The sequence below is a fragment of the Meles meles genome, chromosome 12 (assembly GCF_922984935.1).
Source record: "Meles meles chromosome 12, mMelMel3.1 paternal haplotype, whole genome shotgun sequence".
Lineage (NCBI taxonomy): Eukaryota > Metazoa > Chordata > Mammalia > Carnivora > Mustelidae > Meles > Meles meles.
The window spans coordinates 57,071,696-57,360,053 of record NC_060077.1 but is presented as its reverse complement, the minus strand read 5'-3'; the positions used below and the strand labels follow the sequence as shown (position 1 = coordinate 57,360,053).

At 38.1% G+C, this 288,358-nt stretch overlaps 1 protein-coding gene across 1 annotated transcript; it reads right to left on the bottom strand.

Moving 5' to 3' along the window:
• Positions 1–51,601: 51,601 nt before the first annotated feature.
• ASXL3 (ASXL transcriptional regulator 3) lies at positions 51,602–211,911 on the bottom strand. Its single transcript, XM_046024359.1, is given in 13 exon segments — positions 51,602–53,065; positions 53,067–56,126; positions 58,938–60,888; positions 65,482–65,587; positions 67,660–67,756; positions 119,158–119,321; positions 137,849–137,968; positions 138,936–139,053; positions 157,495–157,616; positions 172,925–173,033; positions 174,296–174,404; positions 209,437–209,519; positions 211,891–211,911. Coding segments are annotated over 13 exon segments (6,717 nt in total). The 3' UTR covers positions 51,602–52,408.
• Between the last annotated feature and the right edge of the window lie 76,447 nt (positions 211,912–288,358).

Below are 288,358 nucleotides of genomic sequence, written 5' to 3'. Positions count from 1 at the left end.
AAGAAACAAGGGAGACGACAGTAAACAAATTTACACTTCAAGAAACTTTAAAAAGATGAACAAATGTAGCCCAAGTTAGTAGAAAGAAAGGAAATAAAGATCAGAGAAAAAAAATAAATGAAACAGACACTAAAGAGGCAATAGAAAAGATCAAGGAAACAAAGAGTTGGTTCTTTGAGAAGATAGAATTGGATTCCCCAAGAAAAGGACTCAATCAGAAATGAAAGAGGAGATATAACTGACGACAGAAATACAGGGGATTCATAAGACTTCTATGAACAATCATGTACTAACAAATTGGACAATATAGAAGAAATGGACAGATTCTCAGAAACCTATCACCTTCGAAGACTGGATCATGAAACAATAGAATGTCTGAACAAGTAATTGTGAACAAGGATCACAATTGAATCAGTAATCAAAAATCTCCCAACAAACAAAAGTCCAGGAGCAGTATTTCGCAAAATACTGAAAGATTTAATATCATTCCTTCTCAAACTCTCCCCAATTATAGAGGGAACACTTTCAACTCATTTTACAAGGTCACCATTACCCTGATACTAAAACCAGAAAAGAACTTCACAGGAAAATTACAGGTCAATATCCTTGATGATGCAAAAATCCTCCAAATATTAGCAAACCAAATTCAACAATACATTAAAAAGATCATATACGATGATCAAGTGGGATTTATTCCAGTGATGCAAGGATGGCTCAATATCCATAAATCAATGTGATACACCACATCAAAATGAAGGATAAATACCATTTAACTATCTCAATAGATGCAGAAAAAGCATCTGACAAAATCCAATATCAACTTATGAAGAAAACTCTCAACAAAGTGGTATAGAGAAGGAACATACCTCAACATAAAGCCATATATGACAAGCCCACAGCTAATATCTTCAGTGATGAAAAGCTGAAAGATTTTTCTAATATCAAGAACAGGACAAGTATGTCCACTCTGGCCACTTTTATTCAAGATAGTCCTAGAAGCTCCTGCCAGAGCAATTAGGCAAAAAGTAAAAGATATCTTAAAAATAGAAAGAAGTAAAACTCTCTATTTGATGACACAATATTATATGTAGAAAACCCTCGAGATTCTACCAAAAAACTGTTAGAATGATAAATGCATTCAGCAAACTTTGAGGATACAAAAAAAAAAAAAAATCAACATACAATTGTTTCATTTCTATACACTAATAATGAACTCTAAGAGAAATTAAGAAAGTTCTCCCATTTATAGTTGCATCAAAAAATCATAAAATACCTAGGAATAAACTTAACCAAGGAATTTAAAGACCTTTACACTGAAAATCCTAAAACATTGACGACAGAAACTGAAGACGACACAAATAAATGGAAAGATATTCTGTGTTCATGGATTGGAAGAGTATTGTTAAAATGTCCAAATTACCCAAAGCAATCTAAAGATTTTGTAAATTCTCCATGAAGAGTTGAATGGCCTTTTATCACAGAAAGAGCAAACAATTCTAAAATTTATATGGAACCATAAAATACCCCAAATCACAAAGCAGTTGTGAGAAAGAAGAATAAAGCTGGAGGCATCATGCCTCCTGATTTCGAACTACATAGTAATGCTCTTCCCTCCCTCCCTCCCTTCCTCCCTTCTTTCCTTCTTCCCTGATTTAGGTTCAGGTATTAGCTCTACAGGTAATCTGGAGAATGGTAACAATGAGCTAACAATTTGAGCCTAACTCCAGATATCTTTTCAGTAACAAGAATAATTGATCTTATTTAAGCCAGTTAATGTCATACATTAATGACAATACAATTCATAATAGACATATCCACACACATCCAAGCATCATTTGATTTAATGGAACAATGATCTCCCTTTTCATTTAAGATTTAATACCTTCTCCTATGCTTTGGATCCTATCCATTCCTGCCATTCTGGAAAAATTATACAATCTATCCCATTCCTTTTCGGCACATACAACATTTCTTCCCACCATGCTCAAGTTACTCTTGTCTTGGTTTTTTGTTGTTATTTTTTAAGAGGAAAATAAAAAAGCACTATCTTAGTCCATACAACACTTCAAGACTTCACTATTTCACCCTTTGTACATTAAAAAAAAATCATTTAAAAATAATTAACTATCACCATTTTTTCCATTTTCTGCTTCATTTTCTCACTTCCGGCTCAATTATTAACTTACTTTCATTTGGTCTCCACTCTTATCTTCACCAAACTGGCAGTTGCTAAAACAGAAATGACTTCTAGTATATAAATTTCAATCATTTTTTTTTTCCAGTTTTCATTTGATTTGACATCTGCGTGGTATTAGGCACTGGAGATTATTCCTTCCTCCTTTTTTTGACCCTTAATTTTTTCAGCCTCTCAGACATCACATTCTTCTTATTCCCCTGGCCATTTCTTTCCCTTTTGGCCTCCTCTGCAAAATATTTATCCTTTCTCTGGCTTGATTTGGGGGAGGGGCAGAGGAGGGAAAGTATCTCAAGCAGACTCCACGCATGAGCTTAATCTCATGACCCTGAGATCATGACTGAAGCCAAAAATCAAGAGTCAGATTCTTTACTGAGTCACCCAGGCACTCCTCTGTGGGAAGTTTTAATAAAAATGTGATTGGACTGTACATGAGGACCCATCCATACCTGCTTACCGCTCTATCTCTACTAACTGTTGTAACACCTGACAACAGTAGATACTCCAAAAATGTGTATTGATAAAAGTCACCTACATTTCTGTATACACTTAGGTCTGTTTCAAAATAACCTTAAATATGGTTTCTGCAGTGATAAGAACTGTGCTGCAATTCAACTCTGTATTATGTCTAGTATGATTCCCCTTCTTTTGAACCTTCTTCATTTGACTTCTGTTCTGAATAGTCACTGCCTTCATGTAGCTTTTGATTGTCTATGTTCTCATTTTTTTCTTTGTAATGAGAAAAAAAAAACCAGGAAACACATTTTCTACTTTGATTAAACTCTCTATCATACCATTTTTGACAATTTATACAGGTCATGCACTGTGCTAGTTGCTGGGAAGTTGCTCAAGATGGATGTAATATAAGACATAAAACCCATGCCCCAGGTCACAGTCTGGTGGGAGAGACCTACTTTTACAAAGGTCTGATTGTTAGAATTCACTTTCAAATGCAAGTGACAGAAAACCCTGAATAACAGAAGCTTTAATAAGACCAAAATGTAACCTCCTCATTAAACAAAGGTAGTACAATACAACAATGGGAGTCCCATGATAATTAGGATCACAGGCTCTTATAAAGATAAGAAATAAAAAGTGTTGGCAAGGACGTGGAGAAAAAGGAACCCCCATGCACCATTGGTGTAAATGTAAATTGGTGAAGCCACTATAAATAACAGTATAAATGTTCCTCAAAAAAAACCAAAGGAGCTCCCATAAAATGCAATAATTCTACTTCCTAGTATTTACCCAAGGAAAATAAAAACACTAATTTGAAAAGAGATATTCACTCCTATGTTTATTGCAGGATCATTTTTAATAACCAGGATATGGAAGCAACCTAAGTGCTCATCAACAGATGAATGGATAAAAATGTGGCATAAATATACAATGGAATATTATACAGCTATAAAAATGAAATCTTGTCATTCATGACAACATGGATGGGCCAAGATGGTATTATGCTAAGTGAAACAAGACAAAAAGACAAATACCATATGATTTTGCTTATATGTGGAATCTAAGAAACAAAACAATAACAAAAAAGAGAAATAGATTAATAAATATAAAGAACAAAGTAGTAGTTGCCAGAGAAAGAGAGTGGTGGGAGTTAGGTGAAGGGAATTAAGAGGTACAAATTTCCAGTTATAAAATAAATAAGTCATGGGGCTGAAAAGGCCAATGTAGGGAATATGGTCAATACTGTAAAAACTGTGTGGTACTACGTGGTAACTACTCTCATGGTGAACATTTTGAAATGTATGTAATTACTGAATTATTATTATATTGTACACCTGGTCCTAGTAGAATATTAAAAATTGGCTATACTCTAAAAAGAGTCACAGATTATTTTCATCTCCTAGACCAGCATGGTGTTCCAACCATTTTTTTATCTATATGCTGAACAGCAACAAGATTGAAAGGGAAGAAAAAGGACATGTGTCCTTCCTTTCATGACATTTTCTGAATCTTTCACAAGCCAATTCTACTTGTTTCTCTTTGGTAAATTGTAGCCATGAATCTGCTCCTAGCTGAAATGGTGCTTGGGAAACCATCTGCTAAAAAGTAAGTTCTAACATTGAGGAAGAATGTGAGAATGGATGCTGGGAAGCCTTCTCTACCAAAGAAAAACTCTAATATAAAGCAGGAAATGATCAATAACCTAGAAGAATAAACAAAATGCAATGAGTGAATAGAGAGAGAAAGTACTTCTGACTTGGAAAACATTTTCACCATGAGAAGCAGTTCTTGATCTATGAGAAAAATTTTAACAAACAGATAAAAAAGAGAAAAGCAAGGACGGTATTAAATCCAAAAACTACTAACTGAGGAGAGAGAATAGTAGTTCAGAAAGGCCAGACCCCTGGAGATTGTATGGGGGGGGGGGGGGGAGTCGAATGCCATTGTGATGGAGACTTAAGGGATAAAAAGATACGTTGAATTTAAGATATTGAGAATGGCTAATGACAGACTGAATACATTTGTGGCATTGATTAACAGTCAAGAAAATTTGACCATTCTATTATTTTTGTTGATGTTTACTATTAATTTTTTTCTAATTTTTTTACCATCATCTTCCGTTATTTCTGGAAACTTATAACCAGTACTTCCAATGTTCATCACTGCAAATAATGGAAATTTGGGGTTTCCTGCTATCCCAGTTACTACACCTTGAAACATTGTTACTTTATAACAGAGAGGAAGTCACAGAAAGGAAACAGTTAACAATGCCTTGGTTCATCCTATTTGGTTGAAATTGTATTCCTCAGAGCACAGGCACCAATGAGAATGCCTATACCCTATGTGAAATGTACTCTTAGGATGAACCAACTTTTCAAAGTCAAGCAACTGATTCCTCCTCTCCATTCAGACCCAAGAGCCTTCTGCTTCTCCAGCCAGAAAATGAACATGCCCCTCTCTTGTCCGGGTATTGGTAGGGGGATAATGGGTAAGACAAGATCTACAGCTGCTTCTTGCCACCCTCCAGCACCAGCTTGTGAAAGCAGCCATCTGAAAAGGGCTCAGGCTAAATGGCATCACTGGCTACAGACACACATTATGAAGAGAGCAGCAGGGAAGGAGTTTTTCTTTGATGCATGAATACTTGGATGGGGGCTTTTGTTTTAGCTCTCTCTCTGGGAGGAGCTCAGACTGGTAGAGTGAAAACAAAACATTCTTGCCTCATATTTATGTTGCCAGTTATTTTTCTGCTTCCTGTAATTACACAGGACATGACTAATACCAATTTTATTTTCTGACTCATTCTGCGGTGAAGACATTTGACCATATTTTCTTCTGGCCCATGGAAACTGTGTGAGGTCCTATGACCTACAGAACTTTACTACAATAGCCTAGAGAGAAAGACAAGGCTGTTATAGAAAGAGCAAAAAGCTTTGCTTGTAATAATTACAAGTACAGAAACATATCTACCCTGGAAAGTGGAAGACTGTTGAAAAGAGGTCTGTGAATGAAGAAGTTGGATTTTTCTCATTTTTCACTTTATTTGCTATGTAAGGTATCTACTCTCAAACAGTTCCTCTGACAATTCCTGAGCCTGACTTTTAAAATTCACTTCAACACATACATCTTTAATCAAGCTCCCTATTAAGGAGGTAATTCAGTGGAGAATAATTCAGGGGGAACTCAGCTTTCCCCGGGTCTCATCAGCTTGTGAATTTCAGAGATCATGTTAGGACAACACTGAGCTCATAACGGCCTCACCATAGGAGGTCACGGACAACTCCGAGACTCCTCACTTGTTTCTGGGAGCCACAGGAGATATCCCTCTGCTCCAGGAGTGGACAGGTCCCCATTGTGCATCTCAAGTCACGTGGTGAAAGAGGCCCTCTCTCTCTGAGACAGTAGCATGCCCAGGCTCAGTGGTAGGTCCTGCCGGCTCAAGGCTGCAGAATATCCCAGGTGTGCATTGCTTTACTTTTACTCTTCCTTGTTCCAAAGCTCTACTACATTCACATGGGGAGTTTAGGCCTCTCCGCAACACCTGTTGCACTGTTATCTCCTAGGAGTGGCACAATTTATGCCAAGTGTCCTTAATAAAAACAATCTCTTAACATTTTCTTTGTTGTGTTTGGTTGGTTGGTTGGTTTTGACCGCCTCTCCCTCTCCGGACTCAGGCCCTGTCCCTGTGGGCTCAGCTGGGAGACAAATCCTAGAGGTCCCGTATTCCCCCAGCTTTCCCATTTCTGCCTCCAGGCACTGAGCATAATGGTCCTCAAGATCCAGTGTGCATATACTTACTGGGAGGGGCTGGGAACTGCAAGGCAGGGTCAGTTAAGATCACACTTCCCATACTAATTCATGCAGTATTTCGGGAAGCACTCACGACCTTAGAGATATTTATAAAATTTAATGCCTCTCTTCCAGGGCTTAAAAAAAAAGTTTACCTTTTTAATTTCACGATCACAAGAAAATCATCACATAGTGACAGTCACCCTGGATTGTTCACCCAGGCTCTCCGGCAACTGGTGGTCTTATATGGTAGCCTCTAATACTGGACTCCTCACAAGACTTGTTTTCTTGGAGGAGGGTGCAGCCTCCCAATGACTCCAGTGTTTCCATCTGTTTCATGACGCTAGGTTTTGTGTGAGGGTTGGAGGAAATATCTACCCTTCGTTATCTGGGCTGTAAACCGACATTGTTTACATCTAATATTTCATGCTTCCCCCCTCACACATGCACAAAAGATCCCTCAGCTTCTCCCCACCATGCCCCAGCTCTCTAAGTGACCTCTCAAACTCTCCCTCCACTTACCAACAAGCTCACAATGCAATTTAAGAAAAATTCACACAAGAACTCCCCAGCATTAGCCATTAAGAGAATGCAAATTAAAACTATGACAGAATACCACTGTGCCAATTCTAATTTCAAAATGGTTAAAGTTACAGGGAAAAAAAAGTTAAAATATCAAGTGCTGAGGAGGATGCAAAGTAACCGGAGCTCCCAGATACTGCTGGTGGGAAAGCAGAGCGGCCCAGCTACGCAGGAAAGCAGTTCAATGGTTTCCGATAAAGCGAACAGACATTTACCATGTAATTCACAGCACAGCTCCTGGATATTTTACCAAAAAGAATGAAACCTTACGTTCACCCCAAAAAACTTAACGTTTATTGCAAGTTTATTCATCACTGTCAAAATACGGAAATAATTCAGAATCCCTTAGCTGGAGAATGGATAAACAAAGTGTGGTACGTCAATGACATGCTACTCAGCAGCAAAAAAGCAGCAAATTATTGGTTCAAAAAGCAACACGGATGATCCCAACATGCATTTTGCTAAGTAAGAAAAGCCACATCCAAAAGTCTTTGTATGCTTTGATCCCCTTTATATGACAAGGCAGAACTTCAAGGATGGGAGCAAAACATTAGTTACAAGGGATAGGGGGTTTGGGTTGACTGTGAATGAGAAGCACAGGGAATTTTGGCGGGGGGGGCGGTTGATGGAACTGTTTCATATTCTATATTTGTCAAAGCCAAAGAACTGTACTCGACAAAGAAATTTTTTTAAACAAACAAAAAACTCAGCAACTGTTCTTGGATCCCTGAGAGGGATATACACAGGGCAAATCGTTGGCTTCAAGATTAGAGAGAACACAGAGAATAACAACTTACCAGAGCAGGGAATGGTGAGAAAATCTGCTGTAAGAACCTGCAGGAGAACCTGAACTCTGATGAATTACTGGACTAGTGTAGACTAGTCTGACAATTCCAAAATCCAGGAGACTCAGTCTTGGTGTGGCCCTCACAATATGTGAGATTTACCTCCAGGAGCTCAAGCAGATTCTCACAGTAAATATCAGAGAAAAATCCCCTTGAACCTCAAGCAGGTGTAAAGGGAGAGGAACCATTTTGAAATATGCCAGATCACTTTGTTCTCCTTAAATAGGCTTGCCCTCAAGAAAAACTAATTAAGGAAAGCCTAACCTTCTGGGGTTTTATCAAGCTTAACTGACACAGGGAAGGTTAAATACCTAATTTCAACCCACTCAAGCCAACCTGTCACCTGGTGGGGGGCGGTAATGAGAAACATTTGTGAATTTCACAGTCCAAAGACTCAGGCTTAGGCTCAGTATAAGACTGAGACTTATCATAGGACCATAGAATGTGCCCCTCCCCAACACCTCACCACCTCATTACTAAAGGCTAATCTACAGCAAGTCATGTCTATCTACCAAGAAAAGATTATAAGGCATTCCAAAAGGCCAAAAGCACATTTTGGAGAGACAGAGCAGCATCAGAATCAGACATGGCAGGGATGTTGGAATTATCAGACTGGAAATTTTTTTAAATTATGTTCAATATGCTAAGAACTCTATTGAATAAAGTAGACAGAATGCAAGAATGCATGGGCAATATAAGTGGAAAGATAGAAATCCTTAGGCAAAAACAAAAAGAAATGACAAAAATAAAAAAAAGCTGTAGCAGAAATAAAGAATGCATTTGGAGACACCTGCGTGGCTCAGTTAGTTAAGCATCTGCCTTTGGCCTCAGGTCATGGTCCCAGGGTCCTGGGATCAAGCCCCGCATTTGGCTCCCCATTCAATAGAAAGCCTGCTACTCCCTCTCCCCCTGCCTGCTGCTCTCCGGGCTTGTTCTCTCTCTCTCTCTCTCTCTTTTTTTCTATCAAGTAAATAAATAAAATCTTTGGGCGCCTGGGTGGCTCAGTGGGTTAAGCCGCTGCCTTCAGCTCAGGTCATGATCTCGGGGTCCTGGGATCGAGTCCCACATCGGGCTCTCTGCTCAGCGGAGAGCCTGCTTCCCTTCCTCTCTCTCTGCCTGCCTCTCTTGTGATTTCTCTCTGTCAAATAAATAAATAAATCTTTAAAAAAAAAATAAAAAAAATAAAAAATAAAATCTTTTAAAAAATGCATCTGATAGGCTTAGTAGTAGACCGGACACAGCCTAGAAATGAAAAGAATCTATACACTAGAATTTCCAAAAACAGAAAAGCAAAGAAAAACTTTGGCCCCGGGGCTCTTTAAGGTTGGCTCATATGCCTCTTCAACATGCCCCATTCTATCTGAGAACTACTTTACTTTCTGGCACTAAAAGATACCCCAGTCTCGTCTTACTTACCCTGTTCTAGCCTTAGAATCAACCATTCCTGCAAGGGGCCTCGGGCTCCTTTTACTGGAGAACAATATTTACAAACTTAAATCTGGGCTCCTAGGTGTGCTCATTGCTACTGATACGTCATGACTTCTAGACCTGTCATCAAACAGAAGTTGAAATATATGTATGTACAGTAACCCATGTATATGAATGTGTCTATATTTATTTCTGCATTTATCTATAAATATTTTTTTTAATCCCAGATGTCTTCCATTCCAATCTAGCACAATGATGTTCATTCCAAGCGTTCCCTTTTTCTTATTTGCAACTTCTTTCTACCACAGTGAGAAGCCTGGCTCTCATTATTTTGCAACTTTTCTCTAAGTTTAGAATTATTTCAAAATATACATTTAAAAATATCTCTTTAGAAACATGTGAGAGTTCAGGGAAAATGTGGTCTGAATTAATAAAACCTGAAAACATTTTATCCCCAGCTCAGCCTCAGAGATATATAAATATTATATTACCAAAATAAACACTTTACAACTGTATTAAGGTTGTGCAGGAAATGGCATTCTGCTTCAAAACACATTGATGTATGTTTTATATTTGTGTAACTGAAGGGTTAATTCCTGGAGTATCCTTAATGCAAAAGACAAGTCTGTCCCAAAGGTGAGTCCAAAGCCCTATTTCTAGAGAAGAACCACTGGAAACTTGTAAATGACAGTTTTTCTCATTTCGTCTCATCAAGATTCCAAATCTTTATGTCTGGATTCCTCCAGGGAAACCTGTTAGCAATAATATAATTTGGGACTTCACTATATGCTATATATGTTGTAACAAAAAAAAAAAAAAAGACTACTTTCTGTATGGGTAATTATAGAGCCTTATGATATCTCTGCAATGAAAACAAGGTTTTATGACAAATGCCAAAGTCTCCATTTCAAGAACTGAGCAAATTTTAGCTGGCTAAATTTAGGGAAATAAAATAAGAGTCCAATCAAGAGTCTTCTTTGGCTCTGGGCCCACCTCATTCATTTGATTGTGAATAGAATACATTTCCACTCAATAATCACTTGCCTCGTGGCACTTGGTTATTCTGAGAGAGGCAACAAGTATTAAGAACCATATGTGGTCCAGGAGAGATGCTTCTTACATGAAGGATCTATTGATGTTTATTATTGCCTGCTCAAGCTGGCCACGTGCTTGTTACAGTTCACTTGAAGAATCAGTCAAGACATGTTTCCCTTTCTTGGTTGGCAGGTAATGCAATTTATATCCAACAGCCCCTTCCCTTCTTCTTTTTGAAATATTGTTTCTTTTGGTCGCAGTGACTTACTAGAGACAGAATCCAAGATTCAGCATGCATCATACATTATTGTTGTAATAGAATAATATATGTATAGAATATATATGTATAGAAGAATATATGTATATATGAAAAAATATATAGATATATTTATATATTGAAATATATATTTATATATTTTATGTTTACATCTATATATTTATATATTTATATTTATTTATATATATTGTTATATATTTAATATATATTTTATATTTAATAAATTTATATATATTTAAAGAGTATATCATCCTTGACCTTGAAACATTTTATGGCAAAAGAAGCTTGACACTAATCACCCCAAATTTAACTTTTTTTTTTTTTTTTGCCATGGATCCTATCATCCAGAAGCAGGTAGAGTTTGGGGTTTGGGGGAAATGTTCTTAATGAGGAAGTTCTCTTTTATTCTTAGTTTGCTAAGAATTTTCATCATGAATGAATGTTGAATTTTGTGAGATTTTTTCTTGACAAGTTTGACATTGTTGGGTTTGATTTGCTAATACTTTGCTGAGGAATTTTGCATCTACATCCATGAGAGAACATGTAATTTCCCTTTCTTATCCTTGAATTTGCAAATACATTTGCAAGTAATCCAAATCCTCTTTCAAGTCACACTATACCATTTCACAGGTAGTGTGAGTCCTTTACAACAAAATAGTCCTGATACCCCTCTCCTATCCCTTACAGTATTGCTGTTAATACTTTCACTTAAGCTATACATTATTGTTATTATTACTTGAAACAAACTCTTATCTGTCAGATCACTTACTAATAAGAAAAATTGATTTTATTTTTATTTCTTCTCTAATACTTTTCCTTTATGTAGATCTGAATTTCTGAACTAAATCATTCTTCTCTCTGAAGAATTTCTTCCAGTGTTTCTTGCAAGGCAGGCCTATCAGCAATAAATTTCCTCTCTCTATATATATATATTTCTTTTTTTCTTTTAAGATTTTATTTATTTATCTGACAGAGAGAAGGATCACAAGTAGGCAGAGAGTCAGGCAGTGGGGGGAAGCAAGCTCCCTGCTGAGCAGAGAACCTGACACAGGACTCAATCCCAGGACACTGAGATCATGACCTGAGCCGAAGACAGAGGCTTAACCCACTGAGCCACCCAAGTGCCCTCTCCTCAATTTATATTTGTCAAGAAAGTCCTTTTTTGAAGGATAAATTCCAGACTGGTGGTTTTTTTCTTTCAACACCTTAAATGTTTTATTCCATTCTCTTCTTGCCAGCATGGTTTCTCAAGAGAAGAGTCATGTAATTCTTATCCCTGCTCACTGTATGTTATGTGTCTCTCCTCTTTAGTTTCAAGACTTTCTCGTTGTCTTTGCTTTTCTGAAATCTGAATATGATATGCCTATGTGTGGGGTTATTTTGTTTTGTTTTGTTCTGACATTTACCCTGCCCGTTGTTCTTTAGAGCTTCCTGGAACTGTGGTTTGTCATCTATCATGAGTTTTTTGAAAATATTCAAACATTGTTGCTTCAGATATTTCTCTTCCTTTCTCTCTTTCTTCCCCTGTTGCTTGTATTACGTGTATTACATTTTTGGTAATTATCCCACAGTTCTTGGATATTATGTTCTGTCCTTTTTATTCTTTTTTCTCTCTGTGTGTCAGTTTTGAAAGTTTCTATTATCATGTCTTCAAGCTCAGAGAATTTTTCTTTGGCCATATTAAGTCTATTAATGAGTCCATTAAAGCCCATTATTCATTTCTATTATGGTGGGGTTTTCCCCCCGCTCCCCAGCATTTCCTTTGGATTCACTGAGTTCCCTTTTCTCTGCTCACATTACTCATCTGTATTTACATGTCGTCCAGTTTTCTGTTACAGCCTTCATTGTATTATTGATGGTAGTTTTAAATTCCTGTTCTGTTAATTCCAACATCTCGGCCATATCTGATGCTGGTTCCAATGCCTGCTTTTTCTCTTTTTTGCCTTTTTTTTTTTTTTTTTTAAAGATTTTTTATTTATTTATTTGACAGAGAGAGATCACAAGTAGATAGAGAGGCAGGCAGAGAGAGAGAGAGGGAAGCAGGCTCCCTGCTGAGCAGAGAGCCCGATGCGGGACTCGATCCCAGGACCCTGAGATCATGACCCGAGCCGAAGGCAGCGGCTTAACCCACTGAGCCACCCAGGTGCCCTCTTTTTTGCCTTTTGGTATGCCTTGAAGTTTTGTTGAAATTCAGATATGATGTTTCTAGTAAAAGGAACTCAGTTAAATAGCTTTCAGTGTGAGGTTTTATATTTGTCTGCCTAGGAGTTAGTCTGTATACTCTTTGCTATAGCTGTGGGTGTCAGAGGCCAAAATTTCCTCTGGTGTCCTTATTTCTGTTTTTGTTGCTGTCTTTGGATTTTCCTAAAGACCATTTCTGACATAAAATCTAAGACTTGCAATAATTTTGTTGTATTTTCCTGTTATTACCCAAGAATGCTACTGATGCAGTATACATAAGGAGATGAGAAGCATTCTATAGTCATATAATTAGGTCTCAGGCTTTTAGTAAAACTGTGTCTCTGATCTATGACTTTTACCAGTGTTTCTCAGGTTTTCCCCCCCTGTGTGAATCAGGAAGGCTAGCAGGGGCTGGAGTTGGATACTTTCTTTGCCTCAGGTCAGTTAGGCTCTGATAAAACATCAGTTACACTCTAGTAAAACAGTTTCCCTTAATGACAAGCTTTATGAAGAAAAGAATGCTTGGGGCGCCTGAGTGGCTCAGTTGGTAAAGCATCTGCCTGTGGCTTAGGTCGTGATCTCAGGGTCCTGGGAACAAGCCCTGCCTTAGGCTCTCTGTTCAGCAGGCTGTGTTTCTCCCTCTTGCTCTGCCACTCCCCAGTCCCCGGCCCCCTACCTCTGAAAGCAAGATCGCTCTCAAATAAATAAATAAATCTTTTTTGTTGTCCAGTACACTGGACAGTATGGTTATTTCTCCCTTCTTCCTGCTATAAACACGAGGGAATTTTTTCCAGTCTTTCCTGTGAGAACGTGGTAGGGCTTCTAAAGGTAAGGCTCACCAAAGAGTAAGGCTTCTCTGAGGCTGGGCCCCCAGAATTTTTAACTTTCAAATTTGTCTATCCTGAGCCTCCAGCCAATTTTCAATGACACCTTAGGTTTTTCTATTTATTTTTTAGAATGTTTCTACCCTTGGGCTTCTGCTCTGGTAAGCTGTGATACTCCGTATACACTTGCGTCTCTTTAGTTTTGGTGCCAGCAGTTTGTCTTCTGACCCCAGTTCTCTGATGAACCTAAGAAGAGTTCTTGCTTTTCAATGTGTTCACCTTTTGTGAGGACAGGAGCAATGACTTTCAAGCTCTTTACGAGTTGGATCGGAATCCAGAAGTTCTCAACAGGTGTTACTAGTTATGAATAATTGAGAACACATAAATCCCATTACTGGGAGAGTGAATAAAATACATTGTGTTACATTTATATAATAAACTATTCATATCTCTAAAAATTAAAAATTAATGAACTAGAACTTTCTATCTCAATACTGATGACCATTATAAACATTTTGCTAAGGAAAGAATCATATATATTTTGATACTATTTATATAAAGTTTAGAAACATGCAGAAAAAATACATTTAGGCATATATAAATATGTAATAAAAAGTATAAAGAAAGTACAAAGAAATGCAAAGGAATGGTAAAGTCCAAATTCAGGTTTTGAGTTATTGGAAGAGGGGAGGAGTATGATAGAATCAGAGAGGGTTACATGGAGAATTTCCATAATGTTGGTAATATGTGACTTCTTAAACTGGACAGTGGTTTCATAAGCAGTAATATTTATATCCATTTCCAAGAAATGTATATCTATTCTTTGCAATACTGTAGAGCTATTAAAATGAATTAAGTAGAATTATGTATACAGGCTCGGAAAGATCCCTTCCAAAAAATCAAGTCATTCAACCACATGAATGAAATGAACATGGTTTGAGTATGAGTATATGTAGATATACATGAAAGTTTACATATCAAATTACTAATCATGGTTACCTCTGAGGAGGACAACTTCAGTTTGGAGAAGAAATGAAGAAAAAATATATGTTAGACTTTGTCTATTTGTGTATTATTTGATTCTTTTACAAAAAAGAATGTATTTACCATAAAGAACAAAATGGTGTTGTTCCTCTCTCCTAAAATGCTTAGATGCTCTGTGTACTTTAATCATATAAGTTAGAGGAAGAAGCTAAAGAGGAGCAAAGACACATCAAGGGGAGAGAGTGGGAGGAGAAGGTGAGAGTTAGCAGGAAAACAAAGGCTCAAAGTTCCAAATTGAAACACTTAAGATGAAGAATTCCCTCTCTGTTAAAATTTATTACAGTAGACTAATCAAGGCACAAGAATACTCAAGAATCTGTGAGCAGTAAATATAGTGTTGGATGAAATGATGGTTTAACAACCCAGGGGCCCGAATTTTTTGGAAAAGAAATTCTGGAGTATCATTATGGTGGCCTATTAAAAGCTTAGTGGTTTTCTTTACTATGTATATTTACATAGTATAATCATGAATATCACCCATTCAAAGAGACTCAAAGAGGGAATCTGCTATCTGAAAAAGGTTAGCTTTCCTTGTAGTTGGTTGATAAATCTCAAAGAGGCCCTGATTCCATATTCTGGATTTTCCAAAAGGACAAAGATTTCATTGGATAGTTGGTTTTTCTCTTGAGTGATTGCTTAACATTTGAAGTTTTACCAGAGTGTAATATTCACATTTTGGACATACAAATTGTACCCTTAAAATTTTGATCCAGCGTTGTTAAAATAAACTACAGATCACAGAAATATTTTATAAACCTAGAAAGAATATTATCTGTCCATAGTTTGGCATTTCAAAGTTATGACGACAGAGGTAGAATATTTATGTTCAGTGACCATAGACCCCAGTAAACCAAGTTCATGGTGAGAGACAGGGAGGAAAGTTTCTGTTTACATTTATGAAGGCTCTGTCTCTTGCTATGTCTTTGCTATGGTACCAAAACTGGAACAGTAATCTTTAGAAGAAATTCCATGGGAATTACAATTTCGTTTGGTGTTTGTTTTTCCTGGGGCATTAAATAGTCTCATCTTCCAGGAGAACACTCAACCTTCATGAGGCATGCACAACATTGTATTTACAATTCTGCCCATAGAATATATTTGTGACTGAAAGTGGAGTATTTTCGCTTAAATTGAAAATGAACTCACCAGGCTTATGTATCAACAAATTACATGGGCTCTTCTGAGGGTCAGAAAAACATTCAGACCTCTGGGTCTAGTTTTCTCCTATAGAATACAAATAAAATATAAAACAGGACCTCTAGAAGACCACAATCCAATCTCAACACAAAGTTCTTTGCAACCATATCCAGAATCACCCTCTCTCTATATTTTGGTATAATTTTATTCCTTTATTTTTTCTACAAATCAAAACTACTTAAGCTAACTTGGATGGTAACTTCTTTATGACGAGGTAATATGTCTGTTCTAATTGGCTGTTCCATTTCACTCATTTGTAAATGTATCCTTGGGAGTTTTCTAAGTGTACATTTTTATACTTTTTCTCTGATATATGTGTTCTATATCCTCTTTACAATCTTTTTTGTTCACCACCCAGTTCATTATTCCTTTTCCTCCTGACTCCCTACCTAGAAATTGACTTTTACTCTTTTATGTTGTTTCCTATAAAAACACCACTCTGCTTTTCTTTTAAGATCAACTGTCCCATATCTCTGTTTGATAACATTAACTTCTTAGAGTATCCATGATAGAGTATATCTTTGGACTACCATGGGAAAGGATTTTATTTTCCTGTGTGAATTCTATCTGCTTCTACTCCACATCCTTTTATCCTTCTTTTCCTATGTTCAGCAATGGCAAAAGGTCAGTTCTATTTTATATAAAATGTATATTTGCCACCTGGTGCTTTTCCTGATTTAAAAAAAATCAGCTTTTCAACATGGTTTAAAAGAATTTTTTATGGAGGCAATGTAGACTCTTAGCAGAAACTTGGAAATGGTGGCATATTTTTTCTCGGGTATAATAACCTCTAGATTATTCTGTGACAGTTTTTAAATGCTACCTTAATCACAATGGTGAACATTAATGAAGGTTTTTGCCAGACGAAATGGGAAGTTGAAGGTCACATGAAGCTTGATATACTTAATAAAACTAACTTTGAGTTTCACAAGCATTAAATCAGATGGTTATGAACTATTTCCTTGAAAGATGGGGAGGAGATCATCAAAGACTCACATTTCACACAGCAGTCTTTCCCACAGAAGGTAATAAATCCTATGCTGAGCGGTCCCCTGTAACCATAAATGCCAAGATATGGCCAGTTTCCACCTCAGTGAGCGTGAACCAGCAAGGGTGCTCTTAGAATGAACTTTATCTACTGAAGAAACTTCAACCAGATTTGAATTTAAGCAAAGGAAGGAAACCGCAATTTCTCTCATTTCACCTACATCTGGTCCTGTCTTGGGTGGTTTCATACACTGTCATTCCGTTGAAATCCCTTCAGGAGCTTCTGTTGAAGGTGCTGGCACTGTTGTCTCCCTTTACAACGATGACAGAAGAGAGGCTTACGATGGTCGACTTAGAAGGAAAATAGCAGGACGAGGATTCAAATCACTAGAATCTAAAAAACAGAACCAACGAGTAAACAAACAATAAGCAGAATCAGACTATAAATACAGAGAACCGACTCAGAAGGCGGAGGGGGAGGCATGGGCAAAATGGGTGAAAGCATAGTGGGAGGTTCAGGCTTCCAATTACAAAATGAATTAAGTCACAGGGATAAAAGGTCCAGCATAGGGAATGTAGTCAATGCAATTGTAATAGTGCTGTATGGTGACAGACAATAGCCACACTTGTGAAAAACACAGCAAAACTTATAGAGATGTCAAATCACTGTGTTGTACTCCTGAAACCAATGTGTCAACTATACTAAAAAAAAAAAAAAAATGTAAAAACAAATACAAACCAAGTCACTGCTTTATTCAATATTCAGCTGTCCCTAAGGGAAGACACAGAAAGGCCATCCATTAAGTATGCGCACAGAAACCAGAACTGTCTTTGCTTCCCTAATGCCAACCCTCTTCCTCCTCCTTAATATTGCAGAATTAGGTAGTTTAGTGTTGTTGTTTTACCCTTGACGTAGTATTTATTATTTTCTCCTAAAATGTACATGTTGTAGAAACAGAAAACAGAATATTCTATATTAGTCATGAATGAGTTTAAAACTTTCTGGAAAGCAACGTTGAATAGAGGTAAGTAAATGGAGAAAGGAGTGCATGAGAAGTGGATTAAAAATATACCTCAAATACCACGAGCTCTTAGCTCTATGTGACTACCTTGTCTATGGAGAGCCTATCAGGCATTTTTTTTCAATGGAAATTTAGAAATGCAAAGAATACAGTCCTAAGATAACAACATTGAGACTTCTTTATTGAACTGAAATTGATTGAGTTTCCACAGCTCTAAAACTGATGGAAGAAAATTTTCTAGGTAGATTGCTAACACTTGCCAGAAGAATTCTATATGTGTCTCCTGAGTTCACCTGAGATTATTTTACCAAAGAGAAAACAGTCGTGATCTAACCTTTAAAAAAATCTCTAGATTTCTATTTCTTCTCCAAGGAGCTCTCCATTGTTTGTGAAAAGGAAAACTAAAGCATCCGAGTCACATGTGTGTTTCAAAAACTTTTTTAAAACTTCAAAACATAAATCCAAAAACTGTAGTGATTCTTTTCACTTATTTATTTCTAGTATGAGTATTAAGGTATTTTCCCATGTTAACTATTGTAAAAAGGAAATTATTCACTGAAGGGAAAGACAGGAGCTTTTCAGCACTGGGAGAAAATTGTTTGAAAGTATTTATTTTTCGTAAGTCAGTTTGGTAACCACAATTAATAATTAACATGCTGTATCTCTGGCCAATATTTTTTTTTTTTTCTATTTGGGGTGCTCTCTGCGCTCTCCAAACACAGCTGAAAAATGGAAAGCTCTGAAATCTTAACACCTAAAATACGCTTGTCTACAGTTGCAAGCACGAAAGTGCTTACATATCCTATCTGTTCAGGGCTGGTGGAGGGTGTTGTAGCTATGCTTCCTGCTCGGTCAGCTAAACCCACAAAAGATTAAATGCTGTGTACATAAGAGCCAGTTAGCACAGGTCTGTCTCAGAGGCTGGCAGGTGTTTTCATGAAATTTTGCCCCACCTGTCATAGCACATAGGGACGCCAGCACCTGGCAACCTAATAAACAACACACTCTTTAATTGCTTTGAGAAAGCACAAGCGGCAGCTGCTGCCACCAACATTTTTAAATAAACAACAGGTTTTGCACCTGCTGGAGCAAAATCCTGACCTTACTATTTGCCGGTCATGTGACACCAGGTAACTCAGGGAGCCGATCCTGATGCACGAGGCCTAGGAGATTAGTAGCGGCCCATCCATATGGATTCCTTCCCTGGTTATCTGCCATTTTTCCCGTGGTTGCCTCTTGAGGGCATTTAACTCAGCCCCTTCATGTGAAAATCACAATAATTAAATTCGGCTTCTGGACAGTTTCTTTTATTCTCCTTCCTTCCCTCTGCCTTCTTTTGAGGATGATAATGAGAAAAAATGACTTAGGTCTAATTTGCCATTTCCACGTTATCCACGATACCAAAGTACAGGGCCAGAATGGAGGATGTGAGTCAGGCAAATGAACATTCTGCCACTGACCACTCAAAGCGTTCAGCCCATCAGCAGGAAAAATAAGGCTGCAACAAATTATATTTGCATACAAATGGGCCAGCTGCCTCTTGCAAAAAGGGATGATTTTTGGTGTTTTATGACCTTGTATAGGTATCCCTTTACTATGAAGTGAGATGGCGCAGCTCAGTTTCTATCTGCAGACAAGAGTAGAGTCATGTTTAATTCTCCCTCCTACTAGATAGGCCCCCTCCCCCTCCACATACACACAGATACTATTCTGAGGTTTTTAGATCTATCCCAAGGCTCATTGAAAACACAGCTCAGGCGTTAGGGAATCCAGGCCAGAAGATGGAACACCAAGAGGCAATGGAGACAACCAGCCCCAAGGCGTTTCTGAGAATTTCCCTCCTGGTTCACAACTTGCGTAAGCTGTAGAAGTCTCTCTTTTCGGACAGAGTACTGAAGTTGATTGAAACACACTTGCACTTCCGGGGCAAAAAGCTTACATAAGGCTAATTCCCAGGGAAAAAGTCACTTGATTTTCTCACACTCAGCCCATGAGGATGAATTGAGCTTTGGAAAGTATTTGCTGGCACACGGTTTTATCCTGTATCACTTGACGACTTGACTGCTTTCACGGAACAGTAAAGGAAAAGGCTTCAGTTTATCGGGGAGGTAGTACGTTTCCAACCCGTGAAACACCACAGAGGCTGAGCCTTGAGAAGGAGAGGGGGAAGAAGAGGGTTGTGAAGCATGGGTGAAAATACCCGAGAACAGGCAGTGTGGTTCATTCTCTCATTTTCATCACAAGTGCGCAGAAAATTCAACCTCGTAGAACAAAGATCAGATGGGCCCCAAGGCAAATGATCAAAAAAGTCTCTTTCAGAGCCTAAAGCCAACCAAGTGTTCGCCTATAGCTTGTTTATGCATTTTTTTTAATATTTTTAATTCTTTATTTTTTTATTTTTTTTATATTTATTTTTATTTGTTTATTTACAGCATAACAGTGTTCATTGTTTTGGCATCACACCCAGTGCTCCATGCAGTACATGCCCTCCCTATTACCCATATGCATTTTAATCAAAAAGAAAAATGCGGTTGTTAACTGGTCTGAGGTGGAAGACTATTTCCAATGAGATTAATTATTTACGACGATTGATTTGGGAGAACATTTCTACAAAATCAAAGTATATTTCTCCTTCCACTTCAACATTCTTAAGAATCCTATAACAACTCCACAGAGTTGTTATTAAACCAAACAGTAATTTTTTAATAGCATGCTGAAAGCAGCTGGTCCAATTGCTATATCGAATACATACATTCATGTATTTTAAATAAAATAACATACAGGTTATGTTCCTCATATATAATAAATGAAGCATAATGATAAGAATGTAAATTTTCATGATTGGTCTATCTGTTGGGTCATACTAAGTACTAGAAGACTAGTAGTGTACAGTGGAGAGAAACACACCCAGAAATTATGGGGAAAGCTCTAGGGGCTTGTTGAATCCACTTATTGAAATTCCGAAGAACAATTAGATGATTTTATCCAATTTATATGTCTTTATAAGAGTCTTTATAAGACTTTATAAGAGTCTTTATAAGAGAGACCAGGTGAAGGTCTCTCTCCCTGGTTCTGCTGTATTTTTCCCTCTAGACTCCCACCCACTAGGGCTTCCCCTTCCCCTAACTCTCCACAGCAGGCTCTGTGTGAGTTCAATAGTCAGTCCTCTGAGGGCAGGTTACCCCATCACAACAGAGGGCAGAGGACCAGCAAGTTCCACCAGCACAACACCTTGATGACTTCTCTGTCCTCCAATGAGATACAGCCAGGCCATGCACCACGAGTTTGGAGCTGGGTTCTGGGAGCGGATCTCTTCCTTGGGCACTCTATCTTAGCCCTAGATGTAATGGAATAAGTAAAAAGTGTTCATTTTACTTCTCCCTGGTCCATCCCTTCTGACTCCCTTTTCTGTTAAAGGTAATAATATAGACTTAGCACCAGAAAAACTCTAGGTCAGGGAGGTAGAAATATGACTTGGTTTACTCTCCTGTCAAGTCCAGGGTCTAGACCTGAGCTAATTCACAGACCCAGATCCCCTTGACTGATTAAAAATTCTGGTCCCCATGAAGAAGGACCATTGTCACAGCTCTATACTATGAATCTTTACTGAAGGCTTTCCACAGGGACCTATGCTCATTTACTAGAGGTATTGTGCATTAGTGAAGTAGAAATGCCCAAACCTTTAGAGAATTACTGGACATTGGCTCTGAATTGAAGCTAATTCCTGGGGACCTAAAACACCAATGTAGTCAGGTGATGGATGAGTATTAGCTCAAGTCCAATTTAAAATGAGCCAAGTTAGTCCCTAGACCCACCTTGTGGTTATGTGTTCACCTCCTGAATGTATAATTAGAATATAGACTTGGCAGAGGTCAGAATCCCTATGTTGGCTCTTCGATTCATAGGGTTTGGACTATTATTATACAAAAGGCCAAGAGAAAGCCCCTGGAACTTCTCCCTCCTTACGAAGATAGGATACCACCACAGGGGGAATTTCAGATATTAATGCCATCATCAAATATTTGAATGAAGCAGAAGTGGTAAAACCTGTAATGTCCATATACTACTCAACGATTCAACCTGTGGAGAAATCAGGCAGATACTGGAGAATGAACATGGATTACTGTAAGAGTAATAAAATGGTAATTTCAAGGGAAGCTTCTATCCCAGATGTAATGTCTTCACTGGAACAACATGGGCTTTGCCATTTCATATGCAGCTCTTCCCCGCTGAGCCAAAAAAAAAAACAAAAAACCTTCAGAGACCTCTCTTAGGTCTCCTGCTCTCTGCAGAAGTATGGTCTGCAAAGGCCTCGATCTTTCTGACATTCAGTAAAATAATTATTTTGGTCTACTATATTGATGACATTTGCTTATTAGATATAGCTAACTGAGAGTAGTAAGGATTTTAAATACCTTAGTAAGACATATGTGAGCTAGAAGGTGCCAGATATACAGAAATGTAGGGGGCCTCCACAGTGAAATGTCTGAGGGATCAGGGGTTTGGAGCATGTAGCCATATCTCCTTCCACATGAAAGATAAATTGTGGTACCTTCCATCCCCCGCCAAGAAAAAAGATGCTCTGTCGGTGCTTTTAGATTTTGTAGGTAACTTACATCACCTTTGAGCACAGACTTCAACCATTCCAAAGAGCCGTATGTAAGACTGCCAGTGTTTAGTAAAGACCAGAGTAAGAGAAGGCTCTGGAACAAGTTCCGTCTGTAGCACAAGCTCCTCTATCACTTTGGCTTTATGATTATACTTCTCTGATGATACTCAGTAGCAAATAAGGATGCTGCATGGAGATCCTGGCAGGCAGCACAGGGAAAAATCACAGTGCGTATCTTTAAGATCTGGAATCTCTCCATCTCCATCTCTTCATATACTTATGTACAACTATATACACTTGTGTCTATATCCAATACAGATAACTACTCTCTTCTTAAGAAACAGCCTCTTGTTCTGGTTTTCTACTGGCCCTTGGTAGAGACTGAACACCTAACAGCAGACCAGCAGGTGGCCATCAGGAGACCGTGTGGGTTGAGTGTACCTTCATGAACTACGTTGTCTGTGCCACACAGCCCTCATATGGGAAGCCGCAGCCACAGCAACCGATCATCGTATGGAGATGACATAAAAATTGTGTATGAGAGACAATGTCTGGGCAGGTCTACAAGGTAGGAGTAAGTGCAGGAGACAGACTCCTTCAACATCAAGAATTGTTGCACTGCCTCTCAGATTCATACTTAATGGCCTCCTGGGGTATTTCCAATGACCAGTTGTCTTAGGAAAAAAGAACCCTCAAGTCTGGTTTCCAAAGGGGTCTTCACAACATGACAGTTCTAATTGAAAGTGGATAACTATGGTACCAGAGTCCCACAGGGTAGCCCTGATCATCATCAATGAAAGACCTCTGCACAATGGGCGGGAACTTAAGCAATTCATCGGGTTGTACTCTGTTTGGAGTGAGAGGGCAAGAAGTACACACTTCTGTGATCCTGTGATTCCTGGAAAGCTGCTAATGGTTTGGCTAAGGATCAGGAACTTGGAAGGAACAGAATTAGAAAATTGGTGACAAAGAGTCTGGGACAAAGATCCCTGTGACAGGGATCAAAAGCTGTTGGTGAGCAATAAAGGCATGACATCCCACCCAGGTCCTTCTCTCCCTGTCTTCCCTGCTGAACCAAAGCTTTAAATGAGGTTGGATGGGGAGCAGTCAATGTGGACACACTTGGTGCACTAGAAAGGAACTTGTAGCTGGGGAAGGAAATCAAACTTACCTCTTTTTAGCTGGACAATGCTGGGCCCAGAATTACAGCTTAAAGGGAGACGGGTGCCCTGGAAATGCCACACCTGTGACACCCAAGGTCAGTGTCTGCCTAAGACTGAGGCATAAAAAGAACCATCTCTGTAGGCTTTTTTTCTTTAGTTATCAATAAACTAACTGTAAAATGTACATAGAATCCTGAAGGAACTAGAATGGCTGAAACAATTCAGGAAAGAAAGACAAGGATTGGCCCTTTTTCCTTGGCCTTTTTCTCTATATCATTGACCATTTAACTAGGATGCACTTCCGTGTGGTTTTCTTCATATTTATCCTGAATACATGAGTTGCTATATTCCTTTTAAATAAAATCTGGTCATTTTTATCCCATATTTGTTCAAATATTCTTTTGTCTTTCACTCTCTCTTCTTTCTCCTATTCCAGTTACATGAATATTAACCTGTTCGATATTATCCCACTGGGTTCTGTTCTCGTGTTTTTAATCTTTTTCTCTCTTTGCTCCCATTTCAATGATTTCTGTTGACTCGTTTACAATTTCAATGGTCCTTTTTTTTGTTTGGTTTGCTGTTAATCCCCCTGCCAATCCCCACCCCAGTAGACATTGTTATTCCCAATATTATATTCATCAGTTCTTGGTTTTCCACTTGGTCTTTTTTTAAAGGCTTCAAATTATTTTTTAAAATTCTTCATCTCATCACTCATTGTATTTATGCTTTTCTAAGGATTTTTTAACATGTTTATTACAGCTATTTGAAAACTTTGATCATTCATTATCTATATGTTTGTATTTTATGACAGATGGTTGCCTTTAACTGAGTTGTCCTGCTTTCTTGCATACATTTGTATATATTTTTTTTATTATACATTGGACATTGCATCTAAAGACTGTGTGTGTGTATTTTATTTGTTCCTTTTTTAACATAAAGAACATGACTTTCTTCTGTTAAAGTTAGGTAGCTAGGGTGAAATGGGGTAAGAAACTGTTCAACTTGGTTTGGTCAAAGGGTAAATTGGTTTGGGAGGAGGTAACTTTAATTCCTCTAGCAGAGCTTTGGAATTAGAACACCAGGAGTTTAATAGCTCGCTCTCTCTCTGTCAGCCCTATGCATGTACTGTGAAAGCACTGACACTTTCATTGTCATCAGAATTTGACTTGGGTAGTCGTTGGTTATGACTTTGATTACACTCCCTTCATCTCTGGCTTCCACCAGCTTGATGCTGAGTTAGTTCTCTCCCTACAGAAAGGACGCACACATCACAAGACTGGAGGACCATGAAGACTACATATTTGTGAGATTGTAAGACCATGGGACTTCAAGACGGTAGGAAAGAAGATCATAAGGCTGTGGAGACTTTCCACCTTCTGGCCACCATCCTCCCTACTCACTCCCACCCACCCAGCTTCTCCTGACTCAGAATTGCTGTGTAACATCATTACTTGCCAAAAAGAATTGTCTCTGCTTCTGAGGCTCCAGCAGTTTCAAATCCAGCATGCCAATTCTTGGGCTTGTTACAAGGTAGCTGGTTTCTTCTTTTTCCAAGCAAACACGCAGCAGGCTTGGCTCTCTACCAGCCCTGCTGCAACCGTCAACAACTCTTCTAAGTATAAAAATATGAGCTGTCCCTTTCTTATTTAGAAAGGACTTGCTTCTTTGGACTCTAGTTCTATTAGACTTCTTGGTATCCTAAGATCTTCACTAGTTTTAAAGAAATTATAATCTTTTTGTTGTTGTTGCCTGGAGATTTATGGTTTCTGAGTGAGGATTATCCAAAAAGACTATATTTGGCCCATAGATGTGGAGTGTCTATACCTAAGCATAGGGAAATACCTTTATTAAGGTAAAGGTCAGATGCTGAAATTAATAAAAGTTAATTTTTAAAAACTAAAAGCTATGAAAATCTCCCTATTTCCTTTTTAAGTATTTATACTGAGAGGTAAAATTATCACTGATTTGAAAACCCAAAGGTAACCATTATTGATATTTTGGTGACTATAATTTATTTCTCCACTAGATCTTGTTTTTGCTACTTCTTATATGGACATAGCCATATGTACATATAATCACATCTCTATTTTTATTTAAAAAACAATAATATAACACATATTGCTCTTCAACTAGCTCTGCTCACTATCACCCTTCCAAATCAAAACATATAGATTTTTGTTCTTAATTGTTGCAGAGAATGCCATTGCCCTGGCAAGCCATAATTTACAATAGTCCTCTACTGAGAACCATTTATACTGCTTCCATTTTTCATAGCATTTAATATTCTTATAATTATATTTTTAAACATTCTTAAAAGAAGCATTTCTAAGATGTAAAATACAGGTTTTAACAGATAAAAGGGCTGGTTTGCAAGTTCAAGGAAAAAGATGAAACTGTTGCATTTGATAATGTTCTAGCTTTCATGTTTTCTACCTAGTAGCTATTCATATAAATGCCTTAATCATAGTTTATATGCCTCAGTTAAGATTTCTGTTTAACCAAAATTTTTAGTTTCTAAATTATTTAGAACATTATCCAAAAATGCTTGAAATGTTACAATCAAGTGCAGGAGAAAGAACAGGGCCATTATGAATGTTTGTGGCCTTGAATCCCCGGTCGGTCATGTACCAACTGTGTGTAACTTCTTTGAGCATGTGAAGTGGACATAGTGACAACTCTGGGCTTCACAGCTGTTGTGAGGATAAAAGGAGAATGTTTGCAAGGTACTTAGACCTTATACCCTATATACATAGACTTATACGTACTTAGACTTATACCTTATATACAAAGGAATATACTTGGTAATTTGTAGCAACTATCATCTTTCTGGAAATGCTGATCCCAATGGAAAGAGGGTGAAGACCTGAAAAAAATTAAATTAAAAAATTCATGATTAACATCTAACATATAACTAGAGATAAAAAAATCAGTGTCATAGGGGCACCCGGGTGGCTCAGTCAGTTAAGCATCTGCCTTCAGCTCAGGTCATGATCCCAGCATCCTGGGATCCAGTCCTACGTTGGGCTCCTTGCTCAGCAGAGACCTGCTTCTCCCTCTGTCTGCTGCTCCCCCTGCTTGTACTTGTTCACTCTCTCTCTCTGTCAAATAAATAAATAAAATCTTTAAAGAAAAATCAGTGTCATAATAACATAAGAAGGATGCATCAAGATAATGAAATGCCAGTTTTACTTCCACATTTCTGAAGTGGTTAAAATCAATACCAAAGAAACTGGTTTGGAATAATGAGTAGTCCATTCCCTTCTGGATAGAGAAGACAATTTTTAAAAGACTTAGATAAAGAAAAGAAGTTTTAGGAAAAAAATACACTTTCCAAAGGGGAGAATAAAGCTTTGGTCTCAGAGAAAGCTGATGGCTGGCAAAACAGTGGACAATTTAAGAAGCAATAATGTCCTAACATACAGGAGTAGTTTTGTACACTATATACCAAAGCAAACAAAAGACCAACCTCAGTTTCATACTATTCTGGTCAACTAAGCTACAGAAAACCAAGCCAAACAAACAAATTGCATTCTTCTTCCTTTTTAAAACATAGAATCGATCCACATTTAAATCCAATTCAGAGTAATTTTCTGCCAAAATTGATAGTGCTCAGTCTTCTTGTAGAGAGCAGAATCACAATGGCTTGAGAATAGGAACTTCCTAAATAAGGCCACGTGGGAACACTCCACTGGGATACAGAGAACAGGGAGAGATGGGAAGACACCTCACCTACTGGCCATCACCTTTTAGGTAAGAAAAATACCTCTGATTTTTAGCTCTTTGCTTCTGCCCACTGGAGCCCATGCTCAACTTCTCCCACCCAAGCTGAGGAAGGAATGGAGGCCTTCCAAGGACATACAGCAACCCCCTTCCCTGCCCCCGCACTCTGTTGTCCTCTATGAGGCTGAGCTATGATTTGCATTTCACCAACAGACTAATTAGTTGCAAATGGAGATGACAAACTGAGCTATGGGGCAAAGAATACCCCAGTAGCAACTCTACCCAGTTCCCTTTACTGGGAACAGGAAAAGGGTATCAGAATCTGGCTTCCTACTTTCACCAGATCTCCCTTGCACACCCAGATACAAAGATGAGGAACAGGGAGTGTTGCAAGGATCCACTAATGAGCGGGTAGTGCAGACGTGGCCACTGCAAGCAAATGCCATGACCCCTCCCACTCAGCCTCTTTCTCTGCGAGACAAACACAGCAACCACCACTCAGTGACTGTGCTGTACTGAATTTCTCTGTACATGAAGAATCAATAATAAATTAGCTGTAACCATGGAAATATGGCCTGATACCTTAAAAAAAAAGAAGTCTGTTTTCTGCAAGGGTTAGCATGCATGGTCCCTCTTTATATCACACCCGCTGGCTCCACTGGTTTTGATAGCCCAGGAACAGGAGCTTTTAACCAAGCTAGATTTTATTCCAATTTCCTTGGGAGCCCTGTCTTACAGTGTTTGGGAAACTTTTCTTTTCTTTTTTTTTTTTTTTTTAAGAGATGGGGAAAGAGAGAGAGAGAGGTGTGTGGGAAAGTCAGAAGGAGAGGGAGAGAGAGAATCTCAAGCTGATTCCATGCCCAGTGTGATGCCTGAGGCAAGGATAGATCTCACTACCCTGAGATCATGACCTGAGCAGAAATTCAAAGTCTGAGGATTAACTGACTGAGCCACCCAGGTGCTCCTACAGTGTTTGTGAAACTTAAAATTAAGCAGGGAATGTCACATTATCTCCGTATATGTTGTTTTAGGTCAATCAGCAAGATAAGGAAGAAAACCCCATAATGATAAAAATGACACAGAAAACAGACATACATACAGTCAATTGTCATTTCTTTGTTATTCAGGGATACAGTGCACAATGTATGTGTCGTGCTTTTCTTCTTCATTCTACACTATGCACTAGCTACTCTACCAGAGAATATACTAAAATTTAAAAAGAAATGAAGTGGACAGGGTTATATTTCATTAGGTGTCCAAGGTGTCCTCAGCACAAAGTTACCATATTGAAAAAAAAGTGACTCTACACCATTGCATTAGGCAGAGAGGGAAGGTCAGGAACCTGAAAAGCCTCTGCTTTTGTTCAAAACAAATTGGTGTGTATTGTTCTAAGATTTTCTTTTTAATTATAAAATAGTAACAGCTGTAGAACAACCTTAATTCATTTATTTGTTCATTCAACCAATCAACCAACATTTATGCAGTGTGTGTTTGTGTGTCTATGTGTGTGCGTGTGCGTGCACCCAGCACTAAGCTAAGAACTAGGAATTCAAGACTAGGACATCCTTGCCTTTTGCAGTTCACAGTCTGGGAAAGGAACCCCAATGGACAACCCTCATGAGTTCTAAGCCCTGTCAATATTCAGAGATTGTGTCTTACAACAAAGGTATGCAGAAGGGTTCCGAACTGTATTTTACAAGTGAGGACAGTATGGCTCAGAGATGTGAAGCCATTTACCTGGGAACATTCAGCTACTAACTGGAAAGAGTAAGGCGAAACCCAGTCTCTGTGACTCCGGGGCACGCTCTTCCCACTCGGTCACACGGCCTCCAGTGGGAGACAAGAAGGCCGACACACCGCATGGTGCAGCCCGGGGGGAGATGGACAGAAAGTGTTCTGTAGCATGATGCACTTTGTCTTCCTCCCTCTAAAATGGTATAGGCATGCTGATCAAAATGTGAGTCAATATGACTGCTCGTTCTTATATTTCTGCCTGACATTCCAGAAAAAGGCTTTAATTCTGAGTATCTTTGAGAACACAAAGCCTTGGAGCTCTGAAGCATTGATTCAATAAGCACTTCTAATGAAATGGTTTAATAGGCAATCCTTAAGTAGTAAGACTCATGAAAAATTTACATATGCCATCAATGTCCCAATCCCTCACTCCCGGCAGATCCTGTCTTTTCCAAGAGCTTCCAAGAGCGAATGGACGATTCTCCCCAGCAGGCGGGCATTCCTTGTTTGTGCTCTCCTTGCTTCCTTTCTCCTCACTTAGTCCTTTCAAAGGCCAACATTTCCATCCCATTTCTACTCCACTTTTCTCCACTGGAGGAACAGATCTTTGTTCATCCCGTGTCTCCTCGCTTCCCTGCATCTTCAGCACCTGTCTCCCTGCCTCTTCTGGCCGGCTGCAGGAAATTCAGTCCCTAAACATACCAAAGTCTTTTCCATTTAAAAATAAAAAAGATGTAGTGAAAAGAAGGGCCATATGTACCGCAATGTTCATAACAGCAATGTCCACAATAACCAAACTGTGGAAAGAGCTGAGACGCCTTTCACCAGACAAATGGATAAAGGAGATGTGGTCCATATACACAATGGAATACTACTCAGCCTTCAGAAAGGATGAATACTCAACTTTTCTGTCAACATACATGGGACTGGAGGAGATTATGCTGAGTGAAACATGTCAAACACAGAAAGTCAACTGTCATATGGTTTCACTTACTTGTGGAACATAAGGAATAACAGGGAAGATATTAGGAGAAGGAAAGAAAAAGTGAAGGGGGAAAATCAGAGGGGGAGATGAAATACCAGAGACTGTGGACTCTGAAAAACAAACTGAGGGTTTTAGAGGGGAGAGGTGTGGGGGGACGGGTGAGCCTGATGGTGAGTATTAAGGAGGGTATGTATTGCATGGAGTACTGGGTGTTATACATAAACAACAAATCTTGGAACACAACATCAAAAACTAATGATGTATTGTATGGTGACTAACATAACACAATAAAAAATATTTTAAAAAATAAATAAATAGGGGCGCCTGGGTGGCTCAGTGGGTTAAAGCCTCTGCCTTCGGCTCAGGTCATGATCTCAGGGTCCTGGAATTGAGCCCCGCATCGGGTTCTCTGCTCGGCAGGGAGCCTGCTTCCTCCTCTCTCTCTGCCTGCCTCTCTGCCTACTTGTGATCTCTGTCTGTCCAATAAAAAATAAATAAATAAATAAATAAAAAAGACTGCAAAAACAGAAATAGAACAAAACCCTCTTCATCTTTCACCCTTTTTCTATTGTTTATCTTCCTTTTTTCCCTCATTCTGGGATGCTTCACCTGCATATCCCGTGTTCAGTTTCTCACTTTTTTTTTTTAATAAACATATAATGTATTTTTATCCCCAGGGGTACAGGTCTGTGAATCCCCAGGTTTACACACTTCACAGCACTCACCATAGCACATACCCTCCCCAATGTCCATAACCCCCTCCCCCTCTCCCAACCCCACCTCCCCCCAGCAACCCCCAGTTTGTTTTGTGAGATTAAGAGTCATTTATGGTTTGTCTCCCTCCCAATCCCATTCACTCCTCATCTACTTGTGTTGTTGCCTCTAGCCCTTCAAAAAAAAAAAAAACAAAACCCTCTGAATCATGGTAGAACTCTATTTTTTTTACTCATTTATTTACTCATCTACTCTTTATGTATATGTATATAAAGTATCACAAAATGCTTTGCAAAGTCTCAAGTCCATGATTTCAAATGCACAAGATATCTTGAGCTCCTAACTTTTACTGGTGCTTTTTGCTGCATATGATCCTACTGATGCTTGTTTCCATGACATGTCCTTTTGCTCCCTTTTTACTCAGACCATCACTTTGTCATCATATTTCAGAAGGCCTACGTGTCCTGCCCCATTTGCATAGGGCTTCCCTGAGTTTGGTCCTCAAGCCATTAGTATCTTCTCTCTATACACTATCCTTGAACATTCTCATTGATTCTGGTGGTATGAGTAATTGTAAGTTGATGACACTCCAGTACTTAGCTTTTACCAAGCTTCAGAATTATTTGCTCGATTACCCACTACAATGACAATTTTCATGTCTCATAAGCTCATCAAAGCCAATATGCATCAAGCTGAATTTTATACCATCTCCCTACATGGGTTCCTCCTCTTTGTTTGATAATTCAGGTGCCCATGTGGTTCTGGACTCAACATTGAAAAACTTGGGTTATTGTGGTCTCATCCCTCCCTGTCCTTTATCTACCTCCCCATTATACTCATCCTCTAAGGGGGTTCCCAAATCCTGTTTATTCTGGCTCTCAAACATATCCCCAGTCAATCTCCTTTTAGTTCTGTGATTGAACACATCTTTCCTGAACTATCACAAGTCTCTTCATGAACACCTCTGTCCTTGTTCTCTGCAGTGACAGGAGAGTGGTTTATCCAAAACATAAAACCAACCATGTCTCAGCACTGCTGAAAATCCCTCACCAGCTTCCTCCCACCTATGGAATAAAGCCCAAACTCCTAAGTGAGGCACAGGAGGCCCTCCATGCCCCGCCCCCTTATCCCTCTCCCACCTCCACCTCCACCTCACCACTATCCTGCCTTACACTTTACGCTCCAGCAACAATAAATTACTTAAAATTTCCTGCCTATGCCACACTCTCATCTATCTTTATACTCTTCCTTTACTTGGAATATTTATCTCCATTTTCTTTGCTTGGATAAGCCCTACTCAATATTCAAGATTCAGATTCAACATTGCTTCTTCCAAAAGCCATTTTTCAACCCCAAATCTGACCTAAGTGATAATTCTCTGTGCTTCGATAGCCACCTCTATCATGGTATCTATCACATTATTTTAAATTTTCTGTTGAGCTGTCGTCGTTCTGTCTAAGCTAAAAGATCTGAGTACATTGACTATTTTTAATTAATTACTTATTTTTGCAGCCTACTACAAGGGCTTGTCTGTAATAGGGTCTCTGTGCTGAAATATCCATTAAAGCTTCACTGAAATGTCCATTGTAGCTTTGGACCCGAGGAATTTGCTCTTCTGTGTTTTTGTTGTTAGAAATGAGTCTAGTTCTGCAGTCTAACTGAACCAGCTGGAAGATTCACAACATTCCCAAAACAACATACTGTTCCTTTGATTATTTTTGGATAATCAAAAACATCATAACTGGTTTGCTATGAGCTTCCTATTTGGAATCTCTATTATCTCTCCTCCTTAGGATTATTGTATGATGTCCCCAAAGATGCCAATGGTGTACTTCTCTAAGGGGAAAAAAACCACACACACAACCACAGAATTTTATCCATTATTAATGCTTTGAGGGAAAACAAAGAACTTTATAGTGAGTAATAGGTTAAAACATTATTGAAAAAGCTCTCTAGTATTTGCTACTATCCTTTTACTTCATAATTAGGGCAGCAAGTTTAAGAATCTCTAGAAATCCAGGGATGCCTGAGTGCTTAGTCCGTTAGGCATCTGCTTTCAGCTCAGGTCATGAGCCCAGGGTTCTGGGACTGAGTCCAGGATCGGGCTCCTTGCTCAGCGGCAAGCCTGCTTCTCCCTCCGCCTGCCACTCTCCCTTCTTGAGCTCTCTCTCTCTCCCTCGTAAATAAATAAAATATTTCAAAAAAGAAGAATCTCTAGACATCCAGATGGTATCTACTTTTTGGCCAAAAGTTTCCCATTCAATGCTCCAGACACACAATATATACTCCTGAATTTTAGTATTAGTATCATTTTACATGGCAGTGATTAGTGATTATTTTTAGTCTCATAACAAAACCTCATTTTGTGTAATGATTAGAATTTTACAAATGGTTTGCAAATACATTACCCCAATCTTTAGCAGAGTCCTTAAATAGATATTGATATACCTATTTGATAACGGTAAAGATGAGAATATATTGAGGATATTAGGCCAATGTATTTTATTCCCTCCATTTAGTCATATTTCTACATAGTGTTATGCCATTATAATTTCTGAGAAAGAAAAAGGTTGGATGACCCACTGGGAAGAAATAGGCCATGCTGTGGAGTGAAGCCACAGCAAAAATGACTGAACAAGGGAAGAGCCCATCCTTCCTGGACGTGGGCAGTTCCTGGGATGAAGGAGAAGATACAGTGCAGAAGTTGACAAAGAGACCGGTTGTCATGGCATCCCTCCTTTTGAGCTAAAATCCCCAAGAAAAAAATGTGAGATGTTGTTGAGAGAAAACTCAGGGGTGGAGAGGCTTTTGGCCCATTGACTATTTGAGACTCTGAAAAAGACTTGTCTCTTGAATGAGTCTCTGCCTTGATATGGAGCTACATGAAGAATGGCCAGATTCAGTCTCCATAGGCTGTGCAGGTCTGCAGTTCTAGCAAGGCTAACATGGGGCTCGGTCAGCAGAGAGGGCTATCAGAGCCAGAAGAGGGAAGGTCATGGACTCACCAGGCACAGACCTAGCTGCTGACACTTGCCAAGCACATAGTAACCTGGTTGGCAGGTGACACCTCTGGAATGACCTTGTAAGACACAAAGCAAAACAAAAAGCTGGGAACATATATAAGGACTCTGTTCTACCCCTCCTCCACAGGATCACATATATTCCTTCACGAAGATGTCCAGAAGCTATCTTAGAAAAGAGCAGGGGAAGAAGAAAAGAATTCTTTGGTTTGCAGATGAGTTTTCATGTACAGTCCTGAAGCACAATTAATAGAAGAAAAAAAGTTGGATTTATTCAAAATAAAAATTCCTTCTCTGCAAAAGACATTATAGGAGAATTAAAACACAAGCTGTGGTTTTGGAGAAAATATTTCAAAACACAAACTTGACAATGTCCATGCATTGAAAATATAGAAATAACTCTTAAACCTCAATAATAAACAAACACTTCCATTAAAAAATGGACAAAAGATAAGAACTGAATCTTATCTGAATATATGGAGATGGCAAATAACCATTTGAAAATATGAACATCAAATGACATTAGGGCATTGTGAATTAAATGACAAGATACCTCTGTACACCATATTAGAATGGTTAAACTTCAAACCTGACAACACCAAATACTGAGGAGAATGCAGGAAAAGAGCAATTCTCTCTTATTACTGGTGGGAATGCAAAATGGTACCAGATTTTGGAAGATAGTTTGGCAGTTTCTTATGAAGCTATACATAGTCTGACCATATAATCTAACAATTATGCTCTTACTTACTACCCAACTGATCTTTAAAATTCAGGTTCACACAAAAAACTGCCTACAATTTTTTTTTAAGATTTTATTTATTTACTTGAGAGAGTGAGAGAGAGAGCATGAGAGGGGAGAGGGTCAGAGGGAGAAGCAGACTCCCACAGAGCCTGATACAGGACTCGATCCTGGGATTCCAGGATCATGACCTGAGCTGAAGGCAGTCGCTTAAACAATTGAGCCACCCAGGGGCCCCTACAAGTTTTTTTGTTTTTTTTTTTTAAGATTTTATTTATTTATTTATTTGAGAAAGAGAGAGAGAGAGCACAAGCACGGGGACTGGCAGGGAGAGGGAGAGGGAGAAGCAGGCTCGCTGCTGATGAAGGAGCCTGATACAGGACTCAATCCCCAAACCCTGGGATCAGGACCTGAGCTGAAGGCAGATGCTTAACCAACTGAGCCACCCAGGCATTCCAAATGTTTGTGGCAACTTTATTTATAACCACCCAAACTGGAAGCAACCAAGATGTTCTTTAGTGGATGAATGGATAAACTGACTGTGGTACATCCATACAGCACAATATTACTTGGTGGCAAAAACAGATGAGCTATCAAGACAAGAAAAGACATGGATGAAACATAAATGCATCTTGCTAAGTGAAAAGATATTTTGAAAAGACTACATTATATATGATTCCAATTATATGACATTCTAGAAAAGGCATAACTATAGAGGCAGTAAAAACATCAGTGGTTGCTGGGGGTTTGGGGAAGGACAAAAAGTTGAATAGGTAAAGTATAGGGTATTTTTAGAGGAGTATAATTATTCTGTATGATACCATAATGGCAGATACATAACAGACCTTTGTCAAAAGTCACAGAACAAAGACTGACATTAATGTAAGCAAATTACAAAATAATAATTTATGAGGCCAGGGAATTTCAGGATATTACAATTAAGAAACAGGATATGTGTATATATGTAATTAATATATTTATATTAATTTATGTTTATATAAATTTATATATAATTTTTGCAAGATATTACAAATGTGTGAAACCTCTTCACTGATAAGGGTTATAGGAAAAGGTACTGACCTAAGTAACTTTGGACATGAGTGGTTAGATTAAAGGCAAGAGGAACTCCACATAAGGACATCTAATTTTGAAAAAAAAAAAGTCTTTGCGGATGTAATTACAGTAAGGATCTTAAGATGGGATCATCCTAGATTATCCAGGTGGGCCCTAAATGCAATGACAAATACCCTCATAATAAGAGTCTTAGAAGATAGAGAAGGCTCTATGGAGACTACAGCAAAGACTGGTATTACGCTGCTATGAACCAAGGAATACCTAGAGCTTAAAGATGTAAAAAAAGAAAAAAAATCTTCCCTAGAGTTTTCTGAGGGAGTCTGACACTGCTGACACTGGCTTTCGGGCTGCTGGCCTCTAGAATTATGAGAAATTTCTATTGTTGTAAGCCACCAACCTTATCATAATTTGTTGTAGCAAGAAACCGACATTGGAAACTAACACAGATGGAGGCTCCTTTCATGTTGCATGTGCATAGTGACCACTTTTCAGAGTACAGCAGGGAAAGGGCAAGAAACTGAGTAACTTTGCAGGAAAGAAACTGGACAGACACTACCTTAGCCACATGATCAAGGTCAGCATCAACAATGATAAATCATGTTGATAGTGTAAACTCTTGATATTGTGTAGTGAGAATGGCATTTTATCTCTGTTCTTTCTCCCCCAAAATGTCACTAGTCTAATCATGAAAAAGACCTAAGACAAATTCCTGCAATGGGGAATCCTATAAAATACCTTACCAATTCTCCTCAATACTACTATGTCATCAAAACTAGAAAAGTCCAGGAAAACTGTCACAGCCAACAGGAGCCTAAGAAGACATGATGACTAAATGTTTTGGGATAGCCTAGATAGAGTCCTGGAACAGAAAAAGACATTAGGTAAAACCAAAGAAATGAGAATAAACTAGTGACTTTAGTCAATAAAAATAATACATATTGTTTAATTATAATGAATATAACATAGTAAAGTAAAATGTTAATAGTAGGGAAAACTGAACACAAGGTATATGCTAACTTTTTCTATGGCCTATTCAATTTTTATGCAACTCTGAAAACTTTCTAAAAATTAAAATCAATTACTGGGGTGCCTGGCTGGTTCAGTCAGTAGAGCATGCAACTCTTGATCTTGGGGTCATGAGTTTGAGCCCCACACTGTGGTGTAGAGAACACTTAATGAATAAGTAAGTAAGTAAATAAATAAATAAATACCTTTTAAAAAATTAAATCAATTACTTAAAAAATAACTTCAAATAACTAGACTAGAATAAGATATATTTTACTAAAGTTGATTTCTGAATTCTCCTCAGCTAGAACATAAACATTTTAACATACATTTTAACCAAAGATAAAACACACTCTTCTTCCAAGCAAGCTACATCATGCTTATGACAAATCCTCTTGAATATGTAAAATAGTAAACTTCAGATAGTCTGAGAAAGCCAGGTGATATATTTCAGGAGGATGGTACGGAGAACCACAGTGTGGACACAGAACATGCAAGATATATAGTGAAGACAGTGAGTCAATTTCATTTCTGTAATGGTTCAAAGAACTATATGCAGGAATGAAATGAGAACAATGTTAACTCAATTATTCACATCAAGAGAATCTTTATTGCTGTGTCTTTTATGAGCTTTGTCCAGGGTCTTCTGATCACTGGATCAAAAGCTTAAAGGTCTCACCTATAAATTAAATTGTTATGGTTTGTTACTATTTGATAGTCTAAAGGCTAAGAAAAGTGTAATTAGTCGGCTTTACAATAGTAAATTTTTAACACTGTGGCAGTTAATTATCTAGTATGTGAAATATCCTCTTTCTTTCAAATTCTGTCAGTACTTATTTCAGAGTATGAATAGAAAAAGTAGAGAAGACAAAATTTAAAATTGTTAAATTGCCAATTAGTATTTACAAAGCAAGTGTTATACAATTAGCCAAACCATGGTTAGTGAGTAGCTGTGCAAATTCAAAAGTTAGCAGGAGGATATTATGAATACAATAATATTAACACTATGTGAAGTGCAATAAAGTTAACTTGATATTAAACTTGTAGTATATTATTCCACATATATGTAAATAAAAATAGTACAAGATATTCAGAATAATACTTATTCAATGATGGAAATTTCCTTCCAGTAAATACACATTCCTGGTTTTTATGAAAATAGACAAATAATTACATAAGTCTAGCTGACTTAGTATAAGGGCTGATTATAAGTTGGAAATAAATTAAAGCTAAGAAACTTGGATTTTAACCATCAGAATACATTTGCTTTCCAACTAAGATGTTCTTGAGTTAAAAGACTAATAGAAAATAATATTAAATCTATGAAAATTCATTCAGTGGTTTTAATTTGTCAAAAAATTACTTGTATCCCTCTACTCAAATAGATTATGGGGTGAACAGTCAAATAAGTTAGAAAGGTAAAATGGAGACACAAAAACCCAAAAGCTGAAACTAAATTTAAAAAATCAGGGAAAAGGAAAAATATCATTTGCCAATGGGTACCACTGTGAAATGAACCCATTTCATACATTTGGAAAGTACCAGCCCATATACTTTTCCCACAAATTCAACAAATTATCCTCCTCAGTGTAAGCTTACCTGTCAGAGGTACTCATATTATGGTTTTCACTGTCCATTTTTCTCCAGGAATTATTAACTTCTAGAAGGGATTATTAGAGTTACAATACATGTCAGGTTATAATAAAAGCAGATGACAATCACGTACTTTAAATCTCTAGACTATGTATATCAGAATCACCTGGGTTCCTTATTGCATGTATGCATTCTTGAGTTCCATTCTTGAGATACCAATTCTGATGGCAGAGACCCAGAATCTACCTTATCAATGAGCACCCAAGCTGATTCTTGGCACACTAATATTTATGAACTTTGCTTCAAGCTAGTACAATTGATGGTAGTGTAAGATAGTTGAATCACCATATTGTACCCCTGAAACTAATATTACTAATATTACCTAAACTAGTATTACCTAAACTAATATTAATGTTAAGTAATAGTGATATGGATCAAATCCCAAATGTTTTCAGACTGGTTGAAGATAGTCTGCTTTGAAAATATCCTTCTTTCCTTCTTCCTTTTTTTTTCCCCTTAAGAAAAAGCAAAATGGTTTCATATTTGAACTGGCATTGAGATCAGAAAAGTGTAAAAGCACCATATCTATATTAAACAACTGATTGTTGGGGCACCAGGGTGGCTCAGTGGGTTAAAGCCTCTGCCTTCAGGGCAGGTCATGATCTCAGGGTCCTGGGTTCAAGCCCTGCATTGGGCTCTCTGCTCAGCGGAGAGCCTGCTTCCCCTCTCTCTCTCTGCCTGCCTCTCTGCCAACTTGTGATCTCTGTCAAGAAAATAAATAAAATCTTTTAAAAAAAGTAACAACAACTGATTGCTTTCCTTTTATTCTTATCCTTTCCTTTTATTCTTATCCTTTCCTTTTATTCTTATTCCTTTTATTCTTATCTTCAAGCTTTGTCTTTGATAATGATAATTATTCAGAGGAAAATAAGGCATGATATTGGGGGAGAGAAAGAGGTGAGTGGAGAAATCTTATAAATGCATAGAAATAAATCCTTTAATAGGTCTTAATGGATTTCCTGTGTTGTTTACTCAACACTAGGAGTTTTTTCAGTGTTATAGATGTATATCAACCGTTAGCATTCTGAAACTAGTACATTTTGATGAATTGATTTTCAAGTAGTTCAGAAACATAATTTAAACAAATATGTGCTGTCATTTTACATGTTCTTAATTTTAAATTATAAATCACATGGTTCTAAAGTGGTCAGTAGTAGGCACTCAAGAGTTTACCTCTTTCCAATTTGTAAGGAGCTAATTATTCAAGAAGAAAGAAATTAAAAGAAAAACAGATCTCCATATATCTTTGACGTTAGAGCCTTTCAAAATCAATGTCTGTCAGGAACAAGTCAAACAGAAAGGGTGCCGTAGAAACAAGAATCCTAGGACATACACACACAAACTGAGTGAGAATCATGCCTGTCCCTCTAAACTTAAGTGACAACCTCCTAAAAAGATCTATTCAGGAGTGAAAGACTTTGAGACCTAAATATTTACCACTGACCAATCCTTGCTTTACCCTCTAAATCCTCCAAAGTCCATTTTCCTGCTTTAGAATTAATAACCCAGAGGCACCAGTCATAAGTACGATTTTCACAGTTACTGAAGGGTTTTCCATTCTGTCCTGTTCGGAGCAACCATTGTAGGTCACCGTGCCTCAATCAGAATTTGAAATGTGCCATTATTCCATATGAGGGCTTTTTTATTCATTTCCCTTTAGCTCTTAAATTACTTTTTGACATTGCCCTTTCAAAAGCTTGATTTAATATTGGCTTCAACTGTGGGAGTTACCTTTCAATCAAAAGATATTTCCATTTTATGTTTGTTTGACCTGGTTCTACTGGGGCCCCAAATTGCCTAGCTTTGTGTTGAGGCATCTCAACCTTTATCCTTTCCTACATTCATGTCTTCTTTGGGAAAAACAACCCTGTTACAGCCCTGAAAACAATTCCAGTTTGCTTTTCCCTCCTGCCCAGAGAAATATAAGAAGGAGCCACTAGACCAGTGCTCATTATATTTTCTTTCATTTCACAATATATCTATTTTCTAGGCTTTTAAAAATCATAATTATTGTTATATATATTCACTATAACAATTAAAAAATAGGAAGGGAAGAAAGATAATTTTCCTCTTCTTCCAACCAATCATGTAACCAATGACAATATTTTAGTATCTCTCCATTCTTGCTTCGAGGCTTTAGCAAACATATGCAAATACTGATTTATATATTTGACCTTTATTATTATGTGGTTTTCTAGATGTGGCTTGTTTTCTAGAATTTATTTGCAACTGGAGTTGGAACTCGTTCAAGTATTGTTTTCTTATTTTTCTTCATGCATTTGCATGATTTCATTGAAATTATACCCCAGGGACTTTGCTTCAGCTTTTAGCTGACCTGCCAGTGCCTTCCTGTGGAGCTAAGATCCTGCTGAACGGCAGCTGTCTGCGCTCTGGGATATCCAAGTGTCCTTTGGCCTCATCCTCAGCTTTTCTTTTCTCTGAGAGTTTAAAGTGACTGGATCCAATTCAATGAGCCGGTGTTAATGATCGCTGCGGTGGGGCAACTGTCCCTTGTGTAGGACTACTGGAACATTGGCTTACCAGGGACTCTGCTATAACAAGAAAGGGATTCTAGAATTTGTGGAACAAGCAGGGTATATTGGCAAATTACTCATGTGGACTCAAAACATCTTAGTGCTGATCTCTTGGAATGTTTTCTCTGTTAATTCATATGGTTTAACTGGTCATTTCTTAGAGCTAGAAAATCACGACTGGCTGATTTTTACCCACAAATGACGTGTTCTTCAAGAACAGCTGTGCTGCTCAATTAGCTAGGTGAATGATATATGTAAAACAGACTGGGCAGCCACTGGGTGGCAGCAGAAATTTGAAAAATATACAGCAAGAACATACTTTCTTTTTGTCTTATCCTATCTCTTACTGTTTAGCATACTATAAGACAACATTATTTACAACAAAATGTCTTTTGGCAGATAATATTCACTAACTTATCTAATGTAAACTATCATATTCAACTATGAGGATAATATTTAAAACATTAAACCTTATGACCCAAAGTTTTATGACTATAATACACATTTTTAATATAACTCAGGATGACTTTAGATGGATATAAATTTTCCTAATAATTAGAAGCTGCCACTACTTTTAATAGTTTTAAAAATCTGCTAACAGAAGTCTTACATAGTCAAAGAAGAAATGCTGAGGAATTTAGAAAAGACAAAGAATAATATTACTCAAAATCTGTACGCTTAAATTAACCATAGTTACTTTCATATACATATGAATAATTTATTCATCCAATCAATTCATATAATTATGTATATATAATTTTTGATGTGTACTTTTGTCAATAATGAAGTCCTTTTTTTTTTTACATAATGCTCTAAACTGCTGGGTTTTCTAATACACTGTGAATTATGTGCCCATCTCATTAAGTATCAATTTACAGTGCTATATTTAGAAAATAGAATAATATTCCCTCACATGGATCTAAGCAGCAATTCCTTCTGGTTAAGCATTTACCAATTATTTACCAGTTTTTCTAATATTTATTCTTACAGACAACTGTTAACCAATTTTGAAGTCAAGGTAGCTGATGGTTTTCAGCCTTCCAGTGTTGAGCGGTAAATTGATATCTTATAGAGTGAGAAATCCTGAATTTTTCTCTGAGAGAGAGCCCGAACCTTCTGATCAGAATTACATGGACTGATCCTAAGTCAGAACGTCAAGTTTGAGGCCCAGACTTCTACATTTAACAGCCTGTCTGAGCTAGTTAAAAGCGTACTCAAGTTTTAGAACCATCGACTCTCAGAATCAAACTGCAGTCAGAGGACATCAACAATAATGCCAACAGGGAATGCACAGACTTGGAGAAACATTTCTATTTCACTTGTCTCTGTTTCTTCCTTTATTCGGTGGCAATGATGATGTGTCCCAAGGTGAGGGGGATGTCAAGGGAGTACTGGTGTATTCAACCTTAACATGCAGGCTTGGGAGACACCGTGGGCAAGAACATGCTTCTTTGGATACCAGAGATCATTTATTGTGACTGTCATATGCAACAAACTTGATGCTGAACAGCTTACATGTACTGGTATCCTGCAACCGCAGTCTTGCCAGGTTGCTCTAATTTCATCTTAATAGACAAGCTCAGAGGTACAGATGGCTTATGTAAATCAGCACAGGTGACTGTTGGTCAAGATTGGAATTCAGGTAAGTCTTTCAGGTGCTATGACCCATGTTCACCAACTCTATGACCCTGTCGGGCTACACACAGAAGAGTGTATGGATATAGGCGAATGGAGTTTCCCCCTGGCTCAATAAGTTGACAAAAAGTCATGACACCACGACCAGCCTGTCACTTTCCCTTGCTATTTACAAATGGCAGGAGAATACTTCTGAGCGGATGTTATGATATATCATGGAGTTTATTGAGAGGCAATTGGATTTATTTGTTCTTTTTGTTTTAACTTTTTCATTTTAGATGGTGCATTATTAACTACAGGTCAGAAAGTATATATATGTTGTTCAGAGGTTTTGGGAAACAGTGTAATAAAATAGCAGACAAAAAAAAAATGTCACTGTCTTGCTGTGTCTACTTATGGTGCGGGGTTGGGTGGGGAAGAGGGAAAACACCCTTTTATCTTTTCATACAAGAACACTAATCTTATAGCATCAAACCCTGCCTTTATGACCTCGTTTGGCTGTAATTACCTCCTTATAGGACTTATCTCTATTACAGTTGCATTTGGGGTTAGGGTTTCAACCTATGAATTTGGGGAGGAGACACAGGTCAACCCATAGCATTTTCTCAGTGAGCCCTTCCCTGGGAAGCCCATCTACGTTTACAACCTCCATCACGATACACTCTGTGTGGTGCCATGATTTATTTTCCTTTATAACACTTTCCATTTTCAAACATACTATATATGTCATCTCTTTATCTCTTGTTACCTGTCTCCTGATGTGAGAATTCAGGAATTTTGACTGTTCATTTCAGGTAATCATAGCACCCATGACGGAGCCTGCACAGAGGAAGCCAACAATGTAAATACTGCCGTGCACATGAATGGACTATCCTCTGTTACGCATGATGGAACCTTCTAGAGCACCAAAATAGATGTGATCCTACACCAGATCTTCAGAAGGTCTTGGGCCTGTAACATAGACAAGGCTCGCTGTAAAAGAATAGTACATCTCTCTATAAACTCTACCTCAGGAAATGATCTAAAAGGAATGTATAAATTTGTATTGTGTACAGTCAAGGGACACATTTGCTTATCCTGAGGAGCTAACCTCTTTGGATTTGCATAAATCTATTTGCTGAACCACAGGTCAGGAAATCAGATTTCCCGTTATTAAAGTTATCATTCTTTCTTGATAATATTTATACGATAAATATTTATACTATATAAATATAAATATTTATACTATAAACCTTAAGGATGGTCGAATCTATATGCTGAAGTATGTTTTAAATATCCATTCTCATAGGCAAATTATACACAGAAATATCCGTGATAATAGTTTAATAAATGGCCATGTATAAGAATAGCCAATTGTAAAGCCCAGGTTTTCCTTTCTGATAAGATAGTTTGATATTCACTTAAAAAAAAAAAAAAAAAGAAATGGCTTATTAGGTCTTGGCCAGAGAGCTTTCTAAGTCATCCAAAATTTTAAGCTTGGGAAGGTACTTTTTAAACATCCCCTCATTGATTTGGATGTAAAATTATAGGAAAAATAATCTCTAGTTTAGCCACAAAATACCATTCATTTTCCTGCTAGGGTCTGGTGACAAAGCAATGTTAGTGCACATTGTTGCCTATTACTGTATTAGTGGAATCCAGACTGAAATGAGGAGATGCTGACTTGCCTTGTCTGGTGAATCATGCAGAGCACGAACCCGCAGTCCTGAAGCAAACCAGACCATCTGTGCTGTTTTCTCCAGATGAGCCATATTTGGTGACAAACCATTCTCCATACAAAGGAAATTTTCTCCTTTTTTCTATTTTAAGTGAGAAAGTATAATTCCTCTAGTAAAAGATTCAGGAAAGTATTTTGCTTCTTATATTGCCTAAATATCTTGACTCTGAACCTAGATAAAGTATATTAAATTATGTCTTCAAAAGAGAATTTTCTCTCCAAAACTTCCATTCCCTTAATTATTCTCCCCATCCACAGCCAAGCTGTTCTGGAAAATAGGATGTTTCCTGGAAAGGTGCATTTAAATGGCATTTTCTACTGAAATTAAAGTTGATTTTTTTAAATGGAATTTTCTCAGAAAATTCCTTTCATTTTATTACAGTGTTTTTGTGGTACAATTCTAAAGCACAACACACTAAAGAAATGTTTGGTAACTATTTTTCGCGAAGAATCAAGTCATCAGTAAAATCTTTTGTCCCCTGTAATGTAGCCTCTAGCATAGATGTGATGATCAAACAAAACCAGTTTGCCCATTGAAGGTTGGATAAATCTTGACATCAAAAATGCCCCAGTTGTTGGAGGCCCCTTACAAGTATTGAGAGTCAAGGAGTGAGCTCCGCTCGTATTCAATGAGATGACATATTCTCCTTCAGTAGAAAAGAAAGTTAAGGCATCTCTCACACAATCTAACCTTGTAAATTTATTATTACTTTGACATATCATCAAATAATTACTTATTAAAATACTTAAAATATTAGCTTGCCAGATGGCTTCCAGAAAAATAGTTATGAGTTGATAGATGATGATTTTGTCCTCTGGGGAAGGTGGTGAATCAGACATTGAATAGGAATGTGAAGAGCCCGAAGTCCTGCTCCTACCCCAGCTGCATGAAAAGAGACAGGAGGGCAGGGGCCACTGGGTGCTACCGAATAAGCTGTTCTGCGTTTCTTCCACTTGTGTTCCCAGTTACCAGGCTGGAAGAAATGAAGCAGTGGATTCACTCACCCAGGAAAGCTTTGCTTGGCAAAGTGTAGGCGATGCACATTAAATTGGCCTCTGGCAGTACATATCCTGGTGTTACCTGTTGGCTGCCTCATCGATGCTTTCTCATTTTCCCCAGTGACCGAAACATTTCCCTCTTGTGATCACCAGCAAAGTGGGAAGCTTTTATTTCATAGAAGTATTGAACGAGGCACCGTGAATTCCCTGACTTCAGTCCAAATCAGCGACTTGTATGTGCAAGACTTGATCTTTGTGTTATCTGAACTCTACTGAATAACAGAAACAGTCAGAAGCAAAGTCTTTTCCCTTAAGAATAGCCCACACTGTAACCTCTGTCAAGACACTGCTGTTTTTTGCTTTAGCCTCTGTAATATGATTTGACTTTTTAATGTCTAGAAACATGTATCACATTGATCTAAAAAAGTATTAAGAAGTCAGTGACCACCGATGACATCTAGTACCACAAACATCATCTTAATATGCTGTTAACTTTTACAAAATCAATTATCAACATTACTGATATCTAAACAAATTCCTAGGTTCACCTAAGAAGGGTCTGGGGACAGAGATCTTACATGTCTAAAGGATCATACACCTTGAGATCATTATCAGGAAGGACCGTGTCTTTAGCTATGGGCCCTGTTCAAGGGCAATGACTGGGATGTTGCCAGGGGGAAGCATGCCCTCCCTGCCACTATGTCAGAAACCTCTGGATGTTTCTGCTTCGCCTGACAGCAGTCCTAAATGGTTACACCTACTTGGTGTCTCTCTTCCCCACTGCATCTTGTACATATCTTGATTATACTCTTGTCATGTCAAAATTATTTTATCACCTTTCCCACTAACCTGTAACTTTTTACAAGGTTTGGGATCCTCTGATTCTCTGCTCAGAATCCCCAGTACATAGTCTGCAGAGCAGTCATTGCAATCAGGAAGTAAGAGGATAGGTACTGGTCTCTGAAAAACATTCTTTCATACTCCAGATTTTTGCCATGTATTCTTTTAAACACTTTAAGCCTCGGGTTCCTCAATTATTACATGGCTATAATAACAGGGCCTGGCTCACAGGATTTTTCTAAGGACAAATATGATCGTTAATATCCGTGAAATGCTTTGCAGCACTCCGTACTAGCATTTCACAAGTACTTTCTACTTCTTCTTCTTCTTCTTCTTTTTTTTTTTTTTTACAATACAGTCTGCCTTTTGGGAACAACTCTGGAAAATTGCTGATTTGCTTAGAGTACAGTTAAACTCTGAAAGTTTATTTATACGAAGATAGTTTATGAAATCTCTTTCATATTCAGATCATGAAGGCTAAAGACTTGAAAATAATTTGTTGAAACATTAAGATTAGGCAACCTATAATTAAAGTCTTCAAATAAATTTATGGAGTGAGAGACACATTCTGGGACTTCTGTCCAATTGTCTTTTGTAGGGGAAAAAAATGCCCAGACTGGTGTGTCAACTGCTCTCTAGGCTAGGTTCTTCCAAAATAAAATACTTACCTTTGATGACAATGAAGTGTCTACATGAAACTTAACAAATCACTGGGTTAACTACTTGTTCTCAGTCAAGGCCTATGATGGATACAAATAAATACTTCAGATGCTAAGAGCAATTTTCACTCAGATAAAGCCGCAATAATGTAGTAAGGATAATTGAATATTTACATAGAAACTGTAATTGTTCCTATTTCATGAGAATAAGGAATTAAAACACAAAGCATTCAGATTGGTTTCCACACTGGACTGTTCAACTTCCTCTAATAAATTCTGGAATAAAGGATGCCTGTGGAGTAATGCAATGAAAACAATAAATAAGTTCCATGTTAAATAAAACTAAATCATTTTGTAAATATTTTAATAGGAAAAATAGGACAGAAAGGGAATGCTATCCTTGTAGCAAAAATAGCTTAATGAAACTTAGAAGTATCAATTTTCCATTGAGTTACTTGGGTAAGTTGGACTTCATTACCATAAGCATTTAATTTGGTTTTTGGAGGAAGCAGTGTATTTTTTTCCTCCCCCCTCCAAAAGTAAACATCCTCTTTCGCCATCTGGTGGCCAAAGACAGCATGGTCCATTTAAATGAAAAGAGCTGAACTGTGATTTAACCCTAAATTATGTTTAATGATTTCTGATTCATTTTAAAGAAATGCGTATTTTTTAATCAATGTAAATATAACAGACAATTTTATTCTAATGGTTCACAGCATTTTCCTCAAGTAAATCTAGCTGTAGTATTTAATGCCAGATTTTAAAAAATCAACCAGATCTATTCTTTTAAAAGTTAATTCATTTGGAAAGTTAAAATTAAATATGATACTTAACAATTTGACCTGAATGTCTTTTGGTATAAAGAATTAACAATATCTTTATGAAATCAATTTCCAAATTTTTTTAAAATGATAAACACAGTAGATACTATTTATTTCAAAGAGCTTTCAGTTTTGACAGTTTTAACAGTAGTTATAACTGTGTGTGGCAATTCACCAAACCAGAAAGGGTAGGTAATTTAAAAGAATGTGGGTTTTTTCTCCCTATAATTTTTTAAGTAAAATTTTCAATGTATTTATTAACACATTTTATGTAACTACCTCATTTCATAAAAAAATTAAAAATGACAATTATTTAATGTTTAATTTCTTTATTTTCTCCAGAATATTTTAATATTGAAACCCAAATTGTTACTTTGAGAAAGGGAAAAACAGAAACATGAAGAGACAAACATTTCATTTCATTTAACTTATGGTATTGTGAGCACTTTTGTAGGCAACACTTTTTTTTCTTTGTAGAAAAGAAATAAAAAACAAACAGCACCATTAAAGAATGCATGATCCCTGAATTCTAAACAAAACACTGTCTAAAAATTGTTTAAATGCTCCTTGCACTCAGTCACATTTAGTCAGGTATCAAAGCAAGCATAACAGTATTAAATTGTAGCAGTCTTACTGAATCAACTGCTCCCCCTTCTGAGGATTTTACACACCTTTTCTGAGTTTTTCCTGTGGGAATAATATATTCTTTGGTAGAGGACTGAAGGAGGGTTTTACTTTTCTGTATGCTGATAGAAAATGTCTGGACGTTCAGGGCCTTCGCCCCCAATCTGTGTTTGTCATGTATGTTATGTTTGGGTTGGTTTCACATTTTGCTGTTACACTGTAGGAGTAATACCGCCTTTTTTTTTTTTTTAAAGGCATTAAATGGCTAATGTCAAACAGATGTAAACATTCAGAATACTGACCCAAAAAGAAAAAAATACACACACACATTAAAAAAACAAAAAAACAAAAAAACTGTACTGAAAATATGAATCAGATTAGGTTTCCAGGAAGCAGGGGGGGAAATACAGCAGTACAAGAAAGTTATGGCAACCAAGTAAAGCACTTTCTTTGAAACATTCATGAACAGTACAAATACAACAAAGTTTTTCTACAGTCTAAATTATTCTGCAACTATCAAATATAGTACAAAGCGAAATAGTATGTGCTATAAAAAAGCAGCTCCTTTAAATTATAGTAAAAATGCTTTTGTTCGCTTTACAGTGACAAAGCATGAGGACTGAAGACAAGATTTTTATATTCAGTGACATTTTGGCTACGTCGGCCCCTGACAGTCTGACGAGTTCCTTTTCTAGGACTCTTCACATTGTTCTCTAGAAAGACAGTGATTCTGGGCTCTGCACGCTCAGCGGGCTCATTCCCAGCAGGCAGCTAGTGCGGTGCTGGCCTCCACGCCAGAGAGAGGAGGCAATCCTAAGCTTGGCTTCCGCCTCTGTGACCTGGAGCCTCACCAGACAGAAGGAACTGGGGACCCAAAGCCACAGCAACTTCTTCTGTGGAAATTGTGCGAGTGTTTAAAATGGGGCTACAACATCATGCATTCTTACTCTCGGCTGTGTGACGAAGCGCCGTACACAGAAGCCCGTTAGGTTTTGTAGGTTTATTCTGAATGACTAAGAACATCCAAGGTCTCAAAGTCACCTAAACCTGCTAGATAGCTCATCCCAGAAACACATACCACCGTGAAGTCATTATAGCAACCAGGCTCAACCTCAAAGGTTTGTTTTCAAGTTTTTTTCTTCAAACTAGACCTTACCAGAGAAATTTTATATATAACTACGGTGCTCAGTTCACCAACGTCTCTGCTCTTCTCACTTTGGGGAAGGAAAACTATTTTCATTTTGAAAATGAATTTGCATCAGAAGGTTCTTATTAACATGCCCATTAACTACCTAAATGTCTTTACACACTTCAGGCATATGCATATCATAGAGGAGGGGGATGGGGGAATAGCAGTTTTCTCCCTTCCCCTGCTCCAAAAGTGCTACTTAGGGAAATACATCCTTTGTGATTAAAAAAAAAAAAAAATTACATGTTACATGTGCAAGTTCTATTCCTGATAGGGATATCATAGTGTCCAATAATCAGGATAATGCATACACTAACATTTGCACATTACACCACAATAACCATGTAGTAAATAACATACTACATTTGCACACAGGCAGACACCTGTGGAAATCAGGAAACTAAGAACCTACTTACCTAATCCAAATATACTGTCTTTCATATATATATATATTAAGAGGACACTTGTAAAACATTTGACCCATATTTTACTTCTGAATTTTTCTTTCCATTATTTTTTTAGCCCAAAGATATTAATTTTCCACTAATATAAACCATATGCAAACACCAGGAATTTGAATTGGGGCAAAAAAGAGAAAGGGCACAGAAAAATTATCCTCTTTGGACCTGGGTGACGGAATCCATGCATGATCAACAATCGGTTATCCAAAATTATGTGAAAAATCACCTATTTTGTGAAAAATCAAAACATACGGAAGGACACTTTTTTGTTATTCCCAGTAAGTACTTTGCAGGCAGTATTCCATAATGATGGAACTGATAATGAGCTCAGTATCGCTTCAGCCTCAACTGTACCTCATAAACTAAATACAGAGTCTGGTAGACCAGCGTTTCTTCAACATCCCGTGTCAGTTACTGCGGTAGTGATTTTTGAATCTGCTGGTGTGGACAGTGCCTGACACTGGTCGAGCAGCAGGTGGATTTGGAGGGAGCTGGCATGCGAGTGTCTACATGTAGGGGTTCCCCTCTGTGAGACTAGAGCATGCTCTTCTGAACCAAGATGGTATTGCAGCCAAGCAGACCACAGAGAGGACGCTGCCCCAACACAACCTGGTGCAGAGCGAGCCGGGACTTCTGCTGCATTCCTGGGGAGGGGCTGGTGAAGTGCGCCGCTCGCTTTCTCCGTCACTAACTGTATTAATTTCACCGTGAAAAACTGAAGTGACCTCACCGAGGCACCAAATCTCAGCCACAGAGGCAGACCCTTCTCTGCTTTTCTTCCTAAGTATCTTTAACTATTAGCAATGTATTAAGAAAAGTGACATCTGTATCACCTAATAAAATTTGGCAACATTACAATAATAAATATGGAGGGAAAAAAACATATACCGTGGTTGATTAATACAAAAAAATCACAAGTTTTCTTTTCTTTTCTTTTTTTCTCCAGTAATGTAATCTCTGCTCACTCCAGTTAATTTTTAAGACATGTTTTAAGGGAATGTCTAAAGTTTACGTTGATGTGAGAATGTCTGTCATTCTTACCCTGGATACAGAGGATTTCCGTCCCCCATCCCATGTTTTGCTTCTTTTTTAAAAAAATTCTACAGCCACAATCATCAATGGGTTAATGGCACTCCACCTTTTGTGCTCTGAAATCTGAAGTTAAATGGGCGTGTTTTCTGCTGTCTTTCATCTTCCCACCGTGTGCATGTGCTTTTTGAACTTGCTTTAGGGAACAGAGCCTGCTGAACTACAGCTGTTCTCCGGCATGAGGGTGGCCAAAGTATGTGGAATGTAGCTCAGATCCTCAACACTCAGCCTCTACTGGATAAACACCGACGGTATCTGTAAGATGCAGTATCCCATTTTCAAAAGCAGTTCTACTCCCCCAAATATGAGGAAGAATGTACTGAATTCACCTGAGGGGGGGGAGGGGGACAAAACATGCAACACCTCGGATGATTTTTTAGAATAAGGGCTATTTTGGACTCAAATATAATTAACTATATAGATTGCGAATCATGAGGGGAAAACCGCTCAGAAGTAGATCCACACATCAGCCTTCTGCTGCTCCTCTTATCATCAACAATGCTTTAAAAGGGAGGGGGCCAACCTCTGCAGAGTCAGAAGCCAGAATGGACTGGAATCATCAACAAAGGGTACAATTATTCCCCCTCCCCAATTTTAATATCTAGTAGTTGTATTAGAGTAAACAGAATGGACCAATATTTACATTATCAACCCACTTCTATATGTTTGCATACACAGCATTTTACTTGCTGACTTTTTAAATTTTAGGGCATTTTTTTTTTTCATACTTGCTCTTAAAAGCTACACGTGATGTTCTGAAATCCCGTGGGCCTGTGGGCCTCTGGCCTTCTCTTGGTCGACTGACCTTACAGTATCAGGTGTCAAAGGGCTCGAACCAGATTACTGGCCTTGAGGCCCACACTGCAATTTCAGGTATAAGACACATTTCACTACAATGTGTGCACAATGTCCAAGGCAGATCGGGTATTCTGCCAGTCTCTGGAAAGAGTAAAAAGGGAGGGAAGAGAAGAAGGACATGGAGTTCATTAATGGCATACCTCCTTTAATGCATCTTTCGTGATATGAGCAAATACAAGGAATCATACATTTAAATCAGATTCCCCTTTCCAAATATGCTTTAATCACTGTGGTAAGGGTAGGTCCAGAAGAGTCAACTGTGAAAACTCTTGTTGTCATGGTTAATCTACAGAAGAACGAATAACCAACCACCTTAAATCACTTTTACCATTCTTTCTACATCTGCGTTTCTGGTTAGCATTAAGTAATTAAAAATGTCCTTTTCCTATCTACACCTGGGTAAAAGAAACAAAACGGAACAAAACGAATGGGGTAGTGACCTGTGTACACTTGGACAGAAACTTTCCAAAGCTGGGAATGGTAACTTAATATGCAAAAGACAAGCCGCTGGGCCACTCGGTTGGGGTGCGATCGCCCCTTTCTAGGAAACGCAAGTAAAGAATCCCAGAGAGAAAAGGTAATCTGTTCCAGAGGAAAATAAATTATCACGATATAAACCACTGAGTTACTCAATTTGTCGCTGCTGACGCCGTTTGGCTTTTCCGTGTTGAAAAGGGATACTGCATCTTTCCTCAGCTCTTACCGCACCACCAGGCAAGCTACACAGAGTTTGGAGGGACCTATGCAGTCATCATGGCAGAAGGCCCCACAGCCTTTGCACACAATCATGGCTTTCAGACGGCAAGAGCATTTCAGTTCCAATTCGTCCGCGTTGCTGCTGTCGGCAAAGTTCTGAACGGGCATCTGAGCGTTCTGACCAGGCAGGCCCGTGGCGGGACTGGAGCCACTTCCCAAAATCCCAATGGACTTTTCAATTGCAGATGCTGCCCTTTTGAAGCTCGTGCTCCCAAAGTGTATTGTTGGATAATTTCCACAGAGCTGCTGCTGTTGCTGCACCTGCATTTTCTGAGCAGCTAATTGGGTAAAAGGCTTTTGTGGCTCAGAAAGCAAATAGGAAGAGAAATCTGCATTTTTTAGCGCAAATGCTTTTAACTGTTCTTTCATTTCATTCTGGTCATAGGAAACTTGTTTCATGCCCAGTTCACAGCTGCTGCTTAAACCTTCCTCAAAAGAAAGAGGTTCCGATTTTATATTGCTACATATGCCCGTGGACTGTGGCCAACTAAGTCTCTTAGTGGTTTCCATGGTAACCGGTGGCTGCTTTTGATCGGATGGGACTTCTGCATTAGGAAGAGGTGGAGGTAGAGGAGGTGGTGGTGGCGGGGGAGGGGGGGGGCAGGGCCAAGGGCGGAGGGGGCGGAGGGGGCGGGGGCGGGGCGTGCACGAGGGCTTTGTTTGGCATGGCGTGTGCAGCCCCTCCCACGTCATCACCTTCTTTAAGGGGCATGTTGGGGGACAACATGTTGGCTAACCTTAGCTGGTGGGGTGCGGGAGAAAGACCAACCTCTCCCAGTCCCTTCTGTTCGAGATGCCTGTTGAAGCCGAACGCATTACAGCCCACTGGGGTCTTGGCGGAGGCCGGTAGCAGGGCTGCACTCGGCATGGGGGCCCTGGCAGCCATCGGCATTTGGTAAAACTGCTGTCTGTGTGAGGTACCAGCGTCAGGGTGGAAGCTGCCATTCTTGTCGACATGAAAGAGGTTCTGCTGGAAGCTACAGGAGGGGAGCAGCCGCTTCTGCTGTTTGACCTCGGGGCTGGGCACGATTCTGTTCTGCATGGGGTGCTTGTTCAGCCACTCCTGCTTGAACGGCTGGCTGTGCCCTCCTAGCGGAGTCAGGCCCGAGTTGATGACACAAGGCACCCCTTTCCCATCTGGCTCCACCAGCAATTTCCCTGGCTCGCACTTCACTTGCGTGTGCTCCCCCACAGTCCTGGCGACTCTCTTTTTGGGGTGGTTTTCTCGCTTCCTCATTTGTAGCGGCACGAGGGTCCCCGCCAGGTAGCCCTTCCCGTCGGGGTTTGGAGAGCTGGATGGCATTTCAACGATGTTGCGCTCGGGGGCTGTCTTCCCCACTGAGGTAGTTTGAAGAGGCAAGGGAAGCCTGTTGATTTCGAGCTTGGCTCCCAGTCGGGGCTGAGGCAACACTTTCTCCAAAGGCAGGTTGCCCTGGAGTAACTGGGTCACCAGCGGGTTGTTGGCTTCCACAGAGGACAGTCGGCAGCCGGAGCTGCCCGCACTGGGAACCCTTTTCAGGGGGTCTGCCGCCAAGGAAATCGCCTCTTCCATGGGACCGGAGGTGGGCGCCTTCACGTTCTGCGTCTGCTGCCCACTGGGGGCGACCTCCGCGGCCGGAGGAGGCAGCTCGGGGCCGGGGAAGTCTTCGGTGTCCATCCTAAAGCCCTTGTCCACTTCATGAGGTTCGGACTTCACCGGGAGAGCGACACTGGTTATGAGATTCCTGGGGTGGAGCTCTGACATGTGGGAGTAGCTGGCGTGTTCGGTTTTGATGGCCTTTGGACAGCTCTGCTCCAGATACTCTTTCTGCTTGCTTGAAGTGGGGTGACTCACCAGGGGCTGTCCTGCACCCCGCATCCCCTCCTCATTCCAGCAAATCCGGCTGCCTGGGTTATAGGGATTGCTACAGGTTGCCTCGGCTTCGCTTTTGAAAGCGGTTGGGCCCCGTGTCTGCTCGGCAAAGTTATGGCTAGGAGCGGGCACCTCGTTCCGTTTGTCTGGACCCACGAGGGGTCCCTCTTGGAGACTTGGGCAGGCTGCCTGCATCGGGGTACACTCCTGTTTTGCTGCCACAGCACTGATGAAACTCGAGCCCTGGTCCACGCCTTCGCTGGCCAACGGCTCCGGCCGGCTGATGACGGACACCTGGGGGCACGCCACGGGCTGGACGGAGGCTTCTGTCCTCATGGACCGGCTCTGGAGGTCCAAGCTGGCTTCCGCACTTTCGATGGAGACGGTCAGAGACAGAGTGGAGGTCAGCGTGGTGCTGTGGTCCACGATGACTTTACACGGAATCGATCTGTTTATGGCTGCTGGTGCGAAGCCCCCCGCGGGTGGCTGAGGTTTCCCAGAATTGTCTGCCCTGTTTCGGGGCCCTGGATGTTTGTCTGAGCTTTCAGCACTTAACTTGGGAGGCCCCTCGTAAGAGCTGATGGTCAGCATGCTTCCAGTAAACATGGCGACAGGCGGCCGCGTGGCCAGAGCCTCTGTGGCCACTGCCGACTCCCTGCAGCTGAGCGCGGCTCTCACAGTGGTACCCAGGGGTCCGGGGGCCTGTTCTTCACCCCCAGGCATGGCTATCTTCTCAGAAGGAAATCTGCTGTTCATCCCCGGCGGGGGGATCAAGACAGAGCCCATGGAGAGATGGTTTGACAAGTTATTTCCAATGGAGGGAGTTGGCACAGAGGTGTACTGACCCGAGACGAGATTACCAGCGCTGCTGTTGGACAGTGGCAACTGCTTGTCGTCCATGGGGCTCGAGACACTGTGGCCCTCAGCTGGGATGGGGACAGGAGTGCTTTCGATACATTTTGGTATAATGGCTATGCACGGAGTGTCCGTTCCCTGGATGGTTTTCAACATGCTCATGTTACAAGCAGAAATTGTGGTATTTGCACTGTCAACAGACATTAGAACAGAGGATTTATCAACAGAACTCACAAAGGGATGTTCTTTAATTGCTCCCGACATAGCAGTGCTGCAAACAGACACAGGGACGGAATTTTTATTAAAAAGCATGGGCACACTGCTATTTTCAGAAGAGGTAGATGAAACAATTTTCTCAGATAAATGCGACACGGGTATATTTTCGTCAGAACTATGTGCAGATAAGTCCGTGGCAGTTTCTGGAAGTTTAGCTGGGTTAAGAGATGGCTGTAATACAGTGGTGGTCTCCCGGAGGTGCACAGACTTGTTGCTAGGAGATCTGCAGTTTGGATTGACAATAATCACACCGGTCGACCCTTCAATTTTTGTTTCAGGGGTAGAAGAGACTTCTAAGCTTGGAGGCCCTTCCTTTGAGCCGAGCGGAGGCAACCGGGACTCTTTAGTGTTCTGGAAGAGGTGGGCTCGGGCTTGATGCTTTGCAAAGAGCTTGGCCTTTGTCTGCTCTTTGATATGTGCCAGGGTTCTCACCTTTCCACCCTCTCCTGGGCTCCCCATGGCTCCCGAGACGATGCTTGCGGCGGCGGCTACAGCAGCGGCCGCGGCTGCCTCTCGCTGGGCCCTCGCTTGCTGGGCCCTGGCCTTGATGTCTGCAAGGGTCCTGGCTCCTGTGTTCCTCCCACCACCGACCGATGTGCTGGGGGATGCGCGAGACTCTGGTTTGGAGACTGGCTGGCTCTTGATAATGAAAGGTGGCCCAATTTTGGAAAGCTGGATCTATAGGAAGGGGAGAATGGAAAGAGAAAGCGCTTGGTACATGATCACAGAGGACGCAGGTGGAACGTGATAACACAAGAGATAAGATGGGCGATGTCCTCTCATAATGTGGCATGAACGACACCTAAATCCCCAAATAGGTCTTTTGGGTATAAAGCGACAATCATTGTGGCACGAATGTGAAATTAAAATTTTTAATCTCTGTTTTTCATCTACAGGAACATCAACCGGTGACTCCATTTGATATGGAAATGAAACATCTTCTTAATGCCTCATATAAATGGAAACACAATCCATGCTTCTTAAAATGAGGTTAGCTAAAAAAGACTTAGAGATAGTTAGCTTTTAAATTATCTTCCTTCCTGGCAGGGAAAACTGGGACCATCATTCTGTATGAGTTTATCTCTTCATTTGCCACGAAGAAAAAAGCCCTAGCCAAGAAGTCAGAAGACTAGAATTCTCATCCTGCCTTCACTCAAAGAAATTCTGCAACCTTGGGCAAATCGTGGTGTACTTTGCTTTCTCCAGAGACCTCCGTGAGCCAGAGACTCTGTGGTTTTTCTGTATTCCCATACAACCCGGCATGCTGGCTCATACCTGTATAATCAGCACACAATAAGAGTTTGTAAACTCACTTGTAAAATGAGACTAGTTATTTCTGGTCTATTTCCTTCACAGGGTTGTTATAAAGATGGAATGAGACTATGCTTGTGAGAGTGCTCTGCTTTCCAAAGGGATTTGGTATCATTATCTTTTCATGAAAGCAAGGGCAACGCTGGTTTTCTGCTTCTAAAAGCAACGACGGGTTGGGCAGTTTCTTCGGATATCGGTAATCTACAATTTGCTGAATTTCATAAACAGCCCGACCCACAGCATCTACCTAACTCATGCTAATTAAGAGACTCACAGTCATTCCCACATTGACGAGGCATAAGACTCAACAGCTAACATCTTATAGCAATGCTCTAGGCACTAGAAACATGAGTCATAGATTAAAGAGTCATAGATTCTTAGGGTCATAGATTTGGAGAGTTGGAAGGGACCTAGTTAAAGCCCCTCAATTTACAGTAGAAAAAACTGAGCCTGTGGAGGGAAAGTAGGCTGCCCTGGATCATATAACGAGAGTGTGACAGAATGGTTCCCCATTCAGGGCTCTTGACAAGTACTATGCTTCCTTTGTTTTCCTCTCTCTAGGAAAAGCTCTTCCTAGAAAACATATCTCCCTTCTTAACATATGAATATTTATACTATAAATGCTTGACACATACTACAGGATCGTATCAATCTGGAATTATGCTTTGAAACTTTGGTAGATGAAATGATCTTTCTGAGCTATCATTTCTCCTTTTCCAACCTGTGATGTTTCTCTTCTAATCCAAAGGCTTCAAAGAAAAAAAATGAATTTAGAGAGGCGATTCCAGTTTTCCTTTTAAATATTTTCTTTACTTAAAAAAAAAAACAACTAAAAACATTTAAAAAATTAAACCTAGCTATACTTAAGCGAGAGCCCAAGGCCAAACAAACACCAAATCTATTTATGTTATCCATCTACCGGGAAGTATACACTACGTTGAAAACAAGCTTTTGACAAGAAAAACAGACTGCTATGTCCAAAAATATTTCCTAGGAAAAGCATGCTTATATTTTTCTTTCCACTGCTTCAGAAATTAGAATGCATAGCGGGGCCTTTAATTGGCGCTTAATGTTCATCTTTCACATCTTTAGAATCTTACTAATAGGGGTTACTTTATTAAGTAGAGTAACTGCAGCTACACTCTTACAAGTCAGCCTTATGGATATCATGAGACACATACATAAAATAGATGTCAGAGCAGAGCAAAGTAAAGAGAAAGAGATTAAGAGAAACACAGCTTGAACATATTTATAATCCTAGACCAAACCTATGGCAGAATAATGCACTTGACCGTTGGGCAGTATAAATGGACTAAGATGAAAGCACCAAATAAGTGTAGATTATACTGGTTAGGATTTTTTTTTTAATTAAACAAATTATTTCTTTTGAATTAGCCTTAATTTTCAATTTACTTAGGCAGAGCCAATTTATATAAAAGGTTTGTTTTCTGAGAGTTAAAATCTACCTGGGGTCAAAAGAGAATGTATAAATGGGAATGTTTCAATGCAGGTTTTATTATCTGTGAAGTTAAGTGCCTCTTGACTATCTCAAAAATTTAAAAAAAAAAAAAAAAGATCTGTATATCTACAGCATTTTCCCTCAGAGTGTGCAAAGCAATTTTATTGATTTACTCAAGAAGTATTTAATATTAATTAATTTAATATTTAATATTCTTCCATAAGTCACGCCCTTTCTGTTAGGAAATGGTGGTGGTGAATATTTGCTGGAAAATAAATGAACCGATATCCTGCACCTTCTCCTCCTTCACGCATGCCTCTGACTTTTGATTACTTTCCCTAGCCCTACTGAACTTTGACTGGACTAAATTATGTCTCAACTTTCCCCAAGTGCATGTACATCTTCGTCTTATACCTTGGAATTCTCAAAAGACCCTTCATCTCATGGCCTATAGGCCCCTCCAGGCCCTGTTCTCCCTCCCATTTCTTTTTCCTTAAATGCTCAGTCTAAATATATACATGCATCTAAGATTATCTGTGAGCTCAGCAATCCTTAAAAAGGATCATTTAATATTAGACTCGTGCTTAGAGTATTAGATCATCAACTGCTACATAAAACCTGGAGGGAATAAAACCTTATTTAATTCTGAAAATTAAGCATCTAAAGAAGAAAAGCCTATCTATGCAATCGTCTTTAATGTTGTTATTATTAGTCCATACCTTGAGAGGTGGAACTCTGGGCTCCTCTCTTGGAGGCTGTTCTTTCTCAGGTGGGCTGCTGGATGGTAAGTTCCGGGTTGACTGATCATCTTCTATCCGAGCCCTCTTCTCCTTACAAATTCCAAAGCCGTGCTGCTCTGCAGTTTTCCTCTTCGATATCTCAGATTCTCTACTTTCATTTCTTATCCCATCTGGTGACTTGGAGGGCTCTGACAACTTGGAAGAATGTGAGGTCTCCAACCGATTCTGTGAGCTCCCTTGCTTGTGTGTTTTGTTTCTAGAGCCTTCTGAAAATGAAGCCTTATCCACTGATGAGACATACTGCTTGTCCTGTAATTTAGCTGATGGAAGCTCATTCCCCTTATTCTCTGTCTCTTCAGAAAAGACAGGTAACTCCAATGGTGAAGACGCCCCTTTCTTTTCTGTTCTTTGCAGGACATTATGATTTTTCACTTTTATCATTTCTATAGAAGGGAGTTCTGGAATTGAAGCAGGATAGGCCTTCTCAGCTTCAACATGTGATTTACAAGGCTGCTGATTCAGAGTCTTACCGTGCAAGTCTTCTGAGGGAAATGCTTCAGGAACAATGGAGGAACCCATTTTGATGGGTTCAGGAGTATTTGACAGAGTCTTCTGTTGAGAGAGAAGGCTCTCCCCCAGTGGCTTGGCAGGGGCAGAGCCTTCATCTTTCTGTGGGGAGAGTGGTTCTTCAGATAGGGAAGGGGACTTTCTTTGCTGATGCACCATTCTCTCATTCATGGAAGGATTAGAAATTGGAGATGTTTCTGAAGGAACTGGCAAACTGGATATAAAAGTGGTCTCAGATGTGAGAAGCATGGAAGACACTGAAGACGTTTCTGATGTCAAAGGTAGATCAGACATGGGTGATGTTTCTGATGTTAAAGGTAAATTTGATACGGGGGATGCTTCAGAGGTTAAAGGTAAATTGGACATCAGAGATGCCTCTGATATTTCAGGTGAAATGGATACTGGAGATATTTCTGACATCAAAGACGCATGAAGATTTTCATCAGGGGGATTTCTCTGGTTATATTTGTCTGCATTTTCAGTGCTGGACACCTCAGAACAAAACGTCGTCTCAAGGGAGGCTGGAGTACACGATTCCTCTGAGGTGGACTGAGTTTCCCCTCCTGGGGATGTCAGGCTGGTACAGGCTCCCTCTGGGCTCTCGGAAGAGAAGGAAGTTTCCGAGATGCAAGCATTCTCAGAAAGCTGTTCATCAGGATCACTCTGTAGCTCCATATCTACAGCAATCCCTTCACTGGGAAACTGGTCTTCTAAAGAAGAGGACACTGTTTTTATTTTTGGAGGATTGGTCTCTATTGCAGTTTCTGGCTCCTTATGTTCCGTGTCACTAACATGAGTCACAGAGGAAGTGGAAGGAAGGAGAGAGTCACAGACTTCTACCTGATCGATAACAACCGACATTTCTTCCTGGGCAGATTCGGATTTCTCTTCCACCTTCACTTCGATATGAGGCAGAGTTTCTAAAACATCATTCATCATAACACAGGACTCCAGGTTATCTTCAGGAGGTGCTATGTGAGGCTCTTCATGAGAGTTGGCTGGACTTTCAGACTCCTCAGAAAATTCAGGTATTGTCTTATGATTTTCATCCTGACATTCACAGATACTAGTCTCTACCTCTTCTGCAATTTCCTCCTGAATCACGGATTCTTCAGGGATCAAGATATCTTCTGAGTCTGATTCTGCCATTCCATCTTTACCTCCATCTACCACAGGACAAAGCGTAGCACAGAAACCAGGCTCTGGAGAAGTTGGACTTTTCATGCTTTTTGGCTGTTGCTCTTCCAAGGGAGTCTGTGCAGAAAGACCTGGAAGGCTAGAGCCTCCACACGAACTACTTTCAGCTCCATCGCTGTTTGGTCCAGAAGTGAGCTTTATCGATTCCTCTCTTGACATGCCCAACCTGAACAGAAATTAGAAATATTGAATTACTGTTCAACCACAAAACATGAAAGGTATAATTTGGAGATATATTTGTGTGTGTGTGTGTGTGTGCGCACGTGTGTGTGTGTATGCACGCGTGTGTATGCGTATTCAACAAAAGCAAATGCATCAAATTAATTTTAGAATCGCTAAGTAACATGCTTAATTTATAAACTATAAATTATATAAAATGATATATAAACATCATAAACTAGTTTATGATGACTTAGTTCTTCTACTTCTTTTATAATCATAACTAAATAAACTCTACTCTGGTTAAGAAAGATTCAGACTTTTATATCTTTTTATTTTTTAAATTTTGTTTTACTAACTTATTTGGTACAGATTTTTATTCTGTAAGCAAGGAGATATGAGCTTTGCCCAATGTTATGTAAAAGGAATTAAATAATCACATACTACAAAAGATTAGAAAATATGGGCAGAAAAACAAAAGAATGGATAAGATCTAAAATTTTTTAGTCAAAAAGTAGCAATTTACCTTTATCATAGAAAATTGCATAGTCTTCAGAGGATGCAATATAAGCAAATAAGATCAATGGGATATGGGTATGTTGTAAAATCTTAAAACTGAAATGACTTCCAAAGATTAAGTTCTCTTAAACCAATGTAAGAGGTTTATTACTAACCTTATTTTAGTCTGCAAGTGTCTAACTTAAGACAATATGGAAATTTCACTAAAGAAAAACAAACATATTTGGGGTCAACAAAGTTGATTCTTCTAGATTATATGTGTATGAGGTAAGATCTTAAAATTTTTTCATGTGATCTCTTCCTGTAAGGATATTCCATGAAAGATAACAAAGAGCATTAAGAAATAATGTAACCTAATATTCATGTCATAAGGAAAAGTTCATCAGAATTACAAAGATACTGGAAATCACTATTTCCTGTCATACTAACTTACATCATCAGCATCACATGGTAGAGAAATAAGCTGTTCTAAAAGAAGTTCGAGTACAGACAATTACAAAGAGAGAAATATTCTCAAACATATTTGAGTGAAGAAATACAGCTAGAAGTATCAATGCAGGAAAATACCTCAGTGAAATTTTCAACCTTTTACTTAAATTCTCCAACATGAAAGGGAAATAAAATTGAATACATTTTTTGGGGTGTATTCATTGCCTTCTTTGCTAACATTCAGAAGGCTCTAAAAAGAAGCTAGAAATACTGCCCTCATAATTAGCCTCTTTTCTTTCAACTCTCCCTAAGATGGGTTCAAACGAAGCTCCAATTTATAACTATCCTACACTGAGAGGAGCAGAATAACGACATTACAGATGAAGCAGAATAATCAACTAGAAATATGGTCCCTTGGGGCTAGGCCAAGCAGAGATACTACTGATACTAGGTTAGGTGTAGAATGTACAGTAATTATCCACTGGCAGCCAAATTTCTGCTGGTTGGTTAATAAGGATATAATAAATTTATTAATTCATATTAAATATTTTTAATATTAAGTATCACAAATGTATGGAATATATAAAATGTATATATTATACACGTGTGTCCACATTCATAATATTTATATGTATATATGGAGAAGAGTACTGTATAAAATATGCCTGTGTCAACATTTTATTATTTTCATGACAAAATGGATTTAAGATGGCATAAGGCAAAGAAGGTTGGTTTTCACAGCACACCGCACAACAACACAAAGGAAAACAGGTAAGTCCAGAAATCCATCATTCTGAGTTAGTGCATATATGGGTGATCTCTAAGTGACTAAAGCAAATAGGGAACAGTGCTATGTTATAAGCAGAGTAAGCCCATCAGAACCATAACAGGGAGCTCAAACACACAGCCTGAAGACTAGAGGAGACAAATCTTAACAATGGGGGAGTTTGGATGGCAACATTCTTAGGAAAAGTTAGAGCAGTGAAATTTTCATGTCAACTGAAAATTATCTGGTGCTAGGAAAAACAATCTTTCACACACTGGGGTAGTTTAAGTAATCCTGAAGTAACAAAATTAGAAGGACATTGGAATGTCCAAAATACGGCTGTCATCCAATATGTAATTGAATATGAAAAAAGACAAGCAAGAATTCCAGTGATGTTAAGGGGACAGAAACTCTATGGATAAACTACAGCAAGGAAAGGGTCAAATAAAAGAAGTGTTTGTATTCAGAGCTCAGGGGTGGTAAGAGGGGATCATGCTTACTCGAAGTATTATAGCAGTTACGCTCCAAGGCAAGGCCCTTTAACTTGTTATGCATGGGAGTCTGGAAGCCCTCAAGTTTTATGTAAAAAAAATTATGTAGGTGTGAGCTTTCCTGAGAAGGAATTGTGGGACTAGGACGCTGAGCAAATCACTTCACCAAACTGTGTAAACCTGGATTAATGACTTAGTTTCCCTGTCTCTCAGTTTCCCTAATCCCTTTTTTAACGTAAAAGTGAAATAAGGATGTCTATCTTACAGGACTGTTGGGCTGGGCGGGTTAGTGAAATAAGACTTTCAAAGCTCTTAGACACATATCAGAGCCCCGTATGCTCAATCATGACTTGGTGAATGAAGGAAAGCCCTCTGTATTGCATGGTCTCTGGGGTACAGGCTCTCTGAGGGCAGAGCCTAGAGAGCCCTGTGAATGCCTGCACCTCTGGTATCTAGATGAGATGTTGGATCAATTTTGCTGAATTAAAAAAAAGGGGGGGGCGCCTGGGTGGCTTAGTTGTTAGTCGTTAAGCATCTGCCTTCAGCTCAGATCATGACCCCAGCGTCCTAGGATCCAGCCCTGCATCGGGCTCCCTGCTTGGTGGAAACCTGCTCTCCAAACTCTCCCATTCCCCCTGCTTGTATTCCCTTTCTGGCTGTGTCTCTCTCTGTCAAATATATAAACAGAATCTTTAAAAAAAAAATAAAAATTTTTTAAAAAGGGCCCAACAATCAAGAACTAAGGACTAGTACATTGGAGGTAACTAGCTCAGTTTTGCCTTTGAAAGGGTGCTCCCAACACTCCCTTTGTCACACACAAGGTGAGGGGAAACCTCCTAGGTGGTCTGCAATGTCATTCTCCACAGTTCTTAATCCTGCTGGGCATCAGCATGACTTAGAGAACATTTAAAAACACATACTTCTGGGCTCACCTCCTGGACATTCCCAATCAGTATGTCTGGCATGGATCCTGGAAATCTGTATCTATTTTTAAAAGCCTCAGTAAGGATTCTGATGCAGCCAGCCTTGAGTAATGCTGCCGGTGACAATATCTGAAGGCATATAAGGAGGCTGCTGCATTTTTAATTTTTGAGAAAACGCATTAATTCTCTCCTGCTAGTTTTGCTTAAAGATGTATACACATCCACGATCCTACGAAAAATTAAAAACAAGCCTTCCTACTTGAGGGTACTGCTATCCAGGACACTCCCCCAAATGCTAGCCTCCTCTGGGTAAGCAGGCTGTTAATCACCGGATCCCTTTTCAAGAAGAGCACTCATGTGAGACTGTTCCCTGGGTGGCTCAGTGGGTTAAAGCCTCTGCCTTTGACTCAGGTCATGATCCCAGGATCCTGGGATCCAGCCCTGCATTGATCGGGCTCTCTGCTCAGTGGGAGCCTGCTCCCCCCACCCCTGCTCTCTGCCTGCCTCTCTGCCTACTTGTGATCTCTGTCTGTCCAATAAATAAATAAAATCTTTAAAAAAAAAAAAAGAAGAAGAAGAGCACTCATAGGAGACTCCTGACACTGGTTTCCCTATTTACAAGGGACCATTTTATGACGTTAAATCAAACGGTACAGATATTGTTACCCGCAACCACTTCAGTGTCATTTACGCAAAACAACTTCCAGGCATTAATTACGTATGTGGGAGTTCCAAGAAAAATTACTTCGTGAGGAGGAACTAAAGTCACTGTCAATTGTCAGCTCCGAAATCCTTCCTTCTTCCTTAGGGATCTGACTGAGTCTCTAATTCTGCTCAAGTACAATATGTCCCTTCTAAATGTAAGGCAAAGGTAAAACTACTTTCAATGTAATTTAGTCACTTCCATGCTTATGTGTGGCTGGTGTTATCTTAAAAAGAAACACACGTGAAGAGCAATAATGAATTAAAACCTGGTCACACTCAAAGAGGAAGATGGCTGGAGTGAAGCGTAATACCTCGGGCTCTCCCCCAAACAAGGACTGAACAAGATATGCACAGTCAACATTTTCAGAAAAATAGGAGAATTAAGAGTGTCTAAAACTACTTAGCTCTCAAGTATTCCTTAATGAATATACTTGGATTAAAACCAGGAGATTTTTACTAAAATCTAGTTAAGAAAAAGCCATAATTGACTTCTACAGGATTTCATGTGCTACTTTCAGTCCAAAATGAATTTTCATGGACAAGTTATAATTTTTTAATTTCATAAATTATTTTTTAAATGCATTTTTTAAAAATTTAAGTGCTGATATGCCACTATAATTTTACCTGCAATTTCTTACACTGAGGGACTATTGCCTTTTATCACTGGTTTATTAAGTTTTACAGCATATGAGTGTGCTATGTGAAGCAGAGAATTACATTTTCATTTCCTTCTGAGAGAAATGAGAAAAAAATGCTCTAGTACTTACTTTTCTCCATAAAACCTTTCAAAGAATTTTTCTTTCCAAGGTTCTGTTTTCTTTTCCTTCTCAATTTCTTGCCTTATCCGCAACTGCATTTCTGGAGTAAACTCTCCTAGAAAGCAAATGCTTATATATTGAGTAAAAGTGATCATATCTTTTACTGATTAATAAGGAAAATGTAATTAATTTGAGTAAACTTTTATGGATGTTGCAAAGGAAAAGGCTGAATATTGATAATATTTCTACAGCTTCTCTCTTTATGAACATCGCTCAAATAGTCATTTAGTCGTAGGTGAACTTTAAAACCCTCAGCAAATAAAGTGTATGCTAGGGGCTGTGAATGAAATGGCGTATATTCAGTGTCCCTAATGAAATCAGTCTGGCAGGAGAAAAGGCACACAATTGCCTATAACATAATGTTGAAAGCCCTGTATGGGCCGTAAGAATAAAGGTAGTGCGGGCACCGAAGAAAAGGCACTTCATTCTGCCTGAATTGATTAGGGAAGACCACATACAGGAAATGGTACTTGAGTAAGCTTTTGAAGGCTGACCAAGCTTTTATAAAGTAATTAACTCACAAGGCACAGAGATATGAATATGTATATTTATGTTCTTTTGAGTGGCCAATTGTGAGAATGTAGGAGTAGGATGAAATGAAATGGGAAAAGTAGGCTGAGGCCAATTAGCAAATACATGGTTTAAAGAGAGTTCTACATTTTTCCTATAAGAGACAGAGGGAGGTCCTGATGGCATCCACTCAGGGAGGAATATGGCCTAACAAGTGGCTTAAAAACCAGGTGTAGACATGGGAGGACTCCAGCCAGAAGGCTGCTGAATGGCATAGATGAGAAACAGAGAGTACAGTCAACCCAGTAGCTGTGGGAGTGTTCAAGGGCATTCAGAGTCAGAGCACAGTCAACAGGTTATGACCGGATCAGAAGATGACAGAGGACAAGAGAGATCAAGTTCCAAAGTGAGGACAGAGGTGACAGTAATGGAGACTGGGCAGAAGGGACAGCAAGGTGAAGGGAAGGGAAGACAGTGAGGTTAATACTGACGTTATGGTTTTCGGGTGCTTGGTATCAGCTCGGGAGATCCAGCAGGCATTTGGAACAGAACACAGGATTAGGAAAGAGGAGTTAGAGTCAGATGTGGAAGATTTGGCATAGGGGCTATACCAGGCGGTGAAAGAGGCTGCTTAGTGAATGTGCACAGCTACCAGAGGAAGTGCCAGAGACAGTGGTGGAGACATCACCATGTGTCATCAGAGGGAAGAACGGAAGCTCCAGACGGAAACTGAGGAACGGCTATCAACAATGCGGCCACAGGAAACAATTTGAAATATATTGTAAATGTCAAAGGTACATGGTTTCAAATTGGATGGGGTAAAAAAAAAACAACGAAATATTGCAGAAGGAACATCAAATGTAAGGACCAAGAAGAGGAAACTGGGCTTTGCTATTAGAAAGTCATTAATAGGGGCACCTGGTTGGCTCCGTTAAGTGTCTGCCCTCGGCTCAGGTCATGATCCCAGGATCCTGGAATTAAGCCCCACATCTGGCTCCCTGCTCAGCGGGAAGCCTGTTTCTCCCTCTCCCACTCCCCCTGCTTGTGTTCCCTCTCTCATTCTCTCTGTCAAATAAATAAATAAATAAACTTTAAAAAAAAAAAAAGAGCCATTACTATTCTCCAGGAGGCATTATTTTAGTTGTGTATAGTGGGGTCACACCCAACCATAACAATTTGAGCAGGTAAAAATGTAAAAATGAAGTACCATTGGTTATTTTTAGTCTTTCTAGAAGCTTGGTGACTGAAGGAAGAATAAGGTGAATTGGTGACTTTAGGGGAAGAAAGTATTAAAAGTAAATTCTTTAGGCTTTAGGACATTAAGAGAATACATAATACCTCAAGCAAGTGATTAAAATTATGATTCCAAAGAAAACCTAGCTAGATCAAAATTTTTTATTACGTTTTGGATATCATGCTTCCTTCAAAAATGTTGTATCTCAAAACAGCCAAGTATAACAAGAATTAGTGAAGTCATTTGGAACAGAATCTGTGTTTTTACTAAATTAAAGTATACTTCAGGGGGAGAAAAAGACTTGGAAATCAGAGAAAGGTGCAAAGCTCAGTATGCTGTGTGTACTCAGAAATGCCAAAGAATAATGGAAAAAAGAAACTTACCTTCTGCCAGTCGCTGTTTCCATCCTTGAGCTGCATATGCAAAAAATTCATTATTTAGTGCTGAAGAACTGAGGCGTAAAATTCCATCGCTTCCCATCTAGGAAATAAGCCGACAAAAACAAGATCCATCAAGGATAATTCAAAGCAAAAGTACACAGGAAAGAAGTGAAAACAGGGTGTATGCGTGAGAAAGTGTGGGGTAGGAGAAAGGGAGAAAAGGAACCTCGCAGAAAGGGAAACTCCTGGTAGAAGAAGCACACAGTGATGACTACACTGACAAAATACATAGTTTAAAGGAAATCTTTATTAGGCATTTCCATTATTGGTGGAGAGTAAAACAAACGCATGGACTTTCATCAAAACAGTGATATCTTTTTTTTTTTAAAGATTTTATTTATTTATTTATTTGACAGACAGAGATCACAAGTAGGCAGAGAGGCAGGCAGAGAGAGAGGAGGAAGCAGGCTCCCTGCCGAGCAGAGAGCCCGATGCGGGGCTTGATTCCAGGACCCTGGGATCATGACCTGAGCCCAAGGCAGAGGCTTTAACCCACTGAGCCACCCAGGCGCCCCAAAACAGTGATATCTTTACCGTTTTTACTATGCCATAAAATTGTACCACGTTAAAGATCACCATGTTGACACCTTTCGACTAACTTTCGGAAATTAAATTTTCTAAGATTTGTGAAAGCTAAAGAAATCCAGTCTGATCACTTGGGTTCTTTCTCTGGCTGAGGTTTAGACAGGGAGAAGTTCTAAAGCATTAAAATGAATACCCCCACATTGTCATACATACCCCCTCATCTTTTAATTTGGATGCACACAAAAAACCAGCTAAATAGTAAGGTGCACAATGCCCGCAACCATAAGCTACCGACCGTTTGCCTGAAACATACTAATTTTTAAAAACTCCCATGTAGAAGGGATTCAGATAAGCATCATCAAACCGGGAGCTTTTAACTTTCCAATTATTTACTGCACCTCCTATGTGCAGGTAGTCTGCTTGCAGACACAGAAGATAAAAGAACTGGCCTCCTCCTTGACTGGCTGGGTATGACTGAGGAGTGAAGATCAAACGGTGTCAAGCACGGGGTGAATGGGAATTAAGAAGTGCAAAGCCGTAAAAGCTGGGGGATGCTATCTAGGTGGACGCGAGCCGTTTGGAAAAACTGGATGCCAGAGGCAAAGCTGCGTCCTGCAAGATAGATCTGGACGGCATGGTTCGAGAGAAAAAGCATGTAGTGCTGGGTAGAGCTCAGGAGCTTTCCCGTGGAGGAATGGCATCACAGGGCAGCGGTAGCCACCTGGCGTTCGACAGTGGGAGGTGCTTTAACCTGTTGGTTAGAGGCGTGGCAAACTGTAGCTCCAATTACATTTTCAAAGATTTCCTCTTAACTCCCATACACACAATTCACGGGTCCTAATCTCTAATTGTTGCTGCTCCCTGAAAACATGCCCAGAGATTTCTCATCCCCAGGCTTCTGTTTGCTTGTGGTCTTTTCCACATTCCATCTTCACCATCAAAATCCTCCTCCTCTTTTAAAATTTCATTCAACGCCTTCATGAACATGCCAGTGGAACCATCCTCCAGGAGCAAAGGAGAACTTTGAATCTAAAAGTCAGTATTTATACCAACTACTCTACACTGAACAATGCTAGATCCGTTTCAAAAGAGAGACGCTGTGAATAAACATGAGGTAACTGAATGCTGCCATCATGACATCCAGAGAGAAGCCACAGACTTGACATTCTTAAGTTTCTTCATCTAAGAAGCTGTGGATAGCACGCTAAAACATTCAGTGCACGTGGAAAATTTCAGGCAAGGCTTCGTTCATTCATCGGATCATTGTTTACTCACCCTGAGCTATTCCATCTTTATTCGAGACCCTTATTAAGCCACTTATATGGATCCATGTACCTGGTACGTGTATACAGTGGCATTAAAGAAAAAGCCCCTGTCCTTACATTGAATGTATTCTATGCAAAACAGAAGTTTCTGGTCCCTGTATATCTCTTCCATCCGCACAACTGCAACACAGTCCTATCACCATGCCAGAAGCCCACCTCAGTGTCCTACCACAGCCCCAGGACTGGAGCCTTCCTCTCTTCTGACTGGACAAGTCTAGGACTCTGTCCTCTGGAATGCAGTCCACGCACTGAAACAGTGGCTGTCATTTGGTCCTGTGTCTCCAACAGAACATGTGTGCCTGGGACCCAAGGGGTGGAGTGAGTGATCTTTGTACTCTCTCCCCCGTAAGCCGCGGGCAGACGGTGTACTTTCTGTGGCCAGAGCTCTAGGCCTTCTGAGAATAAAAGTCCATGTCCCTGGGGAAGAATCATTTCTACTAGGTCGGGCTTCTCAGCCTTGGCGCTATTGTCATTTTTTAAAATATTTTAAAAAGATTTTATTTATTTATTTGAGAGATCACAAGTAGGCAGAGAGGCAGGCAGAGAGAGAGGGGGAAGCAGGCTCCCCGCTGAGCAGAGAGCCCGATGTGGGGCTCGATCCCAGGACCCTGAGACCATGACCTGAGTCGAAGGCAGAGGCTTTAACCCACTGAGCCACCCAGGTGCCCCAGCCCTATTGTCATTTAAATACAGAGAGTCCTTTATTGTGGCAGCTGTCCTGTATGTTGTAGGTTGTTGAACAGCACCCTGCCTTCTACCCACTAGATACCCGTAGCAATCCCTCTCCCAAATGGGATAACTGTAAATGTCTTCAAATATTACCAAACATCCTTTTGGGGCAAAATCATCCCCAGGTGACGATCATCACACTCTTGGAGATAGTAAGGGCTCCATGGTAGCTAAAGCTCTGTCTGGTTCCCAGGTGTCTCTCACACCAGTGCGTCAGTGGGCCAAGAGAGGGGTGACTGGACAGGTGGGATGATGAGCCCTCACGGTCATGAGGAAAGAGAACTGCTGCTGTAGGGCAAAGGCAGAGAGAAGGATGTAGGGAGCACTGGAGCTTCATCGGGACCTCTGTGGGTGCTTCTGTGTCTGGTGGTGACAGTGAACACAGATTATAGCAATGACAGCCAGAAAGAGTACAGGAGCCAAAGGCTCAGACTGCTCAGGGATGATGGTTTGGGCCACTTCCACCAGGCAAACCAGCAGAATTCCTGGCTGAGTGTGAGGGTATTCAGAAATGGGAGGCAGAGAAGGGAAATGATGAACTTAAGACCAGCTTGAGATAGCAGAGGCTATAGCTACACTAACTCCCTCATCATAAGTCTCGTTTCTGTTTTTGTTTTCTCACCAAAATATCATGACTGGCCACTCCTTAAAGACTTCATGACAGAGGGCACTTAACATGAAGCACTTTGAAAGCGATCTAGCAAAGGCAATTAGGATGAAGAGAAGACAGTTCCCCTAAAAGTTATGCCTCTAAGAAGTCTGAAATTTTCTGCAGATGTTGACTCTGCATGTCTGTCTGTGGTTTGGGAGCCTTGAGATAAAGCAACTTCACTTAGGAAGACTAACAGGGAAGAGATATTCTTATTGTGTAGATTTTAAGTAGGACTAGTAGGTGGAAGACAAGTTCCCTGAAGAGGTAAAGAAATTTGTTTGCTATGAAGTGCATTTGTAGAAGGCAATGAATAGGTTGGGATTTTTCTATATTTGAGGACTTCATGGTGCCGTATAATCTTCCACAGTCCATGCAACACCTAACACATTACAGGTACTCAATAAATGCTTATTGCTTCCCTTGCTTTGTGTAATTGAAAGATTTAAAATTTAACTTCGGTAGTTGATATGCAGGATTTTCATTTCATGTATTCTCCCAGGCCAAGACTGTGATTAGTTATTAATTGAAATTTCAGCATAATTTTAAGACACAAAGAAATACCAGATCCAGATTAGCTCTGTCAGAGTTTCGGGATTTCAGTGGATGAAAATGCAAGGCAGTGTGAAATAAACACATTAAAAAATATGGAAGCTAGCCCTGAAGGAAAGTGTTTTTCTTTTAAAACAGAAAAAATAATATTAACTGCCAGACTTCCAGCCTGTATGAGACAGCACAATTAAACACTGGAGCTAAATTGGACTTAGGAAATACATGCCAATAAAACTTTTAAAATACACTACTAATTTTATGGCCTTTAAGAAATACTGTCCAAAAGACATAACATTTTAATGAGCTGGAACAATAAACATTTCTGAAAGGTTTATTTATTTATTTATTGCTGAGCCATAAATTCTTGTTTTTCAGACTGCCCATGCTAGAAATGCTCATTCTAAAAACGCCCTTAACTCTCTTATAATGAAGTGTCTAACTAAACTATTGATAAATTATGCTACCTTTTTAATTAGAAGGGAAAATCCCTGAACATTTTAGTTGTTACAGAGGAAAATAAATATGAGTAAAGGAAAATTCCTTCATGCCAAGATCCTTTCACAAAGGTTTAAACCCCTTATTGGTGAGTCTATCACTTGCCTTTGGTATTGGTTATAACGTCCATTTTGTAGGATGGATGTCCATGGAATTCAAAAGGTTGAAATGCCAGTTCTGCTGGTACCCTATTCAGTTTTTGAAGGTCGATGAATTTTAATTCTGTACACAAATATATCTATGTTTAATAATAATCCTTTAAACCTCTAATATATTCTTTATCACTTTTTTTCTTATTTTAGGTTTCCTGTAAGTGATTCAGAATGCATGACATGTGGGCTGCAAAGTGGAACAGTGAGAGATGTGTCGGGAGTTTGAAAATAGCCCAACAATAACGGGACACCTAGATATACTAAGCAATGTGGATTTCATTCTACAGGCAATGGGGAGCCATTCAGAGTGAAGCCACCCCACACTGAGCATATGCAGGTAAGCAGGACGCTGGTTTAGGCAGGGTGGTCAGGATGGGCCTCTCTCTTGAATCCTCACTACTGATAAGGGATGTCCATGGAGACACTGGACAGAAATGAGGAAGGAGTCTTGAAACCATCTGGGAAAGAGTGTGCGAAGCGAAGGGATGCCAATCCAGAGACAGACCCTTGGAGGTGGGGGGCGGGGCGTGACCAGGAGACCTGCAGACCTGGAGACACACTGGACAGGAGGGGCACAGAAGCTGAGGGAAAAGAAACATGCTGGGCTGTAGATCCGCTGTATAGCCTGCCCCCCACCCCCCCGCAAAAAGGAAGCTGGAAAGCCTTTGGCAGATTCTGGTCTGAGGAATGGGAAGTTCTGACATTTCAAAAGGATAGCTCTGATGGCTGTGTGTAAAAAAGACTTTAGAGGGGCACCTGGGTGGCTCAGTGGATTAAGCCGCTGCCTTCAGCTCAGGTCATGATCTCAGGGTCCTGGGATCGAGCCCCGCATAGGGCTCTCTGCTCTGCAGGGAGCCTGCTTCCTCCTCTCTCTCTGCCTGCCTCTCTGCCTACTTGTGATCTCTGTCTGTCAAATAAATAAATAAAATCTTAAAAAAAAAAAAAGACTTTAGAGTAGTGCCATCCAACAGTAAGATAAACGTCAGCCACATATGTGATTTCAATTTTTTAGGAGTCACTTTGAAACAGTAAAAAGAAACAATGTGAAATTCTAATAACACCCTTTATTTAATCCAATCTATCCAAAATGTTACTGTTTTAATATACAATCAATATGAAATATTAAGATATTTTTCATTGTTTTGTGTATTAGTTCTTCAATCTCTGATACAAATTTTTAAATATCTCATTCAGATCAATCCTGTTTCTTTTGCCCAGCAGCCTCTGGAGGCTCACAGCTACTGGAAAGAAGACTTATGAAGACATAAGTTTGCAATTACAGGGATGATCCAGGAAGAAGGTGACTTCTTGGACTATGGTGACAGTAGTAGAAATGGTGGGAAATGCTTGCCTTCTGAGTTTCTTCTAAGGGCTGAACCAAGAGAACTTGATGACATATTGGATGTGTGGTATGAGAGAAAGAGATCTGGCAAGGATGACACCAAAGATCTTTTTTTTGGCCTTGTCAACTACAATTATGAAATTGCTATTTATTAAAATGAAGAAGGCAATAGAAAGAGGAGGTTTGGTTTTTTTTTTTTAAAGATTTATTTATTTTGACAGAGAGAGATCACGAGTAAGCAGAGAGGCAGGCAGAGAGAGAGGAGGAAGCAGGCTCCCCGCTGAGCAGAGAGCACGATGTGGGGCTCGATCCCAGGACCCTGAGATCATGACCTGAGCTGAAGGCAGAGGCTTAACCCACTGAGCCACCCAGGTGCCCCGTGAGGAGGTTTGGTTTTAAACCAGTTAAGGTTGAGATGCTGGTAACAATTCCAAGCAGATGCCTCTGGTAGATCATTCTGCATATAGCATATAGAGTGTCCCAGACATAGGCAAGACCAGTGACAGGGACTCCTGTCCAGAATCATCAAGGGAAGGCCAAGGTAAAAATGACAAAAAGTCTTAAGATTATTTAGACAATGGAAGTAAAGAGAAGTGAGCTATTCAACAGAGGTATAGGAACCAGACTGACGGGGCTGAATGCTCATGTCATGGATGAATGAGACTGAGGCATAAATGATGAGTCTCAAGCGTCGAGCTAGGATAATTTGGTGGTTGCTGGGAGCAGAAATCAGGACAGGAAAAGGTACGAGGAGGAGCTGTATTCTGGACAAAGAAGTGATGGGTTTTGTTTTGGATGTGCTGACATAAGGATATCTTAAAGACATCCACATAAAGATGTCTAATCCATAACCAAGACTTAGGATGAGAAGCTCAACAGCGAGGGAGGGATCCAACAGAAAAAAGAAAGAATTGTCAGCAAAGAAAGTATAGTTAAAAACATAGATATGAGTAAGAATACAAAAGAAGAATTTACCAAAAAAGAAGATGGCTTTAAAGCAGAGCCTTAGAAACACTAATTCAGAAGGAACAGGCAGAAAATGTTGATCCCTCTAGGAAGACTGAGCAAAAGCTCTCTGACCGAGGTAGGAAGAAAATCAGAGCATGGAGCCTCAGAGATGCAAGGGAAGTAAGTGATCTGTGTAGTGTGCGTGCTGGTATCTACCAACGGTGTGGAATGATTTAGGTCAACAGTATGTGCAGTACACTCTGTAAGTTGTGGTGCCCAATTAAAAAAAAAAAAAAAAGTCCATAGGGTCTTTACAGCAAAGACAAGCTAGGCAGGGGGAGACCAATCAGGAGATGAATGCAGCAGCAAAAGAGTAATGAGCAGATGAACTATACACTGTCATCACTGACCCTCGTAGACTCCGAGCACCCCATGCTCTTGTACCATGTACCCCAGTAAGAATTAAAGTCAGGGCACTCATTCTCTCTAACGGGTAATTTTTCATTTTTTATCTTATTTAGTAGGATTCGGGTAGCTCAGGAGACTCCATAAATATGCTCAAGGTTTATCCATAAGGGAAGATGTAATTCTTTAAGCATAAACTTAGGCATAAAAGTAAAAGAGGGCTCTTGAGAGAGGGAGGATCCAGTAGGGAAGACGGGACTGATAATACACTAAGGACAACTGGGCCACTAACTTTCGAATGCCATTTCCAAAACTGCATTAAGACAGTATTTCACAAACTGTAATTTGCAAAACAGGAATTTAAATAAGTAATTTTAATTTTAATGGGTACTTCATCTACAAGGAAACTGATTCCGCCATCCGATAAATACAGCTTGTATTTACTAAATATGGTTAAAATAGTTTTCTTTACTGTATTTTCTAAAAATCATAATTTATTTTTAAAGCCCAAGAATATATCTATCATGCAGTATTTCTCCGATTTTTTAACCCTGTAATCCTCTTACAGAACAATACCAATATTTCATGGGACAAGTATTCTCCAGAATATAAATTTGGGGAATGATGCGTTAAAGGCTGTAAATCAGTCAGAAGCAATGAAATAACCCTAAGCACAATGAATTTGCACATGCTAGATACTAAATCCCTGGTGAACAAAGGAACAAAAAATGCTCTCAGATCTGGACACGGGATCATTTCCAGTACAACGTAAGAATCAAACATTCAAAATACATAAGTAAAATAGTGAATTTAAAACTAGGGAATATCATGCTAAGTGAAATAAGTCAAACAAATACCATATCTTTTCCCTCATATGTGGAATCTAAAAAACAAAACAAAAACAAGAACAAAAAATCATAGTCTTAAAAATAAACTGCGGTTGGGAGGGGGATGGGTGAAAGAGGTAAAACGAAGTAAGAGGTACAAACCTCCAGTTATAAAATAAATAAATCACGGAGATGAAATGCATACCATAGGGAATATGGTCAATAATATTGTAATGACGTTGTACGGTAACGACCCTTACTTCCTGTGCTGAGCATTGAGTAATGTACAGAATTGTCGAATCACTATGTTAGAGACCTGAAATAGCATTTTACGTCAGCTATACTTCAGTAATATAGCACCATTTGTCAACTACACTTCAATAAGAAAAAAGATGAGCAGGTAAGCAACGATTTTTAAAAGTGGTGAAAACTTGTAAAGGGCAATGTAATATGCTTTAGTCTATAGGTCTGAACAACTTCAAGTTCAAAGCCCACTTTAGAAAACAACTATTTGGCATAGCTCTTTTTTAAAAAAAAAATACATCAAAATATAAGCAAATGTAACAACATTTCCTTTGAAAAGTAAAGACTCTAATTTTAGCGGCCCCTGAGTGGCTCAGTCAGTTAAGCACCAACTCTTGATTTAGGCTCAGGTCAACATCTCAGGGTCATGAGATCGAGCCCCACTTTGGGCTCCATGCTCAGCGGGGAGTCTGCTTGAGATTCTCTGTCTCCTTCTCCCCCTGTCTCCCCTCACCCCTGCACTCAGTCTCTCTCTTGTGCTCTCTTTCCAAATAAATTTAAAAAATGAAAATAAATAAACAAAAAGTAGAGACTGTAATTTAAAATTGTAACTAAGACTATATGGAATTACATGGAGGTTAAAGAAAAAAACATGTTATACCATGTTCATCCTCCTTCCACCTAATTTTTTAAAAAATGTGCCTGGAATAAGCTAAAGTAAACCAAAGGGACATCTTGTAGAGAATATATTATCCCCCAACAGCAATAATGAGATGGAATAGGAGGAGGCTTTTTTGTTATCACTTATGAGAGGGCTTTTATCACAAATTCCCTCCTCTGAACTGAGCTGGTGCCTTTTCTTTCTATTACTTGCTCCTTGGGGGATCACTGCTGAGCACTAGGGCAAAAAGCATGAGGTATAAAGTTCAGCATGGAAGTTTGGGAGATGGAAGCTCCCCCATAATGTGGATGATGCCAGGTGTAATGCTTAACTAGAATGAAGTTCTTCAAGCAGAGGAATGAGCACAAGAAGTACATAGCAACAGTTAATTATTCAATGAGATTTTTGTGTGTGTAAATTACAAAGGGCTTTGAGACTAAAGAAGATTATAAGAAGGCATAATGATAACTAGTCCTATGGGAACTGCTTACTTCCTATTCATTTAAAAATGCATAGAAACATATACGTGTATGAATCTATATATCTGTATCTATCTATCTATGTGTATCCATGCATTTATGTATATGTGTGTATACACACACACATACACCAAACACACAAGAAGTTTTTTGCTTCCATTGGAAACAAAATTTGTAAGCAATCCAATCATTTGGCTAAGATCACGGTCTTCTTTAAAATGCGATCTCTTGTGCATTCTAAGAGAACTGCTCTCTCCCACCAGATGACCTTACCAAGCCCCCAAATCCACAGAGGAAATGTTCAGTCAGAGGTTAGGGAGGCCATTCTCTAGAGTAAGACATGTTGGCAAGCAATTTCTCAGGCCCCAAGCAATAAGAGAATTGGGAAATTCTCTGGGATTGGGAAAAAGGAATTCCCCAGCAATAAGAGAAAAATAAAAACTTTCTCATAATTACTGCTATGAATTTCAGCATATACAATAAGGAAAACCACATTTTTGGGGTGTGTATATTAGAAATATATGAAAAAATTTTTGATATTGATTCTTAAAAATTTTCAATTATTGAGTTCAATTACCATACTTAACATGAGATTTTTGTCAATCTTCTATACAATCTTATTAGCAACAATAATAATTTTCTAATGACATTATTCAATATTTCTACACTCTGCCACCTTTTCCAAGAGTCATCCTATTTGCAGATTTTAAAGCAAGGAGTCTATTCGAAGTGCTGTACTGTCTTATATGGTACTGGCACAAAACAGACACAAAGATCAATGAACAGAGTATAGAGCCCCGAAATGAACCCTCAACTCTATTGTCAACTAATTTTCGACAAAGCAGGAAAAATCATCCAATGGAAAAGGACATTATTTTCAAAAAATGGTGCTGGGAAAATTTTACAGCCACATGCGGAAAAATGAAACTGGACCATTTTCTTATACCATACACAAAGATAAACTCAAAATGGATGAAAGACCTAAATGTGAGACAGGACTCCATCAAAATCCTAGTAGAGGGGACACCTAGGTGGCTCAGTTGGTTAAGCGGCTGCCTTTGGTTGGGTCATGATCCCAGGGTTCTGGGATCAAGCTCTGCATCCGGCTCCATCCTCAGTAGAGAGCCTGCTTATCCCTCTCCTTCTCTCTGCCTCTCTGCCTACTTGTGCTCTCTATTTATCAAATAAAATAAAAAGAAAAAGAAATCTTAAAAAAAAAATCCTAGCAGAGAACATAGGCAGCAACCTCTTCAACCTTAGCCACAGCAACTTCTTGCTAGATACGTCTCCAAAAGCAAGGGAAACAAAAGCAAAAATGAACTAATGGGACTTCAACAAAAATCAAAAGCTTCTGCACAGCAAAGGAAACAGTCAACAAAACTAAAAGGCAATCTATGGAACGGGAGAAGATATTTACAAATGACATATCAGATAAAGGGCTAGTATCCAAAATCTGTAAAGGACTTATCAAACTCAACACCAGAAAACCAAATGATCCAGTCAAGAAATGGGCAGAAGACAGATATGAACAGATATTTCTCCAAGGAAGATATCCAAATGACCAAAAGACACATGAAAAAACTCATCATCAGGAAATACAAATCAAAACCACAATAAGATTCCACCTCACACCAGCCAGAATGGCTAAAATTAACTAGACAGGAAACAACAAATGTTGATGAGGATGCGGAGAAAGGGGAACCCTCTTACACTGCTGGTGGGAACACAAACTGGTATAGCCACTCCAGAAAATAGTATGGAGGTTCCTCAAGATGTTAAAAATAGAGCTACCCTACAACCCAGAAATTGCACTACTAGTTGTTTTCCCCAAAGATATAAATGTAATGATCTGAAGGGGCACCTGCTCCCCATTGTTTATAATAGCAATGTCCACAATAGCCAAACTATGGAGAGAGTCCAGATGACAATCAGCGGATGAATGGATAAAGAAGATGTGATGGATAGATATAGATACACACACACAAAAATGGAATATTATGCAGTCATCTAAAAATGAAATCTTGCCATTTGCAATGACGTGGATGGAACTAGAGAGTATTATGTTAAGTGAAATAAGTCAATCAGAGAAAAACAAATACCATATGATTTCACTCATATGTGGAATATAAGGAACAGCAGAGAGTATCATAAGGGAAGGGAAGGGAAACTGAATGGGAAGTCATCAGAGAAGAAGAATAATCAAGAATAATCATGAGACTCTTAACTCTAGGAAACAGACTGAGGGTTGCTGGAGGTAGGTGAGGGGATGGGTAATTGGGTGATGGGCATTAAGGGTGGCACGTGATACTATGAAAATTTTTTAAAAATTAAAAAAAAAATAAAGTGCTATTCCATCTTCAATGTTTTGGAAGTTTGCTTGGAAGAAATATAGCCAGTGATGAAATAGGTGAGAATAAATGAAATAAAGACACCTAAAAGCAAAGAAAAAGTCACTGACAGATCAAGCTTTGATTAGCTTCTCAAAACTAGAAAAGTGTATTTTGTTGCTTATGGTTCATCTCTTTTATTTTATTTAATTTTCCAGACAATCCCTGATTAATCAGGACATTTTGATAGATTTTTGATACAAAGAGATTTTTTTATACAAATGCAGATAAATAAAATTTGAACAAGTTTTAGCAAATAGGAGAATGTGTCTGTGTGTGTGTCTGTATATATATATTCAAAGAAAATCACTCTTATAATTGCATTTTCATCAATGGTCCCTCTGTGGGAGGGTAATAAAGAGAACTTTCAATGTATTCCATCATGAAACAGAATACTAATGCTTTATTTAGTGAAAATCAAGCTCATGTTCTTGTGTAGATAAAATAAGATTATGTCATAATGTAGCGGGAAGCAATGAATCACTGTTTCTACTTGTAATACATTGAACAGCTGTGTTTAAGTGACTGTCTATTAGTCATTCATTTCTTTAACAAACATTTCATAAGTATCTACTACATGCCAGGAACGATGAAATGGACAACGTCTGCTGCCACAAAAGTCTAGCACCTAGAGTAAGACAGCTAGTATGACAAGTACCCAGAGAAGAAAAAGACACTATGAGAACCCCTACACCTGGGTATCTGGAATGCTTTTAATTCCCCCTTTGTAGTCTGTTTATATCCATGCCTGTACATAACTCTTTCCTCCTCTCTATAGTTCAACAATGGCCCCAAGACACTTATTGTTCAATAATAACTAAAATCAATAACTATATTTAATTTTGTACCTCCAACAGCTCTGAAGGTAGGTCAGTAGTGAAGCAGGATGTAACCCTCTAAAATGATAGCTCTTTACACCATATGGCTTCCTTTAATTAACATGCAGGCACTCATTCTTTCACTCAAAATCTTTATATGCTAGGTGCAGGGAATACAGTGATAAAAAAAATACACAGCCCCTTTCCCATAAGGTTGTGATCACAAATTGTGTTAAGGTCCCTGACGGAGGAGTAACAAATACTCTAACACAATGTTCTGGCTGCAATTTTGTGTAGGAAGGATTCTCTGAGGTCTTAATACCTAAGCAGAGATGCTTAAGTGAAGGATGAGAAAGTGTAAGCTATAAAGTGAATAAAGGAGAAGTCCAACAAACTATTAGCGAACTGAATTAAAAAATACATTAAAAGGATCATAGATCATGATCAAGTGGGATTTATTCCCGAGATCCAAGGATGGTTCAAATATTTGTGAATCAATCAATATGATGCAGCACATAAACAAAACAAAGAAGGAAAATTTTATGATAATTTTGATAAATTCAGAAAAAGTATGTGACAATATTCAACATCCATTTATGATAAAAACTCTCAACAGAGTGGGTATAGAGGGAATATAACGCAACATAATAAACACCATATAGACAAGCCCACAGCTAAGATTATATTCAAGGGTGAAAAGATGAAAGCTTTTCCTCTAACATCAAGAATAAGAATACCCACTCTCAATATTTTTATTCAACATAGTATTGGAAGTCCTAGCCACAGAAGTTAGGCAAAACTACAACAAGCAAACCAAAAGGAAAGGAAAGAAATAAAAGTCATCCAAACAGGAAAGAAGTAAAACTGTCAGTATCTGCAGATGACATGATTCTATACATAAAAATCCAAAAAAAAACTTCACCAAAAAACTATCAGAGGTAATAAATGAATTCAATAAAGTAGCAGGATGCAAAATCAATATACAGAACTCCGTGGCATTTTCATACACTAATAATGAATTATCAGAAAAAAATTCAGGAAAAATCTTATCTACAATTTCACTGAAAAGAATAAAATACCTAGGAATAAATTTAACTGAGTCAGTAAAAGACCTATACCCTATAAATTGTAACACTGATGAAAAAAGTGAAGAACACACACATAAGTGGAAAAATATTCCATGCCCACAATTAGAAGAATTAATATTATTTAAATGTCCATACTACCCAAAGCAATCTACGGATTAAATGCAGTCCCTATCAAAATTCCAATGGCATTTTTCATAGAACTAGAGCAAATAATTTCAAAATTTGTGTGTAATGATAAAATATCCTGAATAGCCAAAGCAATCTTGAGAAAGAAGAATAAAGCAGGAGGTAATTATGCTCCCTGGTTTCAAACTATACTACGGAACTACAATAGTCAAAACAGTATAGTATGGGCATTAAAACAGACAACACATGGATCACTGGAACAAAACTGAGAACTCAAAATTAAACCAAAACATATATGGACAATTAATTTACAACAAAGGATCCAAGAACATACAACGGAAAAAGACAGTCTCTTCAATAAATGGTGTTGGGAAAACCAGCCAGCCATGTGCAAAAGAATGAAACTAGACCATTATATTATATATAAAAATTAAATTTAAATGAATTAAAGACTTGAATGTAAGGCCCCAAACCATAAAATTCCTAGAAGAAAACATAGACCATAAGGTCCTTATCAACACTTTTGTGGATCTGACTCGGAAGGCAAGGGAGACTAAAAACAAAACAAAACAAAATAAAACACAAACAATGGGATTACATCAAAATAAAGTTTCTGCCTGGTGAAAAAAACCATCATTGCAAAAGGCAACCTACTGAATGGGAGCAGATTTTTGCAAATTATATCTTTTACAAGGAATTAATATCCAAAATATATAATGAATTCATATAAGTCAACAACAACAAAATAACAACCTGATTCAAAAATAGGCAGAGGATTTAAATGGATATTTTTTCTAAGAAAGACATACAAATGACCAACAGACACATGGAAAGGCACTTAACATCACTAATTGTGAGGGAAATACAAATTGAAACCACAGTGAGATACCATCTCATACTTGTTAGAATGGCTATTATTAATAAGAGAAGAAATAACAAATGTCCACAGAATGTAGAAAAAAAAGAACCCTCATGCACTGTTGGTAGAAATCTAAATAGGTGCAGCCAGTATGGAAAACAGAACAGAGGCTCCTCAAAAAATTTAGAATGGGGAGCACCTGGATGGTGTAGTCGGTGAAATCTCCAATTCTTGGTTTTTATCTCAGGTCATGATTTCAGGGTCTTGGGATCGAGTCTTGCATTGGGCTCTGTGCTCAGCATGGAGTCTGCTTGGGAGTCTCTCTCTGCTCCTCCCCCTGCTAGCATGCACTCTCTCTCAAATAAATCTTAATTTTTAAATTTTTTAAATTTTTTTATTTTTCAAATAAATAAATCTTCAAAAAAAATTAAGAATTAAGAATATAACTACACCATGCTCCAGATGTTCCACTTCTGCATATCAATCAGAGGAATATAAAAATACTATTTGAAAAGATATATAGATCCTTATATTTATTGAAGCAATGTTTACAATAGCCAAGAAATGCAAACAACATAAATGTCCATCAATGCATGATAAAGAAGATATGGCATTTATTATCTCTCTCTATATATAAATTATATATTTATTACATATATACTACTCAGCAATTTAAAAAAAGTTACATCTTGCAATTTGCAACATAACGAATGGTCCTTAAAGGTATTACACTAAGAAGTAAGTCCGGTGGAGAAAGAGAAATACCAAATAATTTCACTTATGTGTGGAATATAACAAAACAAAACAAATGAACAAACAAAACAAAAACAAACTCGTGTATATAGGGAAAGGGAGTCAGGGTGGGTGAAATTGGGGGTCAACTGCACGGGCATGGGTGGTAACTGGATTTTGCAGTGATGACTTTAGTATACACATGTCAAATTATAGTGTTGTACGCCTGAAACTTACATAATATTAAACAGCAGTTTTACCGCAGTAAAAGAGAGAGAGAGAGAAGCCATCAGAACTCTGGAAAGGGAGGCAAAGAACCACGTTATAAAGGACAGCGCAGTGAGTGATGGCAGCTGAAGAGTATGTGACAGCAAGATGTGTTCTATTGTTTCTGCTCGTTTACCTTTTTGTTTGATGGATAAGGATTTGCTGAGAAGGTCCACCTCTCTATGCTTTAATTTCATCATATGTAAACTAAGAATAACAAACTCTTCACTTTGTAGAGTTTTGTGATTATTAAATCAATAAATATATGTACAATGCTTTGAACAGGGCTGGCTTAGGGAAAGAGCTCAAGGAGTGCAGCTGTAATAATTATTAGTATTATTTGGTAGAAGGTGTGACAGACACATCCTAGGGTACCCTCCCAGAGTCACAACTCTGTATAATCCCCTTCCCTGAGTGTGGGAAGAACCTGTAATTTGCTTTTAGCCAATTGAAAATGGGAAAGAGGATGGGCGGTGCACCCTTTTGATTACGTTACAGAGAACTCCATCTTAACCAATGGAGGCAGAAACACTCTCCTGCTGACCTTGAAGAAGCAAACCATCATGTTGCAAATTGCCTCTAGAGTGAGGTGACCTCTGAGAGTGGAGGGCTTCAACCTTACAGCAGACCGAAGCCAATTCTGCCAGCAACCTAACTGAGCGGGGGAAGAGGATTCCAAGCTGCAAAGGAGAGTGGGGCTCGCCAAGCCCTGGTTTCAGTTTCAGCCTGAACAGGGAAATCAGCTAAGCTGTGCCCAGACTCCTGACCCATGGAAACTGTGTTATACTATATATGTGCTATTTTCAGCTGCTAACTTTGTGGTATTTTGTTACACAGCACAGAGAACTTAAACAGGGGAGGTGAACAAAAGTTATTTGATTGCTTCTTCTTTAGCAGTTGAGAAAATTACCTATCGATAAGTTTGCGTGTGTGTGTGTGTGTGTGTGTGTGTGTGTGTGTGTGTGTATCTGTGTCTAGGGGTGAGGAAGAGAGAACACAGGAATACAAGCAGGATTATCAAAGATGACGGACTATAAATAAAGAGCAGACTGTAATCTCTATGAGAGCAGGACTGGCATGCTGTGACAGATGAGGTGCTTTGTAAATATCATGGACAAGCCAATATTGTTGCAGTTTAGTTCTATCATTATTTGACCCACCTATGTAACCCTATCCTGTCTATTGGTGAGGCAGTACCCAAAAGACACTTTTGTTAGGGGATATCAACAAGCAGTTTGTAGGAAACAAGCTGGTAGCAGGAGATACTTTTAGTTACTGTCTTGATGTAAAGTAACAAAGAGGGAAGAAAGCAGACAATGGATTTCAGTTTTTGCTTAGGTGTTGTCAACACCACAGTTAGGTTAACGCAACAAAACATTCCAGAGTGTGAACAATTTATCTTTTCAAATTAAATCAATCCATTGTGTGAAAACCAGAAAATGGAAGAAATACTGTGGTAGGCATTTAATTGTATGTATTTCCCAGTTCCTCTAATATCTTCTTTAATTTCTAATTTAAAGGAAAATAAACGTTCTGATAGATGCAAGACATTTCCCTGATATTCTCCGGTAAGCAACACAGCATGCCACTGTGACAAAGGGCAGGCTGGGTGTGAAGTTAGAAAGTGGAGCTGCTGACCCCAGCTCTGCTTTTTTACAGCTTTCTGAAATGTCCCCGTTTTCTAACAGCTTTCAGTCTGTTTGTCTCATTACTCAATGAGAAAATCAAACATACTTTCAAAGCTGCTAGATAAATTACAAGTGTAAAGAAGTCAGTATACTACTTAGCAAGGAGTGAAATTTTAAGATACTACATACGAAGAGTGAGATTTTAAAAGATTCTGAAAATTACAATAACACCAACTATCATTTATTGAGTGCTTAGTTTGTGACATTCCAAATCTTGAAATTCTCAAATATGTCCTCTTAAGTTTATATCACCTAAACACAGATACCATATCTTTATTTATTTATTTTTTAAGATGGATTGATTTGTCAGAGAGAGAGAGAGAGAGAGCGAGCACAGGCAGGGGCAGTGGCAGGCAGAGAAGGAGGGAGAAGCAGGCTCTGCTGAGCAGGGAGCCCGATACAGGGCTCGATCCCAGGACCCTGGGATCATGACCTGAGCCAAAGGCAGATGCTTGACCAACTAAGCCACCCTGGTGCCTTAATACCATGAGATCTAAGAAGCAACCTTTGGAGAGGGCTATCTGCTTTGAGATGAGGTATCACAGCTGGAGATTCTAGTTTACGGAGTAGGCTTTGCTGCCTGAGTGCTGGCTCGCCACCCAACCTCTACTATCCCACAAGAAATCAGCTCCTTAGCCGGGAGCGAAATCAGCTGTACTACCAAAGCCATAGCTGATTGGCCATGAGACCAGTACCAGAGACAAACTGTCACACAGAGACATACCATTACTTAAGATAATCACCTTCTCCTTGTTTAAGAGAAAGAGATAAGGTCTGAAATACCAGAAGAGACCCTTGAGAAGAACAAAGATACCCCAGAATCATATAGCAAAAGAAAAGAGGCCAAATGCATGTTTAACTCCCTCTTCCTCCCCTGCAATTACTGAAAGTTCCCCCTGCCCCCAACAGATCTCCATTTCTTGCAACCTGAGCAAGGCCAAACTAACATAACTAGAAAGTATTACACTGAGTAATCTATTAAACATTTTCCACTTTGAAGAGCGTGTACAGTTCATTGGAGAAGGAAATTCCATTTGCAAAAAAAAGCCAAAGACCATGAAAAAAGTTGGACTGCAATGCAAATTAATAATGAGCCAGCAGTTCAACTTATAGCACACTTTGAGGGTACAGTTTCATAAAGATAAGGCTCTAAATCAACCTCTAAATTTTCCTAACAAAATCCAAACATGCCACCTAAATCATACTAACGCCAAGCACCTCGATGAAAATCCCAAGACACATAACTCTCCACTTGTTAGTGACAGAGAATGCCTGTCCATCACCTCATCTTTGAAATACTTATGTCACAGATTAGTGACCTACATGCCAAACTTTCAATCTTTACTTCTTCACTTCCCAAAAGACTCTCTGTGATAGACATCCATGAGAAGTTCCTAGGGAAATAAAAGATTTTATCACCAGTTAAGTTCAAGAAACACTGCTTGACACAAAGTTCAACAATTTTATCCACTCTGGAACTTTGGAGCCTTTCAACGTGCACATGAATAAAGCATTTCTCAGACTCCTGAAAACACAGAGCACAGCTCTCTGTTGGATGATTCTACAGGAACTGATGTTCTACTGATAATTTTCACTATGGGAAAGGCTGCCTTCCGGGAACAAGGCAACAAATGTAGCAAGCCAGTTAGAGCACTAGAGAATTCAAGAGCTAGACTCTACCTCTGAAGGGACACATCTTCATAAATTCCAGTTTAATGAACTCCCAATCTACTGTCAAAGGCCAGAATAAGAAATGGCCTTTGTGTACTATGTCCTTTCCATTCTCACAAAATTGCCATTGAAACATTGTTCGGGTGCTGTTTGGTACTTCCTATGTGCAAAACAGCCTTTTTCAAAAAAAATGAAGCCTACGTGATTTTGTGTTTGTCTTTTGCCTTTGATCTCAGAAATATCTGAAATAACTTATATGCTCAAAGGCAGGGTCTTCACTTAAGAGAGGCTCTATAATGACCATGCTGTATCCCCTCTTTGTTAGCTGTCATGTGTCTCTTTAACTATATCTCACACATTTCATGTTTTAATCCTATGTATACCAATACTTCTTAAATGGAAAGAGATCATTAAAAGTGAAGCCGGTTTTAACATTCTTGATTTTTCTGTAAATATTTTATAAATATGAAAAATTATAGTATCCTTCCTAAAACTACACGTAAACATAGAGACATCATCGCTCATGACAAGAATGTCACTCAGCTCCACCATGGATGCCTCATTGAGAAGCAGGAATAATGTAAAACAGAGGTGCATGCTACTGCTTCCCAGGTGAGTAACTCTGCCAACTATTAATCTTAACTGAACTAGTTACCCAAAAATGAACAAGGGTCTTGAAAAAGTCCCTGCTGAGAAATGGATTCAACATTAATGGGCAAATTGAAGCAAACAGAAATACAGGAGGGCTGACACAGGTCCTTCTGGTACCTACCTACTAATTCAGGAAACAAGTGTGGTCTGAAGCCAAGTTGGGCAAAACTTGGACGGGATAAAAAGGATGTTTGCTTCCCAAGAGAGATACACAAGCAGTAAGAAATACCCTTGGCCCTTACTTTAGAGGTAGAAGTAACCATAGGTCCTTGGGCAAGTTACTGTAACCATTTGGAACATCTATAAAAGGTCTGTAAAATGAAGTGATTAAAATAAGGGATCATAAACGTCTTTTCCAGATCCAAGGTTCGATGACACAGGTAGAGCCAAGGGAAGCAGAATGACAGTGATCCCAAAGATCAAGCCCAGCGAAGGGACAGTCATCAACAGCAGCAGGGTGAAGCGAGGTTGGGAGAAAGTGGGTGCCCACGAAGACAAAGAGTCGTGTGATTCCCTGAGCTGGTGGCTGCCTGCACTGAAGGGAATCCAGACGCTGGAAGACGGCTGTGCTAAAACCCGGGAACCGATCCTGCTGAGAGCAAATGATGTGAGTGTGCACGTGTGAAGGACTGGAAGAGCAAAAGGCAGGGACAAGTTCTAGAGGGAAAAATTTTTTTTTTTTTTAACAAGGAGAGAGAGAGAGAGAGAGAGATCGAGAGAGAGAGACTGAGCACAAGGCAGGGGGAGGGGGAGTGGCAGGGAGAGAGGGAGAGGAAGAAGCAGGTTCCCTGCTAAGCAGGAAGCCCAAGGCAGTACTCGATCCCAGGACCTGGATCATGACCTGAGCCAAAGGCAGATGCTTAACTGACTGAGCCACCCAGACGCCCCTAAGGGGAAAACTTTATAAAACCAAGACCTACCATTTGAAGTGGGTGTGTTGGTGCGGGGAGGGGTATTTTTAACTTAGGGGTCATTTCTGGACTTTAGTCGTCCAAGAAGAAAGATCCAGAGTGTGTACATAGTGACACACACACACACAGTGGAGAATGTCCCTGCACCCTGCAGGCCTTACAAATAACTTAGAGGCCATGCATGCACTTGCTGTAAAAACTGTTAGGATGGCGGTGCCTGAGTGGCTGCCAGTGGAGTGTCCGACTCCTTGTTTTGGCTCAGGTCATGATCTTAGGATCTTGAGATCGAGGCCTGAATTAGGCTCGGCACTCAACAGGGAGTCTGCTTAAGATTCCCCCCTCCTTAATCCCTCCCCCACCTGTGCTCCCTCTAAAATAAAAAAAAAAAAAGCCTGCAAGAATGATCCAAAACGACAACATCGCTGCATCTTTTTGCGTGGGTTTTAATAGGTATGGTATCTTCTTTCTAGGAATATACCTAAGATGTATTTTGAGAGAATACTGAAACTGTTGTATTCAAGATGTTTATAAAAGTTGTTTATGGAAAGTTGCATTACTGACATTAACTCTGAATTTCTAGACAATCTATCGGGCTCCAACTGTAGCCACAGCCACCAGAGCCATTGGACGTGTGTGTGCGGGGGGTGGGGGGTGTTCCACTCCCCATCTTGCATTCACGGATGCTCATGCCTGACCGCCGACACATGGGAAAACAGAAGGTCTGAGTAATCATAACTTTTTTTTTAAATTTCTCTTGTGTGCTATGTTACTGTATATTACTTATATATTTTTAAAATGTGTATGTAGGAAAATTACATTTTCTGTGGCTTTAAAGATTGTAAAAGGGCTTTACAAAATATGTAATTTACAAGAGGGTCATTACTTCCAGAACTCTGATTCTCTATCGGTGGTTCTACATGTTTGGGTCTATAGTGACTTTGGTATACTTGATGAAAATTGCAGATGAAAACTCTATGTGACAGAGTGCTGTCTCCCAGGACCCCTTTTGCCCTTCATACGGGTGTAGTTAGAGACGCCTCCCATGAGTTTCAGCAGCATAAGAAATAATATTTCCGAGACACTCTTGCAGTTGGTTGTGACCACAGGATGAAAGTCCTCAACATAAGCATGTGAGCACACACCACTTCTGTACACTGGCCTGCCACAACACTGGAGCGAGCACAGGAATGGGTCAGCTTCAGCCTTGGGAATGAGCTACTGCTTAATCACCAAGGGCCAATCAAACTGTCTGCTTGTAGACTATGATGTAAGAGAAAAACTGCTGCCACGGTTAGGCTGCCCTTTTCTGGAACTCTTTGTTACAGCAACACAGCTTCTACCCTGACTGATACATCTTGGAAATAAACAATAGACAAATGCACACACACACACTCTCTCACATGTCAAAATGCTACACAGAGCTCCAGAATATTATAGAACCTACAGACTTTCTTGGTGCTCTGAGCTAAAAAATTTGCAGAGCCTCTTAGGAAAATCAACCTAAAAAATATCAGAGGAGTTTTTGTTTTGGAGCAGTCACAAGGAAACTCATTTTGTCAGCCAGTACTACAATCTATAGCTGATCTAGGAGAGCATTCTGAAATATAAAAGTATGATAAAATGGTTGGCTCCTTCCCCAATAACCTAAATTCTTTCAAATCCCTTATCTCTATTTTCAGGACTGCAAGCAAGAAATCTTAATGAATGCCAAACCATATTTAGCTGTGTTAATGTACATACCGAGTAATAATCATTTCAATTCTACAACTGTAATACAGTTCTTCTTTAAATGAGAGAAATTGCTAAAATGTCTTTTTTGCTCATTTATAAAGGGTGAATATCTAAAGCAAACATCTTGCAATAGATACATGAACTAGAAAACAAAGAGCCAAAAACAAACTTCATGATTAACCACTATAAACAAATAGGCTTTAAAAAGAATATGAGAAGAATTTTAGCAAAATAATAGCAACCATAAAATCAACATTAGTACTCAAATTTTTTGCCAAAACAACGTTGCCCGTTTTCCCTTTCTATATCTTTCTTCTAGATCTCATCTTAGTAAGCAAGTAATAATATCTACAGAAAAATCTATTGTGTATAAACTGGAAATTGCAGGCATGTGCGGAACTAATGAATTAATTTCGTACTAAAATATAAGAAGAAGGACTGCACATTCTATGACTGTATCGCCAGCTTTTTTAGGCAACTGCAGGAATGGTTAGAATTTTAATCTTTTTGACAGAAGTTTTGCATTGCTGAATGATACACAAGTGACCAGACCACAAATGTGAGAATGTGGGAGCCTGAAAAATTCATAGGGAAGCAATACCATAAAAAATCAGCACTGTCTGTGCAAGGGACTCCCAGCCCCCCCGCTCCCGACACAGAGTGATCCAATCAGGCCATATGCTCTCACCCAGAGGACATGTATGACCTATGAACAAACAATCAAGTCAATCACCGGATTTTATTCAAGTGATTAACAGGAGGAATGGCTTTTAAAATTCCAAGCTGTTTAAAAGTCAGTTACCAGTGACACAATTCATTATCATAATAACTGAAAAGTGTTTCCATCTAATTAAATAATAACCGTATACTGACAAGTTAACAATTAGTCATTTGGGAATTCAGATAGTCCATGATGTGGTTCCTACCTCAGAAGCAGGGATAAATTGCAGCTATATAAATATCATATACAATTAGGGAAAGGAAGCCAAGCTAAATTTTAGAAGAAAATTATGTATATTTTGAAAGCCTATTTAAGGCATATGGCACAAATCAAATTAAAAGTTAGATAGGAAGAATATTCATCCAATTTGTATATAAAATCAAAAAAAGAGAGCAAATGTGAATGCCACTGAGATTGGAAATAAAAAATGATGTATTTTGCCAAAAGGAATAGAGAAATTATGGCAATAAAGTAAATTCAAACATCTGTTTACAAAATAAGATGTAATTTAGTTAATTTAGAAATCAATTCAAGAAAACCATGATATCTACATATTCATTCTCAAATGACAAAACTGCTCTGTTGGGCTAAAGTATAGGAAACTAAATAGAAAATCGAAATGAAATAATAAATCTGAAAAAAGTATACCATTTTAAAACATTATGGAAAAAATACAATGAGATACATAAAATTTGGCAGTGTTTTATATATAACTTTATCATAAAATTTAAAAATCATTTTATAAAATAAAGGGTTGGTGAAATATTAAGAAAAAAACAAAACTTTCCAACTCTTCAGTAAAAGAAATAGAATCAAAAATTCAATGTGGTCAGGATAAACTGCAAAATTCATTGATTTCATTATATGGTTAAAGTCAATAACTCGATGCACAAACCTCTTATGGTCGAAAGAAAAAAAAAGAGAGAAAGATAAATTCGTTAAAATTTTCACCAGTAGATCTATATTAAAATAAGTAGGGAATTCTAAATTAGATCATCAAATCAAGGAGAAAAATTCAGGAAAATTTACATTGGTTAGAATCAATACTCTTTTAAAAAGACTTCAGAAATATATACCTTTCATAAGACAAAGAGGGAAAAATCTACTTTTTGTGTCTTTGAACATATTTTCAGAAGCTCACAGGCCTCCCTTTCAAAGTGAACCATGATCACATGAAAGAGAAAATACAAATTTTTTAATTTAATTTATTTATTTCTTTCAGCGTAACAGTATTCATTGTTTTTGCACAACACCCAGTGCTCCATGCAATACGTGCCCTCCCTATTACCCACCACATGTTCCCCCAACCTCCCACCCCCGACCCTTCAAAACCCTCAGGTTGTTTTTCAGAGTCCATAGTCTCTTATGGTTCGCCTCCCCTTCCAAATTTTTTTTTTTTTTAATAAACATATAATGTATTTTTATCCCCAGGGGTACAGGTCTGTGAATCCCCAGGTTTACACACTTCACAGCACTCACGATAGCACATACCCTCCCCAATGTCCATAACCCCCTCCCCCTCTCCCAACCCCATCTCCCCCCAGCAACCCCCAGTTTGTTTTGTGAGATTAAGAGTCACTTATGGTTTGTCTCCCTCCCAATCCCATCTTGTTTCATTTATTCTTCTCCTATCCCCCTACCCCCCCATGTTGCTTCTCCATGTCCTCATATCAGGGAGATCATATGATAGTTGTCTTTCTCTGATTGACTTATTTCACTAAGCATGATACCCTAGAAAATACAAATTTTAAAAAAAAATGCTAATTCTGAAAAAACTCTTTCTAGTCAAGACATTCCCATTGTGGATGCAATTTTTTTAAACTGAAACTATTGCTGATTACAGTTTCCTAGCTGACCTTAATGAAGTACCAATGAAACAAGGTACAGCAAAAAGAAAAATAATACATTTCATCCAGATCAGAAGCCATGATGCGGCTTTTAAGTCAGATCTACCAACCTCAGGACATCGTGGGCAAGGGGCATAGTGGGAATGGAAGTGACTGGGAAGTAGGGGTGGGAAGGAAAAGCAAGGTGACTCTAGCTGCCTGTGTGATAGAACAGATGGGCTTATGCAGAGCCAAATTATGGGAAGGAGAATTGTAGTTTTTTAAAATTTTTGCAACTTCTTATTGAAGGGTAACATATATAGAAAGTGAACAAATCACAACCATATAGCCTGATTCATTTTCATGAACTCGTCACAATCCTGTTACCAGCATCCAGAGTAAGAAAGTGCCACCTCCCTGTACTAATCCTCAAGGATCCTATAACGTAACAGATGACCTTCGCTTATGTTTGACCCTAACAGTGATGGCGTTAGACAGCACATGTACTTCTGTGTGTCAAGCACTCTTGCTTTCTGTTTCTGAGGTTCACGCATTCTATGACAGGTAGCAGTAGATCACTCACTGTCTCTGTGGTAAACTCAAACACTGAAATACCACAGAGAAATTTACACGTTCTGCTCTTTGTGGGTATTTCAGCCATTTCCAGGTTTTGAGTCTTGTGAACAGGATGGCTACAACAAACGTTTTTGCTCATGTGTTTTGGTAAACATAGAGATGATTCCTTTAGATATAAAAGTGGGAATTTAAATGTTCAGTCAACTTTAATAAATATTTGCAAATCACTTTTTCTCTTTTTTTTTCTTTTTTAATATTTTTATTTATTTGACAGAGAGAAATCACAAGTAGGCAGAGAGGCAGGCAGACAAGAGAGGAGGAAGCAGGCTCCCTGCGGAGCAGAGAGCCCGATGCGGGGCTCGATCCCAGGACTCTGGGATCATGACCTGAGCCGAAGGCAGAGGCTTTAACCCACTGAGCCACCCAGGCGCCCCACAAATCACTTTTTCAAAATGTCTGTGTACTCCCATCAAAGTGACAGTAGTTCCCTGTGCTTCGTTCACTTCTTCACCCACGTTTGGAACTGTCTACGTGTGTTTTCCATTTTTGTTTGTAGGTAACACTGTCTATCTTGCTGGGTATGTGGCTGTCCTGCATCATGGCTTCGTTTGTGTTTACTTGATGACTAAGGAAGCTGAGCACCTTTTTTTTTCATAACATACTTTTTGAAGTGCTAGGTCAACTTTTTTGCCTAAATTAATAAGAACTATTAACATTAACAAGTAAATTTAGTGACATTTTTGTATCAGAATCCATAGAAATCAATGTCATCACTATGCTCCAAAGAGAAAGTAAAAATTATGTAGCTTATACAATAGCATGAAAAAGACTTTGGGATAAATAAATCCAAATGAAAGAAGTGTGAGGCCTCTACATCAGTGGTTCTCACTGATATTAGCCTTGAGAATTTTACCCCACAGGGGACACTGGGCAATATCTCGAGAAAATTTCTGATTATTAGAACTGGACGTAGGAGACCCTAGTGACATCTAGTAGGGTAGAGGCCAGGTACGTTAACAAACATCCTACAATGCACAAGCCAGTCCTCTGGAAGCCTATTCCTAACCTGCGCCCCGCTCCCCAAACAAAAGATGATCCCGTGCAAAACATTTTTAGTGCTGAGGTTTTAAAACACTGCTGTATACTGAAAACTATAGAACATTTTAAAAAATGAAAGATCTAAGTAAATGGCGGGAATGGAATACACAATGGTTATGGATTGGAAGATTTGCTATTGTACAAATGTCAGAAAGGTATAAGGAAATTCTTTGGGGTAATGAATATCACTTACTCATTTTCTTAACTGTGGTAATTGTTTCGTGAGTATATATCAAATGTCAAATTGTCAACGTACACACTGCCAATGTGTGCATGGTATGTTAATTATACCTCAGTAGAATTTAATTTTTTTATTCTCAAAAAATCATAATTTGCAAAAGCTGACTGAATTTAAGAGAAGTTCTACATCTGCTAAAGAAACTGAATCTGTAATTAAGTCTTCCACAAAGAGATATCCACACCTACATAACTTTATGAGTTTCCAATTTTTTTTTAAGATTTTATTTATTCATTTGACAGACAGAGATCACAAGTAGGCAGATCACAGGTAGAGAGAGAGGAGGAAGCAGGTTCCCCGCTGAGCAGAGAGCCCGATATGGGGCTCGATCCCAGGACCCTGAGATCATGACCTGAGCCAAAGGCAGAGGCTTTAACCCACTGAGCCACCCAGGCACCCCAAGTTTCTAAATATTTTAAAAAGAAATAATAATCATATACAAACTGTTAATAAAACAGAACATTTGCTAAGTGATTTTAAGAGGCCAGAATTACCTTTACTAGCAAAACCTGACCAAGACATCACCCAAAAGAAAAATTACAGGCCAAATCCTCCATTGGTCATTAACGTAAATATCCTGAACAAAGTATTAGCAAATTGCATTTATACGTGTGTGTGTGTGTGTGTGTGTGTGTGTGTTTTGTTTATTCTAGGAATACAAAGTTTGTTTGATATGTGAAAGACCATTGGTTATTTACCACATTAATATAATAAAGGAGAAAACAATCATCTTAATAGATGCAGAAAATACACCCTTCATTAAAACTCAGAAAACGAGACAAAGAATGAAACCTCCTTAATATGATAAAAAGCTTCTTTTAAAAATTTGTATTAAGCTTTCTGCATAAAGTTGAAATAGTAAAATCTTTGTCCCTGAAATTGAAAGCAAGAAACAGATGGCAGCTATCACCACTTCTATTCAACACTTCATACTGGAGATATTATACTGCACAACAATGTAATAAAGACATAAGTATTTTAAAAGAATAAATAAAACTATAATTACTATAGACAACATAACGGTATACTCAAAGAATCCAAAAGAAACTATACACTTTAAAATTAATGAGTTGGCACATTCAGTAGGAAAAAATCAATACACAAAAATTTATTTCTCTATTATCAACAAGAAACAGAAATAATTTATAATACCAACCAAAAAAAAAAACAACCCAGCAAACTTATACGAACAAATCTATTGAAAGGTGTACAAGACCTCTCCTAAGGGAACTACCAATGGTTTTGAGAGAAATTAAAGAAAACCTAAATGAATAAAAGGACAAACTATATTCCTGGGTGAGAAGACAGAACATGGTAAAGGTTTCAATTCTCCCCCAAACTGTTCTATATCTTAGATGCATCCCTGATCAAAATCCATGTACTTTTGATACTATTATTCCAAAATTTCTATGAAAGTACTAAGGGCCACTGAAAGTCAATGGAAAAAAAGAAACAAAGTTGTTGGACGGCCTCTACCAGATATTAAGCTACCAATAATCAAAATAAAATGATTTGGTACAAAAATAGACAAAAGACCAATGTAAAAGAAAAGTGTCCACAACAGATGCACATGTATCTGGCTGCTTGTTTTTTTTGGTTGGTTGGTTGGTTTTATCAAAGGTGACATTACATTGCGGTGGGAGGAAGGATGGCCTTTTTGATAAAACATGTTTGGCAAATTGAGTATGATATAAAACAAACAAAATAATCTGTGCCTCCGTGCACCTGAATGTTTATAACAGCAATGTCTACAATAGCCAGACTATGGAAAGAACCTAGATGTCCATCAACAGATGAATGGATACAGAAGATGTGGTATATATACACAATGGAATACTATGCAGCCATCAAAAGAAATGAAATCTTGCCATTTGCGACGACGTGGATGGAACTAGAGCGTATCATGCTTAGTGAAATAAGTCAATTGGAGAAAGACAACTATCATATGCTCTTCCTGATATGAGGAAGTGCAGATACAACATGGGGGGTTAGGAGAAGAATAAATGAAACAAGATGGGATCGGGAGGGAGACAAACCATAAGTGACTCTTAATCTCACAAAACAAACTGAGGGTTGCTGGGGGGCGGGGGGTCGGGAGAGGGTGGTGGGGTTATGGACATTGGGGAGGGTATGTGCTATGGTGAGTGCTGTGAAGTGTGTAAACCTGGTGATTCACAGACCTGTACCCCTGGGGATAAAAATACATTATATGTTTATAAAAAAATAAAAAATAAAAAATTTTAAAAAAAGAGTACACTTAAAAAAATAAATAAATAAAATAAATCCTAAAAAAAAAAAATAATCTGTGCCTCATTATCACACACATATTCGACTCCAGGTGGTCTGTGGATCTAAATCTAGGGGTATCATAAGGACACTTTTCATCATGACACAAAAAAGTCTTATTAACAAAAATCAACAAATTGGGGTACATTAAATTTAAGAACTTCTCTCCATCAAAGGACATCATTTAGAGAATCATCGAGAGATAAGCCAAAATGTGAGATACCACCAAGAACTGCCACAAATCAGTAAGAAAAAATGACCCAAAAAAGAAGACGGGACTGAAGACTTGAACTGGTAATTCATGAAAGGGGATATCCAAATACCCAAAACCAAACAACACATCACTCAACCTCATTAGTCATCAGAGAAATGCAAATTAAAACCACAAAAAAAAAAAATTACAAAGATTGACAACATCCCATCATGGCAAAGAGGTAAATTTACCTGAATGCTCACATAGTCCTGGTGGAATTAAGGTGACCACTTTGCGCAGTTGTTTATTGCTATTTTAAAAAGCTGAATACATGCAAACTCTGTAATCCAGCACTTAGGTCACAGTCATATGCCCCAAAGACTTTTGTACTTAGGCAAAAAACAAACAACAACAACAACAAAAAAAACATGGATGAAAACGTACTCAGAGGAGTACTAATTCAAAGCCTCAAACTGAAAACAAGCCAAACGGTCATCAAGAGAATCAATAAGGAAACTATGGTATAATCACCCAATGGCATACTACACAGCCACAAGGATAAATTAATCGCTGCTACACATAACAAAAGGTATGACCTTTACAAACACAATATTTACATAAACGAAACAGAGTACGTATGAGTGACTTCATACATACACAGTACAAAAATAGACAAAACTAAATGATGGTGACAAAAGTCAAGGTAGTGGGTTTCTTTGAGTGAGTCTTAACTAAAGAGAGCAAAAAAAGAGTTCTTTTTTTTTTCTTTTTCCATTTTATTTATTTTTTCAGCGTAACAGTATTCATTGTTTTTGCACAACACCCAGTGCTCCATGCAAAACGTGCCCTCCCCATTACCCACCACCTGTTCCCCCAACCTCCCACCCCTGACCCTTCAAAACCCTCAGGTTGTTTTTCAGAGTCCATAGTCTCTTATGGTTCGCCTCCCCTTCCAAATTTTTTTTTTTTAATAAACATATAATGTATTTTTATCCCCAGGGGTACAGGTCTGTGAATCGCCAGGTTGACACATCAGATGGGCATCTATCTGTGTGCATATCACACTTCAATAAAATGTTCACATAAAAATAGAGGAATAGTTATGTTTTCCTTCCATTACTCCCTCAATTTTAGAAAAAACTGATCTATAGAACAGCCAGGATTAGATAAAGGGGGCAAATGTGGAAGACCTGCCATTGATAAAATGAGAAAGGACCAAAGCACAGTGGGGGCTTGCTTAGAATAATACACTTATTATTAAGGCTTAACATTTTCTACATTTATCTATAGTTTGGCTTTTTTTTTTTTTAAGATTTTATTTACTTATTTGACAGAGAGAGAGATGACTAGTAGGCAGAGCAGCAGGCAAGGAGAGAGGGGGAAGCAGGCTCCCTGCTGGGCAGAGATCCCAGGACCCTGAGATCATGACCTGAGCCAAAGGCAGAAGCTTAACGCATTGAGCCACCCAGGCGCCCCTGGCTTATTTTTTTAAACAAACAAACAAACAAAATCTAGAATTCAAACAGTTTTGCTGCTGAGTATGGGTCCTTTTATATAAATGTAAATGCTTGTAGTCATTAATTGATCACATTTTTAAATTTAAGTAAAGATGTCAGTCACATGTGGCACAAGAAAAATATTTTCAGTTATATAAAAAATTGTGGCATTATCTTCAAGCTTTGGAAATGGATCTCTGTGGTGGGATGGACTCCCTATACTTTTCTTCCCCAATGAAATATACTCTTAAGGGATATTTAAAAAGCACAGGAAATTGTAGCTTCAAATATGAAGCTCTAAACTCTAAAATAACTCTAAAGTTATTTCACTTTTGTAATATAAAATGTATACACGTGGATTGTAAGACATCCAGAAAGCAAAAATATTCCTTATTTCTTAAGAATCAAAATGCATATTAATACATTAAAATATGAAGTATATTGAAATATATTAATATAAGCTATCAAACATATAATATCTGAACATTAGGAAGAGTTTATTCAATCTTGTTTTACAAAGTTTGTTTTTTCCTAGCTTCCTTCCTTTCCTTTCAATGGAATGTCTGAATAGATAAAAACATTAGATGAATAATTTAAATGAGAACACAGAGTACAAAAAGTAACATTTTGGAAACTATCCCAAGAGAAGATTAAAGAAAATGGGGAAATCAAACCACATGAAGCATTTCCTCAAACCATCCATTAATGCATTCTTTCCTTCTTCCCTTCACTCACCATTTATTTAATGATATCTCTACGTGCAAAACACCAGATTTAAGTAACAAATATCTTGGCACTAACAGACCAATTAATAAAAACGTTCTATTAAGACTTGATGCAAAATTATTCTAAGAAGAAAAATAAATGAAACATATATTCTAAACATCATTGTCACCTTTGAGCTCCTACAGTTCAATGGCATACTTCTGTTTTACAGCTTATCACGTTATTTTCAAATACTGTAAATCCTGTATGGGCATCTATTCAATAAGTTCATCCCCACTGCCTACCACAAATACAGGATACTTAGAAATAGGCCCAATGTTTATGAGTTCCAAAATGCAATTTTATTGTGACCACTGAAAATCTAATATAAATTTATTTTATCATTCCCCAAAGCAAATACAAACAAATATCTCAAAATCATGAAAAATACTGATAGGTTAAAGGTACAATCAAAAGAAATAGAAATAGCCTCCTATTGAGAAAAAAGTACTTTAAACAATTACTACAGGTAGTTAATATAGATATTGATAATGGTAACTGTCAAGCTGTCTACACTGTTTGCAGATAATCTATGCTTTAATACATCTCTCTCTCTACAAGTTTCTGTAATATAAAAAAGCTTAGCAAAACTGCAACTTCTGACGGAAGAATAAATGTGAAATGTAATCAAAGATGATAGGAAGAATATAAAGCAGGTTTTTTGAGGCACTTTTACTCATAGAAATAAGATGTTAATATGAATTTCACTGAAAAATATTTGTTGAATACCTACTATATTATAGCATATATCAAAATATCCATCTATTATTCACATGTCGTGTCACTTTTAGAAAAGTGTGGTTTATTGTAAATGACTTTGGTATACTTGGTAAACCAGCAGAGAAAAGCAATTTGAATCAGTATTTATTAGCATATATAAGTGTCACATTAAAAATCTAGTGGAGTTCCAGTTCCTGAATGGTGTTGCGAGTGTGTGAACCTGTTCCCTCGTGAAACAATCATAAATAGTTTAAATAACTAGTTAAACAAAACTGAAGTTTCTGGAATTTGTCCTAAGAGATAGCAAATGAAGAAAGAGTTATTCAAAAAATCTACTAAATCTTTGTAAGGACAGCAAAAGTCGATGCCACTTAAGCACCAGCCCACTCCCTCTACTCAACAGGTTTCTGTGAGGTAACTCCTTTGCAGGTGTTTGTGGCTGAAAAAGAGAGATTGCCTCTTTTCTCAGCCCAGTCAAGGTATACAGTCACTCAGTGAAAGAGGCAGGACAATTTTATCTTTTATCCCCTCCAGCCCTGAGTTGCAGAGGCTAGATTCCTGGCAAGTATGGCCAAGAAGTTGCAGGTCTTATTTCCTGCCCAGTGACCACTCGGGAGGAGGCTCTACCCCTGGTACGGCACAGGCCAATATTAGTGGGGCCCTGAATGCCCTCATTTTAGTTCACTTAGAGGGCAGAGGTTCTATCCCAGCGGCAAGATGAGAAAGACCAGAGGCGACCAGCCATACCCAATGTTCTGCTCTGGAAACAGAAGAGTCGCACCTGTTCTCACCTCTGGAACACTGGCTCTAGATTTTGCCCAGAGAGAGAGAAACTTCATAAGAACAGAGTGTTTCCAGGCTCACTGGCCAAACTAATCCAAAAGAAAAGAGAGAGGACCCAAATTAATAAGATTATGAATGAAAAGAGAGATCATGACTAATACCAAGGAAATAGAAACAATCATCAGAAATTATTATCAACAGTTACATGCCAATAAGTTAAGCAACCTAGATGAAATGGGTGTATTCCTAGAAACCTATAAACTTCTAAAACTAAATCAGGAAGAAATTGACAACCTGAATAGACCAATACCTAGTAACGAGATTGAAGCAGTGATCAAAAACCTCCCCCCAAAACAAGAGCCCAGGACCTGACAGATTCCCTGGAGAATTCTACCAAATGTTCAAAGTAGAAATAATAACTATTCTCTTGAAGCTGTTTCAAAAAATAGAAACAGAAGGAAAACTTCCAGACTCTTTTTATGAAGCCAGCATTACCCTGATCCCCAAACCAGGCAAAGACCCCAGCAAAAAAGAGAATTTCAGACAAATATCCCTGATGAATATGGATCCCCAGATTCTCAACAAGATCCTAGCTAATAGGATCCAACAGTAAATTAAAAAGATCATCCACCATGACCAGGTGGGATTTATCCATGGGATGCAAGAGTGGCTTAACATTCACAAATCAATCAGTGTGATAGAACAAATCAGTAAAAGAAGAGAGAAGAGCCACATGGTCATCTCAATTGATGCAGAAAAAGCATTTGACAAGATACAGCATCCGTTCCTGATTAAAATGATTCAAAGTATAGGGACAGAGGGAACATTCCTCAACTTCATAAAATCTATCTATGAAAAACCCACAGCGAATATCATCCTCAATGGGGAAAAGCTGACAGCCGTCCCTTTGAGATCAGGAACACGACAAGGATGCCCACTCTCACCACTCTTGTTCAACATAGTACTAAAAGCCCTAGCAACAGCAATCAGACAACAAAAAGAAAGAAAAGGCATTCAAATTGACAATGAAGAAGTCAAACTCTCTCTCTTCGCAGATGACATGATACTTTTTATGGAAAACCCAAAAGACTCCACCCCCGAACTACTAGAACTCATACAGCAATTCAGTAATGTGTCAGGATACAAAGTCAATATCCAGGGGCTCCCAAAAGGAACCAATTTTATTTAAAACAGAATGGAGAGAAGTTCAAGCCAAAAGGGGTTCTTGAAACCAATGGAGATTTTGCTGGTGAGTGATTAAAGGACACTGGAAGCTCTCTAAGAGCAACAAGTTAAAAAAAAAAGCTAAAAAAAACTCATTTATGAGAGAGAACCAGGGAAAGAGTTAGCAAAAGAGTGCTGCTGGGGGCCAAAGAAACCTCAAATACTGGTCTCAAAACTAACCCTGCACAGGGGCTCTAATTTAATTGAATCAGAAATTTCTGGAGAAATTTATGTCCCAGGGCATTATTGAAAACAATACAGCAGTTAGGCATCAATTATTGGAGCCCAGGGGTTGGGTGTGATACCAAATGGGACTGTAAAATTTTTGAGTACCCTCTGTATTTGCTCATTAATTGTATCCCCATTGTTTACCAGGGAAACAGAACACTTAGAAACCGGCTCACAATGTTTATGAATGGCAAATGTAATTTCATTGTGACCATTGAAAACCTAGTATGAAATAATTATCTCATTCCCTAAAGCAAATACAAACTCCTCAAAACTATTATAATGATAATATAAAGGTATAAACAAAAGAGTTACTTGAAATACTCTCCCTCCTTAAGGGAAAAAAATACCTTAAAGTAGGTATTTATAGTGGTTTAACAGAGAGATCAGGGAAAAGGACAAAGGGAACTCTACCAGGACTAATTTTGGCCAAGGCTGTGCTCTTTGAGGAGCAGTATTAGAGGTTTCACACTGCAGAGAAAATCAATTTAAATAAAATAATCCAGCCAAGTCTCTAACCAAATTAATCATAAAACAACAACAGAAAAAATCCCTGGAGAAGGGGTGGAGGGATCACTGTATGGATTGTACAAATACAGCCCGAAATGTCCAGAGAGAGAGAAGAGGAGGGAGACACAATGAAACAGGTAAAGGAGACTGGCATAAGAAACAATGAGAAAACAGTCAGAAAAGAAAATTCCTGGTGAGAGGCCCTGACTTTGGATGTAACAAAAAAAGCTTCCAAGCAGCCATCCCAAATATCTTTAGATAACTAAATGAAACTTTGCTTAAATAAATTGAGGAAAGTATGATAACAATGTCTCATCAAATAGAAAATATCCATAAGAGATAATGATTATGAAACAGAACCAATTAGAAATTCTGGATTGAAAAGTAAAATAATTAAAATGAAAATTTCACTAGAGAGGCTCAACAGTAAATTAGAACAGGCAGAAAAATCACCAAACTTGAAGACAGAGCAAGAGAGATTACGTATTCTAAAGAACTAAGTGAAAAAAGAATTATAAAAAACAAAACAAAGAAACCCAGAGGCTCAAAGAAATGTGGACCCCAATTAAATGGACCAACAAATGAGTAATAGAAGTAACATCAGGAGAAGCAAGGGAGAGAAGGGAGCAGAAAAAATATTCAAAGAAATGATGATTAAAGCTCCCCAAATTTAATGAAAACCATAAATCTACAAATCAAAGACACCAGATATACTTTAATTAGGATAAATACAGAGCTACTCATGCCCAGACACTTATGGTAAAAATGCTGAAAGCCAGAGAAAATGAAAGAGAAAAATGATTTATGTCCAAAAGGACTACAGCAACATTATCAGCTGGCTTCTCATCAAACAAAAAAAATGAAGAAAAAAACCATTTACAATATCATTAAAAAGAATAAAATAGGAAGGGATAAACTTAACAAAAGAAATGCAAAAGTTACACTCTTAAAACAAAACAAGAAGTTGAAAGGAATTTAAGATCCAAGTAAATGGAAAGACAGCCTTTGCTGATGAATCAGAAGACTCCATATTAAGATGCTAATACACTCCAAAGTGATCTACAGATTTAAGACAATTCCTATCAAAATTCTAGTTGGTTTCTTTACAGAAATTGACAAGTCATCCTAAAATTTATATGGAAACTCGGGGTCCCACAATAACGAAAACAACCTTGAAAGAAAAACACAATTGCAGGACTCACAATTCTAAAATTCCAAAGGGAAAAGCTTAAGAAAAAAAAGATTAAAATACTTTGGAGAATATCTGTATTATACTGATGTAGAGAAATATTCTTAAGCTAGACACCAAACTCCACGTCATAAATAAAAACTAAATTTTTTGTAGAGCTACTAAAAACTAAAATAAATAAACAGAAGACTATAGATGTTTGGGGGAAATGGGAAAACCTTCCAAACTGCTCCATCGCGATAACATTTAGTCATATGCTATTATGCTGACCCACCTCGCTCCTCTGGCTTGCTTGTTCACACAGCTCTACTCTACGCATTTTTGACTAAGACCTGCTGTCTGCTCACCCCTTTGCTTCCACCCAGTCCATTTTTCCTCTTCTTGCATCATTTCGTTCCATTTCCAGGTGAGATTTTCTGATCTATTAGGTTCTTAAGTTCTTGCTCTTCTCATCATTTGGATACACTCGTATGACAAAGGCCCAGTCCATGGTGGACCTGACCATTCTACATCCAGTACTTTTGGTAAACATTTGTTCTTCTCAGCAAACAGGTTTGATAATTAAGTCTTCAACTCTGGGTCACTTATCACTCTCCTGCTAGCCTACTGTGGTTTTTCACTTTGACCTTCCTCAATGACTTTTCCAAACTACAGTCTCCTCCAGCTTTTTACCTTCCTTCCTATCCTCATCCTACCCATCACTACCTGCCCATGCTTTTGACTCCTACTTCTGTAAGGGAAAAAAAGAAACTGTACTGAGGCGTGTGGGTGGCTCAGTGGGTTAAAGCCTCTGCCTTCAGCTCAGGTCATGATCCCAGGATCCTGGGATCAAGCCTCGCCTCGGCTCTCTGCTCAGCAGGGAGCCTGCTTCCTCCTCTCTCTCTGCCTGCCTCTCTGCCTACTTGTGATCTCTGTCTGTCAAATAAATAAATAAAATCTTAAAAAAAAAAAGAAAGAAACTATACTAATCATAGAGGAAATCCCTACGTTTTACAATACCAAACTTCACACCGATCTTCTTCACCCATTTCCTTCCTTTCTTCCAGTATTCCTGGAAATGGTGCCCTGACTCCTTTCTAAGGAAAATTTCTCCACTAAGGCTTTGATTGCTACCTTCTCCACCCCTGCATTTTAAGGGGTCATTATAATAAGCAACCAACTTGCCGATTTTATCTTGATTATTTAACTGCTCCCTCTCAAGGGACCTTTCTTTGATCACCAAACACGCAAACTCCTCTCCCAACTGTACAAATAGGTCAATAAACAAAATCCTACTTTTATCCTTAAATTATGCTTTCTATTTTCCTTGTGACTATCTCACTTCATAACCAAAATTTTTAAAAGACACATTTGGCTATATTCTTTCCTTCTTTAGCTCAATCCTCATCAAACCCTAATCTGGCCTTCTTGCCTATCAAATAAATGAAATGGTTCTAAAAAGTATACTAATTAGAAAGGAGATAAAATCACCATCCTTAGTAAGTGATAGAACTAACTGGGAAACTCAAGAGCATAAAATGAAAAGCAATTCAAAATTATCAAACACTGAGTAAGAAGGCTAAGAAAAAAAATAGCTTTCTAATACACCAAACCCTACAACTCTATTATGGCAGAAAAGACTCATTTATGACAGCGATCTTATAAAAACAATTTGCCCTCCACGCAATCAACAAGTAATTCTAGGACCTACTGCTCTGTTTCTCTATTCATGTCACATGTTAGGGGAAGATGGCGCTCTGTCCAAATTCTCTTTCCATTTTCTTTTGAAGACCCTCCAAACTGGTATATCCTCCTTACCATGCCTCCAAAAGTGCTCCTGTCAAGATCACCAATGAACAGCATATACGAAATACAATAGTTAACTCTCAATCCTCACCTTATGCAACACTTAAATATTAAATAAATCACACCCTCCTCTGTAAATACTCACTCCCTTGACTTCAGTGATACACACATGGTCTTCCCGTCCCTCACATCGCTGGCTATTACTTTCTGTTCTCCTTTGCCAGCTTAAGCTCTTATTCAGCCAATAAGATTTGGAAATCTTGGGCTTTGGGCCCAAACCTTGGTCCTGGGCCCTCTTCTCATTCTGGTCTATACTACATTATCATTTATATCCACGGTTTTAACTAACATCTAGATGTCGGCGGCTGCCAATTCTTTTCTTTAAACTCCAGCTTTGAACTCTACTTTAACCTTCACACTTATATAGCCAACTTCTTATTCAAAATTTCCGCATTATTCAAGATTATTCAAATGCACCTCCGAGACAATATGTCCAAAACAGAAAATAAGCTCTTGGAATCTTACCCACCACAGTAAATGGCACCACCATCCAACTACAGGGCTAACAAGACCCTGAAGCTGAGAGTCAGAAGAAAAGAAGGCAATTATTGTTCAGAGGAAGTGAACCATAGCACCACAGAGAGAAAATTCTGGAGTTCTTCCACTGAGTCTTTATCAGTGTATATCTGTGAGGAAACTACCAGAAGCCACGCAAGAACTACTTGAAATGAATAGAGGTAACAGAGCCCAGTGCTCACAGAGTCCATTCCCACCTGTCAGACTAGAAAAACGCATGCCTCAGTGATGAAAGGAATTTGCAGAGACTGAGCACGGCTCCGGTTCTACCAAAGATATCTTAAGATTTCAAAGCATCAAAGTGCTTTCATGTAACTTAACTGGATCAGGCTCACTCGGATGCCCCCTCGAAAGCTTCTCCTCGCGTCTCCCAAATGATATGCCTGTGGGGCTCCGTGAATGTGCACTACTTCCAGAGCTGGACTGGAAGCTCTGTGAAGGCAGATGCACACAGTCTTGCGTGACATGGTGTCCCTACTGGCCAGCGCACTGCATGGCCCACTGTAAAACTTGAGTTAATACCTGTAAAAATGACTGGATTCTCACAAATCTCCAGTTTATTAACAACTGTTCTCAGAACCATTGGTATCCTGTTTTAGTAGTCTTGTTCTCTGAATTGTCACACTGGGGCTCTTTTTTGAACTGCTAAATCTTTCCTATGCCGTATTACTGATCTCTCTCTTTTCATCCCGAGCGAGAGGTCAGTAGGTGTTGGATCAGTATTAGCTACTGAGATGGCTTCTGTCAGAAACTTTGTTGGACTTGGTATAGATCTCTCAGGCTCAGAAAAGGGATCAGCAAAAAGTACACATTTACCCCACTGATACTTGCTCAAGTAGGGGTTTGGCCCTTGTGAGGAAAGGGATTGGTTCCCTAATAAAGAACACCTTAACCATATATTTCAAGGATACACATCAATGAGATTAGGCCTCCTCTTAACTAGCAAAACAGCTAGCTTTTGGATAGAGAACACAAGCCAACCTGTCAGCAAGCACAGCCTGGAAACGTTTTTTCTGCAGTGGCCCCCTGCTGTTGAGAGACTAAGTGATAGCCTCCCCAGAAAGTAAGAGTCAGTACAGAGATCTCTGCAATGCTCCACCCTTTCTTCTGGCCAGACCACTCATAGCTGGTTGTGTCTAAGAGAAATCTGCAGTCCCTTTCAGTCAGACCCCACAAAGAGGGTTCCTTTCCAGGCAGCCCCTTTCATTTTAGTAATCTTAGCTCAATCTAGCCTCACCTTCATTATCTCCTGCAGAAATTCCGCACAGTTTTTGGCATCTGGCTGGCATTCTTCCCCTAGGTTTTAGTAGTGATAAAGAAACATAACGGGAAAAGCCAGTGTCATTTTAGTGGAATTTAGAAGCAGGGAAGGGAATTAAATAATGCTGTCACTTTAATCTAGAGTTTCAAACACTACTGCACTGTTCGCTCCCTGCTTATAACTGATTCTTTATTTCTTTACAGTGATCTTTAATAAATTTCGCAAATGGAACCAAAGTGTTTTCTTAGGCAACTGTATTTTTCGAATGGGGTTTAATTACTACAAGTTCTAAAGGTGATTTAATGAGTGAAATTTCATTTTCTTCCTTCTACCCTTGAGCCTCATTTAGGGGTGAGTCACTGTATGACACCTCTTCATAATGGTCCATTGTGACCTGGACATTAGAATGTCCCTTATTAAAAATGACAGGCACAGGCACTAATGTGTGATCTGCCATCTGCATGACTCCCTTTCTCAAGCTCTATTCATTTGTATGATGAAACAAAGTTAAAGTTCCTTGCTCTCCATTCTCATTAAAAGGAGTTAAGTATTACACATATACATATTATCTGAAAACCTACATAAGATGAAAACAAAGGTGATTGTGTAAATACTAAATGATAGTACCAAACAGTTAATCATCCAGTAAGCTTGATCATACATAGTTGATCATACATGCCCAAAGACGGCCTCTCAGGCCACGAGGTTGCGGCGCAGTAAAGCCTATAAAGAAGGAAGAAAGTGGTTTCATGCACAGAATGGATGTTCTCCAGACTAAATGAATGCAGGTTCCTCAATTAACTTCATTATGCACAGGATGGAAATATGCTCCATTTGTCAGATTGCCTATGTCATGCAATTACTTGCACATATGTACTTCAATCCAGTCTTATACATTATTTGATCTACTTTGAAGCAGATACTGATAAACAGGATTTGATGTTAACTATCCAGGTAGCTAAGAAATGGATAATATCCAGATAGTATTACTGCCCTCCATACACATAAGGCTCAAATGGCGAGCATGGAAATATCAGGCGTGGTCCGCGAGGATATCTTTTGCCATGTAAGATTTACCATTGCCAGTAAGTGACTTAGGCTAGAAGGAATATTGGATTTTCTAAGTACTTTAAGATCTGCTTTCAGAAGCAGGAAAAAAAAAAGCCAGTGTCAGTTCCATTAAAATAATTACATCTCAAGTACACACTTACTTTTTACCTAAAGGCTTAAGATACCAGTATTTTTTCATATCTTTAATACTTTTGAATTTCTATAATCTGTTAGGTAAATTGACATTTCATTATAAACATTATTTGCAGAATAAAATAACGGTATAATTTTTAAATCAATATATACAGTACATAGAGCAATCTCTAAGAGGAGCCTGAGTTATTGCAAATGTATGAGCTATTTCCATGGAGGAAAAAGATGGAAAGCCCTTTCCCATTTGCATTTATAAAGGCTGCGTGACTTCTTTAAATATATACACTGATGCCAACAGAGCCATCAGAAATCAATAAATCACATTCTCATGTGCTGTAAAATGTCTGACACACACATTCATTTTCCTAGTCCAAAATTCTCTGCAAAAGGAACTGTGTAAATGTTCCATTTTAGTTTAATGACATTCTCCACAGTTAAAATTATGTGCATTATTGCCAGTGAGTGCAAAAACCTGAAGAGCACAAAGCTAGATAGGATTTTAAAGAGCCTACACAGTACATATCCTTCCGTGGCTAGTCATTTAACAGACCATAGAGACACAGATACGAATGCAGAACAAAATTGGGAGATTAGTAAGAATGGATTGAAATACTGCAATTACCATTTGGACAAAAATAATAGGCATAATTTATTTAGAAGCAGTTAGGGGATGGTCTTGCCAGTGTTTGGAGAAACAGCCCTAATAGTCCCAGTACCACCACATGGAGGCAGAGATGAACATCACTTAAAATGATACAGATGACAGAAATGACAACAACTTACTCACCAGTGATGTTCAACTGGAAAGTGTAATAATAACTTAAATATGACTCCACTCTAGTTGACATTTATTCTGCCAACTGCTACGTATATTTTAAAAGGTCACAGCATTGTTCCAGGTAGATACAGTTTATGAAATACGAATTCTTAAAGGAAGGAGGGATCTGCTATGTATATGTGCAAGAAATTCGAAAAATTATCCAGGCATATTTTGCAGAGAGTTATGCACAAAGCCATGTCTGGCTACAAACACAAGCACTGAATTTATTCAGGTAATATTCCCACCTGGGAACCGAAGGAAGGACTAGCGACAATTCTCCCTGTTCCCTAGTGTTGACTAACGCTGCTCTCATCCTTTAGTTTCTTTGGGTTGGATCTCTGAACCAACATGCAGAGGTCAAAAAGATAGCTTTGACCTATGTAAACACATATGTAAACCAAAACCTGATTACATCTGAAGTGTGTTATTTTGAGGCCCTATACCACTTCATTCAATGACAGATCATTCTTCCTTTAGGGCCATGTTTCCTCTACCTGAGACCTCCACTCACTCCAGCCCCCAACCCTAACTTCTCTCCCAAAAGTCTGGACCCCATAATCAACCATTCCAACAAGCACCTCAGAGTCCCCTAGAATCTCTCAGCTCTTTCAACGTGCGCTTTTGAAAAATCTCCAGTGTTGGCAAAATCCAACTCCTGGCACATCTAGTACCAAGCCAAAGACACAAATCTTTAGCACGGCTGGAGTGAAAAACGTGGAAGCAGACCAGCAGGACCCACTGCCGTCTAACCTCACACGGGACCTCAAGGCTGATGAGCAACCACTTTTTCACCACGATGGACCCACAGAACCACCCTTCAGGCTGCCTTCCAAAGCCTTGTTACTCTCCTGACACCCATAAGCCTCTAGTGGCTGAGCAAACACACCACCGCACAGCTGCAAGTCCTTCACTTTCCCTCTGTGCTACCTGTTTTTTGGTTTTTCTTCACTCCTCCAATCCTGCTTGTCTTCTCTCTCATCTCAGCAATCAGTACTTCCTTCCCCCCTTAAACCAGCCTCTTCTCCAATATAGTCCCGTCCCATCTATTCTAAAACTTGGTCAATTTTTCAAATCTTCTTTCTTCTGTCTTCAATTTCTCCCATCAACAACCTCAATTTTTGGACAAAAACATGTTTAAGTCTACCCTGGTTTTTAAGATATAACAATCTTTTGCTATTCTCAAATGTGCAATAAACATGTACTGCCTAAAATACATATTTAATTCCTCCTTCTCACCCAAATCCAATGACCAAGTCCTGATGGTTTTATCTCTAAAATGTCTGTGTTGGATTAACTTGTGCCCCCACCCCACCCCGAGTTCTCCTGTTGAAGCCCCAACCTCCAGGGTGACTGTAGTTGGAGGCAATGCCTTTACAGAGGAAATAAGCATAAACGAGGTCGTAGGGCAAAGCCCTAATCCAATATGGCTAATGTCTTTACGAAAAGAAGAGAGGACATCAGGGATGTGGGTACATGGAGAAAAGGCCATGTGAGGACACAGAAAAAAGGAGCCTATTCTGCAAGCCAAGGAGAGAGGCCTCGGGAAAATCCAACCACGTCAGCACCTTGATCTTGGACTTCTGGCCTCCCAGAACTGTGAGAAAATAAATTTGTTTTTAAGCCACCCAATCTGTGGTATTTTGTTATGGCAACAATAGCAAATGAATGTCTTGTGAAATAGGTCTTTCTTTTTCATTCTTTAATGGTTTTGGCTATGTTCTTGGGTTTATCGGACATGTTACACTAACTTTTAAGTGGATTCCTACCCTATATTCATTGATTCATTCCAAAAAACATTTACTGAACCTTTACTACATGCCAGGCATAGGGACTAGAAGAAAGCCACAAAGCCACTGTCCTGGGTTCTCATGAGGGAAGACAAATGAACAAATCCAAAAGCAAGTAATTATTGACAATGATTAAGTACTGGGAGGGAAATAAACAGAAAAGTAAGTCAGAGAACAACTGCAGAGGCTACTTGACATGGGAGGGAGGACAAGAAAAGACTTTGTGAGGAGATGACACTGAGGGGGTGAGAAGAAGCGGGCCTTGCCGCAGACGCCCTGAAGTCTTTCCAGCAGCGCTCTTGGCAAGCACAGGGGCGAGGAACAGGTTAGGTGCAGGTCTGAGGGGCAGGAAGGAAGACAGAATGACTCTCTCCCCTACTTCACACTTCACTCCTTCAAAAGAATCCTTTTCTAAAATGTAAATCTAACAACGTCACACTCCAAACATATAATCTTCATAGATTCTACATTGCTCACTGACACAGAAGGCCTTCTTTTTTTTTTTAAAGCTTTGCTCCAACCTCCCCCTTCTAAACTCAGTTTACTCCTTCTGTACCCTTCCATCTCAACGTATACGTTGATGGGGAGCAGGTACTTCTCTGCCAGTGTTTGGAGGGCAGGGGACGCCATGCAGAACAAAGAGCATGAACTTGGAGATGGATAAATCTGTGTTCAAATTTTGGTTCCCACGTTTTTACTTGGAAGAAGTTACGTAAATCCTTTTTTTCTCCCTGATCCTTATTTCCACATAGATCTACAGAGAGGTTAATAATACAAACTCTTTAGAGAGTTACAGCAAGAATTAGTGATAATTGATGTAGGAGGCTTAGCACTATATATCATCAATATTATTACTGGCACATACGGTCTCCTCTACTCGGAATGCCCACCACACTCCTTTTCCTGGTAAACTTCCTCCATATTTCCAGATGAAGTTTAGATGACACATTCTCTTCAAAGCATTCTCTAACTCCTGCCAATAAAACACGATTATCTCCTCATTACTCCTATAGCACAACGTGTATAACACCGCCACGGCCTAGTTCTGTAACTACAGGCTTTTACATCTCTGTCTCCCCTCAAGAACCATCACCTCTCTCTGGGTTGGAACTGTTACTCTATTAGTGTTTGTATTATCAGTGCTTATCTGGCACATAATAGGTGTTAAGTAAACACTGGTTAGATGAATGAATGAATGAAATATATATCCATCCCTTCCCTGAACCACTAGAATTCGTCTGTAGCCATATTATTCTACATCTTCACAAAGTCTGTCAGTCAGGAGTCCCAGCAGGCACAGATGGCTCATTCAAGTTAGCACCATTTAAAGAGGGTAGATTAAAGGGACTACTTACAAAGAAAGGTATGGTCAGGGTGCAGCAAACCACCAAAGATAGTTCAGTAAACTAAAGCTAATAATGGGAAGTAGTATTGGACCTGAAGGGTACCAGGAGAAAGGGTTTGTCAGAACCTGGACAGGAAGAGAGCTACAGGGAGAAGACCTTCTTTTTATTTTTTTTTTTTTAAGATTTTATTTATCTATTTGACAGAGAGAGATCACAAGTAGACAGAGAGGCAGGCAGAGAGAGAGAGAGGGAAGCAGGCTCCCTGCTGAGCAGAGAGCCCGAAGCGGGACTCGATCCCAGGACCCTAAGATCACAACCTGAGCCGAAGGCAGCAGCTTAACCCACTGAGCCACCCAGGCGCCCGGGAAGAAGACCTTCTGATAGGAGCTGGTTGATGGGTGCATCATGTGCTGAGCACACAGGGCTGGTGAGGGGATCAATCTCACTCTTCTTTAGCCCAAAGCTCTGTTGGGGCTTCCTTGGAGCTGAACCCAATTAAAACCCATGGGGCCTTCTCTTCCTGCTTCCAAATAATTCAGGCCTGAAGCTTAAAACAATATAGGCCCCTATGCCAGAAAAGGAGCAGAGGGACGCATGATGGCCCAAGGTGCGATCACAGAGCCTAGAGGGGTGAGGTAGTATCCACACGGAGGGAAGCCCAGAGAGGAGCTGCAGAGCCATTGCATGGTGAGGAACACGGCCCACACAGAGGAGCGGCCTGATATGTACTGTCAGAGGTCAAGCTGGAAGGGAAAAGTGCCTCAGCAGGATGGATGGGTAAGTAGCTTGCCATGTAGTCCAGGCCTGAGTGTAGTAAAGACGACCATCCATGGGGCAGTATGGAAGAGCAGCTACCTATAAGGGGATTAACCAAATAATTAGATATATTAAGAGTAATAAAAACAGGGTTTCTCACTGTCAGCTACGGAAAGAGAGAAAACTAGAATAAACCATGGGGTATTAGATTAGGACTGGATGTAAATTCCTGGTTTACAAGATAAGAGACATAGATACAGAAATAAATATCAATATAAATTATGTTGTGTTTATACATTTTGAAAGACTTATGCTCTTTCTTCTGTAAGATGTTCCTTGTCTCCCTGACACAGAGGTTAGGAGGTAGTCACACACACACACACACACACACACACACACACACACACACACACACACAGTACACGTACTGTGATCTCCTGATTCCTAAGTACCATCCTCCACTCGAGGTAAACATGGCTCCTTGAAGCAAGGGTTCGTTCCAGAGCCTGGGCGAGAAAAGTATAAGAAGAGACTGGGACAATGTGGTGTGCTTCAAAATGATGAAGTGATCTGAAGACAATGGAGACCTCAGAAGATACAGAAGCCAGCTTGGACAGGCTCTCAGTGACCAACTGTGGGGCAATTCAAGCATAGTAATCTATTGAAGAAATAAAAAACAATGAACCCGTACAGATACAAATAAATGAATAAACTAAAGGTCTGAAGGCAAAGGATATTTATATAATTTAAAAGAACCTTCTCACCAGATACTATTTAAAGATGGAGGAAGAAGTAACTTTGTACTGCAGAAGATTGGCAGGTACATTTTAATCAAATGATTTAAGTAAACATCAGCAGTATTGGGACAAATAAAAATTATGTGCCAACGAATAGGTGCCAGGTGCAAATATATTAGAGTTATAATATATTGGAGGAAGGAGGGTCCTGGAAGGATTACCAGGCTGGAAACTAATTCTCTAATGTATCTTCAAATTTCTAAAAGTGTCTGATTATTTAAAAATTTAAAAAAAAGTACAGAAGGCATATGTCCCCCTGGTGCATTAGTCCATACGTGGTTTAGCCTCCTGCATTAAAGCAGAGTGGAAGCAGGTTGAAAGGTGGATCTGGAAGGGCAAATGAAAGATATCCCACCCACTCCCCACTGACCTCCTACCGTCCATTTGCCACTGCTGGCAGTCTACCACCTGCACTTGACAATCTCTAAAGTATTTGCTATTTCCTGTCTATTCCCTGGCTCCTTCCCTTACTCTTTCTCATCCACACCCTCTCATAAATACACGTATTCCTCTGGGGTGACTATATCTGGTAGTCTCATCAAATCCCATAGCTGACACCATTATCTATGTAATTTTATAAATTATAATTTTATAAATTAACTTCATCTCCTTCAGTTTTGAAACCTGTATAATTACTTCTCAACATTTTATACAGTAGAAGCATCTCAATCCAACCTGTTAAAACCAAATTCAATACCTTCCCCCTGGAGTGGGCATTGTTCGTGGAATGCCAAGATTCTCCCGCACCCCAGTTGAGTATCCTCTAACATAACTTCCTAAAGTAGCCCTGACCTCTATCACAGTGCACCCTTTTACTTGAGATGGTGAGCACACTGAGGTTCAAGGGTAGGTCTAGTGGCTTTAAACAACTTGCATATTCCATTTCCTAAGATAGAGGCATTGTTTAAGAAGTGGTCGTGTGATCTTAGTTGTACCAGTAGTGTGAATTGAGACCTTTTCCTCTAAATACTAGGACAGAAGCATTTTCCCCATAAATGAGAACCAAGAAGCAAGTACCCACTTTTTGATTCAGGTAGCCATCCTATAACAAAAAGGAATTAGAAAAAAACAAAAACGAAAAACAACAAAAAAGGGGGGGATTAGAACAGTGCCAACAAGAAGAAAGACAATTTTTAAAATTAATTCATTAAATAATAATGAAAGGGGTTCTTGGCAATAAGTAGATCCCAGAACCAACAACCAGAAGCCCACTCTAACTTCTATCTTCCAATTACCTAAGCCAATATATCCCTTTATATTTAAAGCAGTTTGAGTTGTATTTCTATTTTTTGCAGTATAATGTGTTAAGGTGAGTAAAAATACATATAAAGCTAGTCGTGAAAATGTCATAAAACAACTGAAAGTTAATATATATGAAATGTAAGATAAGCAGGCCTTTATAAAAGACAGAAAAGTAGAAATATAGAAAAACAAAATACCAGACAGGTTGGCAGAATGACAACTGGCACTGATAAGATAAATGGGAAACCTAGCTTCCATATTTGAAGATGTAACTACTGAATGATCCCCAGCTTTCTATGGTCTAGAGTCAGACAGAGGCTGGTAGGGACTGCTTCAGGGGGAGAATCTAGCAGCAACTGGGGGAGTCAAAGGAAGGAAACAAGAAACCTGGGACTTTCACATTCTGTACAGATACATAAAGACAAGCTTTCATACAAGTGAAATTCTGAGGTATTTCCTATAATTATAGTATTTTCCACTGGTTCAAATAAATCCATGTAATTAGCTTCACATTTGCATGCCTTTTCTAGTCATTCTGGCCCAGAAAGTGGTGGTATTCAACCCCACTGATATTTCTAAGCTGTACTGAAACAGCAGCAGTTTGGGGAGCTTGCTGCATCAAGTCTCCTGAGCCTTTCAGTTCTCCCAAGTCACCCTAGATAAAATATCCAGTTGCCTTCTAGACCCTTTACAACCCTATCCCACGGGCAATCTGTCGTTTATTCCTACTCAAGTAGGTTGAAAACTATGTCTGGAATTCAGTCCTTTCTTCTCATTTCCAAGGCCAATGCCCAAGGTCATACTGTTATCTCATATCTCAACTACTGCAATTGTCTCTTACCCAGTTTCCCCGTGTCTTATCTTCCTGCCTGTCCAATCCATCATTCACAGGGTTACTAGCTCCTAGGAGAAAATACGGAGTGCGCTTCATTTTTCCTTTTCCCCTCCCCTATGTCCAGGCATGAAAATATCTGTTTACATTATTGTAAGCAGGTCATTTCTCATTTGAAAAACTCTATGATGGCATAGACTGGTTTCAGAAAAAGTTCAAAGAACTTAACCTGCAACCAGTTCACCAAAGTTGTAAACCATACTCTCTGTCAGTAGAGGAGCTCCCCACTTTCCCCCCATAGGAGGATCCAGTCATACTGAACTACTCAATCTTCTGGAACACACAAGCAGCAGATCTTTATAAATGACATGCTCTCCCTCTACAGAATTCACTTTCCGTTGGCTCTACTTGCAAAACACTTACTAGTCCTTCAAGGCTCAACTGAGGTATCCTTTCCACCTAGAAAATCTTCTCCAATACTAGTTTCTGATTAAAATTTCTTCATCCTCTGTACCTACAGAAGACTTTCTTTAAAAGTCTACTCTGACATTTGTGATGCTCTTCCTGGTCTTACACTAATTTGGTTTGCCCTGTTATTAGACTTCTTAACCTAGCAATGAGCATAGTGTACTGTAGATCAACGTGAGGTGGTCTTTCTCCCCTTTCACCCTCTGTATTTAGCAAAGTGTACAGAGTACACAGCGCATGCTCCGTAACTACTGCTTGAGTAATCTGCTGGTGGACCACTTGTTCTATGAGGACAGCTACTGTGCCTTATTCATGTACAGTTCTCACGCTGACTGGAAGGAATGAACAGAAATTGCTACAGGTTGAAAAAAATACTAGGCTTCATCTGGCCTTCTGGGTTACCAAAATATTTGGCTAAACCTAGGGCAGTCTGTCATTTCTTCATTCCAAAAGATTTATTCAGTACCTTATGTGTGCCAAATCTTATTCCAGGAGCTGCGGACAGAACTGTAAACAAGGTGAACCACTTGTGCACTGAGACAAAGGAACAGTTCTAGAGCTAATAAATCAGTCTCTTTCACCAACCCCCCACCCCAAAAAGTTTTTCTTAACTTCTGAACTCCGTTCTCAGTGACACAAATCTAAAACCTGAGTGATGAGTGGCTTCTCCCTACACCTTGTTCAAGTGTTATTTGACAGAATGAAAAGCGCTACCACTCGATAATGATGGTGATGATCACATTATCTTCCTCCTCTTTAATTCAACACTATTCTCCAAATTCAAGCCCTCATTTTGCCTTCTTGGAACAACTAAAATTGCTTCCTAACAACCCTTCCCACTTTTATGCTTCCCATCTCTACATTCCCTTTCGATACTGCCAGAATAATTTTCTTAAAAAGCAACAATCTTACTCTATTACCGCTATGCTCAAAAGCCCTCAGTGGCTTTGCAAACACAGGGAGAACACTGTTCAGACTCCTTAGCCTCACACTCAAGGAATCTTCCAAAATTGAGTTCCAATTTGTCTGTCCAGATTCTTTTGCACGGTTCTTCCTACAATCCAGACTCCCATGAAAATAGCTCTTGATTTTGTCTCTTTGAACTTTTCACTTGATAGATTTCCATCTATTTTATTCAAATCCTGCCTACATTTCAAGGCCCAATGCAAGGACCTTAAATTTGTCTCCAATTTTTCCCTTCTGCATATGAAAGCTCGGTATACCTTGTGCTTTCCCCTCTAGTCTTAACTGATTCTACCTCACATTTTGATTATTCACAAATCTAACTTATGTATCCAACTAAAGCATACTTAATCATCAATAAATATTTAAAAAGCACTTACTGTCTTTCCATTACTCCAAACTACCTAAAACATACCATATTCATAGTAAACATTAAGCAAATTTTCATGGAATGAATGCAAACTCCCAAACAGAAATGTACCCCAAATCAAAATAACCTTTTTCTAAATGTGAACAATAATCTCCACCAAAGAGATACATATGAGTGGTAGAAAACCACAGCTCATCACACTTTAAATATATACAAAAGAAGGCAGCTAAGTTAGTAGAAAATGGAATCAAATAAAAAGCTAAGAAAATTTATTCAAAGTAATATGGAAATATTGAATCAATCTCACCCATTTCAGTATACGGATGTACCTCTCATTTTGAAATGCAAATACATAAACACATACACATTATGTCCATCAACTGGAAACTATATATAGTGTCAAAATTTATTGAAATAAGAATCACAAAGAAATTTTTCCTAGTTGCCGTTTAATAACTTTTGTGAAATTTAATAAAAGTTTATGTGATGAAATATTTTTTCCTTTTCCAAGGAAACAGCTTTAGAAGATGATTGATGCCTGCTATTATGGGTCTATATTTGTATTTCCTTATTTTAGAGGCTTTTCAAAATACAAAAATAAACTTAAAGCATTTCCAGTTATACTCAAAAAAAAGATAAAAGGTGATTATTTATAGGCAATCATATTCACGATGATAGAGTCTCAGAAGGCAACTGCAAACATAAATTTTAAATGCTTTTTGGAAAGAGTTGAGAATAAAAACATTTACATAATTTCTTAGAAACTCTGGCTTTTTATTGCTGCACTTCAATATTCCCTCCAGGCAAAGGAGCAGCTACTTCAAAGATTTATTTGATAATGGAATGTTTGATTTCTTTGTTTTCCCTTTCCAATGTGGAAAGGTCTGTTGTTTTCACTCTACAGCAATGTGCTATATTTTAAAATTTGAATTGGCTCTCTACTGATAATAAAAATGGTTCTGTTTTGGCAAATTAAACACACCATAGTCTATATATTATAAATAGACTATATTGTTATAAAAACGGTCCACATACATATCAGTCATCTTTGATAACGGAACTGCCACTTCATGATAATATACCTTGTGACTAATATCAAATGTCTAAAAACTCCCACTTACCTGCCTATCCACTTCTGGGAGCAAAAGCAGGAGGTATTGTTGAAAATGCTGAGGTAAGGAAGCAAACGTATGTTTATTTATTAATGCCCTCAAGTTAGTGTTGACAAGAATAGATCCTGGGGTTTCTATGTCAATGTCCTCAGCTTTGGTCCATTTCAAGTGTCCTGTGATAAACAAGCAAGAGCATTAATTCACTGCAGATTGGGGAAAACAGGCACATGTACGTACACATATATCTACATACTGAACATATTCAATAGTACATCTAATGCTGTCACTTTTAAACGTGACATTTCAGAAAGAACTCTCCAAAGCTGCTTTGCGTTTTTGTCCTGTCTACTTGTATTTTATTTTCATAATGTATACTTCACTCAATACCATCTATATATTTTCATCAAAGTAGCATCAGGTCTAGATAAAGAAGTATTTTAATTATGGTCTTCCAGTTAAGCAGAATTTTAAAAACTTTGGGAGCATAAATGCTAACAACTACAATTTTTTTTATAGATTCTATAAGACCATAGATCAATAATAATAATACTAAGAGTTCTGTTAATTTTAACAGAGGCATTGATAGCTAGCTCAGAGTTGTGTGATTTCCCATATATCAGGCTGAACACTAAGCACTGGATTAGTTCAAAAGATTCCTACTCAGGGTATTTTGAAAGTAATAATTTAAAAAGCAATCCTTTATGAAAATACTAGTTTCAAGGTCTAAAATACCAACACACTTTGAAGGATAATTCTACAACTCAAGGTACACTGAGTTCACAACTCAAAATTACGACATACAAGAAGATAATCCACTCTAACAAACAGCCAGTTGATGCATCAAAGAGAAGAATTACTTTCAGTTACTTGAGTTAAGAGAACACCTTGAATGTGAGCTGTTTTAATAGAGTATATTTTAAATTGAGGGTTAGAAAATTATGGCCCAGGAGCTATACCCAGTCCAATTTTTGTTCTGGTAAATAAAGTTTTAGTGGAACATAGTAAATGCCCAATTGTTTAGCAACTGCCTAGGTGTGTCTCTGCACTACAATGCAGGGTTGAATAGCTGTGCCAGAAATTGCATGACCTATATTTACTGCTCAGCCCTTGGCAGAAAAAATTGCCAACTCTTGTTTTAAATAATTAGTGACAAAAGACAGAATAAAAGTCATTATTAGTAACCAGGGAACTATGATGAAAGAATAAGCGACTTTGAAACAGAACCAGACAGAACACCTAGAAATGAAAATTTAGTTTTTAAACTAAAAAAAAGTAATGGACACAGAAGAGGAAAGAATTATTAACTAAAATACAGAGTTGATGAAAATATCTAGAATGCAGCATAAAAAATGACAGGTCAAAATAGGATAGTGAGGAAATATGGGGAATGGCATAAGCAGTTAGAATGAACATCTATGGGAGATTCAAAACAGCAGATGGAGGGCAGGCAGTATTTGAAGAACTAATGGCTCACATTTTTAGAACTGAAAAAATTATGAGTTCTTGGATAATGCAATATACCAAATCTCGAGAAGGACAAATACCCACTTTCATCTGATGTGTTGAAATTACAAAACATCAAAAATAAAAAGAGAATCGGGGCGCCTGGGTGGCTCAGTGGATTAAACCGCTGCCTTCGGCTCAGGTCATGATCTCAGGGTCCTGGGATCGAGCCCCACATCGGGCTCTCTGCTCCGCAGGGAGCCTGCTTCCTCCTCTCTCTCTGCCTGCCTCTCTGCCTACTTGTGATCTCTCTCTCTGTCAAATAAATAAATAAATAAATCTTAAAAAAAAATAAAAAAATAAAAAGAGTATCTTACAACAATTTTTTTAGAAAAACAGATTACATCCAAAGGGATGATAATAAGACACAGAAATTTTATCAATGAATAATAGCAGTAGAATATCTTCAAAGAGAATATAAGCATCAAGGTGCTGGCAATAATAAAGGAACATTTTCAGGACTGGGGAACCGAGGTGGCTCAGTAAAGCTTGATTTCAGCTCAGGTCATGATCTCAGGGTCTTGAGAATGAGCCTAGTTAGGCTCCACAATCAACAGGGAGTCTGCTTGAGATTCTCTCTCTCCCCTCTGCTTGTCCTGTGTCTCTCTCTCAAATGAATAAAGAATCTTAAAAAAAAAAAAAGGAAACTCTATAGAGAATCTTGCTAAAATAATCATTAGTGGCTGTTGGCAACAAATGAAGAAATTAAATCAAAGAAGAAATAAATGGGTTGCAGAAGCCATGGTCAACTAAGAGACTAATAGATCAGAGCAGGTCCAAGTAAATATTAACTTTGAAGGATAATACTAAGAACTAGTGAGAGTTAAATAAAGGAAATAAATTAAATAAAGAGGAAATAAAATGGAAAATCACTGCATGTAAGATGGGATGGCTGACTGAAATAAGAGCAGTATATAAACCCCGGTCTGATTTGGGAAGGAGAGATTTGGACTAGTTCTTTGCTTGGTTAAAGCTCTAGAGGTGACCACTAGAAGCAACAAGAAAGAGTGGTATTTCCAAATAAGTGCATAGAAGGAAATACCAATGAATCAAATGGAAGGAATAAAAGCAGGGGGAAAATTAAAAATTAAGTCCAACAAAATAAAAATAAATATAAATGGATTTTCATACTAGATTTAAAAAGGAATACAATCCAGCTACATGCTGCTTACAAGAAATAAACTTAAAAATCATAAGGAATGGATGAAAATGAAATAAACATGTACTAGGCTGAGACTCAAAACAACAAAATAATACAACAATATTAACATCAGACAACATAAACAAAGGTAGAAAACCTTTTTGGGGATGAGAAAGATCATAAAAGGATGAATTCACTAAGAAGATATAATTACCTTAAATCTGCAATCATTTAAGCATCGTATCATTCAAAAACTTGAAACTGAGAGCACTTAAAAGGGAAAGTGCCATTACACAATGCTAGTGGTAAGTCTTAACATCTTCTACCAGAAACTGAGACATCAGACAAAAAACTTTTCTTAATAAGAGAATTTTAACAACTCAATAATGAATGTTGAACCAATGAATTTAACATAGGGCACTGCACTGAGCTGTTAGAGAAAGCAATGTTTGTCATCGCTCAAGGAACAGTAAAACACACAAAAACTGACCAGCAAGTCTCTACAAATAATGATGAACAGTATTAAATTTCATCTAATTAGGTAGCAATAACACAAACACAGCAACTCTCGCATCCTCCCACATCTGTTGTATATTTAGACACTCAAAAGCACCGTTCTAAGTATTTCATAAGCTAAAGAGAAGAAAATTTAATAGAAATTAGAAAATATTTGGATTCTAAATGACAATGCCAAAATTTGTGAAATGCAACACAGTTTAAAAGATAAAGTGTATCTATTACAGAGTAGGAAAAAAATACTGAAAATTCAAGGATTAGTGTATGAATCAAGGAGTTAATAAATAAGAAAAATTTGAGAAAGAAGGAAGGATTATAAAAATAAGAGTATACATTCATGAAATATAAAAGGACAATGAAGACCATCAACACCAAAAATAGGGGTTTTGTTTTTTGTTTTTTTTTTTTGTATTAGACTAATGAAATAGATATACCTCTGGTAAGACTTGGTATAAATATAGAGGAATGAAAGGTAGGGACATAATTCTAGATATAGTATACATGGCACATAATGAAAAATGGATTTTAAGTGGCATAATAAAATACTATGACTTTATCCAATATCTTTGAAGACCAACTATTTTCAGGTTTATAAGTATTCAAATTTAATTTAAAATAGAAATCCTGAATAAATTTGCAGAAACTTAAAAAAAAATGGATAAACATGCATCTTCCCCACCTCACATACATACAGAATATAAGTTACCCTAACGATGAGTTTTACCAGTCCGTTAAGGAACTCTCCCATTTTGTACATACTCTAGAGAATAGGTTTATAAAGAAATATTTCCAATTCACTTTATCAAGTTAATATACCTTTATTTCAAAATAAGGACAAACAAGAACAGTATAAGAGAAAAAAAAATTATCTTCTCCCATTCCATGGGTTGCCTCTTAGTTTTGTAGGCTTCCCAAGACATTAAAAATAGACCTACCTTACAACCTAGCAATTGCACTACTAGATATTTATCCCAAAGACACAGACACAGTGAAAAGAAAGGGCAGATGCACCCCAATGTTCATAGCAGCAATGTCTACAATAGCCAAACTGGAAAGAGCCAAGATGTCCTTCAACAGATGAATGGATAAAGATGTGGTCCATATATACAATGGAATATTACTCAGCCATCAGAAAGGATGAATACCCATCATTTGCATCCACATGGATGAAACTGAGAGGATTATGCTAAGTGAAAGAAGTCAAGTAGAGAAAGAATTATTATATCATTTCACTCATATAGGAACATAAGGAACAGTGCAGAGGACCACAGGGAAAGGGAGGGAAAACCGAATGGGAAGAAATCAGAGAGGGAGACAAACCATGAGAGACTCTGGATTCCAGGAAACAAACTGAGGGTTATAGAAGGAAGGGAAGTGGGGGACAGGATAAATGGGTGATAGGAATTAAGGAGGGCATGTGTGGTGATGAGGACTGTGTGTTATAAGCAACTAATGAATCACTGAATACTACATCAAAAATTAATGAAGTACTCTATACCTTGGTTAACTGAACATAATAAAAAAACAAAGAAAAAGAGAAAAAAGAAAAACATCATCAACCAATATGACACAAAAAAAGTACAAAAGTCGTATCATTTAAAAAAAAATCTAAAGCAAATCTGACAAACTCTAACATTTGTTTGGTCAAGAAGATAGGGGCATAGGTGTCTTGCTCTATTAGTATCTGTATTTTTCTATATGTTTGAAGTATTTCACAACTAAAAAAAAAAAACACAAGGAGAGAAGAATTAGGGAGAAACTTCTTTTCTCAGCAGTGGAGGCAAAGGCAAAACCTAGAGACAAAAATGTTTGAGAAATATAGGAAAGGAGTTTGTTTAATTCTCCTTTATGGCCTAAATAATCTCAAATGAAGGAGTTGAGATCATTTACCAAGAGTTATTCTGACTTAGGACGAGTGTTAAGGAAATAAGAAAATTGTAAGACTTTGAAAAATATATTGTGAGCAATGTGATAAGCAGTACTTATGCTGTAGATTACTATTTAGTATGGTTCAAAATCTTTAAGAATATCCTTGATAGGGGCGCCTGGGTGGCTCAGTGGTTTAAAGCCCCTCCGCTTGGGTCATGGTCCCAGGGTCCTGGGATCAAGCCCCACATCGGGCTCTCTTCTCCACAGGGAGCCTGCTTCCTCCTCTCTCTCTCTGCCTGCCTCTCCCCCTACTTGTGATCTCTGTCTGTCAAATAAATAAATTTTAAAAAATTTTAAAAAATCATTGATAAAAGAAGATTCAGAGAGGCACATAATTTTTAATGACACACCTAAAAGAAAATCTATTTCAAAGATGTCCAACTAAACAATAACATGTTCCATAATTTTGGAACAAAGACAGAGCAGATGAACTTATTGCTAAATTTGTAGCCACACAGGATGTTTAATCCCATTTTAATTATCCTTACACACTTACTCTTAATTGGCTTAAGAACAATCCAATTATATCTGATTGTCTTATCTCATTAGAGCTGGTACCTCATCTCCCTACAGCATTCAGAGGAAGAAAAAGATGTCATTTTAGTATCTAATTCCTGGACACCAGAGAGTAAGGTAGCTGAAGTCCAGAGAAGGAAGGAAGAGAAGCATCACTTGCCAAATTACCACAGTGAGAATCTATGCCATACAAGAAGATACTAGGCTGACCTCATGATAAAAATCATGGGGAATATGTCCAATCGGGGTCAGGGAAATTCTCTATTATTTTGACCCAAGGGACTTCAAAGACCACCCATCTAAGAAGGCTACAGACTTTGGTGTACTTGTTGATCAATGGTTAGCTAGTCTGTAAGCTTAAAAACTCCTATTTTGGGTGCCTGGGTGGCTCAATTGTTAAGCATCTGCCTTAGGCTCAGGTCAGGATCCCAGCGTCCTGGGATTGAGCCGGCGTCCGGCTCCCTGCTCAGTAGGAAGCCTGCTTCTCCCTCTCCCACTGCCCCCAGTTGTGTTCCCTCTCTTGCTGTCTCTCTCTGTCAAATAAATGGATAAAATCTTAAATAAAATAAAATAAAATCTCCTATTTCCCAGAAGGGAACCCACAGAGGATTTATGCATAAAATACACAAACACAGAGACACAGACATAATACTCACGTGGAGGGAAGGAGCCCATGCAAGAGGCAGACCAAGTTCTTTTGTTATAAGAGCAACTACTCAAAGAAATACAAAAAGAGTTCAAAATGAAAGAATTCTTCATTGTCTCAAAGAAACTAGCGAGGAATGATTCTAAAAGAGCTCAGAGAAAAACAGGCTTTCAAGATTCAGTCTAAGGGGGAAAAAATTGTCATAGGACAAAAGCAAATCATCTACAGTGTGATTCAACCTAGACTTCATAAATGAAGTGAATGAGTCTATAATGAGTCTATTGGGCAGCATTGAATGCATTAAAAAATAGCACTGAGGTTAAAGAACTATGGAGATAATGGTTACAAAACAGAACATAAATGTTAGCAACCCTGATGTTTAAAAATAATAAAGCTAACAAAAACATGGGGGTAGGAGTGTCTGTAATTGTGTTTATTCATACGTCCTTTATAATAGATTGTCCAATGTTGTAATGAGTATCCAAAAAAAATCACTATTTCAGTTTTTCATATTTTAACACCTCTAGAGAGAATTTTAGATATGAATATATTTTGTGGCAATGTACAGAAATTTTGTTTTTTTGGTTTTACTTTTTTATTATTCAGCTAAAATTAATTAAACTTAGTACTTTCAATTAAAATGGTGAATACAGTTTTTCTAAGATGATCTCTGGCTATAGATACACAATAAGAGATGTCAAATCACTTTCTTCCACCAGGTGACAATAAGCAAAGTCTGACTCAGAAAAGGGCCTTCACCTGACTCTGCTGGCACCCTGATCTCAGATCTTCAGCCTCCAGAAATGGAGTTAAGGTGACAGAGTAGTAGAGCCCTATGCTTGTCTCATTCCTCCAACACAGAGAAATATTGGATCATTCTGAACACCCAAGAAATCGATCTGAGGACCAATAGAACAAGCTGCACAACTGCAAGGAGAGAAGAGGCCACAGTGTGGAGGGTAGCAGGTATGGAGATATGATCTAGGGAAGAAAAGGACTGTGTCTGCTGCAGAGGTGAGGAAGCCTTGATTGCAGAGAGAGGAGAGGGAGAGAGAGAGACTTCTGAGAGAACGAGCAACGCACAGGGGCTCACACAAGGAAAACTCATCCCCAAATCCACTGACTGGAGAAACTAGGGGGTTGACTGTGTTGAGTGTTTACAACCCATACAGCTTAAACTCTGGAGTTTTCGAGTTCTAGGCTATGGCTATAGAGCCTGGTGGGTGTAAAGGTGCCCCTGTGGAGGAGGGGGGTAGGGGCCTGGGAACAGATGATACAGTCTGAGGATACACTGGGAGATATTTTCTCCTTCTTATAGTGCATCTAGGAGAGGTGGTTTTGCCTTTTGGGATGAAAGAGCCAGCAGGTGCTACTGCACCGTCCTATCCATTACCAGAAGCCCAATGGGGTTCTGGGGGCATCTGACTTGAACTCATGCTGCCCTTTAAACTGCAAGCTCCTGTGCACTGGATTGACTGCCCTTCCGGGACAACATGGCACAAGCCCCAATGCAGCTAGACCCTCCCCAGAGGACCACATGGGTCCACGCTGCACTTGGTCCCAAAAGTTTGGAGTTTTAAAACAGCCAGTATGCCTGAGATCAAACACACATGCACTGTGCTTCCGGGCAAGCAGATGGCCCAGACATAGAAGAAGCGAACGCAGGAATCTAAGGGATGCCTCGGACACATGAGGAGAGACTTGTTGCTCTTCTGAGAGGGCTTCCTGGACAGCAGTAAGTGTCCCTCCCTGGGGACAAAGGAGAAGGCTGATGCCATTTTAACCCATCAACATGGGATGGACTTCAGTGAGCAGCACAGCACCCACAGTGGAAGCCTGAGCCACTTACACCAAGCCTAACCTCATTGCACTCTGCAGGTGCTGCTTTACTGGGGATAGTCTGAGAGCCAGAGCAACAGGCACCTCCCCCATAAGACCAGCACAAACACCACCCCTGCCAAAGCACCAAGGCTACTGACCACAGGAGAGCTTCAGCTCCAGTGGAAATAGGATCAGGCCTCTTTTAACAAGCAGGCCCAGCATACACTGGGGTAAAACTTGCCACACTCTGGATAAGATCTAAACACTTCTCACCGCAGGCAAGTAGAAATTCTGCAGAGGACTGACCTGAGGGAAAGAGCAGCCAAAACACAGCAGCAGAGTGCACACAGTATCCACCAGAAACACTTCCTGAAGTGCCAGACTCTGGACAGTGTATGACCTCTTCTTAATAAAGCTATTGTTCTCAGGAGCAGGAAACATAACAGGCTTTCCTTACACAGAGAAGAAGACAGAGACCTAGACAAAATGCCAAGAGAGAGGAATTCATCCTAAACAAAGGAAAAGGTCATGACCAGGGATCTTATTGAAACAGATATAAGTAATATGTCTGAACCAGAATTAAAAAAAAAAAAATCATAAGGACACTAGTTGGGCTTGAGAAAAACAGAAGACGCCAGGAAGTCCCTTACTGCAGAGATAAAAACTAGTCAGGCTAAAAAATGAAAATTAAAATGCTATAACTGAAATGTGAAACTGATTGGATATAATGACTACAAGGATGGAAGAAAGAGAAGAACAAATAAGTGATACAGAAGAAAAAATTATGGAAAATAATGAAGCTGAAAAGAACAGGAAAAGAAAAATATTGGATCATGAATATAGACTTAGGGCACTCAGTGACTCCATAAAGCGAAACACTCATATCATAGGGGTCCCAAAAGAAGAAGAGATGAGCAAAGGGGGCAGGAAGTTTATTGGAGAAAATTATAGCTAAAAACTTCTCTAAACTGGAGAAGGAAACAGACATCGAATTCCAGGAAGCACAGAGAATTCCCATCAAAATCAACAAAAGCAGGAAAACACCAAGACATATCACAGTAAAATTTGCAAAATATAAAGATAAGGGAAAAATGCTAAAAAATAAGAAGAAATCCCTAAGTGTATTACAAAGGAAGACAAATAAGGTTAGCAACAGACCTCTCCACAGAAACATGGCAGGCCAGAAGAGAGTGGCATGATATAATCAATGTACTGAATGGGGAAAATATGCCGCCAAGCATACTTTATCCAACAAGGCTGTCATTCAGAATAAAAGAGATATAAAGAGTTTCCCAGACAAACAAAACCTAAAGGAGTTCGTGACCACTTAACCAGCCCTCCAAGAAATATTAAAGGGGACTTAGGGAAAGAAAGATCAAAAGCAACAAAGACTAGAAAGGAACAGAGAAAATCTCCAGAAACAATGACTTAACAGATAATACAATGGCACAAAGTTCACATCTATAAATAATCACTTTGACTATAAATGGAATAAATGTTCCAAGCAAAAGACGAAGGGTATCAGAATGGATTAAAAAAAAAAGATTCTTCCATATGCTTCCTACAAGAGACTCATTTTTGACCTAAAGACACCTGCAGATAGAAAGTGATGGGATAGAGAACCATCTATCATCTATCATCTTTCTATCAAAAGAAAGCCACAGCAGCCACACTTACATCAAACAAACTAGATTTTAAACTAAAGATTGTAATGAACGATGACAAGGGCACTATATCATAATAAAGGGGTCTCTCCAACAAGAAGATCTAGGAATTGTAAATATTTATGTTCCCAATGTGGAAGCACCTGAATATATAAGTCAATTAATAACAAACATAAAGAACTCATTCATATTAATACAATAATTTTACAATTTAATACCCTGCTTACATCAATGGACAGATCATCTAAGTAGAAAATCAACTAGGAAACAATGGCTTTAATGACACACTGGACCAGATGGACTTCAAAGCTATATTCAGAACATTTCATCTTAAAAAAGCAGAATACACATTCTTTTCGAGTGCACATGGGACAGTCTCCAGAAGAGATTACATGCTGAGTCACAAATCAGGCCTCGACAAATACAAAAAGACTGAGATCATACCATGCATATTTTCTGACCATAATGTTATTAAACTTGACGTCAAACACAAGAAAAAAATTGGAAAGACCACAAATACGTGGAGGCTAAAGAACATCCTACTAAAGAATGAATGGGTTAAACAGGAAGTTAAAGAAGAAATTTAAAAATATATATATATATCTGGAAACAATTGAAAATGAAAGCACAATGGTCCCAAACCTTCAGAATGCAAGAATAGTGGTCCTGGGAGGGAAGTATAAAGCAATACAGGCCTACCTTAAGAAGGAAGAAAAGTCTCAAATACACACACTAACCTTACACCTAATGGAGCTAGAAAACAAACAGCAAATGAAGCCTAAAGCCAGCAGAAGGGAAATAATAAAGATTAGAACAGAAATAAGTGATAGAACCCAACAACAACAACAAAACTGAAACATTAGAACAGATCAATGAAACTAGAAGCTGGTTTTTGAATTAATAAAATAGATAAATTGGGGCGCCTGGGTGGCTCAGAGGATTAAGCCCCAGCCTTCAGCTCAGGTCATGATCTCAGGGTCCTGGGATCTAGCCCCACATCAGGCTCTCTGCTCAGCGGGGAGCCTGCTTCCTCCCCTCTCTCTGCCTGTGATCTACCTACTTGTGTTCTCTCTGTCAAATAAATAAATAAAATTAAAAATAAATAAATAAATAAAATAAATTCCTACCAGATTTATAAGAAGAAAAGAGAAAGGACCCAAATAAATAAAATCACAAATTGAAGAGGAAAGATTACAACCAACATCACAGAAATACAAACAAGTATTAAAGAATATTATGAAGAATTATATGCCAACAAATTGGGCAATCTGGAATAAATGGATAAATTCCTAGAAACATATCAACTACAAAAACTGAAACAGGAAGAAATAGGAAATTTGAACAGTAACCAGCAAAGAAATGAATCAGTAATAAAAAATCTCCCAACAAACAAAGTCCAGGACCAGGACCAAATGGCTTCCCAGAGGAATTCTACCAGACATTTAAAGAAGAATTAATACCTATTCTTCTCAAACTATTCCAAAAAACAGAAATGGAAGGAAAACTTTCAAACTCATTCTACAAAGCCAGCATTACCCTCATTCCAAAACCAGAAAAGACCCCACTAAAAAGAATTACAGGCCAATATTCTTAATGAACTTGAACGAAAATATTCTCAATAAGATACTAGCAAATCAAATTCAATAGTACATTAAAAGAATTATTCACCAAGATCAAATGGGATTTATTCTGGGGCTGCAGGGGTGGTTCAATATCTGCAAATCCATCAACATGATACACCACATTAATAAAAGAAAGGATAATAACCATATGATCCTTTAAATAGATGCAGAAAAAGTATCTGACATAAAGCAACTTTTTATTCTTGATAAAAACTCTTACCAAAATAGAAACAGATAGCATATACCTCAACATTATAAAAACCATATATGAAAGACCCACAGCTAAAATCACCTTCAATGGGAAAAAACTGAATGCTTTCTACTATGGTCAGGAATAACAGAGGGATGTTCCTGAGAGTTATACTGGGTAACTCTCACTGTTGTTATTTAACATAGTACTGGAAGTCCTAGCCTCAGTACTCAGACAACACAAAGAAATGAAAGTCATACAAATTGGCAAGGAAGAAGTCAAACTTTCACTTTTCACAGATGACATGATACTCTATGTAGAAAACCCAAAAGACTCCATCAAGGTGCACCTTGGTGGCTCAGTTGGTTAAGTGTCTGCCTTTGGCTCAGGTCCTGTGATCCAGCCTCACACTGGGCTCCCTCCTCAGTGTGGGAGTCTGCTTGTCCCTCTGCCCCTCTCCCTTCTCGCACTCTCTCTTTCAAATAATAAATAAAATCTTCAAAAAAAAAAAGACCCCCCCCAAATTGCTAGAACTGATACATTATTTCAGTCAATTCACAGGTTACAAAATCAACATACAAAAATCTGTGGAATTTCTATACACCAATAATGAAGCAGCAGAAAGTGAAATCGAGGAATTGATCCTATTTACAATTGTGCACAAAACAATAAGATACTGAGGAATAAACCTAAACAAAGAGGTAAAAGATTTGTGCTTAAAAAGTCTAGGGGCTCAGTGGGTTAAAGCCTCTGCCTTCAGCTCAGGTCATGGTCTCAGGGTCCTGGGATCCAACCCTGCATCGGGCTCTCTGCTCAGTGGGGAGCCTGCTTCCTCCAGACCTGCCTGCCTCTCTGACTACTTCTAATCTCTATCAAATAAATAAATAAAATCTTTAAAAAAAGTCTAATGTTCTATAAGTGTTCAATAGAAACTAAGTGTTCTATAACACTTATGAAAGAAATTGAAGATGACACAAATAAATAGAAAAACATTCCATGCTCATGGATTGGAAGAAAAAATATTGTTAAAATGTCTATATTACCCAAAGCAGTATAGACATTTAATGCTATACTATGCTACACTAATGCTATACTATATACTTGATGTAATCCCTATGAAAATACCACCAGCATTTTTAACAGAACAATCCTAACATTTGAATGGAACCACAAAAACCCTGAATAGCCAAAACCATCTTGAAAAAGAAAAGCAAAGCTGGAAGCATCAATATTCCAGACATCAAGCTCTATTACAAAGCTATAGTCATCACGACAGTACGGTATTGGCACAAAACCACACTCATAGATCAATGGAACAGAATAGAAATACCAGAAATGGACTCACAACTACAATGTCAACTAATGTTTGACAAAGCAGGAAAGACTATCCAATGGAAAAAAGTTCCTTCAACAAATGGTGTTGGGAAAACTGAACAGCCAAAGGCAGAAGAATGAAACTGGACCACTTTCTTACACCACATACAAAAATAATTCAAAATGGATGAAAGACCTAAATGTGAGACAAGAAACCACCAACATCATAGAGAAGAACACAGGCAGCAACCTTTTTGACAGCTGCTGTAGCTGATGGGGAACCCTCTTACACTGTTGGTGGAAAAGCAAACTGGTGCAACCATTATGGAAAGCAGTATGGAGGTTCCTCGAAAGTTAAAAAGAGAACTACCCTATGACCCAGCAATTGCACTGATAGGAATTTACCCAAAGGATACAAAAATACTGATTCAAAGGGGCATGTGCCCCCGATGTTTACAGCAGCATTATCAACAGCCAAAAAATGAGAAGAGCCCAAATGTCAATCAAATGATGAATGGATAAAGAAGTGGTATGTATACATAATGGAATATTACTCAGTTATCAAAAAGAATGTAATTTTGCCATTTGCCATGACACAGATGGAGCAGAGTACGTTATGTTAAGCAAAATAATTTAGTCAGTGAAATACAAATACCATATGATTTCATTCATATTTCGAATTTCAGAAACAAAAAGGATGAACATAAGGGAAAGAAAAAAGTGGGGGGGGGCAAACCACAAGAGACTCTTACATATAGAGAACAAACTGATGGTTGCTGGAGGGCAGGTGGGCAGGGGGATGGGCTAGATGGGTGAGGGTATTAAGAAGGGCCCTTCTTATGATAAGCACTGAGAGTTATATGCATGTGATTATAAAAAAAGATGTCAAATCATGTTTATATAACACTGGGAAAATTATTTTGGATGATAGGATTTAGCGACATTATTCGAATTTTATTTTAATTTTCCTTCATTGATTTATTTTAAAAGTCTGTAACATTTTATGAAACCAGCAAAGTTGTAATTCTTCACTACAAAAAGATTAAACCAATAAAATACACTGGAATGAATCCTAGGAGTTGGGCTCAGTAAAGACATTTATTAAAAACCTCTCAGAGATAATCCATTAGAAGACTAGATTTGTTTAGCAAGTACTTTTTAAACTCCTACTGTGTGATCAGGAGGAAGAAGCATAATTAAAAACTGGTTTAGGTCAATGACCCCCAACTGAAGGAACCTACATTTCAGTTAAGGGAAAATGTGAGAAATTAATACAAAACAAGTAGAAGGAGAGAATATAATTAAACATTTTTTTTCAATGTTTACAACCCATCCTCTAAGTGCCCTGAAGACCGTGGGATGATAATGTAGCCAGGGTTAGCTCAGAAAGCTCCACAGGGGAAGTTTTAAATGAGTTCCATCTTCTGCTCAGGCCAGGAGAGAAGCTATGAAACAACTGATGAGGCAAGAAAACCCATACTTCAAACCCAATTTTCAGCTGTCACCAACCTTTCATCTCACCAGCTGTGGTTTCTACTGCCTGATTACTTGGTGATCTAATATTTACTCTGATACTAATTTGCAAGCCCTCTGATAATGAAGGAGCCCAGTAGATATTGCTAGCATTTGTTTGTATGCTTATAAGAACAGTGTTTCTACTATTTAAGATATAAAAATGGGTGACAGACCTATTTTTATGGTAACATCATTCAAGAAACAGTCTTTAGACCCATTATTTTATTATGGGTCTAATTGCACCCACTCACTCTGTTACCAGGTCTATTCAATCAGAGAGCCACTCAGAGAAATAGTCTCATAATTTTCATACATAAGCCTGGACAAGAACAACCAAACCAAAGAAAATAAACAAACAAACAAAAACCTATGTTGGAAGTAACGGGTTCCCATGCTTAGTGATAGATTTCTCGTAAAAGTTTCAAGATCACCATCAGAAGGACTAGAATGATTGAGGGATACAAATGTTCAATAATTTTTTTAGAAAGATTTATTTATTTATTTTACAGAGAGAGAGAGAGAGAGCGAGAAAGAGCAAGTGAGGAGAGGACAAAGGGAGAAACTCTTCAAGCTGACTTCCCGCTGAGTGCATGGGCCTGAGATCATGACCTGAGCTGAAACCAAGAGCTGGACACTTAACTGACTGAGCCATCCAGGTGCCCCCCGGTAATTTTTTACTGTGTGTTCCGCACCCTCTCCAGTGAAGCTGGCATGTGAAGGGACCTGAAGGAGGTCTGTAGTGCGTTCTTCCAGCAGTTTCCCCAGGGAAGTTCCCAAGGTCCTCGGCTACAATGCATGAGATTCCAGACCCAAGTGAAATCTCTACCTGAATAAGGTGACTAGCCTGCAATTTGACTGAGAATTGCCACAGACCAAAAGGAAGCACTTGGGGGACAACAAGAAGTATTTTATATCCTGTTGGGGAAATCTCACAATAAGGATGACAATTTAGACTTACAACCTAACCTCTGATTTTGACTGCCTTTAGTTTCAGCGTTACCAATGTAAGTTAGAAAAGATTTCACCATTTGTTTTAATTCAGAATGATTTCAACAGGTTAGGAGTTATATACAGGTACCTCTACCTAGAGAAGTCAATGATGGTTCAGAGCACATTTCTAAAACTATGTGAATTAAATGTCTGACCCTGATGGGGAGAACACCAGGGAGAAACAGCTCTCCCTGTCTGGCTGGCTACTGGATGTTGGCTGGTTCATCTTTCTTTGCTGTGTCTGCTGCTATACAAGAATGACCCTTCCTAGGAGCACAGGACCATTGTAATTCAAGGGTGTGTAAGCATGCTGAAACCTACAGGATGCCTCATTCATCCAAACTTACTACCCCTTCAGCTACCTAAACACAATTCATTCACAACTCATTCAGCTCTTACTAAACGAGAGGGACATAATGGGTGTGGGGAGGACCTAAAGACAGACAGGAAGGTCACTGTACCCAAGGGATTAACAACTTAATGGCAAAGAGGGGAGAGCAAAATGTAAATAAATATGCCTCAAGGAATCTTAAATTCCATTCCGATTTGAAAATCTTCACAGCATTGAAATTCTTTTACTCTGTAAGATTCATAGGGTCACAGAACATCAAAAACCATACTTTCTAAAAGATATATGGGGTATTGTCTAGAAAGGGTTACATTTAAGACTTTTTTTTTTTCATTTCATTCTTCCATTTTTTTCACTTTTTATTTTACAGTGCTGGGCCTCTACTGAACGCTTCCTAAGCACCACGGACTCCTTTGGCGCAGAATAAGTCATTCCCCCTGTTGCTTGCTGCTTAGGCATTGGTCCCATTGCTTCCCGGTAATCACCTTCAGCTTCTCTTGGCAGTTTTTTGGTTCTTTTTTTTTTTTTTTAACCTTAATGGACTTATTTTAAGTCACATCTTCTTCCTCCATCTGCCTGATTTTACAGGATCAGACAGGAAATCTTAGAGTTGCTAGCTCGCCCTTCTCCTTGTAACTAGAGAACCTGCATTTTAACGAATGTGGTGGACTCATCACGTGACAGAGGGTCTGCTGCTCCTCTGTGATGTCTGCAGGTCCACAGTGAGGGCTGGATGACATGACATTCAGACCCTCAAGGTAATGGTCTACACTTTGGAGCTAGCTATACCCTAGCTAGTATCTTCGCCATCTCAGTTACAGAAAACCTCCCTGACACCCTCTGGACCTCAGTTTCTTCAGCTGAAAAATGGAAATAACTCTACTGTACATAACTGTAGCAGTACTAAATGAGATAATTTATCTCAAAAGACATAGACCACTGCATTAAATATGGGCAGTAATTATGATTTCACTTCTACATCCCTTCATTAAGGTAGCTTCCTTATTTCATTACTTAAGTCTTTTTTTCTTTTAAAGTTTAGGTTAAAATGAACGCAGTGGTCTCCTTTATCAACTTTTTAATTTGCTAACAAGTCAGCTGAAATAATCTGACAATACAATTTTTAACATGTTAGATAGTTACTGCCACTCAGGGCTTCTAGGTTACAATGGTTAGAAGCTCCTGACTAAAGACCTGAACACCTGGCAGGATCCCAAGGAATAATACACACTCTTCTTGACTCCCAATCCTGAAGTTAGCCAAGTAATTACATAGGGAGGCCCTTGTGCCTTGAATTTTTTTTAAACTCATGCTATGGCATTGATTTTACTGAAGTTGGTAGCAGGCCATTTTTAACTGAAGGTCACTGACTTTTAAATTACTTAGGGTATCATAACATGGCATTTTTGTTTTTTAAGATTTTATTTATTTATTTGACAGACAGAAATCACAAGTAGACAGAGAGGCAGACGGAGAGAGAGGAGGAAGCAGGCTTCCCGCTGAGCAGAGAGCCCGACGCGGGGCTCGATCCCAGGACCCTGAGATCATGACCTGAGCCGAAAGCAGAGGCTTTAACCCACTGAGCCACTCAGGCGCCCCTTAACATGGCATTTTTTTAGTACATTCTTTATATATCACTCTCCCATTATAGTTTTCTATTTTAGAAGCTACTCCTATTAAAGTACTTACTTTTCAACCCTCAGAAGACGAGAAAAAACAATAGCATATATGTAAGTGAGGTTATATACAGACACACACTCATACATTTTGGGCTACACAAAAAACTATAAAATTATTTAGCCTTGGAAATAATGCAAAAGAGGTAATTATGCTACACACTAAGAATGTAAAACAAAAATAAATTCTGCTTCCCTAAAGAGATCTTATCTAAGGATATATAAATCCTATTCAAAGACTTTTTATTGAAAGCATGCTCCCAGGGTTTAGCAAAATTCCTGGTATACAATAGGCAATCAGTAAACTTTTATATGTAGTATATAGTAAGCCTTTATTATATACATAGAGAGAGACGGAGGGAGCGAGAGAGAGAGAGAGAGAGGGAGAAATTAAGTAAAACTCTTACTTGAATTTTATAAACAGATGAACTGCAAATAAAAATTACCCTCAGTTGCCAAGAAAGTAAGTGGCAGAACCAATAATAAAAGTTCAGGTCAGTAACTTTTGAGTTTCTACCAACCAGTTTACAGAATGTTACAATGATACAGGTCCTTATCATGACCCTTCCTCAGAGGTGGACTAACTGAGAGAGAGAAGTGAAGCCATTAGGTCCAGACAACCAGCAAGGCAGGTTCGGGAGAGAACTACAATGTTCAGCTCTGGATAGGTTTATTTTTGTCTCTAATTCTCATGTTACGCTTTCCCTGAATGCTGCTGTTGAGTTCCTGAGGCAAACGACCAGGAAGGAGCTCTGCAGAAGAAAACCTGGTGCCGACCTGCAGGACCCAGGGACTGTGCCTCCTATACTTCTCGGCAATTTTACACTAGTTCTTCCGACAAGCACTGCTGAATATTTCAAGCAGCACAGATGAAAAGCAAAGCAGAGCAACTTGACGGCAACAGACCCCAGTGACAATGTCCTTGATGGCTGAATGAACTCTTTCCCAAAAATTGCATTTTTTCCTCCAATACAGTATATTCTGATAAACTGAAGCCCAGTTGCAGCAACAAAATATGGCACGGTAGATAAAACCATGACTTGGCAGATCACTTCTTTACTACACTGATCACTTTAAATCTCCTATCTGTACCCAATAATATCACTTATAAATTCAGCAATATGCTTAAGCCCAATCTGCTGGAACTGTATTTTCCTGTTTGGTATCTTTTTTGGTTTAGATAAACTGGAAAGATTGTTAAGTTTCCCTGTTTAACCATTAAAAAATGTTCTAAGAATTTTCCATCATTTCATTGAAAAAGATATAAATCTCTAAAATGTGAAATGTCATAGTCTATTGAACACTCACCCAAACCAGACTTTTTTAATCGTTTTAAGTGCTGACTTGTTTGTTTTCCAGTGGGAGATTTCTGCCCATGTTTCATTTCTTTATCTGAACTGTCTGCTTCACCATTTTTAGATTCGGATCCTAAAAAAAGGAAATAGTTATTATGTCATTATCTTCTTCTTGCTGTCCTTGAAAAGAAAAAATCCAAAATTATTTCAAAAACCATAGATATAATCTCCTTTTCTATAAGTTAATTCACTACCTTTGGCCACAATCTGATTCCTCTGCTGGATATAAAGAGAAAAGCCCAATAAATCAATCAAACAGAACAAAAAGCCAGAACAGATGGCCTAATAGTGAAGTCAAAAACACTTTCACTGATCTGATAGCTTTTAAAAGAAACACTCAGATCCTTTGTAAAAACACCCGGATAAGCTTCGACAATTCTATACCATTTAGAGACAATGCAAGACAGACAGAAACATGAAGGAAGAGGAGAAGCTTGAAGAGCAGGAGAGATCATACCTTTCTAAATAACTTACCATGGAAACAGGACCAGAAAATGCAAACATCAATCTATAATAAACAGAATGGTACACAGCTGATAAAGTGGCAGAAGGTGAATTAGAAGGAAAGGTCAGGGTTGCGCTGAGGTGAGAAGAGTGTTCCCCGAACACAGAAACTAATAAAGGATGGCTGATTTTTGCAGCAGAAGACTGGAAAACAAATTCACACTCACGGAAGAACTGCTTTTGATGGCATTACGCATCAGCATGTGGTCCACCATTAAAGTGCAACATTCAAACAAAAGCCAAAGCAACAACAAAAAAAATCCACGGCGCGGTACCACACATTTCCTTACACCTATTGACATGAGCAAATGAAGTCCTTTGATGATGAGCGCGCTGGTGCCTTTTAGTCTCTTAAGAGCGAAATGCCCTATTAGTTTGGACTCACTGGAAGAGTCAAAAGTATATTTAAAAAATTTAAACCGAAACCTCAAGTAGAAATATTATTCGGTTGCAGAGCAAAGTCCTGACATCACTCTCAGTGAAGAAGTCTCCTCCGGGAAGAAACTGGCCAAGCATACAGTATCTTAGCTCTTTACCTGAAGGCGAATCCGACTGCTCATCAGACACCTTTAATGGTGTCAAAACAACACGAGGAACAGTCTTGTTTACCATCATTGAGACTCCATTTCTTCTCTTCTGCTGCTGCCTCAAAGCCTACAAAACATGATAATAAAATGTCACGTAAAAAGATAGCCAACATGATTTCTCCTAATTGAATTAAATGATCCATTCGCCCATCATTAGATACAACCTCTTAAGAGACTTAAATTCCACAGAGTCACTAATTTGTCCTGATTCTCAATAGTCATCTTCATGTCATTTTCCCTCAAAAGCAGACGCTTTGGCAAAGGGCAGCTACCTGAGCCCATTTGGAGTATAATTCTGAAAACAAAGCAGCGCTTAAAGGTCTGTTCTACCTTAGCCGTGTGGCCTGGGAGCCCATGCAACTTGAAACCATGACTCCCAAGTGAAAGAAATGTAAAATAAATGTTTCGAGACCGGGATAAAAATAGATGTGTCTGCACTTCTCTTGCAGGTGCGTCCTCTCCAGTGCACTGCTCAGTCAATCAAGTTAACACCGAGTGTCGTCAGTATGTACGGCAGGTAAGGACTACGGTATTGACGCACTCGCTCAGCCGTGGGCAGCGCTGCACAGAATCACTGAACATGGCAGGAATCATTTACTTCTGTGAGGGAATCAGTCCTAATCTTGGAAACCTTGCAGCACTTGGCTTCTGTCTGCTTGACTTTGGGCATTAACCTTCAGAACACAAACATGACGGCGTTCTGGCAAATCCAGGAAGAAAAAAAAAAATGGAGACGAGAATAAATCTCTCCAAATGGGAGTGCTTTGTGTTTCATAAATGAATCAACTACGGTGATGATAATGTAATAAAAGACATTTAAAAGTTCTGAAATACAGCTTATCCGGCGGATCGCTTTACACAGAAAATTACCTGTAATAAAAAGGGTCTTCAACACGTGAAACTGAAGAGACATTAAATTCACAGTTACAGGGATGCTAAAACTCCTCGGAAGGTTAAAAGGCTGACCATAGACAGCCTCAGACATTTTTATTCCTGGCTTCTGTGTCATTTCGACCAATTTTATAACAACTCAGCTGATTAATGTTCTTCGACTAGAAGTTGTCACAACCGCCTAAAATACTGCCTGGCCCGTTTATCCCCCGCTGTCAGAAACACTGTCATTTTATTTGCAAAGGGTATTAGTTGAATGTCCAACTTGTAGATCGTAAGATTTAGCAATCAAATAATTATAGAAGTAAAAAATTAAATGCCATTTAGATGCGAGAAGGCCTATTCAGATGAGATTTAGAATCGGATGGAAAAGTGGATGGCTTGGAAAATCCATTACCAATGATACTGTTGGCTAAGGATAACACAAGCGACTTCCCTTCAGTTCTGATATCTGCTGAGCTCTTATAAAGTAGCAGGCACTGGGTGGGGGACAAGGGTTACAAAAATGAACAAAATGCCCTCCTCCTCGCCTTCCTCTTGCTGTCAATAATGTATTTAATGAGCATATGCGTGCTATCAAATATTTAAGACATTTACCCTTTCTTTCCTCCAGGTGTACACAACTGCATTAAATCTGCACAGCCCGGTGAAGAGCTCAGAGCACTTTATAGACATTAACCCATCAGTCCAACAATAAAACAGAATGAAGCAACACGGTGCCTTATATTACGATTAAGTCCATTTCTGCCCACTCCGTAAGACAATAAAACTTGCACAAAGAATGATTAACTTTTAGGAGTCTATACATCATGCCCACCAACTTCTTCCCCTGGCAATCCAAGTGGGTATTTTAAAAGCATTCGTTTTATGTTAGGGTGGTTAGGTACATATTTGAAAATAGTGGTTAAGAAAAAAAGAGGTGAAATAACAAAGGGCCTACCTAGAACCTAGAATCATAAAGATGACAAGTCTTTTTATAGCATTTGTGCTAAATAATTATTAAAGTGATAAAAATTCCTCCCTCGGGGAGTCAAGATGGCGGAGAAGTAGCAGGCTGAGACGACACCAGGTAGCAGGAGATCAGCTCGATAGCTTATCTAAACATTGCAAACACCTACAAATCCAACGGGAGATCGAAGAGAAGAAGAACAGCAACTCTAGAAACAGAAAATCAACCACTTTCTGAAAGGTAGGACTGGCGGAGAAGTGAATCTAAAACGACGGGAAGATAGACCGCGGGGGGAGGGGCCGGCTCCCGGCAAGCGGCGGAGGAATGGAGCACAAAATCAGGACTTTTAAAAGTCTGTTCCACGGAGGGACATTGCTCCAGAGGCTAAACCAGGGTGAAGCCCACGCGGGGTCAGCGTGGCCCCAGGTCCCGCAGGGTCACAGAAGGATCGGGAGTGTCGGAGAGTCGCAGAGCTCGCAGGTATTAGAACGGAGAAGCCGGCTGCAGAGACAGAGCCGAGGACTGAACTCTCAGCTCCGCGTTACCTTGAACTGGTCGCGGGCTGGGTGAGCTCCGAGTGCGGCTGGAGGCTGGGGATATGGGAGTTATTGGGTGCTGTCCTCTGGGGGCGCACTGAGGAGTGGGGCCCCAGGATCTCGGCTCCTCCAGGCCGGAGACTAGGAGGCCGCCATTTTCATTCCCGTCCTCCGGAACTCTACGGAAAGCGTTCAGGGAACAGAAGCTCCCAAAAGTGAACCCGAGCAGATTACTTAGTCCGGCCCCCAGTAAGGGAGGAGCAATCCCGCCTCCGGCAAAGACACTTGAGAGTCACTACAACAGGCCCCTCCCCCAGAAGATCAACAAAATATCCAGCCAGGATGAAGTTCATTTATCAAGGAAAGTAGGTTCAATTCCTAAGACAGCAGCGCAATTCCAGAGGAGGAGAAAGCAAAGCACGGAACTCATGGCTTTCTCCCCATGATTCTTTAGTCTTGGCGGCTACTTCAATTTTTTTTCTTTTTTCATTTTTTTCTTTTTTCTTCTTCTGCTAAATTTTTTAAAACTTTTACCCTTTTCTTTTTTAACGTTTTTTGACTAGTTTATCTAAATATATATATTTTTTATTCCTTTTTAATATTTTTTCTTTATTTGTTTTATTTTTTAAATTTTTTTCTTTTTTTTTCTGAACCTCTTTTTATCCCCTTTCTCCCCCCCCCACAATTTGGGGTCTCTTCTCATTTGGTTACAGGGCATTTTTCTGGGGTCTTTGCCACCCTTTTAGTATTTTATTTGCTCCCTCATATCCTCTTATCTGGACAAAATGACAAGGCGGAAAAAATCACCACAAACAAAAGAAGAAGAGACAGTACCGAAGGCTAGGGACCTAATCAACACAGACATTCGTAATATGTCAGATCAAGAGTTCAGAATGACGATTCTGAACATTCTAGCCGGACTCAAAAAAGGCATGGAAGATATTAGAGAAACCCTCTCTGGAGATATTAAAGCCCTTTCTGGAGAAATTAAAGAACTAAAATCTAACCAAGTTGAAATCAAAAAAGCTATTAATGAGGTGCAATAAAAAATGGAGGCTCTCACTGCTAGGATAAATGAAGCAGAAGAAAGAATTAGTGATATAGAAGACCAAATGACAGAGAATAAAGAAGCCGAACAAAAGAGGGACAAACAACTACTGGACCATGAGGGGAGAATTCGAGAGATAAGTGACACCATAAGACGAAACAACATTAGAATAATTGGGATTCCAGAAGAAGAAAAAACAGAGAGGGGAGCAGAAGGTCTATTGGAGAGAATTATTGGAGAGAATTTCCCTAATATGGCAAAGGGAACAAGCATCAAAATCCAGGAGATGCAGAGAACCCCCCTCAAAGTCAACAAGAATAGGTCCACACCCCGTCACCTAAGAGTAAAATTTACAAGTCTTAGTGACAAAGAGAAAATCCTGAAAGCAGCCCGAGAAAAGAAGTCTGTAACATACAATGGTAAAAATATTAGATTGGCAGCAGACTTATCCACAGAGACCTGGCAGGCCAGGAAGAGCTGACATGATATATTCAGAGCACTAAACGAGAAAAACATGCAGCCAAGAATACTCTATCCAGCTAGGCTATCATTGAAAATAGAAGGAGAGATAAAAAGCTTCCAGGACAAACAAAAACTGAAAGAATTTGCAAACACCAAACCAGCTCTACAGGAAATATTGAAAGCAGTCCTCTAAGCAAAGAGAGAGCCTAAAAGTAGTAGATCAGAAAGGTACAGAGACAATATACAGTAACAGTCACCTTACAGACTAATAATGGCACTAAATTCATATCTCTCAATAGTTACCCTGAATGTTAATGGGCTAAATGCCCCAATCAAAAGACACAGGGTATCAGAATGGATAAAAAAACAAAACCCATCAAGATGTTGCCTACAAGAAACTCATTTTAGACGCGAAGACACCTCCAGATTTAAAGTGAGGGGGTGGAAAACAATTTACCATGCTAATGGGCATCAGAAGAAAGCTGGGGTGGCAATCCTTATATCAGATCAATTAGATTTTAAGCCAAAGACTATAATAAGAGATGAGGAAGGACACTATATCCTACTCAAAGGGTCTGTCCAACAAGAAGATCTAACCATTTTAAATATCTATGCCCCTAACGTGGGAGCAGCCAACTATATCAACCAATTAATAACAAAATCAAAGAAACACATCAATAATAATACAATAATAGTAGGGGACTTGAACACTCCCCTCACTGAAATGGACAGATCATCCAAGCAAAAGATCAACAAGGAAATAAAGGCCTTAAATGACACACTGGACCAGATGGACATCACAGATATATCCAGAACATTTCATCCCAAAGCAACAGAATACACATTCTTCTCTAGTGCACATGGAACCTTCTCCAGAATAGATCACATCATGGGTCACAAATCAGGTCTCAACCGGTATCAAAAGATTAGGATTATTCCCTGCATATTTTCAGACCACAATGCTCTGAAGCTAGAACTCAATCACAAGAGGAAAGCTGGAAAGAACCCAAATACATGGAGACTAAACAGCATCCTTCTAAAGAATGAATGGGTCAACCAGGAAATTAAAGAAGAATTGAAAAAATTCATGGAAACAAATGATAATGAAAACACAACAGTTCAAAATCTGTGGGACACAGCAAAGGCAGTCCTGAGAGGAAAATATATAGCGGTACAAGTCTTTCTCAAGAAACAAGAAAGGTCTCAAGTACACAACCTAACCCTACACGTAAAGGAGCTGGAGAAAGAACAAGAAAGAAACCCTAAAGCCAGCAGGAGAAGAGAAATCATAAAGATCAGAGCAGAAATCAATGAAATAGAAACCAAAAAAAACAATAGAAAAAATCAATGAAACTAGGAGCTGGTTCTTTGAAAGAATCAATAAGATTGATAAACCCCTGGCCAGACTCATCAAAAAGAAAAGAGAAAGGACCCAAATCAATAAAATCATGAATGAAAGAGGAGAGATCACAACTAACACCAAAGAAATACATACAATTATAAGAACATACTATGAGCAACTCTACGCCAACAAATTGGACAATCTGGAAGAAATGGATGCATTCCTAGAGACATATAAACTACCACAACTGAACCAGGAAGAAATAGAAAACTTGAACAACCCATAACCAGTAAGGAGATTGAAACAGTCATCAAAAATCTCCAAACAAACAAAAGCCCAGGGTCAGACGGCTTCCCAGGGGAATTCTACCAAACATTTAAAGAAGAACTAATTCCTATTCTCCTGAAACTGTTCCAAAAAATAGAAATGGAAGGAAAACTTCCAAACTCATTTTATGAGGCCAGCATCACCTTGATCCCAAAACCAGACAAGGATCCCACCAAAAAAGAGAACTACAGACCAATATCCTTGATGAACACAGACGCAAGAATTCTCGCCAAAATACTAGCCAATAGGATTCAACAGTACATTAAAAGGATTATTCACCACGATCAAGTGGGATTTATTCCAGGGCTGCAGGGTTGGTTCAACATCCGCAAATCAATCAATGTGATACAACACATTAATAAAAGAAAGAACAAGAACCATATGATACTCTCAATAGATGCTGAAAAAGCATTTGACAAAGTACAGCATCCCTTCCTGATCAAAACTCTTCAAAATGTAGGGATAGAGGGCACATGCCTCAATATTATCAAAGCCATCTATGAAAAACCCACCGCAAATATCATTCTCAATGGAGAAAAACTGAAAGCTTTTCCGCTAAGGTCAGGAACACAGCAGGGATGTCCATTATCACCACTGCTATTCAACATAGTACTAGAAGTCCTAGCCTCAGCAATCAAACAACAAAAAGAAATTAAAGGCATCCAAATTGGTAAAGAAGAAGTCAAACTATCACTCTTTGCAGATGATAGGATACTATATGTTGAGAACCCAAAAGACTCCACTCCAAAACTGCTAGAACTTGTACAGGAATTCAGTAAAGTGTCAGGATATAAAATCAATGCACAGAAATCAGTTACATTTCTGTGCACCAACAAGACAGAAGAAAGAGAAATTAAGGAGTCAATCCCATTTACAATTGTACCCAAAACTATAAGATACCTAGGAATAAACCTAACCAAAGAGGCTAAGAATCTATACACAGAAAATTATAAAGTACTCATGAAAGAAATTGAAGAAGACACAAAGAAATGGAAAAATGTTCCATGCTCCTGGATTGGAAGAATAAATATTGTGAAAATGTCCATGCTACCTAAAGCAATCTACACATTTAATGCAATCCCCATCAAAATACCATCCATTTTTTTCGAAGAAATGGAACAAATAATCCTAAAATTTATATGGAACCAGAAAAGACCTCGAATAGCCAAAGGAATATTGAAAAAGAAAGCCAAAGTTGGTGGCATCACAATTCCGGACTTCAAGCTCTATTACAAAGCTGTCATCATCAAGACAGCATGGTACTGGCACAAAAACAGACACATAGATCAGTGGAACAGAATAGAGAGCCCAGAAATCGACCCTCAACTCTATGGTCAACTAATCTTCGACAAAGCAGGAAAGAATGTCCAATGGAAAAAAGACAGCCTCTTCAATAAATGGTGCTGGGAAAATTGGACAGCCACATGCAGAAAAATGAAATTGGACCACTTCCTTACACCACACACGAAAATAGACTCCAAATGGATGAAGGACCTCAATGTGAGAAAGGAATCCATCAAAATCCTTGAGGAGAACGCAGGCAGCAACCTCTTCGACCTCAGCCGCAGCAACATCTTCCTAGAACAACGGCAAAGGCAAGGGAAGCAAGGGCGAAAATGAACTATTGGGATTTCATCAAGATCAAAAGCTTTTGCACAGCAAAGGAAACAGTTAACAAAACCAAAAGACAGCTGACAGAATGGGAGAAGATATTTGCAAACGACATATCAGATAAAGGGCTAGTATCCAAAATCTATAAGGAACTTCGCAAACTCAACACCCAAAGAACAAACAATCCAATCAAGAAATGGGCAGAGGACATGAACAGACATTTCTGCAAAGAAGACATCCAGATGGCCAACAGAGACATGAAAAAGTGCTCCACGTCACTTGGCATCAGGGAAATACAAATCCAAACCACAATGAGATATCACCTCACACCAGTCAGAATGGCTAAAATTAACAAGTCAGGAAATGACAGATGCTGGCGAGGATGTGGAGAAAGGGGAACCCTCCTCCACTGTTGGTGGGAATGCAAGCTGGTGCAACCACTCTGGAAAACAGCATGGAGGTTCCTCAAAATGTTGAAAATAGAACTACCCTATGACCCAGCAATTGCACTACTGGGTATTTACCCTAAAGATACAAACATAGTGATCCGAAGGGGCACGTGTACCCGAATGTTTATAGCAGCAATGTCTACAATAGCCAGACTATGGAAAGAACCTAGATGTCCATCAACAGATGAATGGATAAAGAAGATGTGGTATATATACACAATGGAATACTATGCAGCCATCAAAAGAAATGAAATCTTGCCATTTGCGATGATGTGGATGGAACTAGAGGGTATCATGCTTAGTGAAATAAGTCAATCGGAGAAAGACAACTATCATATGATCTCCCTGATATGAGGACATGGAGAAGCAACATGGGGGGTTAGGGGGATAGGAGAAGAATAAATGAAACAAGATGGGATTGGGAGGGAGACAAACCATAAAGGACTCTTAATCTCACAAAACAAACTGGGGGTTGCTGGGGGGAGGTGGGATTGGGAGAGGGGGAGGGGGCTATGGACATTGGGGAGGGTATGTGCTATCGTGAGTGCTGTGAAGTGTGTAAACCTGGCGATTCACAGACCTGTACCCCTGGGGATAAAAATACATTATATGTTTATTAAAAAAAAAAAAATTTGGAAGGGGAGGCGAACCATAAGAGACTATGGACTCTGAAAAACAACCTGAGGGTTTTGAAGGGTCAGGGGTGGGAGGTTGGGGGAACAGGCGGTGGTTAATAGAGAGGGCACGTTTTGCATGGAGCACTGGGTGTTGTGCAAAAACAATGAATACTGTTACGCTGAAAAAATAAATAAAGTGGAAAAAAAAAGCTAAAAAAAAAGAACAGGGACACTTAAAAAAAAAAAAATTCTGCCCTCAACTTTTACAGCTGAGAGGACTGTACTCTAGACAAATTAGTAGTTGGACAGAAAGAAACCATGACAGAGATGAGATGATAATAATAATAATAATAATAATAATAATAATAATAGGTGCCTGGGTGGCTCAGTGAGTTAAGGCCTCTCCCTTTGGCTCAGGTCATGACTCAGGGTCCTGGGATCAAGTCCCGCATCAGGCTCTCTGCTCAGCAGGGAGATTGCTTTACCCTCTCTCTGCCTGCCTCTCTGTTTTCTTGTAATCCCTCTGTCAAATAAATAAATCTTTAAAATTATAATAATAATGGCAACAAGAGCCCATAGCATCAAGGTGGAGCCAAGGTAGGGATAGAGGAATACTAATCAATATTGAGACCATTCAATGATATTTTTCTAAATATTTATTTCCTGCTCAGAAATTTGGATAACAATTTCGAAATACAGTATTTTTTAAATGCTGCAATGAAGCAACGTATCCATAGGTGACCAACACTAAATGCCCACTGTATAAAAAAAATTGTCTTAAGTGTATTTAAAATATGCATATTTTCTGTTTTACTTCTGAAAAACATGCATTCTATTTGACCCTGAATAACATTTCTAGGGGCGCACAGCAAAAGCTGGGAGGTCGTTTTTTTCCTGTGAGGCTAGTCAGAGCAGTTCAAGTAGAGAGCTGCTCAGCAAACCTGAGGAGCATCCCAGGCCAGTTATCCGAAGGGGCATCTTGATCACAGTTACTGATCCACAATCACTCCAGGCTAACCTGCAGATGCCAGTTCACTTCCCAGAAAGCAGGATTCATCGGACTCTGGAGACAAGGGACAACTTCCAAGCAGATCAGAATGTGGGTGGAGATGGAGAAAACAATGCACAGGAGCTAAGCTGTCTGGGACAGAGTGGGCTCCGTGCAGGAGAACTCTGGCACCTCCCATGTGCGTGAGGCGGGCGGTACAGCGACCCCTGTGTTATAGTGATTCCTGTTCACTTGCTGGAGGGGGTTCCTCCTGCAAGTAAAGAAGCTAACTGTCCATGGGGTTTTGGGTTGTCTAACTCGATTTGTGCAACTAGGTGCACAGCAATCACTCGAACATATGCTGCAAGTCTCCTCACAGTGCCCTGAGAAATGGGCAATGCTTTCTGGACACTGGGGTGAGACAAAGAAAGAGGGAGAAGCTGAAGTAGTGAGAAAAGCACACACCCATGGGGGAGGCAGCTAGTACTCAAGAGATGCAACACAACTGGATTTTAAGGTGATTTTTCCTGTGTGTTTTTTTTTTAAGATTTTATTTATTTGACAGAGAGATCACAAGTAGGCAGAGAGGCAGGCAGAGAGAGAGGGGGAAGCAGGCTCCCCACTGGGTAGAGAGCCCGATGTGGGGCTCGATCCCAGGACCCTGAGATCATGACCTGAGCTGAAGGCAGAGGCTTAACCCACTGAGCCACCCAGGCGCCCTGATTTTTCCTGTTTTTAAACAAAGTACCAAGCAAAACAAAGATGACTTTGAGCTAAATTCAGCCTGAGGGCACCAATCTTTGAGACCTTCTACACGCCATTCCCAATGCTCCTCACCTCCCCAAATAAATGGGTCCGACTGTTGCCCAACAGGTGTTAAAACCCCCCTCTTCTAATGTGCTGACTTGCAGAAAATTGGGGACCGGTGCAGAGGCATCTTAATAACTGTGTGAGGTGATGGGTAAGGGCAAGGTTGCAGAGTCAGAGAAAGAAGGAACTAAGCAGCTGAGCATGCTGGGTAAATTACTTGCCTAAAATCTCCCTATGAAACAAAGACTATAGTGTTGGTGAGTTATTTTAAATAGGAAATCCATAGAATAGTATTTAATACTATTTGTAGCACATAGTAAATATCCAATAAATGTTACTTCTTATATGATTGACCTATTCCGCAATGACTGCGTTTTTTGAGGACTTACTCTGTTGTAGTACACTGCAGATCCATAGCAACGAACAAGACCAAAAAAAAAAATTGCTTTATTTTATATTTTAGCAAAAGACTCACAAGGAACCACATAAAATAAGCACAATAATTTTACACACATACAAGCACTAAGATTATGCCAAGACGAGGAGGTAGAGTAACTGGGGTGGGAAGAAAAGTCTCTCGAGAGGTGACAGCGGAGACGAAACCCGGATGACAAAGAGAACCGGCCACGTGACTATGGCAGAATCTCCAGTCAGGGAAAGAGACGGTATTAAGACCTCTATCGAGAAAGGTCTTCGGTGGTTCAAGGAACAAAGAGCTGGGGTAGCTCGGAAGAAGGACTAGGAAGAAATGGAAAAGAATTCCCTGAAACGATTGCCGTGGGTTTATTAGGAACAGGAGATTTATGTTCAAAGCAAAGGCAGCTCCACAAGCCCGGTCCCTCCCCACAGCCTACAGGGAGCACTCTAGCACTTCGGGCCCAAAGATGCCGCAGAGGCCCAGCCAAGAGAAAGCACCGTGTGTCTTCCACCAAAAAAGCGTCCTTCGCCTTCATGCACTGCTTCAGGATACATTTTCAGGCTCCAATGCATGAAGGACGTTGCGTCTCACACCTTGGACAAGCTTCTTAACAGTTCTGAGCCTTTGGAGCAATTTAGGGAAGGGGGTCCTGAAACACCCTGGGAAGCCCTCTGCCTCAGAGCCTCTGCCTGAATTCTCTTCCGTGAGTGCTGTGCTCTTCCCTCAGACGACCAACCGCATGGCTCACCTCCTCATACACTTGAAACTTGCCTCATGGCCTTAGCCCATTTGGGCTGCTCTATCAAAATACCCCAGGCTGGGTAACCTGTAAAGCACAGAAATTCAGTCTCCACAGTCTGGAGGCTGGAGGCCTGAGATTACAGTGCCAGTGTGATCATGAGAGGCCCCCTCCGCTGGATTGTGGGCTTCTCCCTCGTTGCACCCTCACATGGCAGGCAGGGGCCAGGGAGCTCCGGTGGGGTCTCTTTTGTAAGAACACGGATTCCATATATGACGGCTCCATGCTTGTAACTTAGCACCTCCCCAAGAGCCCATCTCCCAATACCACTACACTGAACCTTAGGATTCCAATATATGAATTTGAGGGGACATAAACATTCAAATAATACACTCTTTACTGCTTTTCCCGCCATATTCTCTATTCCCATCATCCACTCTAATTTATTTCCCCCTATGGAAAATATATTATACTGTGTAATGTCATTTTCTCTTCCCTTCCCCAACCCAGAATATAAACACTGAAAGACAGGGATTTTCGTCTTTTTTGTGTTCACTGACATATACCCAAGTGCCCAGAAGATTACCTAGGCTACCTGGGTGTTCAATAAATAATTACTAAGGATAAATAAAAATTCTTAGAAATAATTTTAATAAAAATAGAAAAGCCCTCTTCTCTCTTTAAAATATATAAGTGGTTTATTCAAAAGGCAGAAATCAGCATGAAACAATCAAGAAATAACTTTATTCTCCTAATATTGCCTTACACATTTCTGACCAATTTCCCTTTCTTGTTTCTGGACAGTATTTTACTAGAACACATAGCTTCTTGGGTCGCCTTCAAGTATTTACACAGTCTCATTTTCAGGCTTAAAGATATGAGGTCTAATATGAAGCCTTCTTTCTGCTCTCCCCAGGGTACACATATGTCTCAGCTCAAAAAACTTCATTAGCAAAGAGATTCCTGATTTTACTCTTCCTCCATTTCCTTCCTCTTCTTCTAGGTGCCCCAGGATCTGAGTTTAAAACAAGGAGAAAAAGAGGTCAAAGTGTCTCACCTAGCGTTATCATAGTCACAGCATCACAATCTTTGGGGAGGCAGAAGGCCAGCTGCTAGATTTGTATGGTGTACATTATCTAGTTATACAAAGGATGTTAATCATACATCTATTATCTAGTTACAACTTTATATATAGTTATTATCTAGTTATAACTATATAGAGGGTATATATCATGTATATATTTGTGTGTGTGTGTGTGTGTGTGTGTGTGCCTCCTAACAGTGTGTGAGACAACAGGTTTCCTTCCTGGGAAAAATTCCACCCTTCACTAGTGTTTCTCTCTGAGTCTTCCTCTCACTGAGACTGTACCTCCCTTCACCAAGATAGAGAGGATGTAGCAGAGCTCTATCCAGGTTTATAAAATCCATTTAATTAATGCTCCTTCAAATGACTCTTGAGCTATTTTCTATATTGGCTGTTGGGGGACAGTCCAGGGCCATCTGGTGTCTCTCACTAAGTCCTCTGATATTGTGTCTAGCACTCTCTTTACAATAGGTACACTTCTATCCCACTGTCCTCAGCTTGGAGCTTTAGCTAAAATTCCAGAAGAACTAGAAAATTCCCATTTGACATTATATGTTACAAATAATAGAAGCTAAATGCAATTTAACATTGTTTAAATTTGGATATCCCACAGCCTGGAAAATATAAAGCCATGATTAGATTAAGAAAATAAGACTAGAAGGGTCACTTTAATTTTTTTTTAAGATTTTATTTATTTATTTGAGATAGAGAGAGCACAAGCAGGGACAGCTGCAGGCAGAGGGAGAAGCAGGCTCCCTGATGAGCAAGGAGACTGATGCGGGGCTCAATCCCAGGACCTGAGATCATGACCCAAGCTAAAGGCAGATGCTTAACCAACTGAGCCACCAAAGCATCCCTAGAAGTGTCACTTTAGCTGGTCATGGGAGGTTTGCTTTGCATAAGTCTACCCTGAAAGGGGAGATTTTATTTTGTTGTGACAAATTATGAGAGGTGGTTTTTTCTATTACATACCAAAGGTCTCAATGAGCTAGAGGTGGCCCTGTTGCTCAATCTGTAACATGGTTTTATTCTGACACTGACATTACATAAATAAGACTTACTGTATTCGTCTAGATTCATTTGAGGGGGGTGATGTCACTGAAGTACTTTCCAACTACTCAAGACTTAGTTCTAGTTTGGAATGCTAATGGAATATCTTATTGAACATCTTTAAATCCTATAATTTCAAATCCAGAGAGAAATGCCATCAAAACTTAAATCAGGGTGTTTGGATGGTTCAGTGGGTTGAACCTCTGACTTGCTCAGGTCATGATGTCAGTGTCCTGGGATCCAGGACTACACTGGGCTCCCTTCTCAGCGGGAAATCTGTTTCTCCCTCTCCTCCTGCCCCTCCTCACCTTATGCGAGTGCCAGACGTATTTTCTCTCTCTCTATCAGATAAATAAAATCTTTAAAAACAAAACAACATAAACAAGAAGAAGGCAAGTGTAAATGCAGTCTACTGTGAAGGAATGTACCTTTAAGCTGCTCACGTCTGTAATGTCCAACACGACCAAACCCCACAGAGAACATGGTATTAACCAAGCTTAATACTTCCAGGTGTTATTCAGTATGAAAGAAATGTATAGGCTTAAACTTGGAAATAAACTTATTTTTTAAAGGAAACACATAACAGAGCTAAACCAGTGAGGGAAAACTAAAGATCCTATCATGTGTCAGTTACAATCCTGGCTTTAAGCAAAAAGATAGAAATCAAAAGATGAGGGCTGAGCATGCTTTTCTCTAGACATGTATTGTGATAGTCTCTTATAAAAAGAAAGAAACAACAAAAAAAGTCAACCCTTTAAATATACATTTTATTTTTTTCAACAGAAAGCTTGTCAGATAACTCTAAAAAAATTGGAATGTTTTCTCATTTCTACTGTAATGAAAAATAAAATAAAACCTAAAATCACAGGCATTTGTGTTAACTTGGAATTTGCATAAACAAGTAATGCCTGTTTTATTGTAATAGGAAAACAACACTAACAATGTAACTTAAGAATGCACTGAATGCAATAAGCCCTTCACTAAAAAATCTGAGAGTATCACATGCTGTGAATGCTAAAATAATTAGAAATACAAACACAGAAAACAGTTGGCTGAGTCAGGCACTACCAACTTGCACTGTTGCTCTCAGGCTAAATGTCAATGCCCATGTTCAAGAAACTGCTATCGTGCAACATAACCTTTGGAATTTCATGGTATTGGTCACACATATAAAGCTAAAGCAAAATACCAACACCGTATCTGCTTTGTGATAAGAGGAGAGGGCAAAATATCTGCGCCTTTATGAATAAATTCTACCACCCTAAATAAACAACGACGTCGAATAAAACAACAGCAACAACATAGAAAGGTTCTGTTCTACACCATGTTACATCCCATCGTCACAGAACTCATCCTTCCCTAATCTTTTATTTGATTCTGCTGTTTCAAAACTTCCAAAATTTAATCTTTCTTAATCCTTCCTCTTTAAAATTCAAGATCTAATCATTTCATATTTTTTAGGATCATTATAACTAAAATAACAAGGCGGAAAGAAGTCAGGGAACAAGGTAATAATCAGCACGCTGCTACTCTCCGGAGGCCTCTGAATGTGTTTATTTGGAATACGCGTATTCAGAAAAAAACAAATCTACCACGATAACAATACATTATTCATGCAACTATATCTAACATTGAATGTTAACTAACATTTTGATGATCAGAAGGTAAAAGAGACCCAAATATTTAGAAGCAATGAAAATATTCCATGTCAGCAGTCGAGGGACATTCTAGCCTCCATGTTGCCCAGACTGTAGTTACACTGCGATCAGCAGTATTGCCGAGTAAAAGGACCCACTCTCTATGCAACATAATTTCGGTGGGTAGGAAGGCCTCAGATCTGAGAAATTATGTCTGGCTTATTTTGTCTGAGGGTTTATTTATTATTATTATTATTATTTTTACTACACTTACGCTTATAAAGCTACTGGGTTTGTTTCTCTTTTTTCCCACCTACCTCTTTCTTTTTTTTCCTCACTATAGCTCCACCTGCTTCTTTTTTTCTCACCATAACTCCACCTATTTTTTTTCCCCTCAACATAGCTCCACCTACTTTTGTTTTTCTCACCATAGCTCCACCTACTTCTTTCTTTTTTTTTTTCCTCACCATAGTACACTGGCCTATGGACAGCCAAACTACTAAAGGCCGACTGATCCTGAATATACTTCCAGCAAAATGATAAGAGCTGCATAATTGATATATTTGAATGTCTGCCAGTAATGTGTGCTGAAATTGGACATACACAGTCTGTGTTCAAAAATAATATTCTTAATGACTATGCTGTATTGCTTTCCTTACATTATACAAATGCTGAAGAATGTAAATTTCTGGAGATAATGTAAAAAATTCATCTATCACATTATATAGACAATATGCTAAAAGGCAGTATCAGTTAAGAGGGAAGAATCTGAAACTATGATTCTGGGTTCAAGTATCATCTCCAAAATGTACTCACTGAACAACTGTGGGCAAGTCATCTAAATTCTCTGGGCCTTCTTTCCCTCACTTGAAAAATGGGAATGGGGCGCCTGGGTGGCTCAGTGGGTTAAAGCCTCTGCCTTCGGCTCAGGTCCTGATCTCAGGGTCCTGGGATCGAGCCCCGCATGGGGCTCTCTGCTCAGCGGGGAGCCTGCTTCCTCCTCTCTTTCTGCCTGCCTCTCTCTCTGCCTGCCTCTCTGCCTGCCTCTCTGCCTGCTTGTGCTCTCTCTCTCTGTCAAATAAATAAATAAATAAAATCTTTAAAAAAAAAAAAGAAAAATGGGAATACTCGTACATACATTAAAGGATTTCTATGAGGATTAAATGACACGATATATATAAAATACAGAGCATAATGTGTAGAATTCAGAAAAGTAAATGTCAGCTAATGTAATTGTCATTAGGGTCATTCCCTGGCCCTACATTCATAAGATGATTTATACACGCATACATACACACAAAATATATTTACGAATAGAGAACACATACATAGGTATGCACACGCATGTGTATATGTATATATATACATATATACACACTTATAAAGAATTCTACATGGTCATAGCCATTCAACTATCCAAAAGAAAAGAAAGCTGCAGATTTGCTGAGGCTGCTACAATTTAAAATGCCTCATGTTCAGTCAATTTTTGAAATGCTGTCTTAAGAAACTCAGCAATTACAGGGAATCTAGGCAAAATTCTGCAAGAGCAGCTTTTTTTCTAATGAATTTCCAATACGAATTTGATTATTAATCAAATATTAGCATATCTGCTACATATTGTGCCATCTTCCCACAGCAGCTAATTTGCTATTTGGTTATACAATATGAAGTTTTAAGAAATACTACACAGCTCTTCCAGGACATTAAGAAGCTTACAGGACAGGTTTCTTAAAAAGAGGCTTAGATCCTAAACGAGCAAGTGGCACTTTCCATGAACAAATGCTCTGCAACAACACAAAGATACTAACTCAAAGTTGTGAAATAAGTTAGTCATTATAAAAAATGTTCAAATGATATGAAACCAAAATGGAGAAAGTAAAAAATAGTGAGACATGGCAAGACATAGATCTGAATTTTTATCTTTACGTTTACATACAGGAATATTTCATGGTGTAGACATTTTCTAAATCACTGCCCTTCAGAAGTACGACTTTCATTTATGACTGTATCTATGTTTTTTAAATGCTACAAGTACCGGTATCCAGCTTTGTATCCTTTGTTCTCTCCTGGTTATTTTATTATCTACATTCCATTTGCTACCTGAATAAGCCTTTTCCTGGACTTCCCTACTGTCACCCATCCTTTATTTCATCAATTAAAAAGGGATCTCAACACTGAATTCAATTTTGTTCTTTGGTCTAAAACATCATACAAGATATACAAATGGCAAGCTCATCAAAGATTATTTGATGTAACACTAATTACCTTATACATAATACCAATGAAAGGAAATACTGCAATTTCAATAATTAATACAGAATAGAAAAGTAATGTAATTCAGTACAAAAATGTTGAGTTTCTTTCCTAAGTTTCCTTGTTTGAAGTAGAGGAGAAGGTAGGGGCTGTCTAGGAAACTGGACAGGATATTAAGAAGCTTTACAGGTTAGTGAGACTTAAAAAAAAATAATTTTTTAAGGACATTTCTCCTCTTCCTTGTTATAAATATATCACAAGAATGGTACGTCTATCCCTACACTTGGTCAGGGTCTGCAGGAGATGTGAGGGAGGGGGGATGTCATAGAAAGAGCAAAATAAATATGGGAGAGGAAGGCAGTTAAACAAGGGAAAATCATGAATTTTCACATGAGCGGTCACATACATAAGCCTTCCACTTACAGAGCACACTACCATCACGCAGTGTCCCCATCTAAGCACAGCATCGTCTCCTCTTCCACGCCCAGTTTGGAATGTGCTGGTGCGGCAGCAATAGCTAACATCGACTGAGTGGCTATTAGGGGTCAGGGTCGCTCATTCTGCCATGTGCTTTCGACGTCTCACCTCACAGACTTCTCTCGGACTGTCCCCATGTGAAAGGTGCTATTATTTCCCACATTCTCTAAATGTGAAATTCGAGATTCAGAGGAGAGAAGTGTCTTGCCCAGAGTTGCAGGAATTCAAACTGAGTTGTTTCAGAACCTAGAAGCCAACCTTGCAACCATTCCCTCCCATCATCACCTTGGCGCAAGGACACAGAGATCAAGACCATGTAGGTAGTATCAAGATGATATTGCACGATTAACCTCCATTCAGCACCAAACGCTCACTGGGAGACATTCTTTATAAAAGTAAGCCACAACTACTCTTTTTCCTAGTCATAACTGGATGCGTCTCAGTCACAAGGAAGACATTATGTGTTTATTTTCTATATCAACTATTAGTTAAGCACGAGACCACAGAGACAGTATTTTCAAGATATGCAATGCATTTACGAACCCAAAATGTTTACCATAAACCTCACACAAGAAAATCGTAATATAAGTTTTCATGGCTCCAAGAACATTTTCCCTCTTCTATTTTACATCAAAGTTCTCAGCCAAGCCTCTCCTAGTTTTTCGCCTGGAGTAAAATTAGTGTTTGAATATAATGCAAGTAGTTGAATTCAGGACATCTCTGTTGCTCTGGCTGCTATGTTCCTACAGATTTTACCTTCTCCACCTCACACCCATTACTTTAAGTAGGTCGAACAAAGAATGAATGGCAGCGCTCTTACCTGTTTCAGAGCCTTTTTGGTGTGTTGCTGAAAGGAAGATGCTAACTTGCTTTGCACCGCTGTGTTGGTGAGGCTTGAATCTCGAGTGGAAGATGCTTCATCGTTTACCTGCTTTGCACAAACTAGAAACAGAGAGAGATAATGATATTACTAATTTGAATTCCTTTTTTTATATCCACTGTAATTAACTCACTTGGAGCTTCTCTCCAATTGAAAATGGATACCTAAAATAAAGCCAAACACCACAGTGACAAGAAGAATATCTAGATTTGAGAGAACGGATCACTTAATAACTGTGTGGTCACAGTTACACGTAACCTCTCTACACCCCGTGTCCTTACCCACTAATTGATGTTAATTTCTATGCCATAGGGGTATTGTGCGGACATATAAAAGAGCATAATATCTGCCTTAAGACTTGGGAGTCAAAAGATACTTTCCAAATCTGAATATGCAGATTGAGCAATGCACAGTCTTTTGAAGAAACAATGTAAATTCATGAAATTGTGTTTCAAATCTACCAACGGCCCTGGTCCTCTTCCATTTAACAGCCCTCCTTCTATAGACTTCCTGGCCTACCGAGACATGTTTGTCTTGTCGTATGGGCCAAGTCATCTATAACAGAGAAGGAAAAATAAAAGCCAAGATGCTGGGGGTCAGTTTAAGGCAATTATTTTCAAGAACATCATGCTTTCTGCAGAGAATCATGTAATCTGCCCACTTTTACCAGAATCAAGCTTTCCTGTTGCCTATTCTACAGAGGACATTTTCTTCAAAAAGCTGTTTTTTAGAAGAACCAATCTTTCACTGACATGGGTGACAAGGGCCCACATTCACCTGTGGCTCTGTGGAACCTCTGTTATGGCCGGCACTCATCTTTAGCCCTCAAACTGTCCACCGGAGAGAAGAGGCTGGACTCTGGCCATAGAGAGATGCAGGCCCTCTTCTGTGCACACCAGAGGGGAAGGTGTTATTTGGGAAATCAAAGTCAGGAAGTGCTGTGATTGGTGGCAGAATGGAGGCAGATGTCAAAGGCAGGAGGCAAGCGGAAGTTAGATGGAAAAAAATAACTCGAGAACATATTGGAAAAGCTCAAAATATGACTTTTTAAGGGCACCGGGGTTAACACTAATCCAAGAAATTTTTCGAAGGAACAGTAACTTGAGAAGATTCTGACCTGAGCTTTGGAGGCAGGTGGAGGAGTAAAAATTATTCTAGTCAAAAATGGAAGCATATGCACGTGCACAGTGTTGAGAACACTCAAGCTGCTTTAGATAGACTCAGGCACATGTTGCCTAGAAATAAAAATGCGGCTTATGAAGGAGAATGTTGGGGAAAAAGAGTCAAGTTTTGTTTTAAGGCAGAAAGTAATCAAGTTACTGGGGACCAAACCAAAGGAACAACTTTCAGACTGTAATTGTTAGTTATTAATGCCAAGCGCTTTACATATGTGATTTCATTTCATCCCTGCCACATCGTTGCTGCTTCCTTGCAAGACATTAAGGTACTGCCTCTGTTTTGGAGAGAGAAAACTAGAGCTCAGAAAGGCTCAACAGCTTGCCCACAGTAGCAAAGTCAACAGAAGAGCAGAGCTGGGAGTCAGGGCCAGACCCATAATTTCACACTTAAAATATTTGTCCTCAAAGCCCAGAACGGATGCAGAAAATTCAGTGTCTAAAGAAGTTCAATTTGGTTGCATCCCGAAGGTGCTGAAACAGGAAGTTGATAAGGGCAGGGAGATCAAGTCATTTAACCACAGACATGAAAAAATTAAGAACTATCGGTGACAGTGATTGGCCCAGGAAATACTTCGGTTGAAGAAGCCAAAGGATTTGCCCATGGACAAACTCAGAGAAGTCCCTGAATTAAAGATCAGGTGACTTGCTTCTATTTGATACTGTATGATACTTTTCCTTTAAACATTCTCAATGCTGTAGTTAAGAAATTGTAACACTGCTCCCACGGACTATGACCCCTAGGCTTTTCTCCTTGCAATGATCACTACAGTAAATTATAATACTCTGCCAAATCTTACTCATCAAGAAATACCAGAAATTAACTATCGGTTTATAGTTCAAAGATAAATTTACCTTCACAGTGATTACACCGATGGCCTTTTTAACGTTCTGAAGTCTCTATGAAGTGAGACTAACTGAGGAACTGAGAGGAAGGTCACAGGGGGGACAACCGATTCCAGTTGGATGGACCTATATGCGGCAACAGAAGCCCAGCAGAAGCAAAGTTGTTTTTTTACTTCACATTCTTAGAGTAGTATTTCTGCCTCGACTATGGAAACTTACTGATTAGTTAAAAAGGAGAGCCAAAAACCACCCATGGATTTTTAGGGAACCTAGGGAAAATAGCAGAATAGTTCTGCACACTGGACATCTAAACAGATTTACCCATTTGCTTAGGAAGTGCTTTTATTCATAAGTCTTGCAAAGGTAAACTCCAGTGAAGCAGGATCCAAAAACCACAGATGCTGAATTAGTCTGTAGGTAATGAAAGCCTCATTCCCCCTGCACTCATCTGACTGCGACAGTAAATGGTACAGTCAGCCCTCCTTCCGGAGTACCAGAGCTATCTTAGAACTTGCTCTACTTCCCTCTGATTTAGGAAGCCACGTGGCATCACGATACCTGTTTAGCTATCAAAGGGTATAATGCATAATTCATTTAAATTTACCATTCCACCAAGTTAATAGTGATTCACATGTATTTAGTGCTTCCAAAAGGAAGATTTGGTTCCATTTGGAGCACAGAACTTCAGGTGGAGGGGAGGACAATAAAATCAAACAGCATCAAGCAGTACTATGAAGTTTTTTTCTGAAGATGATTCACTTTTCTTTAACTTAAACCTCTATTTTGCTATATCTTACATTCCACCCAATCAAGTGAAGCATCATGAGAATTCCTTCCTCCATAGTCAATTGCCTTCCTGATTCCCTCTTTGGAGCTTGGTCCTATTTCCCTGGATCAAACCATTTTTCCTGCTTGCTTACTTGCTTTCTTTTCTTTCTTTCTCTTTCTTTTTTAAGATTTTATTTATTTATTTGACAGACAGAGATCACAAGCAGGTAGAGAGGAAGGAAGAGAGAAGGGGGGAAGCAGTCTCCCCACTGAGCAGAGATCCCAATGTGGGGCTCAATCCCAGGACTCTGAGATCAGGACCTGAGCCAAAGGCAGAGGCTTAACACACTGAGCCACCCAGGCACCCCTGAATTATTTATTTCTGATCAAATATTTATGGAACTTTTACAAAAAGTAAATGTAATAGAAAATGAAATCTATAAATGAGTGTTCCTTTGTGTTAAAAAAAACCAAATACCTTATTTTTAAGGAAAAAGTCAAGAGATAATTAAAAGCACAATGCAGTCCATAGGCTCCAAAGAGTGCACCGGCGTGTGTGCCGTGTACATGCACGTGGTGTGTGTGTTTGTGTATGTGCACTGACAAAAATGGACCCTTAACACCGGTGTGTGAATGATTTTATTCATTCTTTTGATATGTATGTGATGAGGGCGGCTGAAAAGAAAAACACCAAGTAGCTGGACTGCAGAGGTTCATGCAGCTTCATATTCTGACAAAACATACGGTTTTCACTTTCACTTCATTCTTGCAGCTTTCTTAATAACAGATGTGATAAATAAATAATGCAGAGCTCATTTTAAACACTTGCCTGAATATTTATAGAAGGGACTGGGTTTGGCCTCTGATATACAAGCCAAAGAAAAATCAATGTTAAGGAGAGGACCAAGGGAAATCCCCCAAATGTGAAATTACAACAGAAACCAGGAAACTGAAGAATTAGGACAGATGTTTTATCCAATAAATATCAAACACTGACAGGCAGCTTAGAAAGTGATATCTTTTTGGCATTCAAACAAGAATGGGTTTTTTTTTGTGTGTTTTTTTCCTAACTTCACTGGCATGATCACAAAAATGAATGCTAGGATTTATACCTCAAAACCCCACAAGACTGCCTGCCCTTTTTGTAGGTGGATAAAATGAAGACAAGGAAAGGTTTTTTTTTAAAAAGGTACAGAAATGTTATTTCTGCCTACATTTTGCTTGGCTGCCAAAACTAGGCAAAGCCAAAGACAAAGTTAAAGGCTAATCTGCTTGTTTTAAATTCAAACAGGTAATGAGGTTCTCAGTACTTGCTGCTCAACTACCTCCACTCTCACTCACACTCAGACTCCCAAACCTCCCATCCCAAATATTCTATTTGGAAGCCTCAGGAGGAAAAAGAGACAGAAGACTCCTCGTCATCATGAGACAGTCCTGAAGGCTAGAGAATCTGGTGACCTCCCGGCAAGATTGGATTTCTGACTCGCAGAGTCTCCATGTTGTCCTCCTCTTTCCCCTCACTCATTCACCCTTCAACTTCAAAAATGAGATCAAACTAGAAAATATGGGTTAGAACTCATATTTTTAAAAGTTGAATGACAGAAGCTTTGGGCACTACTCCCCCCAGTGTAATTACTAACCCACTGACAAGTGTACAAGAAGGCTTTGACCTTAAACCAAGACACAAAGAAGGGAGAAATTAGAACGCAACCTTGACTTTGTCTCTCATCTTAAATCTCATCTGCCTCCCCAACTCCCATCCCCTCTGATCCAACCAGCCAAGACCCTGCTGTGTTTCCTGAACACAGTGACTTGCTATATTTATTGTACTTGCTCTGACTGTCCTTCACCCAAATACCCTTCTCCATTTCTTTGCCTGGAGAATTCATCTTGAGATACCAACCTGGAATAGCTTCCCCCAAAGCCTTCCTGACTATGCCCATCTCTGAGGTAGACTCACTCCTCCCCTTGCCTTGTTTCCTTGGAACCTAGTGTATGCATTCATGGCACTCTCTGCAAACGATGCTTCTCTGCCATACCACCCACAAGTCCAGTCACTCAGGGACTTACACATTGTTGCAAAGAAAGGTGCAGAGCAGTTTATCTATAAATGTTTATTAAGTAAAACTGTCAAATTTGATTTTAATGAAATTTATCTAAAGTGTCTATTTTTAATGTCAACATTCAATTACTGTTTTTTAGTTAAGAATTCATGGAAGGGGAAGTCAGCAAAGCAGAGTTCAATTATTATGGAAAAGCATACATAAAAAGTGAATTTCTTTTCTATCTTATGAAACTTTTTTTTAAATCATCCTAAAATCAATTAGGGAAAATATGAAAACCAAACAACGAAACATCCTATGCATATCGGTGGAAAGTCACACGACCTGCCATGCACTGCAAATAAACTTCCTTCTGCCATCCTGACTTGTTGCCTTATTTTAAGAGGAAAGTCACAGTTTGGGGCTTTTCCATAGTGAAATAAAGATGATTCAAAAGTCAAAATTAGAAATCACAATGCTTGTTTGAAATGGCAGGAGCTATGTGAGGGCAGAACCACACCGCAGACCAGGATCTGCAAACAACAGAGTCCCTGCAGCAATGACATTAATCGCTGTATGTCCCACTAAACCACATGATGTAAGTCACAGGCCATCAGAGGTGACTGGTGTTCCCAGGTCTAATCCAGGCAGGCAGAACAGCCTTTGATCCATTTCATTTCTATCAGTTCTCCCTCCAATTACTCCCTTTCAATTTTCTGATCAAACTAGATGCTATCAAAATAGTTCTCTGTAGAAATAATCCAGACATTCACTATAGGCTTAATATAGTTTTTATAAACAAAAGATATAAATTGAAGAGCACAGAGTGTATTAGAGATAACGCTGTGCACAGTTAGCGCTCAATCACATTTTAAAAGAGAACTGAGTCTTAGAGGAAGCTTATTTATTTATGAATCATTCATTTAGTTGCAAAACTTTTGCTGAGCACCTCTGTGCCAAACACTATCAAATGCTGGAGGACAACAGCGAATAAAACCCAAGACCTATAAAGCTCTTTAATGTATTTTTTTCTAGGAACTGTGGTATAGAACTATTAATTCTATCTGAGGAAAACCAAGTGTGCGAAAACCTACCGATGATAATTAAAATTTGTTCTGAAAGATCAACAAGCACATAATTCAAAAGTATCCTCGGATGGAAAATAATCAAAGAAGCTTATATTTGGATTGTGTCCATTTTATGTATCATACTTACATTGAAATTGCTCATATCAGATGTTCTGGATATACATAGTAACAAAATACATGCCAAAAACTGTTAAAAATGACTTAATGAAGACCAGGCAAACCCCATCTGACCCCAAAAATCTTTCCTGGACTCCATTTCTCTCAGAGGAAAGGTAATTCCTTAATCCTTTTTGGATCCAGACTAAGGAGAACTACCTTCTCTAAAAGCATTCTTTATTCCAAGATAGGTACAGATACTGGAATTTAAACAACTTCTCTCATTCCAACAGACAACATTCAAAGCATATGAGATTCCAAGAAAGGCCAGCAACTACACAGAGAAATACTGTTAAATAAATGTACATAGCAATTAAAATAATGTACCTAGCAATTTTCCCCTAAGAAACTTTCAAGGGAGAAACTGCCTAAACATTTTACCTATTGATACTCGAAAATATTTAGAATATCATCTGCTAATAAAATATAGCTAAAATAACTTAAAATTTTACTGTATGTTATATCCACCTTTATTAGCCCAATAAAGCCCTCTTCTTAGGCAGAAGAGGTTTGCAGAAAAGGGAACAAATAAAATAAGAGGAATGGTTAATCAGATGATAATTATACTAGCAATTTCTCTCAATAAGAACATGATCCTAAACAAGATGTAATCAGGCTGATATCAGAGGCTACAAGTGATGCTCATCCAATATCACAGAAGTGGACGGACTGCAGTTTCATTGCAGGATCCCCCAATGGTTCACAGACACTTTGGTTTGCCCTGGAGAGGGCACAGAAGCTCCCAAGTTAACTAGGAAGAACATCTGTACACCGAGGGTACAGCTATAGGAATGCCTACTATAGGCACTCAATTTATCACCGTAGCCATTGAGTTACACTAATATCTCTGGGCATCCATAAAAAATACCCCTTTAAACTCAGAAAATAGAAGTATTTAATAGAAATACTTTTAACATCATAAATAAATTAACAGAAATAAAAGTATTTAATAGGAAAAGCATACCCTACAGGTACCAGATCTGTAGGTCCATCTACAGCCTACAGATGTGTCGGGACAGATTCCTCTGTCAGAATTATGGACAGCAGTGACACGATGAACTGCCTGCACGAGGCAAAACAGTGGAAGCTATTTCTGTTATGCTGCACAATACCTGTGATCTTCTACACTGCATTACGTTCCTGAAACATCCACACAGAAATACAGCAATCCACTCAGAAAACCAGAAACAGCAAGGAGCAAGCAAGAAGAGTATCATTAAAAGGTTGGCACAAGGTCAAGGGTGAACGCTTCCTCCACTTGTGGGCATCACCACTAAGTACTTTATCCTCTGACACATAAAAGACAACTCTAGTATATAATAAAAGGGAGTTAGATAAGGTACTGATGTGGTTAACTGAGAAATGGCTATACACTGTCACTTTTAAAAGGAGAGAACGGGTTATCTGGCACCAATGAAAAAAGTACTTTACTTTTTAAAGAATTGGTGCTTTGTTCATATATACTAATTATAAACTAATAAATCAAAAAGAAGGCTGGCTAGTTAAGATGAGTTAACTGAGGGAAAATCTTTAATTCTGGTTTTATTTGAGAGGAAGTTTGCTTTTATTATGAGATCACACTCTCTTTGCAATCTTTATCTCGATATTATGAAATGTTTCAGAGCTCAAGAAGAGAAGGCAAAAGTACACTTAAATGGGTCACTCTATCTGCACTTTGAAACTTTCTTCTCCTCCATGACTCCAGGCTATTAAAACTGACCAAAATCCATTTATACAAGAACAAAGTTCACAGTTCAAGGGGAAGTATGTAAGAAAAAGAGGTCCCTAATGGGTAAAAGAAATGGAAAACAGTAAACCGAAAATTTATGAAAGAGCTGGGGTAAGTCATTTGAAGAAGTTAAGATGAAGGGGTGGTATCTAGATGATGCCCAGCTGTTCCTCATCATTCCTCATCATCAGATGGGGGGTGGGGAAGAGAAAATTAGTTTAATTAAATGCACATAAAGATTTCAGCATAAGGAAAACATTCTTGACTATAAAGGTTATTAAAACACAGAGACAAATATAAAGGAGCCTGAGATTCCTATCTCTCTAGATATTTACTATTAGAATATTATCTAGCTGAATTGACTGGCATAAGTCAAAGTCTGGCTTGGGGTCCAGCCCACATGCACTTGAAGTCCCTCGTACTTCTCATGAATGCTGTGGGCTGGATTGAAAGAAGGGAGAAAAAGGAAAGAGTGGGCAGAGGAGGTCTGATATCCTGCCAATGGTCATTTCTGACTATGAAGCGTATTCTCTTTCCTCCATATTTTCTTCCATGTGTAACTAAAATAATATAATTTTCACATACTTAAGTTTCTCTAGGCCACCAATGTAGAACAGGTGTCTCCATGAGCTAACAAAGCTGTTAAGGAAAAAGAAATGTTAAAGCAAAGACAAATTAGCTTAACCTAAGAAAATCAGGGGACCCGGTCCAGCCACTGAAAGAATTCCCTTCCCTCATGGGCAAGATTCTAAGGAGTGGCTGGCAAGTAGAAGTGCATCCTGAACACCCAGATGAAGGCACAGATTCCATCCTAAGTACCATCACGTGGGGGCAACCACAGACTAGCTACTGAAAAACCCCCAGCCCAACAAGACCGATACCACCACAAGAAAACACCAAAGAGTTTACCAACGTCCTCCAAAGTTACTCGAAACGCTGTCATCACAACTCCACGGTCCCCTGGTTTTCTTTTCCCTGATCCCTTCTATAAAATTGCCACTGATAAACTGTCAGTGTGACTACTCCCTGAGGGCACGTAAACCTTCATTAGTACACTTCTCACTTCCTCCAGGAGGCTCCTCATCTGTGTGTAATTGATGTCTCAACAGAGATCCTATCCACACACTTCAGGCCATCTTAAAGCACTTTTCACTTCTGAAAAAAAGACCCCTTAAACTGCAGCCTCCGAGCCAATGAAAACAAAGAGTGAGCTGAATAATGTTTCATTAAGTTAACACAACCCTGCCAAGAATCATACGATCAGAAACCCACTTATAAAGCTGGCCGTAAAGAATAATGAAAAAGGACCATATAAAATTCTTCAAATGTTGGAATCATTATTTACCCTGGGATCTAAGGACTAAAACATAGGATATATGTTCTCTATAATTTTTTCCCCTAAATAGAGACTTTTAAAATACTAATTCCCCCCCTAGAGTGCTGCTTCCTCCGTGAAAGCCATTAGGGTTAATAACAAGCAGAACCTTTTTTGATCTCTGTGGATGAAAATTGTACATTCTCCAGTTTCTTTATTTTAATAAATAGGATGGTCGCTTTTGATTTTAAACATATAATATAAATCAGGGCCACGGAAAGAGAAAATCGCTTTTTTTCTTGTTAATAACAATTTATAAATAGAAGGTGAAGAGGGTGAAGACTATCTAGTGATGCCATCATTTCGTATAAAATATGTATGGGTTTTGCAGCCAGCAATGCACTATAAGTCAACTTAATATGTGTGAGCAAACTCATGATATACCAATGTATTATGCTCGGAAAACAACTCCGACACAAATATACTCATAGATCTCTGACTAAAATAGCCCATAAAATTCAAAATATTTTCTTTGGGTGACAGAGATCTATACTTATATTGGCATAAGTGGTTATGGGTTGTCAACAAAGATATATAAAGTGATTCAGCTAAATCACTCTTCAATCTCCAGAGCTAAAGTCTGTGACGTCTGACGAGTTTACTTTCTGGAGTCTGTATGTCTAATTCTTACTAACTTGAGAAACTGTTTGGTAGGAGTCAAAGGAACATACACATAACTATAGTTCTGTGTGTCTTGTAAATCCTATAACCAATAATATGCCACCTTCCCCACACTGTAAAACTTTTCAAAAAACTTCAAAACAAAGTATCTTGGCAAAAGATCATCCATTTAATAAGAATATTTCTCTGGCCAATTGATTGCGAGAAGAGGACTCAAGCATTACTATTATCATCTTAGATCTAAAATTTCAACTGTTATTGATTGGAATCAAACTACGAAGATTTTCTATTACCAGTTTTTTTAAAGTGTCTTTTTTTAAAAAGAAATATTTCTGTGCTTACCCTGTTTAATGGTACAGCGAATGTCAGTTGATATTTATTAATTTGAAAGAACTCTACGGTAGCAGAGGCTTATTCTTTGGATTGCCACAAGGGTGTGTTACCAATTGATGGTTATTATTCACCCCAACACATCCCACTGTTTCATCCCAAAGGAGGAATGGGAGAGGAGAAGGAAAAAAAAAAAAAAAAAACACAACAGATGGTGGGACCCTCCCCATTTCCTTCCCCTCTCATTCTCTCCCTGCCCTGGCTTCCAACCCCACACATCCCCCACCTTCTCTCTCTCTCTCTGATTATATTTTCAAAGTATATTTGTACAGCTGTTACAAGTACAGAAACTGTATCCATTTTAACTTCTGGTTTAAATATGTATTAGAAACAAAATCAGCAAGGAAATCACCTGAACTGCTTCAGTTTCATGAACTGTATTATTGATTTGTAAGAAGTCATGTTGTATCCCACTCCTTATTTCAGGTAAGCCAGGGGTTCCTCTTTGTCAAATTCTCAAGTCTATAGTCAGAACAGATTTGCACAAATGTGGGAAAAGCAAAACTGTATCAATGACTCCTGGCTAACAATGTTCCCTGGGATTCCAAGGGAGGATCACGGCAGTTAGAGCGTGGGTTTTATGCTTGCCACTTGGATGAGATATTTAAGTTTGTTTTCTCACAGGTAAAAATAAATAAAAATAGAAAATTTTTAAAAAATAACAAATCCTAGAAAGATTATTTATCTCATAGGAACATTATGAGGATTAAACCAGATACGGCTTACAAAGTCTGGACAGTGGAGGCAGTCCTTTTCAATATCTGAGTGTGGCAAGTTTGATGGGTTATACATAGAAGTATACGGTATTTACATGGATAGGAAATATCCTTGTCCTAAAAAGAAGCAATTGTGGTTTGCCCTAAGATGCAAACAAAAGTGGGAAAGTCAAGGAATACTCGAGGAAACTAGCTATTTACTATCCATTCAGTGATTCCCCAAAACAATTTCTCTAATGCAACTTCAAAGGAGTAGACCAGAACATTTAGTCTTGGTCACATTAGCTGGAGATGTGCAGGTAAGCGTTATTTTGTGAAGTTCCTATTCACATTTCAAATTAGGGGAGTTTTCTTTCCCTACTTTGTTTTAGCTCTTGGCTGAGTGCTCCTGCCTGGTCCTCCACCCCCTTTCTAGCCACTTAAAACCCTCCTACTGTCTCCTCTGAAATTCAGTAGTAGTCAATTAGCAAAATCTCTTAGCCTCCATCTTTTCTCTGAAAACTTCCCTTCACATCTTGAGTTACAAAAAAACCTGGCTCTCTCCAGTGATCACTACTTCCCCTAGAACCCTCTCAGGTGGAAGCCCCTCTCTTTTCCACACATCTTGTACTACTGGGCCTGGAAATGCGATGGGTGGCCTCTATTCCACTCAGCTCCATCCCATAATACGAGGCTGGGCAAACCGAGGGCTGCTGAATTTCAGCTGCGGCTGATGGTCCCTTCAGTCACCCACTCTGGAAGAGCGTGAACGCTCCAACCGTTCGTGACAGCCTTACACCGGGGTTCCTTCTTTCTTTCCTCTCATTCCCACCATACATTCCATAATATTTTCCTAACCTCAATTCCGTGTATTCGTCTCTCAAGTCACTTGTCCTTCTAACTCATTTTCTGTAGAACACCAGATCAAACAATCCTTCCACCCCAAGAAGACCTTCCCCTTCACGCCATCCCTCACATATTCGTGTCCTTACTCACCTCCCCAACCACCTTAATTACCATGAGACTGATCTTAACTACCATGAGACTGATCTTAACTACTCCATTTCATGCACCCTTAACTCCTTCCTCCCTCTCTCCCTTCTTCATTCACACCTGGCAAAATCCCAACTCTGGTCAAGTCCGACTCTGTACCGACTCTGCCCTTGTAACAGTGGTCATGAACATGACTGGAAAAAGTACACTCATGTTGTCTAGTCTTGTATCAAATTCAGAATTAGCAACCTTGAGAGTATACTTAATGCTGCCTGACTCTAGACAAATATTTTATATAGTCTCCTTGAATCTGCAAAACTACCTCCCTGGTCCTCATCCTGAGCTGAAGAACTTGTTTCCTATTTCACTGAGAAAAATGAAGCAATAAAAAGCAAATTTCCATAAGCCTCTCCCACATAAACTCTCCTACCTTCACTTCTATCCAAATACCCTGACTTTTCCCCTCTGCTTCCTTAGAGCACCTGTCTATACTCCTAAATAAGGCCAGTCTCTTCATCCATTTAATTGATCCCATTTCCTCTCCTCTAATCAAGCACATGGCCACATGACAACTTCCTCATTATCAAATTTTCCTCCTCAACTGGATTTTACACATCAGTGTAGAATTATTCTCCTGTTTCTCTCTCATATCAAAAAATTACTTTTTTGGATTCCACTTTCCCTTCTAGCCATTTTCCCATTTCGCTTCTTCCCTTTACCTCAAAAATCCTTGAAAGCATCAGCTACATTTGGGGTCTCTAATTTCTGTCTCCCATTCTCTTGAGCCCACTCCATGCAGGCTGTGGTCTCACCACTAGAAAGAAATTGTCATTGTCAAGTTCATCAACAACCTCACAAAGCTAAATCCATTGGTTATGCTCAGTCTTCATTATGAGTTGATATATCTAAAAGTATCTAACACATCTGAGGTGCTTTCACTACAGAAACACGCTCTTTACTTGGCTTCCAGAACAGACAACATGCTCTCCTATCCATTTAAACTCAGTCTCATTTATTGTAATTATTTTCCATACCTTCTCCAAGCTCTTAAAATTCGAATACCCCTGAGTTCAGTCTCTGGGCTTCTTCTCTTTTCTATTTCCCTTCAGTTCCTTTGTGATCTCATCTAGTTTCTCGTGTTTAAATATCGTCTATAAACCAACCACTTCCAAATGTATATCTCCAGCAAAGTCTTTCCCATAAATTCAGGACAGATAAGTCCAATTATTTAACACATCCACTCTGGTGGTAAAAATGAATGTCATACTTAATATGTTCAAAACTGAGCTCCTGATCAACAACCTTCTGCCCCCGAAACTAATTCACTTGCAGATTTTCCATCTAAGTTAAAGAGAATGCTAATTCTTCTATTTGGTAACACTTATAATTTGGGGTTATCTCCAACTCCTTTCTTTATTGCATAACCATGCTAATTCCAGCAGCTCCTGCTGGATCTAGCTTCAGACATATCCAGAAGCTAATCACTTTTCAGTACATCCACTGCTACTCCTTTTTTTCAAACCACCATCACTTCTTATCCAGATTATGGAAACAGCTTTCTAACTGGTCCCTCCCTCTGTTTTTGTCCTTTATCCCCATCCCCATATATATTTTTGTAATTAGCGCTTCCGCTATACTTTGCTCCTGCTAAAATCTAAGTGAGATCATTGTGTCTCTAGCTCAAAATCCTGTAAGAGTTGAACATCTTGCTCAAAGCAAAAGGCAAGATCAAGGCATTATAGTATCTGGCCCCATAACTCCTGTGACTTCATATCTCACCACCCTCTCCTTTGCTCACTCTGGCCTTTAACACAATGGTCTCTTGATATTTCTGGAACATTCCAGGCACTCTCCAGCTTCAAGGCCTTTTAACGGCTGTTTCTTCACCTAGAACTCTTTCCCCTTAAATATCTGCTCCCTTAACTCCCTTCAGATCTTTTCTCATACGTACTCCTCTCTCTCACTCTTATCTCATTCATTTTGCCCCATATCACTTTTTGGCACTGAATAAGCTACACATTTTACACATTTATTTTGCTTATTACCTGTCTCTCTACCAACCTAAGATCTGTGAGAGGTCTCTTTTTGTTCTTGTTTTTTACTGCTGTAACTGCGGTGCTGAAAACAATATGCAGCACACAAGAGAAGCTCAATATACAGGCTGAGAGAGAGAGAGAGAGACAGAGAACACAAGTGGTCACTGAAGCAGGCAAGGCAACAAGAGGAAGGACCCAATGATTCCTCTTCATCCTCCTAAAGAGAAACAGGTTGCCCCACTTCCCAGCCCTTCCAGAAAGGCAGAAATTGCTATGCATCTTCCTTGTTCCCTCTGTAACCCCAAGGACCTGTCGAAGTTCACAGTACTAGCACACAATGGTGTGGAGCTGAGTTTTTTAAAAGGTATAAGGATCAGGACAACAAATTCAGTGAAAGCTGGCTTTAAAAAGAAAGGAAGTCTACAGAGTCAACATCAGCCTTTTTTTTTTTTTTTACAAAGAATCTGTTGTTTCCTACCTTAATTCACAATCTCTATTGCAGATCAGATAGCCACCAAAGCAAAATCAGTCTCATGGGGACTATCAGAAAGCAGACCAGCTTAAAGGGCAGAAGTGTCCAGTCAGAATACAAAGAGACTCCTATGGCTGTTAATAAAATGAATGGCTTTGGGCTATTACTGAAATACGATATTTCTGCAAGGATCCTTTAAGGTTTGTTTGTTTAAAGATAATTTACTGATTTCTATGAGTCCACCAACCGGGGCTTTAATGACACAGTCTTCCTCCCAAATCATGCTCTGGGTCCACTTTGTGGGACTAGTGGGTAGGGTAGGAAAAAGTCCAGAAGGGTTGGTGGAACAAAGATTTGTTAAAACTGCAGTACGGAAATTATACACACCAATGGAATCATAATGTAAATGTCTCAAGAAAGATAAAAATGAATTAACATGGATAGAATTCAGAGGCAGAAAATGGCCCCTTAGAATTCTGGAAGGGTCACTCACTTTTCAAAAGAGTTTCACAAGAATATAACTTATTTGGCCCATGTTTCATTGGGAGGAATATTAATCCTAGGCTTCATTTACAAAGGACAAACCTAGGAACAAAGCTGTCACTAAACTACTTTTGATCACAAGAAAAAGAAACACAATCAGAGAGAAAATATTAGCATTCTCTGCCTCACAGAAGAATAAAACCACTAGATAACTCCAGTAACACTCTCACCTTACAGGAGAAACATACTGATAACATTCAAGAATATTATCCAGAAAAGCCTATTGTTAAAAAAAAATAAAAATAAAAGGCAAAGAATACATACTTTCCTTTCGTGCCAACCTTTTGAATCAAAATTATTTGATGATGAATCTATGCAGGAGGTAAACACTTAGAAAAGGAATTGTATCTCTAATGGTTGGGAATTCAATCAGTGAATTCCTGGAATTCTGTATAACTTGTAAGAGAATAAGGTTTATATCTTGACATTCCGTACACATACCTCCATCTCCTTCTCCACTGGCATTGGCCTCCGCCATTTCCGCTCCATCCAGTTCAGACTCACAGCCTAAATCCAATGTTCCGTCAGTTGGGCATGATGACTCCTCTTTCTATATTTTTTTGTTTTTAAAAAAATGAAGACTTATGATGGAGATGTACTGGCAACTGAAAACATGTAAAGTATTTTCAGGATCCTAACGTATTACCACTGTTACTTGTGATTTGGAATTTCAACAGATTTATATCTTAATGTAAAAATCACTCCTTTAAAAACCAAACCAAACCAAACCACTGGGAAAAGTACACTGCCACAGGATGATTTTTTAGGTCCTTTAAAATCTATATAAAACAGTTTCCTTTTGGCATACATTGTTACCTTTTTTTTTCTTTTTTCAATTCTACAGTCTTCCTTATATTAGGAAATGGCTTCACAAGTCAGAATTTTACCAGTAAATTAAATACCCAAGTAGCTACAAAAAGCAACTGAAATAATACAAGTCTTTTTAATTAACCTGTGTAATTTTCTGAAACACACAATGAGAAGGGTTTAATGCTTAGTAGCAGAGAAAGAACCCCTGCTTCTTTGCCAGGTATAACTTTCAGCATTAAAAACACCCTTCTCAAAGGACATTAATGAACATTAAATGTAATTCATCATATATTAAAGCAGTGAATTATTTTTAACTTATAAGAAATAATACACTGATTTTATTTGTTCCAATTACACAACCATATGTAGATCATCAGCTTTTATCCTCTGGAATTTTGCATCTTAGACAGCATTTCCCATTCTAGTTGGAAGTTATACTAAAATAATTAAGATTCCAGTATCTGAAGTTTTTTATTTCATTTCTCTATTTTTCTCACACAAGTATGCATTATTTAAAATTCCCTTGATATTACTGCTGTTTTAAAATTGAATGATTAATTTAAACCAGCATCTTTTTGAGACGAATGGATAAATTTATTTTTATAAAAGACAGAAAGGCATACAGGTGTGAAGTCTGTATATCAGCTTATGGTCTTTAAGTCAAATAGTTTACAGCGACTGTGATAATCTTCAGCCCTTGGCTGAAGATTCATGGCACTCCTCCATGTAAATTTTTAAGAATCAAGAATTTTAAGGAAGCCACAACTATTTTCCGTTACCATATGTTAGAGTGAAACCACAGATATGCTTTCCTTGAAGAAAAATGTCATTGTTTATTCTTAATATGAAATCATTTTTTAAGACATCTGAAAACATTTAAAAGGTACAGGGGTCATTTTTCTACCCTTCACCCAAATCTAATTTTGTTTACCTTCACATGTCTGAAAAAAATGCATGATACACAGTAATAACAGACATAATATGCAGAATAATCCAACTTACTTTGAGAGCATAAAGGCCTGACTTTCCAGGGATTTTGAAGAATGTTCCATCCCCTATTCGAGTGTTAGTGTGAAGCATTGCATTCAGACAGGCTAATGGAGAAGTTCCACTAGAAAATAAAAGTGTGCAAAAGTGAAGCAATCTGAGATGCAATTTCTGTAGCAAAACGGTGCGGTCTCTCTCTCTCAAAAAAAAAAAAAAGACCCTCTCACATGCCTTTTTAAAATATCCTCCCAACCCCGAAAACATCTACATTACAATAACAGGCCAGTCCAGTTTTGCCAAAGTTAATCAGATGCATCTGTCTTATAGGCTTCAGGCAAAAAGTCTCCTGAATTGAAATTATGCTTTTATTCATAAAGCAACCAACACTCTATATCAAAGAAATCAAAGCCCAAACGTTTATGTGCTGTTATTTTACAAATAATACCATGAAGCCTCAGTTTTTAAATATTACAGACAACTTGATGGTTGCACTTGAGTGATCAAATAAACCAAGTTCAAGGACAGCTCCATCCTATAGGTTGAAAAGCAACAAAAGAATAATAAGAAACCAGGGAAGAACTGATTTGAAATTACAAGTGTTTTAAGTTACCCACAGGATTGCATTTCTCACATGGCCAAATAAAAAATCTATATCTGTGTTTATACCTGATATAGCTTCTACAATGACATCCTTTTCTCAGATTTGTCAATAAAAAAGTAAGTGCTTGGGAATTCTGCCCAGCTTTATGTTCTGTAGTAAAGATGCAAGTGACGGAATTATGAAAACAGATTTTTTAAAGAAATCAACTGGCATTAAACTAATGATTAAAAATTTCAAAGCACATTCGTACAAACATTATTGAAATGTATTCATTATACCTAGAAAGATGTTTATAAAATGTATGTTTTAAATATTTTATGGTGTAGACTTTAGAACCTCTTTTGGGTTTTGTTTGCAAACTAATATTTTTGCAAACTAAAATTTTAGAGCTAGAATTATTACTTTCACTTACTTATGCTTTCATGTACATTTTACTTCCTAATATGATGAAAGATCAGTATTTGTTTAAACCACTACTGAGTAGAAGCCCTATTCCACCCCATTTGTGTCTTAGGGGTTCTGGGTATTTAACCCAAAATATTCTCAGATAAGATTATGGAGCTCTCGGATGGGAAGGCTTGAATTTCCATGAAAGAAACATTATTTTATGTTTCTAAATTAAGAGTTTCTAAAAACAAAAATTAGGAAATTTCTTACCTACTATGAAAACCCACCAATAAAATGAAAAAAAGCCAAATCTATAGAGAGATATATAAATCTCCTTTGTATGTATGTGTATACACACACACATACATACACATATATATACACATATATGTATGTGTGTGTATATATGAGTGTGTGTGTGTGTGGCATATAAACCCATATATATGACATATAAACGCATCAAGTTATAAAGGTTTATGAGTATTATAATAAGAAGAACACAGTATTATTTTAGGAAGCTGCTTCTCTGTGCCAACATGTCAGTATGATCCCAATGGATCTGACAGGAAGCAAGCGCCCTAATCTGAATGTGTTCAGAGAACAATGTAGTAATAACACTAAAGTATACATGGTAATTGCAATGTGTGTGCTTATGTAATATCTTTCTTCGTGAAGCTTCTCCAAGTTTACAGACCTCGTTTCATTATTTTTCCTCGCAAACCACTTTCTGCTCATATTTCAAGTGGGCCAGGCATACCTTCTACAGTAAAGTGGATTCATCTCCCCCAGAAATATCTCTGTCCATGAACAAATTCCAGATAAATAATGTTGTACATATTATGCTGAGCACTCTGAAATGCCTATTTTTGTCATTTTCTCTTTAGATAAAAGCACAGACAATTTGAAGCTAGGAAATTATTATGCCAGATTTGTGGAGTTTTAAGTTAGTGAAACTGTCAGAAACACAGACTTTCTGTAGGGACTTGGCAAGAGGATGTTAACACTACAAGTAAAAAAGAATCCAATACATAAAAATGAAAGAATGTAGACTTTTAAAAATATAACAATAAAATTGTCCACCTAACACTGAACGTCACACACATTCTTCCTGTTTTTTCCTAAAGTCCTAAAGATTTAGAACATGAAAGAATAATACAGATTTTGAGACAACTAAACAATGCTGAACACATATAATTTACCATTACTATAATTTACATTTTCTTTCTAAGGTACAGTAAATGAAAGATAATTGTAGAAGATAAATTGAATATTAAGTAGCAGTTTAATGCTATGCTTGCTGCAAATATAAGTGATAAGCACCCAGTTTCATATAAATAATAAGCTCTGTTGAGCATGAATATATTATTAAATTATACTGTTTATTAATTCCATAAATTCAAGATTTACTATGGAAATATTTAAAAATATGTACTTCACAATCACATGACAGTATATCTCCAAGTTTCAATGATCACTATAATTCTCTCAAATCTTTCCAGAAACAAACATCTGAAATTTGTTTTATTTCAAAACTAAACAACATTTGCATTTTAGAAGAATTAGAAAAAATCTGCAATGAAATGCAAATTTTACATCTCAAATCACTGGCTGATTAGTCACTTAATTGTAAGCATACCACCTGCATTTCTGAACAGAAAAAAAAATTAATTATATGATCCATTTTATTTAAAAACAATAAAACAATAGCATCAATAGAGTTAAATGCTTAATAAAAGGTAACTTTCATCTAATGCAGAATACACATAGGAAAATTAATTTTTTAAAAGTTTTTCATACCATTTACTTATTGCTATTATTCTCAACAACTCCACACAGTCTAGAAAAATTGGATTGCTATTCCTGAAGAAATGAATGTCTTAATGAACTTGTTATTGAACATTAATAAATAAAAGTCTTATTTATATATTTTTATTATTTTCATATTTTAAAAAGCCAGAAAGCATGCCTTGGCCCACTTTAAGCAAAACATATTTACATTCATACATATTTAAATATGTTTATATATATGAATATATATTACAATGATTTACTGTGCATGTGAAGAAAGGTGAGGTAAATATATGTAAAAAGTGTATTCTTAGATAGCATGAGCACCTACATAACAATTTATATTTTTAATGAATTAAAAACATTTAACTTACAGTTGAGGCAAGGGTTAATTGACTCAGTTGAAATTTAAAAGTTAAAAATTGTGTAATAAAATATGTGTATGTGTATATGTATACCTGAACTAATAAAGCATCAACATTTTAACAACAACAACAACAACAACAAAACTCTGAACTTTCAAAAGTTACTTACTTTCTAAAAAGATGGGTTGGAAGAATCATGGTGTCCCGAATTTTAAAACGAAAACCAAGAAAAAAAGGAAGGAAAAAAAAGTTAGTTTTTCAACTTAGAATGCAATTCTGCATCTTACCATTTCAATAAACAGGACACTACATAAGAAATACACCAATCTTGTAGATTTGGCTGCCAATGGGGAGGAAAAACTGGGGAGCTGGGGTAAAAGGGAACTCGAACCTCCTTCTCTAATGCCTCGACCACATTTTGACTTTGTCTGCAATGCACATGTATTTCTATATTAGGAATATAATTAGAAATAAGCAAGAAGGACAATATTTGTCCCTAATTCTTTTTTTTTTTCTACCGTTCCTGTAATTGGGCCCTTCCCTATACACCTGCCAGGGTAGATATACAGCTTATTCTACTTGTTTGTTTTTCTCCCTAGACCGTAGGGTTGTGGAACCCTTCTGGTTTGTTTTCATTTCCCACAACCCCTGAAGCAGAACAGGGGTGGAATTTGGAGGCAGGGGAGCAGGCATAATTTAAACTGTCTAGACATCAAAGAACCCCCAGAGATGCTTTGCAGAGCCCTGATGCTGTGTGAACTACAGGAAAACCATTGCTTTATCACATCAAATTGCTGACAGAACACATAAAATTTTACTGATAGTGCACACTTAGTGAAGGGAATGGATGGCTTATCTATTTTAATAATTTTTAAAACCACAAAAAAATAGCCAGGGAATGCAATTGGAAGAATATTTATAGACATGACAAAGAAAATATCGTAATTGTGGTCCTCCGCTCCTTTATGTATAAAATAATAATACTGTCCAATATTTTTAAGTAACCCAAATTTTTAACTACTTTACTAAGTATCTCTTAAAAATGTCAGGTGAAAGCTTTTCCTAAAAACATTTTCATCTCATTTTTCAAATATGGGAACATCAAACAATTAATCCTGAACAACGTGAATCTAAAAACTCAACAAATGCAAGAAGTAACTGTTAAGCAGCATTTATTGTGTTATTAACAGTTATTGTGCTGTTATTAATACAAATTAACAGAAACAAATATACATTCACCCTCTTATCAAAAAAAAATTCCTAATGGTCCTTTCAAGTACTTCCAGTGTTGATGGCTTATAAAGAATACCTTAACTTTAAGGGATTTTTTTTTTAATCATTTAAAGGATATATTTTTGAGAGGAAATTATGTGGGCCTCTGGTGTGCAGGTGATATTTTAGCTCTTGAGGGAGGATCCTTGTGTTCACTATTGGAAAATCTAAAGTGTTCACTTAGGATTTGTGCATCTAACTCTTGTATATGTTACACTTCGCCAAAATTTTTTAAAATCTTAAAAAATGAGCAATGCACTCTTGGGTTTGTCTATTTATTTACATCTTTAATAGGGCAGGTCATGACGAGTGGAGAAGAACAAACTATTTCTATCCATTGAGTGTCGATGACTCCTTAGCACACAAAGGCACAGTGAACATCCATGGATCAATCAGGAGCCTTAGATGATTAAAAAAACCTTCTAGAAAGGCAAGGCTAAACTAGCTTCCTACTCTTGGAGAAAAATTATCACTAGTCTGGAACTCTTGAGAATGACTGAAAAAAAAACTTAAAAGCTTCAAACATTACATAAATAATCCCAGCACTTGGAACATTAACCAAAAAATGACTTACAGCAACCCTGAAGTTTGATTTTGAAGACACAAACAGTGTCCCAAACTTTATAGTGCCTCTAGGATCACTAATGAACGTTTTTCATGAGCCCAGACATACAAGAAATAACAAATATTAAGAGTTTTAAAAATATAAAAATAGGGAAGAACCAATTAACTCACAAGATGGGTCATAATAGGAAGATACTTGCATATTTTTATGTGAAGAATATCCATATGATTTTCAATATTCAACATGTCTCTAAGGCAAAATTAGAAATGTAGGCCCAGCGCTCTTATGAAGTGGACAGACTGAGGCATGAAATAATTGTCACATGACATATGCTGTGCAAGTTAATTCTTAAATTTAGAGAAACAATTTCAGACTCCAAACCTAAACACATGGCTGTGATGGGCTTGAGCAGTATCAAGAGATAGTCTTCTCAGAACAAAAACAGAGATTTGAACTTGGACCTTTCATTCACTCTGAAGACATTACCAAGCTGCCACCAGATAGACTCCAGGGGTTCATACAACCATATTCATTAAACTGACCTTTTGTTTTAGAAGACAAGGTTCTCAAAACATTACAACAGGGACAAGGGCTTGCTTAGCATTCTTTTAAAACAGTATAAGGAAATTGAGAAATGGGCCTATAAAAATATAAACTAAAGCCTATAACCCAAATTATAATTTTTAAAGACCTCCAACTAAAACCTGAGGTGAGGGGTCTATAAATCTTTGCTTTACTAGACACTGAGCTAACAGCACACCACACGTCTAGCTGGACGTCGGCCACTGTTTCTCTGCGTGCCCGTTACCGCTGCTATCCCAGGAAAGGCCGTAGAGCACAATGGATAAGACTGTGGTTTCTGGAGCCTGTCAGCCTGAGTTCAACAGAGGCTACACATTTACTAGCTGTGTGACTCAAGACTTGGCCTCTCTGGAGTACAGAATGTGGATAACAAAAAAGTCACTATTTCATAAGGGATTCTTCTGAGGAATTAATGAGTTAAAACATGTAAAACATTTAGAAATGTGTCTGGCATACCATAAGTGTTTGAAAATTGTGTTATTATTATGAATACACCTACTCCTCAAAGCAACCAACATCTAGAGGGACAAAGGATGGCACATGAAAAGAATTTAAATATTTCCTAACTTGTCTAAAGAATTGGTTCAGGTAAGATTTTGTCTAATTCCACTTTCACTTCATGAGCAAAAATAAGAGAAGATGTGAAAGAGCTTCCACTCCAACCCCACAGCCTTTCACATGTAAATAATATTGAAAATAACTTATTATTCAGTAAAGGCCGAAGGAAACGAAGATAATAATAAATATATGTTATTATGGTTGCCATTTGCCAAGCATCTGTAACAGGATTGGGGTCTCCTCCCTATTCTCTATATTCCTTACGTAAGCCACCACGAAATGTACGCATGATGCCCGGCGCCACAGATGTTACTGAGGCCGAGAGATGAAGAGTCTTACTGCAGTCAAAGAACTAGGTGATAGCTGAAATCCAAATTCTATTCTGATTCCAAAGCCCATGCTTTTTCCAATCCCACCACATTCTTCTCCCCACAGTTGCCTCCTCCACTTAATTAACCGTGGATGCCAAAAAAGAATATTTAGCACTTGATACAAACACACAAAGGAAAGCCAGATGCTGGCAAACGGTAAACATGGTTGGCTCCCTCTTCACTCAGTGCCACCTATAGCAATGACGCCCCTCCGGGTGGATTTCATTATTCTAAGAACTAGGCTGCCGAAGAGGACATTGCTGTTCGTCTCCTTCAGATAATAATGCTTCCTATTCAAACTGAAAAGAAAGAACAATGAGAGAATGTGGTAGAGGATTCAGGTCCACAACTGAGATGTCTCTTTATAGAAATGGATCACTAAAGAATAACACAATCCATTAATTGAATAAACATCTATTAAGCACATTATCTATGTCCAGTTAATCTTGAAATAAATTTGCACTCTGACAGTGCTTTGCACATAATAGAAATGCAGGCTGAACTCAAGTGAATTCTCTGAATACATACAAAATGACAAGGGATCTAAGAGAAAGGAGCCTTGAGGCATGTGGCACAACGGGAGGAAAATCATTTCAAATTTAAATGGTGTCCTTAGTTTATTCCAAGGAGATGACTGAGATGGAATCAAGTGCCTATTCCTTATGTCACCAACGTCAATGCAGAGGCAACTAACCCAGGGCCACTGGTGGCTCTTCAGTCCTTTATACTATTTTGCCCATCACTGCAATCTCAAAGAGAATTATTTTCAATTAAGCCAAAAAAATGTATCTTCCAAAATAAAATGGTGTTCATATATTAAGAAACAATTATATTTGGTATGATTGATTAGTTTCATATAAAAATGTGAATTTCTACATTCTACTTGTACTCCTCCTCCCCCAACTTGTTAGCAATGGCTAAGACTAGAGCATTTCCAAATGTGTTCGATGGAATATTAGTCCCATGTGAGGCTGCAAAAGAACTGTCAAACGAGTTTCGGAAAAGCAGCATGCTACATTCTTCGCAAAATCACTAAATACAGTAACAATATACACTAAAGTCTAAAAAACTACTTAGGGAACCTCCTTAACTCACTGTTTCCTAAGCATAAACAATTAAAAAAAAAAAATCCTCCCGACCGCAACATTTAGCAACATCCCTATTATAGCATACCAAGAAATACACTTGAGGAAATGCTATACTATATTTATCACTAGGATCATTAGGAAAAAGCACCTAGCAGTTATACTCTCAGGAATGTTTAATTTTATTAGCCAAATGCTTAAAATATTATTCTAAATGTATACAAAACATCTATTCCTCTGTGGAAAAAATAATGCAGTGTGGTGAGTAATTTTCCCTGTGTAAATTTATAAAATAGAAAAACACATCTAGGCACTTTGAATAATATTGACAAATTTACGAATAGTATCCACATGTAATTGAAAATACTATGTATTTGTAACATTCCCCCCAAATAAAGGTCATCTTACTCATCCTCCCAGTGGTGAACCTCCTCCTGTTTCTCTTTTTCTCTCACTCAGTGATGGGTACTATCCTCCCCTTCATCACCCAGGACTGAAGGATTTCTCAGACTCTTCAAATCATTGTGCCTCAACAAAGTTCATTTCTCAATTGAACATCCCAATTCAAACATTATTTGCCTCACAGGAGAACAGTCCGATAGCCTTCAATGTCTCCCTGCTCCAATGCAGCCCACCCAACGGTGCCAAAGCAATGTTCTTATTTAAAAAACAAACAAAAACACTGCTTAGACGCCCCAGACCATGCCACACACTGGATTTTATTTATTTTTTAAAATCAGTGGTTCCGAAAGCATAAACTTTTAGGCTGAAATTACAGTCCCCTACAGTATAAGTTCCCCTACCTCATCTTCTCCAACACTCAGATTACTCTTCACTCTCAGACCCCTCTCCTAGAATCCGATCCAACCCAGGAAATCATGTGCCTCCACGGTTTCCCGTCTCTCTGGTTCATAAGAAACCCTCTGCCTGGAAACCCATCCCCCTCCTTGCTCCATTCACCACTCAGAATAAAACTTTTTAACTACGGCCTGTATGGTGACACCTTTTGTGAGTCCAGGACACTGCTGTATTATAATCTCAACACTTTGCATATCCCTCATGGTTTCATAAAAATTTTTATACTTCTGCACTGAAAAATGAAATAAAATAAAAACAGTTTATACTTCTAACTTTCCCGCCCCATACCACTTGCAATTTTGGGAACTCCTTAGGGGACAGTCACATATTTATTTATTTTTGTATTATCCGGCAAGCAATCCCAAAGCGCTCAGAACACGTTTGTTGAGTTGAACTAGATCGCTGCTATGGCAGTTGCTGCGATCCGGCATTTGTGGACATAAGGCACCTGCAGTGACTATCAACTATATTCTATTTAAACTGATGACTCCAATCATGTGTGTCAAACACCCGACACACCATTCAGGCCAGACTGGCCATCTTACGGATGCCTGCCACGCATTCCTGTCTCTTAGGGACTCTCCCCTCTTCAGTCATATGATTCCAGCTTAGTTATCGGTGAAACGGTCCTTTTCCCCACCAGGAAGGCTAGCCAGATTAAAGAAAATGGTCAAAGGGCGGGAGTTTGGGGAACTGATATGGAAATAAAGAGAAACAGCCTACCTTATTTTCAGTAGAAACATGAGTTGTAAAGGTACAAAGATGATTAGCTGGTGTCTATGGCTGCCTCCACAAGGAGAGCCTGCCAGGAATAAGGCTAACCAGAGGAAAGAGGAGCAAAACATGGAAAGAAAAGGGAAGGGAGGGATGCTATCACTTGAACTCCCTCATTATCTAGTCAAGTTGAAGTTCAATCCATCAGAGGTCCAAGTTAAGCAAAAATATCCCGTTCTTGAGTTTTGGTTTTGTTTTTTTTTTTTTTGTCACTTGTCAAATAGGTTCAATGATTTATACAAGATGACCTCCTTTTTCTAGGCCTCAATCTTCTCATCTGTAAAATGATGAGCTTAAAATCAGTGCACTTTAAAGCTCTGCTAATCCCTTTCTGGCTACGATTTCAAGGACAATTAATAATGGTTTGACTCTCTCGGCTTCCTGTTAATTCCAGCCATGCTGCCTGTCTACCTACCCCCTTCACCTCCAGTGTCTTCTGTTCTCCTCTCTTCATATTCATCTGTCAAGGTCCCCTCACCTTTACCTCCTAAAAACTCCCCATGACCTCTCCAGTCCATGATCACCTCTGAAATTCCCGAGGCTTTACAGCCAGTGCCATGAGGGCAGCATTTCCTTCTGTGCATCTGACATCACATTGCTTGATGGCATCTAGCAACTTAGGACTCCAACTTCCTCAGGGTTTTTTGTGCTCCCCCCAGGGGTCTGCCAGGCTTGGACACTCATGAAACATTCAGAGGGTCTCGATAAAACATTTCACAATTTACAGAATAGAACGAAATTTGAAGCTTGGCAATACCAAGTACTGGCAATGTCCAGAAATAGAAACTACAAAATACTCGAGTGAGAATATAAATTGACACAGCCGATTTGGAAAGACATCTGGCAATATCGAGTGATAAACAAAACAAAACAGAAGTATGTATGCGCTACAGATCAGCAGTTCCACTTTTTGGGATAAACCCTAGAAAAACTCATGCACATTCACCAAGGGACATTACTTAAGAAGAAAAATGTCCATCAACTAAATATTCACCAATAGATTATAGCGATAGACACAAATATATTTTCATCTATATTATTTATAGTAAAACTATATTAATTCTGAGCTACAATAGTACACAGCAAGTCTATGACACAGACTACCTCTGAGGAAAGAAAGAAATCAATGAAACTCCAGCTTTTCCTGCTAGACTTCATTTGAAAACAATCCAAAGCAACAACATGTCCACAACTGTGAAGTCCAGGCATAGGTTGGTGGTCTATGGCATTTTATTGCATTTTACTTTCCAAAACAGAAAATCACTCTTGCTTTTGTTCTTTTACCCACAATTTGGCTTCTCTCTAATTTTATCAATGTCTTCTCCTGTGTCCATTTATGTTATTGTTTGAAGAGTTTTAGGCAAGCAAATAAATACACGGAATTTATATGGAAAGTATAAAGGTCCATCATGACACAGAACTGAAAGTCATGAGTCCCTCTCAACTTCCTCTAACTGTATCTACTACTTCAGAAGTAACGACTACCAAGGATCTGCCATGTTCTCTTTCAGAGCTTTTCCTATTTGCAATCAAATATGCCTGCATCTGAATCTATGGTTTGGTGTTTTAAATTTATTTTCAACACAAATGACACCAGTTTGTGCACACTGGTCGGTACATGCTTTTTTGCTTAATGACACAACCAGGACATTTTCCCACAGAATATTTTTTGCTCTTACTATTGTACAGATTATTGGATATTCTTAATATTCATGTAGTACTTTCAATATCCTATCGAGTAGATATGACATAATTTTTAAAGTATTTCCTTATAACATTTAGGTCGTATCTAATTTTTCCCATTAAAATCATGCTGCAATAAATAATATGGTATACACTTCTCTCTATATATGAGCTATAGATTGAATGCTTGTGTCCTCAATCCCCAGTTGCCAATGTAATGGTATGTGGAGGTGGGGACCTCTGGGAAGTGATTAGGTCACGAGGGGGGAGCCCTCATGAATGGGATTTGTGCCCTTATAAAAGAGACCCTAGAGTTCTTTGTCCCCATCCCACATAAGGATTCAATGTGTAGTGGCACATCTATGATCCAGAAAGCGAGCCCTCACCTGACTTCAAACCTGCAGGCACCTTGATCTTAGACTCTGCAGCTTACAGAATGCTGAGAATCAAATATCTGTTGTTTATAAGCCACCCAATCTGTGGTATTCTGTTATAGCTGCCCAAACAGATGAAAAAAATATGTATGCCTATTTCTCCAGAACAGAGTCCTGAAAGAATTTTTAGATTAGAAGTGTGATTTTAAAATTGTGATAGTTTCTTCCAAATTACCTTCCCTTGAGAGTAACTATTTTCCCCACCCCAGACAATGGTGGATAGCATTAATCTTTAAATTTTTGTTAATCTATCCAAAATGGAAGTAAAGAGGTCATTCCAGGTAGAGGGAACAGCATGAACAAGGCACAGATGGACAGAACTGAATGTGGTGCACAGAAACATGATTATTTATGAGGTATTTTCAGAGAATGAGGGGGAGGAAGGTAGGGGTGGGATCGTTTTCCAGAAGGAAAATATGCACCATGGCATGCACATGTCTAAATCCCATGGCCAGGAACTTAGTTCTTCATGCCAGAGATGATAAAGAGCCCCAGAAAATTTTAAGGACAAAGATGTCCTTGTCCCTCTGTTAGCATGGGTATAGATCTGGAATGAGACATGCCTAGAAGACAGATGGATTAGGGCCTGCAGTACTGGACAGCAGAGAAGATGACAAGAACCTCAACAGAGCAAGGATGGTAGGCTAGAGACATGGAGAAAGAGTCAAGAACTGCATGAGAAGAAATATGGTGTGTTTGGGGTGGGGTGGGGGATCAGTAAGACATAAAAACTAACTAGATGTGTGAGATAAGGGAAGAGTAGGAATTTGCTTTGGTGGCTGGGGGCATATAGTGGTATAATTAGTTAAGACAGTTAATATAGAAGACATCGGTTTGGAAAAAAAATACGATGAATATAGTTCTGGACTTACTAATTTAAAGGTATGCATCCAAAATTCAGATACATACATGCATCACAGAGTTAATGCTGGGGTTAGAGATAAACACTGGGGAACCATCAGCATGGAGAATGGTATTTAGAAAGGTGAAAACTGATAGGCACAGATGTAGAGCAATAAAAGAAGAGGAAAAATGACTGACTTGAGCTTATTATATTCCAACAGGCAGAAAAGTACATGAGAAAATATTTCTGAGATGACAAAAAGGAAAAAAGAATTCTGCAAAGGATTTCATTATAATAATGAGGTGTAACTCTAACCTCAGGATATGATTATTTTAGAAGTCAGAATAAATCCCTGTATTCATAGGTAGAAATAATCTATAAATAGGAAATTACCTAGAGGATCTTGCCAGCAGGAATCTTTCTTTTTAAACACAATTTTCTTTTAAAAGGTAATACAAGAACATCACTATCTGTCAATGGATGAAAAGATGGGGAAAATCATTCAAAATCTGAACTCCTCAAAACAACTTTGAGCATTTTATAAATTTTCTTCCAGCCTATTTTTTGGTGGGCTTCTAAAGTTATAATTTACCTAAATGTTGAATTACAATATTTTTAATACTATACCTAAAGCCATCAGAATTATATCAAATGGTTAAAAATAGCCTATCAACTTGTTTCAAGTCCATGATTTTCAATCTGTCTATACATTAGAATTTTTAAAATGTAAATCTTTAGGCAACTCCAAACTTACTAAGTAAAAATATCTGGATAGGGTCCAGACATCATGCATTTTCTTACATGTCTCCAAATGATTTTGATCTGCTGCCAAGTTTGAAAAGCACTGATACCACTGGTATTTAAATTACATCCTTTATAATAGAAATAGCATTAATATGAATATCTTAGCACGTATTTTTTTTCTTATATTCTGGAATATTTTGTTAGGCTTGCAAAAGTGGCATTATTAATTCAGGATATATGACCTTTTGCAAATAGTGCTGGTTGGCTTTCCAAATGAATTATTTTGGTTTACATTCTCACTGGTAATATATAACAGGAAGCATCATTTGGAGTCAGGGTCAAGTGCATGGACTGATTAATTTATTAGGTAAACTGAGAAAAATCTCCAATGGTTACTTTACTTTGCACTTCTGTGATTATCAGTAGGATCAAATGCTACTTGCTTGATCCTTAGTTTTATACATCGGAGCTCCTTTGCTCATGTCCTTTGAGCGTCATACTCTAAGGTCATCATTTATTTTCTTAACTGTTTTAATAATCTCTTTATATAACTAACACCTCTAGCATATTAACTAAAAATATTTTCTCTACTGTCACTTAATATATTTTGATATGTAGGCACAAAAATTTCTGTAGTCAATTATGTCAATTATTTCCTTTGTACTCTTTGAACTGTGAAATGCTGGATCTGAATTCAAATGTTGGATCTGAATTTTTTCTAATTTTCTTCCCAATGGTAAGACTTTTCATATGTAAGTTTTCAATCACATACATATCTTCCTCAATATAAAATGCAACGAACACATTACATGTGCAATAAACATTTATCATTTTCAATGGCTTTTTATGGTTCAGAAAGAATAAGAGCAGTTTCCTTGTCCATTTCTGATTCATGCTCCTACTCCTCTGCAGAACAATCTGGTACTACTCATTGGAAATTCCTTGATCAGCAGAATGTCAAAGGAATTCAGCTCAGAGTTTTGCTGGCTATGGGGAAATTTTTACCTTTAAATGTTTGATAAAGGAAATGCCTAAAATTAACTACACCAACCACTACTGTTAAGACCGGTATTCACGCCACAGTTAAATGTCAGTTTAACGGAGTTGCGTTTTCTCCTCCTTCCTCCTCTTCCTCTGTCCATGTGTACTCTTAAGGCAATATGTTCAGGGGTAGTTATCAGCTTTAGTTAGAAGTATTAGCATTGAAAGATATTTAGTCAGCATAGCTTTCTGCTATAGAACAGAATTTTTGTGAAATGCAAACATCACAGTTACTTGGGAGGGCACGAAATACATCCACAAAATTCAGATTAAATTATAAAGTAATAACAAGTTTTACAAAGGGCCTAACTTCTAGGCAAGGTCTCATGGAAACAATATGCCCTGAGAAAGGAAGAATAAATACAAAGCCTAGTGAATCTAAAGCATCCTTCCCTTCCCCAAACTTAGTATTTGACACTTAAAATTACATCTAAGAGTCTGGCAGTAGGCCAACAAGAAATTTAATACACCTAGTTCTTGTTTTAATTTCACCCTCAGGAAAATATAATTCATGAGAGGGACAGGTTAGGAGCGGGGATTGCGGAATCGTTATGTCTCTTACAAGCCACATTAATACTCTTCCATACAGAAAAAAAAAAAAACAGTAAGATAAGTATAAGAATGCCTAAGATCAATGCAAATGTAAAAAGAGAATAAACAACACTTGTTTCAGGCTAATGGTTTTGGAAAACTATAAAATTATACACACATATATATTAATAAATTCAAAAAGTAATGCTACTAATACGTTATATATGTGTTACCTCTGTTTTATAGAAAGAAACATCTTCCTTAGGACAAAATGCGCATTTTTATGACCCATGGGGAGAAATGTATCTTTAGACAAAAGATTTCCTGTACATTATTTTACATCCATATCAGTGTTCCAGCCAGGCACACAGAGACCCTCCAGACAACAACTCCAGTAACGAAAAGGGAGAAAATTATGTAAATGGAATCAGAGTGAAAAGGAAGAGAACTGTTGAGCCACGATAATAATTCAAGAAAAATTATATTCAACTGGACCCCTACTTAATCGACTAACTAAAGGGTAACTGATTAAGCAGTTGTCAGAACTACAGAGAACTATCTCTATGTTGATGTAACAATAAAGGAAATATTTTTGTGGCTTCCTTCATTTCTCAATATTTCAAAAAACAAAACTTGACATATATCATGGCTTCTGGCCATTTGGCAAACATCTGAAGTAAGCATGACTCCAACCCACTCATTTAACCTGAATTAATATTCTTGAGGTTTTATATAGCCACTTAAAGCTTTCAGGAAATAGTTCCTCGATGCACCTGCCACCTAATTCCATGAAATCAATATTTCACTTAAGCTAAGTCAGGAAATCTTAAGGTGCTGAATTCAATTATGACTGTTACTTCATGAGCCGCTAGAAGACAAAACATATCATTGAAATTGAAAATCATTATAGTTAAAGAGATTTACCTCCTTTGGGGGGTGTTTCATAAGGTACCATTAACATAATTAATAACAGTATATCACATTAGGATAATAATAACAGCTTTAATATATGGTAACAGTACTTTTCTATTGCCAAATGTCAGTTTACACACATAGAAACAACGTTCTCTCTGACTATGCCTGAAATAAGTCTATTATGTGATGGTGGGAGCAAGCTGCCTGCCAATATGAAAAGAAAAACTGATCATATTGATTTACATTTCATTTAAAGACGAAAACAAGTATTTACTGAAATCCAGATATATTACTACTAAGCAGACAACAAAAATTCACATCTTCAATCTTAAGCACCATGTTCTACATTACAGGTAATGGTAAGCTGAGGTTCCATATAGCAATAAAAGGATAAACAAAGAAAATAAAGCTTTTACAAACACTGAACACCTAGAATTGGTCTTCAGTAGCTCTTTTCTCAGGTAATTGCTACCTGATTGACCTTGCACAGATCTTTAGAGTTTTCGAGGATCCAATGTGGGGTATCACTACTTCATTTTCAAAACAGAGGATGGACAAATGCCCAAAAAGATAAAATCAAAAATTCTAAACCTGTTTAACCCATTAAGTGGCAAAACTTTGACAATCCTAAAATTGTTCATTTTGTCACCTGGCTCGTTAAACCAAGTTTTAAGAAAATTCTAGAAATTTTCAAAACAATCACGATGTTAATACATCTCTGTCTTTCATCTCCTCCTTGGTTTGCTCATGCCTTCTGACAGGCATCCTTTTTCTTCTGTTTTTTTTTTCCTTCCCTTTGGGACCCCCACTTCAAGTCTGACATTTGCCTGTGGCTTAACGTTTGACTGTGACGGAAAGACTGAGCTTGAGAATCTGCAAGACCCCAACTCAAATACCAGATCTTGCACTTATACCTGTGTGAAGCTGGGCAAAACACCTAACTTCTCTCAGCACCAATTTCCTCATCTGTAAAATGAAGAAACAGCACTTACTTCTCAATGTTACTGTGCGGATTAAATGAACTAAAAAATAGAAACTGCTTGGCTCAGTGCCTGACACTGATCAGTTACCACATAAATGTTAGTTTCCTGCCCTTTTGCCAAAATGACATTCAACAGACAGTTCTAATGATATTTACAGACACATACATCTGTGTTTCTTTTCAGTTCTTTACCTGTATTCTACTATTAGGCCTAATAAACTTCCTCCATGTTCAACACTCAGCAAGCTTTTCATTACCCTGAAGGAAAATAACTGAAATAACATTTCATAAATAAATAATAGCCAAGAAAAGGCACCAAGTTTCTAAAGAACATGCTCAAAATTAAAGAAAGTCTAGCATATTTTCTGTAAAAACTTAAAATGCCTAAGTGGTTTAAAGAAAGAAAGACAGAAGTTATGCTGCAAAACTCCTTAAAAGTACAACTCGGTTTGATTCTTAGTAAAACAGGGTTAGAATAATGAAGTGCTCTCAGTGAAGATAAAGCAAAACATTTGCTGGGAAAAATCAGCCATCATCCTTGAGAATATTTATTGATGTAGTCAGGCTACTCCGCTTAAAAGAGCCCCAAGCAAAAGGGTGAACAAGCAGACTACAACTTCAGCAAGAAAGATCATGGAGATGCAGTCAATGTTCACAGGGAAGAAGGCTCAGATACATAATGAAAGGAAAATAAAACATTTCTATCTGACATTGCAATAGGATTTGCATGTATAGATAAATTGGTAGTCAAAATATGGCCACAGTTTACACAAACTGTAACTCAGACAGAGGAATTAGAAAGCACACCAGGGCCGCCCGAATTTTCCCTTTCCAACAAGTCACACTTCTCAGTTTCGATTCTAGTCTGCACTGTCACACTGACAAAACAGAAGTAACGTATGGGAGCGACATCCATCTGGGAATCACCCTCATAACCTTCGACACAGTCATTCAAATCACACTGCCTGGCCTTCAGGTGTCTAGTTGTCTTCTCAAACCCACTAAACATGAACGGGGGAATGAGTGACAACCACACGGTTCCACACAGGAAGACCCTCAATGTCCATTTTCACCCGTCACTAGCTGGTACCTACCCGGAAGGAATGAACGGAACCACTCCAACGCAATCCCAGCCACTCCTGCTAGTTCAAGCATTCGGTTCAGCATCACCTCATGACCAACACGAAAGCAGCTGAGGCTCTAATATAATCATCATGGAAAGTTGTCCCAAATCCTTCATTCGAGGAAGATCCTTCATACACACCAACGCTGTCTCCAAGCCATGCCGGGGTCTGAAACCAGACTGGAAAATATTATATATGTGTATATATAGTAAAACTCCCACAAACCACTCTTCTACTATGTCATATTTATTTACAGCTGCTTAATCCATCCTATATTTATGTATATATATAGATCGCCTTCTCAAGGTGGAATATGAACATTCAAGGAAAGATCCTTTTCATAGTAGAGAGTAAACTGACAGCGTATGAAGACCTGGAGCTGCCTGGGAAGGTAGTTGAGGTGGTCCCAAATGGAATATACTCTGTCCTGAAGGGAAGAGAGAAAACACAATATTGGTTTCCAAGGCTAATCTTCTAAACTTGGTATATGGATCAAACTATGTTTGTGTTTCAAAAAAAAAAAAAAAAAACAAAACAAAACAAATAACCTTGGCTTTTTTGGGAGATGAGAAAGCAATGCCAGATTAACTCTTGAAGCTCTGTTTCATATTACCAAACGTGTGCCTCTTCCTCCTGAACCCTGCTATGTGGACACCACTTTCATAATCCTAGCTACCCTGGCCTTGACTGTTATCAGAATCTCTACTGATCAAGGAACTCTCTACTTGCTCCTCATGCAGACAGGACCAGAAACCTTTGAATGATTACCAACTTCAAATGGTAGGAATAAAAAGGGGGGAAAAAAAGGAAATGATCAATGAAGGCCCAAGAGCTATTGTATGTTAAATAACCAGAACAAATCAACTTATTTAAAATATCAATTATCCTCTCACTGCTTAATGAATAGGCTTTTAAGAAACAAATAGACATTATATAGAGTTTTCAAAGTTAAACCAGAGAATGTACTATTTTTTATCATCTTGAGACTTTTATTACAATGTTAAAGACTATGTATTTCTTTTTTGCTTCCCCTTTCTCCTAAACTAATACTGAACACTAAAACTTTCAATCTCAGCACAAAATTTTACTGTTTCTCTATTTCTAGAATGTGCCTAAAATAAAATTAAATGGGTTAAATCACTGTAGCATTATTTCCTATGTACTTACCCTAAATTATTATTTGCATTAAGCAAATGGCTATCTGACAGCCTGTCATATATAATTCCATTTAAATAGAATTCTGTCTTCTAATCTCCATATCACTTGCTCTACCGGCCAGACTCATCCCATCCTTGTCAGCTGTATTCAGGCTGTACTAAAATGAAAAATCTTGGGGAAGTCCATCCAGTGCACTGCCTCCTTTCCCACTCCATATATGTTGGTTCCCAAGTCAACTATTCCACTGATACCAAATACCCAGAAATTTACTAGACTGGTTTGGACCTGAGATTTATATCAAACACAATCCTCATTATATACACATTTTTTTCTGGAAACTCTCCACTAACTCCACTGCATCTCATAAAAAGTGACATAGTTTTCATAAGGAAAATGCACAAACTAAATGGATCACCTAGGCAAAGGACCTAGAAAATACTATACTGAAAGGGATAGACCACTTGGTTGATAGCTCAAACTTACAGTCCACTTGGTGCTTAGCAATACACAATGCTTTTCCTCCTAAAATTTTAAGTCCTCTTGTTTGATATATTAACCCTCTGTTGTGTAACCAGAGGGTCTGACCAACTAGAGTGAGTATGAAAGTCTTCCCAGACCAATCTATATATATATATATGTCAGCTAAAGATGTCTATAAATGATATGTGTTCAGTCAAACAAATATTTGCTGAGATATCTTCTATGATCTATAGAATACAGGATATACAAACATCAGTAAGGTAGGCCACTAGCTATCTTGCAATTTATAGTTTAAATGGAAGAACGACATATAAACAAAAACACCTGTGATAAAATACATTTAAAACATCCCTTGAAATATAGAAGAAGGAACCATCTTTCTGCCTGGGAATCATAGGGAACGTTGCCCAGGGGAGCGACAATTTGCATCTTAAATGATAAACAGGTAGCAGGGTAGGAGTAATGGTAGTAATCAACAGAAGCTAAGCATTAGCATGCATGTAATTTAGTAGAATCTTGGAAATCAGTTCGCTACTCGAAAGTAAAATATATTCTGTCCTATATTTAGTGTAATAGAAAGCATTTCCATTTTGGCATAATGGAAAACTCCCAGTATACTATGAACATTTAATACATATTAAACAAGCCAAAACTGTGAGAACCTTAATAACAGAAGCACACAAATAATGACACAGATTTTCCAAATAATTAATCATCTCCTCCATGTTTAAATGGAGACCTCCTCAGAGATAGCAAAGGTTTTTTTTATTATTATTATTGAAGTCTATACTCCCAAATTTCATTTTGTATATTTGAAGCTTCATGATCAAATATCAAACAGAATTTGGATGATAGGACAAATACACAGGACTCTGAGACACATCCCCCCCCCACACACACACACACCACACACACACCAATCAGATAATTAGCAGGAGGTTCTGTCAGGACACTCCATGTCAACACACAGAAGGCTGGAGGGTGGGGAAAGGAGGAAATATCTCATCAATATCATTCATTCAAAAGGCTAAAGTGGCCCAGGGGCATGAAGATGGCTCCGGCAGTTCAGTGTTCAAATCTTCAATTTCAGCTCAGGTCATGATCTCAGGGTCTTGAGATCGAATCTCGTTGTCGGGCTCAGCACTCAGCACAGAGTTTCCTTGAGACTCTCTCTCCCTCCACCTCTGTCCTTCCCCACTGTGCACATTTATGCTGTCTCTCAAACAAAAAAATTTTTTTAAAAGGCTGAAGTGGCCCAAATATGAAAGCTAGCTAGAAAAAGTTTCTCAGTTACAAATAGGACACCCCCAAAACCATCTCATTTAATAGAAAATTATTTATTTGCTGGTATATTATAAATTGGGAAAATCCCTGATCCTGGCATTCCAACACTGACATTGACAGCTGTATTAAAAACAACTCAGGATCGGGGCACCTGGGTGGCTTACTTAGTTAAGCGTCCAGCTCTTGATTTTGGTTCAGGTCATGATCTCAGGCTCTTGAGATCAAGCCTGGCATCTGGCTCTGCACTCAGCAGAGAGTCTGCTTGGGATTCTTTCCCTTCTCTCCTCCCCCTCCCCCTGCTCACATGTCTGTATGCTCTCTCTCTCTAAAAATTAATGAAGCAGTCTAAAAAAACAAACAAACAAACTCAGAATCTGCTCAATCAAGTTATAATGGCTTTCAGTCTTATCACTGCATCTGAGTTAAAAACAAATACTAAAATCCCTTTTCTAATTTAAGGAATCTTAGATAAAAACTTAGGTATTAAGTAACATTGCATACTTATTAAAACAACCTTTTGGCACCAATGTGCAAAAAACACTACTGTGGAATATCTTAGAATATAAAGTTGGCTTGAAATCTATTTAATCTTGATGAATTTCCCCAAATTCCTAATAAGGCAGCAAACAGTGAAATGTCATTAATCAAATATCTTATAATTGATAGCACATTTTCCAAATTATATTGTTTTCATAACAGTCTTACAATGCAGATAAAGAGTTGCAATTTCCCCCTTTTTTTAAATTTATCTTTTACTGGAAAGATTAAAAAAAAAAAAAAAAGACTGAGTGACTTATCCAGGATAACACATTATGCTAGAAGCAGAAATAGAGGATTAAAATTTCCATTCACTCAATCAGAAAATATCATGAGCCTATTACATGAAGGGCACCATGGGGAAGAGACAAATCAATGAGACATGAACTCTACCATTAAGGAAATTGCAGTCCTATTATAACAAGAGAAAATCGGAGAGAGTTTATTAGATGCTACAACAAAGGAACACACATATTATGTTAAATGGAATAGGAAGGATAAAATAATGAATTAGAGCTAGAATGAAAGAACTCTTTACTGAGGAAGTGGTATAGGACATTGGCACTAGGCTTTGGAGGTGGGGGGTGGAGGACAAGAAATGTGAAGGTCATTACAGGCTGAGCAGAGTCAGAGAGACTCGAAAATATATGGAAGATTTGCATGAAGTCAAGTAAATAGGTAATTAAGTTTTCAAATGTCAAATATGGTAATATATATTTAACCTATACCAAGGCCAAGAATGAAATTTAATTTAAAACAGATATAGCAGATGCTGGTAGTTGCTCTTCAATAACTACCTTTCCCTATGGTGAAGACTTTTCTTACATTTTAGCTGGGAACATGCCTCCTACAAAGACTATATTCTCCAGCTTCCCATTCAGCTAAGTACAACTCTATTATCTGGCCAATGGACAAGAGGAAAACCGTTACACTCAGCCTTCAGAAGTTATCAATAAAGGGACGGCATGTGTCCCTTCTTCCCGCTGCTTCTTGGAACATGGATTTGGTGGCAAGCCATGTTAGACCATCAGAATGAGGACAGAATCCCAAGGATAATGGGAACGATAAGACCAAAGGACCCTGACTCCCTGGATAGCCTGATGTAGCAAAGTTATCTCCTCATTCCTGGGACTACCTACCTTCCAAATATGTGAGAAATTAACTTTTATTTTGTTTCATCACTTATTCTGGCACTTCATGATATGCATGGAAAATTATACACTAGCTTATATAAATAGGATATGCTATAAAGTAAATGCAAAATCAATTTCTTGGATCTCAATTCTCAAAACCTAATAAAAATAACCTGAACATATTTAAATTAATTGCAAAGGGTTTAATATAGTCAGCAACATATAATTATAAAAGGCTTCCAAATCTATTTTTAAATTTTAATCTATATAACAACCCTAGGCAGAGGAAAGGTCAGAAATCAATATTATCATATTGTAAGTGAGGAATAAGAAAACATATCATGAATTCATAAGAATTTGATAGCTCCAAATTATATTGAGTTTAACCTCACTTAATCCATAAAATAATGACATATATTCCATACCACACTGATATACTAAAGATCCATTTATGAGAAAAGTGAAAAGAATTATCAATGCCAGAAAAAAGAATCAATAAGTGAAAAGCAGATTTTTGCTGTAAGTTGACAATTTACACATTGGACTTCTCAGTCCACTCAGTTTTATTGTGATTACATTTAAATATTTAATTGCTATCCATTTTTTATAGTGAATAGAGGAAAACTTAATAAGTCAACAAAAATACGTGATCAGAGTGTGAATGAAGAAAGCAAGCAGGCTGCAAGAGCCCAAGCAGAAATATGAACAGAGGAGAACGGCTGCTGGATGACCTGTGTGCACCAACTTGTCTGCACGCGAATCAGTTCACCCTTCCTTCACGTATTACCTCATATTGCAGGCTTTCCAAAGAATAACTGGAATAAGAATATTCAATAAAATGACCTAAGGCATTGTGCTTTACTGAGCTCACTGGCTTGCTACACCAGCCCCCAGAGGAAGGGACATGGGTGGTTGCAACTTCTTCCTCCGTTCTTCCCAAAGTCCCTTCAGCAAGGTCCTGATGGCAACAAGGAAACTACTGAGGCCAAATTCAAGAATATCGGATCACTAGTTGATGTATAAACTACAGCACAATCTCTCCCGCACCCCTAACTCCCGCCAACAGTGTTACAGATATGCACTACTGGAGACACATAAAATCAGGTAACAGAGGGGGACTGGATCGATGAAAACCCATCACGTCAGGAAAATCAATTGAAAGACATGTCCCTTCTAATAGTACCTTAGAGTAGATTTATCTTCTTTTTTTAATGTGGTCTTGCCTTCCCCTTACTGCTAGGCTTTTGCACATTCTTAAATTCAGAACTGATCAGCCTCATCTAAGTTTTAAGAGGAGTCAGATATTTACTAGCTCTATTATGCAGAACACTCATTTTCTCTAAGTGTTGGCTTATTGATCCGTAAAATAAAAGTTGAAGACTATATGATCTGCAAAGTCCTTACCAGAAACAGAATGTTATAGTACTGAGTTAAACTTCATCTCAGATTGCAACCCAATGTAGTAAATAACTGTTCTAAAGGAAGCTTGCTTTCAAATAAATTCTCAAAAGCATTTTTTTTTCCTCATTTTATTTTTTCAGCGTAACAGTATTCATTCTTTTTGCACAACACCCAGTGCTCCATGCAAAACGTGCCCTCTCCATTACCCACCACCTGTTCCCCCAACCTCCCACCCCTGACCCTTCAAAACCCTCAGGTTGCCCCAACCTCCCACCCCTGACCCTTCAAAACCCTCAGGTTGTTTTTCAGAGTCCATAGTCTCTTATGGTTCACTTCCCCTCCCCAATGTCCATAGCCCGCTCCCCCTCCCCCAATCCCACCTCCCCGCAGCAACCCCCAGTATTGCTTAGAGTTGGATGGTAACAGTAATAGCAAATGGCCCCTTGTGTAAAATAGTCCTGACTTTCCAAAGTCTACTTCTTCAGCTGTTAGGAATCATTCAGCCCACCATTCTTTTATTCCAAGAAACTCTTCTAAAAATGATTGGAAATTGCTTAGGTGACCAGGTGGTTGAAAACTGAGTGAGGAAGAGACTAGATTTAAAATTTAGATAATTACCTGCTCCTACTCAAATTTCTACAGATACTATTACACAATTCCTCATCACTCTTTTATGAGAAAAGAAGAATATACCATTGTATCTCATATCTGAACTAATTTATAAAACTTTGAAAATTAAGTTATAGGTGGCAGCCAAAGGGTGGGAACTAAAAATGGTAAATTATACAAATTCTAACTTGAAAATTTTTAATATTTTAAATTATTAATATTGGGGCTGGATAAATAAGTGAGCAGTGAAAACTGTTCTGAGTAATTCCAAATAGTACTTTCTATATTCCTGCTTTAGCACTTTCCTTCTTAGGGTGAAGGTGTAGGGGAATTCCAAAGTGACCTCTGCTCAACTTAATACTTCAGAATTTAAGATTGGAGCCATTTAGACTTTACCACCATCGACAACTTTTTCCAACAAATCTTCATGAATGCCATTTTTCTGTATCTAGAACCAGCAGGTCACCTTCAATAAACACAAATTAAGCAACAAATTGAAAAATAACCGTTGTACAAATTGTTGTATTTCATGCAGACATGCTGGAAAAGAAATAAGTGATGAATTCAGGTTAAAGGAGAACGTGCTCTGCTTGGAAATTTTACATCTGTCTTTTGAAAAATGAAAAATAAAAATAAAAAGGAAAGAGTAGTGTTTTTATACCTCCCAGTGGAAATACAATGGATGGATGAGATGAGGAAGGATGGATAAATGGTCATGATATAGATTACCAATGACAGTAAAGTACATCTGCTCATTCTTTGCTTAACATAATTTCCCCCCAGAAAGGCAGTAATGCTGCTTCTGAAACCATACTCACTTACTCATTCAGGCCTCCTTTTCTTCCCCTAGATGCACCTCTTAAAAGGAGAACAATGTTAATAACTTAGCCTCCCCTTCCCCCATCTAAGCATGGTTTAGTCAATCCCATCTATTTTCATTTAGTTGTTTCACAAATGGAGGCACTGCCCCCCTCTAAAATTGCTGTTTGGATTATCCACATTTTGTTAGCAATTATGCTTTGACTGGTCACAGTTTGCAAGCTCCCCAGAAACAAGTTTCAATCTGTAAGTCCAATATCAACAACGATATGGTGAGAATCCTATGAAGCCTTTGATCCTCCCATTACCTGAGGCATGCTTCCCATCCTCACAGCATTACCTTCTAAAACAAACAGTAAGAAGGTACATTCAAATATGCTTTGCTGCTGTCTGTAAGTCCAAATGTTCACAAGAAGTCACCTTCTTGTTGGATAAGCATAAGAGTTAAAAACTCACCTGAGGCTTTGCATTCCCGCAATTTAAATAGATTATGAATGTCTTTTTCACCTTTCAATCCTATTTGTAATTAGGCTATAAACTTGAAGAGTCTGAACATACCTATCCATAGGCTTGACTTTAACCTCACTAAGTAATATATAAGACACTCAACAATTAGCCTGAAAAGCTGCTAAAGGGGATATGTTTGGGGTGGAGGTAATTTACTTAATAGAATCACATAACCAACACTTCCCTTAATCAAAATTTTATAGGCTCAGGCTACAAATATTTTAAAAAGGTTAAATGCAATTGGTTCTGAATCAGACATCAAATCCCAGATTTGCCACTTGCTAGCTGGGTGAATGGTCTCAAGTTACCTAACCACACCTGCTTCAATTTCCCTAACTGTGAAATGGGTCATAAAATATCATCAACCCACCATGAAGTTTTTAAAAAGATAATTCATGTAAAGTCCTCAGCATTGGGTCTAATATAAGCAAATGATTTTTAAAAATTAGGAATCCTTTTAACCATCAAGCCCCTTCTCATTAATTTGCATAAAGCACTGTATCTCAGCCCTATGTCAGATTAATGGATACAAAGACGTGAATTTCTTACTATAATGGCCTTATATTTGTGATGGAAAGACAATACTGTTTGACATGATGGAATATCACATATTTTATCAAGAATTCAAGAGAGAATTAGAAATTCCTAAATTTAAAAACTCAGTGTGTGTGTATATTTATATTTATAAAAACTAACTATACATATATTTTTTGCATCATTATGCACTAGGCAGAAGACATACTTCACAGAGAAGAGATTAAAAGACCTAATTAAATGACACAGAAAAATGGTCTGGAACCATGTTGTTAAATTCTTAAAAAGCAAGGACTACATTTTATTCATGCATTATTCCAGCGATCTCACCCTCTCAGTAACATAGTATGTGCTTCATAAATGTTAATGTAATAAACACATGCCTTAAAGCTTCCACAAAACCTCAGGATCTAACACAGTAAACACACTGAGTGCACTCAGTAAGTATCTAATTGATTATCGTCATGTTATGATACTGACATCTCCACAACTTTCTTGTCTTTTCTCTGATGTCCTCTAACTTGACCAGCAGGGACCAGACAAAGCCTTTCACCTACAGACCTGGTCAGCCGGAAGACAGGGCTTGGCCTGAGCCCAAGCCTTGCACAGCACCTACAACAGATCTTAACTTCTTTTAAAAAAAAAAAATATTGATAGAAATCACCCGAATTTCAGGCAGGATCCCAGTCCACAGTATCAATTTGATTCTGCATCTAAGCATATCTGGAGTTGCAGGATAAATAGTCCTTAATTGTCCCGAAGGAACTAAGACTTGTTCTTAGGAATTACACGTTGTAGATTTTAGAAAACCTGGCTTAACAAAACATCGTAATTTTCATTCTTCTGAAAACAAATCAACTATAAAAAGAAGTCCCCATGTCAGCATATCAACTGTTTTGCATTTGAATTATGTTGTCAAGTCAAAACAACGGAGCAAAACTAAAATCACAGGCATGTGGCAATTAAGACCACAAGCAATGAAATTAAGAGATAAAGAGAAAAATACCACTTAGAAAAAGATTAAATAAAATCACCCCAGTTTAATGCCTATTCCTTCCCAAAGGTTTTCATCTGCATAGGATACTTAGACTCACATACAATGTAATTTTATATCCATTTCTGCTTCTATTTCTGCACTGAAATATTTATAGAGTGCTCAGTATTTCTGGAGTAAATTATACCTAGATCTTGATAAAGCTGAAATCACCTAAATTACCTTTTTTTGTTCAATTATTTGGAAGAATGGAGAAAGAAAGCTTGACAGAATAAAGAGATGTTCTAAGAAATGGCCATTTCTTAGCTATAATTGCATTCTTTAGTGAATATTGATGCCTTGAGGGTTACACGCAGTCAGCACAGCTACTTTTACCAAAGGCTTCAAATAAAACCCAAATCAATTTATGTTATATGAATATACACACTGTATTTGAACACAAGACTTAAGCTGAGTGTTCTGCTGGCTTACATGTTAAGAATAACATATGAAAACACACATTAAGAGTATGTAAAAACAGAAGCACAGGACAAGGTTAAGCACAGTGTTGTGAATACCCTCCAAGGTTGATCAAATATCCAAATCCTGGAAATATTCTATTGTTATGCCATGAGCTCTGGCAATCTAAATTTCCAAACTCTGAATCACCTGATGAACTGAATTTTTGTGCCCCCCAAATTCCTATGATGAAGCCCTAGGCCCCAGCGTGGCTGTATTTGGAGATAGGGACTCTAAGGAAGTGATTAATGTTGAATGAGGTCTAATAAGGATGGGGCCCCATCTGATAGGAGTAGTGTCCTTGTAAGAGGGAACAGCAAAGAGTTCACCCTCTCTCTCTCCGCACGCACACACCCAGGAGAGGACATGCGAAGACACAGTGCAAAGGGGACCATCTGCAAAGCAGTCAGAGAGCCGTCACCAGAAACCTACTGTGCTGGACCTTGACCTAGGACTTCTACTAGCCTACAGAATGGTCAACAATAAATTTCTGTTGTCGGGGCACCTGGGTGGCTCAGTGGGTTAAGCCGCTGCCTTCGGCTCAGGTCATAATCTCAGGGTCCTGGGATCGAGTCCTGCATCGGGCTCTCTGCTCAGCAGGGAGCCTGCTTCCCTCTCTCTCTCTCTCTCTCTGCCTGCCTCTCTGCCTACTTGTGATCTCTCTCTGTCAAATAAATAAATAAAATCTTTAAAAAAAATAAAAATAAAAAATTTCTATTGTCTAAGCCACCCAGTCTACAGTGTTTGGTTATGTTGGTTATGACAGCCTAAGCAGACTAAGCCAATCACACTATTAACACAAGTTCACTCAGTGAACTAGGAAGAGTCCTGGTCCAAATTATTACATTGGTATGAGGCATTCCAGCAGACAAGTGCTACTTCTCCTTCTGGCAACCCAATCTTCTAGCCTCTTATGGACCACTGTGGTAATTACACACTGTGTGTGTGAGTATGCGTGCACACCCACGACACAGTTCATGAATGCCTCATGGGGCTCGACTTCTACCTTCCCAAATCATGAAAAGATAACACAGGAAAAGTCACAGTAGAAGGCAAGCAGCTACCTGTGGCTACAACAGCAGATGCTTGGCTACTAAGGCTTTACATCTGCCCACATCCAGTTCGATCAGGAGGTGCTAACTACTGGGACCCTACCTTGTAGGGCAATGTTTCACATGATTACTTTTTAACTCGGGAAGGGCTTCCAAAGGAATATATAATCTTATTCTCCTGAATTACTTTTTCACAAAAAGAAAAATAACCATAATTAGGAAAATAAAAGTTTAGATGAAATAGGAGAATGGGATTTAGAGGTACAAACTTCCCATTTTAAAATAAATAAGTCATGGAGATTAGAAGTACAGCATAGAGAATCCAGTCAATATTACTGTAATAACATATGGTGACAGATGGTGACTCCATTTATGGTAAGTAATGAGTAATGTACAGAACTGTCAAATCACTACGCTGTATACCTGAAACTAAAATAAATAAATAAATAAATATAGCTTAAAAAGTTTAATTTGTGACAGATTGCAAAGTTACTTTTAAACAATTAGTGATACCCATGTATAACTTCTGAATTCTTATTTAATCAGTTTTACACCATTTAATTTAAAGCAAGTTAATTATGTACAATGCCAATGAATGACATTTTAAGTGATAATTTTGGGGAAGAACGAAATATATGCATAAAAGACCAGACTCCAAATTCAAAATCCCTTCTAACTTTAAGATATAATGTATGCATTCATCATTTACATCATAAACCCTACATTATCAGAATAGCACGCATTTATTTAGATTTATTTAGGTTATCATGTGACCACACCCAGTTTGAACTAATTATCACCAAACAGACAACGGACGGTACCTATTGATCCATAGTTTGCTAGGTGCAATATATTCTCTGGAATATTGTGGATTATCAGTTAAGAAATCCTACTACAACTGGTAGTGTGTGTTTGAGGGAAAAGAAGTGTACTTAAAATGGGGGAGACTGCGTTTAAAGAGACCACATAAGATAACACTACAGTAATCTAGTTTAAAAATTATAAGTGCAAAGACTGAATGGCAAGAATACAAAGAAAGAAAGAAAGAACGATGTAATTAAGAAGAAGAACTAACACGACCCAAGAAACAACTGGCCACAGGGACATCAGAAGGGGGAGTTGGGAATGACTGATTGAGACTTCTAACCTGAGTAATGATGACAAGTAAAATTTTGTATCAGCGAAGAGGTAAATTATTCTCAAGGCTCGCTTACACACTCACATTCACACAGCTACACACACGCCTAAATAAAAGCAGATTGTCCTGTGTTTCTGTTTAATAACCCCACTGTCTCATCTGCCCCCTCTAAGTAGCTGACCATGCCCACCATTTACACAATGAGAGGATTAGATGTTAGCAAATGGCAGGGGTGACATTGCAAGTTAACACTATAATTCTAAAATGCCTCAGCACAAACGAGACCACCATTTGAGTGTGAAAGGAGGGATGCCAACATGGAGTCTGGAGATAAGAATTGATTTTGCAGTAGAAATTATTTGTGTTTCTTTCTTATCTCTAGACAAAACATTTCAGCAGCGAGAAAGAATCATCTCCTATAGTACTAATTAGAAACGTAAATCTCACCAAGAGAAATGCCAAGAAATTTTACTGTTTGTCACTATACATGGTAATAGAATTTTCTGACATTTATCCCCCTAGAAAAATGCAACATCTTTAATAAACCACAGTAAGAAGCAGAGACCCTAATTTCAGCATATCATAACATGGACTGCAAAACAGAAAACATGCAGAACCTTAAGGCAAGTAGCTAAAAACAAATTTATTCTAAAAATTGTCAGTGGGGGGGGGGAGTTCTCATTGATACCAGAATAATTACAAAACCTTGGGCTGTCAATTGCATGTACCACATTGCAAAATCAAAAATACATCCATATTCTGAGTAACACTAAACACGACAGAGACTGTTTATAAAGCTTTTCAAATGTCCCTACTGTGATACGTAATTATAGGCTGTTGCTCTGCAAACAATTGATGAAATCTAACAGATTTTTTGTAAAGTAAGACATCTATAATCTTGTAAAAATGTACCTCATAAATATTGCCCTGCCCCCAAACCAACAGAGGTGTTTTTAATTGCTTTGTGTATATGGGGTGTTTGGTGAGGGAGGGGGGGTTCCACTGCCTTATCTCCACTATAGAACTATTTGCCTATTAGCAAATAATGTGAAAACTAAATCAAGGTTCATGCTACCTTAATGATGGGTATCTCATAATGATAATGCCCAGCACATAAGACATTACCCCTCGTTGAGAAATGACTGTTCTCTCACTCGGGAAGTGCTGCAAGCCTGCGTGCTTGCCCTTGCTGCCCCTGGAGGTGTCCCTATGTGAGAGCACATACTTCTTTGGAAGCATCTCTTTAAAAATTACATGAGCAGAGAAAAACGTATCCTCAGGCATCAAAAATCCCTCAGTCCTCTTTGTAAAGGAATTAGAACTTCTGAATAAGCAAATCAAAAACAGAAAAGCAGAATTAGGACAACCCCAAATGTTATCCAAACCAACATGGTAACTGGAGTTACTTCTCTTTGTCTATGAACATCTTTCTAATTACTGGAGACAAGTGCTCACTTTGGCAGTACATGTACTAAAATTACTGCGGACAAGACCATATTCTGCAGTGGCACCCTAACTCCCTGAGGAAGGCGGAATGTTTAGTCAAGCAGTCCAAACAGGCATATCAAATATCCATCCACAAAGCAGCAGACTGGAATACACATATTTTTATCCCCTCTATACGAGCAGCATGGCTATTTGATGGACGATAAGATTCTGATCATATGAAATCATCCCAAACAGCTATGTCTTATCGATTGTTCACAATTCATCAACACAAAGTAACAGAATCCTGTGAATACTCAGAATCAGTAAAGCAAATACATAGATTATATTGATAAAAATCTTCTACGTTATTATACAGAAGGGGAAAAAAACCTACCCAATAGGCCTTCATTAAAAATTCTAGCAAATCATGCCATGATACTATTTTTTCAACAAAAATATGTCCTTCTGACCTTTTTTAAAACCACATGGAAAGTACTTTTTTCAGTCTATCTTTTCCAAATAGAAATTAATCACACAGTACACATTTTCACTGATAACATGAAAAAGATACAAAGAACATGATATAGAAAAGCTGTCCTCTTTTTATCATGTCTACATAAAAAGTAGGCAATTTAAAGTGTCACTTGAAAAGAGAAAAAGCATAAAATGTCAAGAATTTCATCGCAGTCAAATAAATTAACAATATCACATATACTGAACTCTTTCAAATACTCGTATCAGCTTTGCCAAGATTATTGGTGTGTTTTCTATTACAAATTACAAGTTTTAACCAGAGGCACTTAGAGCATTTGAAAACAGGCAACAGCACAATAGCCTTACCCTCTCACATATTATCCGCCAGAGATTATCAGCATGCATATATTTAATGGGATTCCCACAAAACTGTTTAGTTCTTTTTGCTTAAAACATACAAAGTATTAAATAAGATGGAAAAATACAACATATAATGTTAAAAAGAAAATTCTAACACCAAATAGAAGTCATTACTAAGCACCATAAAATTAACATCTTGAGAAAGAAGATTATTTATTCAACAAATATTGACTGACTATCTGGTGAGTGCCAGGAGTCTTAGACACCCTGCTCTTAAAGAGCCCACAGGCGGGTGCAGGTAGACAAACAAGGACAAAATTACAGGACAGTGAGGTCAGTGCCACACAGAATGAAGGACCACCCCCTCACCAATGAAACTTGAAACAAATGGTATAACTTCAAATCCAGGTTCAGAATGATGATGGATTAAGACCCAATCTTCTCTTTTCTAGAAATGCTAGGTACAGTGGTGGACTGTTGGGGGGATGACCACTACCATAACCTCTCATCCACCAAGACCACCAGCAGGTCACAGCCACCTTAGTAACTTTCACAAGCACTCCCCTCCCCCTCCATTCAATCAGGCATATCATAAAACCTGAATTTCTTAGAAAACACATCATTAATAAATACCTAGAAATTAAACAGTCATGTGTGACTTTATGATGGTGGAATTTCTAAATGTAACTTAAGAAAAACAGATACGGTTACACTTCATTTACTCTGCTACCATAAATATTTGGAAAACATTTAGGAACTTGGAAGGTAGCAAAGAGTACATTAAGTGGGCAAAATAAAACAACCTACATGACAGGTAGCAAAGCCCAAAACTCACTCAAAGCATGTACTCCTGTTTTAGAGATGATTCTCATAAGCAAATCAGGAAGCAAGGGAAGAGTGGTCACAGACACACCGGCCATAAATAACAGATCACAACTGGCAAGAGAGAGAGGACTCAAAGAAAGCAGAAAGAAATACAAACGAAAATGTGTAGTCTGAGGCCCTTCGATGCAGAGCTGATTTTACCGAATAGAACTCTTTCTTTGCCTGCTCCCTTTCTTATCCCACTTGTGAATTCCTAGCAGGTACATCCAATATTACCATACTGGTTCATCAGTATTTGTAACAACAAACATGTTTTTTTCCTTATGGAAGGACACAATAATTGGGTGGAGGGGGTAGAGAGGGAGGGTTATATTCAGAGAAATAGCAGGTTACGTCTTTCCACTTCAGTATTCTTTAAAGAAGCTGTTTCGTGTTTTGTTTTGTTAACTACATATGCGTAAAGCCCTTTAATATACCGTTCCGGGAAGACCAGCATTTTGAAAAATAGGAAATAATGCCATTACAATAATAAGTGTAATTGAAGTGCTGTTCAGAGGCATGGTACAGGAATTTTCTATCTCAGGGTACGTAAGTGATGGCAGCACAGTCACTCTTGTTGAGAAGAATATCGTAATGAACAAATTTCAAATGTCTGCTTCCAGGAGATGCTTTTGATGTCTGCGTTGGCAGATTCCACTGGCACAGAGCCCACACTCAACAGGAGTTGATATCCTTAGATTTTTTTTTTTTTTTTTGTACCTCCTCTTTTCTTTTGGCTGCTGCACAAACATTTCCAGTGCTTTCTAAATGGCATAAATATTTTCAGGGTTTTCGACAAGGCAGCAAGGAGAAAATTAATTTCAGGGGTCCCCACTTTGCTCCCTAACTCTGCACGCTGACATCTAGCTTCAGAGAACAGGATCACCCTTACCAGAGCTGTTAGGCTCTGTCAGTGGCTTCTCTCCCCATTGTGGCCTCCAGTTTGCTGGGGACACGACTCTTCCAAATGGTAGATTATCTTAGGCTGTGTCAGGCAGAAAAAGCCTCCAACACAGAGATGAAAATTTGAGCCAGATGTCTTATACCCCTCTAAATCGTGATGTTTGTGGATGAGACTTGCAAAGGATGCATTTTAAACAGCTAGAAGTTGATGTTATCTACCCTTTACAGTAAGAGGGGTTACAGATGATACTGATTTTTTTAGGACAAGTTGGCCTCAGGAGGATTTTCCTTTCTCTCAGCAGTTCTATCTCGGTATCAGTAAAAACACCCAAAAGATAGCTCTGCAGCTCTGATTTTCACCAAGCTGCAACTACTGTATGCTCAATGGCTTATAGGTAGATAACTTCATACAAAAGTAATTCGCTCTATGTAACATGGACGATTACACACTCATATGACAGCTCTATGTATTTTATTTCATAACAAACTTCTTTTTTCTCCTTGCATAATATCAATACGGCCATCAACTGGTGGTTAAAGCCAAAACTGTAACATTAATTACTAAATAAAGCCTCATCATAGATAAACAAAATGGAGTACATATCCATACAATGGAATCTTATTTGGCAACAAAAAAAGGAATGAAATACTGATTCATGCTACAACACGGATGGACCTTGAAAACATTCTGCTAAGTGAAAGAAGCTAGACACAAAAAGACTACATATTGTATAATTCCACTTATATGAAATGTCCAGAACAGTCAAATCCACAAGACACAAAAAGTCAAATCATGGTTACCAGGGGCGAGGAGGAGTAGGGAAAGGGGAATGACTGCTTAAAGGGGATGGACTTTCGTTCAAGCTGATGAAAATGTTCTGAAATTAGATAGTGGTGTTGATTGCACAACTCTGTGAATATACTAAAAACCACTGAATTATACCTTTTAAATGCTTGACTTTTATGGTATATGAATTATATCTCAATAAAATTGTTATTTTTTTAAGGTTCAATAGCTGAGTAATGACACTCCAAGCAGAGGAATTCTAAATATAAGACGACTAAATTTTCAACCATGTTTATTAACACTTTGAGTTTTATCAGAATGACCTAATCTTTATAACCTGGGATCTATCTATTAAGCCTGTAAAAGTGTTCTTCTTTACTTTCAGAAACAAAAGCTCCTCTTACAAGACACAGAGAAAGAGGAGTAACTCCAATGAAGGGCTAATTCATGCAGTAAGGCTCAGTGTTAACAAAGTTAACAAACAAAAATTCTATATTAACGTGTTTAATGTGTTTTATTTAGCCAACAGGCAGTTACAAGGAAATCTTGGGTCATCCAAATATTTGGCAATCACAAAAGAATTTGCAGGTAATTACTGAATCCACAATCAACTACAATATCAAAATCTAGATACATCAGCTGCTTTGCAATTAGTGGCAATGAAAACAGAAAATGTAAATATGAATACTGACCTTGTTTCTTTTAACCCTTCTTTCTGAATGACTTCCAATATCTGCTTCGCTGTCATTGGTGAATTGGGGTGTTTTTCTAGTGCCTAAAAAATAAAAATAAACATAAAATTCCTAGATTATTGTATGGAAGCATACAAAATAAAAATGTGTGTGAATCATGCAAGGCTTCCTTAAAATTTTTAAGGGGAAGGGGCTGTTATGTCAAAAAAAAGTCTCAACACACAGTTTGGGTGTCCAAAGTGAGAATGCAATTCTTTTCTGGACATTTATGGCAATTTCTGCAACATGGGGTCATTCTTCAAAAAAAAGGTCACAAAGGCATACACACCAAAACAAACAAAAAAAAAAATGTGAAACCTGAAAGCAAAGTTAATAAATGTTTGTAATTTCCTTTATTAAAAATTGTGAATATTTTATGGTTAAAGACAGATTTTCAGGCTATTAAAATGTTTCCTAAATCTCTAGGACCTTGGAAACATTGAGCCTGGACACTACCAATAGCAGGGAACAAAGTGCTGGTTAGAAATACCCTCATTGGATTCACATTTTGATCAACCTCTTTTGTATTTAAAAAAAAAAAAAAAAAGAGAGAGAGAGGGAAAAAAAAAATCCTTCATGGCCAAAATGGGGAAAAAAGCATATAAAAACCCAAGTAAGTTATTACAGTGTGTGTTCCAGTTCAGCTCAGTTTCCTTTCTTCTGCCTTTTTCAATTAATTTCAAGTAAACCCCTTCCTCTTCCCATTCAGCCCATCTCAGTTTTATGAACTGAGTCCCATTTTTCTTTCTCTCCCCTTCTGGCCTGCTTATTTTTGAGTGCAAGGGAGTTGTTTTAAACAAAGTGTGGGGAATGCATGGGGCATGGCTCATTATTTCCACAGGCATGAGACCATCAGACCTGGAAATCAAGTTCCTTTATTTATCCAGGGATTTCACTGGATGTAGGGAAGGCAATCAACAACAGTGTCCATTCTGCTCACCATCACGGACTACAGACAGGGGCCACCTCCAGGTATGAGAACCAAGTCTACACGCATCCTTACAATGACTTCCTCCAAGGGTAGACATCACCTACTTGAAGATGCTGTACAGACCTTCTGCACATTCTAGAGTTCTAACTTATGATTATTTACTAGAACAATCATAATTATTAACAGGGTCACTTTAAAAAACTAGAAATTGAAAAGGCTTCTGAATCTGTTCAGAATAGCTCTGCGATCTCCCCTAACTCTCATGGCCAAATCGCAGCTAGCACTGGCAAAGGTTCTATTCGTCAAGGTTCTCCGGTGACTTACAGACAGCCTGCCCCATTCCAGTCTTCACCATCGGGGCCCATTTCCTGTTCTCCCTTCTCTCTAGTTCCCAGGAAATATTCCCATTCTTCCCAGTCCCGATCAGTCCCTTAGCCATCGTTGGTAAGTCCTTTAAAGAATCCAGCAATATGAGCTACGCTAGAAAGAGGGTATGGCAACAAGTATGCCCACAGGAAAGAAGGAAAACGGTCCTCACAGAGGCCGCCACTGGAGAGCTCACCTGAAAACCGGGCAGGGGAAAAAAGAAACATAGGCATAGCTGTATAGGGAAGAGGGCTAATGTGTAAAAATATTGGTTAAAAAAAAAAAGGCAAGAAGGAAACTGCATCTTAGAGCTGAAAAGGGGGAAGATTAGATCACAGAGAAAGGCGGGAAAGAAATAGACATGAAAACAAAAAGGCGAGAACTGTAAGTAGAACGGTGCGTACTTATGAATTACTGAAAGGCGATGCTGTGGGCGCATGGACCATATAAAGGGTGGGCATCACCCCAAATGACAGGCAATGCTGGCGACACTCATGGTCTCTCATAAGAGATATGGGCAGAAGGTCAATAGACACAGACAGACACAAGTAAGCAAGCAAGGAAGAGGGAATCTGGCAGGGAGAGGCACAGGATGGCAGAATGAGGGGGAGAGGGGACAAGGGAGAGAAAGGAGGAAAATTGAGCTGAACTGGGAATGTCCAAAAGGCAAACTGATTAAATCTAGAAAGGGCCGAAGAGGTAACTCCAGCGTACTGGGCAACGTTTTAACGGAAATTTGGGTGCACTCAAAAGTGGGGTTACTCACTGTGGAGGATTCCCTGTTTCTCTTCCTGAGTACAGGCCCCTCAGCACACCTGGGCAGCTCCTCCCAGCCATTGAGAGAATTTGGATAGCCCTGTCCCCTTCTCTATGACATCACATCCTACTCTACAAAGGAAGTAAAAGTGCCAAGAATTACATCATGAAGTGGATGAGAGGCAGGAAGGAAATGAAGCCACACAAGACACCAGAAGCCACCCTCAGTTCCTGCAAGACAGAGAAAGGAGACAGAGAAGGAGAAGTTCCTGGTTGTGAACAAGCTTCACTGAACTAGCTGTGTGAACATGAACAGAACAAAAGAGAGAGAGATTACCTTCACAGAACAAAACATTGATTACCGTCAAAATAATGTGACACATGGCGTAGACATGAATCAGACGCACGGGCAGCCATACTCAAGCACCACAGCGGGCACGAACCACAGTCAGAGTGAGACAGCACACTATGCTACCAGGCCCAAACCCCGGACTGAGGAACTGCCCTTTGCCCCAACACTCTCTTGGCTATGAGGTGTTACGGTTCCACATGCCCTGCAAAATTAAACTTTCCGAATGGTCCTTCTTGACGTTTTCAAACACAAATAATATTCAGATATGTTTTCATGGTTACATAATACTTGTTTTGATTTTAACACATTCCTCTGATTTGCTCCCATCTTGTACCTACCTCTTTAGAAACTGGGGTCAAGGATGCATTAGAGCACAGAAGAAAGTAAGATAACTCACAATTTTTAAGACTCTTTATCACAGTAAGATTTTATAGGGCCAATAAATATTTCAGAAAATCAAAACACATTGAAACAGGCTTGGGCAATTATGACGTTAATTGCGACAAAATGGAAAATGAAATTCTAAAGTTTTCCATGGATAATAACCATTTAAAATGACTTTATTTTTGGAGAGTAAAAATTGGAAAAACACAAACTCATACCTACGTCATAGAAAACAAAATGTACCCATAAACCTAAAAACAAGAATATTAACCACTGCTAATGTTTGTGTTTTGCCTCTAGTTTTTCCTATCCATACATATCAGTATAATATAATTATATAAAGTATATGCATATATTGTTAGCTATCTTAATTTTCTCTATGCAATATGAATTCTTCAAAATGGGCATCATAATTAACACTTCACTGAAGATAGACATTATATTGTTTTTAAAATTCAACAAAGAATATATTAAACGTAACTTTCTTAGAGTATTATTGACTCAAAGGATGTGAACTCTGTCATGTCTCTTGCCAACTGCTTCTAAAAACATTTTAACAATTTATTTTCCCACTAAGCAGAACTAAATCTGCCTCTCTTAGCACAATTTTGTCAAGATTCAGCTTATCTTTTAGTAGTATTTGCCACCTTATTAGGTCAGAAAGTAATGGCCCATTTGTTATTCTCATCATACTTCTGTAAATACTAATGAGGACAAGGTTTGTTTGTTTGTTTGTTTTCAAATGAATATCATAGGGGCTATAACAGGATATTTCTTTTTTCCTTATTAACGTATAAAAAGCTCTTCATATAGTAAAATAATATTTATTATTTTGTAAATAAACAGTAGATATTTATCCTTTTTGTTGCTCTTTTGGGGGTATTTTAGCTAGTTTTCTATTTTTACATGAACAACTCCATCAGTTTAGGTAAAGTTTTCTATTTTCACATGAACAACTCCATCAGTTTTTTCCATTCTGACTTCTGTCCTAGGTTTAGAAATTCCTTTTATCCAGAGAGGAGGCAAATAATTATTTGATTTTAATAAAATTAATAATAAAATAAAACAATACAATATAATAAAAATAAAATATTTGTAGAAAATATTTTTCAAGTATATTTTTATGGTTTTACTTTTTAATTCATCTATAACTCATCATTCTGTAGCAAGGTGAAACTCGGACTTAAGCCCCACCACCTATAAATAAGTCAAGATTCCCCACTATAATTCGTTTCACAAGCCAGTCACGGTTAGTGAGTTATTCTCTACCATATATTAATATTAAGGCAATGAAAACTCTTTGGGATGTGAAACCAAATAAATGTGGGAACCCAATATATAAAATGCACAAAAGCAGAGCTATCCTTGTTAAGGTGGAGAGGAGAGTGCACAGAGCCCCCATACATATTCCCTCTAATTGCCGAAGGCACTTCTCAGAATTTTCAGGGTTTCTAAAAATTGAACTGTAAACCACTGTCCCTGGGGCTCATCCAGGGTACTGAAAGATCCCCTGATCTTCCATTCAACTGCCAAAATGGCATCACACTGTTTTAAATCGTTCTAATATTATAATACACTTCACTATCTGGATCGACGACTGCTCTCATTATTCCTTCTTAAATTTTTAATTGTTCACTTCTTTATATTTCCAGATGAAATTTAGATTGGAATTAAATGAGACATCTAATTAAATTTTTAAGCAATTTACACAGTGTTCCATGTGTTTAAGTTTCATTTCATAAACAGTAATAAGCATTTTGTTGTTTGTATTTTCAGTTGCAACTATGAATACACTTTTTCATATAATATTTTCATGTTTTATTGCTAAGACATACACAGACATTGAACTTTGATAATTACTTTCTATATGAACAGCTAATTGAATTCTTAATAGTTCTAACAGTATAGAAATGCAGAATCATATTTTCTACAAATAATGTGAATTGGGTCTCCTTTCCCACACTTCTGTGTTTTCTCGTTCCTATATTATTTACTTTGGATAAAAACTGATGTAGTCCCTTTCAAAAAAATTTTTTTTCGGAAGATTAAGCTGTTTTGTCATTTGTTTCCTCAAAAACAGGTCCCCAAAACTGCCGAGTTTCGCAAAGAGTATCCACAGCTACAAGGATCAGCGCTGCCTTGCCAAGGGAAGACTGTAATTAGAACCACTGGCCAGATATCAATGTCTCTTCTACACAAATCGGTCTGTCACAGTGCTTAATCTTTACATAAAATGCCCTTCCTTTCTTTGTAAAAACAAATCATCCTCCTGTGTTCAAGCCCTATTTGTGAGTCCACTTTACTCTCACTCTCTAAGAGCCGTGTTTTGCACCTTTCACGCTTCCGCCTGATGCACTAAAGTCCCTTCAATCTTCCTTTCCCTCCTTTCTTCTGCAGTGCTACTCCCCAGGAGGTTTCAGATTTAACGTGGCTCTCCAAAAAGGGGGATTTCCATGGCCAGGGAGACAACGTTTGTGTACAATCAGCCACCTTCCTAGCAATGGAGCCCTCTGTATTTTTCACAAGACCTCAACACGTGTATAGAATTGCCAAATACACCACTGGATTTCACCTTCTCTACTTATAAGACTATCGCAGAACCAATCTCAAAAACATCTAGCCTCATGCTACTTTGAGACAAGACAGACTCATTCCAGAAACCTCCTCCTCCAGACTTCTACAAGTCCCAGTAGAAGGAGGGGGGAAAAAAACATAACAAAACAAAACAAAAAACCCTGCAAAGAAAGGATGGTAATGTAGTTAAGAGAAGAACAGAGATGGTTTGCCATATCATTAAGGGCACGGGCCAAGCTAAGAATGTATTCTTCTATGTTTTAGGTTCAAACATTTTAATCTAATAAATAAAAGGTTCTGAACATCTTAAGGCTTATTCCAGATTTCCCTGGTGTCTCTCAAACACAAAAGTCATCTCCAGTATCCCTAAGATAAACATATTGGACCAATGTTCACCTAATGGGTAAAATCTTGGTCCTTCAGGTCCTAAACAAAATTTTCTGAGCTTACTTCTTAGAATGCAAAAGGAAGAGATTTCCACAATTTGAAAACGCGTCCATGGTATATGATTAGATTTGTGGAATCCTAAGTGAGCACCCAGCTTGTCTTCCCTTAGTCCTGGCTGGCAGTTCATTGAAATGTTTACCTCTTGAAGGTCTCAGGCCTTAGGTAAATGGTTTAAGGGTTATAATGATAAACCGTCACATAGCTCTGTACAGTTAAAGGGTGCTTTCACATAACACAGTTTATTTGCTCTCATACAACATGTATTATTTTATTTGACCCTTACAAAAACGTGGTGAGATGCACTGAGGAGGCAGGATTAACTTTCTCAGCGATTTCTCAACAAAGTTGAAGTAATTGTTTCAAGATCAAAAACTAGTACGTGGAAGGACAGGTCTTGTATACATGATAACACAGATGAGAATAATAAGAATAGTTCCTACTTACTAGGCAATTCTGTGCTAAGTCTGTAGGAGCTTTCCATATATTACAGTAGACTCTGGGATTCATATATTTAACATTCCCTACTTCCACTATTCTTGAGAAAACTCAAATGTACATGTCATTCTGATGGAACATGAATTGGGATCACTGACAGGATTCAGATGAGGAAATCAACCACATAGAAAGTGACAGCACTCTGCCGACTGCCCGGTATCTACAGCTCAGTTAGGCTGTTCTCTGCTCCTAATATATGTGGCTGCTAGTTAAGGGTCTAAACATGATACAATTTTTCTATTCTACCTGCATGCATTTTATGGGGGAAATTATATGTTGCCATAGTATTTATGAATGTGTGACTTAAAAGATGTGGATTTTGTTTTGAGACCCTTGAGAATTAGGGTATCAAACTACTTCACCCTGAATCAGCAGCCTCCAGGAAGATCAAGTGCCCCTAAGGTCCAGCAGCCAGTAAGCGAGGGGGTCTGGCCCTTCTGACACTGAACTCTGCTTCCTCTACTTAACATTAAATTGCTTCTCCTCCTGAGCACAGGGGTTGTGCAGAAATGGAAAGTCTATAATCAAGATATTATACACAGTATCTACCTCATAATCCTCACTTCAGCAATCTATCACTTAAGAACAATCAAATATTTCTTTGAACTCTCAGATAATGGTTTAAACTGTACCTTCCCTTGGTAGCACCTGTCAAATAGATAATTGGCAGTATCTGCTTAATGCTATTCTTGCTACACTGCAGGCTTTGGTCCTCATTCATGTCCACATCCCCGGGCTGCAGCATGACCAAGCAGGCTAATACAGAGGCCAAGTTAATTTGGAGAGATGTGTCCAGTCACTCTCTGAGGTTATGGGAGCTGCAATCAGATGAACCAAGAGCCCCTACTCACTAACAGCCTGATCTCAGATATTTAACCTCCCTGGATCTCAGTTTCCTCATTTCCTCGTTTATAAAAATGCTGTAAGGACAAGATGAGATAATGAATGTGAAGTGCTTATTATTCCAATTCGCCAAATGACTGCCTGGAGCACTATGTGCTAATAAACATTAGTTAACGCTGTTCGCTTGGGGGCGGGGACCCCTCTGAGCACATCCTAGAAAATGAGGAGAGCTATTAAAAAAAAAAAAAAAAAAAAAAAGATGGGCATTAGATGTAGTCTCTCTTTGGGATTTCCTGTGTAAACCGCACTCCAGCTTCTACGAATGCGGCGAGTCTCCTCCTGCTACTCCTCATCGCCTGAGCATGGCCAGACTTCTTCTACTCAGGGTTCACAGGTAAACCCGCACACACTGTGCCTGGTTTCAGCATCCAACAGTCTTTTTATCTGTGTTTCACAAGGAAGGTTAGACCATATGGCAGTATTCTAGACACTGCTGTGTTACCCAGAAAGAAAAGCATAATACAGGGACAAATTATCCTGCTATACTTGTGTTACAATTCAAGTAAAAATATAGAATATCAACAGTAACAACTTGTTTCCAGCCATGTACACTTCAAGACAAACTTTCAAGCAACTATAATACAGTATTATTGAATACCCATTAAAAAAAAATCTGTCCATAAGATTAATTTAATTGCGCAGCCTCATAAAACAGAGCACAGCTGAGAGTAGAAAAATGGCTTTGTGAGGCCTAGAACAGTTCAGAGTGATCATTACCTGAATTTGTAGATAAGGTTCTATGGGACTGAGAAGTGACTTCTAATTTCCTGTGGATTTTGGCAACTTTTTTCGACCTCATTAAGTTTCTAATCTTTTGAAACAGTTGTCATTACATATAAAACAGAGAGCAAAAACAATGTGAGAGAAATCCAGAATTTCTACAACATTCCAAAAAGGGTAATAGAAAAATACTAATACCTACTTAAATGATGATACGGATGAAGCTGTTTTAGAAAGTAAAACATATCTTTAGTGAAAGAAATACTTCTCCCACAGAAATCTGCAGGCAGTGTACTATATTTAAAACCCAATAATTATTAAAAAGCTTTCTCTGTGCATCAAGTAAAAATTCTGCTTTCCTATGACTTCTACTATGTAGTCCTAGTTTTTGCGTTTGAGGGTGACAATTATTTAATATTAAATTACAAGCACTTTCCTAACATGAGAGCTTAAGGTCAAGCGATTGTGTTATATGAATTTACAAAATGGGTCCAATCATTTGTTCACACGATATGCTGCCACTTGTTTGAATACACCATTAAGGGCCCAGTCTTCTTCCATCTCTAGGCTAATGGATCCTCAGTTGCTTCCATCAACCCTCACGTAAAATGGTTGCAGACACTGTCTCACAAAACACCCCTTGAACATTCTTGAGTTTGCCAACATCACTTGTAAAATACATGCTTTAAGGATTATGCTAATGGAATGACTTTAGCTAAATACCATTAATAATTACTCTAAATGTAATTTGAGTGAAACATAATATAGTAAAACTATTACCTCCCTTTTCTAACTCATATAATTATGTTAATACAAACTAGTATGACCCTCGCTCTTTCTTAGCGGTCCTCAGGCCGTCAACCAACTAAAACTTCCAGAACTTTCAACATTTGTTTCTGAAATCACATGCATTGTTCTGTGGTATAGATTTCCAAACTTACTGGATGTAAATGGATGTTTGTTCAATGCACTAGGGTTTGTTTCAATCCATTTTTATGGGCTTTGAAATCTTATCATTCCCAAATATCTTTTTATTCCAGGTACCAGGTAAACTTTGTGGTATCCACAAATGTGAAAAATACTTATCTCAGTCAAATTTCATCTTTTTAGATGAAGGTTGTTTGTCCTACTTTATAAAGTTCTTTTGGAATCATCATTCTCTTGTTTGACTGTCCAGTTTCCCTTTGTATTTTGTGATATCCGCACATCTGACAGTATGACTTTGATGTTTCCTTCAAGTTACCCAGGACAGAGCTGAACAAAGCCATGGAAAACAAAGCCCCAACAGTGTGGCTGCTGCTAGAGTCTTCCTTCAGACGGATCCTGATTAGCCAATCGATGTGCTCAGCTATAGATCTTCAATCTTCTAAAAATTCATTTAATTATACTTCAAATGACTGGCTGAAATTTAGCTCCAACAGGAGCATCCTCCTGATATGTAACTCTAATAATCCTATCAAAAATAAATTAATTTAGTTTGACAGGAATTAACTTAGAGAATCCATAATGCCTTCCAGGGATCACTACTTCCATTTCTAAATGCTTAGATTCATCTGTTTAATAGTACACTCTAGAATTTCCCTGAGAGTCGAGATAAAGCTCAATAATCTGTGATTTCAAACACTTCCTTCTATCTCTTTCTATAATAATAACAATAGCCACAGCAGTGACTCTGCATCAGGCATTATTCTAACATGTATATAAACTCACTTAATCCTCACAGCAACCCCCTTATCATTTAGGGACTATTATCACCCTCATTTTATGCCAGGATGAGGTAACTAAGATGCAATGGGGTTTATTTAATTCTCCCAAAGTCAACAGCTACAAAGTAGTAAAGCCAAGGTTAGAACCCCGGTAGTTTGATCCTCAGACAATTACTCCCCTGTCCCCCTGATTTTCCCCGTGATTATCAGCAGCCCTTCTCCTCGTACCTGCAGGTTCTTTCAGTGTCTTGTCATCAAAATCACATCTCATCATTTCATGTTCCATTTAAAATACAGTGGAGATAAATTCTGTGTTATTTTATCACACCTTCTAAGGAAAATCTGCACTACTCTTTTTTTTTTTTCTGTACTATTTTTTTTAAAATATTTTATTTATTTACTTGACAGAGATCACAAGTAGGCAGAGAGGCAGGCAGAGAGAGAGAGGAGGAGGAAGCAGGCTCCCTGCTGAGCAGAGAGCCCGATGAGTGACTCAATCCCAGGACCCTGACATCATGACCTGAGCTAAAGGTAGAGGCTTTAACCCACTGAGCCACCCAGGTGCCCCTTTCTATACTATTTTAAAGGAGAAAAATGTAATGAAATATTTCAAAACTGAGAAAACTGAAAAATCATGCCCAGTAATAAAGGTGCTACCACGCTGATCTGTTATATCATACTAATTTCATGGCAGCTAAAATGCAGAAGCAAACTCCTTTGAACTGAATGAAGGAATTAGTAGCTTATCAGAGCTGATAAAGATTTTCCTATTTCTAAAATAAGAGAACGATCTCCTACAGAAATTCATATAGTGGCACTGGGTGGTTATGAGCAAGATCTTCAATGACAGTGTCACAAAAACAACCAAAGGACAGTTATAAATTTTGTCATGGAATCTCTCATAAAAATCTACACATAAAAATTGAGAATAATTATGTAAAATAATCCAAGTAGATAGTCTTCCCAAGGTCCAATATAATTAAATTAGGATTATATACTCTAACAACTTAAAGTTTATTTATATTATATTATATTATTATGAATATAGTAACTCTAAAAACCAGGCTTGTAGATGACAAAATACAATATTGTGAAAATTAAGGATCTTAATGTATATTTTTGCCCACACACGGGAAACTAAAAACCTGTCCTGTCAAGGTAGGTATTAATGTTATAGAGAGCACTGAGACACAGACACATTACTTCCCTTCTACTAGGCCATCCCTAAGTAAGAAGCCAACCTGGGATCCAAACCCATGCCTTCAGTCTCCAAGTGCTTCACTGTCCCGATATACCATCTTGTAGTAAATGGTGCCAACTTACTTGGAGGGTAATTTGGCAGTACTATTAAAATGTAAAAAGTAGGAGTCCCATTTGTTCACCTTTAGGAACTTTTCTTACAGAAATCTACAGCCTATCCTACAGGTTCAATGAAGTATTATTTGAATTTTTTTTTTTTTAAAGTTAATCTAGGGGCGCCTGGGTGGCTCAGTGGGTTAAGCCGCTGCCTTCTGCTCAGGTCATGATCTCAGGGTCCTGAGATCGAGTCCTGCATCGGGCTCTCTGCTCAGCAGGGAGCCTGCCTCCCTCTCTCTCTCTGCCTGCCTCTCTGCCTGCTTGTGATCTCTGTCTCTCTGTCAAATAAATAAATAAATAATAAAATCAAGAGGGGGTAGTTAAATAAATGAAGACACAAACTTATCATTAAATACACCACCATTTCAAAGAAAATATGCACTGACAGAGGAAGATGTCCATAAGGTGAGGAGTAAAAATAAGCAGGCCGAAGACAGTACATATTCAAATATATGTGTTGTCCATACACTTACACGCCCCCAACTTACATTCACACCATATAAAAATATTCCAGCAATTACCAATTGTTACCCTGGAGAGGGGTAGAAAAGCAAAAGTTCAAAGAGGAAATGTCATACTGTTTAAATATGTGCATATTTAGAAGCACAAATTACTTTCATCCTCTTTCAACTGTATATTAATCTCTACATTATGCTGTTTATATAATTTATGCCTGCATTATTTAAATTACATAGTATTTAATAAATAATTTAAAAATCCGTTTCAAACAAAATAAAAATGAATACTCAAACAGCAACAGAAGCAGTTATATACCTCATACTGTAAAGCACAGTGGCGAAAATAAAATATAGATCTATTGAAATTTTTCCAAAGCAAGTATTACTCATCATTCAATCTGAGTCAGGAAAATTCTTCAGTGTTATTCACCCAGACTCGTCTGAAATGACACAGCATCCAGCTGTAGCTGCCAGAAGGAATTAGTTGCAAAATATATCTTGAGATAATTGTAGAAAATGACTTTGTTATATGGAATTATTTGATCCTGACCACTTAAATGTTGAAGAATGACAAAGACAATGATGCTTGCTTTGTCACAGTTAATAGTCACCCTTTTCTCCTGACTATAGTTAGACAACAACATCACCTCCTCAATAATTTATTGATTTAACAAATATTTACCAAGCACACACATACACCAAAATGAAATACAATAAAACATGTCATCATCATCTCTAGAGACACTTATCCCCTGGTTTACTATAGTCAGGGAGGGGAAGGTGGCAAACAGCTAATTTACTTAGAAATGGATTTAAAATAAAAGAAAGGAGACCAGGCCATATGCCTTTGTTCCTATTCATTCAAAATGCTAATTTAGTCCACATAGAAATAACCTTTGCCTACCCCATTTCTGACAGTGGTATTATAATTCAGATTCTATGCAAGTAGTGATAATCATTGTGGTATTATTTTATTTTATGTTATTTTATTTGGCCATTCCTTTATTTCTAGTACCCGGCCCAAGGTAGGCACTGAATAGAAACTTGGTTAATGAATGAAAACAAGAGGAACAATGACAAGGAAGAACTGATGTGCTGAATTTATTGTCTTGTGTACACAACTCCTTATTCTCTTCTGAAAAATCCCTTCCCGCTTTGCTTTGAACGGGAGCTATCATACTCCTGTAGATACTTAAGAGTTCTCTACTAATGATGGTTGGTGGGATGGCCCCTGTTGGGTACACAGGAGGGCCAATCATTGATCTTCCCCAGGACACATTGGCCTTAATCTCAAGAAAATAAATCTCAGTTGCTTTCTGAAAATAATCCCATGTGATGAGAGGCTGAAATTAGCTAAAAGCCAAGTCGTTAGCCATGTGGAAGTAGCCCGGTCCAGAAAATAAGTCTTCTATATGGACAGAAGCAGAGATGAAGGAGTCCTGGACACATTCACTCCTTCTTTCCAGGTGTTGCTAAGGACCTGTGTTCTCCTATGCTGCTTTAGGCTTATACAAGTCGTCCAGTAAATTCAACTTCTTGCTTAATTGGTTAGGGTTCGATTTTAGTCACTGTCCATGACCAAATGTTCATGACCAATGTGTGCATTAGACTAATTACTAAGCCCTTAGTTGGTTCTTTTCACAGGCTATTTTTTAAAAATACAAAAGACATCCTCTCTCTCTGCCTGCCTCTCTGCCTACTTGTAATTTCTCTCTGTCAAATAAATAAATAAAAAAAAAATACAAAAGACATGTTTCTAAGCCTTATGTTAATGTTTTATTCCTTTAGAAGATAAATAAAAGAGTAGCTATTGCTAACACTTACTTCATCACTGGCAACCCAAATTCTTAATGAGATAAAACTTGGGAATGCAGAGTGTTAGCCTTTTGTCAAATAGACACTTTGATCCATCCAGACAGATAATTAAAAAATTTTAAAAACTGTATAAAATTGGGAACTCACCAGGCAAAGCTATAAATAATTCTAGCAGTAAGAGGTCTTTACCTAGAACACAACTTTGATGAGCAACAGCTAAAAGAATTTCTGAATCCCAGGCTTCAGAAAGAAGGCCAACATTTTAAAAATATGAAGCAGGTACCTCAATATTTTCATAATATGTCCTAGAGGCCTTCTGAAAGCCAAAAGGCTTATGTGATATGTCATCCTTGTTTCTAATTGGAGTCATAAGGTAAGAATCTAGCATAAGTGTTTATACTAAAAACCAAGTCAAAGATCTCCCACCAGATTTACTATACTCAAGGAATTAAGGTATAATTTAAGTATTGGCATATAGATTTATGCTAAATACATTCTTGGGGCAAGTACTTTTTTCTGCTTGATGTACTACCCACCTTAATATTAGCCAAGTTTAATAAATAAAATGGAAAAAAAAATATTAGCCAAGTTTTCCAACCCTCTCCAATCTATCCCCCTTTCTATCCCATTTCTTAGACTACGTGGAGGAATAAAGGCCATATCTATCACGGCACAAAGCAAACAGAACTGGTTTTAATCAGCCGATATTTGTTGATATGAAATATGGGCTGAGTCTCTTTAAGGAGGCAACGGAGCATTAAAACTTACCTTTGCCAACAAAAGACTCTCTATGAAATCAGATAGTCCCTATTGCTTTCTAGCCTTCTTCAGTCCCAAGTCTGCCAGCTGAGTTCTGCCTACAACCAGGCTGGGAGCTCCTTTACTGTAATACCACATTTCGATGTCAGGATGAAGAAAAATGATTAGCTCTGATGTGATCAAAATACCTATTCCTTCAAAAGAAATACAAATAAGAATTACCTATTAACCAACTCTAAATTAGTGGTTACATAAAGCCTTACTTAGATTTTTCCCAGAGGTTGCCATTCAGCATTATTAAATTATGCCTGAAGATAAATTAGGCCAGATGTTTTCCCCTTAGATTCACTCAAATGCAGGCAGTAGGCAGTAGGCCCACAGGAATCAGATCCTCTCTGCAGAAGCTATCTCTAGGAAAAGCTTTGAGGGTTCTGTTAACTCTTCTGATGTTCAGGTTTTAAGAGGTAACTATGTCTGCTACCAGGTATAAAGAACATATAGGAGAGCAAACACTGGGATACTCCATAGGTATCCTGGTGCAAAGGGGAAATAAACATGAAACACATTATCTCCATATTACTGGAAATTAAAACAGGAAAATGAAAGTCTGTTTTGTGACCCTAGCATCTCAGAGGTGGCCTTGCCTATGATAATTATAACTAATATGCCCCCATATAAAGGCAAAACAAAAATTTTTTTAAGAAATTCACTGCGAAAATCAATGTCCCCTGCAGATAAATTATGTCATGATGAACAATTTAATTTAACATGTGCCTGTGTATTAACAATTTCATCCTTATTTGAGCAAAAGATTGGTAGGAAATTGGTAAGAAATCTGGTTTTGAGTTTTTCGCTTTGGAGCATGGGACAGATAGGGTTCCACACGGGTGAGCCGAAGGGCTGGACAAACATTGTTCATCTGGTTTTAAGATGCATATGGTCAACACATTCCTTATGGTGTGAAAGTCTGCAGGCTTTCGAGACGAGTTTTCTTCAACCTTTTTTTCCCTTTTGCTCCATGAGGGAGTAGGCCTCAAAGAGGAGTCTGTCAGCTGTCAGGAGTTTCTGTAGGCTCTATCTAGCGGAGAGTGGACACTGGTGGGAAACAGCCGGAGGGTGACTGAGCCCTCAATGGAAGGGAAACGGAGACAGGAATCTCTGAGACAGACTGGGAAACCTAATCCCTTAGTGGGGGTGCTCCCTCTACCCACATTCCCCTAGGCCAAAAGAGAGAGAAAGAGAGAAAGAAAGAGGTGTTATTACAGTGTCTGCTTTCCTCCACTCAGTGGTGTGGAAATCTGGTCATACCTTTTCAATGAAGCACAATTTGTCTGCACGAGGGAACTTGAACTCATTGAAAATGTCCAGGTGCCCTTTTTCTATCTCTCCAACTATCTTGGAATTCAATTCCCTATGAGCCATAATTGTTCTACTCCTTGTGGTGAGAAAGCTTTCCTCCTCAGTAGACAGAATGAAAACGAAGTATTTTAAAAAGCCAAAATATAAACAGAATTATCTTAAGATGGAATATGAAAGAATTTTCCTGGCAATGCAAATTCCCTATTGTTTACTGATTTGAAAATATCAAAGAATAAATACGAGACAGGCTGATTTTACAGCGCAATTTAATGTAATGGAGAAGAAAAAAGAGGGACCTAACCTTGTTTGCCTCCCTTACCTATTAAGCATGTAATCATGCGTTTAGTGTCTCATAAACAAAGGTAGAAGGCAGAAGGCGTCCTAGAACAAAAACACCTGTTTTGCTGCAAGGGCTGCATCTGATAGGATGGGGAGGGATAGAAAATAGTAAAAAAAAAAACAAAAAAAAACCAAAACTAAACTAAAACAAAACCCTGAAATCTCAGTGGCTTAAAACAAATGCTTATTTCTCACCCACATCTCTATGTCCACATCTCTAGAAGCAGGATGACTGAAATTCCATCTTGTCATCAGCTTCCGTGACCAACACAACTGAGAAAGAAATAAGGAGCATCAAACGCTGGCTAGAGGGGACAAAACAACTCACAGGGTTAATACCTAACTTCAAGGAGGCAAAGAAGTACAGCCCCACCATTTGTCCCTAAGGAGGGAAAATGAAAGAACTGTGCACCAGCCTACTGACTAACAAAATATCCAGTCAACCATTCGTTAAAGACAGGGAAAGATTTTTTAAATAACTCAGAAGACAATCTCTTTTTTCCCTGTAGACTCTATCCAAAACAAAGATATATGAACAAACACATAGGGAAAAGACTATAACAAAACGCTGAAGTTTATTAAAGTCCTACTGTTTGTTTCTACCTCATTTTTCTGGATGACATCTTCATGTGCTTAAAGTTGCTTTTTTTCCCTAAAGCTGCCTCCCACTATCACCTAACGCCAAGAGAATGAGACAAAATGTCATGAAAAGATGGAGCGGGAAGACTGGACTAATTAAGAACAAAATTCATTCTTCACTGCAGCTTTTAACAATGGAAAAAATGTTTAACTTGCAAGCATCTTGCATTTCCTACTATGAAGCTGAGTTCAGTAAACAGTGAATTCTTGAAAAAAGGGTGGGCAGAGTCATTAAAATATTTTTAAAAATGTAATATCTGTATTTGCTGTTGTTGGGTTTTTTTTTTCTCCCTGCTGACAGTCTTTGTTATTTAGTTACTAGAAGTTGGCCTGTAAAGACAGCATTAGTCAAAAAGTGATAAGATAGACATAAAAAATTGGAGAAAGGATGAGAACATCCTTATGTACGGTTAAGAATATCTTTTTCTCATTCCCTCATCAAAGATCCTGGTGGATTAAAAGAGTTCTCTTTCTAAAAGTAGCATCTCTGCCTAGAGCAGACCACCCATAAACATCAACTTTTAGTACCTCGCACCTTTATTCAAACTGAGAAAGTATGGCCAAATTTCCATAAGACTGGAGGGATGGGGGTGGAGGCAATGGGGAAGAAGAAATTTCCTGAAGCACTATCTTTGTTTCATTTAATCTCTAGGAGAAGAGAAATACTATTAGATGAATAAACAAAAAGTGACAGCAGGAAGACTGTCCATACAATTCTATAAGGAAACAAGGAGTCATTATGCTGATCTTATCTCAATATTTAGAGGAATAAATGAAGATTTACACTACAGAAATGTTTGCTATCTTTTGCTAAGTTCAGATCCTCTAAGGATCATGGTCAACCCCGTAAAGAAAACTTGGCATTTAGTTGGTGAATAAAAATATTTACTTGTATTCAGAAAGTACCTGGAAGCTTCATCCAGAATTACAGATTTTGTAAATTCAGATCCTAAATTGTGTTAAACTATGTTGTAAATGTTATATATAGACTGTTCATACAGAACTCAGAAACTGGGTTGTGAGGGAAAATAGAACAGAAACCATCCATTGTAACTTTTAGTCTCTAAATCAAGAAAGTAAATTTCAGAGAAAACAGACCAAAGAAATCTTTAGAATCTTTGCATAGCTGCCTTTGCTTTAACATTTTTTTTAAATATTTTATTTATTTATTTGACAGACAGAGATCACCAGTAGGCAGAGAGGCAGGCAGAGAGAGAGAGAGAGAGAGAGAGGGAAGCAGGCTCCCCGCCGAGCAGAAAGCCCGATGTGGGACTCGATCCCAGGACCCTGAGATCATGACCTGAGCTGAAGGCAGCGGCTTAACCCAAAGAGCCACCCAGGCACCCCTGCTTTAACATTTTTTAATGTAAAATGAATATCATAAAAAAAAACCCAGAAAGAATGAATGAGGAAGTGTCTACATTAATATGCTCAAGGACTAGAGCCCAAAAGTTGGACAGACATGGATTTGAATCATTGTTCCATTACTTACTAGCACAGCAAGTTAATTCACTCTCGGCATAGTAAAGGCAAGGGCATTCATAATTTGTTTTCCCAACATGCCTTCCATCTGCTTTTTATTGGTGCTTTAGTGTAATTTCCCTCTGCTCTATGTGATTCTTGTGTGGCAATCAATCATGTTATCTGACCCTAACCATTGCTGTGAGGGATGAGTATATCAGCCAAGTAGGGCAGAATGAAGACTTCCCTGGGATTAGCATTAAAATAATAACAATTAATAACAATAAATAATAATAAATTTAAAAGATTGATTCCCTTTATACTGGTGTGCTAAGTTTAGAGGATGCAGGTATGGGGTGCCAATGACCACCTTCTATGTCCAAAGCTCTGCTTGAATCCTGCCTGAAGGCAAGCAAAGTCAAAGACAAGTATAAAGAAAGTAAATACCTTGATGGCATTCTCTAAATCTCAACATCTACTTAGAACTGAAGTCTACCCTTGGGTTTCTCAGCTATGTTAGCCCTTTTACTTAAACCAGTTTGAGTTAAATTTATTTCACTTTCAACTGAAAGAAATCCAACTAAAAGACATTCCAAACCTAAATTTCTTCATTTAAAAAAATGTGGGTAGGGGGCGCCTGGGTGGTTCACTCAGTTAAGCTTCTGCTTTTTGCTCAGGTCATGATCCCAGGGTCCTGGGATGGAGCCCTACATCAGGATCCCTGTTCAGCGGTGAGCCTGCTTCTCCTTCTGCTTGTGCACCCACTCTCTCTCGCTCATCAAATAAATAAATATATAATCTTTTAAAAAATGTGGATAATATTATAATATCTCTTCTAGGTTTGCTCTCAGGATTAAACAATATAACACATATAACAAGTTAATGCAGTGTCAGGCATATAAGTACCCAATAATATTAGTTCTTAGAAGCCATTATTATTAATTAGTGTTACTTTAGTAATAGTAATATGTTATGATAAGTGACACGAGAAGACTATTCTGTTGTTATATAAGATTCCTATACTCTATGGCTATGACAACAAGCTTCTAAATATTTTACTTATTTATAAAAAGGAGATTATTTACTCAGCAAACATTTCCAATCGGCATTGTCGTCAATGTACTAGATAATTCGCTTGCTCTGAAAGTCACAGCAAGCCTTTATAAATCATCATTGTGTCTTATTAAAACCAAATAAAGAAGAAGATTACTTTTAGCCTATTAAATTCCTACTACTGTACATAATTTCAAATTTACAGCGAAGTGTCTCTTGGGCCCTAAGAAGTTTTTTGTTTTTTTTTTTTTTAAGTTAATTTCCCAAAGGTCAAGTTCCATATCTTATTACATTCCCAAGTCACCTAACATATTAATGGCAGGAACTGAATATTTTCCAGTGCCATTAAGCATGATGACAATCAAATTATTATCCCACAGTAATAAAAGGTGCTAGTGAGCTGAAAGTAGACACAGGCTTTCAAAATCCGTCAGTTGTCCAGTTGATTCTTGAGAAATGTGATCCCTTCTCTAGACTGTACAGTGACAACTCAGCATGGCACAGAAATAAATCAAGGAGACAAACGTTTTATAGTTCTACAAATATGTTGAAAACTTTTAGACTCAGCTCTAACAGCTCCCCTGAAAACCCCTTTTTGACTCCTTCACTTTACGCAACTATAATCAGCAACAACTTAAAATGAGGTAGGACATTAGGCACTCAGGAAACAATTATAAACAAGAAAGCATATTGTCACAACTACATAGTGCTTTGAGAACATATAAAAGCTTCTCAAGGGAGACTGAAATCTGAAGAAAGCATAGGAATCTGCCAGATAAAAAGGAGGGGGAGAGGTAGGATATCACAAAATGAACAAACAATGTGTACAAAGTTAAGGCAAAGTATGGGAAAGTATGATAAATTCAGAGATCTCACACAACTTTTATATGACTGGAGAAGGGAATCAAACAATGAAACTGGAGAAGTACAAATAAGATAAACCTAAAAGATTTTGCAACAAGTAAACTATACTTTTAAACATTTGTTTAAAGATTTTATTTATGTATTTGACAGAGAGAGATCACAAGTAGACAGAGAGGCAGGCAGGCAGGGGCGGGGGGTGGGGGGAAGCAGGCTTCCCGCAGAGCAGAGAGCCAGATGTGGGGCTCGAATCCCAGGACCCTGGAATCATGACCTGAGCCAAAGGCAGAGGCTTTAACCTACTGGACTACCCAGGCACCCCAAGGACTATACTTTTAGAATAACACAAAGCTAATAACGGGTTTTTCTTAAGTGGCATTTTGTATATTCCTCATTAGCAACTCCAGATTCACTCTCTGTCCTCCTTCACACAGCTCTGTGACCCAGTAGGCTGACATCTATGAATTTTGTCAACAGAGAACCCCCTCGTCCTCTAGCTTCTGGATGGGTTCAGCTAGGAGGAAGTTGAGGAAAGATGACTGAATAGAAGGCAAAGGCATCAGTGTATTGAAGTGATGTATCTCCCTGCCCACCCCCAGGAGGCGGGGAGGGCCATCAGGGGCTATATCCCACTGTCTGTGGTCACAGTTTGTGTCAGGCACCCTTCTCCTGTAAGACCACATCATTGCAGTAACAGTTCCCATACCCTAGTCTAAGGGGAGTGACAGTCTCTTACTGGTTACATCCCTGATTTGCCTCACTAAACTTTGTTCTTTTCTTTAACTGGTGTCCTAACTTCACTTAATCACCCCTTTAACATGGCAATACTGCCATCTGTTTCCTACAGAAACAAAGTCAGCCTCAAGGGGTATCATAAACCAGTTTTCACCTTTAAAGACATGATTATGGATGCAATAAGAAGAATAATTCTGAGTGGAGGCAAGTCTGTCGTCAGTGAAGTCAGTTACAAGGCTGCTGCAGAACTTAAGGAGAAAAGGAAAACCAGCAGACATGAACATTAACTGGCCTCTTCTAATGTGAGATGCTGTGGTAAGTACATTATACACATTACCTTATTTAAATATTCCAACCACTCTTTTATGTTATTTCCTGCTAATACACAATGAACTAAAATTGAGAAATGTTATATAATCTGCCCAAGGTCAAATACACAGTAAGTGACAGAACTGAGACTCAAACATTATCTGCCTGACTTTTAGGCCCGTCATTACTCTTTATTCTTTTCCTAAGCTATATACTGCCTGTGTCAAAGTAAATTACAGTGGAAATGGATATAAGTGTAGGATGTAAGGATAATGATTTGAAGATTTGAAGCAAAGGAGATAAAAACTAGTGGAACTCGGTGATTACTGGATAAAAGGGGAAAAATACAAAAAGACATTAATGATGACAAAAAGGTTTCTGGCTTAAACAACTGTGATGATGGTGGTGGTTTTCACCAAGAGATGAAAGAGAGGAAGAGAAGACTTGCTGGGAGCAGGAGGTGGGGAAGAAATGAGGCATTTGGTTTTAATCTTTTTTACTTTATCGGCGCTATGAAAATGCGGATGGAGAGATTTCTACTGTGATACTGAAGAGCCATTTACACCTTTCATTGGTCCCTAACAACTAAGATAAAGAGATAAAGATATGGGCACTAGAGTGTGACAATTAAATGCATCTGCCTGTGAATTTGAATCTTGAACCTGGGATGCAAAGACAAAGCAGATGGTGATACACTCATATGCTACATTGGCAGCCAGGGCAGTGTCCTATGTCAACACTAAGTCACAGTGGTGACCATTAGTGGTGCCCATAGCAATATCCCAACTATTCTTACAGCATGACTTTGTGTGTGTCTGGTGTCCAAGGGCTATCGATCCTCGTCTATTTTTTCAGCCTGGTTTTTTTTTTTTTTTTTTTTTTTTGGATCCTTCCTGATGATTTATATGATCTACTTTATAGACTCTAAAATATCCTTTTCTTAAGTTATCAAGACTTGCTTTCTGTTGTTTGCAACCCATAATCCTGACTGACAAAGCTAACACATTCATGACAGTATCTTCTTCAGTATGAGGGGGGTCCTTTCTGCATTGCTCTTAAATCATTTCTAAACCATAAGCTAAATATATTAAAGTACTATAAGTTGAGGGACCTCTTAGAAGATTTCAAAGAATTCATGGTCAGGTGGGGATATAATGCCACAGGTAAGTTCTACACTACAATGTGATTAAAAGTGTAAGGCATAAAGAAGACAACAATAAAGTATACTCTAAAATACACACACACACACGATACCAAGCAGAATAAAGACAAATCCACCCATAAACACTTAAGACAGAGTATTAAAAGTGCAGAATTTCAAGGGCAAACAGAACACATAACAACTCTCAAACACAAAAGCATATTACCTCTTAAAAAGTAATAAATTCACTTCAGACACAGTGTCACAACCACTCAGATAAGAACATAATGAAGAAACATTTCCAAAGTATTAAGAGTAAAAAATTGTCAATTAAAACTTTGATAACTAGCTAAATTATCACTCAAAGGTGAGAACAACATTGATCTTTCAGTTTTTCCCTATCAAGTCTCTCCACTTTTTTTTTTAAATGAAAGATGTGATACTTTGTGATGACATCTCTTGTTTGAGCTATAATCTACATATTTGGGGATAATCTTCCTAAATCTTCTCTTGGCCACTCTTGTACATTCGGTCTGGACTGTGTTCAGATTCAATTTATGAGGATAGGAAGGACTTAGGGAAAGAGTGTGGATAACAGGTGGATCATGTTGTCATTTTCCCACAGTTCTCTTTTTTAATTCTCAGAACTTCATATGAGTTTATAATTCTTTCAAAATATTAAAGTTTAATAAAAAAAGATTTAAGGGTGGGCAATATAAAAACATTTTAGATATTTGAAGACTGTTCATGAACCCAGAGCCCCCTCATTAAAAACAAAATAAAACAAAACCAAACCTGTTAAAGGAAGTAATTTACAAAGAAGGGGGAGTGTGATACAAGAAACAGAGCTGAGCACAGAAGATGATAAAATATTGATGATAAGTGTAACTACCCACTGATAAATTTAACTATCTTCACTGTGTTTTAAAAGAATATAAAATAAATCTGTAGAAGGCTATAGAAAATGGGACACTGGTGTTATGTATAACAAGAACTGCAAAATTCTCCATATTATTAGGAAAAACAATCATGACATACCCCCTTTAAAAAGTGTTGCCAATATTGAAAAGGGCTTCCCATGACCTGTTTGACTTTAACTTGAAGATAATTGGAAGACTTTTTAAGCAGAGAAAAGATTCAGTAAGATCAGATCCACTCTAGAAAGAGAAACAGGTTCTGTAAGATTTTAAAAAAGAGATTAAAGACAAAATTAGTTGAAAGGTCAGAACTATACAAAACAGTTAATGAAAAGAGGAAGAGCTGAATGTGAGCTATATTGAAGATGGAATTTACCACTCTCCTCAGATACTAGTGTTTAGGTACACCCAGATAAGTAAACCCACGCAGACAAGAATATTATCACATTTCTCTTTTTGTACCCAATGTACAACACTTTTGTGGGAGATATCCAATAAATGTTTGACAGAACTGGATAAATTCAATTCATTTGAAATTCTCAGAGTACATAGAGATACAAAAGGAATTATTCTTGTAAGTCTGAAATTTAGGGAAATTATCAAGGCTAGAGTCTTCATCATGAGAGAACGGCCACTGAGGCAGGTGAGAAGGTCAAGGGACAGGAGGAAAATGAGAATAAAATGGAAGGGTCAGGCAACATTCTAAGATACACTGACACTAAAGGAGAAATCGAGAGGAGGAGACCCTCAATCAAGCAGGAAAGAGCAAGGATAGTAATGGAAAGGGAACAAGAAGAATATCAGAGAAGTTTGATGCAAAGTGTTTTAATTTAATTTCTTGGCTTATTTTAAAAGAGACAAGAAATTAAACAGAAAGGATTTAGGAAAGACAACTTCTGGCTGCAAGAATTTGAAGACAATATTTTAAAGGAAGGAGATAAGAGAGTATCTGTTGTGTGTGCATGGTGGGGGAAGGGAGAATGGAGGGGCTGATGCTGTGAATTATAATGATACGTGGTGGATTTTTGTCCTTTTTCTGGCAGAGAGCTCCCAAAACCTTGGAATTTCCTAAGTGTTGAGAAGATTAAGAGTGTCTTTCATTATGTTAATAAGATGACTTCTGGAAAGTACCTAAGGATGGGGGCTGGTTGACAAGGAGCCAACCATGTGATTAGGTTTGAACTTTCATTCCAACTTCCTGACCTTGGGGGAGGAAGAGGAGCTGGATAATGGCCAATGATTTTATCAATCATGACTATGTAATGAAGCCTCCATGAAAACCCAAAGGGACAGAGTTCAGATCAATTCTGGGTTGGTGAACACGTGGAGACTTTGGGAGAGTGGCTCACCTGGAGAGGCATGGAAGCTCCATGCCCTAATGCCATATCTTGCCCTATGCTTTCTTTCCCTCTGGCTGTTCCTGAGTCATATCTTATATAATAAACTAGTGATCTAGTAATCTACAAGCAATATGTTTCTCAGAGTTCTGTGAACTGTGTAGCAAATTAATTAAGCCCGAGGAAGAGGTCTTGGGAAGCTCTGATTTACAGACAGTCAGACATATAGGTAACAGCTTGGACTTGCAACTGCCCTCTTAAGTCCATGGAGATGTCACTGGAACTTCCAGGCTATAGCTGGTAGGTCAGTCAGAAGCATAAGTAATAACCACCCTGACTTGCCATTGGCTTCTGAAGGGGGTGGAGGGTGACTACTGTAGAACTGAAGCCTTAACCTGTTGAATCTGATGATGTCTCCGATAGTGGCAGAACTGAGTTGAATACTTGGATACCACTGGTGTTGCCTGTTATATGTGTGGGGACCCCTTCTTCCACACCAAAACAGAGTCTCAGAACACTAAAAGAGCATTATACAGAATCCTGATGGTCCAAACAGCAACTCAGTTCTTCAGTCAATAAGGTTCAGATATATATACAAATTATATATAGTCATTTATTTTTGACATTAAAAATTTAAAACAAAAACTAAGAATAACCAACATCTTCATTATATCATGTTTTTTCTATAACTGATCTGGAAAAGAAGCCCAAAGATCCTATCTCAATTTTTAACTCCATGAAATTTTTAAAATGGGTTCTAATACCTTATAGTTAATGAAATCTCAGAAATGCCATCTGTCTTCTGAATAAGGTGAAGAGGGTCCATCCTATTCCCTCCCTTTAAGTCATAAATAATATATTTGGAAATCAACAACTGCATAACTGAAGAACGCAACACTTGCCAAAAAAATAGCAATTGTGGAATTATTTTAAACATCATTATGTAGTTTTTCATGGGCTAATTTATGCTAAATATATGCCAAATAAGTCCATGGTAAACACTTATTGTAAAATAAATGATACATCTATATACTTAGAAAAAAAAATCTTACAATTTCTAAGTGTGTCCACTAAGTGTAGATTGCACTGCCTTAGAGGATTCCTAAGATTCTAAAAGTTCCACCAAAGGCTAAGGTCTTGGATGTCATTTAGGTTATACATTTCAGCTATTAAAGCCAATGTTCTGACAAGCCCTTTGGCTCTAACCCCAGGGCATGAGTTTGCCTTAAAACACATAAGAATGTGTCAGAGGGCTATATGTCAATCAACTAGAAGAAGTGCCTATTCCCAATGTAATGTTGTCAGTTGCTGACATTAAAACCAGCAATAGTTAATTGTTTCCACTTCAAGTGGGAATATTGAGGGGAGCAGAGAGGTAGGTGCCTAAGTTCAGGCTGATAAAGCTGTTAATTGCTACCCTTTTATGTAGATTTGTTTAATAATGAAAACAATGTGGCTAATCATATAATGTTTCTATTTGTTCCCCAAGGGCTCTTCAGGGAAAGTTTCAATCCGGGCTAGATTTCCACGGCTACCAACTGTGCAGGGACAAAAGCAGAACAATCAAGCCACTGAGTGGCCAGCAAGTAGCTGAAAGTGGTTCCACACGGATGCCCCTCCTCCCTCCTCCCGGCCCTATCAGGAAGGAGCCAGGACCTGCTACTGATGAGCCTTGCAGGAGAGGTGGGGGTGGGGGGCTTAAGTTATAATTATTAATAATCATAATGATTTTATGCAGACTTTTGATGAAAAAGAGAGAGAGAAATGAAACGCAGGCCATCTGAAAAGCAGGAAGTAAGTCTGCTGTAGGCTTGGATCCTCCTATGCCCCCATGCAACAAATCAGTTAAACTCACATCAGTTAAAATGCCTGTGTTCATTTTTAAAAATCAGAAAGACACGACAAAGATTTTTTCAAAAAATGCTGTGCCAGTTTTGCTCCTTACAGACAGGGTGATGATATTGGGCACATCATTCAACCATACATTTGGCGACTGAGTTACTGAAATAACCCTAGCTACCTACTGATCTCAAGAGAGTATTTTAGGTAGCAAAGTGCCCTGTGTATGTTTTCCACAAATGTATATTACTCACTGATGTTAACTTTACCTCATTTGGCAAAGGCTATGGGACAGAATAAAGCTGCATCGTTTAAAATGTTTCTAACATCAATTTGCTTTCGGACTCTATTACCCAATAACGGAAGCATTCAGAGACATCCCCAGAGCACTGGTATCTCCTCTCTCTATAAGAGATAGTCATTTTGTTTTGTGTGTTTTTAAAGAAACCCTATTTCTATTACCATCCATCCCACCAGCCCCATGCTACAATTTACAAGGCCCAACATTCTTGAAATAACTTGCAAATCGCTCCCTAATCTGGTCAAAATGTAATTTTCAACTTTATTGCTAGGCCAACCCCCTCAAGTCTTTGGGTGTTTCTGGACTTGTCCACTCATGGCCTCCTGAACCCATCCTCGTGCCTGACATGACACCTTTGCTCATGCAGGGCTCTCTTCTTAAAATGTTCCCCTCTCATCACCAGTTCCATCTTACTCATATTTCAAGGACAAACCAAGTTTCACCTAATCCATTAAGCCTTCTGCAATCTCCACATACCACACAGCTTCTCCCTTCTGTGAATCCATAAACTAGCACCTGCTTGATCATTCACATGACACCTGCAGATGGTGTCTGCTTAGTCTTCCTCCAGTTTTCCTCATCTCTTCTACTAAACTCAACACTCCTTGAGGATGTATCTTTGTATCCTCCCCAGCATTTGAGTTGTATATGTAGGAACCCTCAAAATGGTTAGGGACCATACTTCATATTTCCAGTGCATTTCAGTGAAGGTTGAAACGATTATATTATTAAATATTAAATTTCATTACTGTATAAATTCACTTCTCTGTGGTGAAATTCCTTTACAGGTACAACTCTACACGTCTAAAAGCCAGAGCACGCCAAGGGTCCATTTCTGAGAGCTAAGGAATCCTCTGCTACCAAAGACTTTCTCAAAGGAGGAAAAACTTAAGAAAGGATCAACTCTTAAAATTCCCTTTCATGTCAGCAGGAAATAAAAAATTAACAACCTAAACACAAGGCCTAAGTTCACATTTCTCATTTATTTCAAACACGTTTTTCCCAACTTGAGACTCAAAGAGGCAGAGAGATTGCTAAACTCTTTCCCATCTTTCAAATTGCAATGAAAATTTAGGTTCCCCATCTGAAAGAAGAGATGATGAGATACAGACATAAAGATGATGTTACATGTAGATCACTGAAAAGAGCTGAATCAAACCAATTCAAATGTAAGAGATTGAAAATAAAACACTTGCCATATATGTTAGCCAGGCCCCTAAGCCAATAAGCACTGTCACAATTATGCTCATGTACTCCTTTGGGGCTTACCCCAAATCACAAGTCAGAATGTTCTCAACTATCAAGGCCTGCTCATAACCTGAAATCCAAGCTCAGTGAGAAAAATGCCAAAAGCAGTTATCAGTGCTCTCCCTTCCATCCCCATGTTCACCATTCCTGAAAAACTGTATATATTTCTAAAATACAAAGACAAAAGACAAGGCAACCAGTAAATTAACAATTATGAATTGTATTCTATTTTAACAGCTACCAATACCATCTGGCTTTATTTCATAGGAACCCAAAGAGTTTATTTAGCATATAATGCATTATGCAAAAGAATCTTCTCCATGCAAAAGATTCACACAGATTTCCTTTTAATTCATAAAACCCCACTTAATTTTTAATAGAATATGATTTACAGAATTTCAATTTACTAAAACGTTCAGTAACTCTCGCTATAGCATAAAGATAAATGTATCTGTTTTCTCCCAACAATGAGGCAAATTTGTCATTTAAAAAAAATTTCCCCAAAGGTCACCTTGAACTACCAAAAAAACAAAAGCAAAAAAATAAAAACAAAAAATCCCCCCACAAAAACCTTACTAATAGTCATTACCTTTGTGAATGTACCTAAACTACAAGCAAATAAATCAGCCATGTTACCAAGCACGCTATTGAAGATTGTTAAGATTTATTTTCAGGTGCCAGTGAGACTAAACAAAGATTGTAAGGAATGAAACAAACATCAGAAACTCAGGGAACAAATTAATACACTGAATCATTATCTTACCAGCAGCATTCCCTACAGGACAAAGTGATGGAACTATCAAAAAGCACTTCTCAAAGCAACAACATTTTTGCATGTCAGGAAAAAAAAAAGAATTAACCTAGAATAAATATATAAATAACAGTATGTTTTGTGTTAAGCCAGTAACAAAGAAACCCCTTAGTGCAGTAAAACAAAGTCCTGTCAAATCCCCATTTTTTTAAACAAAGAAGCATGAAGATCCTTTCACAATGGTTTAAACTGTATTTATAGTAACAGAGTGAAGACTTGAGATAAAAGTCAAAAGGATTAAAGTCAAAGCCCCAGCTCGACATGAGTTATGGTTTTGATTTTTATTCTTATTGTGCTCTACAAATATTAAGACAGAAGACACTTCCATGTGATTGTGGGATCCTCTGAGACTCTATAACCTTAGAAGAGCAGATAAAACAGATGAAAATGCATCTGGTTTAGGAGAAGCCTCCATATTAAATGGCAATGCGCAAAGTGACAACCACAACTGCAGAAGGCTGAGGGGGAGTGGAGGAGGCTGAAGGCTGAAATTTCTCCAACTGATGCAGGGCAAAAAGACAGGAAAAGAGAGAGAGAGAGGTGGGGGGGGGGAAGGGAAAAAAAAAAAGATGTGATCTTACTGTTTTAAAATGGCAGCCTGTTAATAATCATGACATTCCTGAAAATACAGAAAAATCATACTACCATTCCTTCTTGCTAAGCTAAGCAAGCTCACCACATACAAACATGACATACTTCTCCGAGAAAATGGTAGGGCTTGAGAGCTGCATCTCTATCTAAAGCAAAATCCCTAGAGTTGGCGCTTAGAGTTTGTAGATTTACAGACTATATACTTTTCTCACAAAGAAAGCAAGCACAAATTCTGTTGTTGACTGGAAGTTGTTACTCTACAAAGAACTGTTCTTCTTCCATCTATATTTTTCTTAAAAATGAATGCAAAGCTACAAGGGAACAGAAGCTTTTGGTCACAGTTCAAAAAATGTATTTTGCATTTCCTCTCCCCTGATATCCTCTCTTCCAAGATAATCTCACTCACACACACGCTCCAGGAGGAGATATATAGTATACATGGTATGGGGGGAAGGTTATTCTTAATGTTAATTTGGATACTCTCTTTAGTACACATATAGCAAGAACCACATGCATATTTTCTGTCCACCCATAGTCTTTACTTTAAAATCAGACACTTAGTTTAACATTTGATGGAGAAAAGACTCAAAGTCCTTAACAGCAACAACAACAGCGAGATCATCAGGGGCAGTGTGAAATATGTAATGATAGTATTTATAGCATAGAAATGCCCCCCAAAACAGCATTCCTTATTAATTGAGTGTAAATTAATACAGTTATAAGAGTAAAATTTTTTATGCAAGTTCATAAGAGAGGTTAAGTATATCTGTATTCATGTAATCATAAAGAAAACATGAAAAAAATCAATATTACTCAAATGGATCCTTTTTTATTCACATAGTAAGTTAAGAATGATCATAAGTCTCAATTACAAATCACAAATTTCTGAGAAAGATATTACCAATATAATTACTTGTTATTTTGCTCAGTATTTTGTTTCAACTGTCACATTTTGAATACATACACATTTGTACAACTACCAGGGGAAAAATAACTTGAACCAAATTGAAAAATTACCATAACTACTAGTTCAATATGTCTGGTTAAAATAGAGACATCTGGTCTATCATTAATTCTTTTGTGTTGATGACTCCTAGTGTGTCTTTTCCCCATCAATGAACTTTGTAAGAGAAAAAGGCAACTTTTAACAAAAAGCTGTGATTCAGAAATCTATTTCAGGATTTATCAATACAGATCCATTACAATTAGATCAAAGAGAGCACAGTATTTTCAAGAATTGTAACAAATACTAGTTGAATACAAATGGTTAGCTTTAAATCCATCAGAATAATGTTATTTGTTAAATAATTCTCTGCAGGCAGATACAGGTAATTCACGAATCATTATTTTAAAATATTTATAAGTCAACTCACTCACTTGTTTAAAACACATACACTGAAGCTTTATAACACTTGATTCCCACTCCAAGGAACCTGAATAATGTATTTTCAGAAGCCTTGCACACCCCCACACAATTCTGAATTAATGGCTAAGCAAACAATAAGTAATGTACTATACTCTAGCAAAATTCAGTGATAACATCAACCTGGCATCTACTTAACACTTACTGCTTACTTTTCACATACTCCTCACAGATAAGTTTCCTCTCCCAGATGCAGTTCATTAGAGAATGACTATCACCTGCCCATTCATCCACAGACAGTGAGTGATTTAGCAATTAACACAATCACAGATAAGAGGAGAAATCATAATATACACTACTACAAATTAAGAGATGAAGTAAAGGAACCTAGCCACTTCAGCTTCCAATAATTAAACCGCAATTAAAAGGGACTTTTGTCACTCCTTCATAGGGCAATAGGGTCAATTATTTAAAACCCTTTGCTCCAATCCAGAAACATACCAGCAAGGCCCTTCAACCAAACTCAGATAATCACTTTTGACAAATGTTCTCCTTGAGCATGATGTAGTTACTCAAAAGCTTTTAAGAAGAAGAAGAAGGAAAAAAAAAAAAACAGTTATAGTAAAACAATCTTTACAAAGTCAACCCAATAACATGTTCTGTGGTCTTCCACCCTGCACCCCGCCCTCTACTGCATGCAGTCTGCTTTCTTTTGGCCAATTATAAAAGACAGTAAGTTGCTAAATAAATATTTAATTTATGCAGCCGAAACCCCGAAAGGCTGAGCTTCAAATGTAATGCCTTGCATTCCCGTGAGGCACACTGTATAGAAATATCCTTTTTAAAAAATCCGTTTACAGCTGTCCTTTAAAAGAAGAAAAAGAAGAAGAGGAAGAAGAAGAAGAAGAAAAAAAAAAAACAACCCACACATACACATGCATCAAACCAAAGACGCCGACGCCCCTTTGCCAACCAGCATTTCTATAGAGACATTCTTTCGATGATTAAAACGTAAGCTCCGAAAGGTTAAAGAAAAGCAGCCGAATAACACCGCCCAGGAAGCCAGCATTAAAACACACCTAGCTGTACACTCTTAATAACCTCCCACTACAAATGACACTGACCCAACTTCACCAAACACACACACGCCCGACACACACACTCAAAATTGCACACACGTGCACAGAACGTACACACAAACATCGAGCAGAACACAATACCTACAAAACACAAACGAACTTGATCCACACGAAACATGCACGTATCGGTGTGCATACATAATGCACACGACACGGCACACAGACACGCACGACCTAGCCCACATGCACACGCCCCACAAGTCCGTGTCGGACACACACCGTGCATGCACGTGTAAAATGTATGAACTCACAAACGCCGAGCAGACACACAGACCGTGCACAGAGAGTTATTGATGAAATTCCGGGAGGTGGAGGGGCCGGGAGGGAGTGGTAATTGCCACACAAAGGTCTCCGGAGCGGCAGAGAGGGAAGTCGAGCGGGGCCGAGCGCTCGGAGATTCACCCGTGGCGAAGGCACAGCGGAGCCCCGACAGCGAAGTACCGGGAGAAGTGTCCCGGGCGGTCCCGGGCGCGGCGGGCGCGGGGCTCCCCGAGATAATCGCTGCGCCCCTCCGCGCGCGCACGCACGCACACACACAGGGGCCCCTGGGCGAGCCCACTCCCGCAGAATAACAAAGAGCAGGAGCCCGGCGAGCGGGCGGCGGCTGGGGCTGGAAGTGGCCGTCTCCGCCGCCGCGGGCCGGCGCGGGGCGAGCGGCGGGGCCGGCGGGACGCGCGGGCGGCGGGCGGGGGGCGGTACGTACCAGGCGGGCAGCCTCGGCCCAGGTGCGGTCCTTCTTCTTCCTCTTGTCTTTCATGTTTGCATCTCATTGATGGTTCTGATGATGACGTGGGGGATTCCACGGGGTGCTCGGGGTTCGGGCGCGGAGACAATGACCCAGTGACCCGGTGACCCGCACTCGCTCCGCGGGGGGAGGCGCGCGGGCGGCGGCGGCGGCGGCGGCGGCGGCGGCGGCGGGTGGGAGGGATGGAGCGAGGGGGTGGGGTGGGGTGGGTGGGGGCGCGCGGGCGGCGGCGGCGGCGCGCGGCGGGCGGGCCGGGGGCGGGGGCTGGGGCGGCGGCGGCGGGCTTGGGGACAGGGGCGGGGGCGGCGCCGGCCGGGCTCGCTCGTGCGGGGCTCGCGCTGCGCCGCCGCCGCGGCCGCCGCGGTGACAGCTCCGGGGATGCTCGCTCGGCCCCGCTCACAACAATACACTCTGACGTCACGGGGAATGGCGACGCGGCCGCACACTCGCCGCGCTCACACTCGCCGCGCTCACACTCGCTCTGTCGCGCGCGCACACCCGCGCACACTAGCAGCGCGCCCCCCACTCCAGCCACGCCCCGAAACCCTCGCGAGACCCCTCTCCCTCCCAGCCAGCTCCCCAAACCCACGGGGCGCTGCCCGCTGGGTGCAGGCCGTGCCCCCCCGGCCCGCTAGGGCCGAAAACTGCGGACACTGTGGCCTTTGGAACTTGTGTAGGAGTCCACTCCGCAACTCGATGTCCTGTGCGCTCACACTCTCTTACACACACTCTCTCTGCCCCCTCTCTCTCTCTCTCTCTCTCACACACACACACACACACACTCAACACTACTTCCCTCTCCCTCTGCTGGACTCCTTTAACCCTTTTCTGCTTGGCTGGGTGGATTCCCAGAGCTTTGCTGAAAGTGTACAAAACCAGCTTCTCACAGAACTAATACTTAACGTGCAACTTGACACAATGTTGAGCCACCTACATCATCATAAACAATGCAAGACCGAAGATTTGTGGCCGTGGCGTGCATCAGTGCCACGCTGTGCCTTAGCACTAATTATTTTTCAGTATCGAAAGGTCATCATTCCGTAGCGTAAAACGTGACGCATCTGTAAACAACTGCACAGCTAACACTTGCGTATTTTTAAATTATTTATAATTGCCAGGTTTGGCATGCATGGAAAGTTGGATTGTTAACCTTGTTAGCGAACTACAAAATGATATGTTAAGACTTGAAAGTTTATTGTAACCTTTCCAACTTCTTAGATCGCTGGTAAATTGTTTAGGTCAAGAAAGTTATTGTTAAGCAAAGAAAGAAGTGGCTTTATGACCTACACATTAATTATGTGTGTATTTGAGTATCTAAAAACAAAAAGGGCACTCCTACTGGATTATTTATGTAAGGTTACTTCCTAAATGTAATAATAATGGTATGTAAATAGTACTTGGAGTTTTTTCATATACATTATCTCATTTGACCCTTTCAAAACAAGACACGCAAACAGATTTTTATGTCTACTGCACAAATGAGGAAATGAGACTTAAAAACATTACATTGCATGCCAGGTCTCTTGCTAAATCAGTTTTAGGAACCCAACCCAAGTCTTCTGACCCTATCCCCATGTTGTTTCTATTATCCTAAAATACAATACTAAAATAAATTATATATATATATATTTTTCTAACTAGAAATGAACATTTACATCTAATGGAAAGAGATATGCCTAAGAATGAGAACAATACTAGTAAGGTGATTCCTTTGAGAATAGTGTCAAATGACTGAAGTAATAAAAATGTTTGATTACCTAAAATTAAGTAGAGGCAGTTCACAGCCATAAAGAGCTGATTATGTTAATTCTTTAAAAATATTTACTTTATTAATTCAAAATAATAAGAAAAAGCTATGCATCAGTTTAAGGAAACATCTAAAAATTATGTCCAGTTTCCTACTTTCTTTTTTTAAATAGATTTAGAGAACACGCTGAAGTTATCCCTAGGGGAAAAAATTTACCCATGCAATTTGCATAACGCTATCCAGGTGTGTTACATTTTTACTTTGTATTTCAAATATATTAAATTTGAATCACGTTCACATCTGCTTTTATTTTCAACAACTCTCTTTATAACTAAAGCAATTGATTTATTTCAAAGTATTCTCATTCTAATGTTTTCTCTTCTATTCAGAAATACCTATTTTTAAGCAATCAGACCACAACATATAATTTGTTATTTTTTTGTGAAATGGTGCTTAATAAGAAGTTTTAGAGCCAGCGAAAGGAAAACATACTTATTCAGTTGCTTTGCAGTAACTTATTATTCTTAATAAGCAATTCTGATTATTACAGAAGAGAAAATATATCATCCCGCTTAAGTGGATATAAACTGATTGTACATTAAAAACAAAAAGAAAACCTAAAACTAAATGCAGTTATTTATGTACCGGTTCTTTGACAGTGAGCTGAGTATAAATAATCAGTATTATGAAGCTTCTTAGATTCTACCTCTACTTTTGGATATTTGAATATAAATAGTCCATAATAGGTAAGTCTAGTTAAAGACTTGTGTTTTATGCCACAATAACATATTTCACAGCACCAGAATAGAAGTAGGCCACCACTGCAGGGAAGCTGTTGCTGCTGTTGTACTCTTCCCTTCTACATTCAACTATGTAGGTTCAGCCATACTTTTCCTTAGGACTCAATAAGGGTAGTAGAAGGAAGGAAAATACGAATCAGTGATAGTTCTTTTATAGTTTGGTAAGTGATATTAGTATCTTTTTAACAGAGGCAGAAAATAATGAATGTCCCAAATCTACAAGTAAAATTATGTAAAAACTAAAAAAAAAAAAAAAACAAAAAAACTCTCTACTGTGGAGGCTAAAGAAGACTCTAAGAAAGAGCTGTCCTTTAAAATGAGATTTGAAGGATAGGAAGGATTTGAACATTCTAATTTGTAAGAGGAGAGAGACGCTTTTCCAAATAAAGTGCAGTGGAAGTCAGGACTATTTAGAATTAGAAAATACTCAAATGGATACATGACATCTACCAAGTGCTGTTGGCATTCATTTAAATTACATATGAGATCACTTGTATTTCAAGAATCTTTCCTTTAAATGAGGAGGAATAACTCAAAGAGCAGAGGTTCCAGTTAGAACTGCCCTATAAATTCTTTCTTTTCCAAGATCCCCATCCAATTAGACAGAATAGGGGTAACTCCCAAGTTCATTTGGCATGTAACAGCACCTTCTCTGCCTTACCCTGCTTTTTTTATTGCCGTTCCTGCTTGTAAGTTCAAAATTCAACAATTCAAACTGCTGTTGCACATGTATACCTTTGTCAATTCCAGCAGACCTTTCCTTTTCATCTCCAGGAATGTTATTTCATTTTATTTTACAAGACGTTCAGCAACTGATAAACACTCAATACAAACCAAACCCAAATGGTAACATAAATATCGATTTATATAACACAAAATAGAGGTGATGCTGTGCTGGACAAGGGTTAACATTGGTATGAGGCTCTGATACTATGAGAAGAGAGACTTAAGAATTTGGGGACAGAGATACCAATCAGAGTGTTGACCAAATATATGCAAGTTTAGGCGTTCCAGTTACAGGATTGGGGATGCTTTCCTGCCATTCCGCATATCCGTGGCATGTGGAAGTCTAGAATTAATGCAAATCTCTTCCACCCTTCCCCCACACATGCCTGCCAGCAGCCGAAACACAGAGCAGAAGGTGGGGTGGGGAAGGAATAATAAAAGTTGAGAGGAGAGAAGGAGGCAAGTTGCCAGAAGGATGGAAGAGGTCTTCTTCAGTGGTCTTGACGACCATGTAACATGAGTTTTATTTCTGAAATATCTTTATTCTGTATAAGCTGAGACTCTGAATTCTACAGATAAGAACACTTAATAATCTTATTTTCCCTGAACATCTTTTGTTCATGACCAATTAGGATCTCACTTGTCTGGAAATTCCATAAAGGAGGGGTCACCTTGTCTGCTTTGCCCCCTACCCAATTCACTGAATTTCTACCACAAAGCAAATTACTTGTCATAATAGGCCCCAATAAATATTTATGGAATAAAAAATAAATGATTGGAAATTTAGTAAATTGGTCCCTTTTATTGTAAATAAAAGCCTAATCACGATCTATTTCTTTTTCTCCTAATAGTAAAATGTTTTCTTTTTCGATCTCTCCTATATTTCACTGTGCAGTTCAGGAGTAATACAAAGCAAGGTGAAATAAAGCCAAATATCAGCATTATTAATTATGTATAGTCAGATATTACTGAGTGGAGCTCCTAAGGGCTAATGAATTATGACCTTGTCTCCCTTACTCTAATCCTATATATGCTATGTAATGCACTTTTCAAGTCACTCAATATATTCATTTAAAGTCAGTTTATACTATGAATATAAACATTAGCCTAACTCCAGGAACATACAGAAGTGTTTTAATACTATTATCTGAAACTAATTTTATCAAAACTCATGACAATTCTTCCACTAGGAAATAAGTGGATTAACTGTGATTATTTTGGTTTTTACTCAAAATCTACAACAGTTTTAATATGCTGAGGTTTTAGTGCACTGTAATATGTGTAGCTAAAAAGAAAAAAAAAAAACTTGTGAATTTTCTTCAAAACTTCCCCGTAGCCGATTTTATTTGCATTGTCAATGCATATAATTTTCTCTAAAAGAGAAAACTAAAAGTTGATTAGAGCTACTTTGATGCTCATCTTAAATTCTCCAGTCAATCTGTATTATTACTACATTGCAGTGCACTAATTAAAAAATAATAATTTTCCCATTGTATCTGGACACTTAGGCATTCTTAAAGCTGAGGAGAAACAGCATAAAGTGGCTAAAATACTTTCATAGTTTTCCTCCTTTTTATTTTCTTAAATTGTTCTCGTTTTTTCTGCTTTATCTACTTCCTTTGTGAAATAGCACACTCTGCTTCTGAGTAGAGCCCTTCATTCAAGAATTTACCTTTTCCCCCTTTAAACCCTTAATTAGGCATAGAGAACACAGCCTGATTTATGGCCTACTGTTTAACAGGACTCACGCTTAATCCATTACACAAAGAGGGATACACATATTCCCTAACAGCACCACTCATTAGTTTATACAAAATGAAAAAAACACTTAGGAAATGTAAATAAAGCTTTGCTTGATACTATCTTCTTATGCATATGTAACGTGATCAGAATATCAACATTACGGTCTAACAGCTTTTTGCTTATTTTCAAAACTACAAATTAGATCTCTCTAGGTAAACTCTAATTCAATCCCACATTTAGTAGATAAGAAGGAAAATTACATGCTTCTAAATTCATCTTTGTGTGGAAAGAATGTTCTTAGTTCACAAAGGAGAAGACTAGAATTCTGATGACAACTGTTGTCTCAGGCTCTGTAATTCAAAGGAAATCTTGGCATGCTAACTGATACTCTGCTTGCCTCAGTTTCCATGTTTACCCAGGGGTAATGTTTGTGGTTAAGACCCCCCAAAAAAGGACTTGAGAGGAATCACTCACAAGGAATTTGTTCCAGTAATTTTTCACCTACCTGCTATTGTAAGTTGTACCGTAAGATATATAAAGTATACACCGTAGGTATTAATCTAGGAGTGGAACTTCCTCTTCATTTCATGCCTAGCACCGAAAACTCAAAGGAAGATATAAGGCCATTCTACAACTTTTACAAGGATGGATTGAAGTAGTGAGGAGATAGGGCTCCTTTTGTAACTGAAGAATTCTTATTGCTTTCCCATTGAGTTTTATTGCAGGGGACATGGCTGATCATCTTAGCCAACACACTTCCAGTAACCATGGGGTGACATGATTGATTAGCTAAATAGCGGGAATAACTGGAAGATCTCTTAGGAGTCCATTGTAGCCAAGGAAATGCCATCCGATTGTCTACTGGTTTATGTGATGAGAGACAAGAAGTTGGGGGTGTGTGTGCAGAAATTGCCACCTCCACTTAGAGTGTCACCTAGCAGTGAGGAAAGGCAGCAGGAAGGTATTTCAGAAGAGACAACAACGACCCTGCAGTGTCTGAAATCTGTCCAGGATTTTCATTGCCCCAGTAAGGCTTGGGTGGGGGTGGAGCTAAACATATTTGCCTTTTGTGTGAGAATAGAGAGATCCTGAAAAAGAGATTCTTGTTCACCCACTCCCCCTGACTTTCTACCACTCTATCACATTTAGCAAGTTATCCCCAAGGAAAAGGATCAAAGATAGTTATGACATTTAGATGTCAAAATAATGAATCATGCATTTGAACAATATCTGGGTTGAGTTGCTGGTAAGAACTTTGATCAATGCGCATTTTTGAGCAGAAAATTCTTTTCTCTGGAGACTCTCTTTTTAGACCAGGAGGTGATTAACTCTAGTAAAGATCCAAAATGTCTAGATCACAACTCTTCTGCCTAACCCATAATCATTTACTTAATTCCCATTTCATAAAACCAATTTCTTCTTCCCTTCTATTTGTGGGTTTATTGCTGAGTTTTTTAACCAGACAAGGAATGTTTTGGCTCTGGTAGTTGTTTTTTTTTTTTCAGTCTTTTTATTCCTGTTCTCCTTCTTTTTTTTTTTTTTTTTACTTGAGGTATAATAAACATACGATAAAATGCATAGCTCTTAAGTGTTTTGTTCAATGACTTTTGATAATTGTATATACCTCAGGTACTATCATTCACAGCAAATGAAGAATATTTCCATTACCTCCAGAATGTTTCCTTATGCTATTTCCAATCATTCCCCATAACTCAGAGAAATAACCACTTTCTGACTTCAATCACCATAGATGAGTTTGGCCTGTGAATGGACTGTTAATATTTTCCACTCACTGTAGCTTGTCTATGCATTTTTGTAATGGGTCTGGTATTTAATGAAGTCCAATTCCTGATTTGTTTTTCTTTTATGATTAGGGCTTTTGAATGTTGTCAAAGAAATCTTTGCCTACCCCAGCTTCAAATATTCTTTTATTTTTATTCCCAAGTTTTTATATTTTCTATACTTTAGGAAATAGTATTTTAATTTTATTTAAGGGTTTTTTGTTGATGATATATAGAAATAAAACTGGTTTTTTAATATTGGCCTCACATACTGTCACATTGCTAAATTCACTTACTGGTGTTATCATAAGTTCAAGGAAATTTTCTATGTCTATAATTATGTTGTTAACAAATAACAGAAGTTACACTGCTTTTCTGATTTAATGCATTTTATTTCTTTTCCTTGCTTTCTCTAATATAAGCAAAGCTATTAATTCACTCTAATGTTTCTCTGAATTCTATTTTGTTAAAGTTTTACCAATTTTATTGAGGTATAATTCATGCACCACAAATATATTCAAATATAATTATACAGATTATTTTTATTTTTGTAAATGTATATGTTTATTCATCCATAGCCTTAATTTTAGAAACTTTCAGTCACTCTCAAAAGGTGCCTTCATGCCTAGACGAACTCAAACTCTGCTCCTACCTCCAGGACATATAATCAGACAATGTGTAGTCTTTTATGTCTGGCCTTTTTCACCTAGCATAATCTACTGTACATGTGTTCATTTTGTTGCATGTATCATATTTTGTTTCTTTTTATTTCTACATAGTATTCCACTGCATGAATATATAACATATCTACTTACCAGTGAAAGGACATCTGGAATGTTTCCATTTTTGACTATTATAAGTAATACTCCTATGAATATTTGTATACCTATCTTTATGTGTATACATAAATTTTCATTTTTCTTTATAAACACCAACAATGGGATTACTGTTTCTTAAGTAGATAAGCTTTTAAATTGCTGTATCTTATTTTAAATATGTTTACATTTTTAAGAAACTGTCAAACTGCTTTCCAAAGTGGCACTATATTGTTTGACACGCATTCAAATATGTTCCCCATTTTTTTATTGTCACTTATGTTATTACTGAGTTTTAAAAGTTCTTCATGTATTCTTCACATGAGTCCTTTACCAACTTCGTGATTTACAGATATTTTTCTCCCAGGCTATGATTTTTCTTATTTGCTTAATTGTATCTTTTGAAGAACAAAGGATTTTGATCTTTATGAAACTCATTTAATCAGTTTTTTCTTGTATGTAGTAGCCTATGGCATCATATCTAAGAAATCTTTGCCTAACTTAAGATCACAAGTATTTTTCATATGTTTTCTTCTAGAAGTTTTCTAATTTCAGCTTGTGAAGTTTTCTAATTTCAGCTTGTAAATATTTGTATATGATTGATTACGAGTTATAATATGGCTTTTGTGTATGGTGTGAAGTAAAGATATCAGTTTATTCATTGTGGCACATGGATATCCAATTATCTCAGTACCATTTGTTGAAAAAATATCCTTTCCTTCATTGAAGTGTCTTGGCACATTTGTTGAGAGTCAAATGACCATAATTATAAAGATAATTTTCTGGACTGCCTATTAGGTTGCATATATATGTATGTATATGTATGTACACATGTGTTGTACATATATATTTTTATCTATGTATATATAAACATTATATATATATATTCTTTATCTTTCTATAGATAGATCTAGATATTTTATATATATTCAATATCATATATTTATTCAAATACCAATATCACACCATTTTGATTATTATAGCATTATAAATTTTGAAATCAGCTTGTGAAAACCTTCAACTATCTTCCCCTTTTTTGAAGTTGTTTAACCTATTTAAAATTCCTCACATTTCACTTAAATGTTAAAAACAGCTTGTCAGTTTCTGCCAAAACAGGGGTGGAAGGTGGCTGCTGATATGGAGTCCCAATCAAAATCCTCCACTGTTTTCTCCCTTGTGTTATTTTTGGTGAGAAATCTGCAGTAGGCATCATCTTTGTTCCTCTGTTCATAATGAGTCCTTTTTTCCCTCTGGCTGCTTTTAAAAATATTAGTGGCTTTGAGTAATTTTATTATAAGTTTTTTGGTGCAGTTTGCTTATTGTTTCTTGTGTGAGGTTCCCTAGTGCATCTGAGTTCATAGTTTTTGCTAAATTTGGAAATGTTTTAGCCATCATATCTTCAAATGGTTATTCTATTTAGTATTTAACCTCCACCACCCTCCCCACTAACTGGGTGCTTTCTGAAGAAAGGAATGATGTCTTTATGGACAGCACTGTAGCACTACGATTAGCCCAGGGTTTATACATATCAGTTGTTGAGCAATACCTGAATGAACTAAGGCATGAACTGCGAAGCAACAAGGACAGCATTTGTTCTACTCACTTATTTTGGTTAAGTAGTATGTCTCTGGGGGCGCCTGGGTGGCTCAGTGGTTTAAGCCACTGCCTTCGGCTCAGGTCATGATCTCGGGATCCTGGGATCGAGTCCCGCATCAGGCTCTCTGCTCAGCAGGGAGCCTGCTTCCCTCTCACTCTCTCTGCCTACTTGTGACCTCTCTCTCTGTCAAATAAATAAATAAAAATCTTTAAAAAAAAAAAAGTAGTATGTCTCTGAATATTCCCACAATTTTTTTTTTAAGATTTTATTTATGTATTTGACAGAGAGAGAGAGAGATCACAAGTAGGCAGAGAGAGAGGGGGTTGCATCTAGGGTTGCACAATTAAGACCAAACATTAGCCAGGACACTCTAATATGACCTCTTCATTTCCCCTTGTCATTTCTTTTTTTTTTTTTTGCCGGGGAGGTGGTGGGGGTGGTAAGTGCTGTCATTCTCACACTTGAAAGGAGCAAGGGAAAAGAAAAAAGAAAAAGTGAGAGAGAAAGGAGTGGAGAGGGAAGAGAAGAAAGGAGATGAACTTGGACTCTCCTTTGCAATGCCTTAATGACCAATGAGAAATTTTTGATCTTCACATCTACAAAGCTACATTTAGAGGACTTTTACCGACTTATTTTTAGGGATCGATACAGTCAAACAATATGAATGTGGAAATGATTGGTTCTTAGGGTTATGCCAATTATAACAATAGCTACCACTTATTGAATACTTATGCTGTAGCAGCTATTATAAGGTCTTGTTATTTGCAAGAACATTAGGAGTAATATACAATTATTATACCTCTTTCACAAATGAGGGAGTTAGGTTCAGAGAAATTAAGTAAATCTTGCAAAAGTTCATACAACTTGCAAGTGACAGAGCTGAGATGAAACCTTATGCAATGAGTCACCTCCTCCAATTAAGCACACTACAACACGATAGTGTGCATTTTTCTACTATAAAATATTTTGCTCTTTTTTCAACAAGTGAAACTCAGGTTACAAAGTTTATTATATCTAGGATTCTGCTGCAATACATGCCACAAAGAAAGATATTGAGTCAGTTAAATTATTTATATACTTTATCCACATATATTTGTAAAAGAAGCATGTGCTTCCCTGTTTTCTTCATGTTTGTGTGTGTATGTATGTTTATTTAAAAAAAAAAAAAACATGGGTAGGGGTGCCTGGGTGGCTCAGTCGTTAAGCATCTGCCTTTGGCTCAGGTCATGATCCCAGGGTTCTGGGATGGAGCCTGCCATTGGGCTCCGTGCTCCATGGGAGCCTGCTTTCCCTCTCCCACCCCACTGCTCCTGTTCCTGCTCTCGCTGTCTCTCTCTCTCTCTCTCTCGCTGTCAAATAAGTAAATAAAATCCTTAAAAAAAAATATGGGTAACTTAATGAAAAGCATGCATTCCATAATGTAAGGAAATTATAGTAGTCTTACTTTCCAGCATCGCAACAAGATATAAATAGATACTAATAAGTAAAATTGGGTTAATTGCTGAAAAGAGTACAATTCTTATTAAGCTGAATTATATAAATGTTTGCACATGTAAAATTTCTATTATATACATGTGCTTTGCTGCACTGGCAGGGAAAATTACCAGCTCTGCCACTACTTGCTGTGTGATCTCAGGCAACTCTCCTCCCCTTTCTGCGTATCAATTTCATTGGATATAAAATGAGACTAATAGTTTGTTACTTGTAATAAAGGACCAGATAAGGTAATATGTGAAAGAGCTTTGAAAACTGGAAAACACAATACTTTCCTCAGGAATTTAATAATTGTTTTAATTAATAATCATCCACAGTAAAAATGTATTCAAGGCAAAAATAAATACATAAAACTACATAAAATTTAAAAAAAATACCAAACAGGTACTTAACTTGATTAGGACCTTTGAGACAATTACTTTTTTTAAAATTTTTTATTTTTTTATTAACATAAAATGTATTATTAGCCCCAGGGGTACAGGTCTGTGAATCATCAGGCTTACACACTTGACAGCACTCACCATAGCACATACCCTCCCCAGTGTCCATAACCCAAACACCTTCTCCCTTCCCCCTCCCCCACAGTGAGACACTTTTTTAAAATTTTTAAAAAATTTTTAAATAAACATATAATGTATTTTTATCCCCAGGGGTACAGGTCTGTGAATCGCCAGGTTTACACACTTCACCTTACTCACCATAGCACATACCCTCCCCAATGTCCATAACCCCCTCCCCCTCTCCCAACCCCACCTCCCCCCAGCAACCCTCACTTTGTTTTGTGAGATTAAGAGTCTCTTATGGTGTCTTATGGTGACAATTACTTTTTAAATAAACTTTGTATATCTTAGTTTAGTTTTAGATTTATAGAAAATTTGCAAAGATAAAGTTTCCCCATACCCCACATCCAGTTTCACATATTATTATAATGTACATTTGTCACAATTGATGAATTAATATTGATACATTGTTAGTAAGTAAAGCCCATACTTTTTTCATATTTCCATAGTTTTTAAGTAATACTCTTTTTCTGTTCTAGGATCTCATCAAGATACCATCGTCCATATAGCCATCAAGTTTCCTTTGACCCCTTTGGGCTGTGACAGTTTTTCAGACATGTTTTTTTAAGCTTGACAGTTTTGAGGACTTCTGGTCAGATATATTTTCAGGTATATTGTAGGATGCCCATTTATTGGACTTTGTTTGCTATTTTTCTTATGATTAGATTGGAGTTACAGGTTTTTGTGAGGCAGACCACACAGGTAAACTGTTATTTTCATCACATCGTTCCAAGAGTACGTAGTATCAACATGACTTATCACAGTTGATGTTGGCCTTGATCATCTGGCTGAGATAGTTTTTGTCAGATACTATACTTTTTGGAAGGCTGTTACTATGTGCAACTCACACTTAAGGACAGGTGGGTATATTACTGGATTTTTCTGCATGACAAATTTGTATATTCTCTGCACTTTATTTATTTGATCATTATTAATATCACGATGGGTTATAAACCAATACAACATTATTTATTTTTTTACTCAAATTGTTCCAATTTGGCCATTAGGGGCTCTTTCAGGTGGCCCTATGTCCTTTTGATACACCCCTATTATTGTATTTTTTGCTTTTTATTGTTGTTGTTGTTGTTCTTGTTTTACATCATATCCCTACCTTCAGGCACTACAAGATGTTCTGGGCTCGTCTTGTATATTTCCTATCCTAGTTATAGAATCAGCCATTTGTCCAGGAAGCCCTCATTCTTTCATTGGAGAATGGTATTAGAAACCAAGATCTGAGCACTAAGTATGCTTGTTGTTCCTGAGGTGTTTTTCTAGCCCTTCTCAGCTGAGAGAGCAAGGAAATATATGTGTGAGTACTAGCCTATGCGAATACATGTATCTATTATTTCCAAATACAGCCATCTGTATGTGTATTAAGCTAAACACGAGTTCATATAATCACTCTTCAACAAGTTCATTACCACATGGATCATTCTAGGATCCTCTCCTTGGTTAGTTATAACTCTCCACTACAACAGTAAGAAACGTGGCTCCCACCATCTGCCATCTATTTATCTAATTGCTCAATTCCACTATACATGCATAGCTACATTAGAACAATTAGCCAGAACTGCCATGGCAGAAAAAACTTAAACAAAACTTAATAATGTTTAAGAACTCTTCAATGACCCCTTCAATGACATTGTTTCAAGATATTTCAATGGAAAATAGTCTTTTCAACAAATGATGAGAAGGCAGATGTCCTCCCCTTCAGTGACACTGTTTCATACATGTGTAGTAAAGCTAGATTCTTTTGTCATATTCTGCATTCCACTTGGTCATTCTATAATGTCATATATCAACCATTACCACATCATACCATGAAATCCTTGAAAGAATTCTTTGTGCCTCATATATTCAAACCACCCACCTATCCCCTGAATCTCTGGCAAACACTGATCAGTTTATTATCTCTTTTCTAGAATGTCATGTAATGGGAATCATACAGTATATAGTCTATTTAGACTGGCTTCTTTCCAATGACAATATACATTTATGCTTCATCCATATCTTTAATTGGCTTGAGAACCTATTCCTTTTTATTGCTGAATAATATTCCGTTATGTAGATGTAGTACAGTTTATTTATGCAGTCATCAATCAAAGGGCAACTTGGTTGCTTCTAGTTTGGGGTAATTATGAATAATGCTGCTATAAACACTTGGTTTTTGTGTGGACATGAGTTCTCAACACATCTGGGTAAATACCAGAAGTGCAATTGATAAATCAAACAGTGAGACCATTATTTGACTTTGTAAGAAACTGCCAAACTATCTTCCAAAGTGGCTGTAAAACTTTACATTCCCTCCAGCCAGAAATAAAAGTTCCTTGTTGCTCTAAATCCTCATCAATTATTTTTCTGGGTTTTAAGCATTCTAATAGGTGGGTAGTGCTATCTCATTGTTGTTTTAAATCTGCATTCCTCTAAGGACATATGATACAGAGCATTTTTTCATATGCTTATTTGCCATTTGTATGCCTCCTTTGGTTAACTGTCTATATATATATATATCTTTTGCCTAATTTTTGTTGATGTTTTTACTATTATGTTTTAAGAATTCTTTGCATGTTTTAAACACCAATCCTTTATAAGATATGATTTCACAGATAGATTCTCCCAGTCTGTGGCTTGTTTCTTCATTCCTGTAATAGAGTCTTTCCCGGGGCAGAAGTTTTATTTTCAATTAAGTCTTATTTATCAAATTTTTTCTTACATAGATTGTGTATTTTTGTGTGTATTGTAGCTAAAAATTCATACCACCAAACCTAAGATCACATATTTTTTTCTTAAGTTTTATAGTATTACGTTTTACATTTAGATGTGTGATCCTGTTCAAAATGTATAAGGTCTATGGCTAGGTTCATTCTTTTTTGCACATGGATGTTCAGTTATTCTAGTATCATTTGTTTTGTTTTGTTTTTGCTTGGTTTGTTTGTTTTTGCTTTCCTTGTTGATCTTCATTTTTTTTTATTATGTTAGTCACCATACAGTACATCGTTAGTTTTTGATGTAGTGTTCCACAATTCTTTGTTCTAGCATCATTTGTCGAAAAGACTCTTTTCCATTGAAATATCTTGGAAACTTTGTCGAAAATCATTTGAGACACACTTATTTAATATGTGTTTGTAGTTAACTTGGTTGTTTAAAAGATGGTGCTAGTGAGGTCAAATTTGAAGTTAAGTCTTAGATAAGCAATTTGGATTCATACAAACAAATGTTTTGAATGCATGTGCCTTTGTGTGCTGAGAGTTTTCTGGTCTCCTAACTGTGCCTGCTGATTTGCAGATGTACGTTCTTGCTTTTAGAGAAAATATTGTAAATCGTTTACTCAGGTAGAACCCACCACAAAGTATATATTGTGAGAGTTGTGGATTTTTATTGCCTGGTTGGAATAAATCAAAACAAAACAAAACAAAAATACCCAGGGGATACGTAAAGCATGTGTTGGGTTAGTAGCCAAATAAATGTTGAATACTCTGGCAGTCAGTTGTTCTTTCCTGGTATTCAGTAGATTTGCAGGCTACTTTTGATTCTGCAGTTCATCATCCTGGTTCCTGAAGCTTGGGGGAAGGGTATCATGAAGAACTATAGGGAAAATATACATATATTCTGCTGCTTCATGTACTATTACCCCAGCGCTTTTCAGCTCCCAGGAGTTAGGAGTCAGCCTCTTGCCCTAAACTTTATGGCTATAGCAACTTACACTCTAGCCCCCCCCACCAATGGATGAAAATGTTTCTGATCATCATCAGGTATGTTTTTTCCTCCTAATAAAAAACTCCATGCCTTGGAATTCTTTCAGCAATAAAAAAAATTTAAACCACAAATGCCTAAACAAAACAACAACAAAAAAATCTATCCACATTCATTTTGCAAGATAAGTCACTTCTATTTAAAAGCACATAAAAATAGCACAAGCGTGAGCTCTGTCCTGCCCCATAGCTTTGAAATACATTGAATAATAAAAGAGGTTATGATGATGTCCTATCTCTGAAAGTGCTGCATCTCTTCCTTGAATACACAATTAACACAAAGGTAATAGGTACATCCATAACTGTGAGTTTATAAAACCTACTTCGAGTCCAAGTCAATGTCAACAAATTTCTCTCCTGTGAGATGTGCTCCTTTAGAATTTTGTTGGCTTGTCAGCTGTTTCATTAATATTTTATAACAGAAAGTAAATGTCTTGAGATTCCAGAATCATCACAAACTGCCCCAGCTCCACTCTGTTGGTTATTATAATGCCATCAAAATCCTTTGATATATGTATAGAAGCCTCCTTACAGGGAATAGTTTCTATTCTCAGTTTATACATATGCAGAAGTGAGAAAACCTATAAAACTCAACTTTAATGCTATATGCTATTGAAGGTTTGGAAGCCTGTTCTGGAAATCTGTGTACATTTTTTGTCTTCTGGATGGTTCCCATGGCGAAGCGTATTCAGCACCTTTTTCAGACATCAAGCCTCTTGAGTTTTTCATCTTTTTTTAATCTGGCTTCTTGTTTACAAATTGATAAAGAAAATATTAAAATGGAATGAATATAAATAGCAGCTGTAAAATGTGTCCTGCCAAGAATAAATCCTGTGTTAGAATTGCTAATGTATTAGGACTGTTTTATGGGGAAAAAATAATTTTTATGACATTTCTTAGTGAAGAATCCATTCTAGCTGTAGTTGCAACTTAGGATTGTCTATGTATAGAGAGGAATACAGACTAAAGTGGGAAATTAAGGCAATTATTAGAGAAATCTCCTTTCAAATACATGTCTTCATAGAGCAGGAGTCCGGTAAGTACTTACAGAGTAGAAGTGATATTTAGGAGATAAATTAATATTAAAAAATTAATATTTTCCTCCCCCTCCAATATGGACTCTGAAAAACAACCTGAGGGTTTTGAAGGGTCGGGGGTGGGAGGTTGGGGGAACAGGTGGTGGGTAATAGGGAGGGCAAGTATTGCATGGAGCACTGGGTGTTGTGCAAAAACAATGAATACTGTTATGCTGAAAAAAATAAATAAAATGAAGGACGTCAAAAAAAAAAACAATGAATACTGTTACGCTGAAAAATAAATAAATTTAAATACAAAAAAAACAATATTTTCCTACTAGACCTACACATAAAGAGCTTTAGTTGGGGTGCCTGGGTGGCTCAGTGGGTTAAGCCTCTGCCTTTGGCTCGGGTCATGATCTCAGGGTCCTGGGATCAAGCCCTGCATTGGGCTCTCTGCTCAGCAGGGAGCCTGCTTCCCCCTCTCTCTCTGCCTGCCTCTCTGCCTACTTGTGATCTCTCTCTCTGTCAAATAAATAAATGAAATCTTAAAAAAAAATAATAAAAAAAGAGCTTTAGTCTTCACATTTTTTAACTTAAAATGTATAAACAAAGCTAAAAGTTAAAAGAATGAATACACATAATATTGTCCACTTAGATTCAATAATTAAAATATATTCTTATTTTTGCACTTCCTTTGTGTGTATGTGTTTGTGTCTTTATGTGTAAATAACTTTAGGTATGAATTTGTGAGTTTATAATGAAGAGCTCCTTTTTGTCTCCTGTTCACATTGGTTTGGTTTCCTAGAGCACAATTAGCCTCAGGGAAGATCTACAGGACACTTAACAGGGTCAAATGCAGTAGTCTTGCAATATATTTTGCTAACCCATACACCCTTGGAGTTAAAAAAACCAAAATCCACTATATGCGCCACTATATAAACTATGTGCAATGTTGGTACAGTAACAAATTTATATATCATTAAACATACATAAATTACAAAATTTAAAGAATATTCCAAGGATTAAATAATACATTTTTCATTTCATTTATTAATAATACTAAATATTTTTGTTGTCACTGAAATGTCAAATAATCAATATTAGTTTATAGTGAGAGCATCATAATTTAAAATATTTTATTATTTTTAACAAGACAGGTTATTTTGATAAATCCTAAACTATCCTAAACTATTAGTTAACTAATTGAAAGAAATAAAACTAGTTGAGTTCTAAATTAGGTTGACTTCAAGTCCTGTTTCCAATGGCTATAAAACTGAAAAATGTACTTCACAAAAGTGCATAAAACTAACGGAAGAAAGATTTCATTGGCTGCACTTACTAAACGATGATACACATTTTTCAACTGCATTTGTTAATAATGAAAAGGTTTTTGTTGCAATTCACCTAATATATTTCCATTTTCTTCAGTGCCAGTTAGTTGCTTTAGTGAACAAATTGGAAGATTTGGATTTTAATCATTTTGGCAAACTGGTTAAAAATTAATTCCTAAAATTCTTTAGCTCATAATGGAAGTCTGTTGGAAGAGGAGTGGGAAGGAATGAAAGAACACAGTAGCCGTGGTGGGCCATTAGATCCCACATGTGAGTTTGACTATTCCAAAACAAATCGGGTGTTGTAATAAAGGCTATGCTCTTTACTTCTTTCCTCAGTCAGGACTGGATCTAAATTTGAAGGAGATTATGCCTCCAGCACTTTAGAGAAAGAGCCAAGAAAGAGACTGATTACCATATGGAAGATAAATTCACTAATATGTCATAAGATACTATTTAAAATATGTGTGAGGCCATTGAAAGCACTATGGTGACAGTCAAGCTTCACATTCAGTGTAATTGTCAAGTTACTTTTTATGCTTATCTTTATCTATTGGATGACCACTTCTTATAGGTCATCACAGGGGCTACTGAATAAAAAGGACTTCAGATCTGACCTGGGCTTGAAACCAAATCCTACCATATATACCTGTGTGAACTAAGGAAGCTGTATAGCCATTGTGAGTACCAAGTACCTTAATCCCTATCTCATAGGTTTCTTCTGAAGATTAAATAAATTGTTTTTAAAGTTCTTAACACAGTGTTTGACACTGTTTAAATTATTATTCCTTTTAAGATCTCAGTGTTTGATAAATAAAAGAACAAGTATGTCCAATTTCAAATGTTCATATTTTTAAAACTAGGTTTACACTAAAACTGATTTACAAAATAAAGAGAGTAGCTCTGGGGACTGCAGATTCAGGGAGGATAGATAAAATATACTTTTCCCAATTTCTCCTGCTAAGTACAGCTAAAAACCCTGGTCATTACATATAAACAAACACAAAAAGACTGAAAGGTAGAGAGAAGGAGGAAGATTTGTTAGAAACTTTGGTATCCAAATTCTAAAGCAATGAATTCCCTCACTTTTGTTTTTGCCTCATATATCCTAAACAGGATGTTGGAGAAGTAAACCACCCAGAAATACCAAAGGGCACAGAAAAAGAGAAACAAAAAAATAAAACAAAACAAAACCATCAAGGCCAGGAGAGGGCCAATCTAGGTCAGGAAAGGGACAATCTAGTAAGACAGAATACTTTAAGAGAATTACTATGCTATGCCAGCCAAATACCCCAAGGAAAAAACTCTGGCTGCATCTCCACCCATGCAAGCAAAGGCCACATGGGGACTCTATACTTATTCTTGCCTAATTATAATAAAGTGTCCCAAACCCCCTTACCTATCTCCCCTGCCTCAAGACATGCTTGTGTCAGAAAGCTAAGTAGGACTCTGGGATTTTCACCCATTCCAGATATTAAAGAGTATCCCTACTTCTGAAATATCAGTAAAAAATCACATAATGGGCCTAGATCTTTACCCTGAACTGGTGGTAACAAATTAGTGCTTTCCTTCCCTGTTGGCGTAGTGTCCGAGGAGACCTAAGGACTTTCGCCAGAGCTCAGAGTTAATAGCCACACCCTCAATGCAGAGACTATATAGTGAGCCTGAACTCTCACCCTGTCCAACAGTGACAAGGAACCACTTCCCTCCACTCAGGTGTTAAAGAAGGTTGAGTGAAAAATGTAGACATTCCACTATCATTTGGTAGTAAGAGGCTGAATCTTCCTTTCCCTGATGTCAGAGGAGACTTGATAAAACACAAGATTCAAATAATTTTTGAGTCTTATAATACCCAATATGTTCAGGCATGCATCATAAATCACTCATATCAAGACTCAGGATATCTCAACGTGAATAAGAAAACATAATCAATAGATACCAATGCTGAGGTGACAGAGATGTCAGGATTATGTGGCAAAGAATTTAAATCAGTCATCACAAAAATGTTTCAATGAGCAATTAAAAACACACTTGAATAAGTCAATCGGAGAAAGACAACTATCATATGATCTCCCTGATATGAGGACGTGGAGATGCAACATGGGGGGTTAGGGGGATAGGAGAAGAATAAATGAAACAAGATGGGATTGGGAGGGAGACAAACCATAAGTGACTCTTAATCTCACAAAACAAACTAAGGGTTGCTGGGGGGGAGGGTGGGTTGGGAGAGGGGTGTGGGGTTATGGACATTGCGGAGTGTATATGCTATGGTGAGTGCTGTGAAGTGTGTAAACCTGGCAATTCACAGGCCTGTACCCCTGGGGATAAAACTACATTATATGTTTATAAAAAAAATAATAAAATAAAATTAAAAAAAAACACACGAACAAATGAAAAAAGTCTCAGCAAGAAATAAGAAATCAAAATAAGAACAAAATGGAAATGTTAGATAAAAAATATTTAACTTTAATTAAAAAATTAAGGGAAAAAAGTAGGGGATGGGCTCCACAGCAGAATGAAAGGAGAGAAGAAACTGTAAACTTGAGGTTTGAACAATAGAAATTACACAATCAAAAGAACAGAGAGAAAGTCAGCTAAAATGAGATGGACAGAGACTAAGGATATGTGAGATTTTGATAAAAGATCTAACATTTAGTATTCAGTGTTCTAGGAGAGAAGAAATACAGTAGAGCTGGGGAAAGAAAAGAAGGAATAGAGGGAGGGAGAAGGGAGGAAGGAAGGGAAGGAGGAAACCTCAAAGAAATAATCGCTGAAAACTTCCCAAACTTGGCAAAAGAAAAAAATCTATAGATTCAAGCTGTGTGAATACCAAACCCAAAGAAATACATGCTAAAGCCCATCATAGTCAAACTTCTGAAAATTAAAGACAAAAGAAAAACAAATCTTGAAAGCAGCCAGAGAACTGATGTTTTACTTATAAGGGAACACCACTTTGCAGGAACAACAAATTTCTCATCAAGAATCATGGAGGCTGGAGGGAAATGACACATTTTTAAAGTGCTGGAGGAAAAGAATACTTAAACTGGAATCCTTTATTTCACAAAAATACTTAAGAAGACATTCTCAGGGGCCCCTGGGTGGATCAGTTTGTTTAATATCTGACTCCTGATTTCTGCTCAGGTCTTGATCTCAAGGTCCTGGTATTGAGCGCCCTGTGTTGGGCTCCATGTCAGGGTTAAGATTCTCTCTCTCCCTCTCCCTCTGCCCCTTCCCTGTTCTCGCTCTCTAAATAAATATAAAGAAAGAAAGAAAGAAGGAAAAAAAGAAAGAAAGAAAGAGAGAGAAAAACATTCTCAGATAAAGAAAAACTAAGAGAATTTGTTGCCAACAGACCTAACAAAAATGAATGGGTGTTAAAGGATGCTCTCTAAATAGAAAGAAAATTATAAAAGATGGAATCTTTGAATATTAGGAAGGAAGAAAGAACACACTAAGCAAAAATATGGATAAATACAATAATGTTATTCCCAGAGCAACCACTTAAAAAAGCTATACAGAGACACTAAAACACTATGGATAAATAAAAATGGAACTGTAAAAAATGTTCAAATATCCCCAGAAAGGCAGAAAAGGACTTGTTTATGCTTTTATAAGCATAAACAAGATAATTCTAAAATTTATAATGGAAAGGCAAAGGAATTAGAATCACTAACATAATAAATTTTATTTAAAAAAATAATAAAGTATGAGGAATCGGTTTACTCTATTTCACAAATTATATAGTTACATTAATAAAGTCTGGGTGGTAGTGGCAGAAGGGATAGATACATAGATGGAACAAAATAGAGTGCCAGAAAATAATCCAAACAAATACAAGCTAACTCATTGTTGACCAAAAAAAAAAAAAAAAAAATGGAAGAAGAATAGTCATTTCAGCAATTGGTTGGAGCAATTAGACATTCATAGGCAAAAAAATGAACCTCAGCTTAAAGCTCACACCTTTTATGAATTTTTTTTAAGATTTTATTTATTTATTTGACAGAGATCACAAGTAGGCAGAGAGAGAAGAGAGGAAGGAGGCTCCCTGCTGAGCAGAGAGCCCCATGCGGGGCTTGATCCCAGGACCCTGAGATCATGACCTGAGCCAAAGGCAGAGGCTTTAACCCACTGAGCCACCCAGGCGCCCCTTTTATGAATTTTTTTAAGTAGAAAATTTATGTGTAGAGCTCAGTGAGGGGCTTGAACTCACAACCCTGAGATCAAGACCTGAGCTGAGATTAAGAGTCAGAGACTTAATGGATTGAGCTACCCAAGCACCCCATTTTTTAAAATTTTCTAAGAATTGACTAGGAAAACCAGAAAACACTAGTAGTGAGCATTTAATGTAGACAGTTGTAGATCTAACAATAAAAGCAAGGTGGGGACAGGGAGTCAAACAATAAAATAAAAACAGAGTTTGCAATTCTGATATAAAACAGAGTAAACTTCAAGTAAAAAAGCATTAGGCCATGACAAGGAAGAACACATTATAAATTTAAAAGCTATATTTTACAATATAGATAAAACTTTTAGGAATATTTATGTTCCAAATAGCATAGTATCCACCCTTAAAAAGCAGAAGACAGAAAGAAAAGTAGATACAAATGTTAATAATAAAGATTTTTAACACACCACTTTTGATACCAGAATAAAATATAAGTTTTCGTACAGAAGACCTAAGCAGCAAATTTTACACCATGAGAACAGAAATTAAAACCTTTTTGGGTCAGATCTGAGAAGGCTGATAAAACAAAAGAAGATAAAAATAATTATTGTGATCTGGAGTAATGATGTTTACAGTGTGCTTACATTTTTTCATTTAAAAAATATTCAAGATATTTAGGGGCACCTTGTTGGCTCAGTTGGAAGAGTATACAACTCTTGATCTCGGGGTTGTGAGTTCAAGCCCCATGCTGGGTGTAGAGATTACTTAAATGAATTTAAAAGAAACTTTAAGAAATATTCAAGATATCTATCTGTCTGCCTATTTAGATCCAATCTGAAAGTTCTCATTTTTTTAGTATCGCATTATGAGGACTTGAGAAAAGAAAATTGAAAAATAATGAATAGAATTAGTTTCAGCAACTAGATATGATGTAAAATATGATAGAACCGTATTGTGAACAAAGACTAAAACTATATATAGATATGATGTAAAATATGATAGAACCACATTGCAAACAAAGACTAAAACTATATATTTTATGTATCAGAGACACAGAAGGCATGCATTATAAAATCTTTAACTTTGAATATAAATCATGTAATTTCTGTTCTACGATCTGATTTAGGATCCCCCATTGCATTTAGTTGCTTCATCTCATTAACATTTTCCAGTCTATGATAACTCCTCAGTTTTTCTGTCTTAAAACATCTTAAACATAAAATTTTACAAAAATTAGTCATAGGTTACTTTTCATAGAGAAATGTTATAAATAACACTGTTATCATTCAATACAAGTATGATGTTTGCAAAAGGCTAGGTGGACCGGAAGTGGGGAGGGATTAGTCAAAGTATATAAAGTTTCAGTTATGCAAGATGAAAAGTCCTTGAGATCTATTGTACAGCACAGTGCCCATAGTTAACAACACTGTATTGTTATACTTAAAAACTTTGCTAAGAAGAGAAATCTTGTGGTTAAGTGTTTTTTTTTTTTTAAGATTTTATGTGCTTATCTGAGAGACAGAGACAGAGACAGAAATAGTGACAGAGATCTGTGGGGAGGAGAGGGAGAAGCAGAGTCCTTCCTGAACAGGGAGCCAGATATGGGGCTTCAGCCCAGGGCCCTGGGTTCATGATTGGAGCCGAAGGCAGATGCCAACCAACTGAACCATCCAGGCACCCCATGTTAAGTGTTCTTATCACAAAAATAATAACAATAATAATAAAGGTGATGGTAAGAAATTTTTCCAGGTGACAGATATGTTTATGGCTCATATTGTGATGTATCCTCAAATTCATAAAGTTGCATGCATTAAATATGTAAAGCTTTTTGCATGTCAATCATAATTCAATAAAGTGGTTTTTCTTTTTTTTTAGATTTTATTTATTTATTTGAGAGATAGAGAGAGAGAGCGACACAGAGCACAAGTGGGGAGGAGAGGGAGATGCGGGACTTGATCCCAGGATGCCAGAATCACGACCTGAGCGGAAGGCAGATGCCTAACCGACTGAGCCACCCAGGCACCCCAATAAAGTGGTTTTAAAAGAAGAAATTAATGAGGTAAAGCAGGATAAGTGATGCTCTAACAAATAAACTTTTTCTTTGAAAAATGACAAAATATTCAAACTTACAACTAATTTAATATGTGAAGAAAACATTGACATACAAAGCAAGAAATGACATGAGGATAAAAACACTAAAAGAGAAGTATTTTAATTAATTTTAATTAATTAATTTTAATTAATTTATTTAATTAAAAGTTTTTATTTCTTGGGGCACCTGGGTGGCTCAGTGGGTTAAAGCCTCTGCCTTTAGCTCAGATCATGATCCCAGGGTCCTGGGAACGAGCCCCACATCGGGCTCTCTGCTCTGCGGGGAGCCTGCTTCCTCCTCTCTCTGCCTGCCTCTCTGCCTACTTGTGATCTTTGTCTGTCAAATAAATAAATAAAATCTTTAAACAAAAAAAAAAAAGTTTTTATTTCTTTATTTGACAGAGAGAGAGCACAAGTAGGCAGAGCAGCAGCAGAGGGAGAAGGAGAAGCAGGCTCTCTGCTGAGCAGGGAGCCTGATGTAGGGCTCAATCCCAGGACATTGGGATCATGACCTGAGCAAAAAGGCAGATGTTTAAGTGACCGATCCACCCAGGCACTCCAAGAAGAACTGTTTTAAAAAATATTGGAAGAGGTTACTTGGAAAACCTCTATGCAAACAAATTTGGAAACCTAGTTCAAATAAATAAATATAGGAAAATAATATGAAAATTGGTGCCACTAGAGATAGAATGTTAAAAAAATTTTTTCTCTGTAGAAGTTTTTGAAAAGTTATTAAAGAGCTGCTCAATATAAAGCAACAGGCCCAGTTAGATTCCCAGGAGAAATATACCAAATATCTGAAGAACAGATCATTGAAATGGTACATATAAAGTATTAAATGGAGAAAATGAAGAAAAATGCCCTTAATTTTTCTGAAGCTAGTTTAAAATTAATTAAAAATAGTTTAAACCAAGTTAAAAATAGCACAAGAAGAAAGTTATAAACCAATGAATAAAAAATTCATGAAGATAAACTCACTATGTAATGACAATTAAGTGGTATTTATTTCAAGAATGCAAGACTGGTCATCCCTCTCTCATGTCATCCACACTCATGATCAGGAAAAGGGAAATGCTCCCATTCTCCCTTCCATTCTTTATCACTGTACTGTAGGTATTGCCCAAGGCAGTTCGAAGAAATCAAATAGAGAACTATGAATTAGAAAAGAAGTGAAAAATTCTCTTATAGCAAAAGATTCAATAGTATACATAGAAAACCTGAGAATTAATTATCATATTGTCAAAAAATGAATAAGGTAGCAGAATGCGCAAATAATATGCAAAAATCAATAATTGTAATATATTTAAATAACCAGCCAGAAGATAAAATGTTAGTGAACACCCCATTTTCAGTCATCAAAAAAAAATTAGGGCACCTGGGTGGCTCAGTGGGTTAAGCCGCTGCCTTCGGCTCAGGTCATGATCTCAGGGTCCTGGGATCGAGTCCCGCATCGGGCTCTCTGCTCAGCAGGGAGCCTGCTTCCCTCTCTCTCTCTCTGCCTGCCTCTCTGTCTACTTGTGATCTCTCTGTGTCAAATAAATAAAAATTTAAAAAAAATTAAATACTGAAAAATAAGTTTAATAGGAAGTAAGCAAAACCAATATGAAGAAAAGCTTGGAATTTTCCTAAAATACACAAATACAGGTTTGTACGAAGGAAACACAACAGAACAAGTCAACATCATAAAGACGTCAGTTCTGCCAAAAATAATTTGTAAATTTTACACATTTTAATAAAGTACCACTAAATAGTTTTATACAGCTAGAAAACTTGATACTAAATTTCATATGGAAAAATAATCATGGGAGAATAGCTAGAAGAACAATGAAAGAGAGAAACTATAAGGAACTTGCCTCACAAGATATTAAAACGTATGAGATAGCTTCTATAATGAAAGCAGTAGGGTACTGGCCCATAAATAGACTAGTAGATAATAGAAATTTCAGAAACAGACCAGAATACATATGGAAATTAAGTACATAATAAAGACGGGATCACAAATCACTGGGCAGATAGGATTTTTAATAAATGGTGCTGAGACAATCGATTAGCCATTTTGAAAAAGATCAAGATGAAGATACATGTTACAGAACATATATAAGGAAAAAAAAAAACCAAATGGATCAGGAACCTAGATACAAAACACACATACATATGAGTAGTAAAGGAAATATAAGTTCCTCAATAACCTCAGTGTAGAAAAGGATCTCTAAATTTGACTCAAAATCCAAGTGTAATATTGAAAAAGTAGAAAATTTTTCTATATTAAAGAAAATCTTTGCATGACGAAAACACAATAAGGCAACTCTAAAGACAAATGACAAACGAGAAAAATTTAAAATGTTACGGCACTGCCAAAGGGCTAGTATCCCTAATATGTGAGGGAATGTGATTGGCTTCATAATGACTGTATTAAACTAGAAGCGATAGAGTCATTATTCACTTCATTTCTGAAACTTTCTTGTTTTAATTATGTTTCACATAGAATCATCCATGTGGTAGTTTTGAAGAAAACATACATTATTTGAATTACAGTTGGGTATAGCTATAAATTCAGAATACTGTGCCTTAGGCAAAATTGTCTTTTGAAAAATTGAACTGAGAATCATTTGATTGCAAAAGTCATAACCACAGCCTGATTTTATGTTAATTGGTCAGGTGATTCAGGTTTGAAACGTAAATTCCTTTGCCTCATCCCCTAATCAATCCACTGCTGTCTTTGAAGTTCTACTACACAGTCTGGACTAGTCTGTGGGTAAATCCACCACAGTCTCTTTGACTAAATGGATGTTAATGAAAACAAAATTGAGCTTTTTCTTGGCTAAATTACCTCTAACAAGACATTTTAGAGTTAATTTAATGAAGTGCACTAGGAAGTTAAGTAAGTGGCTTTTTTCATTAAATGAGGCAAATTGGAAGAGAATAAACACAATAAATACTGTAAGGTGTGAGTACTTTTATTGCCTACAAAGTATTTTGAAATCCTTCAAGTGAAAATGTAAACTGCTGACATTAATCACTTCTTTCTATGTCTTTTCTCCCTGAATATTAAGTTGACAAGTTTATTTTATCTATTGCTACTTTGACCTAGGATGACATAAATCAAATATGAATAGTATATGATGTTGCTATGTAACCTTAATAGATGTATCCATATAGTATCCTAATGTAGAAAAGGCTACATTTTCAACTTATTTCACCTAGAGGAATACATGTGTTATTTCCAAAATGTGAGTTAGAGATAAGAGAAATTGCATGACTATCTTTCCTACTTCCAAAAAAATGTCTTTCACACTAAATATTTGCAAACTGATTTAAAGTTCACATAGCACTTTCATATACATAACCTTTTTTGATTCTTACAACTTTTGTGACAAAGAAGGGATTTTCTCTTCTGTTTTAAAAATAAGAAAACAAAGGATCTAAGAGATTCAAGGCCATAATATCACATTGCTGGTATTGCCGAACTTTTCCTGTAAAATAAGGTGCTTCTATATCAAATAAAGTTTAATCATAAATGGTCTGGGGATAAATTGTTGCTGTGTGCATAAAACAAACAGCTGATATTGCCTGTTCGGTATAGATAGTCCACTATCCCTTTGTGGAACTGGCAAATGCTTCACATTAATTGGAGTGCATATATACTTGCACCAAATACTACAAGCTCTTTTTTAAAATCAACAAGAAATGGTGACATTCTCTGAACAATTGTTCCAGAAACTTGTTGACTTGTCACAAACACATGCTGTACTACTGTGCTGAGTTGGAAGTTGTATGTTTAATCACTGGCTCTCCAGAAAATCAGAAGTCTGGATTTGTGGGGTTTAACAGTTCCGTTCTGTAAATATTCTCCGCACGCCTGATTTCAAGTTTCTAGCATGGTTGTCAGTGGATACAGAGCTGGGAAGAGATGTGAACTATTAGCTCTCCTGGGCCAATGCAATCCAATCCTGGCACATCACTAAATGAAAATTGCCAACAACGTCAAAGGGTCTGAAGGTAATATTTAGAGAAGTAGTAGAGTATATCCCTTTGGATTTAGATTAGCTATTGTGTCCTGCCTGGGTCACTTGATATTTTCACTTGATCCACAACCAATTTAAGACCAGAGAAAGTAAAAATACAAAGATGAGTATTTACTACCCCCAATGCACCAGAAAAGTTTCGGAAGGAAAGCTTTGTAGTAATCAATCACTAAGAATTTAGTCTGCCGCGCCCCATAAAATATGACAGCCCACAAAACTCCAAGGTAATGTATGCTTTCTGAGTTTGAGTAGAAGAGATCTTCATTGCATTGCACAAATAGGATCTTCCTCTCAAAAATTCATAGCTTAGTTATGGGGTCATGGCAAAATATTAGACAAGTTTGGTATACTCTATTCCCCTGGGGTCTACAATCTAGCTGGAAGGACTCAAGTACAAAGTAACAATAATGCATGTCATAAAAGGAGGCATTTGAAGTATGGCTTTGATGTAATAAATGTCTAAGTGCTTACCCACCTGACATCCATTTTTGAGACCTCATGTTTCTTGCCCTTTCTCTTCACACATCAATAAATTGTTTGCGGTGGTTAGAATAGAGATTAACTTCAATTTTTCTATGGATCGATACGTTCAACGAGTTCTAAAAACACCAACACTGGAACAATCTGGTACGTTGTTTCTAAGTTATAACTCTGTGTGAGCTGGAACGATCTTCCTTAAACTCCTTAAACTCACAAATTCTCCTTAAAAATTGATCTTGCTGTATCTGGATGGTCCTGTGTGATGATAATCCATGGCAATTCTAATGGTTTTCTGAGGATCTTCCTGGAGTGTCCAGTGAATAAATTGCTCTAAGAGAATATGCCCTTGACCTCTGAGTGCTTTGTTGAAGGACTGGGAAATATCCTTCAGTGAGAAGAAATTATCCTTCTTTTCTGTCTGGGTGACCTCCTGATTCTCAAAAAAGTAGAAGGCACGTTTTGCATGGAGCACTGGGTGTTGTGCAAAAAGAATGAATACTGTTACACTGAAAAAATAAATAAAATGAAAAAAAAAAGTAGAAGGCTGAAAACAGACAAGCTAAAGTCTGTTAAAATCGGTGGTGAAACTCAGAATTTCCGTTATAAAATTGGCAAGGTCTAACAATGCCCATCTCATACATCAGTGATTTTCAAAGTGGAGGCCTCAAAGTAGAAGCAACAGAACACAGGAACAGAGTCTTGGCCCCATCTGGTATCTACTGACTTAGAAATTCTGGAGGTAGAATCCAGAAATCCCTGTTTAAATAAATTCTCCAGGTGATGCTGATGCAGGCTCAAGCTTAAAAATCACTGTCTTAGAATAACGATCTTTTTTTTTTAATATTTTATTTATTTGACAGAGAGAAATCACAACTAGGCAGAGAGACAGGCAGAAAGAGAGGAGGAGGCAGGCTCCCTGCGGAGCAGAGAGCCCGATGTGGGGCTCGATCCCAGGACCTTGGGATCATGACCCGAGCCGAAGGCAGAGGCTTTAACCCACTGAGCCACCCAGGCACCCCTAGAATAATGATCTTTAACTTGGAGGACTTTCTTTTTCTGCCTGTGGGTTTTTCTCTCCATTGGTTTATTGAGTCAAATTTTAGGAAAAGATATAGACAAAAGGTTTCTTGATGCTCTTTCCTTCTCTGGATGGATTCCCCCCCCCCTTTTTTTTTCCCTCTTATATTAATGAAAATCTTCAAATGCTGTCTATTCGCTGTTAACTTCTATGAGTGCTTCCAGGATAAACTTACTCTAATGAAAGAAAGTTACCTGAATCCTCTAAGACTTCTGAACCACTTCAACTAGATTTAATTTCACTTTAAACCCAGCACAAGTGGATTTGAATTACAGGAGTTTTAGAGAGGGGTTTATTTTGTAGCTAATAAAGGGTAAGGGGAATCCTTCCAGAAATTTCTGCTTGAGTCTCTTGCTTCACACTTTTATGTGAGGGGGTCTCTTTAGGCTAAGTTTAAGTCCTAAATGTACAGTGAAATCCTCTCTTCCCTAATCTTCAGAATGTTTCAACTTGCTGGCTCCCGGGCATTTGGAAATTATATTAGAAGAACGTGCTTTGCTGCAGGTGTGTTTACCTGAATCTGGCCCTTCCCTGATATTGTTAGCTGTACCCATTTGAGAGAAGCTGATTTTCATAATTACTTAAAATGTCAACAAAATTCAGCCTTACTAGGCCTTTTCTCCACTTTCCCCAGACATTGTTTTTTTTTCTTTCTTCCCTGTTTGGATTCTTTCCCAAACCACCTCTCTCTAGTTAATCCCAACTTAATTTTTATTTATTCCTTCTCTCTTGTTCTAACTCTGCTTTTCACTGTCTAGGTTTTATTCTGGTTTCTTTGCCATGCATTGATTGGATCCAATTATGGAAACTTTATTTTACTCTTTTGAGATCCATATTTGAAAATAGGCTCTTTCACAGATAAGTACACTTTTTGTAACTAGACCAATCCTATTCAGAGAAATACTGACTTTAAAAATCATGAGATTATTAGTTCTGGTTTCAGATAAATAGGAAAGAAAAATGTTGCCCTACTGAGAATTAGATTTGTTGGACTTCTTTTCCCCTTGCGTGCTTAAATGGTTTATAACTTTTTGAGGGTAAGTTCTCAAAGCCAGAAAAGCCTTAAAACTATCCTCCAGTGGGTTTCTACCCACTTGTCATCATTTTGTTTTAACATTTTTACAAAGGACAGGTAATTTTTTTCCTTTCTTCTCTTTTTTTAAAAAGATTTTATTTATTTATTTGACAAAGACAGAGATCACAAGTAGGCAGAGAGGCAGGTAGAGAGAGAGAAGGAAGCAGGCTCCCTGCTGAGCAGAGAGCCAGATGTGGGGCTCCATCCCAGAACCCTGAGATCATAACCTGAGCAGAAGGCAGGGGCTTAACCTACTGAGCCACCCAGGCACTCCTTTTCCTTTCTTCTTTAAAAGACATTATTCAGATTATTTTGAAGAGGACAGCATCCAGGAAACACTATAATTTGAGGTGTTTTAATATCTGAATTAAAGCATTTGTAACTCTCTATTTTAACATCTGAATATCCTACAAAGGATCACAAATATTAGCTCTACATTTTCTTAGACAATATAAATGTCACATACCCCTGGAGATTTTTTGCTCTACACCTGAAGTTCATAGAACCCAGCTTTACTCTTCCTTTAGCTGAGTTACTACAATAAAAATCTACAATTTTTTTCTACAATTTTTTAAAAAGATTTTTTTATTCACTTGACAGAGAGAGACACACAGCAAGAGAGGGAACACAAGCAGGAGGAGTGGGAGAGGGAGAAGCAGACTTCTCCCTGAGCAGGCAGCCAGATGGATGTGGTGCTCAATCCCAGGACCCTGGGATCATGACCTGAGCTGAAGGCAGAAGCTTAATGACTGAACCACACAGGTGCCCCTAAAATCTGCCATCATATTCACTTGAGATGTATTTAATGCTTTTAAATGTACTTAATTTAGGGTCTTTCAGTCATGTTAAGGAAGCCAGAGTCCTATTGTAACAGTTCTTTAAGCTTGAGATACTATAAAAATATGAAATACTCATTTATCAGACCACTAATTCTTTCACCCTTCAATTTGTAGGTGCTTTTCTAACAGGCAAATATGTGGAAAATTATCCTACAGCTTCCATCCAATATCAGTGGAAAACTAAGAGCTGGTTCTTTGAAAGAATTAATAAAATTGATAAACTCCTAGCCAGACTTATTGAAAAGAGAAAGGACCCAAATAAATAAAATCACAAATAAAAAAGGAAAGATCATAACCAGCACCACAAAAGTACAGACAATTAGAATATTATGAAAAATTACATGCCACTAATTGGGAAATCTGGAATAAATGGACAAGTTTCTAGAAACATGCAAGCTATCAAAACTGAAATAAAAATAAATAGAAAATTTGAACAGACCCATAACCAGCAAAGAAATTGAAACCGTAATAAAAAAATCTCCCAACAAACAAAGTCGAGGGCCAGATAGCTTCCCAGGGGAATTCTACTAGAGATTTTTTTTTTTAAGATTTTATTTATTTATTTGACACACAGAGGGAGAGCGAGAGAGGGAATACAAGTAGGGGGAGTGAGAAAAGGAGAAGCAGGCTTCCCACGGAGCAGGGAGAACAACGTGGGACTCAATCCCAGACCCCGGGATCATGACTTGAGCCAAAGGCAGACGCTTAACAACTGAGCCACCCAGGCGTCCCTCTACCTGGGATATAAAGAAGAGTTAATACCTATTCTTCTCAAAATATTCCAAAAAATAGAAATGGAAGGAACACTTCCAAATTCATTCTATGAGGCCAACATTACCTTGATTCCAAAACCAGGCAAAGAGCCCGGTAAGAAGGAGAATTACAGGCCAATATTTCTGATGAAAACGGATGAAAAAATTCTCAACAAGATACTGGCAAATTGAATTCAACAGCATATTAAAAGAATTATTCACCACAATCAAGTGGGATTTATTCCTGGGCTGCAAGTTTCAATATTTGCAAATCAATCAATGTGATACATCACATTAATAAAAGAAAGGATAAGAGTCATATGATCCTCTCAATAGATGCAGAAAAAACATTTGACAAAGTATACCATCCATCTTGACAAAAGCTTTCATCAAAGTAGGGATAGATTGACCTTAACATCATAAAGGCCATGTATGAGACCACAGGTAATATCATCCTCAATGGGAAAAAACTAAGAGCCTTTCCTCTACAGTCAGGAACAAGACTAGAATGTCCATTCTGACATTACTATTTAACATAGTACTGGAAATTCTAGCCACAACAATCAGTCAACAAAAAGAAAAAGCATCTAAATCATCAAGGAAGAAGTCAAACTTTCATAATTTGCAGATGACATGATACTCTATGTAGAAAACCCGAAAGATACCATGAAAAAACTGCTAGACCTAATACATGAATTCAGCAAAGTTGTAGGATATAAAATCAATGTACAGAAATCTGTTGCATTTCTATACACCAATAATGATGCAGCAGAAAAAGAAATCAAGGAATCGATCTCATTTGCAATTGCACCCCAACCAATAAGATACCTAGGAATAAGCCTAAAAGATCTGTACTCTGAAAATTATAAAACACTTATTAAAGAAATTGAAGATGACACAAAGAATTGGAAAAGCATCCATGCTCATGAATTGGAAGAAAAAATGCTGTTAAAATGTACTTATTACCCAAAGCAATCCATATATTTAATGCAATCGCTATCAAAATACCAACAGTATTTTTCACAGAACTAGAACAAACAATCTTAAAATGTGTATGGAACCAAAAAAAGAACTTGAATAGCCAAATCAATCCTGAAAACAAAAACAAAAACAAACAAAACTGAAGGTATCATGATTCTGGACTTCAAGCTATATTACAAAGTTGTAGCCATTAATGACAGTAAGGTACTAGCACAAAACAAACACAAAGATCAAGAATAGAGACCCCAGAAATGGACCCACAAATATATGATCAACTAATCTTCAACAAAGCAGGAAAGAATGTCAAATGGAAAAGAAAATCTCTTCATCAAATGGTGCTGGGAAACTGGACAGCAACATGCAGAAGAATAAAACTGGACCACTTTCTTACACCATACACAAAAATAAATTCAAGATGGATGAAAGACATAAAGGTAAGAGAGGAAACCATCAAAATCCTAGAGAACACAGGCAGCAACCTCTTTGACCTCGGCCACAGCAACTTCTTACTAGACATGTCACTATAGGCAAGGGAAACAAAAGCAAAAATGAATTACTGGGACTTCATCAATACAAGAAACTTCTGCACAGCTTTGAAGGAAACAATTGAAGGAAACAGTCAACAAAATTAAATGCAGCCTATAGGATGGGAGAAGATATTTGCAAATAACATGTCTGATAAAGGATTAATATCCAAAATATATAAAGAACTTTTCAAACTCAACACCCAAAAAACAAATAAGAATTTGTTCCAATTAAGAAAGGAACAGAAGATATGAATAGACAGTTTTCCAAAGAAGACATCCAGATGACTTACAAGGCACATGAAAAAAATGCCTAATATCACTTATCATCAGGAAAATACAAATCCAAATTACTATGGGTTACCACCTCACAACTGTCAGAATGGGTAAAATTAACAACAGATGTTGGTGAGGATGTGGAGAAAGGGGGATATTCTTAACCTGTTTTGGGGAATGCAAACTGGTGCAGCTACTATGGAGAACAGTTTAGAGGTTCCTCAAAAAGTCAAAAATATAACTACCCTACTACCCAGAAATTGCACTACTAGCTATTTACACAAAGGATACAAAAATTCAGATTCAAAGGGGTACAATTCCCCCTGATGTTTATAGCAGCATTATCAACAATAGCCAACTTAGGAAAAGAGCCCAAATGTCCATTGACTGATGAACAGATAAAGAAGTAGTACGGAAGGGCGCCTGGGTGGCTCAGTGGGTTAAAGCTTCTGCCTTCGGCTTGGGTCATGATCCCAGGGTCCTGGGATCGAGCCCGGCATTGGGCTGTCTGCTCAGTGGGGAGCCTGTTTCCCTTCCTCTCTCTCTGCCTGCCTCTCTGCCTACTTGTGATCGCTGTCTGTCAAATAAATAAAATCTCTCTAAAAAAAAAAAAAAGTAGTATGGAATATTACCCAGCCATCACAAAGAATGAAATCTTGCCACTTGCAATGATGTAGATGGGGCCAGACTGTATTATGCTAAGTGAAATAAGTCAGATAAAGAAAAATACCATATGATTTCATTCATGTGTAGAATTTAAGAAACAAAACATATAAGCATATGGGAAGGGGTAAAAAGAGAGAGAGAGGGAAACAAACCATAAGAGACTCTTAAAGATAGAGAAAAAACTGAGGGTTGATGGAGGGATGTGGGTGCAGGGTGGGCTAGAGGGGTGACACGTATTAAGGAGGGCACTTGTTATGATGAGCTCTGGGTGTTGTATGTAAGTGATTAATCACTGAATTCTACTCCTAAAGCCAATATTGCACTGCTGATTAACTAGAATTTAAATAAAAATTTGGAAAAATTAAAAAGAATTTCAGGCTTAATGCAGAAAATATACAAATAAATAAATATCATTCCAAAAAAACTGTTTGTTCAGCTAATTTGCATTTCTCAAAAGAGATCAATTTTATTTACCAACCTGGTAAAGATAAGCCCATTGGCTATTGGTAAATCCCTTATTTCTCCAGTTCTAATTAAACTCCACCATTATAAATGATGTACAGATTCACTTAGAATTATGAATATATATATGTATATATATATACATACATTCTTCCTTTCATAAAGGTATTTGCAAGAAAAATAAATGAATGAACATTTAAAAAGGAACTTCTTTTTTTTTTCATTTTATTTATTTTTTTCAGCGTAACAGTATTCATTCTTTTTGCACAACACCCAGTGCTCCATGCAAAACGTGCCCTCCCCATTACCCACCACCTGTTCCCCCAACCTCCCACCCCTGACCCTTCAAAACCCTCAGGTTGCCCCAACCTCCCACCCCTGACCCTTCAAAACCCTCAGGTTGCCCCAACCTCCCACCCCTGACCCTTCAAAACCCTCAGGTTGTTTTTCAGAGTCCATAGTCTCTTATGGTTCGCTTCCCCTCCCCAATGTCCATAGCCCGCTCCCCCTCTCCCAATCCCACCTCCCCCCAGCAACCCCCAGTTTGTTTTGTGAGATTAAGAGTCATTTATGGTTTGTCTCCCTCCCAATCCCATCTTGTTTCATTTATTCTTCTCCTATCCCCTACCCCCCCATGTTGCTTCTCCATGTCCTCATATCAGGGAGATCATATGACAGTTGTCTTTCTCCGATTGACTTATTTCACTAAGCATGATACGCTCTAGTTCCATCCACGTCATCGCAAATGGCAAGATTTCATTTCTTTTGATGGCTGCATAGTATTCCATTGTGTATATATACCACATCTTCTTTATCCAGTCATCTGTTGATGGACATCTAGGTTCTTTCCATAGTCTGGCTATTGTAGACATTGCTGCTATAAACATTCGGGTACACGTGCCCCTTCGGATCACTATGTTTGTATCTTTAGGGTAAATACCCAGTAGTGCAATTGCTGAGTCATAGGGTAGTTCTATTTTCAACATTTTGAGGAACCTCCATGCTGTTTTCCAGAGTGGTTGCACCAGCTTGCATTCCCACCAACAGCTTGCATTCCCGCCAACAGTGGAGGGCAACAAACAGTTCCCCTTTCTCCACATCCTCTCCAGCATCTGTCATTTCCTGACTTGTTAATTTTAGCCATTCTGACTGGTGTGAGGTGATATCTCATTGTGGTTTTGATTTGTATTTCCCTGATGCCGAGTGACGTGGAGCACTTTTTCATGTGTCTGTTGGCCATCTGGATGTCTTCTTTGCAGAAATGTCTGTTCATGTCCTCTGCCCATTTCTTGATTGGATTGTTTGTTCTTTGGGTGTTGAGTTTGCTAAGTTCCTTATAGATTTTGGATACTAGCCCTTTATCTGATATGTCGTTTGCAAATATCTTCTCCCATTCTGTCAGTTGTCCTTTGGTTTTGTTAAGTGTTTCCTTTGCTGTACAAAAGCTTTTGATCTTGATGAAATCCCAATAGTTCATTTTTGCCCTTGCTTCCCTTGCCTTTGCCGTTGTTCCTAGGAAGATGTTGCTACCGCTGAGGTCGAAGAGGTTGCTGCCTGCATTCTCCTCAAGGATTTTGATGGATTCCTTTCTCACATTGAGGTCCTTCATCCATTTGGAGTCTATTTTCGTGTGTGGTGTAAGGAAGTGGTCCAATTTCATTTTTCTGCATGTGGCTGTCCAATTTTCCCAGCACCATTTATTGAAGAGGCTGTCTTTTTTCCATTGGACATTCTTTCCTGCTTTGTCGAAGATTAGTTGACCATAGAGTTGAGGGTCGATTTCTGGGCTCTCTATTCTGTTCCACTGATCTATGTGTCTGTTTTTGTGCCAGTACCATGCTGTCTTGATGATGACAGCTTTGTAATAGAGCTTGAAGTCCGGAATTGTGATGCCACCAACTTTGGCTTTGTTCTTCAATATTCCTTTGGCTATTCGAGGTCTTTTCTGGTTCCATATAAATTTTAGGATTATTTGTTCCATTTCTTTGAAAAAAATGGATGGTATTTTGATGGGGATTGCATTAAATGTGTAGATTGCTTTAGGTAGCATAGACATTTTCACAATATTTATTCTTCCAATCCAGGAGCATGGAACATTTTTCCATTTTTTTGTGTCTTCCTCAATTTCTTTCATGAGTACTTTATAATTTTCTGTGTATAGATTCTTAGTCTCTTTGGTTAGGTTTATTCCTAGGTATCTTATAGTTTTGGGTACAATTGTAAATGGGATTGACTCCTTAATTTCTCTTTCTTCAGTCTTGTTGTTGGTGTACAGAAATGCAACTGATTTCTGTGCATTGATTTTATATCCTGACACTTTACTGAATTCCTGAACAAGTTCTAGCAGTTTTGGAGTGGAGTCTTTTGGGTTTTCCACATATAGTATCATATCATCTGCGAAGAGTGATAGTTTGACTTCTTCTTTACCAATTTGGATGCCTTTAATTTCTTTTTGTTGTCTGATTGCTGAGGCTAGGACTTCTAGTACTATGTTGAATAGTAGTGGTGATAATGGACATCCCTGCCGTGTTCCTGACCTTAGCGGAAAAGCTTTCAGTTTTTCTCCATTGAGAATGATATTTGTGGTGGGTTTTTCATAGATGGCTTTGATAATATTGAGGTATGTGCCCTCTATCCCTACACTTTGAAGAGTTTTGATCAGGAAGGGATGCTGTACTTTGTCAAATGCTTTTTCAGCATCTATTGAGAGTATCATATGGTTCTTGTTCTTTCTTTTATTAATGTGTTCTATCACATTGATTGATTTGCGGATGTTGAACCAACCCTGCAGCCCTGGAATAAATCCCACTTGATCGTGGTGAATAATCCTTTTAATGTACTGTTGAATCCTATTGGCTAGTATTTTGGCGAGAATTTTTGCGTCTGTGTTCATCAAGGATATTGGTCTGTAGTTCTCTTTTTTGGTGGGATCCTTGTCTGGTTTTGGGATCAAGGTGATGCTGGCCTCATAAAATGAGTTTGGAAGTTTTCCTTCCATTTCTATTTTTTGGAACAGTTTCAGGAGAATAGGAATTAGTTCTTCTTTAAATGTTTGGTAGAATTCCCCTGGGAAGCCGTCTGACCCTGGGCTTTTGTTTGTTTGGAGATTTTTGATGACTGTTTCAATCTCCTTACTGGTTATGGGTTGTTCAGGTTTTCTATTTCTTCCTGGTTCAGTTGTGGTAGTTTATATGTCTCTAGGAATGCATCCATTTCTTCCAGATTGTCCAATTTGTTGGCGTAGAGTTGCTCATAGTATGTTCTTATAATTGTCTGTATTTCTTTGGTGTTAGTTGTGATCTCTCCTCTTTCATTCCTGAAAGCAGCCCGAGAAAAGAAGTCTGTAACATACAATGGTAAAAATATTAGATTGGCGGCAGACTTATCCACAGAGACCTGGCAGGCCAGAAAGAGCTGGCATGATATATTCAGAGCACTCAACGAGAAAAACATGCAGCCAAGAATACTCTATCCAGCTAGGCTATCATTGAAAATAGAAGGAGAGATAAAAAGCTTCCAGGACAAACAAAAACTGAAAGAATTTGCAAACACCAAACCAGCTCTACAGGAAATATTGAAAGGGGTCCTCTAAGCAAAGGGAGAGCCTAAAAGTAGTAGATCAGAAAGGTACAGAGACAATATACAGTAACAGTCACCTTACAGGCTAATAATGGCACTAAATTCATATCTCTCAATAGTTACCCTGAATGTTAATGGGCTAAATGCCCCAATCAAAAGACACAGGGTATCAGAATGGATAAAAAAACAAAACCCATCAGTATGTTGCCTACAAGAAACTCATTTTAGACGCGAAGACACCTCCAGATTTAAAGTGAGGGGGTGGAAAACAATTTACCATGCTAATGGGCATCAGAAGAAAGCTGGGGTGGCAATCCTTATATCAGATCAATTAGATTTTAAGCCAAAGACTATAATAAGAGATGAGGAAGGACACTATATCCTACTCAAAGGGTCTGTCCAACAAGAAGATCTAACCATTTTAAATATCTATGCCCCTAACGTGGGAGCAGCCAACTATATCAACCAATTAATAACAAAATCAAAGAAACACATCAATAATAATACAATAATAGTAGGGGACTTTAACACTCCCCTCACTGAAATGGACAGATCATCCAAGCAAAAGATCAACAAGGAAATAAAGGCCTTAAATGACACACTGGACCAGATGGACATCACAGATATATTCAGAACATTTCATCCCAAAGCAACAGAATACACATTCTTCTCTAGTGCACATGGAACCTTCTCCAGAATAGATCACATCCTGGGTCACAAATCAGGTCTCAACCGGTATCAAAAGATTAGGATTATTCCCTGCATATTTTCAGACCACAATGCTCTGAAGCTAGAACTCAATCACAAGAGGAAAGCTGGAAAGAACCCAAATACATGGAGACTAAACAGCATCCTTCTAAAGAATGAATGGGTTAACCAGGAAATTAAAGAAGAATTGAAAAAATTCATGGAAACAAATGATAATGAAAACACAACAGTTCAAAATCTGTGGGACACAGCAAAGGCAGTCCTGAGAGGAAAATATATAGCGGTACAAGCCTTTCTCAAGAAACAAGAAAGGTCTCAAGTACACAACCTAACCCTACACGTAAAGGAGCTGGAGAAAGAACAAGAAAGAAACCCTAAACCCAGCAGGAGAAGAGAAATCATAAAGATCAGAGCAGAAATCAATGAAATAGAAACCAAAAAAACAATAGAAAAAATCAATGAAACTAGGAGCTGGTTCTTTGAAAGAATCAATAAGATTGATAAACCCCTGGCCAGACTCATCAAAAAGAAAAGAGAAAGGACCCAAATCAATAAAATCATGAAAAAAAGGAACTTCTTTATTTAATTTACTGCTATATATGATCCCATTTTGCTAATCTACATTTTTTAAACCTATTTCCTCGTTGACAGCCAGGTTTTTGCTGTCATAAAAAATTTTGCAGTGACCAATTCTGTTTATGTGCTACCCTATGGCCCATCAATTTTCAAGATACCTATCCTAATGGAAAAATACTTCCCACATAGTAATACAGAAACATAATACAAAGTTAACAAGTTATAGTGAACAAAGTACCAACGCACAATTCTACCAGTTGTGAATAGTTAGTTTCCTTACTTATTGGCCAAAACATAATGGTGTTAGCCATTTAAGACATTTCAAAACTGAGTGAGAGATTTCATTATGATATTAGTTGCACTTTTTCTGATATTCAGACTTCCTTTTTTCTGAATTCCTACTCAAATACTTTGCTTCACTGCATTTTTAATGTTTTTAAAATTTATCTAAGAAGGTCTTTATATATCCTAGATATATCTTTATTTGCTATGTTGCAAATATCTTAGTATGTTGCTGATCTTTTAAATTTGATTATGGTGTTTTATAAACATGACTTAAAAAATTAATTCCAATATTATTGACATACAGTGTTATATTAGTTCCAGGTGTACAATATAGTGACTCAACAGTTGTATACATTATTCAGTGCTCATCGAGATGCGTGTACTCTTCATCCTTCAGCTATTTAACCCAACCCCCCACCTACCTCCTTTCTGGTAAATGTCAGATTGCTCTCTACAGCTAAGAATCTGGGTTTGGGTTTTTTTTTTTTTTTCAGTTTGTCTCTTTTTTCTTTGTTTTGTTTCTTAAATTGCACATAGAATCATATGGCATTTGTTTTTCTCTGACTTATTTCACTTAGCATTATACTCCCTAGATCCATCTACGTTGTTGCAAATGGCAAGATTCATTCTTTTTTATATACATGAACTGTTTTTAATTATTAAAAATGTAGAGTATAATGTCTGTTCTGATTGATCACGAAAGTACAATTACCAACAATTCTTGTTCCAGTTCTTCTTGACTTATAATTCCAACTTAATATTCAGGTTGAAGAACAGTATTTTAACTTTTAGGAAAAAATGTCTTTGAAAGAATGACCTTATTGGGAGTACATTATAATTATTATGCTTCCATGATTAATGACATGCGTGAGATTTGAATTTTTAAAAGATACAGAATTTTAGGGGCGCCTGGGTGGCTCAGTTGGTTAAGCGTCTGCCTTTGGCTCAGGTGATGAACTCAGGGTCCTTGAGCCTGAGCCCTGAGTTGAGCTGGACTCCCTGATCAGCGGGGGGTCTGCTTCTTCCTCTTCCTAGATTCCCCCCACCCCCCTGCCCCACTCATGCTCTTTCTCTCTCAAATAAACAAATACAATCTAGACAAAAAGAGATATGGAATTTAAGGGTTAGTTTCAGAAACTTGCTACATTTTAGCACAGAAAGGACCCTTAAAGATAATCTTTCTCCCTTTGGGCATGAGAACTGAAGTCCAAAGAATGCTGTGGCCAAAAAGCCAGTATCCATAGGAGGTATATAGGCAGCATCAATATGCATTTATTCCCCGTTCACTTCAGTTCCTGTTAAATTACAACCAATGCAGCCCCAAGAGCCAGCAGATGCATTTTGCTTTTTGGAATTAAAGTTTATGGTATTCTTAACTAGTATGCTTCCTCTCCTCGCAGAGATGAGTAACACTGGACAGTTAGTACTCTGACTTTAGACACACCAACTTTCTTTGTAATGAGTGAAGGTAAGAGCATGATTAATATCAGGCCCTTTAAAGCAGTGAGTTGAAGAGAAGAGTAAGCGTGCACAATCACCATACACAGCAGTGACTGGTGACGCCACTCGGCAGGGGGGAGGAACAGAAATGGATCTAAGTTGAAGTTTTACCAAATTCAGCCCCTTGAAAACTGTTTTCACATTTAGAATAATTCTCTAGTAAAAGCTGAATTAATTCGGGTTTCCATGTGCAACAGTTAAGTTTTAGATCTTGTTCACAATACGGAGAATGTTCACCACAGAGTAATTTCAGTGTAATTGTCCTGTTTTAACTACTTACTTTTACCTTTAGAGCATCCATGTTACACACACACATCCATTTATTACAGGAACCGATTTACCCACTCAGTTTTGCTGTTACTTCCCAGTTGAAAGAACCTGTGGCTGGTATAGGGATTAAATGAATAGGAGTAAAAACAGCTTTGGGTCAGTGTGCAGCTATTTTGAAGGGTAGTGGAAATGCTCTCAAACATAACCTGAGCTTTTTATTTCCTGAGCTGTTTGTAAAAGTCCTTTCATCTTTTTATGCTGGTTCACCATTTATTTACATCTTTTAGTAGAATATTTTGTAGTTCTGACAGCAAGGACTACACAGTATGTTCAGTTTGGGATCAAAATAGAACTAGAGGGTAGTAGAAGGAGAAAGAAGAAAAGTAATTGTCTTCACACTGTGGTACTCTCACACAGGAAGGAAATCTACATCACAATCAAGTATGCATATGCGATCTCTATACCATAAAGCACTCTGAGTCTTAGAGGTCAGTTTGTGTCTCACATGATATTCTCCAGTTGTCATGGCAATTACTTGTTTTCACTGGGTAACTGAGCGAATGGTCACATCTGTTCTTGCTGAGTTCTCTTTTCCCCCACCTAACACAGAGCATAGGGAATAGATTCACTTCTTAGCGCACAAAGATTTACGTGCATAACTGTCTCTACATCAAGGAGAGACCGTAAATCTCAGGTCAGAAAGTCACACTTGCCCTTGAGTGCCTTCCTTTTTTCTGCCCAAATGTTCTTTTATTCTTCTATAAACACAACTAAATATGCATTTATTCAATGGAAAAAGAGACATAACAATCCCTCAGGCAATAAAGAAACATATATATTTGTAAATATATAGAAGAAATGGTAATCTGTGCCTTTGGCACAATGATATTCTGGAATTCCAAATAGAAGATTCCCATGGGTAAATTTAGATGAATTTATTTTTTTCTTTTAAGCAAGTATGTCTTAACTGATGAAGTCTTTTCAGTAAGTATTCAGATATTTTAAATTGGGTGCCAATTGGAACTAGAAAATTTTTCACACCTTGATAAATCTTTACGAGCCTCACTGAAATAAGTAACAGTCGAGCTGAGTCAATTCTTTCCTATTTCCTGTACCTCTGGAGAAAGAAAAATGATAACAAAGATGCATAGAGAATTTCACACTAACATTCGACTGATACTGGGAGGCATGAAAGAGGGTTTTTGTTTGTTTGTTTGCTTGTTTTTTACAGTATTTCTTCTATATCCTTTTTTAAATCTGAGTAATAGGATATCAACTGGGAGAAGAGAGAGCTTGGGCTTCCGTTATGCTCTCTAGTAGTCAGGTAATTTTCTAGGACTAGACCCTTCTGCTCATATTTCTTCTAATATGGTAGAACATACTACACATTTTTTTGGGGGAGGATTGGGTTGAATAGTCAAGATCTAAGAGATATTTTAAAGGTGATGTTGCTCTGGATGATTTGGCGTTTTCTTGAATAATTCTGGAAAAATGAGGGAAGTCTAAAATTCTATAGGAAATCTTTTTGGCCAACTAACTTTCACCCAATTTGAGAGGAAGTTAAGATCTAGAGTTTAAGAAACAGAAGGACTTCACAGTTATATAAAAAATTCTGGCTAAGAAAAGCTGGACACCTCTTCCCAAGCTGACCTAACGGTTAAGCTGGAGAGATAAAGGAGGCAAGAGGAAAAAGTGAGCATATGAGTACACAGGCAAGGATGAGCTTAATCCATGGTGAGAGAAACCAACAGTGGCATCAAGCTAAATTCAAAATTCAAGTTGTTCATCCACATAGGCAGGAAATTCAAGGCCTAGGGATGTGAGAGTTTCATTCCTCCTCTTGAGGAGTAGGCCTGAGTGAGATATCAGGTCACACTGGCTGAAATGCAGTTCCAGGAATAAGGGTTAGGTTGCATGTTACAGTTATCTAAAGTAACCAAGAGAGAGTAGGTCAAGCTGAAGGGTGAGCTCAAACTCTGACCTAGACAGTACTGAGGTGCAAGGATGAGAAATGAATTCTCTCCTTAGCGTAGGGTGAATCCAAGAGACCAAAACATAAGGTCAGAAATTAGACTGGTAAAGAGAAGTTGGAATGTTGGAAAGAAGAGCATACATAACATATCACTTCCAATGAGGGTCATGTGCCTTTGAGTGGGTGAGCCTGATTTAAATGTACAGTGTCCAGCTGGTCATTCAGAAGATTTAAGGGATCAGGGTAAAGAGCTGTAAGACCACGACATTGGTCATAGTCTTTGGGAAATTTTCACATTATAGACATTTATGTTCCTTTGCTAAATCCACAGCTAAAAATTCTTTAGCATTGGTTAATTCATGGATTTCATGATTATCACAGAAAATAGGCCAAAGAGTTGAAAGCCAAAAGCAGATCCCTCAAGTCATCATTGCTCTGGACATCAGAAGACATGGAGTTGTATCCATTTAACAACTTGCCCATCAATTATCACTAGCATTTAATATTAATAAACCAGATTAGGCTAATACATTGAGTTTCTTCCCTCCTTCTTTCATTCAACAAGTATTATAGTATGCATACTATGTACAAGACAGGATGCTAGGTGACATGGCAATGATGCATAAGTGAATAGGAAGAAAGGCTGAGTCCCTCTCTCAAGGTTCTTAGAGCCTTGCAGAGAGAGAAATGGTACACAGCTCAATTTGCGTATCAGGACCCACCTTAATCATTTTCTCTAGGCTATCTCTATTTCTGCCTTTTTCTTTCAGCCCTGACCAATCATCTATACCTTTTCCAGCTGTTCAATGAACAGGACTGTTCATTGATTAGTATTGCCTTTCTTGTCCTACTCTAGAAGCTCCTCTTTGTACGTGTCCTCTCCCCCTTACCCTTGGCACCTTTCAGTTGGTAGTTGGGACTCACAGAATGTGGCAGGATAAAATGCATAGATTTACATTTCACTTGAGCTTTCAGATGGTTCCCGAGGCATAACATTGACTAGGGTTTATGATGGAGATAGGTAGAAAGAAGTGATTGTAATTTAAATATTTATTTGTGTAATTAGAACACCTCTATAAGGTTATTCTCAGATACTATTAGATGGTAATTCTACAAAGGCAAGGATGGTGTCCATTTTGTTCATGTTTGTAGCCTTGGTGCCAAAAGAGTGCCTGGCACATAGTAAACAATATTTAATGAATGAATGCATGCATGAATGAAAGAACACTTAGATAAATGAATAATGAAAGGCAGAGCAGGAAGAAACGGGAGGGACTGGGAAGGCATTAGTGATGGCTCTTGGGGTGAATGTGAGAGTTCCTTTGTTTACATCTGGGGAATGCCCAGGAAATGAAGCATTAAAGACCCTTGAAACAGTAAACCAAAGTTTTGTCTGCTTCACAGTTTTTATTGGACATGGTCCATACTCACCTCTACAGAACTCTGCAGAAGCATCAAACACTGTATTTAAGCATCTTGCAGGCCTTGGGGACAGCCAGACCTGGCTTTGCATAGCAGACCACAGCTCTACTTTTATTAACTTATCTGGGGACAAGTTACTTCGTCTTGGTCCCCAGGTCCTTTATTTGTAAAAAGTGGAAAATGATAATTACCTGACAACATATCTAGATGTGAGGGTTAAAAATCAAGTGCCCAGAATCATTCCATATAAATGCTCAACTAGTGTTTTTTTTTTCCTTTCTTCATAATGCTCACTGTTCCTTCTGTCGTTCCCCAGTGGCTCCCCACTCATCATCAGGCTATTTTATTTCCAACTCCATCCCTATTTTCTTTGTTAATGGAAAAAGTAAACTATTTAAATCAATGATAGCAATAATAGCACATTTGAATTTTAAAGAGAATTGTGACAAATAAATTCCAGATAAAGTGTATAATTTTGAAGACTGGAGCCAGTCAGAACAAATAAGAGAAAACAAATAATATGAGCAAACATCTGTAATAAAGATCTGAAAGTCTCAAGTTGTTCTTTCAACATACATTCAAGTTCTTATTAGTCATAAACTTATATTTACATAATAAATATAAAAATGAAGGTTTCAAATAATTTTATTAACATTAATCCATCTTCTCAATTGATGCTATTTTTTTCCATTTTCAGACATAAAAGCTAATTAAATTACAAAAGAAATAAAGCATTCTTTTTTGCTTCTAAGTTTGATAGATTTTCCTGAGGGAAATCTCTGTGGTTTATTTAACACAATTTTTTGGGTGAAATTAAATGTTAATTACCAAATTATTAGTTCACATTCTAGCCACATAGATGAATACATTTCTGACACAGGCTTATAAACTTTTAAAAAAGCAATAGCTTAATTGTTATGTAACATGATAGTTGTCTTTCATATGTATGAACCGACACAAAATGAAAAAGCTTTTTCAATAGTACCTTTTTACATTTACTTTAATTGACTAAAAGTATCCCATTGATTCTTTGGCATATTGATCAAAATATTGTGACAATGACATAGAGAAGGAAATTATCCTATTTAAAATACTGGTAAAAACACAGTTACTCTGAACCAAGCTTTATAGAGTATGTCAAATAATTATCCTTTTAAAAAAAACCCTAAATGTTCCTTTAAAATGCCAAGAAGATACAATGAATTCACTACCACATTCTGCCTAAAGGAACTAATAATACTATAACAAAGATGGGAAGATAAAATTATAGTGATTTCTGTGAAATCATTTTTTGTGTACCTGTATTTTTGAGTAAAAACAAAGTAGTTTAAGTGAAAGGCAGATAAAACACAAGTTGTAAACTAAGTAAAGAAAAGGCAATGTTTTCACTTGAGATTTCCTTTTCTGTCAAGACCAATGTTCATAGCAGCAATGGTCACAATCGCCAAACCGTGGAAAGAACCAAGATGCTCTTTAACAGAGGAATGGATAAGGAAGATGTGGTCCATATACACAATGAAGTATTATGCCTCCATCAGAAAGGATGAATATCAAACTTTTGTACCAACATGGACAGGACTGG